This window comes from Miscanthus floridulus, chromosome 3 (assembly GCF_019320115.1).
Source record: "Miscanthus floridulus cultivar M001 chromosome 3, ASM1932011v1, whole genome shotgun sequence".
Taxonomy (NCBI): domain Eukaryota; kingdom Viridiplantae; phylum Streptophyta; class Magnoliopsida; order Poales; family Poaceae; genus Miscanthus; species Miscanthus floridulus.
In genome coordinates this window covers 88,719,499-88,975,398 of record NC_089582.1, presented here as the reverse complement: position 1 = coordinate 88,975,398, position 255,900 = coordinate 88,719,499, and the positions used below count along the sequence as shown (strand labels likewise).

At 47.1% G+C, this 255,900-nt stretch overlaps 1 protein-coding gene, 1 non-coding gene and 2 pseudogenes across 3 annotated transcripts; 1 reads left to right on the top strand and 3 right to left on the bottom strand.

Annotated features, from left to right (window-relative positions):
• Positions 1 to 21,356: 21,356 nt before the first annotated feature.
• On the top strand, positions 21,357 to 30,065 carry LOC136541882 (receptor-like protein kinase At3g21340). 2 transcript variants are annotated; one of them, XM_066534051.1, is made up of 13 exons: positions 21,357 to 21,435; positions 21,511 to 22,048; positions 22,404 to 22,873; positions 25,789 to 25,927; positions 26,040 to 26,111; positions 27,168 to 27,239; positions 27,309 to 27,377; positions 27,520 to 27,668; positions 27,753 to 28,024; positions 28,104 to 28,230; positions 28,728 to 28,796; positions 28,900 to 29,089; positions 29,366 to 30,065. In XM_066534051.1, the coding sequence occupies exons 1-13, from the start codon at positions 21,375 to 21,377 to the stop codon at positions 29,760 to 29,762; spliced, it is 2,625 nt and encodes an 874-aa protein (XP_066390148.1). In that variant the 5' UTR covers positions 21,357 to 21,374; the 3' UTR covers positions 29,763 to 30,065. The 2 variants fall into 2 exon arrangements, with proteins under 2 accessions (XP_066390148.1, XP_066390147.1); XM_066534050.1 differs by lacking the exon at positions 28,900 to 29,089 and having other exon boundaries at positions 21,359 to 21,435; positions 29,366 to 29,584.
• A 1,230-nt stretch (positions 30,066 to 31,295) lies between these two features.
• LOC136541883 (histone acetyltransferase type B catalytic subunit-like) lies at positions 31,296 to 39,281 on the bottom strand (annotated as a pseudogene).
• Positions 39,282 to 39,982: 701 nt separating this feature from the next.
• On the bottom strand, positions 39,983 to 40,055 carry TRNAF-GAA (transfer RNA phenylalanine (anticodon GAA)). Its single transcript has one exon. It is a non-coding gene; the product is annotated as a tRNA-Phe (tRNA).
• A 327-nt stretch (positions 40,056 to 40,382) lies between these two features.
• LOC136544007 (probable LRR receptor-like protein kinase At1g51890) lies at positions 40,383 to 215,027 on the bottom strand (annotated as a pseudogene).
• Positions 215,028 to 255,900: the final 40,873 nt, after the last annotated feature.

The following is a 255,900-nucleotide window of genomic DNA, read 5'->3' as shown; positions in this document are numbered from 1 at the left end:
GTGGGATGAATGCTTGACTTTAGCTGAGTTTTCCTATAACAATAGCTATCAAGAAAGCATTTGTATGGCACCTTTTGAGGCCCTATATGGCAAGAAATGTTGAACACCTCTTAACTGGGTTGAAGTGGGTGATCGTGGTTACTTTGGACCTGATTTTATCAAGGAATCTCAAGAGCAAGTTAGTGTTATTCAGAGTCATTTGAAAGAGGCTCAGAACCGTCAGAAGGCTTATGCGGACAAGATGAGAAGGCCCTTGCAGTTTGAAGTTGGTCACCATGTGTACCTAAAGGTATCCCTGATGAGAGGTGTGCATCGGTTTAGAGTCCGTGGAAAGTTAGCTCCTCATTATGTTGGACCTTATAAAATTTTGGAGCGGTGTGGTTCGATCGCTTATCATCTCCAACTTCCGGATATTTTGTTAGCAGTACATAATGTCTTTCATGTTTCCCAATTAAAGAAGTGTTTATGAGTTCCTAAGGAACTGGTAGAAACTGAAGGACTCCCTCTCCATCCTGATCTTCTTATACTGAGCATCCTATCAAAATCTTGGATGAAAAAGAAAGAGTTACTAGAAACAAAGTGGTGAAATTTTATAAAGTCCAGTGGCAAAATCATTCAGAGGATGAAGCAACATGGGAGCAGGAGAGTTATATTCTAGAGCATTATCCCCATCTTCTCCCTGGTGTGCCGAGGTAATAGTTATGTTAAAAGCTCACTCTTACCCTTTTTCCTACACTAGGCACTCACCTGAAATCTTAGGACGAGATTTTATTTAAGGGAGGGAGAGTTGTAACACCTCGGTGTTACACCCTAAATCATTTACTAAAACATGTCATGAGCATCATGTTTATGTGTTAATGCATGTGATAGAATGTGTAGATAAATTTCTTGTAACTTAAAATGACTAATAAAAATGTTAAACGAAAGTTGATTCAATAGTTCATGTATATCAAGTAGGGTTTTAAACTAATTTTTATTAAGCGAAAATACTATAGAACATATGTGTGATACTTAAATAAAGTTTGAAGTACAAACTTTGTAGATGACAGTGAAATACTTGCTATTGAAAAATGATATTACTAGCTAGTATTTCTACTAGCCTAGAAATTGCAAATTGAAATCAAGTTCAGCTTAAAAACTTAGAAAATTTCCAAGTCTGTCAACAACTAGACATTGCTATGTTTAGCAAATTATTTTGAGAGATTGGATTAAGGCGTGGTGTAGTGTTATAGCTCAATGTGGTAGTCTCATGTGCCATCTTGAGCATGGTGAAGATGGTTTGGCTCCTAAAGCAACCGTTTAGTTGTTTTGGGCGCTTTAAAATTCATGCACGACTCTGTCTCAGGCTGGTTGGCCACGTGGGCATGGTCACCACGCTCGGGTGCTCGGTGTCGCTGCGTTGGTCATGAATGCACACGTTGCCATGCACGGCCGGCCATAGCTGCCTCTGGCCTAGCTGTGGCCCAGCTATCGTTGGCCCCGCCACGCAGAGCTGCTGCCGCCCGCCCCGTGGCACGATGAAGCCACTACTGGCGCTATCACCTCGCCATCACATCCACACACTGCTACCTCACCGCGCTGCCGAACCGCCTCGCACCGTGATGCTGCCGCTGCCGTCGCATCATCATCGTCCGCGCCTATCTGTTGTACCCTCTGTGCCGCTGCCGCCCCAGTTTGAGGCCGCCACTATCGTGCACACGTGGCTGGGCTCACTGTCGCCTTGTCATTTAAGGACACTGTGGCCGTGCGGGCCATGCCAGGCGGGGACACGTGCACTTGTCCATAGCGTCTGCGCGCGTGCCTCCACATTCACGTCGACCGCATCCTACCAAGGCGAGGACGAGCCAAGCCCACCTGCCCGCGCCCCGTGTCTCTCTCATCTTTCTCTCTTTCTCCCTCTGCCGTCGCCACGAGCCGCCATCCAATTTACCCAGCGAACGATCACCTCCATTCAATTCATCGTATCCATGGCTTTCACCATCAGGTCCTCTAGCTGCCTGACCCTACTCAGCCTTGAACCATGCCCGGCCAAGCCCCAATTTGGAGTAGTTTCTTCTGCTGCCATGCCGATAAGGCCACGTCTGGCTATGGATGTGGGTAGCCCTCCTACCGCCCCTCTCGAGCCAATTCACTTGCACCACTAGCTTCACCTTGCCTCCCTCTCCACCCTACGCGCCTTAGTCAACCGCTATCGCCTCCACGTCGTCACTGACGTGACCGTGCCGCCATGGTGCATCGCCGCATGGCTCGGCCGCACGTGGCCAGCCCCTCCTCCGCCATCCTCCACCCAACCGTGACCTCGGCTAGGTCCATGGTAGTCTACTAATGCTCCCTCACTAGCCAGTAAGGTTCTTAGGTGCTCTTGATCGCTGGGGAAGCTGCGCCGTCATAGCGGACGGTCGCCCGTCGCTGCAGCTCGCTCCAGTGGGTCCCACATCGGCTTAGCATAGCCGCTCGGGTCAGAGATGGTGATCAACCTATTAGGTGGGCCCACGTAGGTCCCAGTTGGCCGGCATAGGCGCTCAGTGCCGCCGCTCGCCGCGCCACCGTGCACTGAGTTGCCGGGGGTGCGCGCGGGGTGAATTAGGGAAAATCAGGGGGTTAAGTGAAAAGGTTTGACAGAGGGGGAAATAGTGTTAGTACTATAAGGAAAATGGACCCTAGGCCCATTTACTTTGGATTTTGGTGTTTGATGACCAACACAACCAAATTGGACTAATGATTTGCAAGTGATTGTTTTGTAGTTCAATAGGGTGTAAGACGTGACTTGGACGAAGGCGACATGGTGATCCCACGATCAACACCATAAGCAAGACCATAGAAGCACAAGAGAAGACTCAAGATATCAAGCAAAGTTTAAGCACGAAGATAGGAACCAAGCCAGACGCAAGATCGCGAAGAACGAGTTTCACAGAGGTGACCGGAAGAAACACAGACGTTGTCCTTATAGCGACCGGACGCTCCAATCAGTTGCTCGGCAACAGAAGGCGTCAGCAGCAACGACCGGACGCTGAGGATTGAGAGGGACCAGATGCACCAATGGAACTATTCATCATCCCGGCAACAGCTCAGCATTGACCGGACGCTGGCAGCAAATCAACCAGACGTAGGAACCGCAGCGTTTGATCGAGTACAGAGTGGCGAAATTGCGACTGGACGCGTCCGGTGGCATGTGACCGGATACCATTAGCGTTCGATCAGTTGATCGTGGCTCTAACGGTCGGGACGATCGGACGCATCCGTCAGGACAAAAGCAGTGTTCGGTCAGTAGCAGAAAAGCGGGATTTCATCCCCAACGCTACTCTCCTCCATGGGGCTTATAAATAGACCCCCCCTACTGGCCATTTCACATAAGTGGAGCTGAGGAAACATACCACGGGTGTTGATACCTATTTTAGTGATCTCCACATGCATAGTGTTTAGTGATTTATTGGGTGATTAGCATAGGTGCTTTGCAAAGTGCTTAGGTTGATTAGACCACCGCTTATGCGCTTGCTCTAGGTTTAGGCCAAGTGTTTAGTGAGGTTTGCATACCTCTTACCACTCGGTGCTTGCGCACACCATTGTTGTACATCGGAGGGGCTTGTAGTCTTGTGAGATCACACCAACCGCGTTTGTGGTGTGGCCGCCACCGTGTACCGGAGGGAACAAGGCCCGCGGTGTTTCAGTCGGAAGCTTGATAGTGAAGACGGCGGGGAGCGGTTCGAGAGAGGCTTTACCACGAGTGGCTTAACCGGAGACCCACTTGCGTGTGGGGAAGGCCCGGAGCTATCCACGGAGTTACCCGATCGGGAGCTTGGCCCTTGCGAGGAATTCCTTGCGAGGGGTCCAATGAGGACTAGGGAGAAGCTTGCGCGCTTCTCGATACCTCGGTAAAAATATCGGAGTCGTCGACGGGAGTTTGCATATCTCTACCTTGCTCTTTAACTTCCGCATTTACATTGTTTGTATTACTTCTTTTGCGAAAGAGATAGCAACACACTAGCAAGACCGTAGTTGCACATTTAGATAGTTTATCTTTTGCATAGGTTTTGCTAAGGATAGAAAAAGAGGCCATAGTTAGAGTCGGTATTTTAAGTTTCCTAATTCACCCCTCACCCCCCCCCTCTTAGGCGTTACGGTCCCCTACAAGTGGTATCAGAGTCAGGTTGGCTAAATTTGGACCTTTGGCTTAACCGTCGTTGAGCCGACGCTACTTAGAGTGGTTGGGATGGATACCTCTAGGCCTCCTCACTTTGATGACACTAACTTTCTCTATTATAAAGCTAGAATGGCTTGTCATCTTGAGGTGGTAGATTTGGGTGTTTGGAGAGTCACTCGTGACGGGATGAAACAAATTAAGAATCCCGATAAACCCCACAAAGAGTGAAGAAAAAGAAATTCATTTCAATGCTAGAGCTAAAAATTGCTTGTTTGAATCTTTTAGCATGGATGTGTTTAACCAAGTGTTCACTTTAAATACGGCACATGAAATTTGGTTGAAACTCCAAGAGCTCCATGACGGCACATCTAATGTCCGTGAGCAAAAACATTGTCTAGCTAAACAAAAAAAGAAGTGTTTGGATTATCACCGTCAGTTTTTTTCGGCAGTATCACTGATCCTCCTTAAAATCAACATTGATAAAGTCATCACTGATTACTACCGTTTCCAAAAAGACAGTGATGATCAGTTTGAAATTGGCAGTGACAAATATTTTTTAGTAGTGATTAGGGATGCAAATAGTATGGATATTTTTCGGCTGACCATCCGATGGAAAATAGTAGGATAATGTAGATACTTTTTTAAAAAATATCCACAATTTTATTTGGATATCAAATACACATACAAATTTTTATTGGGATATACCGAATACAAATACAACTTAACCATTATGCGTTCCATATTTGATATCTGATGCGAGACAAAACACAGACACTCTATACACCATCATATCTTGAGATGTGACAAAGTCACCATAGGTAACTTATTACTGTCAGCGGACACGTCGCTTACCACTTAAAGAATAACATCATTAAATAAATTCAGAAAAATAAGAGCAGGCACTTACATACATCGTCAAATCTTGAGATGTGATGAAGTCACCGTAGACAACTCACTGTCGGCAGGCACGTCACTTACCACTAAAAGAATAGCACCGTTACATAGACTTAGAAAAATCAAATACTCACGTCAAATCGATGACTTAAACATAGATGGATAGGTTCCACCGTAAGAGATTGCTCAGTTCACGTCAAATTTACAGTAGTTGTGCATTGTGATGCCATGATTTAAATTTTCCACGCTTATATCAGCAAGCTGAGGTCTACTTCTTTCTTGAAATGGTCTCAATGGCGAGGCCTCTTTGGTTTGCTTCCTCGATGATTTTTTTTTCTTATCTGCGCTATTAAGAAAGGTTCAGAGTGCAATAATGTCAACTCGATCGGAACTAAGTGATCTGGAATCAAGAAACCTTCAGAGCGCATCAAAAAATAACCTTTGTTCGGTTGTCTGCATGCTACAATGATGCAATCGACATACGTCGGCTAGCTTGAAGAACACAAGTCAGTCAACGCCACGCTTTGTGCTTGCACGTACAATATCGTATAAAACAAAGGGGATACGTTGCTATGATTGGATATGTATGTGTAATTGTCACTTGAAGAGGGAGATAAAATTATGCTCTCAATTTGCCACTTGTTGGACCATATGCTCCACGGCTTCATGGAATTAATCCCTTATCTATATGTGAACTAGGGAAGAAAACGGATGGAAACGGTCAGAAAATCTCTTAACCGTTTTTTACTTCTACATTTAAATATGAAAACGTGAAAACGAAAGCGGTAAAGTCGGACACGAAAACGAACATGAACTTACGGAATATCGAGAATTTCGAAAACAAACTAATTCGAGCCGAACTACGTCAAACACGGTCATGATACAAAAAAAATTAATACGGAATACCGACCCGCAGGACTAGATGCATGACTAACAATTAACAAGTGCTACATCTTTCATATAAAAGTATCTCTATTTGACACCATATAAGAAAGATATGATTTTTCTAAGCCGACAAGCGCATGTACGCGATTAATATATGGCTGAAATTTTGTTTAATTTTTTGGGCATCTTAACGATCTCAAATTAGAAAACTCAAAACTAGAAAGTTATAGATCTCGTTGAGGGCTACAACTTCTATATAAAAATCATCTTCATCCCAAATCGTAAATATAGCGACTGTTCTAAGATTGTGTCTTGCCATAGTTGAGTTGGACTTCTAGTGGGCCAAAAATGGTATATACTGTATTTCGAAAACGAGATATCCTGAATAAAAACCGGAAAAGTAAAAAACAGTCAGGATAACACCTAAACCGTTTCCGTCCCGTTTTCAAATTTGGCATACCATATTTCGTACTAATTTCGGATTTGTCCAAAAATACGGGATATATCCTGACCTTTTTCATCTCTAATGTGAACGCATGCCTTCAGACAACCAACTGCATGCTTATAAGATTTTTTTTCTTGCCAATTGCTCAAACTGTTAGAATGGAATGCCTTAGTGGCAGGTATTGCGAATGTCAAATTACAATTACATAGAGGCATAATTACTTGGTCCTTAAACAAGAACGGTTCCTACTCAGTTAGCTCTATACAAGCTCCTGACTAATACAGGCACCAACCTCTCACAGGCAATTAGGCCAGTTAAATTACCTTTGAAAATGAAAGTCTTTATGTGGTTCCTCAAAAGAGGTGTCATTCTAAGGCCTTATTTGGGAGGGCTTGTCCCTAAGGGCTCCTTTTTCACTGAAAGACAGCTCCAAATGGCTCCCGTTAAACCATTTGGTAGGGCTCCTCAAGATGATCCGGATACGGAGCTAGAGAGGAGCCCTACCAAACGGGGCCTAAAGATAATCTTGCTATGAAAAACTAGCAGGGGAGCAAACTTTGTGTCACACCCAATTTTAAGGATAAAATTGAATGCACAAAACTCGTGTGTGCCCAGGGATCAGTCACACACACAAGCTGACAAATTACATAAAGTATCATCACGGTGTCTCTTACATCACGATTAATAATATAACTTAGTCTTACATTACACAGCGGAAGATAAAAAGATAACTCTCTCGTGGAACTCCATCACAGGGACGGTCAACTGGTTGACCACAAACCTAATAATCCTCAGGAAACTCCTCATACCCGTTGTCATCTGTTACCCATCTAGGATTTTTATCCAAATATAGAAAGTAAACAAGCGTAAGTACTTTTCGTACTTAACAAGATAACATGGGGTTATGAGGCTTAAAAAGGATGACATAGATTTACTGCAGTTAGCACTTTTAGTAAGTCAAGATTTTATTATCAAGTATTATCAAGTTATGCTTAAGCTCCCATTTAAACCCACATAATCAGATATCAGAATCATTTGCATCATATTATCATCGTATACTATCATAAATGAACCACAATGAGTAACCATTTATTCTGTGAGTTTTCCGGGCCGCTCGTGAGCGTGAGCACGGCTGTTATAACAGTTTGTAACCCTCTGCAGAGGTGGTGCACATTCACCGTGAGTCGTGATTCCCATATGCCCGGGTTAATTACTCCCATATCATTGCCAAGGTGAGCGGGTAGGGTGCACTATGAAACCATTTCATAGGTTTCTCTAACAAGTTAGGGCCGCAGGTTTCCTCGGCAGGCAGATGTAGGAACCCCCCTTCCCTATGGCACATATCCATCGTGGCTATACACATAGGAACAGAGGCAGTCCTATACCCAACGTGGCAAGCCCCTTTTGCGCCATAAAGGTAACCTCTAACAAGCTAGAAAAGGTCATATTACTGAGCAAAAGTCAGAGCCATATGACCCTCATGGTTGCACTGTCAGTCCTAGCTTTTGCCGACAGATAAGTCCTTATGGAGGGCTTAGGGCATCATGATCAAAGTCATTTGCACCTTCGCCCTATGGATCAATTGTTATAAAGCATGTTTTACCTTTAGATCCATAGAACCTTTAACCATTGTATAGATCATGTTTAGTTAGAGCACTAGCAATCTACCCATATACAATTAACCCATAGGAGTCAAGGAAACATGTCATCAAATAACTAGGATGTCCTTATGGTTATCAAATTTAGACACATGCATATGAGTAAATGATTAAAGTGAATAGGACATCAAGGTAGGCCCATGCTATACTTGCCTTGGTTAGCAAACTCCTGCTGGTCCTGCTGGTCATCGAAGAACTCTTGATCTCCAACGTTCTCCTCACCGTCTGAACACGACCAACATGGCAACACACAACATTCCAGGAACATTCATGCAAAGCAAACAATCCTACAGTTAGAACAGTACACCAACAGTATAGAAAACAAGATAAAATGTTTATGAAAAGAATCTACGTCTCGCTACGATCACGTCAACGCGAAGTTCACGAAAATCGGAGCTAAAACACGAAAGTTATGTATTAAACGGGTTTTCCTATAGCACTTTATTTAATTAAACCTAACCATGAAATTTAAAAGTTGCAAACATGATTAACAGTGGTACTAACACGTAGATTATGAAATTACGAAGCTAATGCAATTTGAACGGGTTAATTCAGAGCAAAAACAAAGTTTTTATGAGCAAAAACAAATCTAGTGGCATTTCTGTAAATACTGAAAACGTATTTTGGACTAAAACAGTGTACTTTACGTTTTCAAAATGAGAAAGCGTACTCTGGAAACTGCGCTAGGGACGGCGGGTTCAATAAAACGAAACCTGGGGGTCTCTTTAGCAAATTTACACGCGAAAGGGTATCTTCTAATCATGGCCGCAGATCTGGAGATGGATGGCTGTGGTGACTTGGGGAAAAGTTGGCCAGCCAGAACAGTAACTCCGGTAGCGGCGCTCCATGGACGGCAGCGGGGTGGTCACCGGCGCGCGCGGAACTCGGCCCACGGGCCACGGTTCGAAGAACCGAGGGCACCGGGAGACGGCGGGAGTGAAGGGGAACCCGCCAAGGATGATACGGCGGCCGGAGGGGAGTGCCGACACGGCGGTCGCCATGGCCGGCGCCCGAAAGCCCGCGGGCGCACGCAAAACGGTGTCTGTAGGCCATGAAACGAGAAATAAACTGCACGGGGAGAGAGAGGGGAGAACGGCGAAGCTCACAGCGGGGAAAAACGGGGTCGACGGCGGCTCTGAGACGGCGAACCACGTGGAGGCGGACGGTGGATCCCGGCGCACACGGTGGCGGTTGCAGTGGCTTCCTCGGCGCCTGGCGAACGCGAAGAAGAGAGTGGGGAGGCAGCAGGGGTGCGCGCGGGGGTTCGACATCCTTTAAATGAGGCTGGGGAGCGGGGCGACGCGCCCACGATGCCAGGAGCGGGCGGCGGTTGTGGCTTGGACTCGCGCGATGGTTGCGGGAGGAAGGAGACGGCGCTGACGCGCGGGCCCGGTTCGTCAGCGGCTGCGGAGAGGGAAAGGGCGCGGCGACAGTTGTTGGCGATGCTGGGCTGCGGCTGAGGAAACAGCTCGGCTCAGCTGGGCCGGCCCAAGAAGGAAAGAGGGGAAGGGCGAGCGGGCCGCGGGAATGAAAAATGGAGCCGGGCCGAAAGTGAAGAAAGGAAAGGGGAGGGAAAAGAATTCCTTTTCTTTTTTTCCAAATACATTTTTCAATCTCATTTTCAAGTTGAATTTGAATTCAATTCAAATTCTAGTCAAAGCCAATCATTACAAAAACAAATGTGCAGCAGCATGAATGCATCAACATGTTACTAACCTTATATTTACTTTCAATTTCATAAAAAAATTATTATTTCCTAAATTTGAAATGCACACATAATTGCATAACTAAATCAATTTCCTTATTCTAAAAGAATGAAATTTTTAGGGTGTTACACTTTGTAGCTTCTGTAGTGGCTATGAAACAATTCAACACTTTTTCTTTGATTGTTTTTTTTACAAAATCTCTTTATATGGTGGGGCTTATTTGTTGTTTTTTTGTATCATTCCACCTCTAATTGTTGCGAACCTTTTTGAAGTTGGTGCAAACAAGGAGGAAAAGAAAATAGATTGTTTTTGTTAACATATATGACAACGACCTTCTGTTGGTCTATTTTTGGTTGACAAAAAACAAAATTGTTTTTGATAATTGTAAACCTAAAAACTTTATGCATGTCTTACTACGAGGAATTTATTGGCTTCATCATTGGAGTCAGTCGCAGCATTATGACGACAAGAAAGAACACATCATATTTGCTTATCGCATGTTAGAGTCTGCGGCAATAGCATTATTCGCCTCTCATGGGTGACCTTATATTTTTAGGATTAAAAACTAAGTTTATTTAACGCATGAGATTATTTTTTTAAGCATTTGTGCCCTGTAATAATTTTGACATGATTCCTCACTTATGGGGACGAAGTCGGATATTCTTCTATTATCTTAAAAAAATCTCAAGGTGACATGTCAACTCTATTACCTCTTATATGTGTAGTAGTGGTTAGCAGGATCCGCATGTCATCCCTATATTGAACTCTCTATTTCTGATCAGCAACGCAACCATGAATGAGAGTGGTGTCCAACAATATACTAGTTCCTCAATCTTGAAATCTTCAGTTGTCCTAAATCAAACCATCTTAAATTTGATTAAATTTATGAAAATCCATTTAATAATGTATTTAATCAAAGTCATTGCATGGTCTAAAATATTATTGTTTTGTTTTATGAATTTGGTCAAACTGAAGTGGGTTGACTCAAGATAACTGAAAATATATTGTATTTTAGGATTTAGAGAGTAATTATTAAGAGGCGAAAGACACTTCATAGAAGGAGAATACAATTACAGTATATATGGCAGGAAAAAGAAGAAGAGGATGGCCATTTTTCATGACAAACAAAATTTTTATTATTTATAAATAAGCTTGCTGAATTTGCAAGTGAAACAGCTAGTAAACTTTTATTGTGTTCTTTTTTTAAAGCAACAATGATTGTAAAATTGGTGACTCCGACATCTTCAATTGGAGGAACACATGCATATAAATATTACAATGATTTGTTCAATAATATCTATAAATAAAATATGTATCAATATTTTAAAACATATTTATCAAAAATACATAAATAACTAATTATAGCAATAAATAAATTATAAAATTTAAAAGATATGTAAAATATAAATAAGTAAATTAAATTATATAAAAATAGTTTACATTAACAAATAAACTAAACTATTTGGATGAGCTAATTTGTATTAATAAAATGATCGTGCCAAACAAAATCAAAGTAATATATATAGAGCACAATTTAGAGGCTCTCTAGCGGTTTGAGAAAAATGGTTCCTTAAAACTACTTCTAAAAGTTTTACTCCCAAGAGATAAGATTTGCTCAAGAAAACTGTGCTATTCTTAAGTAGATTCTCTAATCCCCCAATATTTCTACTCTCTTCCTACCACACAATACACTCTAAATAACGTATAGATTAGATCACATGATAATTCAAACATGTTTGCTCACAACACATGCAATTACAAAGTCATTCAAACCACAATTTATGAAATTCAAATTCAAGTATGGTTAAACATAAATAGTATACATCAATGACAACCAGGGATGAAAATGGTACGGATATTTTCCGACCGTATTCGAAACCGAATCCGTTTAGAGGGGTTGAGATATGTCCGTATCTGAGTCCGGATATCCAACATCCAATACCGTATCCGTATCCGAATACTCAAATCGCATATTTATGATGTCGATATCCAATCATATCCTATCCGACATAGTTGACACTATCTGTATTCGAATCCGAATCCAGACAGAAATATGAAAACAAATGTAATATCGGTGATATCCGTCCGTATCCGATCCGTTTTCATCCCTAATGACAACACAATAGCAAGCATACTTCCACCAAACACAAATTAACCAAATAAAACATGGTACGCACTCAGTATAGACCATGTTGACCATATGCCACTTCCACCACTTCTCGATGAGGTCATACCGAAGTCATTCATAGGTAGTGTCATTGTGATCTCCTACTAAGGACTATGGCAGAATAAACATGCACAATTTCTTTTTTTCCACAAAGGATCGATCATGCGCCTCGATAACTTCTGGATTGCACCTGAACAAATCAGTGAACATCCTAAATCAGCTCTTGGAGTACCAAAATGGATACACATGATTATGGGTAAAGTAATGAAGCATAAGTTACATACGCATAGTTAGGAGTAAAGTAGTGAACCATAAGTCCACAGTGTCCTTCCTGTCTCCACCGATGAATTGTCTGATTGTCAGGTACAAAACCACCATGCTTCTTCTTGCTCTTGTACATCTCTATGTCAATAACCATGAGTGCAACAATTTCCTCATTCATCTCATTCAAAAGTTGAAAAGAACGAGTTGCAAATGAAGTTGTTGAAAGGGAAAGGGAAAGCGAATATGAATCACTATGCAATAGATGCAAGAGGAATGGGAGAATTCAAGGAGTGCACTTAGAGAAGAGCTAGCTATAAGAGTTTATTTCATTACTAGCACAACAAAGAGAAGCTACACTACAAAAGGTAATAATTATGGAAATCCACCATGGACATGTACATCCCCGTATGAGAGCTATTGTTTTTCCTCATTTTTGAAATGTAGGTTAACCTAGGAACTATAAACACCACAGAAATGGCAGCTAGTCCAAGGAACGATAATGGTAATGTTACACCTAAACATGTAGAAGAAACACTAGAAAATGTTATGAAATTTCAAATTTTACAACCATCATGGATTTGTAGATTGTATTAGAGCTATTTTTATCCTAATTATCTCATTTGTAGACTAACCCAAAAAGCATCCTAACCGTAGAAAAATAAGCTAGTCCATCTAGTTGTAGCACTCGAGCTTCTAATCATATCTGAAGCCTTTTCCAAAAAGGCGATGGCAATGCATCAACAAATTAGGGGGCATGATGTTGGAGTTCTCAACACCAGCTTGCTCTTCAACGATGAAGAAGCACTCGCGCCCTAGGTAGAAGTTTTCCGCCTCATCGGAGCCAAACTCCGAGTCAGCCCTCGAGAGTAGCTCCACGAAGGTATGCGCGAGGCAACGTCAGTCCCGACGGTGACCGAAAGGATGATACCACGTGGCGCCTCTCTGCTCATCAGCTACTCTAGCTCGAGCTAGAACATGGTGGCGGCATTCTGGATCCTGTAGAGGAGATCTAGGAAGGTGCACCAGAAATAGGGAGCCAGTGATCATCTAATTATGAACGTTAGCTAGTGTGTAGAACATCCAGCGGCATTCCACCATGGTGGGGTTTGGACCCAAACCGATGCGGATCTAAAGAGAGAGTACCTCCATGTCAACATGCAGGAGGCCAGAGGTAAAGAGACCGGGGACTCATTGTTCTCCGACGTCGCCCCACCAGAAAGATGGAGCTCGCCACTGTGATCAATGACGTAGTTTAGACTCCCAAAGTTGAGAGCCTGGTTGAGGGTAAAGGCGCTACCGGCGGAGATGATCTCATCGGAGAAGGCACGCCGCCCTCAAGGGTGATGCCTCCTGCTCCGATATCAAAGATGGTGTCCTGAGCCACCGAAGAGTGGTGATCACGCATGATGCTCCCCTACCTAGCACGCCAATTGTCATGGGTTCGATTCTGCGACAATAATCTAGTGCTTTGGACGTGGGTCTGCATGCGTGTTCGGTGGTTTAGCACTTAAGGCACAAAGGATTTATCCTAGTTTGGCATCTAAGCCCTACATCTAGCAATGTTCTTTGTGTTAGCGTGCTCAATCGGGAGAGAGGTGGTAGGAGAGCGCTATGCTACTGATCTAGGGTTTGATCGCTCAATCTATGATTCAATCCTTTCTATAGAAGCTCTTGCCTAGTCTTATATACAGGAGGGCAATGGGAACACACTGAAGCATGGTTCTCATGGTTTTCTAAGGTTTCATGTCCGAATATTCGGTCGGTGGTGCCGCTAGGCACCATCCCTCGTCTCTTGATCGGGGTCGATAGTTCCAAACCGTCCCTAACATCCTCTATTGTAGCCTGGTGCTGATCATCAGAACCTATAGTTGTCATTGTACCATGCCCAGATTTGTCTTCCTAGTGGCATCCATTGGACACCAAGGGTCTAGTCGCATGCAGGGTGAGACTGCCAGGCAGGCCTGAGTACGTTCATGCAGCGGGAGCGTGGTCGCCCTTATCGCGTTGGGTCACACCCTAGGCTGCAAGCGGCCTACACGGCCTCACAGGAGCGAGGGAACCGAGTCCCTGCAAGTCCTAGCGCCTTGTGGCTATGCCTCTGAGCCTCTGTGTAACACCCTAAATCATTTACTAAAACATGTTATGAGCATCATGTTTATATGTTAATGCATATGATAGAATATGTAGATAAATTTCTTGTAACTTAAAATAACAAATAAAATTGTTCAACAAAAGTTGATTCAATAGTTCATGTATATCAAGTAGGTTATAAAACTAATTTTTATTAAGCAAAAATACTATAGAACATGTGTGCGATACTTAAATAAATTTTAAAGAACAAACTTTGTCGATGACAGTGAAATACTTGCTGTTGAAAAATGATATTACTAGCTAGTATTTCTACTAGCCTAGAAATTGCAAATTGAAATCAAGTTCAGCTCAAAAACTTAGAAAATTTACAAGTCTGTCAACAGCTAGACATTGCTATGTTTAGTAAATTATTTTGAGAGATTGGGTTAAGGGGTGGTGTAGTATTATAGCTTGATGTGGTAGTCTCATATGCCATCTTGAGCACGGTGAAGATGGTTTGGCTCCTGAAGCAACCATTTAGTTGTTTTGGGCGCTTTAAAATTCATGCACGACTCGGTCTCGGGCTGGTTGGCCGCGTGGGCAAGGTCACCATGCTCGGGCGCTCGGCGTCACCGCGTTGGTAGTGCGTGCACACGCTGCCGTGCGCGGCCGGCCATGGCTCCCTCTGGCCTGGCTGCTGCTGGTTCCACTGCATAGAGCTGCTACCGCCCTCCTCGTGCCACGACGAAGCCACTGCTGGCGCTATCACCTCATCGTCGCGTCCGTGCACTGCTGCCTCGCTGCGCTACCGACCCACCTCGCACCACGACGCTGCCGCTGCCATCGCATCGTCATCACGTCCGCGCCTGTCCATTGTACCCTCTGCGCCGCTGTTGGCACAGTTTGAGGTCGCCACTGCCACGCGCACATGGCCAGGCTCATCGTCTCCTTGTCATCTAAGACACTGTAGCCATACGCACCATGCCGGTCGGGGACGCGCACACTTGTTCGTAGCGTCTGCTCGCGTGCCTCCATGTTCACGCCGACCGCATCCCGCCAAGGCAAGGATGAGCCGCACCATCCAATTTACCCAGCGAACGATCACCTCCATTCAATTCATCGTATCCACGCCTTCACCATCAGGTCCTCTCGATGCCCGACCCTACCCAGCCTTGAACCTTGCTCGGCCAAGCTGCAATTTGGAGTTTCTTCCACCGCCGTGCCGATAAGGCCACGTCCGGCCATGGATGTGGGTAGCCCTCCTACCGCCCCTCCCGAGCCAATTCACTTGCACCACTAGCTTCACCTTGCCTCCCTCTCCACCATATGCGCCTTAGCCGAACCGCTACCGCCTCCCTGTCGTCACTGATGCGATTGTGCCACCAGGTGCACCACCACACGGCTCGGCCACACGTGGCCAGCCATCCTCCACCCCAACCATCACCTCGACTAGGTCTACGGTAGTCTACTGATGCTCCCTCGCTGGCCACTAAGGTTCTTAGGTGCTCTAGATCACCGAGCCAGCTGCGCCGCCGTAGCAGATGGTCGCCCATCACTACAGCTCACTCCAGTGCGTCCCACCACCCCTCGCCGCCGCTTAGCGTAGCTGCTCAAGTAAGAGATGGTGATCGACCCGTTAGGTGGGCCCGTGCAGGTCCTAGGTGGCTGGCGTAGGCACTTAGTGTCGCTGCTCGCCGCGCCGCCGTGCACTGAGTTGCTAGGGGTGTGCGCGGGTGAATTAGGGAAAAAATCTAGGGGTTAAGTGAGAAGGTTTGAGAGAGGAGGGAAATAGTGATAGTACTTAGCTGTAATTTGGGAGAAGTGCGAGGTCTATTTTGCAAAAACATAAGCGCGTGTGGGATTTCCCCGCCGCGGGCCGTCTCTGCTTGGGCCGGCGTCGCATGGGCCGCGCGGGAGAATTTGTTTTTCTTTTTCATAAGGAATTAGAAATAGTTCTCTAATTTAATTTTTGAGCTGATCTTTGGTAAATCATATAAAATCATGTAGGTGTCCACAAATTATGAAACAAATTTTGTTAGGTTTCTAAAATTGTGCTCTATCTGTTAGTGTATTTAGTTCATATATATACATGTTGATACCTAGAGCTATTAAATCATTTGAGAGTGTTTAATATTATTAGGTTAAATATTGTAGGAATTTTTGTGGTAAATTGGTGATAGCTTTAGTCCTAAAAATTTTATGGTAGCTTCATTGTATTATTATGTGCTCGCTGTAATTTTTGTAGCTTTAGAATAGACTAAACATTATGATAGTTAAATGCTCTTTATTTCAATATACATTAAATCATTAGTAGAAATAAAGATATATCCTTCGTATGTAAAGCTAGGTGTTTGTTAGTTGAACCCAACACTTTGCTTGGTAAAGATGATAGTTAGCTTAGTATCTTATTCATTAGAGCTAGCTTAGTAGCTTAGTATGTGTATTCTTATTTTAAGAGTTGTTGTTGCATAAATACTAAGTGTTGCATCATCATCGCATGCGTGTAGAAAAACTCTAAATTGGAGCTTGGTCATGCTCGCTTCAAGGCTGGGTGGGGGTCGGGAATCAGGTGGCTTAATGGAGAATCAAGGGACGTGATGAATCGAGCGATGGTGACTCAACCATGCCGAATTAAGCGAGTGGGGTCGGCCGGTCGTGGTGGCAAAGAGGGTGGGGCAGGTCTGGCTTGGCTCGTCCTCGCCTTGGCGACAAGTGATCGGTCAGACCCGAGGCGGTGTCTGCGCACCCGCTACACGACAACGTGGCCAGACCACGTGCGCGCGCACGGAGGCGGGTGGGGGCATGGCATGCGCGGCCATAGCGCCATTAAAGCGAGACGACGGCGCGAGGCAGTTGGGACAGCCCATGTGTGTGCGAGGACAAGGCGAGCGGCAGCGTAGCATAGCGTTGCAGTGGCGTCAGTAGCGGCAACACGAGGCAAGGCAGCAGTACGGATGCGATGGCGAGGTGATGGCGTCGGCAGTGGCTCCGTCGCGGCGCGGGGCGAGACAGCGGCAGTAGCGGCGGCTCCGCGCGGTGGGGCCAGCGGCAGTGGTGGCTCCACGCGGTGGGGCGCCGCAGCCAGGCCAGAGGCAGCCACGGCCGGCCACGCGTGGTAGCACGCGCACACTTGACCAGCACGGTGACGCCGAGCGCCCGAGCCTGGTGATCGCGTCCACCCGGCGAGCCATCCCGAGAACGTGTCATGCACGAATTTTAAAGCACCTATAAAAACTAAACGGTTGCTTCTGGACCTAAACCATCTTCACTATACTCAAGATGGCATATGGGACCACCAAATCGAGCTATAACACTACACCACCTCTTAACCCAATCTCTCAAAATAATTTGCTAAACATAGTATTGTCTAGCTGTTGACAACTTGGAAAATTTTCAAGGTTTTTGAGCTGAACTTGATTTCAATTTACAATTGCTAGGCTAGTAGAAATATTAGTTAGTAATATCATTTTTTGACAGCAAGTATTTCACTGTCATCTACAAAGTTTGTACTTCGAACTTTATTTAAGTATCACACACATGTTCTATAGTATTTTTGCTTAATAAAAATTGGTTTTAAACCCTACTTGATATACCTGAACTATTGAATCAACTTTCGTTTAACATTTTTATTGATCATTTTAAGTTACAAGAAATTTATCTACACATTCTATCACATGCATTAACACATAAACATGATGCTCATGACATGTTTTAGTAAATGATTTAGAGTGTAACACCGACGGTGTTACAAGAAATACAGATACAGAATGGTGGGAGTGAATCAAAGTTGTAGTGTTGCATGCTCATGCACGTGGAGACTGCTCGCGCCCGCTTCGCTTCTCACGTGCACGAGGGGACCGCCTCTGCCTGCGCTCACTTCCCACGCCTGCGCTCACTTCCCACGCCTGCTAATGAAAACACTTCCAATATGAAGTACTTGCTGCAACATTTTGAATATACACTTGCAACAGGTGAAAAATTTGGAACGTACGCTTATTACATGCGTATAGCCACTACAACATACACGCAACATCTAGATAAAACACTTGCAACATATGTCTGAAATAGATGAAACATTTAGAACATACGCTTTCAACATATGTGTGTAGCCACTGCAACATATGCAACATCCAGATAAAACACTTGCAATATATGTTTGAAAACAGCTAAAATGTTTGAAATATATACTTGCAACATACGTTTACAGTTATTACAACATATGCAACACCAAATCTAGTTTTGCAACATCTAGATGAAATATATGACATATACATCTAAAATGCATGAGCTATACGGAGCTTGATGCCAGCGTGGAGCACGATGCCACGGAGTGGTGCGGAGGTCGCCCGTGCAGAGCTCATAACGCCCAGCGTGTCTGAGATCCGTCCGAACTGACAGACGCCCTATAGGGAGCGTTACCGGATTATGAAATCTGAGGTCTCTGGATTCTAAAAGCTAGCTATAAGTTAGATCTCTCTAGATTCTAGAAGCCAGCTTCTATAACCTTTCGCAAGAGAAGAAATTCCTTTCAACACTGATTTGGGCCATATATTTGATTGTGATGGTAGGGAGTTGTCACAATGCCGACCTAAGTCACGAGTCACATATATATAGCCTGCTCGACGATGGCCGTGGCACGGAACGGAACGACTGAACTGATGAGTAACTAACCTGTCTCACGATGGAGTCGTCGTCTTTGGTCCGATTTTTTTTTTGAAAGTTCACATATATTAAAACATTAGAACCAGAGTACATAGTTTTGGGAAATAAATTTTCAATTACATGGTGAAAACCACTGAATGGCGCAGAAGAGAGTGTGCCTACTTCAAGAGACTGCATCCCAAGAGCAGAATCTAAGCAAGTAAATTTGAATATGTTCTCCAAATTCGAATCTAACAAAGGTGTCGGATGGTCCGTTGAATGCCCCATTGGGGAAATGGTGAACACTATCACCGGGCAATGCATGGCGACAAAGACCACATAGGGCCTCCCTTGTGCATTGTAGCTCTGGAGGTTGGAAGCTAAGTCAAAGATACGAAGTTAGCGACACCGGACTCAGACAAGCACCTCTGCAGAGACGACAAAACAGAGATTGCATCCAAGGACCGAATATGGAATCCACCCTAACAAGGACGACGAGCCTCGAAGAAGCAGCACAGCAGATAAGCGCCTTGTATCGCACCAGAGGACATGGTCGACGAAGACCTGGCGACACTCGGCGTAGGGCTGCACGGGGGGTGTCGGGTGGCTGAGGCATATTGACGAACACCTGGTGGGCGCAGACCAGAGTAATCTTGGCATTCATTCATAGTACCGCAGCCAACCCTGGCCGTCTGGCTTACCAGTCACCACCGTGAGCATTGAATGGGTGTGTGCGGCCTCGACCAGACTTTTTTTTTTAGACCGGACCAGACTATTTTCTATTTGGTTCACGACTCCATATTTTGTATGTGTAGGCTGAATCCATCCACATGACATCACACATCTCTTTCTCCTCCCAACCGTCGCCCATTATCTCCACTCCAAACAAATGCATCGTCCCCGCTGGTGTCATCAGTTGCTTCCATGATCCTTTGTGTAACTGTGAATCAACGATACCAAAAAAAGGTCGGTTTTCTTTATTATATATACTAAATTCTTGGATATATTGCTCGGGCATGAATAATGACATCGCCATCTGCCGCCTACAAAGGAGTCCTGATGCGCCAGTGTGGATTATGCTGGGAGCACTAGGGCCTATTTGATTGCATGGACGGGGGCTCGGCCAGGCTACCAGGTTGCAAGAGGCTTTGTTTGTTTGCCTAATCGTCCATCCGAGTCCGGTCAACATGGTGCTTAAAGCACCGTGGAGCCTAGCCCCGGGAAATGAAATCGAATTTTGTTTTTCCAGGGTGCAGTTTTTCGCTTTGGCGGATGTGCACTCGTCCATCAGGGGGCATGGGTGTGGCCGGTGGGAGTGAGTGATATGTTAGGCCCGTAATATTTTCAGACAAACAAACAACATCTACACAAGCCTAGCAAATACAAGTTCACTAAACAAAATAAGTTGTACAAGTCTAGCTTTTACGAAAAATGCCCAGGCTCTACTGATCCGCACCGGTCAACCTAGTCCCGGCAAACAAACAGGGAAACGAATGAACGGAAGTCCTCGAGAAACATGGAAACAGTCAGCTTTTGCTAGGGCATCTGATCCCCAAGAGAAGCCCCTAAACACTTCCTCACCTGCTGTCTCCTCCTATCCATACAAAATAGCAATCAGTGACTCATCTTCCCTGCCTCTCGCAAATTTAGGGGAGGGTTGAGGTTTCTCTCAGGATAGTCTCAACCTAAAACTATGAGATAGTTTCCATACTTATCAATAGACGCTACACAAAGAAATTGGATTTTCAATAGATAGTTTCTTCAAAAATATATTTTTTATCCTATCACATCTTCCTATCTTGGCTCTGATGTAGATATAATTTATTGTATAAGAAACTATTTTCTTCTCTCTTTCTTAATTCTAATGTCACCTCACTATTTTGCTTAGTTGACATCCTAATGCTTTCACTCGAGTGTGCAATCCTACATGCGAATGGGCATGTGGTCTAATGGTAGGGTTGTCTAGTGGGACGCTACCCACCAGAGTTTGGTGGGTTCAAACTCTGGTGATCGCACATTTTTCTAAAATTTTTCCTGAAATTTTAGGGTACACGCACATGTGCGTGTTCGGTGGTACTGCACGTTTCCCACGCACGGGAGGCGAGGCCTCCCAATCTCTTCTTTGCGTGTGTACGGACGCGCACGCGTGTGTGCGTGTGGTGTAAGTGTGGAGTGTGTGGATTGTGTGCGTCCAAATTATACTCGATAAAAAATGAGTGTGCAATCCTACATGGCAGCATATTTTTAGGTAACTAAAATAAATGCTTTTACTCTCAATTACGAGATCCGATATTTAAACAAAGTGTACGGTCACATTTCTTGTAGTTATATTTAAGATCCATATTGCACTCCTTGCATGTTTTTTAAAGGAACCACCGGATCTCAAGGGGCAAAGAGAATTGGAATATTGACATATCGTAACTAACTCTATAAATACGAAGCCGGACAGGGTGTGTGTTAGTGTGCTGCATCCGATGCTTTGTCGATAGATCCTGAAACCATCATGGAGCTCTCGTTCTTGGTTTTACTACTGCTGATTACCCCTGTCGTCGTCAGTCAGCAAGGTAACCGATAATCTTGCTTCAACTTCATCGACCATGTGACCTCGCCACCTCGGAATTGATGAATCATGCGTGCAGATTTCCTGAGCATCGACTGCGGCGTGGAAGCCAACAACAGCGGATACACGGACACGTACGGCAGCGTCTACGTCTCTGACGAACCATACACCGACGCCGGCGAGAACCACAGGGTAGCCCCCGATCTCGAGAGCTTGTTTGTGGGAAATGATCGAACGCTGAGGAGCTTCCCGTCCGGCCAGCGAAACTGCTACGCGCTCCCCACCGTGGCCGGGACCAAGTACCTGGTGCGGGCCTTCTTCGCGTACGGCAACTACGACGGCAGGAGCAGCTCGTCGGTGGAGTTCGACCTGCACCTGGGGGCCAACTTCTGGACGACCGTCGACGCGGATGCGAAGACCAGCTACGTGTACGAGGCGATCTTCGTGGCGTGGGCGGGGTGGGCGCCGGTGTGCCTGGTCAACACCGGCCATGGCACGCCGTTCGTGTCCGTCCTGGAGCTCCGGCCGCTCGGGGACATCTATCCCGAGGCCGCACCAGGCCTAATCTTAAGTATGTACAGACGGCGAAACATGGGGGAAAGCGTTTCAATTATACGGTATGTCACATGCATCTTTCAATTGGTTCTCCGTGTGATAGAAACTGAATTATGGCAAATTATATTCTTACAATAACATTACAGATAGAAGAGTGTCCCTCAACAGCGTATGTACAGCAAAACTGAAAAACAAAAAGCTCAGATTTGATGATGGTAGCTAGTTATGAAAAGTGAAAACTAGATTCTAAATCCGTATAGTTAGGGCCCTGCCCCCTGCAGTCGAAAGAACAAATATTGGTTTTTCTAAATTCATAATTTTTACTCTTTCATTCATTCAGAGCCTAGGATGTCTACTACGGTCATTCTCAAATCAAACTGCTTGATAATTAACTTTCTCCTAACTCGGTCGGTGAAGGTATCCTGATGATCGGTACGACCGCTTTTGGTGGCCCATGGACAATGCCAGCCCACGGTGGGTGAACGATTCGACCACACAGTCCATCCAATCGGACACCATTTACGGCGTGCCCTCGGCCATCCTGAAGACGGCCGTCGTGGCAGGGGGCAACGACACGGCGCTCACCGTGAGGACGTGGCAGTATGACACGCCGAGGTCCAACTCGTTTATGATACTCCTGCACTTCGCCGACTTCCAGCAAACCCAGCTTCGACAGTTTGATATCCGCATCAACGAGAATGAATCGGGACCCAATGACACATGCTACCTGACTGCAACCCATACCTACGCTGAAGACTGGGCTACCGACGGCAGCTACAGCATCACTCTGGTTGCGACCAACGCCTCCGTGCTGCCTCCGATGATCAATGCGCTCGAGATCTACGTTCGCATCCCGTACGAGACTCCGACGACACTCCCTCAAGATTGTAAGTCCGTATAAGCTAGCCAGCTCGGCTCTCTTCCCTCAAACTCACCTTCAAATATACTTGATCTGTTCTAAATTATAAGCTTTTATAAATACATCGTTTATGCATACATCATGTTATCTACATATACATTGAAATACATACGATGTTTAGATATATAATAGAAACATTAATGTATTAAAAACTAAAACAACTTATAATTTGGAATGAAAGAAGTATCGCTCTACTATATATATTTTCGTACCTTATACATACTGATGGGATGTGTTCAGGTAGCCATCTTCTTCGTACAGACTCACACACACTACAACACTTCTATGACTGCAAGTGCAACCCCCATTTGTTCATCTATATATAAATTATATTTTTTTATTTATCGTTGAAAACAAACCCAAATATATTATCAACGTTGGGCATGCACCACGGTCTCTGTCTATATCCTATTGAACGAGATGTAAGCTCGTAGTGACAAACTAATAAAACTCTAAAAGGATTACGTTTGGTGCAATCATTTGTGATATTCCCGGTGCATATTGTATCCAAGATTATCATTTTATAGAAACTAGCAAAGAAGCCCGTGCATTGCAACGGGATAAAAGAAATAATAGTATCTCTAGGCCAATAGATTTGATTCAACTCAAATGATCACCTCACCTTTCTCCGTACCTCACCTTCCACAGTTGATTACTACAGCTCACATCCAAAGTACGTGTTTCTCTCCCATCCGCAACTACATGTCACAATAATGTTAATTTGGTGTCATAATAGTCGTTATACTCTTTTCTAGAAATATGATCAAAACTAAAATAGTTTTAATTAATATAATTCTAAAAGTTGATTTCATTTGGAGTTGGAGTGAGTATAATAAGAAAGAGTCTTCTAAACAATAGTAGTAGTTACATGCACATTATTTTCCACTACTATTGCAGCATTATTTTCCACTATTATTGCAGCATCTATTTTAGGTAATAGTATATCACGCACTCCTACATATGTTACCATGGTATTACGTGTTCCCGTTGCAACGTACGGACAATTACCTAGTGATAGAAAAATTACCCGTGTGTTGCTAGAAAAAAGATATAGCAAACTTATAATCTATTAACTAAGCAGTGGGATCATAACTTTTTCTCAAATATGTGACTCAACTCTAATATATTGCAAAAAGTAAATATGGCACAAAGTTAATATTTGAGAAAGTTTTTTTTTTCTGGAACATGAATCTTGTCGTCATGCTGTGCAAGAATTACGAAAAGGACTGTCGCACAGCTTACTTGAAGGCCTTTAGTTTGGACGGTCTCAAGCAAAGTTCTTATAGTCACGATGTCATTTAAATTATTGCAGCTGAAAATATTTCTTTTACGGTCTCGAGCTTCTTGTCATCGAACTATGTGAATTTGAATTTCGAGAAACATGAACTAAATACGATATGTAATTAGGAAATGAAACATATGTTCAGTTAAGGGTGTTTTCCGGACATCGACATGCAACACCACCCGATTCCAGCCTAGCAGCAAAAGGCCCGACGTGTGGGCTACATTTTTACATCTAGAATCCTTGAGTTTCTCAAATTCAATTAAGACCATCTCACCTTTTCTTTCTTTCTTGCACTTATTCACCTGGAACCCTTCCTTATCTTCTATTTCTTTTTCTCATCCTTTCCCCGAAACCACCGAACAGAGCCGCCCAATATCGAGCCAAACCCTGCGGCGGCGGCCTGATCGGCGGTGAGGAAATAGTGGCAGGAATTTAGCGGAGAGAGGCCCGGTCTGGGCTCTAGGACCATCGCCTTGCTCGCCCGCCTCCTGTGCCGAGCCGAAACCAGGATGGAAACCGAAACACAAACGCAAAGCAAGGTAAAACGTGAACACAAACACAGAAGGCAGAAAAAATAGTGGCAGAAATTTTGCCTCTTTATTATTAGGGATAGATGTCATCACAATTATCTAAAAATACAGAAATGTCAAAATAAATAATTTTTGTGGCACTGTGTCTACGAGAGTACATCAACATCATTAGATTTTGTGTTCGAGAGTATGGGTATGGTACGAAGGTTATATCTACCATATGACAGTGAACGGCCCTCTAGCTAAGTTGGTTAGGTGGTCTGAATAGCACTTAGATCCTATAAGTTCAACTCCCCATGAGTTTTTTTTAACCACATGATACAACTTTCTTCTCTGTCCTACCACATGATACAACACTTTCTTCTCTGTCCTATCAAATGATTTGCCACAGTAGCAAAAAAAATCACATGTGACACTGGGCCTTATGTCTCGGACAAGGATGCCAAAAAATGGAGTTCATATTTTCAAATTAATTGGTAAATATATCGACTACTACCATACCACCAAAGCTTTTGGATAAGTAAACTCAACCCCCTTTCAATACCAATACATGTGTATGTACAAGCATGGGTAGGTGGCTACAGTCTGCTTTGCTCGCTTCCATACAAGTTGAGCATGGTTGCACGCCTGCACGGTCACGGAAGAACCTTCCATGTTTCATGTCTCTCTTCCATCTCCTTCCTGCTGTATGGTGGCGGCGACTCCGGCAATGAGGGTGGCAACGACCTCACCCTCTAGAACGCGGCGGTGGCGGCAGGGGCGAGCTGGGCGATTTAGCATCCTTCCCCTCGCGCGCCCTTCGTCTTAGCTTCCAATCGCAACGCCCACCTGATGCGCCATACCTTGCGCCTACCCTTGTACCCAACGTGCTCGATTAAATGTCGCTTAAGGTTGTGGCACTGAACTGGGTCTGAAACCAGGATGCTAAAATGGTTTGTCAAAGATTCTACTAATTCGAATTGATTGTTCCCCTTTTCCTCTCTTGTTTATGCAGTTGTTTTGTAATTCTTGTATAGGTGATTAGACCCACTTCCCAAACATAGTCATGACCATATTTTTGCATGCTAGTTGACGCCATCATGTCTATCAAAATCGAGTATGGAGTGAAGAAAAACTGGATGGGTGATCCATGCTTTCCAACCAAATATACTTGGGAGGGCGTGAAATGCAGCAATGCAAGTGGCAACACATCGAGGATTACATCACTGTGAGTATCTGATACATTATCGAGGAGGTCGTACACCATGATCTCGTATGTGCTAATATATTACTAGTGGATTCGATAACTGATTTATGTTGAATTACAAATTCTCATGCAGAGATCTCTCCAACAGCTCGTTACATGGCACAATATCTAAGAATTTTACGCTTCTCACAGCACTCAAGACTTTGTAAGTGCTATATTACAGCAGACTAATGTCCTCTGCTTTCATTGTTTATGTCCCAAGGGTTCACATTCCATGACTGGCCATCCCATTCTACTACCTGGGATCATGATTAGTCAGTTTCTTTGGCTTATGTGTTCTGCGCTAATAACTTTGTTTGTTGGATCACTAGAGTTTTTTTTTTTGGAACGAATCCAGATTACAGGCCTCTGTAAAACTGAAGTACCATAAACCACTCTCCTCAAGCTCAAGCCTCTATACTGAGGAGATAGAACTTATGGACATATGTTGGGTTCTACTGTAGTAGCATACATTCCACCTCATTTTTGTGCGTGTCTTGTTCTGTTTCGAATCTGTAGTTGCCAATCAAATGCATGAGGCATAGTAAGAGAGCCTTTTTTGTGACAACATGTATGGCATAACTGCATGGTGATCTTTTTCAATTAATAAATTAAATCACTCTTTTATGTTTATATTTATCAATATTTAATGTACCTTGCTCTTTAGTTTTGATCAAAGGGCTCTAGCAAATTTAGGCCCTGTTTGGTAGGGCTCCTCTCTAGCTCCTCCGGCTACGGAGGAGCCCTACCAAACGGTTTAATACGAGGAGCCGTTTTTCAATGAAAAAAGGAGACAGAGCTGTTCTGAAGGAGCCACAAATTGTGGCTCCTCCAAAATGGCTCCAGCTCCTCCGGAGGAGCCCTCCAAAACAAGGGCTTAAATGGAGTCTTTTTTGTGACACCATGTTTGGCATAACTGCATTGTCATCTTTTCGAATTAATGAATTGAATCACTCTTTATGTTTAATTTATCAATATTTAATGTACCTTGCTCTTTAGTTTTTATCAAATGGATCCAGCAAATTTAAATGGACATAATGCTATTAGAAAATTAATTGATGTACCAGAGCATACTTGTCAGGACTATGTTCCCACTCCCATGATTGAACTACAAAGCTTTTATTTCCTACTACTAGCTTGATATGTTAAATTCCTTTTCTGTAGAGTTTGAATCGATTATCTATGTACTTTTTGACTTACTATAGTTGTGCAAATGTTTCAGAGATTTATCTTACAACCAGTTGAGCGGGTCAATACCTGATTCCCTACCAAGTTTGCCTTCCCTACAAGTTCTGTAAGTGTATATTTGTCGCAAATTTTTACCAACCCAAGGACGTTACCAATCACCTTTCACTTTCTACAGAAATGTATCTGGCAACCAGCTGAGTGACGAGTCCCTATGTAAAAATTATACTGGACCACTTATTTTCAGGTTTTGATTTTTTTCTCAATATCCATTCCATTAATATGCTTGAGTTTTGTATTGTATCTCTTACTGTGACCTTCAAACAAGTTACTGTTTAAGACATTTTCTCCTCGAAAATAGACCCAGTTCTGATTTTCTATACTTTCAGACATGATGGTGGCTCTGTATGCAACAAACCTTCTCCAAGCCTGCAAAGAAATAAAGTAGCTATCATAGCTATTTCAGTAGTGGTTCCTGTGTTGGTAGTAATTTTACTTCTTGCATATTTCATCTGGTGGCAGAAAAGAAAGCCTAATGGTGTGCATCCTGTTGCTCAATTCTTTACTGACATGTATTAACACTTTCAATTTATAATACTTGACCTTTCTTATCTGATACTAGTGCAACCAGTCCCCATACATGGCCCAACAAGAGATTCAGAACCTGATAATGCTTCAGGAAGCAAAAAAGGTCATGGGTACAACCTGAATAAAACTGAGAATCGCCAGTTCACATACAAAGATCTCGAGAAGTTCACTAATAATTTCAAGAAGTTCATAGGACAAGGAGGTTTTGGGCCCGTCTACTATGGCCGTTTGGAAGACAGCACCGAGGTTGCTGTCAAGATGCGGTCTGAATCATCATCACAAGGGCTTGATGAATTTTTAGCTGAGGTACCAAATTTCAGTGGCCTAGAAAAAAGCATATTATCAATTTAACCAAATAATATATGTTTCGTACCTTGTTACATAGGTCCAGAGCTTGACAAAGGTGCATCACAGGAATCTAGTGTCTTTGATTGGTTACTGCTGGGAGAAAGATCATTTGGCACTGGTGTATGAGTACATGTCTCAGGGCAGTCTTTTTTATCATCTGAGAGGTATGTCTATGGAAAGCCTATTGAGTATTGATTTAGGCATAACCAGCTATGTGACCTCTTCAATTTGCTTTTGAAATATCTATGCATGGTTTGGACCTGAGAAACTATCTTGAGTGCCTTATAAATAATTCTGGTATCTGAAAAATCAGAAGCCTTTTGTGGGGTATCTACACGTCTTCCTACTGAAATGCCTAATCCTTAGTGACAGCATGGTTGCGAAATATTTGCCAGCATCCTGCTTATATCATCAGTACATCTTAACATTGGGATGAGGGGTGACTTGATGCTGTGAGCTACATCCAATTACCTTTATTTAGTTTAGTGTACGATTTCAGCTAATGTGTATGTTAGAGGATCGGTTTTATTTTGGTTATTAACTATATTGCAATTCCATTATAGAATATTATATCAAAACTAGGAAAAGGAAACATTCCATTAATTTGTTGAAATTGACACGTGAAGCTTTTAAACTGTTCTGTTATGTTAAAACATTGAAGGTAAAAATGGTGTTTCTGAAGCCTTGAACTGGAGGAAACGTGTACAAGTAGTGCTTGAAGCTGCACAAGGTATACCGCAACAAAGCACATCAAGAAAATTGGAATTAAGCAAATCCTTCATATGGTCATTATTGTTATTCTCATTTTTTGGCATTTCCTGTGATATATAAAGGCTTAGATTATCTGCACAAAGGTTGCAATTTGCCAATAGTTCACCGTGATGTGAAGACCAACAACATTCTCTTGGGTCAAAATCTGCAAGCTAAAATAGCAGATTTTGGACTTTCCAAGACATATCTTAGTGATACACAAACTCACATATCAGCCCCTGCAGCTGGCACACCTGGTTACATGGACCCTGCGTATGTCTTATCTTTCCTTGTGTATTATATTAACATTTCGGTATTTTTTCCATGTAACTTATTTCTTGAATGAGTACTAAGTGAAAGAAAACTAGTAAAACTCGCCTTAATGCAGGCAACATGGTTTCCTTCTCTTCCAGTTTTCTTATTCAATAAAATTAGGCTCATCTGGTGCTATGTTTTGCGAATGCGCATGTAGTGCAGCTGTAGTAAAGCATTGTTGCCAGCTGCTGGTATGAAGTGTTTCTCTTGAACTTCTTGTTGCTATTTCTTAAGGTACCACCTCTATGGAAGGCTCACTGAGAGCAGCGATGTGTACAGCTTCGGAGTTGTTCTGCTTGAGGTAGCCACTGGTGAGCCCCCAATAGTGCCAGGCCATGGCCACATCACTCAGCATGTTAAACAGAAGATGGCCACTGGCGACATTGGCTCAATTGCTGATTTGCGACTTGGAAGTGCCTATGACATCAACTCCATGTGGAAGGTAATCGACACGGCTATGATGTGCACCACGGATTCTGCTGCTCAAAGGCCAACGATGGCCACAGTTGTGATACAGTTGAGGGAGAGCCTGGCGTTGGAGGAAACTCGTGAGAAGGACAGTAGCATCAGGGCAAACCGAGGGAGTGACATAGAAGCTATGGTGTCCACATTTCGTCCATTGACAAGATGAAGCTGTGCCTGTACTTGGATTCGGTTCATGGTTGATGCGTCTATACTAAAAGTATACAATGGGTTTTTGGTGAATTCCTTGTCATGTGAAGACAACTAGTGTATAATTGTGCACTGTTTTGAATCTTCAATTGCTTGTGTAAGGACTCTGAGAGTCCACGCTTGTGTGTGCGAGTAATAAGGTTTGGTGTGAGCTTGCAGCTTCTTCAGAATCCAGATATTATGAACTCCCCATGCTCTAAGTAGTTTTGACAAATATTTCCCATGTTTGTATGTAATTGCATCGAACTAATAACATAAAGGATTGATTAATTTGAAGCGAGGGGTCCAAAAATTGAGCATGAGCCTTTCCATTCAACCATGCATAGCTCTGTTCAATTTCAAACAGTTCCCCTTAGATATCCTATTGCCACCATGATTACACTTTTATTCGTTGTTCATTTGTATTTTCGTGTATTTTACTGGTTGAATTATCACAATATTACCTGCTTAGATAGCTACCTTTCTTAAATCCATGTTTACTTTTCCTGTGATCATTATTGTCACTAAAATTAGATATGTCGTGATTGTTATTTAGTTTGACTGTTACGAGATTTCTCTCCTTGTTTGCAGTTTATTTGAATGATCAAGGCCTGTTTGGAACATGGGAAACTTTTCCTATTCTGTGTTTTTCTTATGAAATTGAACTGATTCTTATGAAATTCTTATATGATTCATGTGAAATTCATGGGTTCCAAACAAGCCCTCCGCCCCCTTACATTGAATATTTTAGTTTTTATTGGCTTCTCCAAATTAAATTTGCAATGGCAAACTAAAAGTTCCCAAATCCCTAGTCTATAAATATAGAAAGGAAACTTACGTCTAATCCCAGGTTGAAAGCTCTGAATCAGATTCAGTCCATTTGCAAACATAAATCTGTGCCTGTACCAGTGTACCTGAATCTGGCTCCTTGATGGCCACAACTGGAAGTCGAAATGGGTGTTTTGAAGAAATAATGTGGCGTCGACACTAGTGTTTGTGTGCGCCAAAGGTTCTTCATAGCACGTGCGTGTTTGTATTCCCAGTTCTCTAGGTACTCGCATGCTTTGCTTGTTGTACTTTTACAGACATGTTGCGTGTTTGTATCTCTGAAAAAGGTTGTGCCCTTTCCATTCGCTAAGATGTTGGACCGATATCATTTGCTGATGTAGCTAGCCCAAAATACGCTCAGGAAACAGGTATCGACTACACATTAATCATAAACAGATCACTAGTCAGTGATCACCCTAAAAATTCAATCAATGCCTCAGGCTAACGCCCTGTTCGTTTGAGCTTGTTTGGCTGATAAGTCATGACTAAAAATACTATTGACTGATTTGGTGTGAAAGAAAAATAATGTTCGTTGACTAAAAAAAATACGACTATGGCGTGAATGGGAAGTAGTGCATGGAAATGGAACACTTCTGACTTCTGAGATTTGGCATGGTTGCCAAGCGATCTATAAAATAACAACCTCAACAAAGATTCCAGAATTGAAGTACATAACAATCTGCCGTGACAAAATCTACTCAGTGCCTAGGTTTGTATTGGTTCTAACACTACGATGACAGTGTAATAACCAACATTTCCCTTTCTACCCAGAAGCAACCCGTAAAAGACATCTCACCAGGTGAGCTTCAACGGCATTTTAACGTCATCTCAAGTAGGAATCACCCAAATTCATTGGGCCACCAGCTCTACCAACTTGTCCTTGCCACGTGAGGTGACGTTCTTAGCGACCCCAATAATCTCCTCCATTTGGTTGTCTACGAGCTCATTGAGCTGCTGCTCCTGAGTCTTGAGATCTTCTGGCTGCTGCTCAACAGTATGGTTGTCTGCGTCCCCACTTTCCTGTGTCCAATACACAGCAAAAGACTCCTCATTCGAACTGCTTGGCATTTGCAATAGACGCTTCCCGTTAGTTCCAGAGGCACTGCCAAGGATCTCCCCCTTGATGCGGTCATATATGCAGGCCCTGAAGTTGTCCATGCTCTTATGATCGTGAGAGTCAAGGCTTTGGAAGATCAGGATTTCCCAGCACTGGAGGAACTGTTTCTTGTTGATCTTCAGCTTCTGACGGACAGTCTCCATCAGCTCAGCTGGTGGAACCATTCTCAAACTGTGAGTCCTTTTCGACAGGTTGGTCTCCTTCAGAGAGGAGACAATTGCACTGAGTGCAGGTTTTATCGGATCAAACGTGAGAAGACGGAAGCAGTCAATGGATGAGCGCACATACTGCAGGTAATCAGAAGGGTCTTCTATGGTTACATCATATATGTTCTCAGACTATGCGATATAATTGATTGCTTCAAGAAGACGAAGACCATGGCCTTCACCCTGATAACGTGGCAAGACAAGTATCTGAAAAATACAACAAAATTATAAGCACCTAGCAAGACCGAAAACTTGCTTTACTTTCCAAAAGATTTGGTTATGCAACTGTCAATGTCAGTTTAACATCTGAAAAAAAAACAGACTACCCATGGGTGCAAAAGCAAAAAGAATAACCTACAGTGCCATGGAATAACTTCAAAGAAATGGACTAAATACTGGACACCCCACATAAATGATGTAAATAGAAAGTAAAGCTGTAAGAGGGCCAACCTGGCTGATTCGCAAGCTGAGTACTCTCAGGATAATGATAGAAGTTATGGACGGCTGCAAAACCTAGCAGTTCAAATTTCGAAACGGCCTCTTGTGTTGTCTTCTTTACTACCAGAAGCATTTCCCATCCATGTTCTCCAATATCTATGGGCGTGGAACCTAGAGTGCAATGATATAAGCAAATAGAAGTCACAAGTAAAACAGACTATTATATTTCAAAACCTTCAGTTACCTTCAACCAGAATAAGAACAAGCAGTACCAGACGAGAATAAAGAAATGCAGCAGCACCTTGGAGTTCAACTCGAACAATCTGGGAATTATATGCAAATCAATATCAAAATTGATGGGAACTGAATAGGAAAACATTTTGAACAACAGAGAATAGACTGAATATAAATTTCAATGGATCTAATAGATTCATACTACACACCAGATTAAACATTCTGAATATGGAAAAATATATGCATTTTAACAGAGTAAGTGATTGTACTTTATATTGATTTTGAGAACAGTGTCCTAAATTATAGGGTAAACATGATCAAATTCAATTTAATTGGATGAGTTGAAATCAGAAGGGCGGGCCTGGTGCAAGCGGTAGAGTCTTACCGCCTGTGACCGGAAGGTCCCGCGTTCGAGTCGCGGTCTCCTCGCATTGCACAGGCGAGGGTAAGGCTTGCCACTGACAGCCTTCCCCAGACCCCGCACAGAGCGGGAGCTCTCTGCACTGGGTACACCCTTTAGTTGAAATCAGAGAACAAAGTTAAATAAGTGTTGCAAATCAAAATCACAAATGCATAGGATTATAGGGGGAAAATTACCTCAACTGCTGGGTCTGATTCATATGAGCCATCAAGCTTAATGGCACTACCATTTGTCACTGCAGTTCTGTAGCAGTAAGAGGAAGTAACTATATCATGCTTCCTGAAGCAACAAATAATACTGCTGCAGCATACTTGTTCAGAAACAAGAGTACCAGATATATTCACATTCCTTCGAAAATGTATGCAGAAATTCCTCTTTTTCTACCAAGTTTTCTCCAAAAATGTTCTGTTATAGAATAAACAAAGCTTAGGAGATAGGAAACATTATGCACAGAGGTTGTCTGTAGTTATATAAGAACATTGTGGACAAAACAGACCTGAAGAACAGGCTTTAGATCTGTTATTCCTTTCCCTCCCTGGAAGATATCAGTAAAAATGCTGTCATTGACTTGAGGAAACCAGTTACAGCTACTAACAAATACATGTCAACTGAAATTTTAAAATCTGCATTTCACCACCCATTGAACAATAGAAGCCAACAACAACAAAGCCTTTAAATCCCAAATAAGTTGGGGTGGGCTAGAGTTAAAACCCAGCAGAAGCAATCAAGGTTCAGGCTTGTGAATAGTTGTTTTCCAAGCACTCCTATCTAAGGCTAAGTCTTTGGGTATATTCCATCATTTCAAGTCTCTTTTTATTGCCTCTACCCAAGTCAACTTCAGTCTTCCTCTGCCTCTCTTTACGTTACTATTCTGGCTTAGGATTCCACTACGCACCGGTGCCTCTGGAGGTCTCCGTTGGACATGTCCAAACCATCTCAACCGGTGTTGGACAAGCTTTTCTTCAATTGGTGCTACCCCTAATCTATCATGTATATCATCGTTCCGAACTCGATCCCTTCTTGTATGACCGCAAATCCAACACAACATACGCATTTCCGCGACACTTATCTGTTGAACATGTCGTCTTTTCGTAGGCCAACATTCTGCACCATACAACATAGCAGGTCTAATCGTCGTCCTATAAAACTTGTCTTTTAACTTCTGTGGTACCCTTTTGTCACATAGGACACCAAATGCTTGGTGCCACTTCATCCACCCTGCTTTGATTCTATGGCTAACATCTTCATCAATATCCTCGTCTCTCTGTAGCATTGATCCTAAATATCGAAAAGTATCCTTCCTAGGCACTACTTGACCTTCCAAACTAATATCTTCCTCCTCCCGAGTAGTACTGCCGAAGTCACATCTCATATACTCAGTTTTAGTTCTACTGAGTCTAAAACCTTTGGACTCCAAAGTCTCCCGCCATAACTCCAGTTTATGATTCACTCCTGTCCGACTTTCATCAACTAGCACTACATCGTCCGCGAAAAGCATACACCAAGGGATGTCCCCTTGTATGTCCCTTGTGACCTCATCCATCACTAAGGCAAACAGATAAGGGCTCTAAGCTGACCCTTGATGCAGTCTTATCCTAATCGGGAAGTCATCCGTGTCTACATCACTTATTCGAACACTAGTCACAACATTGTTGTACATGTCCTTAATGTGCCCGACGTACTTCGTTGGGACTTTATGTTTGTCCAAAGCCCACCACATGACATTCCTTGGTATTTTATCATAAGCCTTCTCCAAGTCAATAAAAACCATGTGTAGGTCTTCTTCTTCTCCCTATACCGCTCCATAACTTGTCTTATTAAGAAAATGGCTTCCATGATTGACCTTCCAGGCATGAAACCAAATTGGTTCATAGAGACCCACGTTATTGCTCTCAAGCGATGCTCGATAACTCTCTCCCATAGCTTCATAGTATGGCTCATCAACTTAATTCCCCGGTAATTAGTACAACTTTGAATATCCCCTTTATTCTTGTAGATCGGCACCAATATACTTCTCCACTCGTCAGGCATCTTGTTCGATCAAAAAATATGGTTGAACAGCTTGGTTAGCCATACTATAGCTGTCCTCGAGGCATCTCCACACCTCGATTGGGATACCATAAGATCCCATCGCCTTACCTCCTTTCATCATTTTCAATGCCTCTCTGACCTCAGATTCTCCGCACAAAGCGCCTATTGGTGTCATCAAAAGAGTCATCCAACTGAAAGGTTGTGTCCGTATTCTCACCATTGAACAATTTGTCAAAATACCCTTGCCATCGATGGATCTCATCCTCCTTCACCAAGAGATGCTCCCTTTCATCCTTAATGCACTTAACTTGGTTGAAGTCCCTTGTCTTTCTCTCACGAACCTTAGCCATCCTATAAATGTCCTTCTCTCCTTCCTTCGTATTCAAATGTTGGTAAAGATCCTCGTACGCTCTACCCTTTGCCACACTTACAACTCGCTTTACAGTCTTCTTTGCCACCTTGTACTTCTCTATGTTGTCCACACTCCTGTCATGGTACAAGCGTCTATAGCATTCTTTCTTCTCCTTAATAGCCCTTTGGACTTTCTCGTTCCACCACCAAGTATCTTTAGCCTCGCCTCCACTTCCTTTGGTTACTCCACACCTCTGAGGCCACCTTCCGAATGTTGGTTGACATCTTCTCCCACATGTTGTTTATGTCCTCTTCTTCCTTCCAAGAGCCCTCTTTGATAACTCTTTCCCTGAATACCTCTGACGTCTCCCCTTTCAGTTTCCACCACTTTGTTCTTTCAATCTTAGCTTGTTTATCCCTACGGGCACGCACGTCTGCCACCAAAAGCTTATGTCGAGAAACAACACACTCCCCTAGTATCACCTTGCAACCCAAGCATGGTCGTATGTCCTTGCGAGGACAAAGTCAATCTGGCTAGAGTGTTGTCCGCTACTGAAGGTCACTAGATGAGATTCTCTCTTTCTAAAGAAAGTGTTAGAAAGTGTTGGCTATCATCAGGACAAAAGCTACCGCGAAGTCCAGAACTTCCTCCCCCTCCTGATTCCTGCTACCACACCCAAAACATCCATGAACTGCCTCGAAACCTACGCTTGTAGTACCTACATGCCCATTAAGATCTCCTATAAAAAGCTTCTCACTACTAGGTACAGCTCTAATCAGGCCATCTAAGTCTTCCCAGAACTGTCTCTTAGCACTCTCGTCGAGGCCTACTTGGGGGGCATACACACTAATTACATTCGACCATATCACCAACGACAAGCTTGACTAAGATAATCCTATCTTCTTGCCTTCTCACTCCCACCACACCATTCTCGAGGCTCTTATCAATCAAAACTCCTGCTCCATTTCTATTCGCGGCTATCCCTGTGTACCAAAGCTTGAAACCTGTATTGTCCACCTTCTTCGCCTTCTGACCCTTCCATTTAGTCTCTTGAACGCATAATATATTTACACGCCTCCTGGTCCCGGTATCAACTAATTCTCTTAACTTACCTGTAAGCGACCCTACATTCCAACTACCTAAACGGATCCTAGTTGGTTCGACTAGCTTCATTACCCTTCGCACCCGTCGACTCAGATGTGAAAACCCTTGCTCATTTTTCACTACACCCGGGCGCCGATGTAGCGCGCCACCAAGGAAGCGACGACCCGATCCTTGCTCACTTGATACCATGCCCAGATCGCGACACGGCGCGTCACCAACGGGGGTGCCGACCCGGCCCTTACCCATTTAACACCATACCCGGGTTCCGATATGGCGTGTCACTAAGAGGGTTATGCCCCAACGGTTTTCTTTCGGGTTTCATCTCTATTAGAATGGCTAGATTTAATGTTGGCTCGCTACGCCTATCACAACCCTCCTCCTTTACTAGGGCTTGGGACCTGCTACCATATTTTTCAATCGAACAAGATGCCTGACGAGTGGAGAAGTATATTGGTACCGATCTACAAGAATAAAGAGGATATTCAAAGTTGTACTAATTACCGGGGAATTAAGTTGATGAGCCATACTATGAAGCTATGGGAGAGTTATCGAGCATCGCTTGAGAGCAATAACGCGGGTCTCTATGAACCAATTTGGTTTCATGCCTGAAAGGTCAACCATGGAAGCCAATTTCTTAATAAGACAAGTTATGGAGCGGTATAGGAAGAAGAAGAAGAAGGACCTACACATGGTTTTTATTGACTTGGAGAAGGCTTATGATAAAATACCAAGGAATGTTATGTGGTGGGCTTTGGACAAACATAAAGTCCCAACGAAGTACGTAATATATTCAAATGTCAAAGAAAGACATCAAAGATGAGGAATTATGGTTCGAGGTTAGGGATGGTTTCTGTGAGGTGTCATTGATACATCGAAGAAATGGACATAAATGTAAAACAAGTCAAAGGTTACAATTACAAGGGACAAGTTTGTAAACAACAAAAGTATCAACAGCTTCTTTGCAGTTTGGATTCAGAAAGCATTTTTAAGGAGTATCAATTACGGCTGGCAATCATACGCAGTAACTGCACATGCTAAAAGTTTTATTTTTTTAAAAAAAAAACATCTATACCCAAAAAGAAGTCAAAGTTCTTTACAGATGGAATGCTATAATCAAATAGGCTCATAACAACATAGTTACTTGAGTATTCTTTGATGAACTAGTACTCACATCAGATGTTTCGTCAAATGAAATATCAGCATATCCATGGAATGATTTCGCACTTATCCACACATTTATCTGTAACAAACAAGCACATCAAATACAATCATGTCCGATAACTAACATGCCAAGCTAGTGGGAGAAAGGGCTGGAGTCTGTTATTTCAATAACAGTCCTTTACCTTAAGATTTTTGTGACCATATATCTTTCCATCTTCACCAAAAAAATGGTTTAGGTCAAACGGCTCAATAGATGTGCAGTCTACAGAGCCCACCTCATCTGGATTCCTTACTGCCATAAAACCAATGCAAGAAAAAAAATGAAAAATCTGAAGGAACCAAATTAACAGGATTATAATTCACTGAGTATAAACATAAATTTTTTGAAATTGCTAGTAACTGAAAAACTTCAATATGTGAAAAGAGTTATAAAGCTAGTTATGAGAAAAAGGGACAAGCATACATAGTACATACAGAAGTGGTGTAATAGTTGCTAAAAATTGCAATTTGCAGAGGGATGCTGAAAGCAATTCCATACCTAGAAACACTTTCATACACTCATTTGCCTCAACACCAGCATCTGCACAACAAAGGAAATAGAAAGTGACTTAACCAGTTCACCTGTAGGTCGGAAATAAACAAAAACAGCTCAAAGCACAGAAATGCGCAAGGGGCATCCACACAAATGATCAAACAGCGCAATTAACTTGTATGATTGTATCTCACAGAGCAATCCTTATGGGGCTGATAGAACCACAAAAGTCTGATGTCTCTTCAGGTTTGCAAAAGGCAAAACAGGTCTACAGTTTGAATTATGCCAAGTGCACTCCACAAAGAAAGCAAAATAGGGAGAAAATGTAAGAATAATAGAACGCAAAAGGTGGAGAGGTTCACCATTTCCTATCACATTTTAACCTGTGTGGCTATCCAAAACCTCTAAATACAGTGCATCAGGGCTTAACCAAGCAAAGAAGGGCCAGATCCAATGCTCCACAGGCAGACAATCAATTCATTACGGGCAATGCGCAACCTCAGTCCAGAAAACAGGGCAAAGTCTAACAGTTTAACAACTTCTTTCCCACCCCTTCGACTAACAGAGAATAAACTCCCCAGGCTTCAATGTCGCAACCACCAAATTACGCAAGGGAGACACATCTCTAAATGAGAAGCACCACCGTCTCGACTGCGCTCCGCACGCATACCCACAGAAGAACGACCCCCAGCGTAAGCCGCCAGGCCAAAAATAAACATAAAAATGAACACGCGCCGGAGCCCAACAAGACAGCCACCGCGTCACAACACGAATGGGACCTGCAGCGCCGGACTCGCCGCCAGACGCACGAATCGCCGGAAATGAGAGGGTGATGCGTGGGTCCAGTTTGGTACCGGTGCCGGAGAAGCCGACGCGGCGGCGCTTCTGGAGGTCGGTGGCGGCGACATCGGTGCCCTTCTGCTTGAGCGCCATGGGCGAGGGGAGGACGGGGCGTTTGCGCGGGGTCGTTCGCCAGCTAGGGTTTGGAGGGTTTGGGGAGGGGAAGAGGCGGCGGGAAAGAATGGGGAATCGATGGATGCGGCCTGCGGGCGCGGGGGCGGGCGGCTCGAGCTAGGAACTGGCCAATTGGCTGCTCCAAAAATAATGCGGGTAGAGAAAGGGTGAAAAAGAAGATTTTTTTTTTTTTTTTTTTTTTTTTGCTGGTGGAGAAAGGCTGAAAGGGTAAAAGGAAAAGTTATTTTTTTCCAAAAAAAAGTGATGCTGGTAGAGAAAGGTAAAAAGGATGAGTCAATTTTTTCGGGTTGACAAAGAATAAAAATAGAAAACTTGCGGTGAATTCTTGGGTTGACAAATGGTAAAAATGAAAATAGATAAAAGATTTGGGTTGACAAAGGCTAAAAAGAGAACTTGCGGTGAATTCTTGGGTTGACAAGGGTAAGGAAAAAATGATTTGGGTTGGGTAAAAATGAAAAAAAAGAAAAACTTGTGGAATTCTTGGGTTGACAACAAGTAAAAGAGAAAAAAAAACTAGGTTGGCAAAGGGTAAAAAGTTTTAAAAATTTAGGCCGGCAAAGGCTAAAAGAAAAAAGAAAAAAACTTGGTTGCAATGAATTCTTGGGTTGACAAAGCGTAAAAAAAAGAGATTGGCAAAGGGTAAAAAATGCAAAAAATAAGAAAAAAGAAAACTTGTAGTGAATTCTTGGTTGACAAAGGGTAAAAGAGAAAAAAAGATTTAGGTTGAAAAAGGGTAAAGAATTTTAAAAAATGGGCTGACCTGTAAACATTTTTTTTTAAAAAAAGGAAAAAATAAAAGCTTGCGGTGAGCGTGGATCGAACACGCGACCTTCAGATCTTCAGTCTGACGCTCTCCCAACTGAGCTATCCCCGCTAACTATCAAGTTTTATAACCAATGGATTATGTACACTGTCTCCAAATAATGGCAACAAATGAAATCAGAGTCCCGTACTGTATTTAGACACAATTGTACATATCACTATGAAATAGAAATAGTAACCAACAGATTAAATCAAAATCCCGGTATTATGTACATTTCACTATGGATTCGAAATAGTAATCAACATATTAAAAATAAATAATAGTTCTGACGTTTATAAAATCTTCTAACTCTACACGTGTAGATACAAAATATGGAAACCCGTTGGAAACATATTGTGGATCAGAGAAGCAGCACCAGCCATGCACTGATGTACAGCCTCACCTCGCTGACGGACCAAACCCGGACATCATCAAAGCGGCGCTATCGCTGGCGGCGATGCTCGCCGGGACGCTGCGGTCGTCGTCGTTGTCGCGAGCATACTGCAGCGCGAGGCTGTCCTTGAGCTGCGCCACCACTTCGCCCATCGTCGGCCTCCCGGCGCAGCTCTCCGCCGTGCACGCCATGGCGGTGTCGACCACCTTCCACATGGAGTTGACGTCGTAGGCGGCTCCGAGCCTTGGGTCGGCGACCGAGCCGATGTCGCCAGTGGCGGACACCCTCTGTTTGACGCGCTGGACAATGTGGCCCTGGCCCGGCACCAGCGGAGGCTCCCCCGTGGCTGCCTCGAGTAGGACGACTCCGAAGCTGTACACGTCGCTGCTCTCGGTTAGCCTTCCGATGAAGTAGTACCTGGAAGAAACAGCAGTAACCAAGGACATCAAAAGGAAATCCTCAATGCTCATGTTGTTATTTAAATCTAAAGGTCGCATGACAAATACCGGTTTTCTTGCATACTGTCGGTGTTTCGTACAAGCACCGGCAAGTAAATTTATAGTAATACGCGTTAGGCTCGGATGGTGCGCTAAAGGACACAGAATTTATACTGGTTCGGGCGGAACGTCCCTACGTCCAGTTTGTTGCTGCTTGTGTTATTAGCACCGTAAACAATCTGTAGTAAGGGATACAAACTGCCGAGAGAGGGACTGGTCCCAAGTCTCTGATCGAAGGATTGAAAGGTGGTCAAGAGCTTCGTAGCTGCTTGAATGTGTGTGAATGTGTTCTATTGTTCGGTCATATTTTTCCGTCCTATTGTCCTCCTCCTCCTTGATGAAGGATGCGCCTTCCCTTTTATAGATGAAGGGGCTGGCTTTACAAGGGTGAGGGCTCCAGGATACATACTCTACCTAGCCTTGTGGCTCATGTCTACCTGGTCAGGTTCCCCATTCTGATGAGTGCGAAGGAAGATAAGTGCTTACGATGTTGTCAATATCTCTGTGGGATGTCAGATCAGTCATAGCATGCTGCCCCCAGGGTATGCGCTGTAGTACAGTGGTTTTGACTTAGGGGCCTCCCCCCAGCCTTGCTCCACACGCCTTCTGGTTCCCATGATTCCTGTTGGGAGAATTCAGGGTCGGGGTCCGGTGTAGCGCCGTGGCCAAGGCTCTCTGACTTGGAGGACCTGAGGGGTCGGAAAGAGGGCCCCCCCGCTCCCTCGGGTCCACAGCGCGGTGACGGAGTATCCGTCGTTCGTGGAGATAGCAAATCCGTTCTTGGAGTGTAGCGGTTGTCGTATATCTTCGTTGGGTTCCGTGTCCCAGAGCTGAAGGCGGCGCCTACAACTCTACAGAGTGAGGTGCACGCACCTGTAATACCTTTTGGGCTCTGCGGCGCCCGAAAGGGTCTAAAGCATCAGTCCTGTCGTTCCCTGGCAGTTCTTTTCCTGTCAGGGCGCAGGGTATGGTCGTTGGAGCCATGGTTGACCCGAACGTCTTGTCTCGTCCTGTACCCATCGTTATGAGGGATAGATATCGATCAGGGCGAGGCTTGTTCTGGGCCGTCGGGTGAGACGGAGGCCAGTCCCTATCTCTTGGGCGAGACTAACCCTATCCCTCCGGGATCGGGCGAGGCGGAATCTATCCCTTAGCCTTCGGGCGAGACCGAGCCCGCCCTATAGGCGTCGGGCGAGACGGAGATTAGCCTTGAGCCTTTGGGGCGAGGCAGGGTTATCCCACAAAGGCGTCGGGTGAGGCTGACCCCACCCCTCCGGGATCGGGCGAGACGGAACTCATCCCTCAGCCCTCGGGCGAGACCGAGCCCGTCCTCAAGGCGTCGGGCGAGACGGAGTTTATCCCTCGGCCCTCGGGCGAGACCGAGCCCGTCCCAAAGGTGTCGGGCGAGGCGGAACCGAACTCCTGTCATTCGAACAAGGGATGACATGGCGCCCTTATACGTCCAAAAGTTTTTTACATTTGGTGGTTATCGGTTCCATCCCCTGGGGTACCCTGGTATTAGGTCCCCGACAGTAGCCCCCGAGACTCTAGGTGATTCGGGTAGAACCGCCTGGAGGGTGTTTTTTGATTTCGTTGAAGCTAATTTGCCGGAGGGTGCGCGCGAGCGCACCCGATGGGTGTAGCCCCCGAGCCCCCGGGTGACTCGAGTTGAGTTGCCCGGGGGTTTGTACCGGCCCCTTCGTGGGTAAGGCTGAAGGACTTAGTTTTACATCAACTGGGTGTTTTTCCGAGTGGGTCGTGGCGTCCCGTTCGCTGGGGACTAACTCGGGGCTGTCCTAACTGGTGCTTCTGCCCCTGATGGCGGATCGTTCGTGGATTCCTTCTTAGTTGGGCCGGCCGGCGAGTTGCTGGGCCCTAGGTGGGCCAAAGAGAAAAGAAACAGGCCTTTGTGGCTTGCGCTTCCCCGGTGGGTAGAGAGTCCAGATTCGCTTGGAGAAGGCGAACCGTCCGCCGAGATTTTTGGGATGAGAAGATAGGGACTGCAGGCGCGTGTCCCGCGACGTGACGCGGGGGCGCGCGTGGCAGGCCTGGAGATCGAGGCGGACGGTTGCCCTTCTCGTGTCCGTCGCCCCCTATAAAACCGCGGGGTTCGCCCCCAGGGTCCCGTATTTCGCTCCCCTTCCTTTGCGTTCTGAGACATCCGCCGCCAATCTTCCTAGCTCCTCACGCCCGCATCGCCACCGTCGACCGGCCTGCGTTTGTGTTCCAGCCGCCGTTAAGCTCGCGCCTGCCCTTCCCCCCTACTGCCTCAATGGAGTTGTGGGGCAGATCAAGCATCTCTTCCCGGCGTCTGGAGGGCCTCGTTCGCCGTGGCCTTCTCCGCCCATAATCCGCCGTCCAGGAGTGGTTGCTTCCTGGCGACGAGGGTGAGCCGGTGCCGCCTGAAGGGTATGTCGTCTCTTTTGCCCTCTTCCATGAGCGGGGATTCGGGGTACCCGCGCATAGATTCCTTCGGGGGCTATTAGATTACTATGAGGTAGAGTTGCAGCATCTAACTCCCAATGGGATACAGCATATGGCAGCGTTTGTTGCCCTGTGCAAGGGTTTCCTGGGGATCGATCCCCATTTTGATCTGTGGCGGTATTTCTTTAGCGTTAGTCTGTCGAAGAGGAAGATTGGGGGGAAAGAAGTAGACGCACCGATAGGGTGTGCCAGCATTCACCTGCGCCATACCCGATCGAAGGGTTACCCGTACATGCGTCTGGCCACATCCAACAAGGGATGGCATTCGCAATGGTTTTATGTTAGGGATGATGCGAGTGCTCCCCTACCGAAGTACACCGGACGTCTTATTGTGGATGCTCCGGCGTCATGGGGCTGGGGTGTCCAGGCTAAAGACAAGAAGCACATCTCCGACCTTCTCTCCGCCCTCCATGCCCTGAAGGGTCGGGGTGTAAAGGGGTCGGGGATTATCGGTGCCTACCACACGAGGAGGGTGGCGCCACTGATGGCACGTGTGCTTCCCCTGCATCAGATGATGCCAGGGATATCGTTCGAGGGGACGGTGCTCGTTGACGAGGCGCTCCCTTATTCAGAAGTGGCGCAGCGTGTCAAGGAGGCGACAGAGTCGATGAAGGATTCTGCCGGCATGGTCCTTGACATCGTGTATCCGGTGCCTGGGCATCCCCCAATGCGGCCGAAGCCTGGGTTCTTTGAATTCGTAAGCCCTCTTCTCCTGCACTTCTTTCTTTCTCCTGAATCTCCCTTTTTTAATACTTGCTTTTATGATGTTGGGGCTAGCCGAGGGGGCTAGTCTTCAAGGATAGTCCGGCTCCACTGCCGAAGGACAGGGCTGTGGCGGCGGCGAATCGACTCGCGGCCGAGCGGGACAAGAAGGCAAAGGAGGAGATGAAGAAGGCGAAACGACTGAAGCAGGAGGCACGGGATCGGGGAGAGGACGTGAGCAGTGAGGATGACGACGATGATGATGATGACGACGGCGACGACGAGGTAGCCGTCGACGTGGATTGGGGCGTCCTGGAGGATGAGGAAACGCTAACAAGTGGCCACCCACTCGTGCAGGGGCCTTTTGCTTTTCACGCAGAGGGAAGTGAATCAATGAGGTCGGTGGAGGCCGGCGAGTCCGCCGCTTCGCACGGCGTGCCGACCGAGGATCGGTGGACAGGGGCCGCCGGGCTTGCTGCCATCGACCCTGAGGCGATCGTGGAGGGGGGTGGTACTGGAGCCGTGCCCGGCTTTGGTGCCGCGTCTTGTGAGGTGATGGAGGGGAGCAGCTCTGGTGCTGTGCCCCGTGAGACGAGGGAGGGGGACGGCTCCGGTGCCGCGCCCGACGAGACGATGGAGGGGAGCGACTCCGGCGCTGCGCCCGACGAGATGAACCCCCCTGCCCCGGAGCAGGGGGCAGGCAAGAAACGGTCCCGTCCGGACGAGTCAGGGCAGGGATCTAGGGATCCGTCCCCAAAACGCTTCCGCCGGCCGAGGACGTCAACGTAAGCTCTTGACTCCTCTGTTTTCATCTCTTTTCCATTTTTATTTTGACTTAACGGTTATTACCTTTGTGTAGGTTCTTGCGGACGGGTCATCCCCTGGGGCTGGCGCCCAAGAAGAGTCTCGCCCTTCAAGCGGGACAGACGGCGTCGCCTGGAGTCACCCCTGTTTCGGGCAGGGGTGGTGCCGACGTTGGGGCCGCGTTGGCCGCACCGACGGCGTCCATGGTGGCTCCCACGCCCGCAGAGGCTACTGAGCGAGCGGCTTCTTCCGTGGCGGGCGTGGAAGAGCCGGCCGAGGACCGTATGCCGCTGGTGAAGGTGATCGTGACTGCGCCGAGCCAGGATCAGCCGGGCGCGGTCGTGGTGGCACCCGAGGGCGTGGTGCAATCCACGCCGCCAGGTGCCCATGTGGATCCGCCCGTGGCGCCCGAAGCGGTCCAGACGGAGGAGGGTCCAGCCGGAGGGTCCTTGAGTGCGGCGGTGGTGCCGCACAGGGTCAGGAGGGAGCCGCCACTGGCCCCTTTGTCGGGAGGAAGCCGCTCCCCTGCGCGGGGAGAGCCGCCGCTCCAGTGGATGGCTGCTCAGGACCCGACATCGGCTCTTTTCTCGCTCGATGATCATTCCGAGAGTATGGAGCGAGAAGGTCCTTGACATCGGGATCTTGACCATGCTGAACGCCCTGGACCCGGCCAGAGGAGCCCTCCGTGAGATCGTTATCCCTACCTCTCAGGTATTTTCTAGACTTTCTTTTTCTTTCTTCATGTGTTTGTGGGTTCTCGCATTTCTTATATCAGTCTTCTTCTTCTTCAGATTCTTGTTGCTCATAGCCGGAAAAAAATCCCAATTCCTCCGTGAGCAGAAGGCGGAGCGGGATCGCCTCTCCGAGGAGGCCCGGCTGCGAGCAAACATGGCCGCCCAGCTTGCCATCGTCCAGGAGCGGGAGGCCCAGGCGCGTCAGGATGTGGAGGAGGCGCACGGGATGTTCGAGGACCTGTCGGCGAGGTCTAAGCTGGATGGAGAGGAGATTGCCAGACTCCAAAAAGAGCGAGACGAGCTGCTGCAGAGGAATGCCGCGGCCAATGAGAAGGCCGGCGAAGTCCTGAAGGAGCTGGAGGTGGAGCGGGACCTCCGGCAGAAGGCCGAGAGTAGGGCCACAGCCCTCCAGCAGAGGGTGGACGAGGACGTCGAGGTGGTCCGCTCTCTCCGGGCGAAGCTTGATGACGCGGTGAAAGGAAAGTTGAGTGCCGAGAACGCCGCCACCAAGCTGGAGAAAGAGGCTGCCTATACGTGCAGGGCCCTTCAGGCGGAGAGCGATGAGCATGATCTTCTACAAAACTACAGTCGGGGTGGTCCTTAACGCCCTGAATGTGACGGAGCCGGTGGAGACCAGCCCGCTCGCAGCTCGTGTCGGAGGTATCACGGCTCGGGTGGGCCAACTTGAGGAGAGTGCCTTTCACGCCGGGATTACCCAGGCCTTTACCGTCGCCCACGCCCATTATGAGAAGGTAATAAACCTGAGGGTGATGAGCGAAGGTTTTCCGTCCACCTACGAGGATGAAGAGCTAGAGGAAATGGAGAAGATGGTCGCTCCCCTTGCGAAGAACCTGGCAGACAGTCTGAAAGAAATGGTTCTCCCTTCGCGGGAGTAATTAGTCGAACAATTTTGAGAATAGCTTATATGTAATATGTGGACAAGTGTCAGTACTTTTTGAGTCTGGACGCCTTTCGTGCTTTTGCGTCTTAATTTCGTTTTGTTTGATTTTTGCGATTTGATTTTTTACGGTCTTACCAATATGTTCCCCTGAATTATGCCGCTGATTATAATGCTAGGAGATTGAGGAGGTAGCCGTACCTTAACAGCCCCCGAGTAAGGTCCGACCCCCGCACCTGCCTGGGGTCGGGTGTTACTGGAGACCGGAATCATGATAATCCCTGCCCTGTCTTCCAACAGAAATCCCAACTGGGGACTCTATGGGCTCGGCAAGGTGGGGCTTTTGTCCCTGCATTGTTTGGCCCGAGCCCCTGAGCCTTGTTAGGGTCTGATGGGGGTCGGCCGTTATTTGCGTGTTACCCCGTCCTCGGTTTTCGCAATCGGAGGGGCTGAGTGAACGACACTTGCCTCGACGGCTTGAGTACCGTGCTCAACGAGCTCGCTAACGGGTACGTTCGTGTGGAATCCGGGTCCATCATTTGCTGATGGGATTCGGCAGAGCCCTCTGGTGGCACTCCACAACTTCTTAACCCGCCTCCCGGCAGATGCCTGAGTCGTTCGATAAGCTCAGGGGGCCCGATGGCCTCTCCTCGATGGAGATTCTGTGGGTTTGGCTCGAGGTTAGAATCGAACGAGAGAAGGTCGAGACGTCCCGGTTCGCTTCTGAGCGGGATCGGGCAAGGCCGCTGGGGCTCGTCTTGGTTATCTCTCCCTGGCCCTGTTCGGCGTGAGGCGGCCTCGAGCCCTTCGCGGGCCGACCTTCGAACCTCAGCCTGTGGTTGCCTATATCGGATAAGGCGACAGCCGTTTCGTGATGCGACGCGAATCATTGGGATGCAATTTTCTGCATATGAAATGTTTCGAATGCAAGGTTTAATTGAAAATAAAGGCTGGTAACGTTACCTTGGTGGTATGAGTGGCTGAAAAGCTCCTACCAGATGGGTTCGGGCCCTGACGTTTGTGACGAGGTTGGAAAAACCTGTGTAAGAATTGCCATTCTTTGTTTTTGTGTCTCGGTGACGATCCGAGCTGTTCGATTAACTTGGGCAACCTGACAGCTTGTAGGCGGACCCCTCCGATCCCTTCTTTGAGAAAGGCGGACGTCGAAACTAGAGATGCGAGAGGCGTTTGAGCATGATTTTTCTGGTGAACAGAAACATCGTAGCTATCGGGGCGTAGGGTTTGCTAGTTCGTCCAGTTTTACTCAAAGCTTTGTGCCTGTATATCGCGCCCTTAGTTTCAAGCGTACGGAGGGGTCGGGTGAAGAGGATGTCTGGATTGGTAGTCATCCTCGACAGCCCCCGAGTGATGTTCGCGCCCCTGCTATTTGACGGGGTCGGAATCTTGCGAACAAATTTTAACGCATAAAATGTGAAGGCTGAGAGGCTTATCTTTCTTTGGTCGTTCGTTCGTCGTGTCTTCTGGGCCGAACGGTCGACCCAGGAGATCTGAAGGGTCCCGTCATCGAGTCGTCCGTGGTCCTGCATGGGGAGGCGAAAAAGTTGTCTGCCTATGTGGGCGCCTTAATCGCCGCGTCCGGAGCGGGTCAGTGGCGGGCCATACCCAGGCAGTGTTCAGTTTGACCAAAGAGGGACGCTTCGTAGACCGGGGTTCGTCCCGTCACCTCTGGCGCGTCCCCTCAGATATCAATCAGCATTGATTGCGTATTAAAAAAGGGGAAGGGAGAGGGTTTTTCGTCCGACCTTTCGCCTTTCCTTAGTTACTGCGCCTCCTCTTTAAATAGGGAGGGGGAGAGGAGCTCTCATCCCACCTCCCCTTCTGCCTCCGAGCCGCTATCTCTCCTTCTTCTTCCTTTCCGCCAAACGCGTCCGTGCGTCGCGGTGGTTCCTGAGTGAGGAAGAGTAATGCCAGAGAGAGAGATAGAGAACTTACAAACTTGCTCGTGATTCTGGTGCGTGATGTCGAGCCGGAGGTTATCCAACGTAGATGAGATGGTGCGCGCGGCCCTTGCTGAGGAGTCGCTGCTGCCGAAGGAAAGGAGGCGCCGGTGGGCGTCGTACGTCGTTGACTGCGTCGTCGTTCGCTGTGCTCCTCCCTTGGCGGGAGGCGTTTCCTGCCCCTACGCCGTTGTCAGGGTTATGGCTGGGGATGATGGCGTAGTCCCCAGACGTCATGACGGTGGCGTTGCTGCCGGGGTTGCGGCTGACGACGATGGCGTAGTCCCCGGACGCTCCGGCGGAGGCGTCATAGATGGTGGCGCCTTCGAGGATCCAGCGAAGATGTCGCCGATGGAGAGCGTGGTACGGCGCCCGCAGTAGACGAGCTGGCCCGTGTACATGCCCTCGACGTCGCCGATGGAGAGCGTGTCACGGCGGCCGCAGTGGACGAACTGGCCCGTGTACATGCCCTCGACGTCGCCGATGGAGAGCGTGGCGCGGCGATCGTAGTAGCACTTGTGGTAGAGCTGAGCCGAGGACTGTAATGAAATAACGTTGTGGGGAAGCCCCCGAGTAAACAGTCTTCAGAGTATATTGTTCCTTTTTTGTAATGACATCGCTTTGTAAGTGGTGAATTCGTGCAAAAAATGAACAAAATTACATCCTTTGCTTGTGGCAAGTCATTTTAGCGCTTTCCAACTCTTCTCATGGTCTAAGTCATAGGAAGCTAGGAACGTGGGCAAACTAATTCTGATTGAACTGGTGAGCAAAGAGGTTGCAGCCGCTGGGGCGTGGGTGTCTCGCAGTCCTACCAGTTGTGTTCAGAATTGGTTCCCAAGGTCTTAGCCCTCGAGACTCATTTACGAGGCGAATGGAAAACTTATAGAATGTTTGTAAGTATAACACAGGGATTTTTTGCAATCGCGATACTTGTATTACACATAACATATGTTACGATCATCATGCCAGCCCCCGAGTGAGGTCTGACCCCTCGCGATTTGTAGGGGTCGGGGATCACTAAGGATCGAGGTTCTGTTAAGACAAAAACTGATAAAGAAAAGTGCAAGATTATTTTAAGGATAGAAACGACGTAGCTGCTCAATGTTCCAGGCATTGGTGAAGACCTCTCCTTTGATGGTTTTCAACCGATAGGCGCCTGGGCGAAGTATTTCCGCGACGATGTAGGGCCCTTCCTAGGGCGGGGAGAGTTTGTGGCGATCCTTGTTGCTCTGCACAAGGCGGAGAACGAGGTCTCCGACGTTGAAGGCTCGACCCCGCACCCGTCGGCTGTGGTACCGCCGTAACGCTTGTTGGTACTTGGCTGAACGGAGGAGGGCGATGTCGCGGGCCTCATCCAGCTGGTCCATGGCGTCTTGGTGAGATGCCTCGGCTCCCTGTTCGTCATATGCTCTGATTCTTGGCGCTCCATAGTCGAGGTCCGTTGGGAGAACGGCCTCGGAGCCGTAGATCATGAAAAAGGGTGTGTAGCCAGTGGTCCCGGCTAGGAGTCGTTCTTAGGCTCCAGAGCACAGCCGGGAGCTCAGCGAGCCAACGCGCGCCGAATTTGTTCAACCGGTTGAAAATTCTGGGTTTGAGGCCTTGAAGGAGCATGCCGTTTGCGCGCTCGACCTGTCCGTTCGTCCGGGGGTGCGCGACGGCTGCCCAGTCGATTCGGATGTGTTGTTCGTCACAGAAACGAACAAATTTCCTACCGGTGAACTGCGTGCCGTTGTCTGTGATGATGGAGTTCGGTACTCCAAAGCGATGGATGATGTCGAGAAAGAACAGCACAGCTTGCTCGGATTTGATTGTGGATATTGGCCGAGCTTCAATCCATTTTGTGAACTTGTCTATGGTGACAAGCAGGTGGGTAAAGCCTCCGGGCGCTTTTTTAAGTGGCCCAACCAGGTCAAGCCCCCAGACCGCGAAGGGCCACGTGATGGGGATCATCTGGAGAGCCTGGGCCGGGAGGTGTGTTTGCCGAGCGTAGTATTGGCACCCTTCGCAGGTGCGTACAATTTGCTCGGCATCGGCTACTGCGGTGGGCCAATAGAAACCCTGTCGGAATGCCTTCCCAACCAAGGTTCTTGGTGCGGCATGGTGTCCGCATGCCCCTCCGTGGATGTCGCTCAGTAGGAGTTTTCCCTGTTCGTCCGGGATACAAAGTTGCAGAATTCCGATGTGACTTCGTTTGTAGAGTTCGCCCTCTACAAGAACGAAGGATTTGGCGCGTCGCGCGAGCCGTCGGGCTTCTGTCTTGTCGGTTGGTAGTACGTCGTGGAGGAGATAGTTGATGTAAAGCGTTCTCCAGTCATTGGGAGGATCGGACTCCATTGCTGGGTCATCTTCAAGCTCCATGACCTCGGGGTCGGGAGGAACAGTTGGCGGATCGGCCTTGGGGGTCGGACTAGAAGGGCCATCCGTCGGCTTGTTCCGACCCCGCGTAGCGTACCGAGGGTTTGTGTTGGTCACTGGCGAAGACGCCTGTTGGAACTGGCTCTCGGCTGGATGCTGCTTTTGCGAGTGTGTCGGCCGCTTCGTTGAGGCGCCTGGGGATATGATTGAGTTCGAGGCCGTCGAATTTGTCCTCCAGACGTCGGACCTCTTGACAATATGCCTCCATCTTGACATCGTGGCAGCCTGACTCTTTCATGACCTGGTTGACGACCAGCTGAGAGTCGCCCCTGACGTCGAGGCGTCGGATGCCCAGTTCGATGGCGATTCGTAGGCCGTTGATGAGCGCTTCGTATTCTGCAGTATTGTTTGATGAGGGAAAATGAAGCCGAACCATGTACCTCATGTGCACCCCGAGGGGGGATACAAGGACTAGTCCTGCTCCGGCACCCTTCTTCATCAGCGATCCGTCAAAGTACATTACCCAGTACTCTTGGTCGACGGCTGCTGGTGGCATCTGGACCTCGGTCCATTCCGCGATGAAATCAGCCAGTGCCTGAGATTTGATCGCCGTTCGGGGGCACATAAGAAATGCCCTGATCCATCAGCTCGAGTGCCCACTTTGCGGTTCTTCCTGTAGCGTCATGGCTACGAACGACCTCGCCGAGGGGGAACGACGTCACTACTGTCACGGGGTGTGACTCGAAGTAGTGGCGTAGCTTCCTCTTGGTGATGAGGACGGTGTAGAGGAGTTTCTGGATCTGGGAGTAGCGGGTTTTGGAGTCGGATAACACCTCGCTGATGAAATATACAGGGCGCTGCACCTTGAAGGCGTGCCCCTCTTCTTCTCGCTCTACTATTAAGGCGGAGCTAACCACTTGGGTGGTGGCCGATATATATAGTAGGAGAGATTCTCCATCGCATGGAGGAACTAGGACCGGCGGCTTAGTTAAAAATCGTTTAACCATGTCAAGTGCTTCCTGAGCCTCGGCTGTCCACTCGAAGCGGTCAGTTTTCTTCAGGAGTCGATAAAGGGGGAGTCCTCGTTCGCCGAGGCGTGAAATGAATCGACTGAGAGCGGCAAGGCACCCGGTGATCCGCTGAACCCCCTTTATGTTTTGGATCGGGCCCATCCTCGTGATGGCTGATATCTTCTCTGGGTTGGCTTCGATGCCACGCTCGGAGACGATAAAGCCGAGCAGCATGCCCCTCGGGACCCCGAAAACACATTTTTCGGGATTGAGCTTGATGCCGTTCGCCCGGAGTTTCGCAAAGGTACGTTCAAGGTCGGCGACAAGGTGGTCAGCCCGCTTGGATTTGACTACGATGTCGTCGACATAGGCCTCAACGGTTCGCCCGATGAGATCTCCGAAGCAACTAAGCATACAGCGCTGGTACGTTGCCCCAGCGTTTTTCAAACCAAACGGCATCGAAACGTAGCAAAATGATCCGAAGGGCGTGATAAAAGATGTCGCGAGCTGGTCGGACTCTTTCATCGCGATCTGATGGTAGCCTGAGTATGCGTCCAGGAAACAGAGGGTTTCGCACCCCGAGGTGGAATCGACTATTTGGTCTATTCGTGGTAAAGGAAATGGATCCTTTGGACACGCTTTGTTGAGGCCAGTATAATCAACACACATTCTCCATTTCCCGCTCTTTTTCCGAAACAAGAACAGGATTTGCTAACCACTCTGGGTGGTATACTTCCTTAATGAATCCTGCGGCCAGTAGTTTGGCTATCTCCTCGCCGATGGCCCTGCGTTTCTCCTCGTCGAAGCGGCGCAGGCGTTGTTTCACCGGCTTGGAGCCCGGGAGGATTTGGAGAGTATGCTCGGCGACCTCCCTCGGGATGCCCGGCATATCCGAGGGTTTCCACGCAAAGATGTCCTTGTTGGCGCGGAGGAAGTCGACGAGCGCGCTTTCCTATGCGGAGGAGAGCGCGGTCCCGATTCGGACTTTTTTGCCCTCGGAGCTACTGGGATCCAAAAGCACGTCCCTGGAGCCCTCTGCCGATTCGAACGATCCGGACGACTTCTTTGCGTCGGGTGTCCCTTCAATGACCTCCTCCCTGAGGGTGGCGAGCTCTTCGGATGCGATGACCGCGGATGCGTGTCCGCAGCATTCGACCTCGCACTCGTAAGCACGCTGGAAGGAGGTGCCGATGGTGATGACCCCACGGGGGCCCGGCATCTTCAGCTTCAGGTATGTGTAATTGGGTACGGCCATGAACTTCGCGTAACATGGTCGCCCCAGAATGGCGTGGAAAGTCCCCGGGAATCCCACTACATCGAAGGTGAGGGTCTCAGTCCGGTAATTGGATCGATCCCCAAAAGTGACGGGCAGGTCAATCTGCCCTAGTGGCACAGCTTGCCTTCCTGGCACGACGCCATGGAAAGGTGCTCGGACGGGGCGGAGGCGCGTTCGGTCGACGCCCATCTCGTCGAGCGTCTTGGCGTACATGATGTTGAGGCCGCTGCCCCCATCCATCAGTACCTTGGTGAGCCGCTTTGGACCGACGATCGGGTCGACGACAAGCGGATACCTTCCCGGGTGTGGGATGGCATCCGGATGATCGGTCCGGTCGAAGGTTATGGCGGATTCCGACCACCGGAGATATGCTGGCATAGCCGGTCCTGCGGTATAGACCTCTCGACGTGCGACCTTCTGGCGGCGCCTGGAGTCGTAGGCCGTTGATCCTCCGAAGATCATGAGGGCACTGGTCGGTGTTGGGAAGGTGTCGTCCTTCTCCTCCGTGTCGTTAGTGGTGGGAACAGGCTCCTTCCCCTGCTCCTCCTTGTTCAGACCCCCGGCCAAGTATTTGCGCATAAGGCCGCATTCCTTGTATAGGTGCTTGGCCGGGAAGGCGTGATTTGGGCATGGCCCCTCGAGCATTTTCTCGAAGTGGTTCGGGGTGCCCTCCGCGGGCTTCCGGCCACCTTTGCGGTCGGCAGCGGCCGCGAGTGAGCTGTCGCGCCGTTGCTTCTTATTTTTCCCTTTGGCGGGACGGTTGGAGGCGCCTTCGCTAGCGTCCTCGTCCCGCCTTGTCTTTCCGTCGGAGCGATCAAAGATGGCTCCGACCGCCTCCTCTCCAGAGGCGTGACTGGTGGCGATGTCCAGAAGTTCCTTGGTAGTTCGCGGGCCCCTGCGTCCCAGCTTGTGGACCAGGGATTCGCAGGTCGTTCCGGACAGAAAGGCTCCTATCACGTCGGCGTCGGCGACGTTCGGGAGCTCGTTGCACTGTCGGGAGAAGCGCCGGATGTACCCGCGGAGGGTTTCATCGGCCTTCTGACGGCAGTTCTTGAGGTCCCATGGGTTTCCAGGGCGTTTGTACGTGCCCTGGAAATTACCCACGAAGATCTCAGTCAGATCCGCCCAACTCTGAATAGCATCGGACGGTAGGTGCTCCAGCCATGCTCGTGCCGAGTCGGCCAAGAACAGCGGGAGATTGCGAATAATGAAGTTATCATCACTCGCACCACCGGCCTGACATGCAAGCCGATAGTCTTCGAGCCAAAGCCCGGGATTTGTCTCGCCAGAATATTTGGGAATGTTCGTAGGCGGTCGATACCTTAGAGGGAACGCAGCGTTGAGGATGTGCCGACCAAAGGCCTGAGGGCCTGGCAGGACGGGGCTAGGGCTTCGGTCCTCGTTGCTGTCGTAGCGCCCGCCACGTCGGGGATGATAGCCGCGGCAGCGCTGCTTCTCCCTCGTCGCCGTGGGCACGCCTCCGGGCGTCGATGATGTTGCGTACGTCGCGGCCACGGCCGAGGCGCTGATGTACAGGGACGACGGAGGGCTGCCCGCCGGCTGGCGGTGTTTGGTGTACGGATGCAGTCCTTGGTGGGACGCACTGAGGGTGCGCGCTGGCTGGTGTCCGGTTCGCGTCGTCGAGACAACGAACTTTCCGCCTGCTGCGCGGCTGCACGCTCGAGCAACGTGCGAATCTCCCGATAAGCGCGTCGATCCTCGGACGTCGCGGCCTCCGGGAGGCCATGCAGCAAGGCGGTTGCTGCGGCGATGTTCTGGCTGGCTCGAGTGAAGTGAGGAAAGGCCCCATCGTCGGTGAGGATCCTTTGATGTACGGTGCGGGCTGTGGCGCGCGCGCGCCCCCCGTCTTTGCGGCGTTCAATCTCGCGATTGATGTCCGCGTATTCCCGTGCGAGCCCTTGCCCGGCCTCATTGATCTCTTGCTGACGAGCCCTTAGCTGCTCCATCCTCAGGTGAGATGGGGCTGTCCCATCCTCCCCGGATCTGCCGTCAGGATTGTTTGTAGGGGTGGCCTCTTCCCTGGAGGCGCTTTCGACGTGACCCTCGGGGGTCTGCGTCATGTAGCATTCCCGGGAAGGGTGGTGGCTCCCCCTACTGGAATCTGAGCTGGAGAGCGATACAGGCTCCTCGTTGAGGAGCTCGTAGAGGGTCTCCGTATCCCGCTCAATCGCCCCCACGAACTCGATGTCCGTGGGTGGTTGAACCACACGTAGCGCCAGAAGGCGGCCAGCGGTCGCCGCAACGTTGCGGAGACCGAACGGAAACGCTGTCGGGGCGCTCCATCCGGACCCTTCCGAACACATGGTGGTGTTGTGAGAGGTCTCCTTGGGTGACGAGATTCCCCGGGAGTTGCCCGGTGGGCCCTTAAGCCTGAGACTGGCTGAAGTTGATCGAAGGGGGAGATGGGGCGGCTGAGTGAGTCAGCGCCAGCTCTCCTCCTAGTGTGATGATGAAATCCAGGTCGCCGAAACGCACGTGTGCGCCCGGGGCCCAGGTGATTGCGTGGGTGGCCATCCGAGACCTGATTTGGAACGCGCAGAGCCCCTACCTGGCGCGCCAACTGTCGGTGTTTCGTACAAGCACCGGCAAGTAAATTTATAGTAATGCGCGTTAGGCTCGGATGGTGCGCTAAAGGACACAGAATTTATACTGGTTCGGGCGGAACGTCCCTACGTCCAGTTTGTTGCTGCTTGTGTTATTAGCACCGTAAACAATCTGTAGTAAGGGATACAAACTGCCGAGAGAGGGACTGGTCCCAAGTCTCTGATCGAAGGATTGAAAGGTGGTCAAGAGCTTCGTAGCTGCTTGAATGTGTGTGAATGTGTTCTATTGTTCGGTCCTATTTTTTCCGTCCTATTGTCCTCCTCCTCCTTGATGAAGGATGCGCATCCCCTTTTATAGATGAAGGGGCTAGCTTTACAAGGGTGAGGGCTCCAGGATACATACTCTACCTAGCCTTGTGGCTCATGTCTACCTGGTCAGGTTCCCCATTCTGATGAGTGCGAAGGAAGATAAGTGCTTACGATGTTGTCAATATCTCTGTGGGATGTCAGATCAGTCACAGCATGCTGCCCCCAGGGTATGGGCTGTAGTACAGTGGTTTTGACTTAGGGGCCTCCCCCCAGCCTTGCTCCACACGCCTTCTGGTTCCCATGATTCCTGTTGGGAGAATTCGGGGTCGGGGTCCGGTGTAGCGCCGTGGCCAAGGCTCTCTGACTTGGAGGACCTGAGGGGTCAGGAAGAGGGCCCCCCCCGCTCCCTCGGGTCCACAGCGCGGTGACGGAGTATCCATCGTTCGTGGAGATAGCAAATCCGTTCTTGGAGTGTAGCGGTTGTCGTATATCTTCGTTGGGTTCCGTGTCCCAGAGCTGAAGGCGGCGCCTACAACTCTACAGAGTGAGGTGCACGCACCTGTAATACCTTTTGGGCTCTGCGGCGCCCGGAAGGGTCTAAAGCATCAGTCCTGTCGTTCCCTGGCAGTTCTTTTCCTGTCAGGGCGCAGGGTATGGTCGTTGGAGCCATGGTTGACCCGAACGTCTTGTCTCGTCCTGTACCCATCGTTATGAGGGATAGATATCGATCAGGGCGAGGCTTGTTCTGGGCCGTCGGGTGAGACGGAGGCCAGTCCCTATCTCTTGGGCGAGACTAACCCTATCCCTCCGGGATCGGGCGAGGCGGAATCTATCCCTTAGCCTTCGGGCGAGACCGAGCCCGCCCTATAGGCGTCGGGCGAGACGGAGATTAGCCTTGAGCCTTTGGGGCGAGGCAGGGTTATCCCACAAAGGCGTCGGGTGAGGCTGACCCCACCCCTCCGGGATCGGGCGAGACGGAACTCATCCCTCAGCCCTCGGGCGAGACCGAGCCCGTCCTCAAGGCGTCGGGCGAGACGGAGTTTATCCCTCGGCCCTCGGGCGAGACCGAGCCCGTCCCAAAGGTGTCGGGCAAGGCGGAACCGAACTCCTGTCATTCGAACAAGGGATGATATGGCGCCCTTATGCGTCCAGAAGTTTTTTACATTTGGTGGTTATCGGTTCCATCCCCTGGGGTACCCTGGTATTAGGTCCCCGACACATACTACTTCTCAGTGGAATACAAGCAACAAGAACAAGGAATGAAAGTATAAAAGTACTACCAAAATGTTATAGCATACATAGGGAGAGAGACATACTCTGGGTCCATGTAACCAGTCGTGCTAGCTGCCGTGGCTGAAATGTGAGTATGGCCATCGCTAATATATGTTTTGCTAAGTCCCAAGTCTGCTATTTTAGCTTGCAGATTCTGACCCAACAGTATATTGCTGCTCTTCACATCCCGGTGAATTATTGGCGGGCTGCATCCTTTGTGCAGATAATCCAGACCTACAACAGGAATAATGCCAGGAGATGAAAATGGAAAAGAGGAACAAATGGCAGATTTGCTTAAAAGAAATGAGTTGGCTATATGTGTAATTCATTGGAGCATACCTTGTGCAGCTTCGAGCACTATCCGTACACGTGTTCCCTAGTTCAAGGTTTCAGCAGCAGCATTTTTACCTTCATTGTATTAACAGAGCACAAATGTGTTAACAACTTCATATGTCAAGTTCAGAAGATACTACATGTCAGTATTAGGGATACCCGAAGAAGAGATCTGAGGACCGCGGACGACAACTCGCCTAGATAATCAAGGACGCATTTCAGTCTCGACCGACCTCGAAGGGACGGTTTCCGGCTCGCCAGACCCCTCGAGCACAGCCCCGTGTCGCCTGACCCCGAGGGTGCGGGAGCCGTCTCACCTGACCCTGAGGGCACGGGCTCCATCTCACCCGACCCCTCAAGCGCGGGGTCTATACCACCCCCAACCACTACGGGTCCAAGCGTGTAGGACTGGGTAAAGCCTCTAATACCAAAAGGGGCGCAGGCATGCCTTGACGTGACCCATGGCCACAACAGGCCACCCCGGGGGTTCGCATCACCAACAGTGACGGGTGCGTGGGCGCTGTGCTGCCTAATCCCCGTACGGCTGCTGACAGGCACATTGGTTCACCACGCTGTCCACCGGGACGGGATGGAATGCCACGACCAGCTGATGACATCGAGGCATGGCACCAGTGGTGAACAGGAGCCCGGCGTGGAGCTGTCCCCCTCACCATCTACAGCATCGCCGAGACTCGCATGAAGGAGAAGAAGGACGCGGTGGTCCCAGAGGGCTTCTTCTCCTGGATTTTCTCCCTCTTTCTCTGTCTCCCTCTTCCCTTTTTTCTGATGTAACCTGCATCTTCCTCTTCTTCTATAAAAGGGGGGAACACAACGCAACACGCGAGGGAGATAGGCACGAGCACACGGCTGAGCAGCTGAACAAACTCTCAGCACTTCTCAATCCTTCCACCAAGAGACCTGGGATCCGCTCCCTCTCTCGCCCATCTGTAACCCCTACTACAGATAGTGTCGGTAACACGAGCAGCAGCAGACTGGACGTTGGAATGTTCTGCCCGAACTAGTATAATCCTTGTGTCATCCGAGCACATCATCCGGGCCAGACACGTAAACTAGAAATTTACTAGCCGGTGATCCAAAACACCAACAGTTAATGCGCCAGGTAGGGGTTTTTTGTGCGTGTCGACGTCCACATCTGGCCTCGGATGGCTAGTCACGGCGTCAAGTGGGTCCCGGGCGCGCACGTGCGTTTCAGGAGCCTGGACTTCATCGTCACGACGGAGGGAGAGTTGGCATAGGCTCCCACCGCCGTCCAGCCTCTCCACTCCGTTGACCTCGACGCCATCGTCGAGACGCTTGAGGAGCTGCAGCTGCACGCGCCGGAGGCCCTTGTCCCTAGGAGCGACTGGCTCCTCGGCTTTGACTACAGGAGGCTAGAACATCAACTCGACGCCTTCCTAGGACCCTGACCATCTAGAGAGGACCTGCGTTGCCTTACTTTCTCCTTCGCCAACGTCATGATGTAACTCGCTGGAGGGGAACCGCTCTCCTCGGAACACCTCACCTGGGGCGTCCCGATAGCGTTCCCGTTCGGTCTGCGCAATGCTGCAGGGACCGTTGGCCACCTCGTGGTGCAGTGCATGCACCCATCCCCTACGAACGATGAGTTTGTAGGGATGACCGAATATGTCGTGGAATCTTTCCACGACCTTCTCACGGGAGATTCAAAGTCGCTCTCTGACTCTGACTCCAGCAAGGGGAGCCATCACCCTCACGAGAATGTTTTATGGCAAGTACCCCTAAGGGACACGTCGAAATCTTCCACAAGGGAGGGGCTACCCCACCAAACGACCTTGATGATGGGGTCAAGGAAGATGCAGGGGCCCTTCCTCGCATACAGGTGGAACAGCTAAGGGCACGACACCAGGAGCTCAAGGATGCACGACTCCAACTCGAGCAAGAGCGCGTAGAGCTCGAGTGAGAGATCGAGCTCTGCGGAGACGGTGGGTGTGCTCGCGCCATGGCCCACGATGTGAATCGGAGAATCATCGAAGACGATGAAGCCCTCCCACACTTCACCCGACGAGCCAGAACATCGCTGCCGCGGCAGCCTTGCTCCGAGGGCTCCCAGAGCCCACGAGACCCAAGGATCATCGAACCCATCGTGAGATCCGTACGCTGCTCAAGCGCGCGGCGGTGCAGCAGGCAGAGAGCTCGCTATCTCAGCAACGCGAGCTCGACGCCAGTCTGCGCGCGCCCTCAGGATGACATGTCAGGGATGTGTCTATCCACCAGGCGCTGCTCGCGTGGCGGGATGCACGCCGTGACCCAGTGCATGAGTGTCTCGGCCTCCACCGTGACACATGTAACACCTTGGATGCCCATAGGCGTGGATGAAGCGATGAAAGAGAGGAAGCCGGCCATGGTTACCACCCTCATCGTGGTGAACGATACGACAACGGTGAGGACCAGAGCTCGAGGCCCGACCTGCCAAGACCTTAGGCCTTTGGCCAACACATCCTCAACGCCGCCTTCCCACCGCGATACCGAAATACTCTGGGGAAACAAACTCCGGACTGTGGCTCGAGGATTACCAACTTGCTTGCCAAGCCAGTGGAGTGGATAGTGATAGTTTCATTATCCACAACCTCCCATTGTTTCTGGCCGATTCGGCGCGAACGTCGTTGGAGCACCTTCCACCTAACCGGATTCAAAGTTGGGCGGACCTAAAGGATATTTTCCTAGGAAACTTCTAGGGCACCTACACACGTCTTGGGAACCCATGGGATCTCAAAAACTGCCGATAGAAGTCTGGGGAAACTCTTCGTAAGTACTTCCGGTGCTTCTCCCGACAGTGCAATGAGCTGCCCGACGTCGTCGACACCGACGTTATAGGAGCCATGAAGAATGGTGTGTAGCTGGTGGCTTGGCTAGGGGTCATCCTCAGGCTTTGGAGCATCGTGGGAAGCTCAGCGACCCATCGTCCACCAAACTTGTTCAACCGGTTGAAGATCCTAGGCTTGAAGCCCTGTAGGACCATGCCGTTTGCACGCTTGACCTACCCATTCATGCAGGGGTGCGCTACGACAGCCCAATCAACGTAGATGTGGTATTCATCATAGAATCGGAGGAACTTCTTTCTGGTGAACTGCGTGCTGTTGTCCATGATGATGGAGTTCGGGACTCCAAAGTGATGGACGATGTCAAGGAAGAATAGCATGGCTTGCTCGGACTTGATCATGGAGATCGGTCGAGCCTCTATCCACTTTGTAAACTTGTCTATGGTGACAAGCAAGTGGGTGTAGCCCTCGGGCACCCTTTTGAGAGGTCCAACTAGATCGAGCCCCTAGACCATGAACGGCCATGTGATAGGGATCGTCTAGAGTGCTTAGGCCGGTAGGTGAGTCTACCGAGCATAGTACTGACACCCTTTGCAGGTGCGCACCACCTGCTCAGCATCGGCTACTGCGGTTAGCCAGTAGAAGCCTTGTCGGAACATGTTTCTGACTAGGGTTCTAGGTGCAGCATAGTGACCATAGACCCCACCATGGATATCGCTCAGCAAACGCTTCCCCTGTTCGATGGGGATGCAACGCTGCAGGACCCCGGTGTGGCTTCACTTGTAGAGTTCACCCTCAACAAGGACAAAGGACTTGGCGTGACGCGTGAGCCGTCGAGCCTCTATCTTGTCCGTCGACAACGCCTCATGGAAGAGGTAGTTGAGGTAGAGCATCCTCTAGTCGACCAGAGGGTCGAGCTCTATCACTGGGTCCTCTTCGAGCTCCATGACTTTAGGGTCGGATGGAGCTGATGGTTGGTCAGCCCCTGAGCCCTGGGTGGGTGGCCCATCACTGGCTTGTTCCAACCCCTCATAGCGAACTGAGGGCTTGTGCAGATCGCTGGCGAAGACGGCCGTTGGCACCGGCTCTCGACCGGACGCCGCTTTTGCCCGCGCGTCAACCGCCTCATTGAGATGCCTCGGAATGTGGTTGAGCTAGAGGCCATCGAACTTGTCCTTCAACTAGCAGACTTCTCGATAATATGCAGTCATCTTAGCATTGTGGTAGCTTGACTCCTTCATGACTTGGTCGATGACCAGCTGGGAGTCACCCCCGGACATCGAGGTGTTGGATACCTTACTCGATGGCGATGTGTGGGCCGTTGATGAGCACCTCATATTTGGCCACATTATTGGAGGAGGGGAAATGGATGCAAACCATGTACCTCATGTGTACCCCGAGGGGCATAATGAAAACCAGCCCCGTGTCGACGCCTTTCTTCATAAGTGATCCATCGAAGTACATCATCCAATACTCATGGTCGACGATCGCCGATGGCATTTGGACCTCGGTCCACTCTGCAATGAAATCAGTCAACACTTGGGACTTGATGGCCGTCCAGGAGGCATACACAATGCCCTAACCCATCAACTAGAGTGCCCACTTCATGATTCTTCCTGTGGCATCCTAGTTTTGGACGACCTCACCAAGGGGGAAGGACATCACGACCGTCACCGAATGTGACTCAAAGTAGTGGCATAGCTTCCTCTTGGCGATGAGGATGGTGTCTAGGAGCTTCTGGATTTGGGGGTAGCAGGTCTTAGAATTAGATAGGACCTCACCAATGAAGTACACAGGGCGCTATACTCTGAGGGTGTGCCGCTCTTCTTCTCGCTCCACTACTAGGGCGGTGCTGACCACTTGTATGGTGGCCACAATATAGAGCAGAAGGGGTTCTCCATCGATCAGAGGAACTAGGATCGGGGCCTTTGTCAGAAGCTGCTTGACCGTGTCAAGTGCCTCTTGGGCCTTGGACGTCCATTCGAAGCGGTCGGCCTTCTTCAGAAGTCGATAGAGGGGGAGACCTTGTTCGCCGAGGCGCGAGATGAAGCGGTTAAGCACGGCGAGGCACCCTATAACTCATTGTACCCCCTTCATGTTTTGAATCAGGCCCATCCTTGTGATGGCTGAGATCTTCTTTGGGTTGGCTTCAATGCCATACTCGGAGATGATGAAACCAAGCAGCATGCCCCTTGGGACCCCAAAAACGCACTTCTCAGGGTTGAGCTTAATGTCATTTGCTTGGAGTTTTGCGAAGGTCTACTCAAGGTTAGATACAAGCTGGTCAGCCCATTTGGACTTAACCATGATGTCATCCACGTAGGCCTCAATGGTTCACCCGATGAAGTCCCCAAAACACTTGAGCATACAATGCTGGTACATAGCCCTAGCATTCTTCAGATCGAACAACATTGTGACATAGTGGAACGATCCAAAGGGGGTGATGAAAGATGTCATGAGTTGGTCGGACTCTTTCATCATGATTTGATAATACCCAAAGTACACATCAAGGAAGCAAAGGGTTCTGCACCCTGAGGTAGAGTCGACTATTTGGTCTATGCGCGGCAAAGGAAATGGATCCTTTGGGCATGCTTTGTTGAGACCCATGTAGTCAACACACATCCTCCATTTCCCACTCTTCTTTCATACAAGAACAAGATTGGCTAACCACTTAGGGTGGTGCTCTTCCTTGATGAACCTGGCTGCCGAAAGCCTCATGATCTCCTTGCTGATGGCCCTGCATTTCCCCTCATCAAAATGACGCAGGTGTTGCTTCACCGGCTTGGAGCCTGGCTAGATCTTCAAGGCATGCTCAGTGACTTCCCTCGGAATGCCCGGCATGTCTGAGGGTTTCCATGCAAAGATGTCTCTAATAGCGCGGAGGAAGCCAACGAGCGCACTTTCCTATTTGGAGGGAAGTGTGGTGCCAATGCGCACCACTTTGCCCTCAGGGCTGCTGGGGTCTATGAGGACCTCCTTGGCTCCCTCCACTGGCTCAAGCTCCTTTGTGATGGCCGTGAGCTCTTTGGAGGCAACGATTGCCATGGCATGATCGCAGCACTCGACCTCGCACTCATAGGCACGTTGGAAGAAGGTGCCGATGGTGATGACCCCACCTGGGCCCATCATCTTTAGCTTTAGGTAGGTGTAGTTGGGGATGGCCATGAACTTCACGTAGCATGGTCATCCTAGGATGGTGTGGTAGGTTCCGTGGAACCCAACCACTTCGAAGGTGAGGGTCTCCGTCCTATAGTTGGATGGACCCCAAAGGTGATGGGTAGATCAATCTGCCCAAGTGGCATGGCCTACTTTCCAGGCATGATGCTATGGAAAGGTGCTCTAGTCAATCGGATGCGTGCTCGGTCGATGCCCATAGCATCAAGCATCTCAGCGTACATGATGTTGAGGCCATTGCCTCCATCTATTAGTACCTTGGTGAGCTGCTTTGTGCCGATGATTGGGTCGACCATGAGTGGGTATCTCACCGGTTGTGGGACACTCTCCGGGTGGTCAGTCTGATCGAAGGTTATGGTGGACTCTAACCATCGAAGGAAGGTAGGCGCAGCTAGCTCGGCCATGTAGACCTCGAGGCGCGCGAGCTTTTGACGACGCTTGGAGTCATAAGATGCTAGTCCTCGGAAGATCATGAGGCAGCCATCTAGCATTGGAAAGCCGCCGTCCTTCCCCTTGGCATCGTCTGTGGTTGGGTCGAGGTCCTTCTCGTGCTCCCTTTTGTTGGAGCCTTCAGACAAGAACCGCTTCATAAGGCCACAGTCCTTATACAGATGCTTGATAGGGAAGGCATGGTTCAGGCATGGCTCCTCAAGTAGCCTCTCAAAGTGGTTCGGGGTGCCCTCCACAGGCTTCTGACCCCCCTATGGCCAGTGATGGCCACGAGCGAGCCCTCGCGTCGTTGCTTGTTCTTCTTCTTGATGGGATGGTTGGAGGCACCTTCATCAGTGTCCTCATCCCACTTTGCCTTGCCTTTAAGGCGATCAAAGATCGCTCTGACCGCCTCCTCACTTGAGGCATGGCTAGTGGTGATGTTGAGGAGCTACTTAGTGGGTTGTAGGCCCTTATGTCCTAGCTTGTGGACCAGGGATTCGTAGGCGGTCCTAGATTGGAAAGCTCCTATAATGTCGGCGTTGGCAACGTTAGGCAGCTCATTGCACTACTGGGAGAAGTGTTAGATGTACCCATGGAGGGTTTCTCTGGTCTTCTATCGGCAGTTCTTGAGATCCCATGGGTTCCTAGAGCGCTTGTACATGCCCTGGAAGTTCCCCATGAAGATCTCTTTTAGGTCTGCCCAACTTTGGACTCTATTGGGCGGAAGGTGTTCCAACCATGTTCACGTCGAGTCAGCCAGGAACAATGGAAGGTTGAGTATAATGAAATCATCATTATCTGCTCCACCGGCTTGGCAGACAAGCCGATAATCCTTGAGCCACAGTCCGGGGTTCATTTCCCTGGAGTATTTTGAGATGTTGGTTGGTGGTTGGTACCTCAGCGGGAAGGCGGTGTTGAGGATGTGTCAGCCAAAGGCCTAAGGCCCCGATAGGCTAGGGCTCGGGCTTTGGTCCTCGCTGCTCTCATAGCATCCGCCACAATGAGGGTGATAGCCATAGCTAGCTCCCTTTCTTAGATCATCGCGGGTATGTCTGTGGGCATTGATGGTGTCGCATGGGTCACAGTTGCGGCCGAGACGCTCATGCACCGGGACCATAGTGCACTGCCTACCGCCTTGTGGCGCCTGGTGGACTGACACGTCCTTGTTGGGTTGCCCTGAGGGCATGCGCTGGCTGGCGTCGAGCTCACATCATTAAGACAATGAGCTTTTGGCTTGCTACACTGCTGCACGCTCGAGTAGCATGCGAATCTCATGATGGGCCTGTTGATCCTCGGGCATTGCAGGCCTTGAAAGCCCCTAGAGCAAGGCCACCGCAGTAGCGATGTTTTGGCTCACCCGGGCGAAGTGTGGGAGGGCTTCATCATCCGCGATGATCCTCCGGTTCACGTCATGGGCCATAGCACGCGCGCCCATCATCTCCGTGGCACTTGATCTCCCAATCGATCTCCGCATGTTCCTGCTCGAGCTGGAGTTATGCTTCCTTGAGCTCTAGGTGCTAGGGCTTTAGTTGCTTCACCCGCAGGTGGGGTGGGGCCCCTGTCTCCCCCTCGACCTCATCGTTGAGGTCATTCATCGGGGTTGGCTCCTCTTTGTGGATGCTTTTGACATGTTCCTCAGGGGTACCTACCATGAAACACTCATGAGAGGGGTGATGACTCCCCCTACTAGAGTCAGAGCCAGAGGGCGACTCCGATTCTCCCACGAGGAGCTCATGGAAAGACTCAACGACATATTCGATCATCCCCATGAACCCATTATTCATGGGGGATGAAGGCGTGCATTGCGCCACAGGGTCGCCATCGGTCTCTGTGGCATTGTGGAGACCAAACGGGAGCACTGTTGGGGCACTCCGAATGAGGTATTCTAGAGAGAGTGGCTCCCCTCTGGCAAGCTGCGCTATGACGTTGGTGAATGAGAAGGTGAGGTGACGCAGGTCCTCTCGGGATGGCTGAGGTCCTAGGAAGGTGCTGAGCTGGCACTCTGACCTCCCATAGTCGAAGTTGAGGAGCTGGTTGCTTCTAGGGGCATGGGCCTTTGGTGTGTGCAGCTAGAGCTCCTCAAGTGCCTCGGTGATTGCGTCGAGGCCGGTAGAGTGGAGATGATGGATGGTGGCGGGAGCCATTGACAACTCTCCCTCCACCATGATGATGAAGTCTAGGTCCCCGAAGTGCACATGTGCACCCGGGACCTAGCTTAGGTTTTGACTTGCCATCCGAGGCCTGGTGTGGATGTCGAGGCGTGCAAAAGGCCCCTACCTAGCACACCAACTATCGGTGTTTTGAGTTGGCACCAACAAGTAAATTTCTAATATTACGTGTCTGGCCTGGATGGTGTGCTAAGAGGACATGAGGTTTATACTAGTTCAGGCAGAATATCCCTACATCCAGTTCGTTGCTGCTGCTCATGTTACTAGCACTGAAAGTTCGTAGTAGGGGTTATAAATGGTTGAGAGAGGAACTGGTCCCAAGTCTCTAGTGGTGTGTTGCGGTGAGTTCTGATTCAAGTTGAGTTCAGATGTCCCTTGTGGGACGCCCTACTTTCCCTTTTATAGGCCAAGGGAGAGCATGGGTTATAGTGGGAGAAGAGAAGAGAACGAGTGGAAGAAGTCCTTTGGGATCACCGGGTCCTTCTTCTCCTTTATGTGGGTCCCACAGACCCTATAGATGTCAACAGGGATAGCTTCTCATTGTGGCACTATCTGTCACTAATGCCATGTGCAGGCGTCGTCTGCCGGTCACGGCTGTAAGGTCAAGATGGCGACTAGAGGGGGTGAATAGTTGTTTTTAAAACTTAATTGCTTGGCTAACCGAAACAAGTGTGGAATTAAATCTATCGGTCTAGCCAAGACTATACCCCTCTATCTATATTCACAAGCACCTTATAGAGATCCTAATTATGCAACAAAGGTGCTGGGCTAGCTAGAGCTCACCTAACAAATTCTAAATGCAAGGTCACACAAACCTATTCCACTAGTACTTCAAGCAACAAGGGAGCTCCTTCACATGCTAGTAAGCAAAAACACAAAGCCACTTAAGCTCACTAGCAATGCTCAATTACAAGGCAACCAATGCCAAATTAGAGAGCACAATTACTTAGCTACACAAACTAAGCATTGTGACTAACAAGGTTACACAAACCAAATTAGCCATGCAAGGGAGCTACTTCTATTATACACAAGCAAGAAGGTAACTAGTGAGCTACAAAAGCTAACTAATTGTAAGAGCAACTACACAAGCACAATGTATATGAAAGTAATTACAAGCTTGTGTAAGGGGATTGCAAACCAATGGGAAGAACAAAGTTGACATGGTGATTTTTCTCACGAGGTTCACGTGCTTGCCAACATGCTAGTCTCCATTGTGTCAACCGCTCACTTGGTGGTTCAATGGCTAATTGGCATCACCTGCCAAGCCCGCATGTCGGGCACCGCAAGAACCTACCCTAAAAGTGAGGGTAGCTTAATAACACGCTCAACTAGAGTTGCTCTTCATAGCTCCCACAGGGCGAGCACAATGCCCTCACAAAGCTCTTCTCTGGAGCACCACACAAGCTTCTTGTGGGCTTTGACAGAGACCACCACCAAGCCATCTAGGAGGTGGCAATCTCTAAGAGTAACAAGCACCACCAGCTTGCAAGACGACCACCTAGTGCCACTCGATGCAACCTCATGATGCAATCGCACTAGAATCGCTCTCTCACACAATCGGATGATCACTATTAAGCATATGTGAGATGGAGGGCTCCCAAGCACTCACAAGCATGGACACAAAGTCCCCTAAGGTGCTTAGCCTAAGCCATGGCTGATACCACCTTCTATTTATAGCTCCACGGGCTAAACTAGCCGTTACCCCTTCACTGGGCAAATTTTAGGACGACCGGACGCGCAGGTCATTTGCACCGGATGTGTCTAGTGGTGACCGGTCGTGTCCAGTCACCTACGTTTGGTCGCTACCTGACCACCATGTGTCCCATTCAAACTAGCTATTGCCCCCAATGGCTCTCTCTAACATGTCACATCGGGCGCGCTGTTCGAAATGACCGGACACTGAGCCGCAGTGTCTAGTCGAGTCCAATAAGCTCCTAGGGTCGATCGGACACATCCGGTCACACTAGACTAGATGCTACTAGCATCCGGTCAATTATAGCGCTAAAACCTGAGACTTCTGAGTCATACCGAACACGTCCGGTATGGCAACCGGATGCGTCCGGTCGCAGCGTCCGGTCACTGTCTGCGATCCTGCCTTGGTCTATGTCTCTTTGACTGGACAATGAACAGTAACTCCTCAGCATTTGGTCACTCCATGATCTAGAGTCCGGTCACTTTCACTTAGTCGCTCACCTTAGGTCAAAATATCAAACACGTCCAGTAGCCACACTAGACGCGTCCGGTCACTCCTGTCAGACTACCCGAAGTCTAGATAACGTACCGGACGTGTCCGGTATCCACACCGGACACATTTGGTCACTCTATGACTAGCGTGACTAACTCCTTTTCTTCACCAACTTCTTCTCCTTTGCAAATGTGCCAATACCACCAAGTGTACACCACCATGTGTATGTGTGTTAGCATTTTCACAAAACATTTTCCAAAGGATTAGCCACTCAACTTGCCACGCCACTCGATCCTAGCGATGATGCAAAGTTAGATTACTCAAGTGGCACTAGATGACCGATATGCAAACAAGTTTGCCCCTCTTAATAGTACGGCCATCACTCCTAAACCCGGTTATCAACTTCTCTACACACCTATGATCGGTGAAATGAAATGCCCTAGGTTATACCTTTGCCTTGTGCATTTCATTCCATCTCCTCCAATGTCGATGCAACACATGCACCAACATGATCAACAATGATATGATCCACTTCATATCATCACGTGATCATATTGGTTCATCGATCTTGACTTCACTTTCTTTTCACTATTGCCTTCATCCATCAGCGCCAAGTCTTGCTCAAGCTTCACCGCCATGTGGTCCATCGCTCCAAAGCCTCTGACTTGCCCTTCACGCTTGTAACTGGTCGATCAAGCCATGTCATGTCTCATGTGCAATAAGCTCCTTCATCATCACATGTGTGAGCTTTACAACATCTCCAAGCCATTTTTACCTTCATAGCATATGTTGCTCACACACATGTACCTATGGGCTAATCACCTATGTATCTCACATAAACACAATTAGTCCACCTAGGTTGTCACTCAATTACCAAAAACACACAAGGACCTTTCAATGGCGCTCCACTCCGTCCTAGCGGACGCCGTGGTGAACTGACGCGCCCGTTAGTGTTCATACGTGGGTTAGGCAGAACAGCACTGGTACGCCCGACGCTGTTCTTGATGTGACCCCCAAGTATGACCCGTTGTAGGTCACAGGCTACATCAAGGTGTGCTAGTCTCTTCCCTAGCGTCAGAGCTTTGACCCAGGGCCATACGCTTGGACCTAGAGTGGTTGGTGGCGGTATGGGTCTCTATTGGGTGAGGCAGAGCCTCTGGCCTTAGAGTTAGGTGAGGCAGAGTTCCTCCCTAGAGGTTGGGCGAGGCGGAGCCCAAATCCAAGGGTTGGGCAAGGCAGAGCTAGCCCTTAGAGGTCAGGCAAGGCGGAGCCCATGGCCTTGGTGTCGGGCGAGATGGAGCCCATCCCAAGAGGTTGGGCGAGGTGGAGCACAGACCCTAGGGTCAGGCGAGGCAAAGCGTGGACCTAGAGGTCGAGCAAGGAAGAGCGCAAACCTCAGAGGTTAGGTGAAGCAGAGCCATGCCCTTAGAGGCCAAGCAAGGCAGAGCGTGGATCCTAGGGTCGGGTGAGGCGGAGTGCGGACCCAGAGGTCAGGCCAAGCAGAGCATGAACCTCAGAGGTTGGGAGAAGCGAAGCCCTACCCTTAGAGGTCAGGCGAGGCAGAGCCATCCCTTAGAGGTCAAGCAAGGTGGAGCCAGCCCTCAATAGTCGGGCAAGGCGGAGCCCTACCCTCAGAGGCCAGGCAAGGCTGAGCCCTGCCCTCAAAGGCCGGGCGAGGCGGAGCTAGCCCTCGAAGGTCGGGCAAGGCAGAACTAGCCCTCAGAGGCCAAGCAAGGTGGAGCTAGCCCTCAGAGGTTGGGCGAGGCAGAGCCCTGCCCTTAGGGGTTGGGCAAGGTGGAGCCAGCCTTAGGGTCAGCAAGAGCTATAGTAGCGCTCTTGACCGCTCGGATGAATCAACGTTGATAGTTATAGCTCCTCCTCTTTGGGTACCCTACTATTGGTCCTCGGTAGTAGCCCCTGAGCCTGCAAAGGAGTAGAATACTCCTTCAGAGTTTTTTCTAAATGGGAAAACTCTTAGGGCCCTAGCCTTCTTTTATCACCCATGGCATGTCCTGGGGATGGTGATTCCCTCTCGTCAAGGTCGGACCCTTCACGGGTATGGCTGTGAGATTTGGTGGGTTGTTAGTTCGCTAGCTCAAGTGGGGTCTTGACATCCCATTTGTGGGGATCCGGTCAGGGCCAACTTGGTGATCGACTCTAGTTTCTTAGCGGTCGATCTATATAGTACCCGGGTCCATTCGACCGGTCCCGAGGGCTATGTGCCTTTCTTCGAGGAAAAACCACAGATCGTAACCGGTCGAGACTCAAACATGAGCCGAGATGTTGGTGGCGCTTGTGCGCCTAGGTGCTGGCCGCTTATGGGCCCATCCCTTCCATCCCTTATTCTAAGGGTGCCCGGAGTGGTTGTTGAACTCGTCTATGGGCCAACATTCTAACTCCTGGGCCCAGGCAGGCTATGGAGGTGTTTTTTATCAGTATTCCTCTTATTTGCGATGAGTCATGGCCTCCTCGGAGAGGTAAAACATTAAGCGAGTTTTCTAAGGGGATGGATAGAGATTGCGTGCACACTTCCTGTGGCGAGATGTTGTGGTAGATCATGGTAGGCATGGAGATCTAGGTAGGCGGTTGGTTTCCTCGCACCTGTCGCCCCTATAAAACCAAAGGGTTTGCCCCCCGGGTTTCATACCTTGCATCCTTGCCTCCGCAACCATGATCGTCGCCTCCAATCGCTTAGGTCTCTAGCCTTCACATCTCCACCATCATTGAGCCTGCATCCATCTACCCCCACCTCCAATGGATCCATGGTGCTACTTTGACATCACCTTCCAGTGCATGGAAGGTCTTGTCCATCACAGTCTTCTCCGTGCGCGGAGCTCGGGTGAGGAGTGGCTACTGCTCGGCGAGGAGGATCTTTCGTCACCGCTCGACATCTATGTGCTGTCATTCGCCCACTTCCATGAGCATGGGTTCACAACCCCTACCCATAGATTTCTTCGGGGGCTACTAAACTACTACAAGATCGAGCTACAGCACCTCAATCCTAATGGGATCTAGCATATGGTGGCATTCATAACCCTGTGCAAGGGATTCCTAGGGATCAGTCCCCACTTTGACTTGTGGAGGTATTTCTTCGCCGTCACCCTTCAGAAGAAGATGAAGAAGAGCGATAGGCAGGAGCTGCACACACCGATGGGGTGCACCAGCATCCACCTCCAGAACAATCGGGTCTGGGAGTACCCGTTGATGCGGCTATCAACGTCCAATAATGGGTGGCATTCGTAGTGGTTCTACCTTAAGAATGACGCCACTGCCCCTCTACCAGAGTTCACTGGGCGCATGATCGAAGAGACCCCAGAGTCGTGGAGGAAGTGGGGTGTCTTGGAGAAGGACAAGAAGAAGATCTAGGACCACCTCGCCGCCATCCACATCCTGAAGGAGAGCGGCCTGAAGGGGTCAGGCGTTATTGAGGCCTACCATGCGAGGAGGGTGGTGCCGTTGATGATGCGTGCTCTCCCACTGTATGTGATGGTGCCCAAGACATCATTCGACGGGACGATGCTTGCTGAGGGAGCGCTCCCCTGTTCCGAGGTCGCGCAATGCATTAAAGAGGTGATGGAGCCTTCATGGGACGACGTGGGCACCCCCTTGATTTTGTCTACCCAGGACATCCTCCGATGCGGTTGGAACCAGGCCATGTTGTCTTCATAAGTTTCCCCTCCTCATACCTCCTCTTCAACTAATTTCCCACCCTCTTGATACTAACTTTGAGAGGGACAGGACCAGCCGAGGGACCTCATCTTCACGGATCACCTAGTGGCGTTGCTGAGTGATTCATCCGTGAGGGCAGTGAATCATGCCAAGGGCAAGCGGCTGAGGAAGGTGAAGGAGGACAAGCAGAAGAATAAGCAGTGGAAGCTGCAGGAGCGGGAGCGAGGGGAGGACACCGACAGCGACGATGATGATGATGATGATGGAGACAACGATGAGGTAGTTGATGACATCGAGTGGGATGACCTAGAGAACAAGGAAGTGTTGATAGGTACCGGTTCATCCTTGTTGGAGTCGACACCCTTCCCATTCCATAGAGGGGAGGGCACGTCCAGGGAGCCAGCGGAGATGGGCCATACCATCATCCTACCCTAGGAGCCAACAGGGGTGGACTGCTCTTCCACCACACCCAAGGGGCCAGCAGAGGTGGGTGGCTCTGCCATCGCGCCCCAAGGTCCAAGGGGAGCGAGCCCCCCTGCCTAGGAGCAGGGGCAGGCTCAAAATGGCCTCGGCCCAATGAGACAGAGCAGAGGTCGGGGGCATCACCCCCAAATGAATCTACCACCCAATGGCGCTGAGGTGAGTCATCAGCTCCTCTGTTTTTCCCTATTTTGGTCGGATTTTATCGTGACTTATGCTTTTCATCTCTTGCAGCGTTGGGAGGCAGCGTAATCCTTTGGCGCTGGCACCAAAGAAGAGTGTTTCCCTTCAACCGAGGTGGTAGCCATCGGCTGGCGTCGCTCCCATTTCGGGTGGGAGCGGCGCTAGTGTGACTGCTTCGCCGGCCAGTTAGGCACCGCCCATGGTGGTGCCTGTGCCCTTGGTGGGACTAGAGGACGCTGGGGCTTAAGGGATGCCTTTAGAGGTCTTGAAATAGCCAACAATGGCGGCGATACTACTGCTGATGATGGGGCGGATGATGCTACCGACCATGCTCGTGGTGCCGACCATGGCGGGCGCGACGTAGTCGGTCAGGACCCCACCAACACCGGCGGAGGTGGCGGCAGCTGTGACAGGTGGGTTATAGCTGGGCGCTATCATGGCAGAGCCTAAGGAACTAGCATGACCTACACCATCGGCGGCCTAGGTGACAGCGTCTAGCATGGATCAGATAGAGGGGGACATGGCTAGGGGTCCCTAGAGGTCGTGGTGCTTGGAGAGTAGTCAGCGTCCATACCGCTGACCCCTTTCGGTGTCGGAGGGAGTGTCTTGGTGGGGATGTCATAGTGAGGAGGGTCAACGTCGATCGAAGCTGGTGGGGAGCCATCCCTAGCCCTAACGTCGGTGGATAGCGATTCGCCTACATGGAGCGAGCCCCTGTTCTGGTGGGTGAGTCCGGAGGATCCGACGTTGACACTCTTTGCTCTCGATGACACCACAGAGAGCATGGAGCAGGAGAGCCTCAACATGGGGATCACGTCCATGCTTGAAGCCCTAGACCACGCCCGAGGTGCCTTGCACGACGTTGTCATGCCTTCCGACTGGTATTTGCTTGATCCTATTTCTCACCCTTTTCTTTCTCAATATATTTTTGTATTTTGACCATCATTGCTCGTAGCCGGGGGAAGTCATCAACTCCTTCATGAGCAGAAGGAAACCTAGGATTGCCTCATTGAGGAGGTGTGGCAACATGGGGAGGTGACCACTCAGCTTGTTGCCGCCCAACAGAGGGTGGTCGAGTAGACTCCCCTTGTCGAGGAGGTAGATAGTCTTCGGTCGTGGGTGGTCGAGGCCCATCATCATGCTGACGAGGCTAAGAGGGCGTTCGAGGCCCTATTAGCGAGATCACGGAGGGACGATGAGGAGGCCACCAAGGTCAGGAAGGAGCGGGACAAGCTACTCTAGAAGGACGCTGAGACTCACCAGCGGATCCTCAACCTTCTGGCCAAGGTTAAGAAGGAATGGGAGCTAAAGCTGGGAGCTGAGGAGAAGCTCGCGGCCTTGGAGAAGAGGGCAAGTCTGGATGCCATGGTGGTCGACTGGCTGTGCAAGGAGCGGGATGAGCTGCTCCAAACCACAGAGATCTCCGCTCGGAGTGTGTCGCACCCAATTTTGCATAGCAAAACCAAGTACTCATATATGTGCGCCCAGGATGTCCAAACACACACATATATCACAAATTGTAATAGCATCAAAGTAAAGTACTTATTACAATGCATATCTCATCACAATGTTAATATAAAGTTTGCTCAATGGCAATATTACTACATACACAGTGAAAAAACTAGCCCAATCTACCATAGGGACTCCAACTGGTGAACATCTCCCTAGTAGTCCTAGACATCCTAAAACTCTTCATATCCATTATCTGTTACCCATCTTGGATTTTCATTGGTGTAAAGCAAGTGTAAGCTCACCATGCTTAGCAAGTATATCAAAGGGATCTATGAGGCTCAAAGGCTTGACACTGTTTGACTATGGTTTGCAATTTTAGTTGATCAAGTTTTAGCATCCCGAATCACTACTTTAGTGAACAATCCCAATTCCCAAGTGATATTAGAGTATAATCAATTTTATATCAATTCTCAACCTTCCACAGTAACCACTAATCATGAAGGATCCAGACCGCTCGTATCCGTGAGCATGACTGTTATAACAGGTCAAATATTTTTGCAGAAATTGTACAACTTTGCCTATCGAGCCATGATTCCTAATGCCGGGGTTTGCAAAGCCCACTACACCTCTACCTAGCAAGTGTGGTAGGGTTTCACTACATAACCCTTAGCTAGTCGCACTAACAAGTCATAGCTGCTAAGGTTTCAGCCATTGAGCCGTATGTGTCCCTCCTCTAGGTGTGGCATGCGTGGGCACGCGGCATGGTACACACACCCTAGCAGGTAAGGAAACATACCAACTAGTGTCCCCCTCTTGCCCTTATGGAAAGCTACAGACAAGCTAGTATAATCTAGTTAATAGGTTAAAATCATAGCCATATGACACTCGGGGTTGTACAAAACCTCTTAGGTGGCCGCTTTAGGATTAAGTCCTTATGGAGAGGTGTCGACACAAAATTTTTGCCCCATGCCACGCAGCAAGCCAAAAGGGTTCGCTTGATGGAGCAGATCCGCCTAGCTTCAGTGCAGGGGTGGTCGATCCTACGCGATCCTCTCGAGACATGCCAATCAATTTGACTCTACAATTGACAAGGAGAGAAAGTTCATTAGTAATTAAGGGCGGAACTTGCTAGTGTTGCCAGACAGTCCCAAATGTGCGGCTATGAGAGCCAATATGAAAGGAGATCGACTAAATAGTCGATTCTAGTATATTCATGAGAATAAATCAATTAGAGCTTATGGAGTTGTGTAAGAAGAATCGATTATCATTCAGGATAAATATCATTAATCGAACTGATATTAATCAATGGCAATAAGATGTCAATAATGATCGGTTTGTGCTGAGCCAATGATTATAATTAACCAAACCCCTTTTTATATAAAGAAACAATTCAACACCACTTAACTGTTTAATAAAGATAAATCTAATGAACATGTTAGATCTCATCTATCATCATGACCAGTGGGCATGAGGCAGAATCATGCAGGCCGTAGAAATAACAATAGACTCAATGACCCTAACTCATTACTAATATCAGTGGGGCATGAGGTAGAATCATGTAGGCCATAATAAAATAATAAGATCATGGGGCTAACATATCTTTCGACCTATCTTTACTTCAACGGTCTCATGATGCGAACTATTCATGTAAGTGCTCGATATCGGCTAAAATAGTCGATTCAGACATAATTCACAGTTAAAGTCATGCCTTACTAGGAATAGATCTACTAAATAACGATCCCCACTCCACAGTGCTAACAGTGGGGTGTGAGGCAGAATAACACATGCCATGATAATGGGCCATGGAACGGTTCTCGCTAGCCAATAGATCTACTCAAGACGCAACATGCCTTAAATGCACGTTATGCACGATTAAGATTGATGTAAAACAGCCGATAAAACATAACTCATCGTTTAAGGTGTAGATTAGATCAGTTTTAGGTTGGCAAATGATGGGTCAAATAAGATATAAGGCCGATCTAAATCAATCTCAATCGGGCAGAGCGATATTGCTGTAATTAGATAAACAATGAAAGCAATAAGCAATATCAGTAACTTAATGAATCTTCTAAAGACTACCATTCTAAGGTAGAGCCGATAACTTGACCTTGATCTAATTCAAGCAGTGGGGTATGAGGCAGAATCACATAGGCCATACTTGAATTAAACAAGAGTCGATAACTAGCTTATACCAGAGCCGCAGTGGGGGTCGATCGGATCGATACAGCCATACGAACAGAGGTATAAACCATGATGGTACTTACAGACAAGCAATGGAGGTCGACCGGATCGATGCAGCCATACTCATTGAAGAACTCACCGAGATCTACTCTACTCCTACTCCTAAGGGGTGGCCGGAGCTGAAAAAAGTAATTGACTTGTATTTGGATTGATTGATTCCTTTTTACAATAGCTGGGGTTTGGTATTTTTACCAAGGCCTTGTGCATGACTCCTGTCTAAGCACGACTTATTACAATTTTTGACCCTAGAGAAAACATTCCTAATTTAAGATAACTTGGACTCTAATCTTTCCCTTTTTGTAGAGTCTGGCATCCTTCATCCTGGCGCCGAACGTAGCCTCTGTTGTTATTTGCTGGCGCTATCTGTGGAAAGCCGATTCCATTTTCTGCATCTGAATCAGCTGGTCCTGATCTACACGTAATTGATTCCTTGGTGACATGATCTTGGGAGCTTTTGGGTCCTTGTAACATCTTCTTCCAAATTTTGGTGTGAACACATGCCCCCCAATTTTGGGATAAAAGTAATTTTATTCTAAAATTATCATGTCTGTATTCCTGATTGGTCCATAGTCACGGGTAGAGAACCTTGATCTAGGGTCCGCTGTTTGTCGTTGCCTACGTCCACCCATGAGCCTATGCCTCAAAACTTTTTACAAGAGTGTCACTGCTTCATGGGCACTTGGATTCATCTTTCTAGGCTGGTTATAAATGCCTATCTGACCCTGGCGAGAGCAACTCAACAATTTAGCCATGCTTTTTTTTCCATCTGCTCCCTCGAGTGCCTCTAGTTCTGCTGGACCCTCCATGGTCCACTCTCTTGGCATGAAGATCTTGAGCGGTTAGAAGAATTCTTGTGCATAGGGTGATTGTGTCGCTCATTCTAGCGCCTTGTCGAGCAAGATGATCAGCTACTACGGCTAGGAGAAGTCTTGTGACATCACCTATGTCTTCTCACCATGCTCGCAGAGCTGTTCTAGTGTTTGTAAGGGCTAAAATGTGTGGACACCTTTCCCTTGTTTGTTCCACTAAATGCCCACCAGGAAAGCCATAGGCTTCTTTCCCATAGTCTCTCGATTTAAAGAGGAATTGGCAGAGCACATGTTGAGCGGGCGATTTTTCTCTTCTCGGGCACAATTTTATCAACGGGCCAATGTCGATTCATTTCATGATGACCTTTGGCCTTGTAGGGGTCTAGACTCCCTTCAGTCCAAAGAAGCCTTGATAGGTTGATTTCTGGTAAATGTAAAATCTTTGAATCCATTTCACGACATTTCATAATTCGGGGAGGCAATAAGTTCGAATCTGTTATCTCTTCGTTATCTGTCCCCTGAATTCCTAGAGTGTCGTTCCGCCTCCGTTTCTGACTCCAAATTCACACCTTCGACGAAACCTATCTTCTCGCCTTCTTAGGCTATATATACATGGGCTATGGTCATGGATTGAACAACAACCCGCTTCGCCTCAAACTTTCTGCATCCTTAGTATAGCTTATGTTCTCCTATAGGTTTGAGATCATGGAGAACAACAAGAGGTCCGCTGAGGAGGCCTTTGATGGATCTACATCATCGCGCCAGCGCATCCACCGCCAAGAGGGTGCAACTTGTGATGCTTCCATCGTCCTAGAGCAGAGGGTCGACTCTACTCAGCCTTTGGGGTCATCTTCAGCTCCCCTATTACCCGAGGAGGTTGAGAGATAATGATGACTTGATCGCTTCTATTGACCGGACTGGTGAGAAACTTGCCGACTGTCTTTCTATTGTGGAATCGGCTATGGCCATAGTTCAGGGCTGATCAACCCCTGAGGCCAACCCAACACGGGAGAAGCTAGCCATGGCTAAAGCCAGAATTGCTGGTGAGATGTTTACCACTATTTTTCTATTTCTTCCTTAACTTTTATTCCTCGAAATCCTGCTACCTCTTCAAATCCTCTAGATCTGTCGACTCAGCTGGAAAGCCTTTATTTGGCTATAGACCATGTGGTAGGACTCATCAATGCTAGGGGTGCCGCTCCGGTGGCTCATTTGCATGACATCCCGAATCGCGTTAGAGAAGTCGCTCTTCATGGCATTCGTCATGGGGCTGCCATGGCATTGGCTGCTGTGCAAGTTCACTCCAGCCATGATCTTCGGCTTCTTCCTCATGAAGCTCTAGTTACCGGATATCCCGGGGATTACGAGCGACTGGTTAAGGATTTCTTTGATGCTGCCAACTCTGTAGCTCTGACCTCCTAGGCTGATGACATAGTAAATAATGTATTTTTTGATCTGTAGCTTGTAATAAGTGATATCAGTGAACAACTCCTTTGTCTCCAATGATCCTCACTTCATCCATCACTGTGTTCATATTTACCTTGCTCCTGTAGGCGATACACATTGTACTAGCTTTTACCCTTTTGGGTTTATCTTTGTACTAGAAGCGATATCCTTCTGGTATCAGCTATTAGAGTTGGCAGTCGAGCAACTTGGGCGTCAGGTGTTAATCTAAATGTTAGGGTAATATTCCTTCAAATATTTCCCATTTGATTGCTCTACCGAATCCTCTTCCCCTTTTAGTGTTTCCAAAGCTTAAACATCACCAGGCGCACAGCGCTTGATCCGATAAGGTTTCTCTCAATTATGTAACCATGCTGGCTATCTTGCTTTTGGCTATCAAGGGTAATCCATCCCTAGCTTTCTTTGGACTCTCATTGCCATTGACCATCAAAAGTACATCTTTGAGAGCATCCCTAGATCAACCGAAGAAATTAAACAGATCACGAGAGATGATGCCATTCGGCTAGAAACATTGAGAGCGATCCATGATGTTCTAGACTTGAAATCTACATGTCAACGCATGTCTTGTGTAGAATCGATCATACTCTCTGTTCTTTAATTACGCTTCTTTTTTTGGCTAAAGAGCCAATTTGATAGGACCGATCCCAGACTTCAAATCCAATCGAGTATGAAAACATGACTTTTATTAAAAGAACCCTTCGATTTCCTGCCTTCAATTGCTCAACTCCACACTCCTATCGGCATTAGTGAAGTAGCGCTTCACCTCCTATTAATTGCGGTTGCCTTTTACATGTCCCGAGGCATCCGCCTCTTCACTTCAGGTCCTCAAATACCAGCCGGTGGTTTCGGCCTCAAACACATCTCCACCCACAACTGTTCCTTTGCTCTTCTCCACTTGCTGAAACGCTATAGCAGTTTTTCTTCTCCCCTTCGTAGATCTAACCATCCTTCATGGCTGGTGAAGACAACCAAGGCAAGTGCACAGCGGAGGAAATCCTAGAGGAGAATATATCGATGAACCAGCATCTCTAACACATGAGGTGAGATTGACATTTTTTGTTTATGATGATGAACAATTCTGATTCGCCGACCTACCTATAGGTTTGTTGTGAATGACAGTCTCCGTCCTCTTCCCAAGGCCGGTGGGCCTTCTGATGCCACATTTTCTATGTCAGCATCATCGTCGGATTCTTCCGACTCCTATAATGGCGACGATGTCCGATGCTACCTTCATGAGTGGAGAATGGCTCAAAATCGCTATTCCAAGGCGACTTGGGAGAATGGTCAACTTGAGATTCGCCTCGGGGTCTCTCAGGCCGCCCTTCATGCGGCTGAGGAGGAGACCAGTGCTGTCCGAGCGTGGCTAGTCGAGTCTGATGGCATGGTGGCAGGTAAGACAAACTCCAGGAACGCTTCATTCCGATTTCCATTATCTTTATCTTGATAGTCTTTTGTTCCTATGACTGTTAGCCTTGACGGTGTAGTTGGAGTCTCTCCAACTGGCGGCGAATGCGGCCACGGATGCCATCAATGCACAGGGTTCCTCTATCGTCGCTCGTCTCTAGGATGTCTCGGTCCGTGTTCGGGAGATCGCCCTTCATGGTGTCCGTCATGGTGCGGTGGTGGCGCTGACTATGGCACAAGTCCAAACTGGGTATGAGTTCCATGCCATGGAGACTGGTTTCCCTATGGGCAATGGCCCCGAGGAGAATGAGGACCTACTCGAAGAATTCACCACGGCAGCGGAGGCCATAGTAGACATCACATCCACTTAGGATGTGGTGAACAAAGTCTTTGATTAGTTTGTACTTAGGGTAATCTGATGAACAAAGACTCCTGCTCTTTCATAATTGTGCCTTAGTGCAATGCCCTTGTATATGATTGCTTTTGTGCTTTTTGCTCTATAGGCGATACATATCGTATCGGCTTTTATTGTCTTTGAAGATTTTCATTTTTTGAACTAGAGACGATACCCTCATGGTACCGGCTATTAGAGCCAAGGACGAATCGGCTATCAAATGTTGACCGGGTGTCAGGATAACGTACCATAAAATGTTTTATATCAAAGGTCGAACGATTAATGAACCCAGATCAAGCATCCTATTAAGCGAAATAGAACTTCTTAAGAAATCCATTAACTCTGAATCGCACTCACACTTTGACTCAGCATTCACATACGTCGGCCTAAATCCATCTCCAAGACTCAACGCTTATTTTTTTTAATCCAATGGCCGACATGAAGTCATGATTTTTCTACTAAAACAAGCTTTCAAAGCCGATCACTTGCATCTGCTGTTGGCTTTCATTGCTGATCTTAATGAAGCCTCCTTCCCATGACTTGCCAGAAAAACATTTGAAGTCTCCTAGTTCCCAAAAGACTATATCGGCTGTTGCGATACTCACGGATTCATTAGCGCAAACCAGTTCGACATCATCCCCATGCCATTGAATCAAACACTGATGCATGGTTGATGGTATGCAGCAATTTGCATGAATCCAATCACGACCGAGGAACAAACTATAAGACCCTTTCCCATCACTGACGAAGAATGTAGTGAGCAGAGTCTTGCTTTCGATTGTTACCTCGACGTTTATTGCCCCCGGGTCTTAGACGTATTACCTCCAAAATACTTAAGCATCATGTCAGTCTCCATCAGATCTTCTGGTCCTTTGCCAAGTTTACGAAAAGTAGTGTAAGGCATAAGATTGATAGATGCACCTCCGTCCACCAACATCTTCTTCATCGGGTTTCCATCGACAAGACCTTTCATATATAACGCCTTTAAGTGCTGATGTTTGACTAGCTTGTCAAATATTGCTTGTTGTACAATTGTCAACTTGGCAACTACCTCCTCATACTCTGATTCATCGAAATTCGAATAAACTTCTTGATCTACCGGAGCTCTGAATTCTGATGGCAATAGAAAAGCCATTTGGATATTAGTTGATGGTGGCTTTCTATCGGCTATCTGTTTGGTACACCACGCTTGAGTCTTACTGGATGCCTGAGCCTATTCCATCTCTTTATTCCTTAGGCATTGCACCCTTCTCTTCTAGCTTCTTGTTAAACCTCCTAGGCACCACTGGCTTTCCTGCCACACATATGTTCTTTTAGTGCCTTCTTCTTCATGATCAGCCTAGTCCTGATCAACGACTCTTTTTCCAAGCCAATCATGAACGCTTTTATTTTTTAAGCACTGATCCATGTTATTGTGATGATATGCATCTTGAGCATGGATAGACCGGCGGTTGGTTTGAGACTGTCTATACTCTCGATATTGATTGTTGCATTCTGGATAGTCATGTCTGGTAGGCAATTTCAAACCTTCATTCTAGCAATGTCTAAAGAAAGGATAATTTCAATGTAATTTGGCTTGTTCCCTTTCATACTTTTCTTGCTTCAATTGATGCTGGTACGCTTAATCTTTTAACCACCTCTGATAATCCTTTTCCTTCTACCGGTGCCACTTATTCAACAGAATCTGAGATGTGACCTGTGGCTTTGTCGTCTCTGCTTTTGATGTCCTCCCCTGCTCATATCGGCTCTTCTGCTCGGCACGACGTCTCCTAATTTCTCTATACTCGTCAGCCAATATTTGCATCTTAGGATCGACTATTCTAGCTTATTTTGATTTGGTTGATGTTAGGACCTTAGTTTTCCTTTGAATAGCCCAGCATCAACCATGTTTTGATCTCCTAGGAAAGGATTATCATCAACTTTCATTTTCCGAGGCGTATCAAATTTGAGCCTCCCCTGCTGAATAGCTCTCTGTATATGATGCCTGAAGATTTTGCATTCATTAGTGGAATAAGAAGTAGCATTATGGAACTTGTAGCACTTCTTATTCTTCAACTGATCAGGGGGTAACTTAACATGACCATCGGGCAACTTGATCTGCCCTTTCTTAGGCAAGAAATCAAAGAGCTTATCTGATTTGGTGACATTAAAGTCATAGCTCTCCTCGACTCCTCTTCCCCAAGGATTTGGCACCATCACTATCTTCTTGCCCCAATTCCATTCAGCTGTAGCAACCTCTTCTTCTTTATCTTCATAGCCGTCATCGACTGAGTATGGATCATAAGCCTCGGCTACTGAGGTACTCTTCTAGAACCGGGTATCTCTGTGCATACTCTGAAATTGGCTATTAAGCGCTGCTACTCGTTGAGCCAATTATCACAAGTTGTCAAATTCTTATCCCAGCAACTTTTCTTTCCACATTGGCAGCATTCCTTGAACAACTAAAGCAGCCAGTTGATCATTGACCAAGTTTAAGGAGAAGCACAAGTTCCTGGTCTCTCGAAACCTCTGAATAAATTCAGTGCCTGATTCATTAGTCTTCTATTTTATGGTTGTCAGATCGGTAATCTTCTTTTCTCCAGTCCCAGTATAAAAATATGTATGAAACTTCTTCTCTAGGTCAGCCCAATTGGCAATGGAATTGACTGACAATGATGAAAACCAAGTGAAGGCTAGCCCTTATAAGGATAGAGAGAAGAAAGGAACTCGATGGGCATCTTCAACTGACACTTTGCCTAATTGTGTAAGATACCGACTGACATGTTCTATCGTGCTGCTTGTATTATCTTGGCCAGTGAACTTAGCGAATTCTAGGAGCCTATAATTTGTTGGAAGAGTGACCAAATCATACCATTCTGGATATGGGCATTTGTATGAAAAGGTCAGCCCTTTTGGCTTTAGACCGAACTGATTCTTCATCATCTCAGTCACCCTTAGTAATAACTCATCAGCTTGCGAATTTGGATTCCTCTATACCTGATGACCCATCTGTGAATTGAAATCCTGCGTGCCTTGATATCCTGGATTTGGCATCATGTGGAGGGTGTTATAATCTGTGCCATAGTGATACCCTTGTGGAATCTCAATCTGCTGAGTCCTTTGCTGGCTTGCTGCTTGAAGCCTCTGATTATAGATATAAGGATCTATATCTCTACGGATCCTTTGAACTGATGGTGCTATTTTTTGAGCCAACGACGGTATGAGGCCTGATGTGCCAAAATTGATCACCTGGTTATGACTTTGCCCCACCAGCTGTTGCACATACTGTACTAGTGGTCCTAGATGGTACTGTGTTCGTCTTCCTGTGTAACAGAACTCTTGGTAGTGGAAATTTTTGAACAATTGTGTTGTCACGTGTTTTGGTGTAGGACAACAAACATTTGTTCTGAAACTCTTCTATAGCTTTGCTGATGATACCCTTATCCCCATCAGGTAGATCTTCATAATGTAGCATAAGGATGTCATCATTGTTGTGAACCACCATGATGATTGTGGGGTCTCACCGGGCATGCTAGAAACATGTGTCGACACAGAATTTTCATCCCGTGCCGAGGACACACGCAGCAAGCCGGAAGGGTCTGTTCGATGGAGCAGATCCGCCTAGCTTCAGCGCAAGGGTAGTCGATCCTACGTGATCCTCCCAAGACGTGCCAGTCAATTTGACCCTGCAATTGACAAGGAGAGAAAGTTCATCAGTAATTAAGGGAGAAACTTACCGGTGTTGCTAGATAGTCCCGAATGTGCGGCTATGAGAGCCGATATGAAAGGAGATTGACTAAATAGTCGATTCTGGTATATTCATGAGAATAAATCAATTAGAGCTCATGGGGTTGTGTAAGAAGGATCAGTTATCATTCATAATAAATATCATTAATCGAACAGATATTAATCAATGGTAATAGGATGTCAACAATGATCGGTTTGTGCTGAGCCAATGATTATAATTAACCGAACCCCTTTTTATATAAAGAGATAATTCAACACCACTTAACCGTTTAATAAAGATAAATCTAATGAACATGTTAGATCTCATCTTTCATCATGACCAGTGGGGCATGAGGCAGAATCTTGCAGGTACTAATATCAGTGGGCCATGAGGCAGAATTATGTAGGCCATAATAAAATAATAAGATCATGGGGCTAACATATGTTTTGACCTATCTTTACTTCAACGGTCTCGTGATGCGAACTGTTCGTGTAAGTGCTCGATATCGGCTAAAACAGCCAATTCAGGCATAACGCATAGTTAAAGTCATGCCTTACTAGGAATAGATCTACTAAATAATGATCCTCACTCCACGGTGCTAACAGTGGGGTGTGAGGCAGAATCACACAGGCCGTGATAACGGGCCGTGGAACAGTTCTCGCTTGCTAATAGATCTACTCAAGATGCAACATGCCTTAACTACACATTATGCACGATTAAGATTGATGTAAAATTGCCAATAAGGTAGAATCACATAGGACCTTGATCTAATTCAAGCAGTGGGGTGTGAGGTAGAATCACACAGGACATACTTGAATTAAACAAGAGTCGATAACTAGCATATACCAGAGCCGCAGTGGGGGTCGACCAGATCGATGCAGCCATATGAATAGAGGTATAAACCATGATGGTACTTACAGACAAGCAGTGGAGGTCAACCAGATCGATGCAGCCATACTCGCTGAAGAACTCACCAAGATCTACTCTACTCCTACTCCTAAGGGGTGGCTGGAGCCAAAAAAAGTAATTGACTTGTATTTGGATTGATTGATTCCTTTTTACAATAGCTGGGGTTTGGTATTTATACCCGGGCCCTATGCATGACTCCTGTCTAAGCATGACTTATTACAATTTTTGACCCTAGAGAAAACATTCCTAATTTAAGATAACTTGGACTCTAATCTTTTCCTTTTTGTAGAGTCCGGCATGCTTCGTCCTGGCGCCGAACATAGCCTCTGTTGTTATCTGCTGGCGCTATCTATGGAAAGCCGATTCCATTTTCTGCATCTAAATCAGCTGGTCCCGATCTGCACATAATTGATTCTTTGGTGACATTATCTTGGGAGCTTTTGGGTCCCTTTAACATCTTCTTCCAAATTTTGGTGTAAACAAGAGGCACTATACTCAACCCCGTACTCTAGCCCCCTAACTGTTGCTAAAAAGCTTCGTGTTATCACATTTCATAATGTCTTTAGTCATGTTTAACTATTATTCTATGTTAAGCGCTGCAGCATCTATCCAAAATGCATACCCAAACCCTAGGTAACAAGGATATGTGGTACAAGTAATCATCTAGGTAAAGTCTTTAAAGGTATATCAATTTAGACACATGCATGAATATGAAGTGTAATAATTCATAGGTACAAGGGGCCTTTGGTAAACTCGCCTTCTTCAAAGTTGTCCTGGGGGTACTACTGATCTAGTTGTGGGTCCTTAGTCACCTCAAAAAGCTCACCCTCTAATCGTGTTCCAATCACTAATCAAGCATCATTCCAATCATTACATGCATACAAATAAACTTCTATTAGAACAATACACCAAATAGAAGACACATTAGTTGAAAAGCTTATAAAACTATTCTACATGTTGCTATGAACATGTGAGCGAAAGAATCACTCAAATTGGACTTAAAACGTAAAAGTTATGCATGAAATAAGGTGTAATGGCATTTATGTAAATAAACTGAACTTAATTTTGAATTAAAATAATTAAAAATATGAATTTACACGGGTACTGGACTACGGGTACTATTTCTAAAAAATACAGGGACCTAAACGAATAAAAATAGGACCAAAAATAGAAGGGCTTTTCTAAAAAATGTACGTGGCTTGATCGAGTGTTGACCGCAGCTGCTGACTGGGTGACACATGGCACGTGTGGACTGGTGCGGTGCACCACGTGGCGTGGTGGACTTGCTGACGCAGCACAGTGGGCCAGTCCATGGGTCCACGGTGGACCGGTTATGATCCGAACCGGTATGGTTCAATCATAGTTGTCCGTGCAAGATCCAATGGCGCAGGGTGCTTGGGAGTACTTCCGCTGGCTACACCATACCGCCGGTGAGCACGCCATGGCCGGCGGCGAGGCAGGAATGGTGGCGAATGCCGGTACGGTGTTTCTAGCCATCCCGAGACAAAACGAAAGCATGTACGTGATCTACAAGACCTCACAAACACACTGGAATGCAAATCGAGGCGGGGAACGCACCGATGGGTTGGTTCCGTGGTGGTGCCATGTCCGGTAGGGTTTGGAGGTCGCTGGTATGGTGTTCTAGTGTGCAAATTGACAAACGGATGGCATGGGAAGGATGGGGAGCTCACCGCGAGTCGGGAAGAAGGAAGCGCGGCGTTCGGGAAGGGTTCCGAAGGCCAAGTCGTCGGCGGTGGTGAACTAGAGGGAAGACAATGGTGTGGGTTAGGGGATATCCTCGCAATAGTGACCAAAATGTGAAATTGGCATTACCTACGGCTATGGGAGAACACGGCGGAGCCTCGGGTCGCGTCGACGTTGAGGTTCAAGGCGCGGGAGGGGGAATTTGCCGACGACGGTGAGAGTGAGCTCGAGCGGACAAGAAACGGGAGAAGAAGGGGGCTCGGCTCGGAGCTTTAAAGGTGGGGCAAGGCATGGTAGAAGGAAGGGGAGCAGGGCACTCGGGCGGGATTGGCCGCCTGCCATGCATGAGCGCTAGCGGCTGCTTGCCAAGCATGGCAGCCCCATCGGTGGGCGGCGAGGAAGGAAAGAGCGCCGGGGAGAAGAAAGGAAAGGGAAGGGAAGGGCGCTGATGTGTCGGGCCAACAACGTAGTGAGAGAAGGGAGAAGGGAGCGCTTGTAGGCAGGTGGCTGGCGTTCGCTATGGGCGGGGTGAAGAGCTGGGCCACACACACGTGTGGTGCAACGCGGAGCAGAGGAAGGTGCGGAGTGAGCCACCGAGCTATGAGCCGGTGCGGAGCAGGAAGACGGTGTGCGGGAAAGGGAAAAGGAGGGGAGGGCTGCGGGGCCACTAGCAGGCCAAAATCGGGAGGGAAGGAAGAGAAAGGGCTAGCCAGTTCCTGGGCTAGGCTAAAAACAAAGAAAGCAATTTTTCTAGAAATCAAATTCTTTTCCAATTCTAGTTTTCAAATTTAAGCCAAATTCAAATGGAATTGGAATTCAACTTCATCCATTCTAGCCCTAGACTCAACAAAAAATAATGTGCTTCGGCATGAATGCAACAAACATGTTTCTAAACCTTATAGTTAATTTTATTTAACCAAAATTTATTATTTGGCCTAAGTTAAAAATACATAGAAAATTAAATAAATGCTCAAAATTAATTGCTAATTTGTAGTTGAAATTTTTTGGGTGTTACAGAGCATGGCGTGGCTCGCAAGGATCATGACCAGTCCATCTGAGAGCATGACCAGGCCTGCCAAGAGCGCGACGATGCGTAGCTAAAGCTCGGCTCCCTCTAGGCCAAGCTCAAAAACATGATGGCCCAGAAGCTGGAGGCCAAGAGCATTTCTATTGGGCTAGCCATGGACCTTGCTTAGGCGAGGAGGAATCTTCAGGTGGAGAGCGACGAGCTCAGTATCCTAAGTGCCGCCCTTAGAGTGGTCTGCGATGATCTTGAGGTGGTGCGGTCAGAGGGGACCAGCTTGCTCATGGCCTATGCCATCAAGATCACAGATTAGGTGCGCTAGCTCGAGAGGAACACCCTTCATGCCAGGGTTAATCAATCCTTCATGATTGCTCATTCTCATTACGAGGACAGCATCGACCTAGAGACGATGAGCCATGGCTTCGCACCTAGCTATGAAGTCCATGAGCTGGAGGAGATGGAGACGGCAGTGGCTCCCCTTTTGCATGACCTGCTAGACAGAATAAAGAGCATAGTTCTACCCTGGAGGGTTTAGTTAGCCAGATAGGTTAGGTAATCATTCATGTAACAAGTGGACAAGCTCCAATCCCTCTGTACCATCCAAACAAACTTATCATTTTGTTTCGTTTGATCAAATTTGTTTTTCCTCTCTTTTTATGTGTGAAAAGGGGTTCATGTGTTCTGACCCCTCCGTTTGTTAAGGCCATAGGGCCTGAGGTGTAGGAGGGAAACTCTAATCATGTCGGTAAGCAAGAGTGCCATAGCCACTGGGGAGTAGGTTTCTCATTGTCTGACTAGCCATGCTCAATTATTTGTTTCCGTGAACCTTGCCACTAGGTTTTTAGCGTGAGGAAGGGGTCAGGTGCGGTGACCATTTCAAGAAGGGTGTAAATATATTCCCTTAACATAGGAAGGGTGTATATACACCCTTATCAGCCCTCGAGTGAGACCCGACCTCGTGCTGTTGCTGGGGTCAGGTGTTGCTAAAGATTGAGGAGAGGATAGCGAAACTAATAGGAGAAAAGCGTCTCTTGTTTTCACACATACACCCTCCCTAGGATCTAAGCATCATTCTACGACCACGTGTTTAGTCTCCCTGTGAGTCCAACTTTCCTTGAGCCCCCATGTATAGCGGGGGTCCGGTCGAGGGTCGGCTCGTCTTTGTGATCGTTGCCCCGTCCGTGGTTTCCACAACCAGAGGGGTTGAGCTAACATCACTTGCCTTGATGGCTCGAGTGACGCGCATGGTGAGCTCGCTAATGGGCATGTTCGAGTGGAATTCGAGTCCATCATTTGTGACAGGGTCAACAAAGCCCTCATGTGGCATTCCACTCCTCCTTAACCCACCTTCCAGTAGATGCCCGGGCCATTCCAGAGGGCGACTCAGGTGGTCCGATGGCCTCCCCTCAATGGGGATTCTATGGGCTCGGCTCGAGGTTAGGATCGAACAAGAAGGTTGAGATGACCCTATCTGCTTCTAAGTGGGTTGAGCGAAGGCCGCTAGGGCTCATCTGCGTTTTCTCTCCTGACTCTGTTAGATGCGAGGTGGCCTCGGGCCCTTCGTGGGCTAGCCTTCGAACCCCAGTCTCGCGATTTAGGGTGAGGTGGCTTGAGCCCTCAAGCCCCATGGGGCTCAATAGGGGTCAGCCATGTTTCATGTGTCACCCCCATCCTCAGTTTCTGCAATCGAAGGGGCTAAGCTAACGACACTTGCCTCAATGGCTCAAGTGTCGCGCTCGGTGAGCTCGCTAATGGGCATGTCCGAGTGGAATCTAGGTTCATCATCTATTGATGGGGTCGGCATAGACCTCATGTGGCATTCCACTACTCCTTAACCCACCTCCTGGTAGATGCCCATGTCACTCCGGAGAGCGACCCAGGTGGCCCACTGGACTCCCCTCGATGGGGATTCTTTGGGCTTAGCTCGAGGTTAGGATCGAATGAGAAAGGTCAAGATGTCCCTATCCACTTCTGAGTGAGGTCGTGCAAGGCCGCTGGGGCTCATCTTGGTTTTTCTCCCATGGCTCTGTTTGACGTGAGGTGGCTTTGAGCCCTTCATGGGCCGGCCATCGAACCTTGGTCGGTTGCTGCTCATATTGAATGAGATGACTACTGCTTCATGATGCGACACGAAGCGTTGTGATGTAGCAATTGCATATGCAATGCTTGGATGAATGTAGGGATGAATGGATGAATGAATGTATGAATGCATGCATGAGAATGGATGAATGAATGATCATGCAATGGAAAAAAGATGTGGGGTGTAACACCCCAAGTGTTTGTCACCAGTTAAGCAATGGGTTTGAGCTCAACCATGACATGTTCAGTGGTGATGGAGATGTCAAGGTCAAACCTATGGAAATGAGCCCCAACCTAAACTCGGATATTGCACCCTTGCTTTACATATAGGCCTTTTCAAGATATATGCTTGGCTGGTGTTATTGGAATATCTTCATGTGTCTCACATCAATACCCATCTATATTGATCACTGGAAAAGTTTCATAAAGTTTGGAATCAAAAAGTCACATGAAATGATAAGTTATATACTTATTGGAATGACTTTAATAAGTGCTTGAATTGCACTATTAAGTGAATGGAAATGTAGGTCATCATCCAAACCTTGCAACCTTGCCCAAATGACTCTAGATGAACTCTACAACAAAAGTCATGAAAGGTTCATGTTGGGCAAATGCCAAGAAAATGCTCCAATGGATCAAAAAGTGTAATCTAAGCTTTATCGTGATCCCACTTTGGTTAAAGTAGAACTGTAGGTTCTATGCAAGCTTTGATGTTGGACCTTAAATAAAAGTTGTAGTTCATATTATGTAGAAGAAACTTTGTTTTTACACTAAGACCTAGATCAGCTTGGAAATAAGTCAAACAGAGGTCACAAGATTGAATCTACTGCAGCTTTCAGCGCTTGGAAATATTCGAAGTCTGGAATTTCATTGACATCAGCATTGGCGTCTCGCGTTCTCTAAAATTCGTTAAGCAACTTGAGTTGGTCCAAAAATAAAAGTTGAAGGTTATATTATGGAGAAGAGCATGGAAAAAGTTGTGCTAAGTTTGACCGAGTTTGGACCTCCAAAAGTGCATTTCTGTGACCATTATCAACATGTTGACACTATCATATTAAGGCTTAATTAACCATGGATCTATTGCTCAAATGACTTGGCATCCTTAATAAGAAATGTAGAGCAGACTGTGGTGAGCAAACTTCATTTTGGGCCCAAGGTCCAAATCGGCACAGATCCAGCCCAAAACCAGCGCCGACCTCACCCTCGCCGATGCCCACCAGGTGTCCGATGTTTTGCCTTCGTGGCGACCATGCAGAGCCGAGCACCTCCTTCTGTCGCCGCGCATCCCTGCGAGCCCTGCCGTGTGCCCTGCTAATTCTGAGTGGACGCCGAGCTTCGTTCCCACTCCCTCACTCGCCTCTTCTCGCTCTCCCTCACTGTAACGCCGCGCGTGGCCACGTCCGCCATGGCTGGCTGGCTGAGCTCGCCATCGTCACATCCCCACAGCCCTGAGCTCCCTCATGTCCCTCCACGTGCGTCTCTGGCTCCGCCAACCTCTCCTCGTTCTCGCGCGCTCCTTTGTCGAGCCAACCCAGGCCAAGAGGCCAGAGGACCATCGCCGCCGTCACTGCATGCCGACAGCGTGCATGGCCAGGGTGCCACAGCCCATCTCCCGGCCATCCGTGGCAACCTTTAGGTGCACGTGGACCCCCTGGTTCTCCCGCGCCATTCCTACGCCGACGACGTGCCTTCTCCGGCCGAAATCAGCGAGCTCCCGCACATCCTCTGCTCCAAAATCCCATCAAGGACCGCGCGCAACAATTCGACATAAGGGAAGGGCCATTCTACGAGGCCATGACTCATTTGAATAGTGCTCCTAAGGACCTCTTCGCTGTAGTTTAATTAATGTTTTCTGCAGGGACCCCGATGCAAGACTTACATGTCTTTTCTTTTGTTTTTACAGATTTGAATGATGAACTTTGAAAATTCATAGTAATTAGTAGAAAAATCGTAAAATAGTAAATGAGGACTTTTTGGAATCCTTGTGAAATTGTATATGCAGTAGATCTATAATATTGCATGTTTTAGTTTAAATATTTTGCTGTAAAAATAGATTTAGGTAGTTAGGTTCTTAATACTAGTTATGTCTTGTCTTTTTCATAACTGAAGTTGTGGTGCTCAAATAAATGTGAAATTTTTATGGAGTGTTACTCTGGTGATGTTTGATGTCTGGTAAAAATTTCAATAGTTTAGACTTGATGGTTTAAGAGTTATAAAAATAACAAATTCCTTGTGTTGCTTTGTTCCTATTCTGAATAGTCCTGCATGTTTGAATTAACTGGATCAGTTAAGTTATGAATCATGACATTATGATAATACATGAGTTGTAGTAATTTTATTAACCTTTTCAAAAACCTAAATATAATGATTTTTGGTTAAGTAGATCTTGAGTTATACTTGCTTAAACCTCTGTGGCTGTTTCTGCCCAAACCCAGAGAGGGTTTCCTTGTTCTTACTGTGGAGCCTTCTTAATAGTAGAATTAGCTTGAGGTGTTTACAACAAAGTTGTTTAGAATTTGATAAGCTTTCTAAAAAGTCTAGAACCACATTTATTGGACATGGATAACTCCAGTTATTGCTGTTTAAAGTGGCATGTCAGTTTCTGTCTATGTTTTGGACAGAGATGCAATTATTGGATTAATTGACCCTTATAACTGTAGAATCATCTTAAGATGAGAATAAGAAAGTTGTAGGTAACTTCTTAAGATTTCTAAAAAGTTATGGTTCATGTTTGTTGGAGGTCTAGAACTCCAGTTATGCTTCTCTGAAGTTCCTATCAGTTTTCTGTACCACTGCGGTTGGGTTGCATTTGCAGTTTTGCTTGTGCAATTATTTTCGTGGTGTAAATGATGTTTGCTATGGTTGTAGTGAATACAAAAGTTGTGGCAATTTTCGTGATCTTGCTTGTGTTCAAATTGTAAGGCCATAGGCCTGATAATGCAGGAGTTACATGACCTTTAAGTCTTTGGTCAGGTTTTAATTGTATTCTGAGCAGATCTGAAACGTGCTAGTGTTTGATCTAGTTACAATTTGAATGTGCTTTTGGTGATAATAACAAAGTTGTATATAATTCATGTATCTAGCTGATGTTAAAATTTGGTGGTATTTGGCCTAGTGGTTTGTGAGTTATGCCTATTTAAAGTTGGGTTTCAGAAATGGCTGCTCTCTGTCAATTGTGGACCAGTTTCTGTAAATGGGTATATTTGACTTAGTTCACTTGAGAATCATGCTAAGATGATTAAAGATGAATTGTATAAAATTCCATATGCTTTCCAGAATGTCTTGTTGCATGGCTATTGGATTTTTATAACTCTAGTTATGATCCAAACATAAAGCTGTTGTTTCCAGTGTAGAAATAGACATATGTTAGTTGTGGTTGTTTACTCCATGTGTTGCTAAGTGTGGCTTATGCCCTTGTTGATGGTCAAGTTATGATACTTGTGACCTTGTTAAACTTGTGTCATGCTTGATGTGCTTGCTCTCTATAGTTAGTTGTGTGATGTTAGTTAAATAGCTATTGGTGTCTATGTCTTGCATAATCTTGTGTTTCTCTTGAATGTTTATGTGATGCCTCTTGTATTACCATTCTTCATATTCATGCACTTGCATCTTGCATCTCATCTAGGTGCGCTAGATGAACCACGTGAAGGACGTGATGTTGGAGCCGAACCCGAGGACGGTGAATGGTGGACCTATCCCGAAGATGGAAGGACTGAACAAGTGCTAGGACGGGAGATGCTCACTTAGCGAGTGTCGTCTAACTAACACTGAATCAGTGTGGGATCCCAGGCAAGCCCCGGAGCATTCTAAGTCTCCCATATTTTTACAAATATCTTGAGTATCTTTTATTGTTGATGATGCATTAAGTATAGGAATTGGTTGGAACCAATTGTTGCATTATATCCTTACCTTATCCAGATAAAATCCTATGAATCCTAATTAAGTGTAGGATCGAATGATGCTTAGCTAAGCATAGACCGGTAGAAGTCGGGTGATTTCCTGTCACCTGCGAGATGTAGGATGAGCTTTTGTCACGGTTGGCTATATTTGCCATCATAAAAAGAACCATGTGTTAATAATAAAAAGAGACCGGACGGGATGACGGTAGTGCAGCAACAAGGCATGGAGGTCTTGGGTGTGAATCTATCCCCGTCTGTATCATTTAAGGACCGATACGCTGTACGTCCTTATGTCATGTTGAACGCAGCCTAACACTTAGTTGGTCGGATAAGTCGTTCGGACCGCGAAGCCTTGTAGCTCGACTCAGGCCGGGAACGCGAGTAGTGGCGTGCATTCTGGAGGTAGTAGGGATGTGCGGAGAGCCATTGGCATAAGTCCAAGGTGGGTTAGAGTCCCGAGCAACCTTGGCAGAGTGGTTCTCTATGAATGCCGATCTATTTGGACTCGCGACTCCTGAATTGTGCCAAAGGTGACTTGATTGCGACCCTGATGGGGGAAGCAGGGTTTGTGTTAGGAATACCCCCCCAGCTGGATAGGAATCGATTCAAATCGCCGTCTCTCCTAGAGAGTGAGAACTTGACTGAGCAGCGGCAACGTAGATTCACTAAATTTAAAGATATGGTTAAATGATGATGATGATGATGATGACAATGAGCCATGAAATACCTGATATGGTTATTATTGTTTGCAACTTAATCAAGTGATTGATTAGTACAGGTGCTAATATAGATGGTAGGTAATGGCTAAAAGTCACTGCTAGTATAGGTGAATAATGCTAATGGTTACTCAAGCTTGGTGTCATTTGTTTTGGTTTCCGATGAGTAAGTCTGGCTGAGTACATTCGAGTACTCAGGGTTTTTCCACCTTGTTGCAGGTGAAGTTCTCGGCCTGCTGAAGATGGTGGATAACCGCCGGTGGGCGCGGTGATTCTATATTTAGTCCTTATCTATATGCTTTTGTCTGAGGATGTCACTTATGCTGGCAATATATTTGGAACTTATATTAATGTAATCATTTGAAAGCTATGTTGTTTGCACTAAGCGGTTTTGAAACCCAAACTTGTACTATTATTTGTGAACCCATTTGTAATATTATTTTTGCTGCAACCCTGCGTATGTGATGTGTATTTGCTTAATCACATGATCTTGGTTGTGATGTGGATTTACTGAGGTCCTTCGTGACACTCAGCGGACTACTGGATTTATATAAGTGAAAGTATGTGCGCGTCAACATGCTAAACGGGGACAGCCGTACTTGATCTTGTATAAATTGGGCGGTTCTGTCATAGCTAACATCAGAGCAAGATTAAGCATAATACTGTCATGTACATTATTTTAAAAACAAAGTTTTGGTTTTAAAAAGCCTATTTTGACTAAAACTTTAGCTACAGACAAATTTGTTAAAAAAATAATTTGCAAAACTATGCTAGCGACATCCTCCTTTATGCCCAGTTAAGGACTATTAGGTGGCTATCTAAGTACTAACATGGGGGTTTTTACTTTCATCGTCCATACGGCGTGCTATTGTATGGATGACATTCACTTGAATGGTAATGTATGGATCAATTGCCTCTACGCCTAGGTAAGTGGGAGTTGTGAGAGCATGACCGTCCAACTGTCGGTCTAGGGGAGAGTTAGCTATGGTTACTGGAATATTTACATGTTACACCCATGTATATATGAAGGTACTTAATTGTGGGTATATCTATTGGGTAGCTATGGATACCGAAGTATATATATCTGGGGATGTATGTATGGAGAGTATCTTAGTTTACTACTTTCATTGTGTGCTTATTTATCTCTTGTGGGGATGGGCTGCAATGAATTTGCCTGCAGGTATGCTAACCACGAATGCGTAGATTGAATGTAGCTGACGACTAGCTATATATCGAGAGAGTACGTATTATGCCACCGACATAGAACGTGATTGCCACCTTAGCCTAGCAATTTCGTGAGGACAAATAGGACGAGCATGCATCATGATTGTGCTTGTGCATAAATATGCTTCCCTCACCTTGTTCTAATGCTAAGTAACTTGTGATCAATGTGATGTCACTATTTTTCCTGTGTGAAGCTAGCCAAAATGCCTTGTCCCATGCTGCTTGAATAGCTATGCTTGAAGTTAGTGTGTGATTAGCTTTGCCTCATATGTTGGCTTCCAAAGGAAATAGATGACAAGTTAATAGTTAACAAAAAGTTCACCCCTTTGAAAACTAAATCGCTAAATGTAAGTAAAACTTGTTTTGTAGAGATATCCACCTACTCAATAAAAAGGAAATAAAAGATAACAGTACCTTACCACCAGGTTCACATGTTTATGTGTAGTGGTGTTACTGTAGGTGACTGCTTATTATGTACGAGCTTTGTGCTTAGTAATAGTCGCTTAAGCTAATCGGATTGAGTGTTTCGAAATGCTCGCTTAAGACCATGATGTAGGCGTGGATGCTCGTTATCTAGGTAGTGCCGTAGTTGTCACCCTTTTGTCCTCGGTAAGCATATGAGTGTGGAAGAGCGCTATCCTGGAGCAGCGTCCAAGTTTTGATAATCTCAGGGTTGTCGTCTACAATTAAGTTCTCTCTTAGGAACCTGAGCCTATACACATGGTTGCTAGCCTTGAACGATGCGCTACGAAGACTTTATCTATGCCTTTGCTTGACCTTAGGCCCAAGCTTAGTTCCCTTGAATGCTTGCATGTGTCGTGGTTGTCCCGCTCCTATGTGGGAGGACCTTGCTCAAAAAAATCCTTATCGGACCTCATTGCTCTTTCTCCTACTGATGAGCTAGTGCAATGCTAATCGCTATCTATCCTGGCTTTGGAACCTTTTCCTCGCAGATTCTGTCATTGCTTTATCAACTCAATCCCTAGTCAGTGCATTGGCTATGTCCCTTGAATCTCATTTATTTTGCCTCCAACCCTTTCTAGTCCCTGGATGTTTATCAGTCTTGATCTCATGTCGCTGCTTGACAAGACCAAATCTCATGTTAATCTTTATCTGGTAATCACTTGGGTGGACACAAGATGTATATGGAAATTAGCAAGAGTCGCCTACTCAGTTGTCGTCGGCAATTAGGCTATGTTCTCTTGCGCTGTGTTTTGATCTTCAGATCGCCTCCTTGTTGACTCCTAACCTTTGTGACTACCTTTGTTTGCTATCCCTCCTTCTCATTGTGCTTGCTCCTATGCAACCAAATTTGTGCCACGTGAGAATTCTGGTGGGTTGTATGTTCAGTAATGGTGCCACGATTAGCGATCTATGGTGACGCAGCGGAACCTAGGGCCTCCTTGTGGGCGGCCGACGCATGGTTGTGCTACTGGGTGCGCGCTGGTATCGAGGTTTCTAGTCATGATCCATTGCCAAACTCTATCGATGTGTTATTTTCACGTGAGCTCTTCCTTGGTTATCTCTCCATATCTTATCGAAGGTCCATATATCAGACCGAAAGTAGTAGAGCTTCCTTTTGAAGTCACAAAAAGGATAACCTTTGAAGAACTGGTCACCGACATAAACATTAACCGACTATAAGAGGTGGTAGACAAGTGACTCCACTTGGTTGTCCTAGTATTGACGTCCGTCACCTAGTGAACAACTTATGTCATCATTGTTGGATCAGAAAGGCATACAACACTTAATGTTGGACAAATGGTTAGTCGGATAAGAATCGAATGTCACATTATGATTATGACCTGGCTATCCAAGTCTTGACTATTATGTGCATGCTGATCGCACAGTCGAGATCAATAATCTCTAGTGTGACCCCTTGTCTGCTGACTTCGATGGCGACCATCTGTTATGCGTTAATCACAACTATTGTTGGAAAGAGTGAAGGTTTAGAACTTCTAGTGTTGAGAGACAACTGATTAGTTACTAGTCAGAAGCTTAACCTCCAGCTAGGTGACAACTTTTGCTAATTACAAAGGCTATGTCTCACAGAGCAATGTTAAGCAATGTAATAGCGAGCCGTTTAGTACTGCAACTACTGCTTTGTTTTCCAAAACCTGTGCTGTCAAGTCAATTCCATCTTGGACAATCACATAGATAGAACAAGATGTTGTATCAGCTGCGTAAGGAGCTAGCGAAAGCATGTGCCTAGTTTCGATCAGCATCATTGTGCCCCTATGTACCACAAACGGATTTGTTCAAGGTTCTATTAGACCAAGTGCCAGAGAATATTTAGAAATGGTTCCTTGTCTCTGTAGGAATGCCCTACATGTGGAATAATGCTTTGTGCCCTGCGAAAACAGCCCACAAGTCCAATGTTTGTGCATAGTCAAGTTGGTGTCTAGAACGATGGTTGAAGTGTTACTAGAGAAGCATGTGAGGAAAACTCTAGCCTCCATCCTCAGCTAGGGAAAGGCTGCTGCTGCTATGAGAAAGGTTAGAGAGTGCAAAACACACACCTCAACGTGTGAAGCGAAGAAAAGGGAGAACACGAAATCTGTCTAGATTTTGTGACACTAAACCGGTTATCTTCAAGCCGGTGGTTAGTGACTCAAACGAAGTTGGATTGACCCCAAACTTGGTGATCTCATTCCTTGCTTAGGACCCTTCAATGTCTTAAGTTGGTTTGAGTATTGGTTGAGTAAAACATCGGATTTGAGAGATATCTTGTCGGCTCGGTTTGCTGCCATTTTAGAACACAGCAGTTTTGGTAGATGAATTGTTTGGATGGTCAAACGGTGTTCGGTTGAGTTGAATTTTGGTGAGTAGTTAGAAGACCCATGGATCTACATGCCCACCAAAATTTGTGCATATTGGAGCAGTAGTTTATGAGATATGAATAGAAAACAAAAGGGTACAGAATCTGCAATTTCGCTGTGACTTTGATCATCCTTTGCATTAGACGGTTGTGTTTGTAATTCATGCCAAGGAATTACAACTTGTAGGTGTATTGCTATTAGACAACCCTCCATACCCTTGAGAAGACTAATTGCACCCCTATGTGCCTTGCTTTTGCCCTCTTAGATTAGCAATGCGTGAGCAGTCAAGGTGTTCTAGAAGTCAAATTGTGCCCTTGCAATTCAAAAGTAATTGGAAAGGTGTCAAACCATAGATTTTTGGATTATGGTTTTTGAGATATTGATTGGCCTAAGAAAGAAAGCTTAAATGTCCAATGTAGTTCCACAAAGCTAGTTTTGTTACAGTACAAGTCAACCCAACTTACTGAGCAACTGCACCATGAAGGAGAATCGTACTCAAAATGCATGGTACTGAACTATTTCCCTTGTTTGAGGGAATACTGGCAACTTTTATTGCACTCTAGGCCTCGCTATCCCTCGTCCTTGACAATGTTTTCCAATGCTGCCTTGTCATTTGGTGCCTTCCATGTGTTTTACCCATGATGTTGCATCAACTTAACCCAGATTCCTATTGCCACTTAGATTCTAAGGTTTCCTTAGCTAATGAGCATCGAAATTGCTGGGTAGACAGAGTCATCTATCACATTCATCTTCACTCAATAGACTCAGATAATACAGTGTTATTATTAGAGAAAGAGCACTGCACACATGGAACATTATGTAGCTTCCCCTCACTTGACATCTGAGTGATTGCACCACGATAGCCGACTTGGATATTGGTTAGCTAGCTTCTCATTCCCTCAAAGGATGTTTACCCCATCTATGATCACATCCTTTACGGAAAGTCGTGCTCAAGCCACTTTAGTAGAGAACTGCTTTTCAAACCTTGGGAACAAATATAGCACCGTTGCAAGGAATATCCGGCAACCGACTACGATCTAGTGCAAAGTCCATAAGTTCTGTGCTATATCCACTAGGGAAGTAGATGTTACAAGTATTTAGTCTACGCTTGTATCACTCTTCGTATATCGAGGACGAAGTACGTAGGACAGTGCTATCTTGGATTCCTTCCAATGTAACAATGCTTTATGGACGCCAACGAAGGAAATTCTTCAGACAACAACTTACGACGAAGAGCAAGTATCAGAAAGTGTCATGACCAAATTAGCCTCTCTGATACTCTAAAGTTAAGTAGCCTAATGCTATCACTGATGTTGGAAACTGGTTGACATGTTTCTCTTCCCTTAAAAGTCTTTCGCACTGAATCTCGGGACGCGATTCCTTTAAGGGGGAGGGCTGTAACACCCTAGGTGTTTGTCACCAGTTAAGCAATAGGTTTGAGCTCAACCATGACATGTTCAGTGGTGATGGAGATGTCAAGGTCAAACCTATGGAAATGAGCCCCAACCTAAACCCGGATATTGCACCCTTGCTTTACATATAGGCCTTTTCAAGATATATGCTTGGCTAGTGTTATTGGAATATCTTCATGTGTCTCACATCAATACCCATCTATATTGATCACTGGAAAAGTTTCATGAAGTTTGGAATCAAAAAGTCACATGAAATGATAAGTTATATACTTATTGGAATGACTTTAATAAGTGCTTGAATTGCACTATTAAGTGAATGGAAATGTAGGTCATCAACCAAACCTTGCAACCTTACCCAAATTACTCTAGATGAACTCTACAACAAAAGTCATGAAAGGTTCATGTTGGGCAAATGCCAAGAAAATGCTCCAATGGATCAAAAAGGATAATCTAAGCTTTATCGTGATCCTACTTTGGTCAAAGTAGAACTGTAGGTTCTATGCAAGCTTTGATGTTGGACCTTAAATAAAAGTTGTAGTTCATATTATGTAGAAGAAACTTTGTTTTTACACTAAGACCTTGATTAGCTTTGAAATAAGTCAGAGGTCACAAGATTGAATCTACTGCAGTTTTCAGCGCTTGGAAATATTCTAAGTCTGGAATTTCATTGACATCAGCATTGGTGTCTCACGTTCTCCGAAATTCGTTAAGCAACTTGAGTTGGTCCAAAAATAAAAGTTGAAGATTATATTATGGAGAAGAGCATGCAAAAAGTTGCACTAAGTTTGACCAAGTTTTGACCTCCGAAAGCGAATTTCTATGACCGTTATCAACATGTTGACACTATCATATTAAGGCTTAATTAACCATGGATCTGTTGCTCAAATGACTTGGCATCCTTAATAAGAAATGTAGAGCAGACCGTGGTGAGCAAACTTCATTTTGGGCCCAAGGTCCAACTCAGCACAGATCCAGCCCAAAACCATCGCCGACCTCACCCTCGCCGACGCCCACCAGGTGTCCGATGTTTTGCCTTCGTGGAAACCATGCAGAGCCGAGCGCCTCCTTCTATCGCCGCGCATCCCTACGAGCCCTGTCGCGTGCCCTGCTAATTCCGAGTGGACATCGAGCTTCGTTCCCACTCCCTCACTCGCCTCTTCTCGCTCTCCCTCACTATAACGCCACGCATGGCCACGTCCGCCATGGCCGGCTAGCCAAGCTCGTCACCACCACGTCCCCACCGCCCTGAGCTCCCTCATGTCCCTCCGTGTGCATCTCTGGCTCTACCAACCTCTCCTCATTCTCGCGCGCTCCTTCATCGAGCCAACCTAGGCCAGGAGGCCAGAGGACCGCCACCGCCGCCGCTGCATGCCGATAGCGTGCATGGCCAGGGTGCCACAGCCCATCTCCTGACCATCCACGGCAACCTTTGGGTGCGCATGGTCCCCCTGGTTCTCCCCCGCCATTCCTACGCCGACGACGTGCCTTCTCCGGCCGAAATCAGCGAGCTCCCGCGCATCCTCTGCTCCAAAATCCCGTCAACGACCGCGCGCAACAATTCAACATAAGGGAAGGGCCGTTCTACGAAGCCATGACTCATTTGAATAGTGCTCCTGAGGACCTCTTCGCTGTAGTTTAATTAATGTTTTCTGCAGGGACCCCGATGCAAGACCTACATGTCTTTTCTTTTGTTTTTACAGATTTGAATGATGAACTTTGAAAATTCATAGTAATTAGTAGAAAAATCATAAAATAGTAAATGGGGACTTTTTGGAATCCTTGTGAAGTTGTATATGTAGTAGATCTATAATATTACATGTTTTAGTTTAAATATTTTGCTGTAAAAACAGATTTAGGCAGTTAGGTTCTTAATACTAGTTATGTCTTGTCTTTTTCATAACTGAAGTTGTGGTGCTCAAATAAATGTGAAATTTTTTTGGAGTGTTACTCTGGTGATGTTTGATGTCTGGTAAAAATTTCAGGAGTTTAGGCTTGATGGTTTAAGAGTTATAAAAATAACAAATTCCTTGTGTTGCTTTGCTCCTATTCTGAATAGTCCTGCATGTTTGAATTCATTGGCTCAGTTAAGTTATGAATCATGACTTTATGATAATACATGAGTTGTAGTACTTTTATTAAGCTTTTCAAAAAGCTAAATATAATGAGTTTTGGTTAAGTAGATCTTGAGTTATACTTGCTTAAACCTCTATGGCTGTTTCTGCCAAAACCCAGAGAGGGTTTCCTTGTTCTTACTGTAGGGCCTTCTTAATAGTAGAATTAGCTTGAGGCGTGTACAACAAAGTTGTTTAGAATTTGATAAGCTTTCTAAAAAGTCTAGAACCACATTTATTGGACATGGATAACTCCAGTTATTGCTATTTAAAGTGGCATGTCAGTTTCTTTCTATGTTTTGGACAGAGATGTAATTATTGGATTAATTGACCCTTCTAACTGTAGAATCATCTTAAGATGAGAATAAGAAAGTTGTAGGTAACTTCTTAAGCTTTTTAAAAAGTTATGGTTCATGTTTGTTGGAGGTCTAGAACTCCAGTTATGCTTCTCTGAAGTTCCTATCAGTTTTCTATACCACTGCGGTTGGGTTGCATTTGCAGTTTTGCTTGTGCAATTATTTTCGTGGTGTAAATGATGTTTGCTATGGTTATAGTGAATACAAAAGTTGTAGAAATTTTCATGATCTTGCTTGTGTTCAAATTGTAAGGCCATAGTCCTGATAGTGTAGGACTTACATGACCTTTAAGTGTTTGGTCAGGTTTTAATTGTATTCTGAGCAGATCTGAAAGGTGCTAGTGTTTGATCTAGTTAGGATTTGAATGAGCTTTTGCTGATAATAACAAAGTTGTAGATAATTCATGTATATATCTGTTTTTAAAATTTGGTGGTATTTGGCCTGGTGGTTTGTGAGTTATGCCTGTTTAAAGTTGGGTTTTAGAAATGGCTGCTCTCTGTCAATTGTGGACCAGTTTCTGTAAATGGGTATATTTGACTTAGTTATCTAGAGAATCATGCTAAGATGATTAAAGTTGAATTGTAGAAAATTCCATAAGATTTCTAGAATGTCTTGTTGCATGGCTATTGGATTTGTATAACTCTAGTTATGATCCAAACATTAAGCTGTTGTTTCCAGTCCAGAAATAGACATATGTTAGTTGTGGTTGTTTACTCCATGTGTTGCTAAGTGTGGCTTATGCCCTTGTTGATGGTCAAGTTATGATACTTGTGACCTTGTTAAACTTGTGTCATGCTTGATGTGCTTGCTCTCTATAGTTAGTTGTGTGATGTTAGTTAAATAGCTATTGGTGTCTATGTCTTGCATAATCTTGTGTTTCTCTTGAATGTTTATGTGATGCCTCTTGTATTACCATTCTTCATATTCATGCACTTGCATCTTGCATCTCATCTAGGTGCGCTAGATGAACCACGTGAAGGACGTGATGTTGGAGCCAAACCCGAGGACGGTGAATGGCGGACCTATCCCGAAGATGGAAGGACTGGACAAGTGCTAGGACAGGAGATGCTCACTTAGCGAGTGTCGTCTAACTAACACTGAATTAGTGTGGGATCCTAGGCAAGCCCCGGAGCATTATAAGTCTCCCATGTTTTTACAAATATCTTGAGTATCTTTTATCGTTGATGATGCATTAAGTATAGGAATTGGTTGGAACCAATTGTTGCATTATATCCTTACCTTGTCCAGATAAAATCCTATGAATCCTAATTAAGTGTAGGATCGAATGATGCTTAGCTATGCATAGACCGATAGAAGTCGGGTGATTTCCTGTCACCTACGAGATGTAGGATGAGTTCTGGTCATGGTTGGCTATATTTGCCATCATGAAAAAGAACCATGTGTTAATAATAAAAAGAGACCGGACGGGATGACGGTAGTGCAGCAACAAGGCATGGAGGTCTTGGGTGTGAATCTATCCCTGTCTGTGTCGTTTAAGGACCGATACACTGTATGTCCTTATGTCATGTTGAACGCTGCCTAACACTTAGTTGGCCGGATAAGTCGTTCCGACCGCGAATCCTAGTAGCTCAACTCAGGTCGGGAACGCGAGCAGTGGCGTGCATTCTGGAGGTAGTAGGGATGTGCGAAGAGCCATTGGCATAAGTCCAAGGTGGGTTAGAGTCCCAAGCAACCTTGGTAGAGTGGTTCTCTGAGAATGCTGATCTGTTCGGACTCATGACTCTTGAATTGTGCCAAAGGTGACTTGATTATGACCCTGATGGGGGAAGCAGGGTTTGTGTTAGGAATACCCCTCTAGCTGGATAGGAATCGATTCGAATCGCCGTCTCTCTCGGATAGTGAAAACTTGACTGAGCAGCGGCAACGTAGATTCACTAAATTTAAAGATATGGTTAAATGATGATGATGATGATGATGACAATGAGCCATGAAATACCTGATATGGTTATTATTGTTTGCAACTTAATCAAGTGATTGATTAGTACATGTGCTAATATAGATGGTAGGTAATGGCTAAAAGTCACTGCTAGTACAGGTGAATAATACTAATGGTTACTCAAGCTTTTATGCAAAAAGGTTGTCCAGTCAGATCCACTAAATTAAGCTATGCACGATCCTTGGTGTCATTTGTTTTGGTTTCCGACGGGTAAGTCTAGCTGAGTACATTCGAGTAGTCAGAGTTTATCCCACCTTGTTGTAGGTGAAGTTCTCGGCCTGCTAAAGATGGTGGATAACCGCCGGTGGGCTCAGTGATTCTATATTTAGTTCTCATCTATATGCTTTTGTCTGAGGATGTCAGTTATGCTGGCAATATATTTGGAACTTATATTAATGTAATCATTTGAAAGCTATGTTGTTTTCACTAAGCGGTTTTGAAACCCAAACTTGTACTATTATTTGTGAACCCATTTGTAATATTATTTTCGCTGTAACCCTGCGTATGTGATGTGTATTTGCTTAATCACACGATCTTGGTTGTGATGTGGATTTACCGAGGTCCTTCGTGACACTCGGCGGACTACCGGGTTTATATAAGTGAAAGTATGTGCGCGTCAACGTGCTAAACGGGGATAGCCGTACTTGATCTTGTATAAATTGGGCGGTTCTATCACATGGGGGTTAGTAAAGTTACCTCAATGACTCGAGTGATGAGTCCAGGGAGCTCTTACTGGATATGTTTATGTGGGGTTTGGGTCTGATGTTCATGATGGAGCTGGCATAACCTGCATGGGGCATCCCACTTCTCTGTACCCGTCTCTCGACAGTGGCCCGAGCCATCCGATCGACCTGGGTGACCTATCGACCTCTCCTCGATGGAGATTCCCAAGAAGGTGGAGGCTAAAGCTTGGGGTGCGGGGATAAAAACTCTGATCACGCTGGTGAGCAAAGACACCGTAGCCGTCGGGACGTAGGTTTCTCACAGTCCGACCAGCTTTACTCAGTGCTTGTCTCCACATACCCTGCCTCTAGTTTTTTAACGTGAAGAGGGGTCGGGCATAGAGAATGTCTACTGAATAGACACTCTTGCCAGCCCCCGAGTGAGGCCTTGTAACACCCTAGGTGTTAAGCTTGTATAATTTGACTTGCATTGCATGAGTATGAGCATCAAGCATTCATATATAAGCTTTTACAATTGAAACATATGATTGAAACATACGAAACATGCTTGTTATTTTATGTTTCCTTGTATACATGCATATGATCATGAGTGAATACATGTAGATGGTTGATGTGAGTCACTAAAACATCATAGCTATACTTAGAATGACTAATGGAACATGGTTCATGAAGATCACTTTGCATGATCAAGTATTCAAGTGATGCTATGTAGGTGATCTAGAAAGCTTTGTGTGTAACCAGTGTATGAAATGATTGTGTGACCTTATAAACAGCTTGAACATGTTTAGAGTGTCATTATGAGCAACTTTGGTATTCATGGCTAGGGCTAATTTGACCACTAAGTCATAGTTCAAGTATAAGTCATCATTTGAATGTAATAAGTTTGACCAAGTTTGAACTATATGATAGAGACTTTGCATGGAAGTGTGCACTAAAGTAAAGTTGTAGTATTTGATAAGAGGAACAACTTTTATTTTTGGGTCATAGACTAGTTTAGCTCCTAACATGCTTAAAAATTGCTCACAAGAATCAAGATTTCATTGATTTCAACAATTAGGAAAAAAATTCTAAGTTTTGCGTGCTTGCAGTTTGACGGTCACTACTTTGAGTTGATTTTACTCTCTATCCATTGCAAATTAGACCTTGATTTCTAAAGGAGTTTTGCAGCTGGTACTTAGGGCTACGAGTTCTGTTTAGGTTGTTTGCACTAACAAGCTACGGATTAGGAGACTTAATTGCTTCAAATCGCGTCGTCAGGCTTGGTTCGGGCCTCTAATGGCCAACTCGTTCGGTCTTGAATGGCCAACCGGCAACAGAGCATGGCCACCGCGTGGAGAAAGCGAAGCCATGCATCACCGCCGATCTAAGCAGCCAGGCCACGTTGAGCCACAGTGCACCTTTATCATCCCCAGCACTTGCCCGCTCCATCCCCGCGCTCTTATTTTGCTCTCTGTCTCTTTCTTCGCCCACCCATAGCAGCCATAGCAGCGAACAGCGCCGCAGTCACCATTGCTAGCCACCCCGCTCATCTTGCGCTGCATCACGTCGCTTCTCCACCACCACAACAGCGCCATTGCAACCTCACCACAGCAGTGCCGTTGCAACCTCCGCCGAGCACCGCACCACCTCCATCAAGCACTGTGCCACCTCCGCCGAGCACCGCACCACCTCCGCCGAGCACCGTGGCCACTCCACCGTCATCCCAAAGTCTCACCGTGCCCACAATTACTTACCAACTGCGCCCGGTAAGTCGTCGTGGCCGCACCGCCTCCGACCGCCTTTCGCCATAGTGGTTGGTACTCTAGAACCACCATCGTGTGTAGCAGCTCATAGACTCATTGGATTGAGTCATCGCAGTCCTCATCGGTGTAGCACCGTCGTCCTACTCTGCCGTGCCGCCATTGACGACGCTGCCGCGCTTAGCTCCGGCAATAGGTCCAGCTTGTCAGCTTAATAGGTGTAGGAGGTCATGGGGATCACGGTTGGGTCGGTGTCGTTGCTGGAGAGGGTCGCCATTGGTGAACTTCGGTTGTCCCGTGCCGCACTCTGTATTGCCGTAGCTGACGTGCGGGGTCGACTGAACTGAGGGCCCCAGTTGTCAGTGACTCGATGGAGAAAGCTAGTTCATTTGTTTTCAGTTTTGATGCAAACATTTAAAAAATGATAAGTGGGGTTGTAGGGATCCAAATCTGGTGAACCAAATTTTGTTGTATTCCTTAGGAAGTGTAGTTTGTTATAAAAATATGAAATGTGCATTTTCTAGTATTTTTCATGGTGATTTAAATATAGTTAAATGAGTGCTTTTTTGTCTATTTACCATTTTGTAAATTAGATATCTTGAGCTAGAAAAATGATAAAAATGTGATTCTAATTTTGTGGGTTTTATATTGACATGCTCTAGCTAGGAAAAATATATAACCTGTTGCTTGACACTTTTCTATAGGATTTTTCATTTTCACTAAAATAACCCTTGCTAGCTTGTCATTTTTGCATAGGATGTTATACATGTGCAAATGGTGTGAATTTTTCATAGTAGCATATTGTGAGCATTAGGAGTCTAATGTAATTTTCTAAGAATTTATTTTGCACATTTGGTGTATGTTCATTATTTACCCTAATTATTTAATTAAATTAATAAAGGCATTTAGATAATTAGATTGTGATTAAGCATGATGTTTTCTATGGTTCTTGTGATGCATAGTGACTGTTGATGTCAATGGTAAGGCTTAGAAGCCATTGATTGTTTGTAAATAACTAATTATCACTTTATAATTCTAATACAAAACCGCGTGTATAGTTTTGATTGTGTGGATGATTTCATATGGATAATGGTCTTTGCTATAAAACTTGTTAATAACAAAGTTGTCGATAACTTACTAATCTACCTTGTGTTAAATTTTCAGTCTTAGGGCTTAGGGTTTTTGAGTTCTAGCTGTTGCAAGTTTGTTGTCCGAAATGTTTGCTTTCTGGATAGATTTTATTAAACGATTTGTTTGCCCTATATAACTCTTGAATCACAGTAAGAGTATTAAAATAAAGTTGTAGACAATTTTATAAGCTTTCCAGAAAGTCCAAGATCACAACATTTGGATAAGTACAATTTTAGTTATGAGTAAAACAAGTAGCTGCTGTTTTGTGGTATAGTAAAGGAATGTTGAAGTGTTTGATTAAGTAATCAAGAAGAGATATACACATACTCAGTAAAATGTGATGCACTTGTTATTACGTTAACACCATGCTGTTAAGAATACTTACATGAATGCATTCATCATGTGTCATTATACTATACTTGTCAGCATATCTGCATTTGCAATATCTTATGCCATATTCATGCATCTAGGATCGACAGAGGAGATAACGTTGCTAGAATTCAACGAGGGAGAGGAAGGGGACCAGCAAGAGATTCCTCAAGCCACAGCTCCCAAAGAAGAGGAGCAGACCCTAGAGGAGCTTCCGGAGTGCCCTGACCACCGCCCCACCTCCTTTCTAAAAGGCAAGCCCCATAGCATTCTAAGTTTCCCAGTATTTTACAAATTATTACTCGAGTCCTTATGATTGATGCATTAGGTTATAAGAGTTGATTGGAACCACTCGATGCATATAATTTCCTTTCCCAAAAATACTCCTTTAACCCTATGTAGGTCTAGGATCGAATATATGCTTAGCCATGCTTAGACCGGTAGAAGTCGGGTGATTTCTTGTCACCTGCGAGATATAGGTGGATACCGAAGCACGGTTGGCTATACTTGCTATCGTGGAAAAGAACCATGGGGTAATGTAAATCGAGGCCGAGTGGAGTCTATGGTAGGTTGACTCATGTGATTCCGTCTGTGCCAATTAAGGACCATATCATTGTTGGACCTTTTGACAAGATTGAATGCATGCCTATCACTTAGCTGGCCGAATAACTCGTTCCGACCATAAAGCCGAGTAGCTCAACTCAGGCCAGGCCCTGCTCTGTAAGAGTGCGCACTCTGGATGGTAGTAAGGGTGTGTGGGGAGCCAGACTGAGCCCAAGGGTAGGCTAGGCCTGAACATCCTAGCATTTGGTGTCCCTGATTGTGCGGCGCTGGGCGAACCTGCAAAATGTGTACTTGAGTTGTACCAAAGGTGATCTAAGGCTACCGTGGCTGGTAGACCTAGGTTTGTGTTAGGAATGAATTCCCAGCTGGTTGAAATCAATTTGAATCGCCGTCTCTCCCGGATAGTGAGAAACTTGGCTAGCTCCAACCTCATAGTAATTGTATTATGGAACATGATGGTTTGGATAAACATGGAATTACTATACCTGCTATGGTTACTATTGTATGCTCTTAAAATGATATACCACATGTTTGGCACATGATAGTTGCTAATTTAGAGATGGATAGTTATAATTAACTTGATAACGGAATCATAATTGTATAACCAAGTTAATCACTTTTTATGCAAAATGTTGTCAAGTTATCTCCACTTATACAGCCTTGCATAACCCTTGGAGTCAATTTATTTATGGTTTATGACAGGTAAGTCTAGCTGAGTACCTTCTCGTACTCAGGGTTTTATTCCCATTGTTGCAGATGGCATAGTATATCATGGTTATTGCAAGAGTTGCTTCTATCCCGCTGTGGATGAGGAGTAAGCCTTGGACAGGCTTCTTTATTAATCCCTCTATATGCTTTTGTGGACTATGATCATATGTTGGCACTATATTTAACTATGTTGGAAACACTACTTTCAACTTAATTTACTTCCGCTATTATCTAACAAACTTGGTTTGTAATAACTTTGTTTTATACTCTGATGATGGAAATGTATCTGCAAACTTTATGTGACATGTATGTTGAATCATGTATGATCTTGGTTGTTGGTGGATCGTTTATTCGAGACCCATCATGGTACTCGACAGACTACCGGGTTTATATGGGCTCAAGTATGATAGTACGACCGCTTGCGGCTGCCATTGTACTTGTGCTCTTATAAATTGGTCAGTTCTGCGACAGCCGGTATCAGAGCAAGGTTCAACGTAAATTATCACATGTGTATTTAAAACAAAAGTTTTTGTTTTCCAAAACCCTTTTCTGGCAACTAATAGCTATATAAATAAGTATTCGAAATCTAAAGTGTGCTAGTGATCACTTTCCTTATGTCCAAATTAAGGACTATTAGGTGGCTACTTAAGTACTAAACTTGGGGGTTTTTATTTTCGTCGTCCATACGGCGTGCTATTGTATGGATGCCATTCACTTGAATAGTAATGTATGGATCAAATGCCTCTACGCTAAGGTAAGAAGGTAAGTTGATGAGTGGCATGACCGCAAGATGTGAGCCTACGGTTGGGGAGAGTTAGCTTTGGTACGGCTATGTATGCATGCTTGCATGTGTATATGGTGCGTATTTAATTGTGGGTATAAACTGTCATCAAGTAGCTTTTATACGGAAGTATATGTATGGGTATACATATATGGAAGTATTTATATTTACATTCTGCATATTTAATTATGGGATTGGGCTAAAATGAAACTCTTATGCAGGTACACTAACAACAAAACATGTAGCTCGACTAGTTACGCTATATATGAGAGAACATATGTATGCCACCGTGTATATCATTAGAAATAATTTTTCCTAAGTTTGTGAGGACATACAAAACATGCATGCATCATGATGATAATGAATCTATACTTGCATTGTCCCTCCCCTTATAAATTTCTTACTCGGTTATGTAACTCTTATCCATTAAGGCCTTGTCTCACAAAAGTTGTACATGTTGGTGGTACAGATGGCAGCACTAGTCGGATGTGAGAATTTACTAATGGTGTTCGGAACTCCTGCTTTGCTTTGGAGAGTTTTGCACTTTGCGGGGTATCAGGAGCCACCTCTCTATCATTGGAATGAAGAGTACCTAGAGGGACAGCCATGGTATGAGGTGCAACTAACCATACCAGCCCGCACCCAAGCACCTTTCTGGTAGGAGTGGAAGGCAAATCCTGAAGGGAAAACTCCTTGGGAGGCTGCCCAGACAGTGGCCTTTGAGGTTTTGAGTCGGATCTATCAGCAGCATGGGGATGCACTTACCGGTAGTGCCGCTAGTATGTTTCCTCAGGTGGATCCATCCACAGCAATATGGGAACAACGCAACCAAAACGCATTGATCCGAGATCAGGATGAGCAGGCAAATAGCTCTAGTCCCGCTATGAGTGCCATGTTTGCGGTGATGAAGATGTTTTGTACATGCCAGGACACTAGGGATTTCTGGTAGGAATCATACACCACTTGCATGGACAAGCTCATGAGAGCTGAGGCCGCACAATGTAAGCTCAAGAAGCATGTGCGCAGGTATAAGAAAGCAGCAAGTGAAGCCTGATGGGAATCTGACCAAGCCTATGCAGCTTTGGGCAATCTCCATACCCAAATGGAGCAGGTAGATCAACAGAGAGCTGTAGCCCAAGAAGCAAGAGCTGATGATCAAGCTTTGATTGTAGGACTACAGGAGCAGCTAGAGGCTGCCCGTGCTGAGGCATCCACAGCTATGCGCCAGCGGGACGTAGCAAACAACCGTGCCGCTGTAGCAAGAATAGAACGAGATAGGCACCATGCCATAAGTAATGTGCAGGACCATGCTAAAAGGAGCTTACGTCAGCAGCTTACATAAGCTCAGCTTTGAGTGATGGACCTTCAGCATGAGGTGCACTATCTGAACAACTAGCTGAACCCAATCCTTGATGGGGAAGAAGATAGTCCCAATATGGAAGAAGATGACAATGAGGATGAGAAAGAAGTGGAGCCTAAGGAGAGAGATGATCCTATCTCTGACCTCGACAGTGATCATAATGAGGATTTGATTGCTTAGTGACTAGTGGAAACACTAGATGTATCATCGCTATCTATGTAATGGACCTGTAGTTGGAGTTTGGTGTTGGTGATTAGACTATCATGTAGTATTGGTACTTGCATGTATCTCATGTTTGGTTAAACGATAATGCAATTCCAGTTCATTTATCAGTGATCATGATTTGAATGTTAAAGCGCTATGAGTCCGATAAGTGATCAAGTTGGTGGTGTCATGTTGCGAGAATGAATTATTATGCCTCTGTTCTTATTGTATGAATTTAAGATTCTCTCCAGTAATTTCAGTTTGGCACGATTATAAAATTCATCTGCAATCTTCGGACATCATCCAATAATCACTTATTATTGCAACTTTGCAGATGACTTGCACCCAAACAGGAGCTAGCAGCAGCCATGATGGCAACGACGGTGACTTACCACCACCACCACCACCATCTACTTAGGAGTTCTTTGCCTAATTCTTGGGAAGCCAAAGTACAATGGAGGAAGCTCTGTGCCTCATTGCATAGAACACAGCTCGTGCCCACCCACACCAACAGGGCCTAAGCTAAACCAGCATAGTACCTTCATGGAATTTCTGGATACAAAGCCTCCTATCTTCAAGGTGGCAGAGGAACCGCTACAGGCGGACGAGTGGCTCATTACTATTGAATAGAAGTTTTGTCTGCTAAGAGTCACCGAGCGCTAGAAGACTGAGTATGCATCCCATTAGTTGCAGGGACCGATAGGGATTTGGTGGACACATTTCTTGTCCTCACTACCTGCTAATGCGCATGTAACATGGGAATAGTTCAAGTTGGCCTTTCGGGGACATCACATTACCCTAGGCCTGATGCACATGAAGGTAGCTGAATTTAAGAGGCTCACACAAGGGACAAAGACCCTTATAGAATACATGCATGCTTTCAACAACCTATCTAGGTATGCCCCCAGTTTTGTTGATACCGAAGAGAAGAAGATAGAGAGCTTCAAGCGGGGTCTGAGCACGAAACTGATGAAGACTATGGCCAATTCCAAGTGCACCACCTACAACGAGTTTATTAGTGATGCTTTGACCCAGTAAAACCATAACAATATGCATGTGGCAGCTAAGGGCCACAAGAGGGCAATTGAGGCAGGTGCCTTCAGATCTTCATAGTCTAGAGCTCCTATCATAGCTAGGCTGTAGTTCTGCCCACCTGCACCTAAGTTTAGGCCTCCACCACCAAAAGCTCAGAACGGCAGGCCTCAGAAAGTGCTACATAAGGCATTCACTATTGCCTTACCCAAAGGGAATGGTGGTTAGGGAAGCTCCACCGGACCTAGGAGCAATCAACCTTGCTACAACTGCAATCAAGTGGGTCATTGGGCCAAAGAATACCCCCACCCAAAGAGGAATGGCAATTAGAATCAGAACAATCAGAGACAGGCAAACTCGAGGGCACGTCCTGGATACGTGCACTATACCGCTGTTGAGGAAGTGCCCGTAGGAGAAGTTGTCATGGCTGGTATGTTTCTTGTCAACAAGCATCCAGCTATTGTTTTATTTGATTCAGGAGCCTCTCATTCTTTTTTGAGCCAAGCATTTGCATCTAGACATGGTTAGAAAATAATTGAAGTAAGCAAGGGCGGTTATAATATAAGTTCAGCTAGGGCTACTATTTCTACAAATAAGATAGTCAGAAACGTGCTCATCTCTATACTAGAAAGGGAGTATACAACGGATTTGATAGTATTGCCCGTGTTATCCATAAGTGTAATCTTAGGCATGAATTGGATGAAAGATCATGGTGTTCTCATTGACACTAGCACTCGGACTGTTATGTTGAGAGAACCCAAGGGAGGAAATGCTTTTCTAGTACCACTCTCTAGAAATTTTGAACTCCAACACTTAACTTGTGCTATCCAAACCACTACCCTTTGTGATATCCCAGTGGTTTGTGAGTTTCCTGATGTATTCCCAGATGAGTTACCAGGTTTACCACCTGATAGGGATGTGGAATTTAAGATTGAGTTAGTGTCAGGTACGGCACCTATCTCAAGAAGGCCTTATAGGATGCCACCAAATGAGTTAGCGGAACTTAAGATTCAGTTATAGGATTTGTTGGACAAAGGTCTCATTCAACCTAGTTCATCTCCATGGGGATGTCCAGCATTATTTGTGAAGAAGAAGGACAAGTCCTTGAGAATGTGTGTGGATTACAGACCACTTAATGCTATGACCATTAAAAACAAGTACCCGTTGCCTCGCATCGACATCTTGTTCGATCAGTTGGCGAAGGCAAAGGTATTCTCCAAGATTGACTTGAGATCAGGCTATCATTAGTTAAATATCAAGCCAGAAGACATACCTAAAACTGCTTTCTCCACTAGGTACGGCTTGTATGAGTATTTGGTTATGTCTTTCGGACTAACGAATGCTCCTGCCTACTTCATGTACCTAATGAATTCGGTATTCATGGCCGAGCTCGACAAGTTCATGGTTGTGTTTATCGATGATATATTGATTTATTCGGAGAACGAGGTAGATCATGCAGAGCATCTGAGGATTGTTCTATCTAGATTGAGGGAGCATAAGTTGTATGCAAAGTTTAGCGAGTGTGAATTTTGGTTAAGCAAGGTACCTTTCTTAGGCCATATCTTATCAAGAGATGGAATCTCTATAGACCTACCAAAAGTACAAGAGGTCATGGATTGGAAGGCCCTGACTTTGGTTCATGAAGTTCGGAGTTTTCTAGGGTTAGTAGGCAACTATCGTCGTTTCATTCCAGATTTCTCCAAGATAGCTAAGCCCATGACTAGGATACTTCAGAAACATAAGAAGTTCAAGTGGACCCCAGAATGTGAAGCAACATTTCATACCCTTAGGACTCTGTTAACTACAGCTCCTTTTTAGCACAACCCGACATTGAGAAGCCTTTTGATGTATTTTGTGATGCATCAGGTATAGGTTTGGGGTGTGTGCTCATGCAAGAAGGAAGAGTTATTGCATATGCTTCTTGGCAGTTGAGAAAACATGAAGTCAACTTCCCTACTCATGATTTAGAACTTGCAGCAGTTGTTTATGCATTAAAGATATGGAGACATTATTTGTTGGGCAATGTATGTCATATATATACTGACCACAAAAGTCTCAAGTACATCTTTATCCAACCTGAGCTGAACATGAGACAACGAAGATGGCTAGAGCTGACTAAGGACTACAATTTGGAAGTGCACTACCATCCCAGGAAAGCCAATGTTGCAGCCGATGCACTTAGTCAGAAAGCTCATTACAACACTATGGAAGCATTGTTGGAAGATGGATTTAATTTGTTACATCCTGTTGTACTGCACAATATCACTATCAGTTGTTCACTTGAGAGCAAAATCATAGAGCCGCAGAAGATAGATGTAGGTATATTTCACATCAAGAGAAAGATGCAAGAGCAAGAAACTAAGCATTTCAGATTGGATGAAAGGGGTGTGCTATGGTTTGAAGACCGACTTGTCATACCAAAGAACCATGAGCTTAGAAATCAAATTCTAGATAAAGCTCATTCATCCAAATTGTCTATCCATCCGGGCAGTAATAAGATGTATCAAGATTTAAAGACCCGTTTTTAGTGGACTAAGATGAAGAAGGAGATCGCAGCCTATGTCGCTAGGTGCGATAACTGTAGTAGAGTAAAAGCTGTTCATATGAAATCTGCTGGATTGCTTCAGCCATTGCCTATCCCAGGTTGGAAATGGGAAGAAATCAGTATGGACTTTATCATAGGCCTTCTAGTAACACAGCGAGGTCATGATTCTATATGGGTCATTGTAGATCGCCTCACCAAGTTAGCACATTTTATACCGGTGAACACAACAGATCGCATAGTGAAATACGCTGAACTATATGTTTCTCAGATTGTGAGATTACATGGAATACCTAGGACCATAATCTCAAATCTAGGACCATAGTTCATAGCTTGTTTCTAGGAACACTTGCACTAGGCTTTGGGAACTAAATTGATCAGAAGTTTGGCATACCATCCACAAACTTTAGGACAGACAGAGCGAGTGAACCAAATCTTAGAAGATTTGCTAAGAGCTTGTGTTATATCTTCTAAAGGTTCATGGGAGAAATGGTTACCTTTAGCTGAGTTCTCCTACAACAATAGTTATCAAGCAAGCATCAAGATGACTCCGTTTAAAGCCTTGTACGGCAAAAAATGTAGAACTCCGTTGAATTGGATTAAGCCCTATGAAAGGAGATACTTTGGTATTAACTTTGTAACTGAAGCTGAAGAGCAAGTGCATATTATCCAACAGCATATGAAGGCAGCTCAATCCAGACAAAAGAGTTATGCGGATAAAAGAAGAAGACCACTGACTTTTGAAGTGGGAGACTACGTATACTTGAAAGTGTCACCCATGAAAGGAGTGCAGAGATTTGGAGTAAAAAGGAAGCTTGTGCCTAGATATGTAGGGACATACAAGATTATTGAACGGAAAGGGAATGTCGCTTATAAGTTACAACTTCCACCAGAGATGAGTGCAATATTCGATGTCTTCCATGTTTCTCAGTTGAAGAGATGTCTTCGTGTACCTAAGGAAGCTATTACACCCACCAACATAAAGCTTCAATCGGATTTGACCTATGAAGAAAAGACAATCCGAGTGTTAGAAGAGATGGAAAGAGTAACATGGAGTAAGATCATTAAGTTTTATAAGGTGGTATGGAATAATCATAGTGAGCAAGATGCTACGTGGGAAAGAGAGGATTACTTACGTGAGGTTTATCCCGCCTTTTTCCAAGAATGGTAGGTCTTGCAAATCTTGGGACGAGATTTTTATAAGGTGGAGGGGTTGTAACACCCTAGGTGTTAAGCTTGCATAATTTGACTTGCATTGCATGAGTATGAGCATCAAGCATTCATATATAAGCTTTTACAATTGAAACATATGATTGAAACATATGAAACATGCTTGTTATTTTATGTTTCCTTGTATATATGCATATGATCATGAGTGAATACATGTAGATGGTTGATGTGAGTCACTAAAACATCATAGCTATACTTAGAATGACTAATGGAACATGGTTCATGAAGATCACTTTGCATGATCAAGTACTTAAGTGATGCTATGTAGGTGATCTAGAAAGCTTTGTGTGTAACCAGTGTATGAAATGATTGTGTGACCTTATAAACAGCTTGAACATGTTTAGAGTGTCATTTTGAGCAACTTTGGTATTCATGGCTAGGGCTAATTTGGTCACTAAGTCATAGTTCAAGTATAAGTCATCATTTGAATGTAATAAGTTTGACCAAGTTTGAACTATATGATAGATACTTTGCATGGATGTGTGCACTAAAGCAAAGTTGTAGTATTTGATTAGAGGAACAACTTTTATTTTTAGGTCATAGACTAGTTTAGCTCCTAACATGCTTAAAAATGCTCACAAGAATCAGCATTTCATTGATTTTAGCACTTAGGAAAAATTTTCTAAGTCTTGCGTGCTTGCAGTTTGACGGTCACTACTTTGAGTTGATTTTACTCTCTATCCATTGCAAATTAGACCTTGATTTCTAAAGGAGTTTTGTAGCTGGTACTTAGGGCTACGAGTTCTGTTTAGGTTGTTTGCACTAACAAGCTATAGATTAGGAGATTTAATTGCTTCAAATCGCATCGTCAGGCTCGGTTCGAGGCTCTGATGGCCAACTCGTTTGGTCTTCAGTGGCCGACCGGCAACAGAGCAAGGCCGCCGCATGGAGGAAGCGAAGCCGCACGTCACCGCTGGTCTGAGCAGCCAGGCCATGTTGAGCCATAGCATGCCTTTATCATCCCTAGCACTCGCCCGCTCCATCCCCGCCCTCTCATTTCACTCTCTGTCTCTTCCTTCGCCCACCCACAACAGCTACAGTAGCAGACAGCGCCGCAGTCACCATTGCCGGCCACCCCGCTCATCTTGCGCTGTGTCACATCGTTTCTCCGCCACCGCAGCAGTGCTGTTGCAACCTCACTGCAGCAGTGTCGTTGCAACCTCCGCCGAGCACCGCGCCACCTCCGCCGAGCACCACAGCCACTCCACCGTCATCCCAGAGTCTCACCGCGCCCACAATTGCTTACCAACTACGCCCGGTAAGTCGTCGTGGCCGCATCGCCTCCAACCACCTTTCGCCATACATTGTGATTAAGCATGATGTTTTCTATGGTTCTTGTGATGCATAGTAACTGTTGATGTCAATGGTAAGTCTTAGAAGCCATTGATTGTATGCAAATAACTAATTATCACTTTATAATTCTAATACAAGACCGCGTGTATAGTTTTGATTGTGTGGATGATTTCATATGGATAATGGTCTTTGCTGTAAAACATGTTAATAACAAAGTTGTCGATAACTTACTAATCTACCTTGTGTTAAATTTTCACAGTCTTAGGGCTTATGGTTTTTTAGTTCTAGCTGTTGCAAATTTGCTGTCCGAAATGTTTGCTTTCTGGACAGATTTAATTTAGTGATTTGTTTACCCTATATAGCTCTTGAATCACAGTAAGAGTATTAAAAGAAAGTTGTAGGTAATTTTATATGCTTTCTACAAAGTCCAAGATCACAGCATTTGGATAAGTAGAACTTCAGTTATGAGTAAAACAAGTAGCTGCTGTTTTGTGGTATAGTAAAGGAATTGTTGAAGTGTTTGATTAAGTAATCAAGAAGAGATATACACATACTCAGTAAAATGTGATGCACTTATTATTACGTTAACACCATGTTGTTAAGAATACTTACACGAATGCATTCATCATGTGTCATCATACTATACTTGTCAGCATATCTGCATTCGCAATATCTTATGCCATATTCATGCATCTAGGATCGACAGAGGAGATAACGTTGCTGGAATTCAACGAGGGAGAGGACGAGGACCAGCAAGAGATTCCTCAAGCTGTAGCTCCCAAAGAAGAGGAGTAGACCCTAGAAGAGCTTCCAGAGTGCCCTGACCATCGTCCCACTTCCTTTCTGAAAGGCAAGCCCCAGAGCATTCTAAGTCTCCCAGTATTTTACAAAATATTACTCGAGTCCTTATGATTGATGCATTAGATTATAAGAGTTGATTGGAACCACTCGATGCATATAATTTCCTTGCCCAGAAATACTCCTTTAACCCTATGTAGGTCGAGGATTGAATATATGCTTAGCCATGCTTAGACCGGTAGAAGTCGGGTGATTTCCTATCACTTGCGAGATATAGGTGGATACCAAAGCACGGTTGGCTATACTTGCTATTGTGGAAAAGAACCATGGGGTAATGTAAATCGAGGCCGGGTGGAGTCTATGGTAGGTTGACTCATGTGATTCCGTCTGTGCCGATTAAGGACCGTACCGTTGTTGGACCTTTTGACAAGATTGAATGCATGCCTATCACTTAGCTGGCCGGATAAATCGTTTCGACCGCAAAGCTGAGTAGCTCAACTCAGGCTGGGCCCCGCTCTATAAGAGTGCGCACTCTGGATGGTAGTAAGGGTGTGTAGGGAGCCAGACTAAGCCCAAGGGTAGGCTGGGCCTGAACATCCTGGCATTTGGTGTCCCTGATTGGGCGGCGCTGGGCGAACCCATGAAATGTGTACTTGAGTTGTACCAAAGGTGATCTAAGGCTACCATGGCTGGTAGACCTAAGTTTGTGTTAGGAATGAATTCTCAGCTGGTTGAAATCGATTCGAATCGCCATCTTTCCCGGATAGTGAGAAACTTGGCTAGCTCCAACCTCGTAGTAATTGTATTATAGAACATGATGGTTCGGATAAACATGGAATTACTATACCTACTATGGTTACTATTGTATGCTCTTAAAATGATATACCACATGTTTGGTACATGATAGTTGCTAATTTAGAGATGGATAGTCATAATTAACTTGATAACGGAATCATAATTGTATAACCAAGTTAATCGCTTTTTATGCAAAATGTTGTTAAGCTATCTCCACTTATACAGCCTTGCATAACCCTTGGAGTCAATTTATTTATGGTTTATGACGAGTAAGTCTAGCTGAGTACCTTCTTGTACTCAGGGTTTTATTCCCATTGTTGCATATGGCACAATATATCATGGTTATTGCAAGAGTTGCTTCTATCCCGCTGTGGATGAGGAGTAAGCCTTGGGCAGGCTTCTTTATTAATCCCTCTATATGCTTTTGTGGACTGTGATCGTATGTTGGTACTGTATTTAACTATGTTGGAAACACTACTTTCAACTTAATTTGCTTCCGCTATTATCTATCAAACTTGCTTTGTAATAACTTTGTTTTATACTCTAATGATGGAAATGTATCTACGAACTTTATGTAATATGTGACATATATGTTGAATCATGTACGATCTTGGTTGTTGGTGGATCGTTTATTCGAGACCTGTTGTGGTACTCAATAGACAACCAGGTTTATATGGTCTCAAGTATGACAGTGTGACTGCTTGCGGCTACCATTGTACTTGTGCTCTTATAAATTAGTTGGTTCTATGACAGGCCCAACCTCCTGCCGTTGCTGGGGTCAGGGGCTCGATAGCAAAATTAATAGGAGAAATCGTGCGTAAATTAAGGGTGGCCCATCCCTCGGCAGTGGCTTTGAGTCGTTCAATCGACTTGGGCACAGGATTTACCTTAATGGTATGAGTGATATGTTCGGAGAGCTCTTATCAGATATGATCGAGTGGAATCCAGGTCTATTGTTCATGACGGGGTCGGCATAACCTATGTGGGGCATCCTGCTGCTTCTTACCCATTTCTCGGTAGCGGCCAAGCGATCCGATCAACTTGTGTTACCCACTGGGACAAGACTTACCTACGGAGGTATGGGATGAGAACATCCTGCCCAAAAACTATAACATCCCTGATGTTAAAAAAAATTAAGAAGGTGATCATGTCATCATTATGCATAATCATCATGCATCAACTCATGAATGCATTTCATGTTTATATTATAGCATGCCAATGTTGCTTATGAAGTGTTTTATATGTTACATGAAATAATGTCAATAATAGTGATTAAGAAACTTTGTGAATTTTTGGTGTGAGAATCTCCTAAACAATTAAAATCTTTTCTTAATAAAGTTTGAAGTGCTAAGTTGATACTTTACATTAGAATCAAAGTGATGTTGTGTTTTTGAATCAATCATGTTCAAATTTAAGCTCAAATATTGAATTTAATAACTACCTCTCATACTTAGTCATTTTGCCTAAGTCTGTGAAAATTAGATATAGAGTTCAATTTTTGGGGAATTATTAAATCAATTTTCACAGATAAAAGTTGGACAACTTTTGTTTTAGTGATTGGTACAAAACTTGTACTTTAAAGTGGTGATATTGGTTGAAGTGTGTGATCTATTCTTAGTCACTATTTAATTACCCAAACATAGCTAATCAAACTATTTTTGAAATTCTAAAACTGAATTCCGTTTTATAGTTTCAAGTACCTCTCTTCTAAATTAAAAATCTCTTAAACCAGTAAGAATTAGAACTTGATCCTTAAAGCAATGTTGGACATCTCATCTAGGTGAATAACTTTGTTTAAAGGAGCTAATTGAGTTGCTGATCGAATGTGTGAGAAATAGAGGGAAGAGTAGAGGCTGTCAGTCATGAACAGTAGCACCAGGAGCAGTCTGTGCTGCCACGCAGCTGCTTCACCGGCGTCGGCGTGGCCCTCTGGGCGTTTCTCGAGCCTTGACGTGTAATCACTGTGTGGCCAGCTCAAAACGTCGCTGGTCAAATTGGTATGCTCTTCCTCGCTTCTTGAGACATAGAGCCAACCGTTGTCTTCTCCTTTCTTCTTTCTCTGCTCCGCCATTGCAACCTCACGCGCTGTCTGAAATTCGCTGTGACCACGCCATCTCCGCTCAATTGCTCTCGCAGATAGCTTCGCCACATCCATGTGCAGCACTTTGACTCGCTCACGCCATCCAATTTCGTCGGAGTCATCAGCGAGCCGTCTTCTTCCTCGTGGCCATCCGTCATGGCCGTCGAGCTCGCCTCCGCCGTGGCCGGTCTACTCCGGCTGCTCTCACTCATTTCTTTCTCTTGTTTTGCGCTTACCTCTGTGCCGTGATGCTCACAAGCAAACCGGTTGCTCGTCTTGTCCACAAGACACATCGGAACGCAGCCTGCCGCCATGTCCGCCGCTGTAGATCACCGGTGCGCGTGGGCAGCCATTCACCGGCCATCTTCGGCAACAATTCGTCCACACACGGGTGTGCACAGGTCCTTGCTTGCTCCAGCACCTCTCCTTCGCCGCCTGCGAGCATCACCCGACTGGAAATCGAGCTTCTCCGGCGTCCTCTGTTCTTCAAATCGCGACCAGGGACTTCGGCTTCGAATTCGAGAATTGTGAGGGGCTTTTCTGTGAACCGCAGACTCATGTGAATAGTGCCTTTTGGACCTGTTTGCTTTGAAATCGGTTGGAACTTTGAAAATTCATAGTAATTCATAGGAAATTCGTAAAATAGCAAATGAGGACTTTTTGGAATCCTTGTGAAATTGTCTATGCAGTAGATCTATAATATGTCATGCTTTAGTTTAAAGTTTTATCTGTAAAAATGGATTTGTGAAGTTAGGGTTTTAATGCTAGTTGTATTTGTCCTTTTTCATAACTATAGATGTAGGGCTCCAAATGAAGTGAAATTTTTATGGCATGGTACTCATGTGATGTTTGATATGTGATAAAAATTTCATGGTCATTGGTTGTTGTATTAGTGAGTTAATAATTATTTTCTTGCAATTGTCATTTCAGGACAGTTTTTGGGACTGTTTGGATTACATCATGATAATGATGTTTTTCGGGAAACTTGTTAATAACAAAGTTGTAGATAATTCATGTATCTAGCTGCTGTTAAAATTTGGTGGTATTTGACCTTGTGGTTTGTGAGTTATGCCTGTTTAAAGTTGGGTTTCAGAAATGGCTGCTCTCTGTCAATTGTGGACCAGTTTCTGTTAATGGGTATATTTGACTTAGTTAACTTGAGAATCATGCTAAGATGATTAAAGATGAGTTGTAGACAATTTCATAAGATTTCCAGAATATCTTGTTGCATGGCTATTGGGTTTGTATAACTCTAGTTATGATCCAAACATGAACCTATTGTTTCCAGTCCAGAAATAGACATATGCTAGTATGGTTGTTTACTCCATGTGTTGCTAAGTGTGGCTTATGCCCTTGTTGATGATCAAGTTATGATACTTGTGACCTTGTTAAACTTGTGTCATGCTTGATGTGCTTGCTCTCTATAGTTAGTTTTGACTTGTAACCGTACCATGAAGGAAAGTTGTATTCAAGTTAGTTAATCTTTTATGCTTCCACCAATGCACCTCCATGCATCATGTCATACAATCCATCATGCTAAAGCATGCATTATTTATTTACGTGTAGTGCATACGTGAGTGAGAAGGTTCGCGTTGACTCATCTTCAGATGAGTGTCATCATTCAATGGTGCTCGTGTTGATCAAGTGTTGGAGAAGGTTCATCCATCAATGGTGATGCTATCAAGTCTAACTCCATAATCTCTCTGTGGAACTAACCTTTTCTGCCAACCAAGGCAAGCCCTGGTTTATGCATTAAACCCTTACCTTGTTACTTTGAAAAGTTTATCACCTATGTTACTTATTGCATTACATTGATTATGTCAAATGTCACCTACTTGATGCATTGCCTACCTTGTTAATTGTTTACCATCCTTGAAGATGATTTCATTTACAAAGGCGTAGAATGCTTAGTATGCTTTATGGTAGGCTTTCAAAGTAAAAGTTTCGATACAATCAAAGATGGCATACTGGCCAAAGAAAGGAAGAAGCTAGAATGAACTAGAGACTAGTCAGGTGACTTATCTTGAATGTTGGGTAATGTTGCTGACTATGTCGCTTAAAGGCCACTCATTGTGGATCTTCTGAACGAGACACTTTGTAGTACTAGTCACATACTCCGGTAAGCCTACTTCGGCTAAACCGATACTAAGACGAATGCCCATGCACTAGGAGTGGAGAGATGGCGGGAGTAGCGTGTACCCTCGTGGCTGGAATGTGGCCGGATTTGAGGTGTGCTGTGCTCTCGGGTGGCGTGGAGACAGCTTAGTATAGGAGGATCCAGTAGTGAGGTTGATATATGCAAGATTAAGTTCTACATATGTCGTGTGATAAGGAATCCCCAGCTGGGACTTGAATCAATTCGAATTACCGGTGCTCCACGGATATGGAGACTCATTTCATTACAGAAGCAATGCAGGACTGGTGAATTACTAAAATTTGAGAAAAGGAATGGAATAAGAAGGATGGAACATGGGATATGAACACTTAGTTTGAGATAATGAACTAAGAAGACTTAAAGGTAAAAACTTGAAAATAGGATCAAGAATAGTAAGCTTTTGGCAAAGAACTTTTGAATCTTGCTACATCCTTACCTTGCCCCAACACCTGCATCTCTAAAGTCTTTCACCCCCTTTTACGTTGGGTCAGTCTTGTTGAGTACTTTTGTACTCAGGGTTTGTTAACCCTTATTGTAGGTGAGCCTCATGAGCAGGTCTGTTTTGGACCTTCCTGCATGACCGTTGTTCAGGTCGATGATGATAAATGAATGTGTGATCCTTGGGTAGGATACTTATTTTGTGTGTTATGTTTATGTTAGTTATGCCACTCCACTACTACTATGGTTTGTAATAATTATCGAACTTAATTTGTAAGGTTTGAAACAACTGGTTTGTAAACTATGTTATCATAAGACTTCTGCCAATTTACTCTGATGTATATATTTGAATAAATATTGTAATACTACAATGACTCTGTAATGGGATCCTGCTCAGAAATCGTGGATGATTCGGGGTTCCTCGAGGACACCCGATAGACTTCTTAAGTTACTAGGAACATATGCATAGTCATCAAAGGTCGTTGGACACTGACAAGTGCATGTGGGTCCTATAATTTAGGAGGTTCCGCCACAAAAACTTAGTTAGGTAGATAAGCCAGGCGGCGAACTTGTAATACATGGACAAGCTCTTTGATTTTGTTATAGCAAAATAGCTTTTTAGCCCTTCTCCCCTTTTTGTATAAAAAGGTTAGCGCATTCCGACCCCTTCCATCATTAAGGTCATAAAGCTTGGGGTATGGGTGAGCAAATTTTGATCACGCTGGTGAGCAAAGGCGTCTAGCCACTGGGGAGTAGGTCTCTCGTAATCCAACCAGTTATACTCAGAGCTTGTTCCCGCAACCCTAGCTCTTAGATCTTAATGTGATAGGGGGTTGGGCACAGAGAAAGCAGGTGTCAACACATAATTTTTGTCCTATGCCGAGGGCACACGCAGCAAGCTGGAAGGGTTCGCTCGATGGAGCAAATCTACCTAGCTTCAGCGCAGGGGTGGTTGATCCTACGTGATCCTCCCGAGACGTGCCAGTCAATTTGACCCTACAATTGACAAGGAGAGAAAGTTCATCAGTAATTAAGGACAGAACTTGTCGGTGTTGCCAGACAGTCCCGAATGTGCAGCTATGAGAGCCGATATGAAAGGAGATCGACTAAATAGTCGATTCCAGTATATTCATGAGAATAAATCAATTAGAGCTCATGGGGATGTGTAAGAAGGATCAGTTATCATTCAGGATAAATATCATTAATCGAACAGATATTAATCAATGGCAATAAGATATATCAATAATGATCGGTTTGTGCTAAGCCAATGATTATAATTAACCGAACCCCTTTTTATATAAAGAAACAATTCAACACCACTTAACCGTTTAATAAAGATAAATCTAACGAACATGCTAGATCTCATCTATCATCATGACCAGTGGGGCATAAGGTAGAATCATGCAGGCCATAGAAATAACAATAGACTCGATGACCCTAAGTCATTACTAATATTAGTGGGGCATGAGGCAGAATCATACAGGCCGTAATACAATAATAAGATCATGGGGCTAACATATCTTTCAACCTATCTTTACTTCAATGGTCTCGTGATGTGTACTATTCGTGAAAGCGCTCGATATTGGCTAAAACAACCAATTCAGGCATAACGCACAGTTAAAGTCATGCCTTACCAGGAATAGATCTACTAAATATCAATCCCCACTCCACGGTGCTAATAATGGGGTATGAGGCAGAATTACACAGGCTGTGATAACAGGCCATGGAACCATTCTCTCTAGCTAATAGATCTACTCAAGACGCAACATGCCTTAACCGCATGTTATGCATGATCAAGATTGATGTAAAATAGCTGATAAGACATAACTCATCATTTAAGGTGTAGATTGGATAAGTTTTAGGTTAGCAAACGATGGGTCAAATAAGATATAAGGCCGATTTAAATCAGTCTCAATCAGGCAGTGTGATATTGCTGTAATTAGATAAATAATGAAAGCAATAAGCAATATCGGTAACTTAATGAATCTACCAAAGACTATCATTCTAAGGTAGAGCCGATAACTTGACATTGATCTAATTCAAGCAGTGCGGTGTGAGGCAGAATCACACAGGCCATACTTGAATTAAACAAGAGTCGATAACTAGCTTATACTAGAGCCACAGTGGGGGTCGACTAGATCAATGCAGCCATACGAACAGAGGTATAAACCATGATGGTACTTACAGACAAGCAGTGGAGGTCGACCGGATCGATGGAGTCGTACTCGCTGAAGAACTCACCGAGATCTACTCTACTCCTACTCCTAAGGGATAGCTGGAGCCAAAAAAAGTAATTGACTTGTATTTGGAGTGATTGATTCCTTTTTACAATAGCCGGGGTTTGGTATTTATACACATGCCCTATGCATGACTCCTGTCTAAGCACGACTTATTACAATTTTTGGCCCTAGAGAAAACATTCCTAATTTAAGATAACTTGGACTCTAATCTTTCCCTTTTTGTAGTGTCCGGCATGCTTCGTCCTAGCACCGAATGTAGCCTCTGTTGTTATCTGCTGGCGCTATTTGTGGAAAGCCGATTCCATTTTCTGCATCTGAATCAGCTGATCCCGATCTGCATGTAATTGATTCCTTGGTGACATGATCTTGGGAGCTTTTGGGTCCCTGTAACATCTTCTTCCAAATTTTGGTGTAAACACATGCCCCCAATTTTGGGATAAAAGTAATTTTATTCTAAAATTATCATGTCTGTATTCCTGATTGGTCCACAATCACGGGTAGAGAACCTTGATCTAGGGTCCACTGTTTGTCCTTGCCTACGTCCACCCATGAGCCTATGCCTCAAAACTTTTTACAAGAGCGTCACTGCTTCACGGGCACTTGGATTCATCTTTCTAGGCTGGCTATAAATGCCTATCCGGCCCTAGCGAGAGCAACTCAACAATTCAGCCATGCTTTTCTTCCATCTGCTCCCTTGAGTGCCTCTAGTTCCGTCGGACTCTCCATGGTCCACTCTCTTGCCATGAAGATCTTGAGCGGTTAGAAGAATTCTTGTGCATAGGGTGATTGTGTCGCTCATTCTAGCACCTTGTTGAGCAAGAGGATCAGCTACTATGGCTAGGAGAAGTCTTGTGACATCACCTGTGTCTTCTCACCATGCTCGTAGAGCTATTCTAGTGTTTGAAAGGGCTAAAATGTGTGGACACCTTTCCCTTGTTTGTTCCACTAAATGCCCACCAGGAAAGCCACAGGCTTCATTCCCATAGTCTCTCAATTTACCGAGGAATCGGCAGAGCACATGTTGAGCGGGTGATTTTTCTCTTCTCAGGCACAATTTTATCAATGGGCCAATGTCAATTCATTTCATGATGACCTTTGGCCTTGTAGGGGTCCGGACTCCCTTCAATCCAAAGAAGCCTTGATAGGTTGATTTCTGGTAAATGTAAAATCTTTGAATTCATTTCACGACATTTCATAATTTGGGGAGGCAATAAGTTCGAATCTGTTATCTCTTCATTATCCGTCCCTTGAATTCCCGGAGTGTCATTCTGCCCCCATTTCCGACTCCAAATTCACACCTTCGGTGAAACCTATCTTCTCGCCTTCTTGGGCTATATATACATAGGCCACGGTCATGGATCGAACAACAACCTGCTTCGCCTCAAACTTTTTGCATCCTTAGTATAGCTTCTGTTCTTCTATAGGTTTGAGATCATGGAGAATAGCAAGAGGTCCGCTGAGGAGGCCTTTGATGGATCTACATCATCGTGCCAGCGCATCCACTGCCAAGAGAGTGCAACTTGCAATGCTTCCATCGTCCTAGAGCTGAGGGCCGACTCTACTCAGCCTTTGGGGTCATCTTCAGCACCAATTTGTCATCAGCTCCCCTATTACCCGAGGTGGTCGAGAGATAACAATGACCTGATCGCTTCTATTGGCCAGACTGGTGAGAAACTTGCTGACTATCTTTCTATTGCGGAATCAGCTCTGGCCATAGTTCAAGGCCGATCACCCCCTGAGGCCAACCCGGCACGGGAGAAGCTGGCCAAGGCTGAGGCCAGAATTGCTGGTGAGACATTTACCACTATTTTCTGTTTCTTCCTCAACTTTTATTCCTCGAAATCCTGGTCACCTCTTCTTCAAATCCTCTAGATCTGTCGGCTCAGCGAAAAGCCTTTGTTTGGCTATGGACCATGCGGCAGGATTCATTAATGCTAGGGGTGCCGCTCTGGTGGCTTGTTTGCATGACATCCTGAACCGCATCAGAGAAGTCACTCTTCATGGCGTTCGTCATGGGGCTGCCATGGCATTGGCTGCTGCGCAAGTTCACTCTGGCCATGATCTTTGGCTTCTTCCTCATGGAGCTCTAGTTACCGGATACCCCAGGGATTACGAGCGACTAGTTAAGGATTTCTTTGATGCCGCCTACTCTGTAGCTCTGACCTCCTAGGCTGATGACATAGTAAATAAAGTATTTTCTGATCTATAGCTTATAATTAGTGATATAAGTGAACAACTCCTTTGTCTCCAATGATCTTCACTTCATCCATCACTGTGTTCATATTTACCTTGCTCCTGCAGGCGATACACATTGTACTGGCTTTTACCCTTCTAGGTTTATCTTCGTACTAGAAGCGATATCCTTCTAGTATTGGCTATTAGAGTTGGCAGCCGAGCAACTTGGCTGTCAGGTGTTAATCCAAACATTAGGGTAATATTCCTTCAAATATTTCCCATTTGATTGCTCTACCGAATCCTCTTCCACTTTCAGTGTTTCCAAAGCTTAAACATCACCAGGCTCACAACGCTTGATCCAATAAGTTTTCTCTCGATGATGTAACCATGCCGACTATCTTGCTTTTGGCTGTCAAGGGTAATCCATCCCCAGCTTTCTCTAGAGTCTCATTGCCATTGACTGTCATAAGTATGTCTTTGAGAGCATCCCTAGATCAGCTGAAGAAATTAAACAGATCACGAGAGATGATGCCATTTGGCTAGAAACATTGAGAGCGATCCATGATGTTCCAGACTTGAAATCTACATGTCAACGCATGTCTTGTGTAGAATCGATCATACTCTCTGTTCTTTGATTACGCTTCTTTTTTTGGCTAAAGAGCCGATCTGATACAACCGATCCTAGACTTCAAATCCAATCAAGTCTGAAAACATGGCTTTTATTAAAAGAACCCTTTGATTTCTTGCCTTCAATTGCTCAACACCGCACTCCTATCAGCATTAGTGAAGTAGCGCTTTGCCTCCTATTAATTGCAGTTACCTTTTCATGTCCCGAGGTGTTCGCCTCTTCGCTTCAGGTCCTCAAATACCAGCCAGTGGTTTCAGCCTCGAACACATCTCCACTCGCAACTGTTCCTTTGCTCTTCTCCACCTGCCAAAACCCTATAGCAGTTTTCCTTCTCCCCTTCATAGATCTAATCATCCTTCATGGCTGGCGAAGACAACCAAGGCAAGCGTGTGGCAGAGGAAATCCTAGAGGAGAATATGCCAATGAACTAGTGTCTCCGACGCATGAGGTGAGATTGACATTTCTTGTTTATGATGATGAATAGTTCTAACTCACTGACCTGCCTGTAGGTTTGTTGTGAATGACAGTCTTTGTCCTCTTCCCAGGGCCGGCGGGCCTTCTGACACCACATTTTCTGTGCCAGCATCATCATCGGATTCTTCCAACTCCAATAATAGCGATGATGCCTGGCACTACCTTCATGAGTGGAGAATGGCTTAGAATCGCTATTCCGAGGCGACTTGGGAGAACGGTCAACTTGAGATTTGCCTCGGCCTCTCTTAGGCCGCCCTTCACGTGGATGAGGAGGAGGCCAGCACCGTCCAAGCATGGCTAGTTGAGTCTGATGCCATGGTGGCGGGTAAGACAAACTCTAGGAATGCTTCATTCAGATTTCCATTATCTTTATCTTGATAGTCTTTTGTTCCTATGACTATCAGCCCTGATGGTGCAATTGGAGACTCTCCAACTGGCGGCAAATGCGGCCGTGGATGCCATCGATGCACGGGGTTCCTCTATCGCCGTTCATCTCTAGGATGTCCCGGTCCACGTTCAGGAGATCGCCCTTCATGGTGTCCATCATGGTGCGGCGGTGGCGCTGACCATGGCACAAGTCTAAAGTGGGTACGAGTTCCATGCCATTGAGACCAGTTTCCCTATGGGTGATGGCCTCGAGGAGCACGAGGACCAGCTCGAAGAATTCACCAAGGCAGTGGAGGCCATATTAGACATCACATCCGCTCAGGATGTGGTGAACAAGGTCTTTGATTAGTTTGTACTTAGGGTAATCTGATGAACAAAGACTCCTGCTCTATCATGAATGTGCCTTAGTGCAACGCCCTTGTATATGATTGCTTTTGTGCTTTTTGCTCTATAGGCGATACATATCATATCGGCTTTTATTGTCTTTGAAGATTTTCATTTTTTGAACTAGAGGCGATACCCTCCTGGTATCGGCTATTAGAGCCGAGAACGAATCGGCTATCAAATGTTGACCGGGTGTTAGGGTAACATACCACAGAACTTTTTATATCAGAGGTCGAACGATTAATGAACCCAGGTCAAGCATCCTATTAAGCAAAACAAAACTTCTTAAGAAATCCATTAACTCTGAATCGCACTCACACTTTGACTCAACATTCACATACGTCGGCCTAAATCCATCTCCAAGACTCAACGCTTATTTTTCCTTTAATCCAATGGTCGACGTAAAGTCATGATTTTTCTACTAAAACAAGCTTTCAGAGCCGACCGCTTGCATCAGCTGTTGACTTTCATTGCTGATCTTAATGAAGCCTCCTTCCCATGACTTGCCAGAAAAACATTTGAAGTCTCCTAGTTCCCAAAAGACTGGATCGGCTGTTGCGACGCTCATGGACTCATCAGCGCGAACTAATTTGACATCATCTCCATGCCATTGAATCAAACACTGATGCATGGTCAATGGTATACAACAATTCGCATGAATCCAATTACGACCGAGGAGCAAACTGTAAGACCCTTTCCTATTGATGACGAAGAATGTAGTGAGCAGAGTCTTGCTTTCGATTGTTAGCTCGACGTTATTGCCCCCCAGGTCTTAGATGTATTACCTCCAAAATCCTTAAGCATCATGTCAGTCTCCATTAGATCTTCTAGTCCTTTGCCAAGTTTATGAAAAGTAGTGTAAGGCATAAGATTGACAGAAGCACCTCCATCCACCAACATCTTATTCAACGGCTTCCCATCGATAAGACCTTTCATATATAACACCTTTAAGTGTTGATGTTTGACTGGCTTATCAAATATTGCTTGTTGTACAACCATCAATTTGGCAACAATCTCCTCATACTCTGATTCATCAAAATCCGAATAAACTTCTTGATCTGCCAGAGCTCTAAATTCTGATGGCAACAGAAAAGCCATTTGGATATTAGTCGATGGTTGCATTCTATCGGCTATCTGTTTGGTATGCCACACTTGAGTCTTACTAGATGCCTGAGCCTGTTCCATCTCTTTATTCCTTAGGCATTGCACCCTTCTCTTCTGGCTTCTTGTTAAACCTCCTGGGCACCACTGGCTTTCCTGCCACACATATCTTCTTTTAGTGCCTTCTTCTTCATGATCAGCCCAGTCCTGATCAATGACTCTTTTTTCAAGCCGATCATGAACACTTTTATTTTTTAAGCACCGATCCTTGTTATTATGATGATATGCATCTTGAGCATGGATAGACCGATAGTTGGTTTGAGACTGCCTATACTCCCGATATTGATTGCTGCATTCTGGACAGTCATGTCTGGTAGGCAATTTCAAACCTTCATTCCAGTAATGTCTGAAGAAAGGACAATTCTAATGTAATTCGGCTAGTTCCCTTTCATACCTTTCTTGCTTCAATTGATGCTGGTATGCTTGATCTTTTAACCAACTCTGATAATCCTTTTCCTTCTACCGCTGCCACTTATTCAACAGAATCTAAGATGTGGCCCGTGGCTTTGTTGTCTCTGTTTTTGACATCCTCCCCTGCTCATATCGGCTCTTCTACTCGGCACGACATCTCCTAATTTCTCTGTACTTGTCAGCCGATATTTGCATCTTAGGATCAACTGTTCCAGTTTCTTTTGATTTGGTTGATGTTAGGACCTTAGTTTTTCCTTTGAATAGCCCAGCATCAACCATGTTTTGATCTCCTAGGAAAGGATTATCATCAACTTTCATTTTTTGAGGTGTATCAAATTTGAGCCTCCCCTATTGAATAGCTCTCTGTATATGTTGCCTGAAGATTCTGCATTCATTAGTGGAATGAGAAGTAGCATTATGGAACTTGTGGAACCTCTTATTCTTCAACTAATCAGGGAGCAACATGACATGACCATCGGGCAACTTGATCTACCCTTTCTCTAGCAAGAAATCAAAGAGTTTATCTGATTTGGTGACATCAAAGTCATAGCTCTCTTCGACTCCTCTTCTCCAAGGATTTGGCACCATCACTGTCTTCCTACCCTAATTACATTTAGCTGCAACAACCTCTTCTTCATCTTCATAGCCGTCATCGACTGAGTATGGATCATAAGCTTCGTCTACTAAGGTACTCTTCTAGAACCGGGTATCTCTACGCAAACTCTGAAATTGGTTGTTAAGCACTGCTACTCGTTGAGCCAATTGTCCCAAGTTATCAAATTCTTATCCCAGCAGCTTTTCTTTCTACATCGGCAGCATTCCTTGAATAGCCAAAGCAGCTAGTTGATCATCGGTCAAGTTTAAGGAGAAGCACAAGTTCCTGGTCTCTTGAAACCTCTGAAGAAATTTACTGCCCGATTCATTAGTCCTCTATCTTATAGTTGTCAGATCAGTAATTTTCTTTTCTCCAGCCCTAGTATAAAAATATGTATGAAACTTCTTCTCCAGGTCAGCCCAATTGGCAATGGAATTGACTGGCAATGATGAAAACCAAGTGAAGGCTGACCCTGATAAGGACAGAGAGAAGAAACGAACACGATGGGCATCCTCAACTGACGCTTCGCCCAATTGTGTGAGATACCGACTGACATGTTCTATCGTGCTTGTACTATCTTGGCCAATGAACTTAGCAAATTCTAGGAGCCTATAATTTGTTGGAAGAGCGACCAAATCATACCATTCTAGATATGGGCATTTGTACGAAAAGTTCAGCCCCTTTGGCTTCAGACCGAACTGATTCTTCATCATCTCAGTCACCCTCAGCAATAACTCATCAGCTTGCGGATTTGGATTCCTCTACACCTGCTGACCCATCTGTGAATTGAAATCCTATGTGCTTTGATATCATGGATTGGGCATCATGTGGAGGGTGTTATAATCTGTGCCATAGTGATACCCTTGTGGAATCTCAATCTGCTGGGTCCTTTACTGGCTTGCTGCTTAAAGTCTCTGATTATAGATATAAGGATCTATATCTCTATGGATCCTTTGAACTGACGGTGCTATTTTTTGAGCCAACGATGGTATGTGGCCTGATGTGCCAAAATTGATCCCCTGGTTATGGCTTTGCCCCGCCGGCTATTGCAAATGTTGTACTGGTGGTCCAGGATGATACTGTGTTTGATTTGTAGTAGTTCCTTGAGTTTGTTTAGATGAACCCTAAACTGTCTGGACATCACCACTACCAGCCGGTGCTGCTTCTTGATGGCTGGTACCGACTTGATTGGTCCCCTAGGTCGATGGATCTGGAATGTTGTAATAAGGCGGTCCGCCTTGACCAACTAGAAATCTATGAATCGTCTCTTTCAAGGCGTTATGGAATACGTCCATGAAAGCTTCGTTATGGCTTGACATGGCATCACGAATAGATTTCTCCACAACCTCTTTAAAGAAACGCCTATCTTCAGCTTCATTTGTGTCTGTCTGCCCGTGTAACAGAACTCTTGGTAGTGGAAATTTCTGAACAATTGTGTTGTCACGTGTTTTGGTGTAGGACAACAAACATTTGTTCTAAAACTCTTCTATAGCTTTGCTAATGATACCCTTATCCCCATCAGGTAGATCTTCATAATATAGCATAAGGATGTCATCATTGTTGTGAACTGCCATGATGATTGTGGGGTCCCACCGAGCGTGCCAGAAATGTGTGTCGACACAGAATTTTCGTCCCGTGCCGAGGGCACACGCAGCAAGCCGGAAGGGTCTGCTCGATGGAGCAGATCCGCCTAGCTTCAGCGCAGGGGTGGTCGATCATGCACGATCCTCCTAAGACATGCCAGTCAATTTGACCCTACAATTGACAAGGAGAGAAAGTTCATCAGTAATTAAGGGCGAAACTTGCTGATGTTGCCAGACAGTCATGAATGTATGGCTATGAGAGCCGATATAAAAGGAGATCGACTAAATAGTCAATTCTAGTATATTCATGAGAAAAAATCAATTAGAGCTCATGGTGTTGTGTAAGAAGGATCGGTTGTCATTTAGGATAAATATCATTAATCGAACAGATATTAATCAATGGCAATAAGATGTCAACAATGATCGGTTTGTACTGAGCCAATGATTATAATTAACCAAACCCCTTTTTATATAAAGAAACAATTCAACACAACTTAACCATTTAATAAAGATAAATCTAATGAACATGTTAGATCTCATCTATCATCATGACCAGTGGGGCATGAGGTAGAATCATGCAGGCCGTAGAAATAACAATAGACTCGACGACCCTAAGTCATTACTAATATCAGTGGGGCATGGGGTAGAATCATGCAGGCCATAATACAATAATAAGATCATGGGGCTAACATATCTTTCAACCTATCTTTACTTCAATGGTCTCGTGATGCGAACTGTTCATGAAAGCGCTCAATATCAGCTAAAATAGTCGATTTAGGCATAACGCATAGTTAAAGTCATGCCTTACCAGGAATAGATCTAAATATCGATCCCCACTCCACGGTGCTAACAGTGGGGTATGAGGCAGAATCACATAGGCCATGATAACGGGCCATGGAATGGTTCTCTCGAGACAATAGATCTACTCAAGACGCAACATGCCTTAACCACACATTATGCACGATCAAGATTGATGTAAAATAGTCGATAAGACATAACTCATCATTTAAGGTGTAGATTGGATTAGTTTTAGGTTAGCAAACGATGGGTCAAATAAGATATAAGACCAATTTAAATCAATCTCAATCGGGCATAGTGATATTGCTGTAATTAGATAAATAATAAAAGCAATAAGCAATATCGGTAACTTAATGAATCTACCAAAGACTGTCATTCTAAGGTAGAGCCGATAACTTGACCTTGATCTAATTCAAGCAGTGGGGTATGAGGCAGAATCACACAGGCCATACTTCAATTAAACAAGAGTCGATAACTAGCTTATACCAGAGCCACAGTGGGGGTCAACCGAATCGATGCAGCCATACGAACAGAGGTATAAACCATGACAGTACTTACAGACAAGCAGTGGAGGTCGACCAGATCGATGCAGCCATACTCGCTGAAGAACTCATCGAGATCTACTCTACTCCTACTCCTAAGGGGTGGCCAGAGTCGAAAAAAGTAATTGACTTGTATTTGGATTGATTGATTCCTTTTTACAATAGCCAAGGTTTGGTATTTATACTTGGGCCCTGTGCATGACTTCTGTCTAAGCATGACTTATTACAATTTTTGACCCTAGAGAAAACATTTCTAATTTAAGATAACTTGGACTCTAATCTTTCCCTTTTTGTAGAGTCCGGCATGCTTCGTTCTGGCGCCGAATGTAGCCTCTGTTGTTATCTGTTGGCGCTATCTGTGGAAAGCCGATTCCATTTTCTACATCTGAATCAGCTGATCTCGATCTGCACGTAATTGATTCTTTGGTGACATGATCTTGGGAGCTTTCGGGTCCCTATAACATCTTCCAAATTTTGGTGTAAACAGCAGGCCAGGTGGATAAACTCTTAGATGCACACCAACACTTCTTGTGACTAAGGCCAAAAAGCCCGGGGTGTGGAAAAAAACTCTGATCACGCTGGTGAGCAAAGGCACCGTAGCCACCGAGGCGTAGGTTTCTCGCAGTTCAACTAGTTTTTCTTAGCATTCATTTATGCAAACCTTGCTTTTAGGCCTTAACATGAGAGAGGGTCGGGCATAGAGAATGTCTACCGGATAGGTATGCTCTTATTAGCCCTCAAGTGAGGCCTGACCCCCGCCGTTGCTGGGGTCGGGTGTCACTAAAGGTCGGGGAGTTTGATAGCAAAATTGATAAGAGAAAGTGTGCATTTATTAAGGGTAAAAACAATGTAGCTGCTCGATGTTCTAGGCATTGGTGAAGACCTCACCGTCGATGGTCTTGAGCTTGTAGGTGCCTGGCCAGAGCACCTCCACGATGACATACGGTCCCTCCCATGGTGGAGAGAGCTTGTGGCGGTCCTTGTTACTCTAGATGAGGCAGAGGACGAAGTCTCCGACGTTGAAGGCCTAACCCCACACTCGATGGATGTGGTACCAGTGCAATGCTTGCTGGTACTTAGCCAAGCAGAGGAGGGCAATGTTGCGTGGTTCATCAAGCTCATCCATGGCATCCTTGAGGGACGCCTTGGCTCCCTGTTCATCGTATGCCCTGACCCTTGGTGCTCCATAGTCGAGGTCAGTCAAGAGGATAGCCTTGGAACCATAGACCATGAAGAATGGTGTGAGCCGATGGCTCAGCTAGAGGTTAGACTCATGCTCTAGAGCACCGTGGGAAGCACAGCGACCCATCGTCCACCAAACTTGTTCAACCGATTGAAGATCCTAGGCTTGAGACCCTATAGGACCATGCCGTTTGCATGCTCGACCTGCCCATTCATGCGAGGTGTGCTATGACAGCCCAATCGACCCAGATGTGGTATTCATCGTAGAACTGGAGGAACTTGTTTCTAGTGAACTACGTGCCATTGTCCATGATGATGGAGTTTAGGACTCTAAAGCGATGGATGATGTTGAGGAAGAACAACATGGCTTGCTTGAACTTGATCACAGAGATCGGCCGAGCCTCTATCCACTTTGTAAACTTGTCTATGGTGACAAGCAAGTGGGTGTAGCCCCCGGGCGCCCTTTTGTGAGGTCCGACTAGATCAAGCCCCTAGACCATGAACAGCCACATGATGGGGATCGTCTAGAGCGCTTGGGCCGGTAGGTGAGTCTACCGAGCATAGTACTAACACCCTTCATAGGTGCGCACCACCTGCTTGTCGTTGGCTACTACGGTTGGCCAGTAGAAGCCTTGTCAGAACGCATTTTTGACTAGGGTTCTAGGTGCGGCATGGTGACCGCAGACCCCACTATGGATATCGCTCAGCAAACGCTTCCCCTGTTCGACGGGGATGCAACGCTGTAGGATCCTAGTGTGGCTTCGCTTGTCGAGTTTGTCCTCAACAAGGACAAGGGACTTTGCGCAACGTGTGAGCCATCGAGCCTCCGTCTTGTCCGTCGGCAATGCCTCACGGAGGAGGTAGTCAAGGTAGAGCATCCTCTAGTCGACCAGAGGGTCAGGCTCTGTTGCTAGGTCCTCTTCGAGCTCCATGACTTTAGGGTCGGATGGAGCTAATGGTTGGTCAGCCCTTGAGCCCTGGGTGTTTGGCGCCTTTCTTCATCAGCAATCCATCGAAGTACATCATCCAGTACTCTTGGTCGACGACCGCCGGTGGCATTTGGACCTTGGTCCACTCTGCAACAAAATCATCCAACACTTGTGACTTGATGGCCGTCCAGGAGGCATACGCAACACTCTAACCCATCAGCTCGAGTGCCCACTTCGTGATTCTTCCCATGGCATCCTGGTTTTGGATGACCATGCCAAGGGGGAAGGACATCACGACCATCATCGGATGTGACTCAAAGTAGTGGCGCAGCTTGCTCTTGGCGACGAGGATGGCATACAAGAGTTTTTGTTTTTAAATATCAGCACACTATAAAATTTTAGATTTTGAAACACCTATATATAACTATAAGTTGGAAAACCATTTTCGCAACAAAAGCTTTTGTTTTTAAATACCCGTATGACATGTTTAGTGTTGAATCTTGCTCCGATACCAGCTGTAACAGAACCGTCCAATTTATAAGAGCACAAGTACAAAAACGATTGCCGAAACGATCAAATTCTCGCACTTGAGCCCATATAAACTCGGTAGTCAACTGAAACCACAAAGGATTTCAAGCCAACTTGCACACAACCAAGATCGTAGTGATTCAACATAACACATCACACGTTACAACATTTCACAAACAGTTTATAGATAGATTACAACACATTGGAGTCATAGTTATTACAAACCAAGTCTTGCAAAGTAGCGGAAGCAAATAGTTTAACTCACACACATGAGTTCAAATACAATTATTAGCTTGTCGATCACATCCCACAAAAGCATTCGGATAAGATAAATAGAGATCATGCCCGTGATCTAGTCTTCGTCACCCACCGGGTGGAGACAGTACTTACAGAAGCCCTGATAAAGAAGATCATCTACAACAAGAGGGAATAAACCCTAAGTACGAGAATGTACTCAGCTAGACTTACCCGTCAGAAACTAAAAATAAATGACACCAAGGATCATGCATAGCTTAATTTAGTGGATCTGGCTAACACTTTCATTTTGCGGAAAAGCATAAGTAATAATGATAAACTCATAACCTGAGCTAGCAGTGACTTTTAGCCATTAGCCTGTCATCTATATTAGCACCTGTACTACGCAATCACTTGATTAAGATGCAAACATTATTAACCATAGCAGGTATAAATTGTGGAAACATTATCATCATTATCCATTTAACCATATCGTTAAATTAAGTGTATCTACATTGCCGCTGCTCAGTCAAGTTCTCACTATCCGGGAGAGACGGCGACTCGAATCGATTCCTATCCAGCTGGAGGGGTATTCCTAACACAAACCCTGTTACCCCCGTTAGGGTCGCAATCAAGTCACCTTTGGTACAACTCTGGAGTCGCGGGTCTAGACAGCGCCGCATCCTCAAGGGTGACACTCTACCAGGGAGTGTAGGAATTTTAAGCACCTGACCCCTTGGACTCACGCTAATGTCCCCAAGCACATCCTTACTGCCTCTAGAATGCGCATGACCCCCCGGTTCCTAGCCTGAGTCGAACTACTAGACTTCATGGTCAGAACGACTTATCCGGCCAGCTAAGTGTTAGGTTGCATTCAACATGACATGAGGACGTACAGTGTATCGGTCCTTAAACGACACAGACGGAGTCACTATGTCTAACCCTACACAAGACTACACCCGGTCTTAATTCATTATTAACATGGTTCTTTTCCACGATAGCAAATATAGCCAACCGTGACCCACCTCATCCTAAAGCTCGCAGGTGACAGGAAATCACCCGACTTCTACCGCACTAAGCATGGCTAAGCATTTAACCCGTTCCTGAACTTAATAGGATTCAAGTGCGATATCTGGACAAGGATAGATATATCATGCAACAATTGGTTCCAACTAATTCCTATACTTAATGAATCATCAACAATAAAAGATACTCAAGATATTTGTAAAAACATGGGAGACTTAGAATGCTCCGGGGCTTGCCTTTCAGGAAAGAGGATGGGTGGTGGTCAGGGCACTTGGGCAACTCCTCCTCTGCGGCTGCTTCATCGGTTGCCTGAACCTCGGGCTCCTCCTCCTGGCTCGCTCCCTCGAACTCCAGGAGCGTCATTCCCTTCGGCACACCTATTGCATGTATGCACAAGATAAATATCATGGATGCACATGAACGAAGTTAGGGATGCTCGGAGAATGCACATGCTTACTGCAGTACACATATTCTAACTTAAGCTCTATTCAAATCACTTTAACTTACCAAGTTTAGACAACCTAATATACAATTGCCCATCTTCAGTTAAGGACCTAGCACCTGCACCTAAGCATTTTCTCAAGTTAGCCTATCACCTAAACAATAAACAAGAACAATGCTACAAAGCATTCACACCATCATTCATATTTCAGCAAAATTGGGAATTTACAGCAGCAAAGTAAATTGACCATAATTGGAGATTTACAAATCCAAATGACATTCAACAAGACAATTTGGAAAGGTTATGAAATTTCCTAAAATTCATTTTCAGACCTCAAGGCATGATTCCAACTTTTACCGGGTCGAAATCACATAACAACATAAATCTATCCTCACAAGACAGAGAGCGGCCAAAACTGGACTCAAACTGAGAACAGCCATATCTCCTAAACTACTTGGCCAAATACCCCCAAATTTTAACACAAGCTAGTTTAGTAAGTTAGCTACAACTTTGGTACTCGCATGATTCCCAGAAAATACCATTATCGAAGCCTAATTCACCAAGTACTAGAAACTATCCAGAATTATAGAAATGCAACATTAAATATCTACTTATGTGTCAAATATGATTTCTAACCAAACCAAGTGTATCACAAGTTCACACATCATATAAGATCACCATAAAGTAAGGTGTTCACCACCAATTCATTTCTTTTAATGCCTTTCTTAATTTATTTATTTATTTAAGTGGAATAAGGAACATATATGAAAACTGCACTGTTTAATCTCAAAAATTACAGTTCATAGTACATGCTCCAAGTAGGCTACTGTAAAAATTTCACCCAAAGTTACCAATAGAAACATCCTACACAAAAATAACAAGGCAGCGAGGCTGATTTTGGCCTAAATTAGAAACCCTATTGAAAAGTGTCAAACAACAGAAAAAATATTTTTCTTAGCATTCTTAAGGTACTAGGACAACCTCCAATAAATTTCATGAGCATTGGATTCATAGATTAATTATTAAAATTCACACAAGGATCATCTAATTATAAAAGGAAAATTAATAACTCAAAAACTATTCGTGCACTGACTCTAAAATTTTTACCAGAGCTTCTACTCATAAAGAAGAGCTCACCATCCAAATTTCATAATTTTTGGATCACAGGAACTCTAGATATGAGTTAAGCAAGTTTGCATCCATTTAAACACACATTTTAAGTCAAAATTTAATTCTCCCAGAAACTTTACTACAAGTGTTAATTTTATATTTTTCCTAAATACCACACTTCATGGGGAACACCACAAAATTTGGTTCACCAAAATTGGACCTCTAAAACAACACTTATGATTTTCCAAATTTGCATGAAAATCTGGAATTAAATGAACTATCTTTTATGATATAAGTCACTGACAGCCGGGACCCATCGGTCAGCTGGGCCCGCATGTCAGCAAAAGAAAAATAGAGCCACGGCGTGGGACGACGCGGTTCGACCGGAGTTCGCCGATAGCGACCCTCTCCAGCGATGGCACTAGCGCTACAAGCATCCCCACGACCTGGCGCACACGCTAGGCTATCTATTAGGACCGATTGCGGCCACCAACAGTGACAGCGGCGAGCAGGGCGGCACGACAGAGCGGCTAGATGGTGAGATGCTGGAGCTGACCACGAATGCTTAATCAATGGTTATGCCTAGACTCTACATGCTATGGTGAGGCTAGCGAACACACAAGCAAGGCATACGGTGGTCGGAAGCGGTGTGGCCACGGTGACGGACCACGGCGGTGGAGCACCGGTGATGTCGTGCGCAGTGAGGCGGCTTACCGAGTGCTCCTAGCTAGCAAATGTGGGCACGGTGGTGTAGTGGGACCACGACAAAGCTACTTCAGTGGCATAGGAATAAAGAGATGCGAGCTGGTGCCAGCAATGGCGACGGTGGCGGGCTGCGCTGCTGCTGTGTTGCTACGCTGCTGCGGGAAAGATGAAAGAGGAGGCAAAGAAGGGAAATGCGAGCGCGGATGGTCACGGACGAGTGCAGGGCTTGAGTTGGTGCGCGGCGTACACACGGCGTTTGAACACTGAAGCCGGGGTCACTGTAGCATGTCATCAGAGCATCGATTCCAGCCTGACAGCGAGAATTGGCGACCTTCAATCTCCTAATCCGTGATGGTCCAGGTTAAGGTGTAGTTGACAAAGTTGTAGTACCAAGTGAGATCTTCAACTTTGCCAATTAGAGCTCGAGCTGGTTTGGCTTTGGTTTGGGAGCTACAAGGTTGACAAGTCAAGTACATGAAACTGTTTTTCAGAGTTAACACTTAGAAAAAAAATTGTCTCTGAAATCAGGGGTAAATTTTGTGTTGTAATCCCATTTTGAGCAGGTTCTGCATGTTTTCATGACTTGACCTCTAAACAAAGTTTGTTCTATATATAATTTTATACAACTTTTCTTTAGGTTGCTCAGCCATGCAAAGCTTCTAACATGCAGTTCATAAAAGGTCAAACAAGTTGGTTCAAGGGTTTCCAATTTGGTCAAACCTCACTTAGGGCATAATTGGTCAATTTAGTTAACATGAACAGTGCTCCACTATGTACCCTAAGTGTAGTTAAGGTGTTTTAGGGGATAATTAACCACACCACACATTGATCACACCAAAATCAAGCATCACATACATTGAAACAAGGAAAAACAAGTGAATTGCTACTTTTGTTTCAAAGCCATGTTTCATGTGGTTCATGAGTTTGTTGCATAGTACTAACTAACCATGTTTCACTAAAGTAAGTGACATGTTTCAAGAGTGAGTTGCACATGTTGCACTTGAGTGTTGCACACTATCCATTTCATAAAACAAACACACATGGAATATAAACATATGTTGCAATGTTTCAAAAGCATATTCCAAACAATCTAAGCTCATGAATGGGTGAATGATGCTCAGGTTTATGAAATGCAACTACAAATGTGGAAGCCAAACACCTAGGGTGTTACATAGAGGACCTCCTTGGCGCCCTCCACTAGCTCGAAAGACCCAATCGACCGCTTGGGGTTGGGTGCTTCTTCGATGACCTCCTTCGTGATGGCCGCGAGCTCTTTGGAGGCGACGATTGCCATGGTGTGATTGTAGCACTTGACCTCGCACTCATAGGCACACTAGAAGGAGGTGCCGATGGTGATGATCCCACCTAGGCCTGTCATCTTTAGCTTTAGGTAGGTGTAGTTGGGGATGGCCATGAACTTCATGTAGCATGGTCGTCCCAGGATGGTGTGGTAGGTTCTATGGAACCCAACCACTTTGAAGGTGAAAGTCTCCATCCTATAGTTGGATGGACCCCTAAAGGTGATAGGCAGATCAATCTACCCAAGTGGCATGGCATACTTTCTAGGCACGATGCCATGGAAAGGCACTCTAGTCGGTCGAATGCGCGCTCGGTCGATGCCCATAGCGTTGAGTGTCTCAGCGTACATGATGTTGAGGCCACTGCCTCTATCCATCAGTACCTTGGTGAGCCGCTTTATGCTAATGATCGGGTTGACCATGAGTGGGTATCTCATAGGTTGTGGGACGCTCTCTGGGTGGTCGGTCCGATCAAAGGTTATGGTAGACTCCGACCATCGGAGGAAGGTAGGCATGACTAGCTCGGTCATGTAGACCTAAAGGCACGCGAGCCTCTGATGACGCTTGGAGTCATAGGCTTCCGATCCTCCAAAGATCATGAGGTAGCCGTCTAGCATCGGAAAGCCACCATCCTTCCTCTCAGCATTGTCCGTGGTTGGGTCGAGGTCCTTCCCGTGCTCCCTTTTGTTGGAGCCTCCAAACAAGAACCGCTTCATGAGCCCACAGTCCTTGTACAGATGATTGATAGGGAAGGCATGGTTTGGGCATGGCTCCTCGAGTAGCCTCTCGAAGTGGTTCGAGGTGCCCTCCGTGGGCTTCCAATCCCCCTATGATCGGTGGCGGCCATGAGCGAGCCCTCATGCTGCTGCTTGTTCTTCTTCTTGATGGGACAGTTGGTGGCGCCTTCGTCGGCATCCTTGTCCCACTTTGCCTTGCCTTTGAGGTGATTGAAGATCGCTCCAACCACCTCCTCACCCGAGGCATGGCTAGTGGCGATGTCGAGGAGCTCCTTGGTGGTTCGCGAGCCCTTACATCCTAGCTTATAGACCAGGGACTTGCAAGTGGTCCCAGATAGGAAAGCTCCTATAACATCGGCGTCGGCAACGTTAGGCAGCTCGTTGCACTACTAGGAGAAGTGCAGATGTACCCACGGAGGGTTTCTCTAGCCTTCTTTCAGTAGTTCTTGAGATCCCATGGTTTCCTAGGGTGCTTGTACATGCCCTAGAAGTTCTCCACAAAGATCTCTTTTGGGTTTGCCCAACTTTGGACTCCGTTGGGCAGAAGGTGTTCCAACCATGTTCGTGCTGAATCGGCCAGGAACAATGGAAGGTTGCGGATAATGAAATCATCATTATCCACTCCACCGGCTTGGTAGGCAAGCTAATAATCCTTAAGCCACAGTTCGGGGTTTGTTTCCTCAGAGTATTTTGGGATGTTGGTTGGTGGCCAGTACCTCAGTGGGAAGGCGGCGTTGAGGATGTGTCGGTCGAAGGCCTAAGACCCTAGCAGGCCAGGTCTCAAGCTTTGGTCCTCGCCGCTGTCATAGCATCTGACATGACCAGGGTGATAGCTGTGGCTAGCTCCCTCTCTCAGATCATCATGGGTATGTCTGTGGGCATTGAGGGTGTCGCCTGCATCATGGTTGTGGCTGAGACGCTCATGCACCAGGACCGTGGTGCACTGCCTATCACCTTGTGCCGCTTGGTGGACTAACGTGTCCTTGTTGGGTTGGGACCATGGTGAGCTTTTGGCTTGTGGCGCGGCCACATGCTCAAGTAGCATGCAAATCTCATGATGGGCCTGACGATCCTTAGGCGTCGTGGGCCTCGGAAGCCTCTAGAGCAAGGCTGCTGCAGCGGTGATGTTCTGGCTCACCCGGGCAAAGTGTGGGAGGGCTTCATCGTCTGTGATGATCCTTCAGTTCACATCGTAGGCCATGGCACGCGCGTGTCCACCATCTCTGTGGCGCTCAATCTCCCGATCGATATCCATGCATTCCTGCTCGAGCTAGAGTCATGCTTCCTAGAGCTCAAGGTGTCGGCCCTTCAGCTGCTCCACCCATAGGTGGGGTGGGGCCCCTGACTCCATCTTGACCTTGTCATCGAGGTTATTCATCGGGGTAGCCTCCTCTCTGTGGATGCTTTTGACATGTCCCTTGGGGGTACCTGCCATGAAACACTCACGAGAGAGGTGATGACTCCCCTACTGCAGTTAGAGTCGGAGGGTGACTCTGGTTCTCTTGCGAGGAGGTCATGGAAAGACTCCATGACATATTCAGTCATCCCCACGAACCCATCATTCATGGGGGATGAAGGCATGTGTTGCGCCATAGGGTGGCCGTCAGTCTCTACCGCATTGCGGAGACCAAACGGGAACGCTGTTGGGGCGCTCTGGATGAGGTATTCTGGAGAGAGTGGCTCCCCTCCGGCAAGCTATGCCATAACGTTGGCAAACGAGAAGGTGAGGTCATGTAGGTCCTCTTAGGATGGCCAAGGTCCTAGGAAGGTGCTGAGCTGGCGCTCCGACCTCCCATAGTCGAAGTCGAGGAGTTGGTTACTTCTGGGGGTGTGGGCCTCTGGTGCGTGCAGCTATAGCTCCTCAAGTGCCTCGACGATTGTGTCGAGGCCAGTGGAGTGGAGAGGTTAGATGGCTGCGAGAGCCATTGCCAACTCTCCCTCTGCCATGATGATGAAGTCCAGGTCCCTGAAGTGCATGTGCATGCCTAGGACCTAGCTGAGGTTATGACTAGCCATCTGAGGTCTAGTGTGGATGTCAAGACACGCAAAAGGCCCCTACCTAGCGTGCCAACTATCAGTGTTTTGAGTTGCCACCAACAAGTAAATTTCTAATATTGCGTGTCTAGCCTGGATGGTGTGCTAAGAGGACACGAGCTTTATACTAGTTTGAGCATAATGTCCCTATGTCTAGTTCGTTGCCGCTGCTCGTGTTACTAGCACTGTAAGTTTATAGTAGGGGTTACAAATGGTCGAGAGATGGATAGGTCCTGAGTCTCTAGTGGTGTGTTGCGGTGAGTTGTGATTCGAGTCAAGTCAAGTCAAGTTTGGATGTCCCTTGTGGGACGCCCTGCTTTCCCTTTTATAGGCCAAGGGAGAGCATGGGTTATAGTGGGAGAAGAGAAGAGGACAAGAGGAAGAAGTCCTTCGGGATTGCCTTGTCCTTCTTCTCCTTTATGTACGTCCCACCAACCCTATAGATGCCAACAGGGACAGCTTCTCGTCGTGGCACTATCCATCACTGATGCCATGTGTAGGAATCATCTGCTAGTCACGGCGCTCCACTCCATCCTAGCAGACATCGTGGTGAACTGACGCACCTGTTAGTGTTCATACGGGGGTTAGGTAGAATAGCACCGGTACACTCGATGTTGTTCCTGACGTGACCCCCCAAGTATGACCTGTTGTGGGTCATGGGCTACATCGAGGCATGCTAGTCTCTTCCCTAGCGTCAAAGCTTTGACCTAGGCCCATATGCTTGGACCTTGGAGTGGTTGGTGGTGGTATGGGTCTTCATCGGGCGAGATGGAGCCTCTGGCCTTAGGGTTAGGCGAGGCGGAGTTCCTCCCTAGAGGTCGAGCGAGGTGGAGCCCAAACCCAAGAGTCAGGCGAGGCGGAGCCAGCCCTTAGAGGTTAGGCAAGGCAGAGCCTAGGGCCTTGGTGTTGCGTGAGGTGGAGTCCACCCTTGGGGGGTCAGGTGAGGCAGAGCACGGACCTAGAGGTCAGGCAGGGCATAGCGTGGACCTCAAATGTTGGGCCAAGCGGAGCCCTACCCTCAAGGATCAGGTGAGGTGGAGCCATCCCTCAGAGGTTAGGTGAGGTAGAGCCCCACCCTTAGAGGCTGGGCAAGGTGGAGCTAGCCCTCGGAGGACAAGCGAGGCAGAGCCCTACCCTCAGAGGCTAGGCGAGGCGGAGCCAGCCCTTGAAGGTCAAGCGAGGTGGAACTAGCCCTCGGAAGTTAGGCAAGGCAGAGCCCTACCCTTAGAGGCCGAGCGAGGTGGAGCCAGCCCTCGAAGGTTAGGCGAGGTAGAGCCCTGCCCTTAGGGGTCGAGCGAGGAAGAGCCAGCCCTCGAGGGTCAGCAAGAGCTGTAGTCACACTCTTGATCGCTCGGATGAATCAACATTGATAGTTATTAGCTCCTCCTCTTTGGGTACCCTAGTATTGGTCCCTGACAGAGGCCTAGGAGGCACTTGACAAGGTCAAGTAGCTCCTGATGAAGGCCCTAATCCTGGCCTCCCCTGACCGATGGGGAACTACTCCCGCTCTACATTGTAGCCACCACGCAAGTGGTCCATGCCACCCTGGTGGTAGAGCGAGAAGAGGAGGAACACGCCCTCAAAGTATAGCGTCCCGTGTACTTCATTAGTGAGGTCTTGTCCAATTCCAAGACTCGCTACCCCCAAATCTAGAAACTCCTGTACACCGTCCTCATCGCCAAGAGGAAGTGACGTCATTACTTTGAGTCACATCTGGTGACGGTCGTGACGTCCTTCCCCTCAGTGAGGTTGTCCAAAACTAGGACACCATAGGAAGGATTACAAAGTGGGCACTCGAGTTGATGGGTCAGGGTGTTTCATACGCCAGCGGCTGTCGACTAGGAGTACTAGACGATGTACTTCGATGGGTCACTGATGAAGAAGGGGGCCAGCATGGGGCTAGTCTTTGTTTTGCCCCTCGGACTGCACATGAAGTACATGGTCCACATCCACTTCCCTTCCTCTAACTATGTGTTCGAATATGAGGCACTCATTAACAGCCTACGCATCGCTGTTGAGGTGGGCATCCGATAGCTCGACGTCCGGGGCGACTCCCAGCTAGTCATCGACCAGGTCATGAAGGAGTCCAGCTACCAGAATGCCAAGATGGCTACATATTGCCGAGAGGTCTGCTAGCTGGAGGACAAGTTCAACAGTCTCAAGCTCAATCACATCCCAAGGTGGCTCAATGAAGTAGCCGACACGCTAGCAAAGATTGCGTTCGACCGAGAGCTGGTGCCGACAGGCATTTTCACCAATGATGAGTACAAGCCCTTGGTCCACTACAAGGAGCTAGAATGAATTAGTGATAGGCCATTGACCCTAGGGTCAGGGGCTGACTAACCCTCAACTCCCACTGACCTCAAGGTCATAGAGCTTGATGCAGACCCAGTGGTAGAGCCTGATCCTCTTGCTGACTGGAGGACGCCTTACCTCAATTACCTCCTCCATGAGGTGCTATCAAAGGACAAAATGGAGGCTCGGTGGCTCGCGCATCGCACCAAGTCCTTCGTTGTTATTGAGGGGGAGCTCTACAAGTGAAGCCACACTAGGATCCTATAGCGCTGCATCCCCATCGAACAAGGGAAGCAGTTGCTGAGAGACATCCATGGTGGGGTCTATGGGCACCATGCGACGCCTAGGACCCTGGTCAAAAATGTGTTTTGATAGGGCTTCTACTGGCCGACCACAGTAGCCGATGCTGAATAGATTGTGCGCACCTATGAAGGGTGTCAATACTATGCTCAGTAGACCCACTTGCCAGCTCAAGCACTCTAAAAGATCTCCATCATGTGGCCATTCATGGTCTGGGGGCTCAATATGGTCAAACCTCTCAAGAGAGTGCTCGAAGGCTATACGCACTTGCTTGTCGCCATAGACAAGTTTACAAAGTAGATAGAGGCTCGGCCGATCTCCATGATCAAGTCCAAGCAATCAGTGCTATTCTTACTTGACATCGTCCATCTCTATGGAGTCCCAAACTCCATTATCATGGACAATGGCATGCAGTTCACTTGGAAAAAGTTCCTCCAATTCTATGAATAATACAACATCCACCTCGATTGGGCTGTCGTGGCGCACCCACATGAACGGGTAGGTCGAGCATGTGAATGGCATGGTCCTACAAGGCCTTAAGCCTAGGATCTTCAACCGGTTGAACGATGGGTCCTAGAGCTTCCTGTGGTGCTCTAGAGCCTAAGGACGACCCCCAGTTGGGCCATCAGCTACACACCCTTCTTCATGGTCTACGGTTCCAAGGCTATCCTCCCAACCGACCTTGACTATGGAGAGCCAAGGGTCAGGGCATACAATGAGTAGGGAGTCAAGGCATCCCTTGAGGATGCCATGGATCAGCTCGATGATGTGCGCGACGTTGCCCTCCTCTGCTCGGCTAAGTACTAGCAGGCGTTGCATCGGTACCACAATCATTGGGTGCGGGGTCAGGCCTTCAACATCGGGGACTTGGTACTCCACCTCGTCCAGAGCAACAAAAACCACCACAAGCTCTCTCCGTCGTAGGAGGGACCGTTCATCATCACGGAGGTGCTCCGACTGAGCGCCAACAAGCTCAAGACCATCAACAACAAAGTCTTTGTCAATGCCTAGAACATCAAGCAGCTACGTCACTTTTACCCCTAATCTATGTGTGTACTTATGAAAATTGAGAATGACATTTCTGAAATAAAAAACACTTTCTCTTATCGATTTCGCTATCGTCTCCTCGATCTTTAGTGACACCTGACCCCACCAACGGCACAGGGCTAGGCCTCACTCGAGGGGCTGATAAGAGCATACCTATTCAGAAAATATCATTGTACCCGACCCCTTCTCACGCTAAGATCTAAAAGCGAGAGCTATGGAAACAAACACTGAGTAAAGTTGGTCGGACTGCAAGGAACCTATGCCCCAGCGGCTACGGCGTTCTTGCTCACCAGTGTGATCAGGGTTCTTTTGCCCGCGCCTTAAGCTTTGTAGCCTTAACAACGGAAAAGGGTCAGAATGTAGTAACCTTTTTATAACACAAAAGAACTAAAACTTGTTCATTTATTACAAGACCACCACTTTGTTTATCTAACTAACTAATTTTTTGGGGGTGATCTCTTCCTCTATCTTGATAGATAAGTCCTATGCCAGAGGGGCCACCTCCTTCTTGATGTCCTCCAGCTTAGCGTCGGAGTAGCTGGGCATGAAGCCTTGGCTCATCATCGCTAGAATGATGTTCTCATAGTGAGAGCGAGCGATCACGAACGACCGATTAATGCCAAAATGGAGCGCGCCCCTCGTAATGTTGTGCGCCCGATCCGTGATCTCGATGGCGTGAACCATGAGCGAGCTCATCTCCTATGCTAGGGCTAGCTTGAGGCCACTGTAGACTAGTTGGACAGTGATGCATAGGGCATCATGCTCTTCTCTCTCCTTTAGGGGGTGGCCTTCACCTCTCCAAGCTCCTTCTCTAGGTTGTGGCTCTTTGTCACCTCCGCCGCGAGCCTACCGCCAAGTCCTGTCCAAGTCACATGACAACCACATCAAAGGACTCACCATGGGTTCTAGGGAAAAGGACAACAAGGCAAACCAGAGGATTACCATCCATGTTTGCCTAGAGCTTGCGCGCCTTGTCACACAGCCATGTCACCTCGGCGTCTAGGTTCTGGATCTACTCCCGACGTTGACTAACCTCTATGGTGAGTCTACTGATCACCGCTTCTGCTACAACCTTCAGGCCCTTTTCTCCCTAGAGCCTACCCTCTAGGAGGTAGATCCACTGCTAGGCATCGGTACAATCTTGACGAGCTAGGTCACGCTCCATGTAGAACCCCTCTAGGTTTGGAGCAGGTCATCTTGCTCCTTCCGTAGCTGCTCGGCCTTTGCCTCATCCACGCGTGTCCTCTCAAGCAGGGCCACGAGCTTCTTCCTAGCCTATTGAGCATCAACGTGAGCCTCCACTTCCTTGATCTGAAGATCAGCCAACTCCTAGCAAATGGGGACGAGCTCAGCCACCTCCTAATGGGCGATAGTGAGTTGTGCTTCTAGTTCCTCACGCCACCGCTTCTCTTTGGCAAGGCGGTCCCAAACATCCTTCTCATGATGAAGGAACAGGGACTTCTCCTAGCTACGGTCCATGAGAGACTATGGAGAGGACATGAGTTAAGAGGCACAAAGGAGAGAGACGAAGGTCGGAGACATGGACATGACATACCTAGCCAACTGGCATACAATGTCCTACAGCGAGTTCAATGCACTGGTCAGGGCGTTGACCATGATCCTGACCCCCCCTAAGTGAACGCGCCCCCACTCCCTCTCCTCTACGGTAGCTCAAGGGTGAAGAGCATTTCCCCTAGGTTTCGCCGGTTGGCCCACCGGATCTGGGGTCCTCCCTAGGCATGTAGGTCACCACCGACTTGGACCATAGGCTAGGACGCCTTAGTGCTGACCCCTGGCAGTGCTGATCCCTCTTGTGGCAACAACTCCTTTAGGACGAGGCCCCCAGCAGTAGAGGGGATGGGTGACATGGATGAGGAAGTCTGTCCCACTGTCATGCCCACCAAGGATGCACTAGGTGCGCCCTCCTCTATCCACCCCACCACAGGTGTGGCCATCTGCACGGATGATGGCTCCGGCTGCGCTGTCTCCACCAATGATGTCATGGTAGCGCTCGACCATGCCACGTCTACCGAGGATGCCTCAGGTGTGGCCTCCCCCATCTACCCTACTGTAGACACGCTCGCCTGCATGAACTACTGCTCTGGCCATGCTATCACTACCTGTGATGTCATGGCTATGCCTAGCCACGCTACGCTCGCCAAGGGCACCCCGGACATGCCCTCCACCACCTGCCCTCCTATAGACACGATCATCGACTACGCCTCTCTGGTGGACCCTATGGTCACCCTAGCGATGCTCCTACTGCCCTTAGGCTCAGCACTAGATAGGTCCTGGCGTGCCCACCGAAGGGCTAGAGTCTTTTTCGATGCCAGTTTCAGGAGGGTCCCGCATCCTCTAATGCTACAGAAGGCACTATGGTCAGATCACTATGAAGAATTCGTTAGAAACAAAAGGACGAAGAATTCTTAGTGTACCTTGATGCCACCAGGCGCTGATGTTTGGGACTGGCTCGCCTGACCCTGGCTGCGACTCCTCATCGTGCTGCCACTTCAAGCCCTTCCTTTGCTCAGAAGGCTCAGACGAGGTGGAGCTGCTAGCTCCCCTTGGCTCTAGGGGCGCCATAGAAGGATAGGATGGAGTGGGGCGACTCATTCCTGTCGTCTCTAGGGTTGTGTCCTCCCCCTCTTGCTCTAAGAGATACCATGGGAAGCGCCCCGCCTGAGGCAAAGGTGGGTCCTCATCCCCACTGGCCTGATCATCCACCGGGATGGGTGACCTAGAGCCGTCCTCCTCCTCCTCTTCTTCTTCCTCCTCTTCCTCCTTCGATGAATGTTGGTGCCATTTCCCTCGCTGTAGCTTCACCCGCTTCTACGCCTGCCATTTCTTCTCCTTGTCGCCCTTATCCTTCTTCTTCCGCTCGTCTGTGGCACGGCTCGCCACCCTCATGGCCGCGTGCTTTGAGAATGGCGTGACTGTGGGGGTATTAACCCCTATACCCTTATGGCTAAGCTTGGGCTGGCCTGGATCGATGGGTTCAGTCCACCCAAAAGATGACGTGCGGCCCAGTTAACCTGATCGGAGTCCCGCACAAGGAATCAAGACGGATTTGGCAACCAAGCAGGATCCTGATTGGTTAGGATAGGAATCCTTATCCGGCTACATATGGCAATTGTAACTGACTAGGATTAGTTTCCAGATCTGTAACCCTACCCCCCGGACTATATAAGGCGGGCAGGGGACCCCTCTAAAAAACATCTCTCATTGACATACAGCAATACAAATCAGACACAGGACGTAGGTATTACGCCTTCTTGGCGGCCGAACCTGGATAAAACCTCGTGTCTGTCTTGCGTCACCATCTTGTTTGAGGCTTGCGCATCTGTCTGCCGATAATCTACTACCTTAGGCATACCCCTAGGTAGACTGCCGACCATATTTCGTCGACAGTGGCGCGCCAGGTAGGGGGTGTGTGTACTGCTCTCCAAGCAAACAAGATGGTCATCATCTCCGGCTCCATGGCTACGCCCAACGGCCTCACGTTCACCATCGGCCAGATCACCTGGACCACCGGCCTCGACGACTCCATCGCCATGACCACGGAGGAGGCGTGGATTCAACCCGTGTCGACGACTACTTCACCTGCATCGGCTACGGCTCCGACCACGGTGAACGCGGCTCCGACCATGGTGAGCGCAGCTCCGACCACGGTGAACATGGCTCTGACCACGATGGATCTGGCTCCGACCACGGTACATCTGGCTCCAACCACGCCTATAGCCACGCCGACAACCCGTCATCCGCTTCCCCGCTACAGAGGAAAGCAGATCGACAACACCGACCTGCTCGACTCCATCGATCGGGTCGGCATCAAACTCGCTGAAACCCTAGCTCTGGTAAGTATGATTCAAAGCCAACCTAATGAGCAGGTAACAGCTCCCCACAACAGATCTATCCGACCAGCTCGGACCAGTCGTCCTGCGCGACTTAGAACAGATCTTGTGGTCGTATCTACTCCTGAGGGGCGCTCCGCTCGTCGCCAGCCAGCCTTCGCGATGGGTCTCCGACTCTATGAGTACGAAGTCCTGATGGAGAACCACCAGGTCCAGCCCTACGGCCTGCAAAACGCTGCCTCCAGCTACGCGTACAACCTATGACGCCGCTCGGATCTATGTCCTATACACCAATCTCGGCCAAAGCCATGCAACATCGTCAACATGGTCCGGATTGAAGATTATCAAGAAGGATCCGTCCACACAGTCCAAGAGGGTGACTCCAGCTCCTCGTCCGGCATCGCATCCAACGCATCTGTCCACACCGAGCTTCAGCGTCACGAAGATGAAGACGTCAAATACGATCTGGACCTGCCAGACCACGCCCCGGGTTTCCCCCAGTTTCCGTCTTTCCTGCCAAGACGAGGGGATTTGATCCATCTTGTCAGCAATGACGAGCCGCCAGCAGTCGGCAAAACAGAACAAGAAAAGACTACACGTGAAGCATGCAATATTGACCGGTTTAATCGCTGGCAAATCGAAGCTGAAGCAGACCAGGAGGCACGACGCATAAGGGTCCAACCACGTGACCTCAACAATGCTTTCGATAGGGTGGGGGACAAACAAGTCTTCAAGACCCCAAGCGCCAACATAGCCATTGCCATGGCGACAATGCAGCGGCTGCCCAACACTCCCGAGACCCAAGCAGTCCGTGACGACATACAAGCTTATCTGACGGCTGCTATGGCTCAGACCGCAGAGATGAATCAAGCCCGGGCTCCATTCGTTTCAGTTGAATCGAGCCACAACCGCCAATACTCAAGTCGCTCACAGCCGCTCAACCGACGTGGCTCGCACAACAACGACCCATCGGACAACCGTCAAGGCGGAAACGGTGGTCATGATGGCGGTCGGGGCGACAACCGCCGCCGAGAGGATAACCGCCACGATGTTCGAGGTGACAACCGCCGAGATAACCACGACGATCGTTGTGATAACCACGATCGTAGGGCTAATCCAGATGGCAATCGAGATCGCCGCGATGGCAATAACGATCTCCGCCATTACCTCGGTGGACGTGATCTGTGTGCTCGCATCAACCAGAGAGCCAACGATCGTGCATCCCATGAAAGCTATCGCTGTATGGAGTATGACACCGCTCACGGTCCGCCAGGTCTGAAGCAGTTCACTCCACACCTTCGCCAAGTCATATGGCCCAAGAATTTCAAGCTCGAGAAACTTCAAAAGTATGACGGCAAGGAAAACCCGGAATTATGGGTCATGCTCTACGAAACTACATGCCGATCAGCCATGGCTGACGAGCACGTCATGTCTAACTACTTTCCAGTCGTTGTTGGTCATGTAGGTCACCAATGGCTGGTTAGCTTGCCGCCGAACTATTTTGACTCTTGGCAGGAGCTCAAGCAGGCCTTCATCGACAATTTCATCGCTACTTGTGAACAACCCGGCTACAAGTATGATCTGCAACGGATCCGAGATCGGAAAGACGAACCACTGCGTGAGTACGTTCGGCGTTTCTCGGAGATGCGCATCAAGGTCCCATCAATCTCCGACAATGAAGCGATCGAGGCTTTCGTCACCGGTCTTCGCTTCCACGACGCCCTAAGAGACAAGCTCCTCCGGAAGAGACCTGATTCAGTCACAGCGCTTTTGGCCACCGCTAAGAAATACGCGGATGCTGACGATGCTAAAAAGATAATCATTGAAGAAGCAGCAAGGGTTCCACGCTCCGACACCCTCCAAACCGCGACGATTACCGCGGCAATCGTGGTCGGAACGACAATTTTGACCGCCGCAACCAGCGCAACGACTCCCATGACCACCGTGACCGACGTAATCAGCGGCACAACCGCCGCGATGATTACAGGAGCAAGCGTGCTCGGGAAGACGACGGCGAGGTCAATACCATGAAAAAGGGCGGCGGACGATGTAACTATGAGGACGACTACGCCAAAGCATTGAAGGGGCCCTGCCAGCTCCATCCTAAGTTGAACCACACCATGAAGAATTGCCGCGTCCTCAAGACTATCTATACACGTCAATAGGCTCCGGATATGTCCGACAAACCTAACGACGCGGGGGAACAGCGCAACGAGGACAACAACAACGACGACGCAGACCCTCGTCATAAATACGTCAAGCCGACTAATCGCGTGCACACCATCATTGGCGGCAAGGTGTCCATTGAGACCAAACGAGAACGTAAGCTGCTCCCCCGTGCTTGCTTGAACGTGGCAAACACCGACAACCTTCTCACCGATCCACGGCTCCCTCTGTGGTCTCATCGTGAAATCTACTTCAGCAGGAAGGACCAATGGGCTGCCATACCCGAGCCAGGGCGTTTTCCCCTGGTCCTCGATCCTTGTATCAACAAGGTTCAGTTCAACAGGGTACTAATCGACGGTAGTAGCTCCATTGACATACTGTTCAAGAATAGCCTGCCCGCTCTGAAAATAGCCCAGGCGGACCTGAAGCCGTATGAGGCACAGTTTTGGGGCGTTCTCCCCGGACAGAGCTCCACACCTCTCGGGCAGATCACGCTACCCGTGCAATTCGGGACTCCGGACCACTTCCGCACCGACTACGTCAACTTCGTGGTCGCTGACTTCGACGGCACCTACCATGCTATTCTTGGTCGACCGTCGCTCACCAAGTTCATGGCCATACCTCATTACAGGTACCTGGTGCTCAAGATGCCTACTGAGAAAGGAGTTTTAACCCTCAGGGGCAACATATACGCAGCTTATACTTGCGAGGACGACAGCTTCAAAATAGCAGAGGCCCACAACCTCTCTATTCGCATGGCCGAGACCATGCTCGATGCTAAGAAGACCTCGGCCGACCACTTGGAGATCCCAGAGCTTGAGGCTCCACGCAAGAACATCAGGTCCAAGGAGCACAAGACGATCCAGCTGGTCGATGGCGATCCCAGCAAAACGGCCCTCATCGGGGCCAACCTGGATCCCAAATAGGAAGACGCGCTCGTCAGGTTCTTGAGGGGCAACGTGGATGTGTTTGCATGGAAACCTTCCGACATGCTCGGTGTACCTCGGAACTTGATTGAGCACTCCTTAAATGTCAATAGCAAGGCCAAACCAATCAAGCAGAAGCTACGACGGTTCGCTCGCGACAAAAAGGAGGCGATTAGGGTAGAAGTTACACGGCTTTTGGCAGCCGGATTTATCAAAGAAGTGTATCATCCGGAATGGTTAGCCAACCCGATTCTTGTACGCAAAAAAAATAATGAATGGAGAATGTGCGTTGATTACACTGATCTCAACAAACACTACCCTAAGGACCCCTTCGGCTTACCTCGCATAGACGAGGTCATAGATTCAACTGTCGGTTGCGAGCTGCTTTCCTTTCTCGACTGCTACTCTGGTTATCACCAGATCGCTCTCAAAAAGGATGACCAGATCAAGACATCTTTCATCACGCCTTTTGGTGCCAACTGTTACACAACTATGTCGTTCGGGCTCAAAAACGCCGGGGCTACCTACCAACGAGCTATACAGGCTTGCCTCAACGACGAGATAAAAGACGACCTCGTCGAGGCTTATGTGGATGATGTAGTTGTCAAAACCAAGGAAGCACGTACCCTTGTTGACAACCTGGAACGCACCTTTGCAGCCCTCAATACGTTCCAATGGAAATTAAACCCAAAGAAGTGTGTCTTTGGCGTTCCTTCTAGCATACTGCTCGGCAACGTCGTCAGTTACGACGGCATACGCCCTAACCCGGAGAAAGTCAAAGCTGTCTTAGACATGAAGCCTCCAAAAAAGGTGAAAGATGTCCAGAAGCTTACCGGATGCATGGCCGCTCTAAGCCGTTTCATATCAAGATTAGGAGAAAAAGGGCTACCGTTCTTCAAACTGCTAAAAGCATCCAAGAAGTTTGAGTGGTCGGAGGAAGCAGACGCTGCTTTCACGCAGCTAAAAGAATACCTCACATCACCCCCGGTACTTACTACTCCCAGAGAAGACGAAACTCTCCTACTTTACATTGCAGCAACCGATCGGGTGGTTTCCACTACAATGGTGGTCGAGCGTGACGAGCCGGGCCACGCCTACAAGGTACAGCGGCCAATTTATTTCATTAGTGAGGTACTCAACGAATCCAAGACCAGGTACCCACAGATTCAGAAACTGATCTACGCCATACTGATAACATCCCGAAAGTTGAGACATTACTTCGATGGATATCTGGTGGTGGTCATGACCGAGTATCCTTTGGGGGACATCATTCGCAATAAGGATGCGAACGGACGCATCGTCAAATGGGCAATGGAGCTATGCCCCTTTTCCTTGGAATTTGCAAGCCGTACTACAATCAAGTCTCAGGCACTCGTCGATTTCATCGTCGAGTGGACAGACTTAAGCACGACTGCCTCTCCGGGATCCGACGAATATTGGACGATGTACTTCGACGGTTCTCTCAACATTGACGGTGCGGGAGCAGGAGTTCTTTTCGTGTCACCATCCAAGGAGCAGCTACGGTACGTCCTCAGGATTTATTTCCCGGCATCTAATAACGTAGCCGAGTATGAAGCATGCCTGCATGGTCTATGCATTACAGTTGAGCTTGGTGTTAAACATCTCTATGTCTACGGAGACTCGGCTCTGGTCATCAACCAACTCAACAAGGACTGGGACACAACCAGTGAAAAGATGGACGCATATTGCAAATCGATAAGAAAGCTAGAACGCAGGTTCTATGGCATCGAGTACATACACGTGGTCTAGGACAAGAACCAAGCAGCGGAAGCGTTGTCAAAGTTAGGATCATCCTGAGCCAAAATCCCACATGGCGTATTCATCCAAGACCTGCTCACGCCTTCCATTGAGGACGAAGATTCAACGATCGACAAAGCTTCAGACCAGCAATTAGTGGCTATGGTTCCGGCAACAAGCACAACCGAGCCGTTTCCGCCCACTCATGAGCCGGACTGGAGGACACCTTTCATCAAGTACTTAACAGATGGTAGCGGTTACACTGATCGAACAAAAAATGAACGACTGATGCGTCGCAGTAAGCAGTATCTGCTCGTTGATGGCAAGTTATGGCGCAAAAACGCAAAGGAGGAAATCTTGATGAAGTGTATAACCCAGGAGGAAGGTGAGCATCTCCTGGACCAAATCCACTCTGGCTCCTATGGCAACCACGCAGCCTTAAGAACGCTGGTTGGTAAGGCTTTCCGAGCAGGGTTCTATTGGCCGTCAGCAGTAGCCGACGCAGAGAAGTTAGTTCGCCACTGTGAGGGCTGTCAGTTCTTCGCCAAGAGAAATCATGTACCAGCACATGAGATCCAGACGATTCCAGCCTCTTGGCCCTTCGCGTGCTAGGGACTGGACATGATTGGGCCTTTCAAACTGGCTCCTGGGAAGTTTACATGCGTCTTTGTGCTAATTGACAAATTCTCTAAGTGGATAGAATACATGCCTCCAGTACAGGCATCCTCAGAGAAGGCTGTCACGTTCCTTGACCAGGTCATCCACCATTTCGGCGTACCCAATAGCATCATTACTGATCTGGGTACTCAGTTCACCGGGAATGCCTTTTGGGATTTCTGCGATGAAAGAAGCATAGTAGTAAAATACATCTCGGTGGCGCACCCTAGGGCTAATGGGCAAGTCGAGCGGGCAAATGGCATGATCTTGGACGCACTAAAGAAGAGGATATACAAAGAAAACGACAAAGCTCCCGGAAGATGGCTCAAGGAGTTACCAGCCATGGTCTAGGGCCTCCGAACTCAGCCCAGTCGTAACACCGGCGTCTCACCATACTTTATGGTCTATGGCGCTGAGGCAGTCCTCCCACCAGATATAGCTTTCAGATCAGCACGGGTAGAGAACTTCGACGAGGGCAAGGTCAATGAAGTATGGGAGCTAGAAGTCAACAGCGCAGAGGAGAAAAGGCTCGATTCTTGTGTACGCACAGCCAAATACCTTGCTGTTTTGCGTAAGTACTACAACAGGAACATTAAAGAGCATTTCTTCGTGGTCGGGGACTTAGTCCTGAAGTGGAAGACGAACCAGGCTGGTGTCCACAAACTCGCAACCCCATGGGAGGGACCCTTCATGATCAAGGAAGTCACACGTCCAATGTCTTATAGGTTAGCTCATCTGGACGGCACGGACGTACCAAACTCATGGCACATCGACAAGCTTAGACGTTTCTATGCTTAACTACTGAGATATGTACTCTACTTGTATTTTCGATTTACTTTAATAAAGCAACTATGATTTCTCCGACCACTCTAATGTGTCACTCCAAATTTTATGGTTATTCTAACTTAAGCCAGTACAAGCCGACCACCACTCCTTCTATAGTTTTCGGAGCAGGCCCTGTCCCTGGTTCCTCCCAACACGTGCACGGGATCCGCTCTCTATGTTGTGGGTGATCGGCAGGTCCCCCCTAGTTTGACTTGTCTGCGTCCATGTGTGCATAGGTCATAGTGCCTCACACTCCAACCACATGCCAAACTAGGGCCGCACAAACTTTTTAGGATGACGTGTCGAGCAAAACGGTACAACTAAACAGAACGTTAACACGTTCCCACTTAGTTACACCAACAAAAAATTTCAAGCTTAAGTACGTTTTGTATAAAACAAACAGCTTATAATGATATACAGTTACGTTATTACAAGCTTGCCTGAAGAGGCTCAAGTTTACAATAACACAACTATGCCTCCTTCTACAGCTCTAAGCCTATTACATTGGCTGGTCGGGGCGCATGGCATTTACTGCTCGCCGCCTCTGATACCCTACTCGAGTCTCGGGGACTCTTGAGCTAGTCAAGCTGAAGGGGATGGCCCCACCGGTGCCTGGCTGGTCGAGACCGCAGGCTTCGTTGGTTGGCTTGCAGCTGATGGCATTTCCAGCTGGCTTGTCGATGGCATACCCTGCATAGGTGCTGTCCCACCTCCGCACAGGTTAATATCGCCAATTATCTTTGACGACAAGTCCAGCTGGGCCGTCCGAAGCTCTTCGGCCTTGTCTGGGTCTATCTCCTTCGGGTACCTAGCCTCCAAGCATTTGAGATCGATCAGGGGGTAGTGAGCACGCACCATGCTTAGCACATGGGCACCCGTGTACTCACCCGCCTCCTTCACGAATTCTTGGAACCATCCCCATGCTTGTTTGCATCTCTCGACCTGTCCGAGCTGGGGCGTCCTTAGCTCTTCCTCTGTGAGCGCCGGGTCAATAAGGTCAAGGACGGGCACAATGCCAGTTGCCATTTCTTGGCACCGCTTGTTCCACGTGTCCCGCTCCTCGGTGGCCTTGAGGCATTGTGTTTTCTAGTCGTCACGCTCCTTGATCATGGCCTCTAGGTGCCTCTTGGCATTGACTTTCAAAACTGAACATAGTACAAGACATCAAACATGATGACACGACAAGGCAAGGTGGGCAATAGAATGAGAAAGGTGGTCTGGAGTGCTTACTTTTTAGGTCGTCCTTCATTCTGGTAGTGTGGTCTTGGAGTTCAGACTGGCTGCGTGCTAGTTTCTCATTGTCCTCCTTCAGGCGACCACATTCTGCAAGCACACGGCTATTCTCCCCCTGGAGGCGGGTCACTTCAGCTTCTAAACTTGCATTACAGCTATTACTGCCAAGAACACAATAACACAAGTCCTGCACTTGCTACGATACGGTGAAAACTTACTTGTTCTCTCCCGCTCTTTGTTATTGAGCTGGCCGACCAGGTTTTGGTTCTGTGCTTCTTGGTCTGTCCTCTCCTGGTCGGCGGCTTCAAGTTGGTGCCATAGGCGTTCCACTTCAGCCGTCAGCTCCTTATTGGTCGTCGTGATTCCTTCTATCTGGTCGAAGCATCTTTTTCGGTATCTTGCAGTTTTCATCAAATCCTGCATACAAACAAGCTACGTCAGACAGTTCGACTACACAATAGGGTTAAGGACTCAAGCCAAATATACATGGACTTCCGCCACTAGACGCTTGGCCGCCCGTTCGACTCTTAAGGTCTCTTCGACCTCTAGGATTTCCTCGTGCATGACCCATTCGTTGTTCCGATAGCGTGACACATATACATGTTGTCGCCTATCTTGGGGACGGCCCAGGACTTCTTCCACTTCTTCCTCTTCAGCCTCCTGTTCGGGAGGCGGCACTGGTCTAGAGTTTGTAGACTCCACGACCACCAGGGCTTTCCCACGAGCCATCGCATCGGCAAACATGTTCTAGGCAACTTCTGGCTGCTGCCCCTCGGCTAGATCCAGCTCCCTTGGCGCCATGGTATCTGCCTCAGCAGGGTTCGTGCTTGGAGCACTTGTATTCTGCTCGGTTGTCTTCTTGACCAGCTGCTCGGGGACTGGCATCTGGTCGTCCGCCTGCTGAGGCCCAGGCGGAGTCCCTGCCATGGGCTCCTCCACGGCAGGCTGCTGGGCAGTTTGTCCCGCCGTTGTTGGTGAAGACGTTCCGCACCCAGCTAGCTGGTCGGGGCTTTCGGTGGATGCCGATCTAATGCATTTAGAGACAAATTCAGAAGATAATAGTATCCAATGCAAAATGCAAGCTTACATCAAAAATATAGATACTTACAGCTTCGACTTGTGGAAGGATGTGGCGAAGGAACGTCTCCTCGACCGCCCCTGCTCCGCTTGCTCGGCAGTTTCCACCGGGACTCTTTCAACCTCCGATACGGGCGTCGGAGTATGATGCGGCATGTTTCCTTTGTCTGTCCTCTGTGTTGCATTGGTCGGTGCTGTGACCACTGCTGGCCCAGAGGAGCCACCCTACTCCGTTAGTCCCACCTGCCTTCTCCTCTTTCGAGGGACAAGCCAGAAGATGTCCGCATCCTCTGCTTCGTCGTCCGACAGGGGGAAGATGGCTTGACGTCGTTTGCTGGCAGCCGGACGCTTGCCAGCGGCTCTGGTCGAGGCGTCCTCTACGGTCTCAAGTACCGCCCAGTGAACGTCGTCGGTCCTAGCGCTGGTCTGGGCGGCTGGGCCAGTAGCTTGCGGCCATTCTACACCGGGGGGAGGCGACACGAACACTTCTGCCCGGTCACGACCATTACACTGAGACACAAAATGAAGGAAAAAATAGTTATTTTCTTGATACAACATGACTCTACAGTTAAAAGGAGGCGTCATTTACCTTTGGGGGAGGTCGAGCCAGCTTGAAGGCGTGCTCGATGGCGTTCAGCGCAACATAATTGGGATCGGCCAGGTTGAACAGCTCTCCAATCCTAGCCTTGATCTCCGTCTTGTCGAGCGGCTCTTTCCTGGTCCTTGTTGGATCCATGCCTCCTTGGTACTCGAAGCCAGGATGAATCCTTTTCTGGCATGGCTAGATTCGTCGGCTGATGAAGTTGCCGACCACACTCGGGCCATCAAGCCTTCCACACGGGATCATCCCGAGCAGTTCGGCGATCTATTCCAAGTTCCCAGGCTTCTCTGACCAGCTATTTTTCTTCTCTGGAATTAGCCCCACGTCGCATAGAGTGATGGTGTTCGGCTCTTCACGGATGTAGAACCACTTCTTGTACCACTCGTCCAATGAGGTGTTCCAGGGGCAGTGCAGGTATTGGGACTTCATGCCGTCATGCAGGTTCAGGTAGACGCCTCCGGCGATCTTCGAGCCACCGCTCCCTTTTTTCCGAAGACAGAACAGGTGGCGAAAGAGGTCGAAATGGGGCTAGAAGCCACCATACGCCTCGCAGAGATGGATGAAGGTAGAGATGAGAAGAATCGAGTTGGGATGCAGATTGCAAATCCCAATCTCGTAGTACAAGCAGAGACCCTGAAGGAAAGGGTGCACTGGAATCCCAAAACCCCGTTTGAAGAAATCTTCGAAAACCACAATCTCACCTGGTTGTGGATCGGGGAAGCTTTCTCCTTCCGGTGCACGCCATCCAGCGAGGGCCTTGTTGTGGAGCACCCCCATGGCAACAAGGTCTTCGATGGTTTGCTCGTTGCTCCGAGACTTCCACCACTCCTTTGCCATGATTCCGCCTTTCTTCTGGGCGTCTCTCCTCGCCATTACTCTGACCTTTCTAGGGGGGTGGATGCGGTGGCAAGGGGATTTGGCGATGTTTATCGGAGGAATAGGGTTTGGCAAGAGGAAGACGAAGGTGGCGGCGGCGAATGATGATGGGGAATGGTGACAGTAACTTGCCATATCTATATTATAAATAACAAAGAGTACCGTCGTTTCGTCTGCCCAAGTTTTTTGGGAGACGTGCACACGCGCGGCGGACGGTTGTTCACACCACCTCGAGATCTGCGCCAATAAACGCGCTCCTTCATTAACAGTGTACGCGCCTCTTCGTTGATGGTGTAAGAGGGCCCACACTGACACACCTCAATACAGGTGTCAACCGACTGTTTGCCAGAAAAAAATAAGAAGACAGAATGACATACTATACCTATTTGCTTTTTTGACCAGACGTGTCAGACTGGACTTGGCAGAGAATAGAGAAAAATAAATACACCAAATAATAGTACTCAGGAGTTGACCATTACCATACTCAGGAGTTGCTATGACCACCGCTGTGCTCGGGGACTCTCCCGACCACTTCTTGGAGTTTTGCTCTCCTCGGCTACATGTGATTTTGTACTCACATACAGTTAAGAGACATTTATTTGGACCTTGCTACAAGGCTCATACTTCGCCTTCTAGCAAGCTCGGGGACTACGTTGGTACGATGCACCTGCCGGTGCATCACGTTTTGCCTGTACGGCAATTCGGTTTTCAACTAAACTATGAATTCTTTTTAGACCCTGGCACCACATGCCTACGTCACCTACTACCAGGCTCGGGGACTAAGTGGGCACACTTCACCTTGCGGTGAATGTGTTTGTTTTTCGACCCCTACGCTTCTGATGTTCAAGGACGCTATGCTTCAAGACCACTTACATTTCTTTTCAGAAATACAAGTGGGCACACTTCTCAGGACAGAAATCCTTTTCTTTTTTCTTAAGAGCACCATACATTCTTCGGACAACCTACTTCTCCGGTGATGACGGTGGTCGGAGGCATCAAGGATTCAAGCCTCGCTTGTTGGAGAAGGTTAAAATGGCGTGTCACAGCATAATACATGATGCTCGGGGACTAGCTGTGGGGGTATTAACCCCTATACCCTTACGGCTAAGCTTGGGCTGGCCCGGATCGATGGGTTCAGTCCACCCGAAAGACGACGTGCGGCCCAGTTAACCTGATCGGAGTCCCGCACAAGGAATCAAGACGGATTTGGCGACCAAGCAGGATCCTGATCGGTTAGGATAGGAATCCTTATCCGGCTACATATGGCAATTGTAACTGACTAGGATTAGTTTCCAGATCTGTAACCCTGCCCCTCGGACTATATAAGGCGGGCAGGGGACCCCTCTAAAAAACATCTCTCATTGACATACAGCAATACAAATCAGACGCAGGACGTAGGTATTACGCCTTCTTGGCGGCCAAACCTGGATAAAACCTCGTGTCTGTCTTGCGTCACCGTCTTGTTTGAGGCTTGCGCATCTGTCTACCGATAATCTACTACCTTGGGCATACCCCTAGGTAGACTGCCGACCATATTTCGTCGACAGCGACAGAGGCCCGAATGCCCAAATCCACCGATAGCTCGATAAAGCCTAGCTCCAGCCACATCACGAGATGTCCTAGGATTGGGAACATGGCGTCGGACTTGTTCATCGCCTCCTTGATGCGCTGCCCAATCTCGCTGTTGCGAAGCGGCCGCTGGGCAAGCACTGTCCTACTGAGTTCCACAACCAGCATCATCCCGAACAATAGGAGGGCGCGCGCCATCAGTGGCGCCACCATCCTTGCGTGGTATGCTCCAATGATGCCATCTTTGCGAAGGTCGTGGCTCCTCAGGGATGCAATAGGCCTCGAGGATGCAGCGCATCCTCTTCTTTTCCTTATCGGGTGGCCCCTATGGCCACGTTGGTGGTGCCTCTTCGATCAAATGCCTGGTGAAGTCCGGCAAGGGGGCGGCGAGGTCATTCTTCAAGTAGAACCACTACGTGTGCCACCCCTTGTTGGATCTGGACAACTAGTAGGGCATGAACTCGGCTGCCCACTGCCCCTAAAGGTGGAAACCCGCACATCCCATCAGCACCATGATCTCCTTGCCTCAGTCCTTCTTCCTATGTAGGGAGATGGCAAAGAAGTACCTCCACAACTCAAAGTGCAGCTTGATCCCCAGGTACCCCTCGCACATTGCGATGAAGGCTACGACGTGCTAGATCCCATTAGGGTTGAGGTGCTGCACCTCAATCTAGTAGTGGTGCAGTAGCCCCTAGAAGAACGGATGAGGGGGATCATGAGGCCACGCTCATGGAAGAGCATGAAGGAGATGATGTAATCATCGAGCGGCATTGGCATGTCCTTGTGCCTGGGAACCAACCACTCCATTCCGTTGGTCCTCCCACAAAGAAGACTGTGCTTGATGAGACCCTCCATGCGTGCATAGTTGACATCGGAGCAGTACCATGACTCCATGGAAAGCGAAGACGGAGGAGCAAGGACTTTTTGGCAGCGGAGGAGAAGCAAATGCTACAGATCTAGGGTGTTGGCAGTGGATTAGCAAAGGCAACAGATTCAAACAATGGTGGTGGAAAGGCAGAGAAGGCAAGATTGAAGTTTAGTGTGCTAAAACATGAAGGGGGCCGCTATTTATAAGGCGGGGTGAGGCGAGAGGTGAACTATCCACCTAGATTTATGTGTCTGCTGCGCCACGTCACATTGCCCCCCCTGAAGATCATGCGCATGCTACCTCCAGCCGCTCCCTCAAAGGATGCGTCGAATGATAGTTCACCCAATAGATGGGCCAAGAACCATCACAGGTAAGGAAGGGATACATGGCTAAAAATGCTCCCATGACCCATTACGGCCCACGAGTTCGAAGGTTGGCTCACTGATGGGTTCACAACCACTCCAGGGCACCTTTAGAGCAAGGGGTGGAAAAGGATAGGCCTGCTAGCAGCCAATACCCAAGCATACGAGCGCTATGGGCATCTTGACCCATGTTCGAGTCCTGGCCAGCGTGCTGTCCATGGTTTTTCCTCAAAGAAAGGTAGCGAGCCCTTGGGACTGGATGAACAGATCCAAGAACTATATGCACTAGCCGTCAGGAATCTGGAGTCGGTCACTAGCTGACCCATGCCAAACCCCTATGAATGGGACACTAAGGCCCCACTCGAACCAGCCCATTAAAAGCCAACCGAGCACCATGGTTCGTCCACCGAGGAAAACATGGCATGGCTCAACCCCTCCATTTTGTTGAAAAAACGTTTGAGGGAGAATGATTGCAAGACGAGGCAACCCCTCAATTGGACCCCCGAAATGCGTGGTGGCTCAGGGGGGATTGGACTCGTGAAGAGACCAAATACGCAGTCATGTGACAACGGTGGATCGATCGGGTCCTAAGATGGGCCATAATTAAGGAAAATCCTCTCTGGTCCCCAAAGAAATCCCACAGCTACATGTCCTCGAAAGAAGTCCGGTCACAACAGAAAGGGATTGTAACCCACCAAGGCATCCTACCGATAGTAGAAGATTGAAGCCCTCAAAGCCCCTCCATCCGAAAAGCCTACGAAGGAGTATCCTACTCCTCCAAGGCTCAGGGCTACTGTTGGGTATCAGTATTAGGGATACCAGAAGAAGGGATCTGAGGGCCGTGGATGACAACTTGCCTAGATAATTAAGGACGTATTTTAGTCTTAATTGCCCCTGAAGGGATGGTTTTCGCCTCACTAGACCCCTTGGGCATGAGCCCCGTGTTGCCCGACCCTAAGGGTACAGGAGCCATCGCGCTCGACCCTGAGGGCACGGACTCCGTCTTGCCCGACCCCTCGGGCGCAGGCTCCGTCTCGCCCGGTGGGGTCCGTACCACCCCTAACCACTACAGGTCCAAGCGTGTGGGCTTGGGTTAAGCCTCTCACACTAGAAGGGGTGCGGGCATGCCTTGACATGATCCATGTCAATGACAGGACATGGCCGAGGGTTCGTATCGCTAACAGTGATGGGTGCGTGGGCGTTGTGCTACCTAATCAACACTATTTTGAAATAAATGAAGCTTTAAAATTTGAATGGTCAAACTTGACTAGTAATGTACATAAAACTATTTTAATTGGACACATGAAAAGTAATACAATTAGATTTTTTAATCAGAACTACCATAAGATAAAATGTTACGCTGGGCTTGACAAATAAACTGTTAGGAAGTCAAACCTCTTAGATCATCATAAAGATTGCCTTGAGACATGTACTCATAAACAAGTGCTAAATGATCTTTCTCCCAACAGTAACCAACCAAAGAAATGATGTTCTTGTGATGCACCTTTGTCAAGCTCTGAACCTATGTAACTAGATGACAAACATAGGAAAGATATATTAGTTGCCATTTAAGCTCCTTATGTGCTGTGGTTCATGCAGTTTATTCACATGTATGCCATGCATTTCTAATGTGTCATGCCTCATGAATAATTCATGGTGATTCAAGATTTGGTACCTTAGCTAAAAATTCTTCTAGGCCATGTGATGAAGACTCAGAACGCATCTTGACAGCAACCTCAGTGACATCTTCTAAATGGCCAAAATAGACGACTCCAAAGCCTCCTTGTCCTATGAACTGTTTAAAATTATTAGTGAACTTTTCTAGGTCCTTTTATATGAACAGCCTTGTTGGGGACCAATACTAGGGTACTCGAAGAGGAGCTAACAACCATCAACGATTGATTTATTCAAGCGGTCAAGAGTGCGACTACACTTCTTGCTGGGCTTCGCCTCGTCTGACCACCGAGGCCATGGGATCCGCCTCATTTGACCCCCGAGGGTTGGCTCGACCTCGATGAACACTAAGGCCATGAGCTCCGCCTTGCCTGACCCCCTAGGGTTGGCTCCACCTCAATTGACTCCCAAGGGCTGACTCTATCTCGTCTGACCCCCGAAGGTTGGCTTTGTCTTGCCCGATGTCCGAGGGCTGGCTCCGCTTCGGCTGACTCCCAAGGATAGGCTCCACCTCAGTTGACTCCCGAGGGTAGGTTCCGCCTCGGCCAACCCCAAAGGGTTAGCTCTGCCTCAACTAATGTCTTAGGGCTGGCTCTGCCTCGCCCGATCCCTCGAACACGGTTCCTAACAGAAGCTCACATCGCCGCCAACAACTATGGGCTAGAAAGTACCACTCAAGGTCAAACTTCTAGCATCGTGCCAGGAGCGGTCACATCTTAGCATGACCTATCCCCATGACATGTCATTTTGAGGAACTCACATCGCCCACAGTGGTGGACGTGTGGTCACTATGCTACCAACTCCCTGCCTAACCACCATCCAACGTCAGTCAACCGATGTTAGTTGACTAGCACCATACCGCTAGCCCCCCACATGGCTTTTTGTCAGGGGACCATCTGACCATTCCATCCGCTCAGATGGGATGGAAGACAAGAATGGTGCATGACACCCGCACATAAGCTCCGATGGACAATAGGACACCAGTACAATGCCGCTGCCACCATGATCTACAGGGTCAGCGGGACCCACACAAAGAGGAGGACGGTGCACCTCTGGGAGCCTTATTTCTTTTTCCTTTTTCCCCTCTTCTCTTCGGTTGTAACCCCTGCTTTCCCTTGGCCTATAAATGGGCAAGCAGGGCGTCCCACTAAAGGGGATCGATTGATCGAGCAAACACACCGCATCACACCAGATACTTGGGAGCTCCTCCCTCTCTCGCCTGTTTGTAACCCCAACTACAAACTTAGTGCTGGTAACACGAGTAGCCCAAAACTGGACGTAGGGACATTTAGCCTGAACTAGTATAATCTTTGTGTCCTCTTAGCACACCATCCGGGTCTGATGTGCAATATACAAATTTACTAGTCGGTGCTTACTTGAAACATCGACAGTTGGCGCGCCAGGTAGGGTCCTTTTTGCGCATCTCGACATCAACACCAGGCCTCGGATGGCTAATCACAACGTCAGCTGGGTCCTGGGCACGCGTGTGCATTTCGGGAACCTAGACTTTGTCATTACGATGGAGGGAGAGATGGTGTGGTCTTCCGCTGCCACACAACCCCTACTCTTCACCGGCCTCGACGCAATCGCTGAGGCGCCCAAGGAGCTGCAGCTGCATACAATGGAGGTCTACACCCCCGAAAGCAACCAGCTCGTCAGCTTCAACTATGGAAGGCCACATACCGTGATTTCGGTGCACGAGCATCTCGAGCTCCACCGCAACACGCGTGACACCCCCGACGCTCATAGACGCAAAGCGCCCTCAGAACAACCCGATGAGGGCATACCGGTCCATCTGGCCCAACAGGGTGAAAGGCCACGTGCCATGGTTCTAGTGCATGAGTATCTTGGCCTCCACCATGATGCCCATGATGCCTATAGGCATGCCTATAGTGACGCAAAGGAGGGGGCCAGCCACGGCTACCATCCATGCTGTGGCGGACGCTATGACAGCGGTGAGGACCGAAGCTCGAGCCCCGACTTGATAGGACCTCAGGCCTTTGTCGATAGACCCTCAAGGGCAAGGCAAAGCGGGATGAGGATGCTGATGAAGGCGCCTCCAAGCCTCCCAACAAAAGGAAAAACAAGCGGCGGTGCGGGAGCTCACTAGTGGCCAACGCCGACCGCACGGGGGGTCAAAAGCCCACGGAGGGCACCCCAAGCCACTTTGAGAAGTTGCTTGAAGGGTCATGCCCAAACCATGCTTTCCCTGCCAAGCACCTATACAAGGACTGCATTCTCTTGAAGCAGTTCTTGTCTGGAAGCTCTAACAAGGGGAGCATAGGACGGAGCCCAGCTAGATGAAGCACGCAACGTCGCCCTCCTTCGCTCGGCCAAGTAAGCAAGGACTGGCACAAGCTCTCCCCACCATAGGAGGGACTGTATGTCATCATAGGGATGCCTTGACCAGGCGCCTACGAGCTCAAGACCATCAACGACGAGGTCTTTGTCAACTCTTGTAACATTGACCAGTTATGTCACTTTTACCCTTAATAAATGCACGCTTTTTCTTATTATTAATTTCGTTGTCGAACTCCCTGATCTTTTGTGACACCTGACCCCAGCAAATGGTAGGGGGTCGGGCCTCACTCGTGGACTAATAAGGACATATCTATCCAGTAGATAATCTCTACGTCCGACCCTTTCTCTCGATTAAGACCCAAAAGTGAAGTTTGCGGAAATAAACCCTAAGTAAAACTGGTCGGACCACGAGAAACCTACGCCCCAGTAGCTATGGCACCTTTGCACACCAGCATAATCAGAGTTTCTTTTCCATGCCCCGGGCTTTTTGGTCTTAGCCATGGAAAGGGTTGGTACGCTTTGAAAATCTATCCACCTAGCAAACATTATCAGTGCCCGACCCCCTTTCATGTTAAGACCTAGGAGCTAGGTTTGTGGGAACAAGCTCTGAGTATAACTGTTCGGGCTTCAGAAAACTTACGCCCCAGCGGCTATGGCGTCTTTGCTCACCAGCGTAATCAGAATTGGCTCATCTGCATCCCGAGCTTTTTTGGCCTTAACGACAAAAAGGGTCGGAATGCACTAACCTTTTTATACAGAAAGGGGAGAAGAGCTAAAAAGATGTTTGCTATAATGAAATTTAAGAGCATGTCCATTTATTATGAGTTCTTCGCCTGGCTTATCTGCCTAACTAAATTCTTGCGTGGGATGTTCCTCATTCTCTATCTCTGTAGGAAAACCTTGTCCTAGCAGGTAACGCAAGTAAATTGGATGGCTTGACCAACATCGTGAAATGGGTAAGGAGCAGTAGGATGCCCCATGCAGGTCGTACTGACCCTGTCACAAACAACAGACCCGAATCCCGCTCAATCATGTCCGGTAAGAGCTTCCCAAACCCATCACTCTTATCATCAAGGTAAAACCTATGCCTAGGTCGATCGAACGGCTCCAGGAAGCTACCGAAAGACAAGCACATGCCTATCCAATTCTTCCCCATGAAGGATCCACCGAGCGATGGTTTGCTTTTAAAGACTATGGACCGCCGTAGGTAAGTGGAATACAGAGCTAAAAACGCTCCTACGGCCCATTAATGCCTAGGAGTTCGAAGGCTGGCCCACTAGTGGGATCACGATTGCTCTAGGGCACCCTAGAGTGAGGGGAGTTTAAGGACAGGCCCGCTAGCGGCCAATACCCGAAGCACGTAGAGTGCCATGAGCGTCTCGACCCTCATTTTGAGTCTTGGATGATGCAGGGTCCATGGTTTTTCCCTAAAGAAAGGCATCGAGCCCTCGGACCGGTCGAACGGATCCGAGAACTATATGGACCGGCCACCAAGAATCTAGAGTCAATCACCAGCTAACCTCAAACTGGGCCCCATGAAGGGGATGCCGGGGCTCCACTCGAACAAGCCCGTTAACAACTCACCGAGCACCGTGCTCCATCCAGCGAGGAAAGCACAGCACGGCTCAGCCCCTCTGTTCTAGTGAATGGGCGCAAGAGGGAGGACAATCACAAGACAAACCGACCCCCTGACCAGACCCCTACTATGCGTGGGGGCTCAGGGGCTCGACATCGTAAAGAGACCAAACACGTAGTCATAGACAGACGAGTCACCTCTGGTTGTAGAAACCGAGGGTAGGATAACGCATGAAACATGTCCGACCCCTACCGAGCCTCACAGGGCTCGAGGCTTGAGCCACCCAACCCTAATTTGGGAGACCAGGGTTCAAAGGCTGACCCGCGAAGGGTTCGAGGCTGCCTCACGTCAAACAAGAGCTAGGGGAGAAAACATAGATGAGCCCCAGCGGCCTTCGCCCGACCCGCCTAGAGGCGAACATGATCATCTCAACCTTCTTGTTTCGATCCTAACTCCTAGCTGAGCCCATAGAATCCCCATTGAGGGGGCATCTATTTGAAGGTGGGTTGAGGAGTAGTGGAACGCCACATGAAGGCCTTGCCGAGCCCATCGTGAATGATGGGCCCGGATTCCACTTGAACATGCCTATTAGCGAGCTCACTGAGCGCATCACTCGAGCCATCGAGGCAAGTGATGTTAGCTCAACCCCCATGGTTGTAGAAACCACAGATGGGGCAACAATCACAAAGTCAAGATGACCCTTGATCGAACTCCCGTTACGTGCGGGGGCTCAAGGAAAGTTGAACTCGCAAGGAGACTAAACGTGCAGTCGCAGAACGATAGCTCAGATCCTAGGGAGAGGGTATGTACAAAAACAAGAGATGTTTTCTCCTACTAATCTCGCTATCCTCTCCATGATCTTTAGTGACACTTGACCCCAGCAATGACAAGGGGTCGGATCTCACCCGGGGGGGCTGATAAGGGTATAGATACACCCTTTCTAAAATTGTCACCATGCCCGACCTCTTCCTCACGTTAAATCTAGTGGCAAGGTCTGTGGAAACAAATGATTGAGCATGGTTGGTTGGACTACAAGAAACCTACACCCCTATGACTATGGCACTCTTACTCACCAGCACAATCAGAGTTTCCCTCCTACACCTCAGGCCCTGCGGTCTTAAACAAACAGAAGGGTCAGAACACATGAACCCCTTTCTACACATAAAAAGGGAGGAAAAACAAACTTAAACAAACAAAACAAAATGATAAGTTTGTGCGATAGTGTAGAAGGGTCGGAGTTTGTCTGCTTGTTACATGAATGATTACTCGACCTATCTGACTAACTAACCCCTCCGGGGTAGAACTGTATCTTCCATTTTTCCACCAGGTCTAGCGAAAGAGGAGCCACCACCACCTCTATCTCATCCAGCTTGATGTCAGTGTAGCCAGGCGTGAAGCTGAGGCTCATCGTCTCTAGGTCGATGCTGTCCCCATAATGAGAATGAGCAATCACAAAGGATTAATGGACCCTGGCGCAAAGGACGTCCCTCTTGAGTTGGCGCACCCACGCCGTGATCTCGACGGCATAGGCCATGAGAGAACTGGTCCCCTCCGAGCACACCACCTCTAGGTCATTGTGCACCACTATGAGGGCGGTGCTTAGGATACCAAGCTTGTCGCTCTCCGCCTGAAGGTTCCTCCTTGCCTGGGTGAGGTCTATGGCTAGCCCGACAGAGATGCCCTCGGCCTCTAGCCTCTGGGTCATCATAGTTCCAAGCTTGGCCTAGAGGGAGCTGATCTTCTACTGTGCATTGTCATGCTCTCAGAGGGCTTGGTCATGCTCCTCGTGAGCCATGCCATGCTCTGAGCAGAGCCTCTCTGCGGTTTGGAGCAACTCGTCTTGCTCCTTGCATAGCCGGGCGATCGCCTCAGTGTCCAAACTCGCCTTCTCCTCCACGGCCGTAAGCTTCTCCTCGACCCCCAACTTTAGCTCCCACTCCTTCTCAACCTTGGTCAGAAGGTCAAGGATCTGCCGGTGGGTCTTGATGTCCTTCTAAAGTAGCTCATCCCTCTCCCTTCTAACCTTGGCGGCCTCCTTATCATCCTCCCACAACCTCGCCGATAGAACCTCGAATGCCCTCTCGGCCTCGTCCACATGCCGACGGGCCTTAGCCACCCACAATCAAAGACTATTTGTCTCCTTGGCAACGGGAGTCGGCTCGGCCACCTTCTGCTGGGTAGCAACAAGCTGGGCCATCACCTCCCGCGTAGCCACGCCTTCTCAACAAGGTGGTCCCAGGTTCCCTTCTACTCATGAAGGAACCATGACTTCCCTTGGCTATGAGTAATAAGGGATTGAATGAAGATAATGGTCTGAATACAAGAATATGTGGAAAAAGGAAAAAGCGAGAAGTAGGATCAAGCAAGTACCCAGACAACGGGGATGGCAACATCGGCCAAGGCACCCCAGGCATGGTCTAGAGCTTTGAGCATGGATGTGACTCCCACATCGAGGCTCTCCTACTCCATGCTCTCGGTGGCGTCGTCGAGGGTAAAGAGCGTCGAGGTCGGGTCCTCTAGATTTGTACACCGAAGTAGGGGTTTGCCTTGTGCGAATGAGTGGCTATCTCCTGATGTTAGGACCAGGGATGATTCCCCACCGGTCCTCTCTGCCACCATGACAACATCTGGAGACCCCTCAGCCGCGTCCCCCTCCGTCCAGCCCACATCCGACGCCATTGCTTGGGCCATCGGTGGCACGGGTTGCGACGCTGCCTCGGGCACCACCAAAGTTGTGTCCGGCTAAAGCCCGCCTATCACAGCTGTTGCCACCTCTACCTATGTTGGTGGGACCTAGACCACCTGTGTTGCGCCCACCATGGCCGGTGCCACCAGCACATAAGGCAGCTCTATCCGCCCCATCATCGGTAGTGGTATCGCCTCCATCATTGGCTGCTCGGTGACATCTAAGGGCATCCCTTGAGCCCCTACGCCTGCTTGTCCCGCTGAAGGCATGGGCATCACCATGGGTGGCGCCTGACTGGCCAGCGACGTAGTCACACTAGCGCCGCTCCCACCCAAAATGGGTGTGACGCCAACCGATGGCTGCCGCTCCACCTGAAGGACGACGCCCTTCTTTGGCGCCAGCACCAAACGATTACGCCACTTCACGATGCTATAAAGAAAGAAAAGCACAAGTGACAATGAAGACAGAAAATCAGAGGAGCTGGTGACTTACATTGGTGTTGTTGGGTAGTGTATATGTTTGGGGGGTGAACCCCTAGACCCCTACTCCACCTCGATGGGGTGGGGCCATTTCGAGCCCACCCCCTGCTCCTAGGCAAAGGGGCTCACTCCCCTTGCATCTTGGGGTGCGACGGTGGAGCCACCCACCTCTGCTGGCACCTCGGGCATGGCAGCAGATCCACTTGCCCCTGTTGGCTCCTGGAGCAGGCCGACAGCCTGGCCCACCTTCGCCGATCCCACGGACGTACCCTCCCTTCTGTGGAACGGGAAGGGCCCCAACTCTTACAAAGGCGAGCAAATACCCATTAGCACATCCTCGCCCTCTAGGTCATCCCACTTGGTGTCATCGACTACCTCATTGTCATCTTCCTCATCATTGTCATCGTCGCTATCGGTATCCTCCCTCGCTCCCTTGCTAGTAGCTTCCCTGCCTCTTCTTCCTCTTGTCCTCCTTTGCCTTCCTAAGCTGCTCGCCCTTGGTGTGATTCACCACCCTCATGGACGAATCCCTTGGTAGTGGAGCCAAGTGATCTGTGAGGACGAGGTCCCTCGACTGATCCCCCCATCTCAATATTAGTGTCAAAGGGTCGGGAGATCAATTTAAGAGGAGGCATGAGGAGAGGAAACTTACGAAGATAGTGTAGCCTGGTTCCGGCCACATTGGAGGATGCCCCGACACCAGGTACATGAAATCAAGAGGAACACCTGTGTTGTCCCACAAAGGCTCCATCACCTCCTTGATGTGCTGCATGACTTCAGAGGGGGAAAGTGTCCCTCGGCCAGCACCGTCCTGATGAATGATGCCTTGGGTACCATCGCATATAGCGGAAGCGCACGCCTCATCAGCGTCGCCACCCTCCTCGCATGGTAGGCCCTAATGAAGCCTGACCCCTTTAGGCCCCTCTCCTTTAGGATGCGGATGGCGGCGAGATGGTCTTGGATCTTCTTCTTGTCCTTCTCTGGGACACCCCACTTCCACGAATCCAGGGCCTCTTCGATTAGGCGGCTGATGAACTATGGCAGGGGGGCGATAGTGTCGTTCTTGAGATAGAACCAATGCAAATGCCACCCCTTGTTGGAGGTCGATAGCCGCATTGACGGGTACTCACTGACCCGGTTGTTCCGGAGGTGGATGCCGGCGCATCCCATCGGTGCATTCAGCTCCTGCTTCTTCTCCCCCTTCTTCTGGAGGGTAACGGCGAAGAAGTGCCGCCACAGATCAAGTGGGGACTAGTCCCTAGGAATCCCTCACACAAGGCGATGAACGTCGCCATGTACTAGATTTCATTAGGATTGAGGTGTTGTAGCTCAATCTTGTAGGGGTAGCGAACCCGCGCTCATGGAAGTGCGTGAACGACACCACATAACTGTCAGGCGGCGGCAGCATGTCCTCCTCACTAGGCAGCAACCACTCCTCATTCGCGGTCCACGCATAGAGAAGACCACGATGGACGAGGCCCTCCATGCGCTGGAAGGTGATGTCAGAGCGACACCATGGATCCATTGGAAGATAGGAGCAGATGGATGCAAGCTCGACAATGGCTGGGACACGGATGAAGGAAGCCTAGGCGATTGGCGATGGAGGTTGTAGATGCGAAGGCAAGGTATGAAACCCCGGGGGCGAACCCTTTGGTTTTATAGGGGCGACGGATGCGAGGAAACCAACCGTTTGCCTAGATCTCCATGCTTGCCATGATCTGCCACAATGTCATGCCACAAGATATGTGCATGCAATCCCTATCATTTCCCTCGAAAGACTCACCGGACATTTTGCCTCCCTGGGCAGGCCACAACAAGTTATGAGTAAGAGGAATACGGATCAAAAACGCCTCTATGGCCCATCTAGGACTAGGAGTTCAATGGTTGGCCCATCAACAGGTTCGATGACTGCTCAAAGCACCTTTACAATGAGGGATAGAGAGGGATGGTAATGGGAACGGGGATCCCGATCTTCCATCAGGTAGAGGTAACTATCACTGTGGCGGAGAATGACACACCGATCTGGCTTCAGATCAAAAGATCGAACCCTGCAATCTTAGCACCACAACTCCTCTAGATATCAACCAAGACATGGATCTGGTTGACCTCGCCAAGAAGGCTAATCCCTACCTGCGCAATGAAGAACACAAGCAATAACAAGAAGGAAAGCAACCAAATTGTAGATGAATGATTAATCTCATGAAGTTGGGGTCTCACAAACCGATAAACGGCGAAACTATTCTTGATAGATTAATCTAAGCAAAACCCAAAACCTAATAGCAGTGGTGACATATGATTATAAAGGTCTTAGGGTCATCGCCTACCCTAGACGTGCTCCCTAATGGGACCAAACAAGATACACGGTCCAACGGACCAAAAGACGGTGTCGTAGCACCCTGGCAGATTCTGGATATTGACTTGTTTTGATGATTCCTGTTGATTCTAAAGGGATTTTGATATGAGGCCACTTGGATTGTCTTCCTTATCAAATTAGCTTTCCAACCATATGTGGATCATCAAAAACAGAGTCTAGATGCGTCATGGGTGACCAGTTTAAGGCAGACTAGTCCTGGAGGCCGAGGCAGACTCGAACTTGAGTTGCTTTGGGCCTCCACCTTGGGGACTCGAACCGAATTAGCCTTGGCCCTCCTTCTTGACTTGAACACCCTTGCTGGCCTCCTATCCCTCCATACCATGCACCAAACATGGTCATATGCATGGGTGTCATGTCCTCATCATCCTCCCCTTCTTGATAAAAAGTCATCCTCGGCATCGATTGTGCTTGAAACTGATCTTGAACAACATAAAGGAGAACGGGGTTGCAAAGACAAAGGGAACTAAAATAATTGTGAGAAGGAACATGACCATATTTCCAAGTTTCTAGCATGTCATCTCACATAAAAATTTTAGCAAGCATGTAGACTCCATGATCCGAATGCACACGATGTATGTCAACATTATCCTGCAAAAGATTAGAACTAACCAAAGACAATGCAAGAATAGATGGTCTAGCAAACATAGGTAGCAACCAACAATGCTCCCCTTCTTGGAAGTGAACTTGTTTCTTTGAGAAACATGAGAAAATGTTTGTATTATTATGGTTGCCCTCTAAACGATCATAATTTTGTACAATAAAAGGAAAATTCATATTACTACGAATGTATACTCGATGTATCATATATTGTCCTTTGTTGTTATATTTGCCAATAACATGATATGTGTGTTTAGAAAACCAAGGCAAATCAGCATATTTTAAAAGGCTCTCCTCCAAACAATCTAGGTTACACAAAACATCAAATTCAATGTAACCCAAAGTATGTAAAGAAGACAATAGTTTGAACTCATCAGTTTTATTAGCAATATGAATAACATGTTTATTTTCAGCACAAATGACTGGTTCCAAAACATGTAAAACTGAAGCATCATCAACCAATTCATCTTTATCACAAGGAACTTCAAGCAGATTATCATGGGATAGAGATAAATCAAGAGAGGGTTCCACTAACAATTGCTCTATGATAGCATGGTTTGTGGGAAAATTTAGTACATTAAAACATTTCTCACCTTCCATGAGTGTAGCACCATGAGCATTACCTATGTTCTTAGCAGGAGTAATAGGTGCATTGTGAAGTGATGGCTCTAAATTTGCATATGAGGTTGTGAGCTCCTCATTTTCTTCCATGTCATCCTCTTGCTTATGGACATTATCCTATAGAAGGTTAGTCATAGCAAGAGGAATAACAAATGACTCTTCCTCTAAATGGTGCACCTCAGCATATGAAATCAAAACAGGAGGTGGATTAACAAAGATTTCTCGCATAAGGAGTTTCCTATCAATCCAAGTTTGAGGTTTATCAGAATGATCTAAAGACTCCCACCAAGATAAAGCAGAATGTCACAAAACACTAGCTGCATTTTTTACCTTCCTCCTTGGACACATAAAGCGAGTAGCAAATATGTTATCTATGACAATTTCCCACTTCATGTACTCATCAGCCCCTATACCATCATAAGTCAGTGGATACGAACAACCTATCATTATTAGAAGACAGCAAAAGACAACACAAAAGTATTATCCCTATCAAATGACTATGTGGTTGCAGTGGTGTCACTTTTCATAGCAAGTGGAAGTGTCTTATCAAGCTCTTACAAAGTTCTTACCAACATAAGCAGTAGGTGGTACAATCAGCGGCTGGTTCGTGATACCTGTGAGGCAGTGGTACCGAGATTGCAAGGCCCTTTTTCTGTACTGATCTGAAGAGTTTGTGGAGATTGGAAGGCACACAAAGAATAATATGTATATCTAGCACACAAGTCAGTAACAGAAAGTAATGCTGAATTATAGTCCAAAGTACTTGTTCTTGTTGCTGGTCCAAAATGTTCCAAGTACCAGGTATGTAACAAACAAGTATGGTGGATAGCAAGGTGACAGGGGTGTGAAAAATAGTATGGCGGATAGCAAGAGCAACAAAAACAAGGAACCAGACAGCACACGCTAACATAGCTCACTTTGGCATTCTCTATGTGCTCCTCTAGATATTGTTCTTCTTTTGCCCCTCTCTTTTTTCTATTTTTTTTTGCTATCATTGTTTTTTGGGAAATTTCGACTTTTTCTTTTTATCTTTTTTATATTTTTTCACTTAGGAGCACAAAAGAAGTAACCACTAAAAATATGAGCCTAAACAAGTGAAAGGTGTGGCCTGTGGAAATTTCAGAAGACGTGCTCAAAATTGACAAAAAGCTTGTGACCACAAAAAGAGGATTTTCTGACCAGTTTTTGACCAAATTAAAATTTTCCAACCTAATGGATGGATCCAAAAAAATTTTCTGATCGATTTTGATATATGGAACGTCAAAATTCGAGTTCGTATGCGAAACTAGACCAGTTCTAAGAATTGGCTCTGAATTAGAGGACAAAATAGGAACAATGTGTGCGAAATTGGTCATTAAAGCAAAGATTTGATGGAAATGATGGTGGAAAACACATGAACTGGACTCTAACACGACCTAACCAGCAACAAGACCTCAACTAGGACACAAACTCAACACGACGGACTCTGAAACTGAAATATGCAAAGGCTATGGCGCAGAAGGTTCTAGGACAGGAAAAAAACAAGTATGGCACTGGACTATGGGACGAATGTGAAACACTCAAAACTAGGGGATAAATGTGAACCTAATGGTATACTTTAGCTCTGATACCACTTAATAGGAATGGGGATCCCGATCTTCCGTCAGGTAGAGGTAACTATCGTTGTGGCGAAGAATGACACACCGATCCGGCTTCAGATCAAAAGATCGAACCCTGCAATCTTAGCACCATAACTCCTCTGTTTATCAACTTAGACACAGATCTAGTTGACCTTGCCAAGAAGGCTAATCCCTGCCTGCGCAACAAAGAACACAAACAAGAACAAGAAAGAAAGCAACCAAATTGTAGATGAATGATTAATCTCACGAAGTTGGGTCTCACAAACCGATAAACGGCGAAACTGTTCTTGATAGATTAATCTAAGCAAAACCCAAAACCTAATAGCGACGGTGGTGTATGATTATAAAGGTCTTAGGGTCGTCGCCTACCCTAGACGCGCCCTCTAATGGGCCCAAACACAATACATGGTCCAACGGACCAAAAGACGGTGTCGTAGCACCCTGGTAGATTCTGGATGCTGAATTGTTTTGATGATTCCCATTGATTCTGAAGGGATTTTGATGTGAGACCACTTGGATTGGCTTCCTTATCAAATTAGTTTTCCAACCATATATGGATCATCAAAAATGGAGTTTGGATGCATCCTAGATGACCAGTTTAAGGCAGACTGGTCCTAGAGATCGAGGCAGACTCGAACTTGAGTTGCTTCGGGCCTCCACCTCGGGGTCTCGAACCGAATTAGCCTCAGCCCTCTTTGACTTGGACACCCTTGCTGGCCTCCTACCCCTCCATACCATGCGCCAAACATGGTCATATGCATGGGTGTCATGTCCTCATCAGATGGGCCCCGCAAGCAGCCAGTACCCAGGTGCACGAGCGCCACGGGCATCTCGGCCCACGATCGAGTCTCAACCAGGCTGACCCTAGTCGGATCCCCGCAAACAGGATGCTCCAATCGAACTATCTAGCTAATGAACCACCAAAACTCACAGCCATATCCACAAAGGGTCCGACCTCGGCAAGAAGGAATCACCATTCCCAGAACACACCGTGGACGACAAAAGAAGGCCAGGGCCCTTAGAGTCCTCCCTTTCGAAAAACCACCGAAGGAGTATTCTACTCCTCCGCAGGCTCGGGGGCTACACCCACTAGGTGCGCTCGCGCACACCCACTAGCAAGTCGAAAAAACCCATAGGTGATTCTACTCGAATCGCTCGGGGGCTCGGGGGCTACTGTCGGGGACCAATACTAGGGCACCCAAAGAGGAGGAGCTAATAACCATCAACGATTGATTCATCCGAGCAGTCAAGAGCGTGACTACATCTCTTGCCGAGCTCTGCCTTGTCTCACCACCGAGGCCATGGACTTCGCCTCGTCCGACCCCCGTGGGTTGGCTCCACCTCAGCTGACTCCCAAGGGCTGACTCCGTCTCATCCAACCCCCGAAGGTTGGCTCTGCCTCGCCCGACATCCGAGGGCTGGCTCCGCTTCGGCTAACTCCCGAGGGTAGGCTTCGCCTTAGCAGACTCCCGAGGGTAGGTTCCACCTCGGCTGACCCCTGAGGGTCTACTCCACCTCGATCGACGTCTGAGGGCTGGCTCCGCCTCGCCCAATCCCTTGAACACGGTTCCTAACGGAAGCTCACGTCACCGCCAACCACTACGGGCCAGAAAGTACCAATCAAGGTCAAACTTCTGGCATCGTGCAGGGAGCGGTCACATCTCCGCATGACCCGTCCCCACGACATGTCATTCCGGGGAACTCACATCGCCCACAGTGGCTGACGCGTGGTCACTGTGCTGCCAACTCCCTGCCTAACCACCGTCCAACGTCAGTCAACCGGCGTCAGTTGACTGGCACTATACCGCTAGCCCCCGCATGGCTTTCTGTCAGAGGACCATCTGACCATTCTATCCGCTCAGATGGGATGGAAGACAAGAATGGCGCACGACGCCCGCACGTAAGCTACGATGGCCAACAGGACCTCGGTACGACGCCGCTGCCACCACGATCTACAGGGTCAATGGGACCCACGCGAAGAGGAGGACGGCGCACCTCCGGGAGCCTTATTTCTTTTTGCTTTTTTCCCTCTTCCCTTCGGTTGTAACCCCTACTTTCCCTTGACCTATAAAAGAGAAAGCAGGACGTTCCACTAAAGGGGATCGATTGATTGAGCAAATACACCACATCACACCAGAGACTTGGGAGCTCCTCCCTCTCTCGCCCGTTTGTAACCCCTATTACAAACTCAGTGTTGGTAACACGAGCAGCCCGAAACTAGACGTAGGGACATTCGGCCCGAATCAGTATAATCCTTATGTCCTCTTAGCACACCATCCGGGTCCGACGCGCAATATACAAATTTACTAGCCGGTGCTTACTCGAAACACCGACAAGCCTATTCTTGTTATCTTGCAAGTGATCCCTTTGATCTGTTCTACTTCTTGGAGCATTCTCGAGTTGTGCATGTCTTGTGTGATCATCTATGGAAACTGGTTGCACGAGTATGACATATAAGAATAATAAAATGAAAATACACATACATGGTAATACAGGATAGAGCGACAGGATGCACACTAGTAGACTTCCTTTTTGCTCTACAGATGAAATATGCAAGAACAATTGCAGATACAACCAGCACAGCGACCACAACTAAAGTAACTAAGATAACCGTGTTTTTCCTTGATGCAGTTATCTTTTTGCTGCACGCATTTTTACTAGAATCATGCCTGAAATACATAAGACAACAAGGTCAGAGTTTACTCAGGGAGTGGGAGTTGTCTTTGACTGCTCACTTGGTTAGAGATTCTAAAACAGATATACTATCCAAAAGTTCACAAGCAAATTAATGGTAAAAAAGAAACATCAAGAAGAAAATCAAAACCTGAAAATAAGTGACCCAGTATAATTTTTACATAGGGAGTCGTCACTCAGCTAGTTGCCAGATACATTTCTGTAGAAAGTGAAAGGCGATCAGTAAAGTTCTTGGATTGGTATTTATTTGAGACAAATATATACTTACAGAACTCTTAGGGAAGTCAAACTCGGTGTGGAATCAGGTATTGAGCCGCTTAAGTTGTTGTAACATAAATCCCTAAAACATTTGCACAGTGTGAGCAAGCAGGGTTCAAAATTTCAGCCATTGAGAATTTGACATAGGAATCAATTCAAACTCTATACCTGATTCAAACTCTATAAAGGGCGTACCCAGTGCAGAGAGCTCCCGCTCTGTGCGGGGTCTGGGAAAGGGTGTTAGTGGCAAGCCTTATCCTCGCTTGTGTAATGCGAGGAGACCGCGACTCGAACCCGGGACCATCACAGACGGTAAGACTCTACCGCTAGGCCCGCCCTTCATTTCTTTTTTCCCCCGGGACTCCCCCTCGTGGGGGAGTATGCCATCAGAATGTGGATGGAGGAGGATACCCGTTTTCGGCGTTCTCACAACACCAAGACCACATGGGCAGTGCTCGGGGACTTTTTAAAGTGCATCTCGGACCTGTGTAATCCGCTCGCACACCCCAGATGCCAAAGTAGCACCTTCTCTCACGCAGATCCACGACTGGTCGATTTTCCAGTATCGCGGTAGCGGAGAGACATTCAGTGGAGTTTATCTCCACTGAACCGGGAATTTGAAAAAAAAAACTAGGTTTTACCATTCAATTGCATGATTTATGACATATCAAGCTAATGTTAGGAAATAAAAGCGTTATTAGTTATTATAGTTCAGCCATTGGGAACATGATCCTGACGAGTATGTTGTGGCTCATCAACAGATTCTCTAATTGCACCATGTCCATTTAAATTTGATGGAGCCGTTTGATTGAACAACGCAGTTATGCCAAACATGCATGCTGTCAAAAAAAAAAACAGAGAAGAGGCTCTCCTAAAATAGCCTCATCCATTCTATGCTAACTGCATGTTTTAGAACCGAACAAAACATCCCCACATACATGCACCAAAATGAGGTGTAGCGAATGTCATATCTCCTCAGTCCTTAGTATAGAAACTAAGGCAGAGTGGTGTATGGTATAGTTACTTTACAGAGGCTTGTAACTGTAATCTGGATCCATTACAACAAATGTCTGGACTGATCCAATAAACTAACATGTTAGATCTAACAAATCTTGATCACAGATAGCAGAATGTAAACGTCAGTCATGATCTCATGGAACGTGGACTCCGGGCACATAAATAAATAATGAAAGCAGACGACATTAGTCTGTTAGATAGCACTTACAAATTCTGGAGTGCCGTGAGCAGCGCAAAATTCTTAGATACCGCGCCATGCAAATAGCTGTTGGATAGATTCCTGCATGAGAATTTGCAATTCAACATAATCAAATGCGCTAATAATATACTAACACAATTAATACCACGGAGTAGAAGTGTAGAACCTGTTAAATAATGTTCCAGATACTCACAATGATGTTATCCTCGTAGTGTTACCATTTGTATTGCCGCATTTCACGCCATCCCAAGTATAATTGGTTGGGAAACATGGATCACCCATCCAGTTTTTCGTCACTCCATACTCCTTTTTGATGGGCATGATGGCATCAACTAGCATGCAAAAAATATGGTCATGACTTATGTTTGGGAACTGGGTGTTCACCCAGATACATGACTTCCGGGACCATTGCATATAACAAGGGAGGAAAATGGGGGTGGGAGGAATCAACTCAAAGTAGAACTTTTGGCAAACCATTCTAATATATATCCTGGCTTCATTGTTAGACCCAGTTCATCAGTGCCATGGCTGATAACCTTGAGCGACATTTCATCGAGCACGTTGGGCGCGCCCAAGTACCAACATTTGCAAGGCCCTTTTACGATTGGGTTGGAAGTAAACAGAGGAGGACTTACATCACTAGGGAGTGTCGTCGGGTTCTCGTACGGGACGCGAAGGTAGATCTCGAGCGCATTGATCATGGGAGGCAGCACGGAGGTGTTGGTCGCTACCAGAGTGATGTTGTAGCTGCCATCGGCAGCCTTGAAGGATTCTGTGTACAGAGTGCCTCGAGTCAGGTAGGGTGGCTTGTACGACTCATACACCTGTCACACCCTTGGCCGCCGGAGATCGCCGTCGACGTGAGCACACACAAGAGGAACCAGTGACGAGGACGCTGGCAGGGTAAACCCCTCTGCCTTGGCTGTTTTACTTTCTGATGATTGTCTACCAGTGCCGTGAATGGTTCAGCACTTATGTGCTCTTACAAAGACAGGCCATCAGGGGCCATACGACAGTGTTTAAATTGAAAACGTAAATAGATCTTTACACCAACAGTTTACAAGACACGGCTTCTCGGCTCCTATATGTCGCCCAGCACGACATCTTCCCCCCTTGAGCTGTCGCTTGTCCCCAAGCCGGCGCATCTGGGAATCTCTTCTTGATCACATGGTAGTCTTCCCAAGTCGTAGCTGATGATGGTAGACCGGTCCAGGTGACCTTGACTTGAGGAATCGCCGTATTGCCTTTCTTGACCAACCGGCGCTCTAGGATGGCTTCAGGCTTTGTCGCTGCAGCTTCCAAGTCGGTAGTCACTGGAAGTGTATCATACACAGGAGTATAGTCTGCAATGAAAGGTTTCAGTTGAGAAATGTGAAAAACAGGATGAATTAAAGATCCTTCTGGCAATTCAAGCCGATAGGCCACATTTCCAATGCGCTCCTGTACTGTATAGGGTCCAAAGTACTTGTAAGCAAGCTTTGGAAAGAGTCTGTTAGCCACTGAGGATTGTGTGTATGGCTGAAGTTTGAGCAACACTTGATCGCCAAAAGAGAAATGATAATCCTGCCTTTTCTGATCGGCCAATAACTTCATACAGTTTTGTGCTTTTGCTAGATTAGTCTTTAGGGCTCATAAGTGCAACCCCCTGTTTTCAATGATCTCAGCGACAGTATTGGATGTTGAAGCTAGGACAGTAGGAACTACCCCTACATTGGGCTCATAGCCATACGGAGCCTTAAAAGGTGAGCATCCCAGGGCAGTGTGATAGGATGAATTGTACCATAGTTCCGCTAATGACAGCCACTGAGTCCAAGCTTTTGGGGAGTCTTGCACAGAGCACCGGAGATACATTTTCAAACATTGGTTGACTCTTTCGGTCTGGCCATCTGTTTGTGGATGGTAGGCAGTGCTTAGATGGAGATTGACTTTATACAGTTTAAAGAGTTCTTTCCAAAAGTGACTAAGAAAGACAGTGTCCCTGTCAGTGACTATTGTACTTGGTAATCCATATAGTTTGACTACATTGTCCATGAAAAGTTGGGCAATAGTTGCTGCAGTGTATGGATGTTTGACTGGCAGAAAATGTGCAAACTTAGTGTCGGTGCAGAAAGTGACCAACTAGTGAACATTTGTAGTTTTGCTGTACGTTGTGATCGGAGGTGGCCTAGCACTCAATGACATAGGATTTATACTGGTTCAGGCAACATGCCCTACGTCCAGTTTGGGTCGGACAGTGACTTTATTCCTAAGCCCAGGTGCTCGAAGTTTGCAGTGGGGTTACAAACGAGAAGGAAGAAGAAGGGGTGTACAGGAGGTCCGGTCGGCTCTGGTCAGAAGGACCAAGAGCGACAGGAGCTACGCTATGAGCTAAGTGTTCAAGCATGTGCTTGGAGTCCGACCCCGGTCATTCTGTGGTCGTGAGCTAGTGAACTTGATCGGTGCTTGTTGTCTTCAAGAAGGGCTCTCCCTTTTGTTGGAGGGGGCGCGTCCCCTTTTATAGATAAAGGGGATGGCTTTACAAGTGAGAGGGTGAGGGTACGTATGCTACCGAGCCTTGTTGCCCACACCAGCTGGTACAAGATAATGATAGGCGCCTACAACACTGTTGATGTCACTGTAGAATGTCAGATGCATACGGGAGGTCGTGCTACCTTTTTCAGGGATGGTGGACGTCGGTACCTGCAAATACTGTTTGATGCCTAGAGGCTTATGAGGAGTCTCGTTATGTTCACCCAGTACGGTAAATCCTGGCGCTCATACCGCTATCGATGCCCAGAGGCACGTGGGGGGTCTTACCGTATGGGAGTTTTAGCGGCCCCTACAATACTGTAGAGGGAGATGTCGGCGGCTACAATACTGTTTATGTCAGGGCGGCTACAGAGTACTGTTCCATGCAGGGTATGGTCCCTGGTACAGTGGTTTTGACTTGTGAGCCTTGCCTTGCTTTTCTCCGCACGTCTTCTGGTTTCTATCGAGCGGACGTCCCCGATCGGATGGCTCTAGTCAGCTCTAAGTGTGCTGGTCGGAGAAGAGCGGTGAGCAGGGTTCCTGCGATCCTCGGTCAGAGACGCGGGGTTAGAGTCGGAAGTAGTGTTTTGGGCCAGGCCTTCTGATCGGAGAGGCCGTCTGGTGGCGGTTGGAGTCGAAGCGAACGCTCTGGTCAGAGAGGTGGGCCGAAGCAGCTGACGAGAGGGCGCTATTCCGACCCATGAGTTACGTGCTGTCTGCTCAGGGCGAGCCTTGGCATGGAAGCTAGTCCCCGAGGGACCCCGGGTTTATGAACCCAACGGGAGCCCCCGAGCCCCCGGGCGGTTCAGGCAAAACCGTCTGGGGGGTTTCCTATGTTATCAGTGGGGGAGTTTTTATTTTGAGATGGAGTTTTGTCGCCCAAGGCGTCGTTGTGCAGCCGAGGTGGTTTTTCAGTTTGTTTTGAGAGATTGGGTGAGAGGGAGCTTGTGGATCCTGACGTCGGTGCGCGCCATGGGATCGAGCAAGGGAGTCAGTCAAGGGTTTTGGACGAGACAAGGCTCACTGATCCTGGAGTCAATGTGCGCCGTGGGATCAGGTGAGGTAGTTAGTTTTGGTCAAGACAGAGCTCACTGATCCTAGCGTCGATGCACGCCGTGGGATCGGGTGAGGCAGTTAGTTTTGGACGAGATAGAGCTCACTAATCCTGGCATTGATGCACGCCATGGGATCGGGTGAGGTAGTTAGTTTTGGTTGAGACAGAGCTCACTGATCCTAGCGTCGATGCGCGCCGTGGGATTGGGTGAGGTAGTTAGTTTTGGACGAGACAGAGCTCACTGATCCTGGCGTCGATGCATGCCGTGGGATCGAGCTAGTCGGAGTCATGTTTTGGACGAGACAGAGCTCATTGATGCTGGCATCAATGCACGTCGTGGGATCGAGTGAGGGAGTCAGTCTTGGACGAGACAGAGCTCACTGATGCTAGCGTTGATGCGCGCTATGGGATCGAGCGAGGGAGTCAGTCTTGGACGAGACAGAGCTCACTGATGCTGGTGTCGATGTGCGCCATGGGATCGAGCGAGTTAGAGTCATGTTTTGGACAAGACAGAGCTCACTGATCCTGGCGTCGATGCGCACCGTGGGATCGAGTGAGGGAGACAGTCTTGGACGAGACAGAGCTCACTGATCCTGGCGTCGATGCACATCGTGGGATCAAGCGAGGGAGTCAGTCTTGGATGAGACAGAGGTCACTGATGCTGGCATCGATGCGCGCTATGGGATCTAGCTAGGGAGTCAGTCTTGGACAAGACAGAGCTCACTGATGCTGGCATCTATGCATGCCGTGGGATCGAGCGAGTTGGAGTCATGTTTTGGATGAGACAGAGCTCATTGATCCTGGTGTCGATGTGCGCTGTGGGATCGAGCGAGGGAGTCAGTCTTGGACGAGATAGAGCTCACTAATGCTAGCATCGATGCACGCCATGGGATCAAGCGAGTCAGAGTCGTGTTTTGGACGAGATAGAGCTCACTGATCTTGGCGTCGATGCGCGTCGTGGGATTGAGCGAGGGAGCTAGTCTTGGACAAGATAGAGCTCACTAATGCTGGCGTCGATGCGCGCCATGGGATCGAGCGAGTCCGAGTCGTGAGGTGAGATCAAGGTTATAGACTCGGATGTTTGGAGCGTAGTCAAAAGCGTAGCCGGATGGGGCGAGATCAAGGTCGCAAACCTAGGTTTTTGGAGTGCAGTCGGAAGCATAGCTGGATGGGGTGAGATAGGGGTCGCAAACCCAGGTTTTTGGAGCGCAGTCGAAAGGGGTGAGTTTAGGGTCGCAATCCTAGGCTTTTTGTCTTGAGTCCCCGAGCCCTGTCGAAAGGGGTGAGTTTAGGGTCGCAATCCTAGGCTTTTTGTCTTGAGTCCCCGAGCCCTGTTGGGCCTTAGTAGGGGTCGGTGTGAGTTGTGTGCGTTACCCCATCCTCGGTTCCTCACAACTGGAGGGGCTAAGTTTTGTCACTTGTCCCGATCGCTCGGGCTCGAGTGACGTGCTCGGTGAGTTCGCTAACAGGTGTGATCGAGTGGAATCTAGGTCCGTCGTTTATGACGGGGTTGGCATAGCCCTCTTGTGACATTCTACTACTCCTTTACCTACAACTCGGTAGATGCTTGTGTTGTTCCAGAGACCGACCTGGGTGGCCTAATGGCCTCCCTTTGATGGAGATTCTGTGGGTTTGGCGAGAGGTTTAGGATCGAACGAGAAGGTTGAGATGACCCGATCAGCCTGACTAGGCAAGGGCCGCACAAGGCTCATCTATGTTTTTCTCCCCTAGCTATGTTGGTTGCTCATGTCGAATGAGGCAACCACCACTTTGTGATGCATTTCGCTGCATGTGCGATGCTTAGTTCCTGAGCCCCCGGGCGGTTTAGGGCCCGAATCATCCAGGAGATTCGGGCATATGGAATGAATGCGCATATGGATGTATGAAATGATTGTAAGGAAATAGAGGGGGTTGGTAGTGCTCACCTTGATGGCTTGAGTGATGGGGTTTGGAGAGCTTTAGTCAGAAATGTCCAACTGGGACCTGCGCTCGTCAATCGTGGGTGAGCCCTTGTGTGAACAGCTTTTGTATTAATGAACACATGCTCACCTTGATGACTTGAGTGATGGGATTCAGAGAGCTTTAGTTGGAAATGTTTGACCAGGACCCGCGCTCGTCGTTCGTGGGTGAGCCTCTTGATGACCTGAGTGACGGGGTTTGGAGAGCTTTAGTCAGAAATGTTCGACCAGGAGCCGTGCTTGTCGTTCATGATGGAGTCGGCATGGCCTACATGGGGCGCATCTTCGCTTCCTTACCTATCTCTTGGTGTCTATCCTGAGTGATTTGATCGACTCAGGGGGGCTGGTGATCTCCCTCGGCGGAGATCTTGTTTGAGTTTCTCGAGGCCTGGCCTAGAGAAGCAGGGTGCCGCCCGCGTGCGGTGGCACTTTAGTTTTTGTGCCCGGCGTGCGGTAGTGGCTGGTCATGCAATAGTGGTGGGCCTAGTCTAGGCCACGTCCCGTCTAATCAGGAGCCATTCCGTCAGGCAAGGCACGTCTCATCGGTCAGGGTGCGTCTTATCTGCATAAAATGGGAAAGAGAGAGAGTTCCTCACTTAGCTATTTTGCCTTCTCTTGATCGGCGCACCCTTCCCTAACTATTGTTCCATTTTCCTTAAGTAGGAGAGGGGAAAGGGTTTTTGACCTGTTCTTTTGTCTGTTCCTCATCTGTTGCTGTCTTTCCTCTTCCTTCTTGTCATGAGGGTTCCTAAGAGTCATGGTGGTTTCTAGGAAAGAAAGGGGAGAGAGCGAGGGAGAAGAAGAAGAACTCACCGATACTTCTGTGATCCTAGAGCGAAAAGTCGGACTAGAAGTCATCCACCATGAGGGAGTCGGTGTTGAAGGCCTTTGTTGAGAAGGGATTTCTGCCACCGAATGAGGTGGCGCACTAGAGGGTTCCCGGGTGGGAGGAGTCCCCGCAACCTTAGCCCGACGAGGTGGTTTCCTTCCTCGCCTTCCATGAGCGCGAGCTGGGATACCCCACGCACTAGTTCTTGCATGGTCTCCTCAATGAGTGGGGTCTAGAGCTGCAGCATCTTAATCCGATGGGGGTGCTGCACATCGCCGGTTTCGTCACCATTTGCGAGGCTTTCCTTGGGATGGAGCCGCACGCAGATTTCTTCCGGCGGCTCTTCTCCCCAAGAGCCTTGATGGTGGGGGACCCGACCGAGGTCGCACTAGTGGGGGGTTTCACCCTGCAGAGAAAACTGAGCGTGGGAACTCGTATCCCACGTACCTCCCCTGTGACTCCAACCCAGGGTGGCATGGAGAGTGGTTCTACATCAGGAATCTAGCGGCGGCGCTGTTCCTGGCGTTCACCGGTGGGAGGCCAGAGAAGCAGGATAGTTGGACATGGGGTTGTGCCAAAAGGAGAAGCATAAGGTGGGGTCATCGAGGAGGAGCTCCGAAAGCACATAAAGCGCGGCCTTAATGGGGTGCGAGTGTTCCACACCCTGTACCATTGCTGGGTCACGTTGTTGGCGAAGAGGATGCAGCCAATGTGGCTGTACAGCGGCCCATCGAACTCGAACCGCGCATCGCCGGAGGATCTACCGGACGATGAGGTATGGAGTCACCTTGGCCGAGTGCTATAGTTGAAGCCTAGAGAGAAGGTCGAAGGGAGGCCTGCGCCTTTTAACTCCTCGATCGTGTCCACCCTGGTATGCTTCCTTCTTTTTAGCCCGCATGTCCTCCTCTGCTTTTCCTATGTGTATTTTTCTTTTTTGATTGGGAGTCACACGTTCCGCAAGGGCTTGGAAATTACAAGTCCTGGCCACACCTTGCCAAGGGTCAGGAGGGCGTGGCCAAGCAGGCCGCTCAGAAGGAGGTGGTAGATGCCAGGAAGAAGAAGAAGGCCGAGGTCACCCACCGGAAGCACAAGAAGGAGAAGGAGGTTTCCCGGTGCGTGAAGGCTGAGGAGAGGAAGAGCGACGTCGAGGCCAAGCTTGAGTTGGAGGACCCCACGGATGTGGACAACATGGTTTTCTCCAAGGAGGAGGGAAGTCAAGAGGTTGTTGTGACCTCAACGGAGCGTCGCGTCGCTGCGGCGACGTCCGCCGGTGATGGGCAAGAGGTCACGCGGCACGTGGTGGCCTCCACGCCGAGGAAGCACATGGCGAGCATGGATGCTTTTGGTGAACGGGTGGTAAAGCGAATGCGGTCACCACGCCCTTTGGTGGCATTGTTGGTCCCATCGCCACTTGTGGTGAACGTGGCCGAGCAAGCCAGCCGCTCCGCGGAGTGGACTGGCACTTGTGCATCACCGGAACCGATGACAGCGCATGACTCATAGCTAGGGGTGGCCCCGCCTGTCGTGGATGCAGTCGAGCAAGTCGGGTGGCTAGAGGACTAGACTGGCACCTGTGCATCGTGTGACTCACGGTCAAAGGATGCCCCGCCCCTACTCCGGTTGGGGAGTCCCGAGCTGAGGGCTGGGGCGACCCGTAGGTCGGGAAGGAGCCAGTTGTGATGACTCTGCCCTCGGCCAAAGCGATGGGGCGCGGGTCATAGCTCGGGAGTGGCTCGTGCCCTATAGGCCCATTGACACTGGGTCTTGCCTTCACAGTCATACCGCTCACCACCCGGTATGTTCTCTTTTGTTTCTTTCCAATCTTTTGCCATTGAGTTTTTCTCTAGAGTGTGATTTACATGCACCCTCTGTCAGTGGCCGGGGGATGATGGGGTTGAGCATCGCCCCAACTCCCGTGCAGGAGGCATGGAGGCCCACCCTGTAGCATGCTGCAACTAGCGGCAGGGGGGAGCAGGATGGCAGCGGTGAGCCCTTCCCTTTCGAGGCGGTTGCTGCCATAGTGACAGCGGCGGTGTCGACATTGGTAGTGATTCTGGTGCTGATGGTGGGGGTTGCATCAGAAGTAACCCTCGCGGCCCCTCCTCCACCGGTCGTGGCAGAAGAGGAGAGGGAGACTGAGCTCCCTGCCTCACCGAGCGGAGGGTCATATGACTCACCCACATGGTCAGAGCCGAAGGCACTGGGGGAGAGCGCAGTTGGGATGGTGTCAGAACATCCAGTGGTAGTCCACGCAACTGAGGTGGTGGACATCCCGTCTGATGACGAGGCAGATGATACGGCAGAGCCACCGGTGTCGTCGCGGGAGCTGGCGGTGGTTCGGTCGGAGGCTAGGCCCTCCGATGACCTGTTGGAGGGTGACCTAGAGTGGTCCTACCCTGAGGACTTGACAAAGGCATGGTTCGTCCTCCGGGATTCCCAGGAGTGTCAGCTCTAGGACATCCTCGGGGAGCAGGGGCACGCCGCGGTGTCTGAAATCACCAATCTGTCCACGAAGCTTGGAGATGCCCAGGAGTAGGTTAAGTTCGCTCAGCAATTGATTGAGGTTGACCTACAGCTGGCTGTGAAGGTGAGTTTCACGGACTTGTCTTTGACCTCTGAATCTTTTGTTGGTTGCCTTAGCATGTTTGTTTTTCATAGAGACTAAAGGGGACGTCATCCTACAAGTCCCGCTTTCTCCGAACAGAGCACGCCTAGATGGCCGAGCTCGAGCATTAGCTAGCGTCCGCCCATTGCGAGTCCTAGGATCGGGTGGCTGAGGCGACCGTGGCGCAGGTGGAGGGGCAGCATGTAGCCGAGCAGGCGACTGCCATCGAGCAAGGGCTCGAGGTGGCGAAGGCCTATCAGGTGGAGACCGAGGCGGGGTTGTGGACATCCTTGGCAAACACCAAGGCAGTGTTGCGAGAGTCCTTGGCGGCCCTTGAGCCGGAGTAGGCCGCTTTGGTGTCAACACAGAACGCCCTAGAGTCAGCACAGAAGGCCCTAGAGGCGGAGTGGAAGGCTCGGTCAGAGGCAGACCAGGAGGTGCTCACGCTCTGAGGCCGAGAGATGGGGACAGAGGATGCGAGTGCCCGGCTACGTGAGCAAGCGGCCTGGTAGGTAGAGGATCTCTCCATCCTTGAGAACTTCCGCGTTAGTACGTGCCTTTTCTATTCCTCGTTGTTGGTTTTTTCCTTCAGCCTATTTCTGAGATTGTCACTCTTCTCTCAGAGCTAGGTGGAAAGGTGAAGACGCTGGAGCGAGACCTAGAGACGATCAAGGTGACCCTTAGTCGGAATGCGGAGGAGCTGGCCAAGTCCTGTGAAGAGTGACGTGCTCTTGAGGGGGCTCTTGACCAGATCCATAACGTTGCCCAACTTGTCGTCTCGGACATCTTCGGGTCGGTGCCTAGCACTAGCGTGCCCACGGTCCAGCTAGCGGAGGTCCCAGATGCGGTTCGAGACCATATCAGGAGCGGGCTATTCTATGGGGCGTCGGGGGTGCTGACATCGGTGGCAATGCACCATACAAACCTGGACTTCGCCGCCATTTGCAGTGGGTATGCTGAAGGCTTGAGCATGGAGGACATCTAGTCAATCGGGGAGGGCTTCCTACCACACGCAAGGTCAGTGGCGGAGCAATTCTCTACCCAGTGGGTGATGGACGTCTACCGTGAAGATATGGCTAGAAGCATGAGCGGAGAAGATGTTGCCCAGTCTGCAGATGGCGCGAAGCCTAGGTTGGAGGTGAATGTCGCCTTGGCCCCGACTGAGCTGAATGTCGTGCCATCGGGGAGTGAGCAGCCTACGCCCCCGTCGGTCGCTCCGACAGTAGATGCCACTGGGCCAGTCCAATAGCTTGCAAAATATAAGTAGTTTAGTGAAGGTAGAAGTTTAAGTTTGTGGGGGAGCCCCCATGTAAATATTACTGTTTGCTTAATGACTACCGTCGATTTTGTTTTCTGTGATGGAATTGCTCCGTTCAGGGGAGCCTGTTCCCTTTTGTTCCTTAGTTTTCCCTTAGCATAATTTTGTTTTTTATTCTTTCTTTCTCGTACCTGCCCGTTTGTCCCGTAGGCCGCGACCTTGGGAGCATAGGGCATGGCCCGCGAGGCTCGGCTGCTGTAACCATAGGGAAAGGCGGGTTGTGATCGGTTGGAATGTTTTTTAAAGCAAAGCTACGTAAAGCAAAACTAAGGAACAAACTATCCCATTGGTTGGGTAGGAAGGAATTTCACCATATGTAAACAAAATAGGGAGGTAGTCATTAAGCATAATGATAGTAGTGTACCCTTGTGGAGCCCCCAAGCGCCCCGGGCCAAAAAGTGTTTGGGTCAGGGTGCTTTTACAGGAGCATATACTAAGTAAACAATGATAAGATTGAAGCTTAGGGAAAAAGCGACATAGTTGTTCTAGGCGTTTGGAGAGATGGGCATCGTTGTCGTCCTTTGGTCGATACGCGTTCGGTCGGATCACTTCGTCCTTTAGTAGTCCAGATCCTAGCCCGCTACACCCCCTTTCTTGGTTGCTGCTTCCTTGCCTCTTTCTTCCTTCGGCCTGCTGGGCTATCATAGAAGGTGCTTGAGGAGCTGGCAGTCCATGTAGAGGTGTTTTACGAGGTAGTCATGGTTGGTGCATGGGCTCTCCATGAGCTCGTGGAAGTGGTCAGAAGGGCCCTGCTAGGGCTGCGTGCCCGCATGATCAGCCGTGGCGACCAACGTGGAGTTGGTCGGTCGGTGGTGATTCTTTTTGTTCTTTTTCCCCCTCTATGTGGAGGGGCCTTCGTCCCGATCCCAGCGCTTGGCCTTGCCCTTGCCCCAGCCTTTGTCGGAGCGCGGTGGGAGTGGCGTTTGTTGGGGGTTTTGGACAAAGGTCTGTGGTCCTGGGCCATCAGGGCTGGGACTCCGGTCGCTGCTGCGAGTGTCTCAGTTTGGTCCAAGTCATGTGAATACAGGCGGTCAGTGCAGAGCGGTCGTTGGGTTAAGACAAGGTGCCAGTATGGCCTCCTGTGTTGCACTCGGCAATTGTAGCGGCGATCGGGTGGAGCGACCCATCTGTCGCGTCCTCGTTCCCCTGGCAGAGAGCAAGGACATGAGTTGGCGTCGCGATATGGAGCACTCCGCTTGTTGAACGGTGGTGGTCTCCACTAGTTCCCGAAGGTTCCGGTGGATCGCCTGTTCATGAGGGTCGTTCGGCTCAAACAGGCCACACAGAAGCATTGCCATGGCGGTGATGTTCTGGTTTGCCCGAGCGAAGTGCGGGGGTTTGTTCCCCCTATCCATGGTGTTGTGCTGGACCTGACGGGTGTGCCCCTGGGCACCGCTTTCTGGTCTATGCGTGCGGGGTGCAGTGTGGTACCCCGGGCGTGCCGACGTAGTTGGTGGCTGATGCAGCCACCGTTGTCGTAGTTCCTCCCCGTGCTCAAGTGTGAGCTCGGGGGTCTCCGCGTGAGGGTCCGGAGAGGTGTGAGTCCATGAGGACTCCGCTTCCACAGGTGGGTGTCCCAGAGGGTCCGCCATGGTGCACTCCTAGGACAGACGGTGGCTAGGTGCCATGTCGCCGATGCTAGAGCCGTCACTCTCGCCATCATCATCCATGAGGTTGAGGAAACAGGTGGGAGCATAACTCGCCATTCCCACGAATTCAGATGTGAGAGGGGGTGGCACAGGCATCCTTCAGAGCCCCCAGGCATATGCGTCCATGGAAGATGTGAGGCCATAGGGGAACCGGTCGTATGGTGGTTGCATTGGGGACAACGGGGTTCCATCAGGTAATCGGTGGAAGATAGAGAATAGTAAGTAAACAATAGCGTGTATATTACTCATAGCGGGGTTTAAGCAGAGAGTTTGCTTGATAACAAGCGCAGATGCTACATCATCAAAGTCGTGCATCCTAGAGTCGATAGAGGGTGCTCCTCCAATAGGTGCCGGGACATGAGCCTCCTCGCGGAGATGTAGCACGCCGAGCCGGTAGGCGACGAAGTTCAAGCCTCTGAAGAGGAAGGCCTAGGATGGCTCAAAGATGGGTGGAACCTGCATCCCAGTGGGTGAGAGTGTGGTAAATTCCAGCGAGCCAAAGCGAATCGTATCGCCTGAGCCAACCACGGTGAAAGGTCCTAGTATGGCTAGAGGAGGGGTGAATAGCCTATTTAAAAATTCTACAAATCAACTAGAGCAATTTAATTAGTATGACAAGAGGCAAAATGCAAACTTGCTCTAGCTCTATAAGGGTTGCAAGCCACCTATCCAACAATTCTAGTTGCAAAGATTACTAGGCACACAACTTGCAAAGATACTACTCACTAAGAGCTCTCAAACTTGCTACTCTAAAAAGCTCCACTAGATGAACTTAAAACAACAAAGCAAGCTCTCAATTCTAATTACACTAAAGAGCTTGTCACAACTAGTTTGCAAGAACATAAATGAGTGAGTAGGATGATTATACCACCGTGTAGAGGAATGAACCAATCACAAGATGAAGATTAAGCCAATCACTAGGAGAATGCAAATGACAAGAGACAACCGATTTTCTCCCGAGGTTCATGTGCTTGCCAACATGCAACATCCCCGTTGTGTCGACCAACACTTGGTGGTTCAGCGGCTAAGAGGTGTTTCACAAACCTCGTCCACATGATTGGACATCGCAAGAACCTCCCCACAAGTGAGGTAACTCAATGACATGAGCAATTTACTAGAGTTACCTTTCGGCACTCCACCGGGGAAGGTACAACTCCCCTCACAATCACCGAAGGCGGCCACAAACAATCACCAACTCATGCCGATCCTCCACTGCTGCACCAAGCCATCTAGGTGGTGGCAACCACCAAGAGTAACAAGTGAAATCCGCAGCGCAACACGAATACCAAGTGCCTCTAGATGCAATCACTCAAGCAATGCACTTGGATTCTCTCCCAATCTCACAAAGATGATGGATCAATGATGGAGATGAGTGGGAGGACTTTGGCTAAGCTCACAAGGTTGCTATGTCAATGAAAATGTGCAAGAGTATGAGCTTCAATCGGCCATGGGGCTTAAAAGGACGCCCCCACGAAATAGAGTCGTTGTACCCCTTCACTAGACACAACGCGGGCTAACCGGATGCTGAGCCCCTAGCGTCCGGTCGCTCATAGTCAGCCACGTGTCCTAACTTCAATGGCCATCAGTCTTGATCGGACACTGTGATTGAGTTGACCGGACGCTGAACACCAGCATCCGGTCGTTTATAGTAAGGGTCCAAAACCGACTTTTGCCGACCGGACGTGTCCGGTCAAGCACGACCGGACCCTGCCAGCGTCCGGTCATACTGTGACTACTTACATGCTGACCGACAACACGACCGGACATAGCCCTTTAGCGTCCGGTCGCTTAGCGACCTAGCGTCCGGTCCGTTGACCGACGCTGGCATCTTTGTGACCAACTCCATTTCACCTCTAACTTCTTCACCCTTGCTCAAATGTGCCAACCACCAAGTGTATCACCTTGTGCCCATGTGTTATCATATTTTCACAAATATTGTCAAGGGTGTTAGCACTCCACTAGATCCTAAATGCATATGCAATGAGTTAGAGCATCTAGTGGCACTTTGATAACCGCATTTCAATACGAGTTCCACCCCTCTTAATAGTACGGCTATCGATCCTAAATGTGATCACACTCGCTAAGTGTCTTGATCACCGAAACAAAATGGCTCCTACAATTTTACCTTTGCCTTGAGCCTTTTGTTTTTCTCTTTCTTCTTTTCCAAGTTTAAGCATTTGATCATCACCATGCCATCACCATCGTCATGATCTTTGCCATTGCTTCATCACTTGGAGTAGTGCTACCTATCTCATGATCACTTGATAAACTAGGTTAACGCTTAGGGTTTCATCAATTAACCAAAACCAAACTAGAGCTTTCAATCTCCCCCTTTTTGGTAATTGATGACAACCCTTATACAAAGATATGAATTAAAGTTTAATTGAATTCATGTTGCTTGCCCAAGCATATTTACCATGTGTAAAGGATATGGACAAGTTTCATGAACTCCATATGGTAGCAATTGCTCCCCCTACATATGTGCTAAGAGTTTGGATTGTAGCTTTGCACATATGCTTAGATAGGATTGTATGAGACAATTTCTACCAAATGATGCTAAGGTATAAGAGATGGACCTTTGAAGCATGAAACCTATCGGAGTGCACCATTATACCATCCTTAGCATCAATCAAAACTAGACATACATAAAAATTAGAATACCCCATGAGATCAATATTACAAGTAAGGGTCTAGTTTCCATATGATGAACATAAGTCCAGTTACTTTAGCTAGATACCACTTGTAAATACATGGAAATGAAATCATTAGATGTCCTATGCATACAAGATTTTCATTTCATCATGCAAATTTACAATTAGCCTACACCACACAAGCATGAATGTTGAAATTTAGAACTTATGCCATGCAACCAAACACATGAAATGCACATTCAAATGCACCATACAAGTTCATGAGCTTGCTCCCCCTACTTGTGTGCTCAAAATTTGAATATTTGAATTTGATCCCCTTCCTTTGTCATATCTTATTTCTCTACACTATTTCTCCCCCCCCTATCACTTATCTTTGTTTCTCTCCCCCTTTGTCATCAATGACCACAAAGGCTTAAAGTAGAGATAGGTTCAAATTATAGATAGGTTGGGGTTAAACCATGTGAAATGAGGATCATTTTTCAATTTGGTTCAATCTAGTTTACTTGCAAAAGATATTTAACTCAGTTTGATCCAAGGACAAGCTTCTTCACACCTCCAAATAAGGGTTATCTTGTACCATGTTGAGTTAAACACTTATAGCTCATTTTATAGATCAAACACTAGGTTTACAAGCCCACAAACATGTCATATGCTACCACTAGATCATTTCAAACATAAAAGCAATAGTGGTACCATACAAGCATCAAACTCATTTGATTTTCATGAATGAGCCTATTCAAATGTGAAATATGTCTAGATGCACTAATCATGTCCTTAGCAAGGATGTATGTCATGCCAATCAATTTATACCTTGTATTGCTCGAAGGAGAGGCATGTCATATAGTGGGGTTGCATCAACACATATTGGAGAAGTCAAGTATGTTCAATTCATTCCTTAGCTTGCAAAACCTCTTCTCATCAAGTGGCTTGGTGAATATGTCGGCAAGTTGATCATCGGTGCCCACACTCTCTATGCAAATGTCCCCTTTTTGTTGGTGATCTCTTATGAAATGATGGCGGACATCAATATGCTTTGTTCTTGAGTGTTGAACCGGGTTGTTTGTGAGCTTTACGGCACTTTCATTATCACATAGCAATGGCACTTGCTTGAATTTAATTCCAAAGTCACTCAAAGTAGCCTTCATCCAAAGTAATTAAGCACAACAACTACCGGCCGAAATGTACTCCGCTTCGGTGGTTGAAAGTGCTACACTATTTTGCTTCTTTGATGACCAAGACACAAGTGATCTTCCCAATAGTTGACATGTGCCCGATGTGCTCTTTCTCTCAACTTTGCATCCCGCATAATCGGAGTCCGAATATCCAATCAACTCAAATCTTGCTCCTTTGGGATACCACAATCCAACATTTTGTGTATGCTTCAAGTACCTCAATATTCTTTTTGTTGCTTTCAAGTGACTTTCTCTTGGTGAGGCTTGAAATCTAGCACACATGCATACACTAAACATCACATCCGGTCTTGATGCGGTCACATAGAGTAGGCTTCCAATCATAGACCGATATATCTTTTGTTCCACCATGTTGCCACTAGCATCACTATCTAAGCTTCCACTTGTCCCCATTGGTGTACTAATAGCTTTACTATCATCCATTTCAAACTTCTTGAGCATGTCCTTGATATACTTGCCTTGACTCACAAATGTGCCATTCTTCATTTGCTTGATTTGAAGACCAAGGAAGTAACTAAGCTCTCCAATCATAGACATCTCAAACTCACTTGCCATCATCTTGCCAAACTCCTCACAAAATTCTTGATTTGTTGATCCAAAGATGATATCATCAACATAGATTTGCATTACAAACAAGTCATTTCCAAGCTTCTTGGTGAAGAGAGTGGTGTCAACCTTTCCCATCTTGAATCCCTTAGAGAGTAGGAAATCTCTCAATCTCTCATACCATGCTCTAGGTGCTTGTTTCAATCCATACAAAGCATTTCTCAACTTGTAGACATGGTTGGGTTTCTTCTCATCTTCAAAACCAGGAGGTTGCTCAACATACACAAGCTCATTGATGTACCCATAGAGAAATGCACTTTTCACATCCATTTGGTACAACTTGATGTTGTGGGCACAAGCATAGGCTAACAAGATCCTAATTGCTTCCAATCTTGCAATCGGGGCATATGTTTCTCCAAAGTCAAGACCTTCAACTTGAGTGTAACCTTGAGCCACTAATCTTGCTTTGTTCCTTATTACTATCCCATCTTGATCTTGCTTGTTCCAAAAGACCCACTTGGTTCCAATCACATTATGATTCTTAGGCCTCTCAACTAAATCCCATACTTGGTTCCTTGTGAAGTTGTTTAGCTCTTCATGCATAGCATTGACCCAATCAACATCCCTCAAAGCTTCATCTATCTTCTTAGGTTCAATGGATGACATAAATGAGAAATGCTCACAAAATGAAGCCAATCTTGACCTTGTTTGCACCTCTTAAAATGTCACCAATGATAGTGTCCAATGGATGATCTCTTGCAACATTGGTTGGTTGAAGCACTTGCACTTGATTGCTAGCATTTGATTGATCACTTGGTTGAGATGATGAACTAGCCATTTGTTGATCTTGCACATTGCCATCACTAGTGCTTGCTTGGATTTGATCATGAGAACCACTAGCTTGCACATTTGAGTTAGTGAGTACTTGATTCTTGTCATCTTCAACATCAATCACCTCTCTAGGCCTTATATTACCAATGTCCATGTTCTTCATTGCATTGACCAATTGAGTGCCTCTTACATCATCTAGATTCTTATCTTCCTCTTAGGAACCATTTGTTTCATCAAATTCCACATCATGAACCTCCTCAAGAGTACCACTAGCTAAGTTCCAAACTCTATAAGCCTTGCTAGTAGTGGAGTAACCAAGCAAGAAACCTTCATCACATTTCTTTTCAAACTTACTCAATCTAGTGTCTTTCTTCAATATATAGCATTTACAACCAAAAACCCAGAAGTATGCTATGTTGGGCTTTCTTCCATTCAAAAGCTCATAAGGTGTTTTCTCCATCATGGGGTGACAATAGAGTCGGTTACTATAGTAGCAAGCCGTGTTGATTGCTTTGGCCCAAAATGAATGACTCACATTGTATTCACTCAACATTGATCTTGCCATATCAATTAAGGTTCTATTCTTTCTTTCAACTAACCCATTTGATTGAGGAGTATACTTGGCCGAGAATTGATGCCTAATTCCAAATTCATCACATAACTTATCAATTCTAGTGTTCTTGAATTCACTACCATTATCACTTCTAACTTTCTTGATTGTTGTTTCAAATTCATTGTGAATGCCTTTGACAAATGATTTGAATGTTGCAAACACATCACTCTTGTCCACTAGAAAGAATACCCATGTGTATCTAATGAAATCATCCACAATCACAAATCCATATTTGTTTCCACCAATACTAGTGTATGTGGTTGGTCCAAACAAGTCCATGTGCATCAACTCAAATGCCTTAGATGTGCTCATCATGCTCTTCTTAGGATGTGTATTACCAACTTGCTTTCTGGCTTGACATGCACTACATAGCTTATCTTTTTCAAATGTGACATCTTTCAAGCCTCTAACTAAGTCATGCTTAATCAACTTGTTCAATTGTTTCATTCCAACATGACCAAGCCTTCTATGCCATAACCAACCCATGCTAGACTTAGTGATCAAACATGTTGTCAATTGAGCTTATCTAGCATTGAAATCAACTAAGTATAGATTCTCATATCTAAATCCTTTGAATATCAAGTTAGAGCCATCTACACTTATGATCTCTACATCATCCACACCAAATATGCACTTGAAACCAAGATCACACAATTGAGCTACCAATAATAGGTTGAAGTTCAAGCTCTCTACTAGTAGCACATTGGAAATACTCAAGTCATTGGATATTGCAATCTTACCGAGCCCTTTGACCTTGCCTTTGCCATTGTCACCAAATGTGATACTATCAATCCCATTGCTCTTGTTTTCATTGATTGAATTGAACATTCTTGGATCACCGGTCATGTGTTGTGTGCACCCACTATCAAGCACCCAATGCCTTCCTCCGGCTTTATAATTGACCTAAAAAGAGGATCAATTCCTTTTAGGTACCCAAACTTGCTTGGGTCCTTGAAGGTTAGTTACCAAGGTCTTTGGTACCCAAATAGCCTTCTTCTTTGGGCCCACAATTGGTGTACCAATGAACTTAGCCTTCACAACATTGGCACCCATAAAAAGCATGTAACAAGAATCAAATTTAATTGAGGATACATTAGGTAGCTTGTTCTTGTTAATCTTGCAATATTGCTCTATATGCCCAACTTGCTTGCATCTATTGCAAAACCGACCATTGCCCTTCACAAAGCTAACTTTGGGAGTGACAAAGGCCGCCTTGCCTTTCTTGGGGGTATAGCCTAATCCCTCTTTGTTGAGAGAAAACCTTTGGCTACCCAAGCACTTTAGCAAGTGGGCATCTCCACCATAGGCATTGCCTAAGGCACGAGTGAGCTCATTCACCTCCTTCTTGAGGGTCTCATTTTCCACTTTTAGTGAGTTTTCACAAGTGAGACCATCGCTCAAGGGTGAAATGGAAGTGGTAGTGCTACAAGAAGTGTTAGTGGGAGCAACAAAAATAGATTCATCAATAAGATCACATGTTAGTCCCACATCACATGATATGATCACTTGCTCCTTCTTGGCTTCCTCCACTTTGACTTGCTCAATAAGAGAGGAGTGAGCCTTTTCAAGCTTAGAGTGAGCTTTGCCAAGCTTCTCATGGGCTTCCATTAGCCTCTCATGAGTGGCATTGAGCTCATCAAAGGATTGCTCAAGAAATTTTACTTTCTTGCGCAATTCTTTGCACTCCTTTCTCTTCATCTCATTGCAAGCGTGCACTTGGTCACACATGTCCAAGAGCTCCTCCTTGGTCTATCCTCATCCTCATCATCATCATTATCATTCCTACAAGAGTCACTTTCACATTCATCATCATCACTCTCATCATATTTTACCTTGGTAGGCTTTGCCATGAGACATGTCGATGGAGTGTCGAAGATGGAGAGCTTCTTGTTGATGGCGATGCTTGCTAGTGCTCTCTTGATAGATTTCTTGTCATCATCACTAGAGCTATCACCATCCAAGGAACCATCACTATCCCAAGTGACTACATAGCCTCCACCCTTCTTCTTTTGGAAGGTCATTCTCTTCTCCTTCTTCTCCTGTTCATTCTTATCTTTCTTGTGCTTCTTCTTCTCATCTTCATCATTATCACTATTGTAGGGACAATTTGCTACAACATGATCGGGGCTCTTGCAATTGTAGCATCTTCTCACATACTCTTTGCTCTTGGTGTGATCTCTTCTCTTTCTTGCACCATAACCCTTCTTCTTCATGAATTTTCCCATCTTGCGGACAAAGAGGGCCATAGCTTCATCATCAATATCACTAAGATCATCATCATCACTTGATTCTTTCTTGGACTTGCCCTTGTTCTTGGATGATGATGAGCTAGCCTTGAATGCTATACTCTTCTTCTTCTTGTCTTCTTCTTCCTTCTTGTCCTCCTTGTCATCCCCCTCCCTTTCCACACGGTATGTCTCTTGGGTCATAACATCACCTAGTACTTGGTTGGGGGTAATCTCCTTCAATCCTTCTCTTATGATGAGCAATCTCAACATCTCCAATCTTGGAGGAAGGCACATCAAGAACTGATAAGAGACATCATCATCCTTAATCTTCTCTCCCAATGCCTTCAAATCATTGACAATCACTTGCAATCGATGGAACATCTCCGGAATGCTCTCATCTTCCTTCATCTTGAAGCTTGTCAATTTATCCTTGAGGATATACAACTTGGCACTCTTCACCGCCGGTGTGCCCTCATAAGTTTCTTACAATCTTTTCCACATTTCATTTGCTCTTTCACAATCCTTGATTTTCTCAAACACCTTAGAATCAATGGCATTGTATATGGTGTTGAGAGCCATTGTATTGCATTGCTTGTTGATCTTATCTTGGTTGGTGGGATCATCGGGATCGATGATAGCATAATCATTCTCAGTCACTTCCCATACTTGATCATTGATTGAACCAAGATACATCCTCATCTTTCTCTTCCAATAATCATAGCATGTGCCATCAAAGAATGGTGGTTTGCCCCCACATGGTTGAACACAACTTGAGCCAAAATTTGACACCGAGGTTGTTAAGCCTTCAATCAAATAGTGACCACGGCTCCGATACCACTTGAAAGGTCCTAGTATGGCTAGAGGGGGGTGAATAGCCTATTTAAAAATTCTACAAATCAACTAGAGCAATTTAATTAGTATGACAAGAGGCGAAATGCAAACTTGCTCTAGCTCTATAAGGGTTGCAAGCCACCTATCCAACAATTCTAGTTGCAAAGATTACTAGGCACACAACTTGCAAAGATACTACTCACTAAGAGCTCTCAAACTTGCTACTCTAAAGAGCTCCACTAGATGAACTTAAAACAACAAAGCAAGCCCTCAATTCTAATTACACTAAAGAGCTTGTCACAACTAGTTTGCAAGAATATAAATGAGTGAGTAGGATGATTATACCGCCATGTAGAGGAATGAACCAATCACAAGATGATGATTAAGCCAATCACCGGGAGAATGCAAATGATAAGAGACAATAGATTTTCTCCTGATGTTCATGTGCTTGCCAACACGCTACGTCCCCATTGTGTCGACCAACACTTGGTGGTTCGGTGGCTAAGAGGTGTTTCACAAACCTCATCCACACGATTGGACACTGCAAGAACCTCCCCACAAGTGAGGTAACTCAATGACATGAGCAATTTACTAGAGTTACCTTTCGGCACTCCGCCGGGGAAGGTACAACTCCCCTCACAATCACCGAAGGCGGCCACGAACAATCACCAACTCGTGCCGATCCTCCACCGCTGCACCAAGCCATCTAGGTGATGGCAACCACCAAGAGTAACATGCGAAATCCGCAGCGCAACACGAATAACAAGTGCCTCTAGATGCAATAACTCAAGCAATGCACTTGGATTCTCTCCCAATCTCACAAAGATGATGGATCAATGATGGAGATGAGTGGGAGGACTTTGGCTAAGCTCACAAGGTTGCTATGTCAATGAAAATGTGCAAGAGTATGAGCTTCAACTGGCCATGGGGCTTAAATAGACGCCCCCACGAAATAGAGCCGTTGTACCCCTTCATTGGGCACAACGTGGGCTAATCGGACGCTCTGGTCAGTTGACCAGACGCTGAGCCCCCAGCGTCTGGTCACTCACAGTCAGCCATGTGTCCTAACTTCAACGGTCATCAGTCTTGACCGGACACTATGATTGAGTTGATCGGACGCTGAACACCGGCATCCGATCGTTTACAGTAAGTGTCCAAAACCGACTTTTGCCGACCGGACGCATCCGGTCAAGCACGATCGGACCGTGCTAGCGTCCAGTCATACTATGACTACTTACTATGCTGACCGACAACACGACCGGACACAGCCCTTTAGCATCTGGTCGCTTAGCAACCCAACGTCCGGTCAGTTGACCGACGCCAGCATCTTTGCGACCAACTCCATTTCACCTCTAACTTCTTAACCCTTGCTCAAATGTGCCAACCACCAAGTGTATCACCTTGTGCACATGTGTTAGCATATTTTCACAAATATTGTCAAGGGTGTTAGCACTCCGCTAGATCCTAAATGCATATGCAATGAGTTAGAGCATCTAGTGGCACTTTGATAACCGCATTTTGATACGAGTTCCACCCCTCTTAATAGTACGGCTATCGATCCTAAATGTGATCACACTCGCTAAGTGTCTTGATCACCAAAACAAAATGGCTCCTACAATTTTACCTTTGCCTTGAGCCTTTTGTTTTTCTCTTTCTTCTTTTCCAAGTTTAAGCATTTGATCATCACCATGCCATCACCATCGTCATGATCTTCGCCATTGCTTCATCACTTGGAGTAGTCCTACCTATCTCATGATCACTTGATAAACTAGGTTAGCACTTAGGGTTTCATCAATTAACCAAAACCAAACTAGAGCTTTCACATGGCGAGGGTGGCGGAAAAGTGGGCTATCCCATGACCAAAAAGTGTTGAACGTACAACGTCTTCTCTACGGACGGCGCCAACTGTCGGTGTAGAAAGTGACCAACTAGTGAATATTTGTAGTTTTGTCGTACATTATGATCGGAGGTGGCCTAGCACTCAATGACACAAGATTTATACTAGTTTAGGCAACGTGCCCTACGTCCAGTTTGGGTCAGTCAGTGACTTTATTCCTGAGCCCAGGTGCTCAAAGTTTGCAGTGGGGTTACAAATGAGAAGGAAGAAGAAGGGGTGTATAGGAGGTCCGGTCGGCTCTGGTCGGAAGGGCCAAGAGCGATAGGAGATACACTATGAGCTAAGTGTTCAAGCGTGTGCTTGGAGTCTAAACTCAGTCGTTCTGTGGTCGTGAGCTAGTGAACTTGATCGGTGCTTGTTGTCTTCAAGAAGGGCTCTCCCTTTTGTTGGAGGGGGCGCATCCCCTTTTATAGATAAAGAGGATGGCTTTACAAGTGAGAGGGTGAGGGTATGTATGCTACCGAGCCTTGTTGCCCATGCCTACCAAGCCTTGTTGCCCACACCGGTGGGTACAAGGTAATGGTAGGCGCCTACAACACTATTGATGTCACTGTAGAATGTCAGATGCATACGGGAGGTCGTGCTGCCTTTTTCAAGGATGGTGGACATCGGTACCTATAAATACTATTTGATGCCTAGAGGCATGTGAGGAGTCTCGCTATGTTCACCCGGTACAGTAAATCCTAGCGCCCATACCGCTATCGATGCCCAGAGACACGTGGGGGCCTTACCGTATGGGAGTTTTAGTAGCCCCTACAATACTGTAGAGGGAGATGTCAGCACCTACAATACTATTTGTGTCAGGGTGGCTGTAGAGTACTATTCCATGTAGGGTATGGTCCCTGGTATAGTGGTTTTGACTTGTGAGCCTTGCCTTGCTTTTCTCCGCACGTCTTCTGGTTCCTACCGAGCAGGCGTCCCTGATCGGATGGCTCCAGTCGGCTCTGAGTGCGCCGGTCGAAGAAGAGCGGTGAGCAGGGTTCCTGCGATCCTTGGTTGGAGATGTGGGGTCAGAGTCGGAAGTAGTGTTTTGGGCTAGGCCTTCTGATCGGAGAGGCCATCCGGTGGCGGCTGGAGTCGAAGCGAACGCTCCGATCGAAGAGGTGGGCCAAAGTAGCCGATGAGAGGGCGTTGTTCCTCTTTGGCCAGACCTTCTAGTCGGTGACTAGGACGCCCTTCTGGCCTGTCATTTTAGACTCTTGGGCCAGCCCATGAGTTACGTGCTGTCTGCTTAGGGCGAGCCTTAGCGTGGAAGCCGGTCCCCGAGGGACCCCGGGTTTATGAACCTGACACTTAGTAAGCCTATCCACCACCACCAAGATGACACTGAAGCCCTAGGATTTGGGTAATCCTTCTATAAAGTCCATGGACAAATCCCTCCATACACCCTCTAGAATTGGCAGGGGTTGGAGTAAGCCCAATGGATGATTGTTTGAGTGTTTGGACTATTGACAGACAGAGCACTGTTTGATAAAGGATTCCACATCTTGTTTCATACCTTTCCAAGAAAAGTGCCTTTTAAGTCTGTTGTATGTAGCAACAATACCTGAGTGTCCTCCAAGAGCACTGGAATGATAGGCAACAAGGATTTTGGTTTGAAGTGCTGCATTTTGAGCAATCCAAACTTTGCCATGGTGCCTTATCAATCCTCTATCCAAACTATAACCCTAGGCATCTGGACTAGAAATAGCTAACCTTGTCAGGAGTTGCTGTGCTTGAGTGTCTGTGGTGTAAGAATTTAGAACTTCCTGTATCCAAGCAGGTTGCACTGAAGACATAGCTTGTAATGACATAAGATGGGCTACTCTAGAGAGGGCATCAGCAGCCACATTTTCTTTGCCTTGTTTGTAGACAATTTTGAAATGCAGTCCCATTAGCCTTGTCATTGCTTTCCTCTGCATCTCAGAGTATAGATTTTGTTCATTGAGATAGGCTAGGGATTTGTGATCTGTCACTATGATGAACTCTTGTCATTGCAAATAAGCTCTCCACCTTTCCACTGCCATGATCAAAGCCAAGAACTCCTTTTCATATATGGATAATGCTTTATGTTTCTCTCCCAAGGCTTTACTAAGATAAGCGATGGGTTGACCTTTCTGCATCAACACAGCTCCAATGCCATCATGACAAGCATCTGTTTCAATTGTAAAGGATTCTTAGAAGTTGGGCAATGCCAGGACAGGTGTTCTTGTCATTGCCACTTTAACACTATCAAATGTTGACTAGGCTACAGGAGACCAAGTGAACTGTTTCAGTCGCAGCAAGTTGGTTAGTGGTTTGGTTAGGACTCCATAACCTTTTACAAACCGTTTGTAGTAGCTTGTAAGACCTAGGAATGCTCTCAACTCAGTGAAGGAAGTAGGAGCTGGCCAATGGAGCATAGCTGATATCTTGTTTGGATCTGTGGACACCCCTGCTGCTGAGATAATGTGTCCTAAATATTCCAAACTTGACTGTGCAAAAGAACATTTGCTCTCTTTGAGGAAAAGTTTGTGTTTTCTCAATTCAGCTAAAACTTGCTGCAAATGATGTTTGTGGTCTTCCATAGTGGCACTAAAGATTAGGATGTCATCCAAGAAGACCAATACAAATTTTCTAAGAAATGGCTGCAAAATTTGATTCATGATGCATTGAAAAGTAGCAAGTGCATTTGTGAGTGCAAACGGCATCACCTTGAACTGATAGTGGCCGTGATGAGTTTTAAATGCAGTTTTATACTCATCCTCTGGATGCATTCTCACTTGATGATATCCTGACCTCATATCAAGCTTGGTAAAGAACTTAGCTCCATATAATTCATGTAAGATCTCTTCAATGACTGGCATGGGAAACCTGTTTTTGATTGTGATGTCATTCAATTTTCTATAGTCTACACAAAATCTCCATGTACCATCATTCTTTTTGACCAAAAGGACTGGTGAAGCAAAAGGACTATGGCTATGAGCTATCAAGCCAGCTTGCAAAAGCTCCTGAACTTGTCTCTCTATCTCAGTTTTGTGTAATGGTGAATAGTGGTAAGGTTTAGAATTGATGGGGATAGATCCAGGCAAAAGTGGAATGGTATGGTCATAGGCTCTTTGTGGTGGTAGGGTTTTGGGATCAGTGAACACATCACTATAGGTTGAAAGAATGGCAAGAATGTCAGATGGTGGGGAAGTTTCACTAGGTTTGGTTGGATTGGTTGTTGGGACATAGTCTAGTAGAACAAAAGCCTAGATGTCATTGCCCTTTGTGGAGTTAAATACCTTAGTGGCTAAGATAGACTGAAGTTGTAGATGAGGTTCTGTGATTCCTTTCAGCTTGATAGGTTTGTCTTGGGCCCAAAATTCCAGTGTTTTGTGTTGCCAGTCACATTGCATGGGACTATTGGATTGGAGCCAATCAAAACCAAGGATGGCATCATATGGATGCATATCCAAGACCACCATATCAATATATAGTGTATGGCCTTGACAATACTAGGACAATCCTTGTACCTTTCTATTGGTGGTCATCCATTCACCATTTGCTAGCTTCACTTTTTGTTCTTGAGTGGACACTGTAGGTAACTTGGCCAAAGCAACAAACTTAGAGCTAATGAAGCTATGGGAGCTACCACTGTCAACAAGGATGAGCATCACCTTATCCTGGACTCTGGCTTTTAGCTTGATATAGTTTGTGTTGTCCACACTGGAAATAGCATGCATGTGACAACTGGCAAAAGTCTTCATGAAGTGTGTCTTTAGCTACCAATTGGTTGAGGACCTCATCATATAGTTCTCTGTCAAGATCATTGATGACCAATGCATTGTCTTGAGGCTTGTTTCTCTTAGGACACACTTCTAGGTGGCTAGGTACAAATTTGTCACCACAATTGAAACAAAGACCATTTGCCTTCCTATAGTCCCTTAATTGCCTATCCTTCCACAGAGAAGTGAGTTGAGTTGCTGGCTTGGGTTCAACTCTTAGTGGCATGTAGGGTTTTGGTTGACTGACATTTTGTTGATATCTAGCCTTGCTTCTATCATGGACTCCCTGCTGAATCTTAGCAATGATTGAAGCCTTATGCACCGTTGGTGGCATTTGACTCTCTATTGTTCCTCTGATTTCTTCCTTGAGGCCTCTGATGTAATGAGGTGTGAAGAACATGTCATCATAATTAGGATTGTGCATGGTTACAGTGAACTGCAATGCTTGGAACTGGGTGGTGTGCTCTGTCACTGTCCTAGTCTGCTTGAGGCCTAATAAATCATTCATGGCTGTTCGATAGTCATTGGCTCCAAACTCCTCTTCCACGACAGCACAAAAATGATCCCAATCCCTGAAAGTATGGTTTAGTTTGTAAGCTTGGTACCACTTAGCAGCATTACCCTCAAAATGCAAATGAGCAGCTGTAATCCACATGCCCTCTAGCAGCTGATACAGATCAAAGTAACTCTAACAATTATCCTTCCATATCTTAGGGTCTCTACCATCAAATTTGGGGAACTGTATTTTGGGCATAGCTGTTCTTGGCAAAGTGTCTCTTCTCCCAATTCTTTGCGGGTGTCTCCTGATCTTGGAACTTTCTACCTTAACAGTCTCTTTATCCTAGGCAAAGACATTTTGAAAGGATGCCTTCTCCTCAAACAACATGGATGCCCCATCATCACCATCATAAGCAGCTTCATTTTCAAACTGTCTCATTGTCAACTGTGCCACTGCTGCCCCATTGGCTTTGACTTGTTGAGCTATCATGTGTTGTTCAGCAGAGTAGTTATCCATGGCTGCTCCCCTGATATCCATCTAGGCTTTCATCTGTTGTTGAAGTTCCCCAATATCATTGACTCTGGTGAACAACAGATCGAATTGCTCCATGACCTGGTCCATGAACTTCTTCTCATCGTCCGCACTTCTGGCCATGGTGTCCAATGGAATTTGAGTCTGTTTCAATGGTTTAAGTGGAGCCATGGTGACCGATGGGCAGGATCTAAACCACTTGGTGTAATCGGAGGAAGGGAAGGGTTTGGTGGAAGTGATTGGGCTGCTGGAGTAGTGGAGAGGGGAAAGGCCAGGTAGCCGACACCAAAACCGTCACTGACCCAACTCAACCCAAAGGAGGGACCTCTAGGACCTCATGTTGAACACCACGGGTGTGACTGAGATCAACCTGCCCACCAGAATTATGAGCTGTAGATCGAAGTGATGGGATCGAGACGATACCTGAGAGGGAAGAGCAGATGTCGAGCAGGAACGGCGAACGATGGTGATGGAGGAGGTGGGGAGGTGGTAGGACGTCGGACCAGTAGATCCGCCGATGAATGCGTCAGATTTGCGGGTAGGAAGCGATGAGGAAGAGCGTTGCGCTCATCACCCACGCCGAGGATAGAGTATCTCTGATACCACTTGTCACACCCTTGGCCGCCGGCAATTGCCGTCGACGTGAGCACACACAAGAGGAACCAGTGACGAGGACGCCGGTAGGGTAAACCCCTCTGCCTTGGCTGTTTTACTTTCTGATGATTGTCTGCCGGTGTCGTGAATGGTTCAACACTTATGTGCTCTTACAAAGACTGGCCATCAGGGCCCACACGATAGTTTTTAAATTGAAAATGTAAATAGATCTTTACGCCAACAGTTTACAAGACATGGCTTCTCTACTCCTATATGTCGCCCAGCACGACAGCACCGTTCCCGAGTAGCTGTCAAACTGCCAAAGCTGGGTGTTCTGGAAGTTGGCGTAGTGCTCCAGCGTCATGAACGAGTACTTGCTATCGTCGTGCCACGTTATGGCTGTCAGCGCCGTGTCGTTGCCCGCTGCCACGACGGCCGTCTGCAGAACGGCCAACGACACAGGGGAAGTGATGTCCAGCTGAATAGACCCTGCAGGGGCCGATAGGTTCACCCACCATGGGTTAGCGTTCTCCACCGTCGACCAAAAATGGTCGTATGGATCGTCAGGATACCTGCACCAAATCATCGTCAGTCAGAATGGGTGGTGATATAATTCTGTGATATAACATACTGAGTGTCATGGTGCAAAGCTAAAATAACTATTTATGCCATTTTAAGAATATGAGGGTAATTTTTCCAGGCTTCCATAATACAACGTGGGCCTGTCTGGTTCCATGTAAGGCCCTTCTAGCCAGGCTTCCCCGAGCCCACGCGAGGGGGGTTAGCCAGGCTCTCTAGAAATGGAGGGGGTGGGCGTTTCCACTAAGCATGGCTTGAGCCAGCGCTCGCCTCACCTCCCCCGTCGCCAGTCACCCCCTCCCACCTCGCACGCCGGTGCTCCTCCACCACCTCCTCCATGCTCGCGCGCCGGCGAAGGATCTGGCCCACGAGCTCCTTATGCGGGATCTGGCGCTTCATATGCCTCGCCACCGTCCGTAGCTTCACCGGCAGTCGGACCTGGAGGAGATGAGGCGAGAGAGACGCCGTAGAGTGGGCCTTCTCCATCACCGAAACAGCCTTCTCCGCCGCCGAAGGAGATCGCGGGTTGGCCACGGCGAGGAGGTCGTGGCGGTCATGGTGGATGGCCGTGGCGGTTTCGCCGGCACAAGGACGATTCAGGGCTGACGCGAGCGGGTCAAGGAGCAGCGCAAGGGCAAGGCAAAGTGGGTGGCGTGACCTATTGGATGGTGGTGGAGCAGCCGCAGTGAATTTCGTCAACGCGCAGAGGTGGCCATCGACGGAGCTGAGAGGGGGAAAGGAGACAACTGGCGGCGAGGGCTTAAACCGGTGCATGGGATGGTTGTCGTACCTCTGGCTGCCCTCCACCCTCAGTTGCATGCACGACGGCCACCGCGCCAGCTTCCCAGCGTTCACCCGCCACCCCGCCTAGCTCCACGATGGCCAGAGGAGCATGCTGGTGGCACCGACGTTCACCAACTGCTCGATGAAATGTCACTGAGAGGTAAAAACTTACTAGGAAAAGAAAGAGGTGATTCTATGCAAGGCAGACCAGACAACCAAGCATATCTTCTGATGACCAGGCTTAGGTAATACAGCCAATCAAACAACTGAGAATTGGCTTCCTAGAAACAGGCCTAGGCTGTCCAGGCTTGGATGGCTAGGCAGGCTACAAACAGTGGCGGATCCAAGGCAAGAGGGGGGCTAATTTCATCGTGACCTATGCAAAATTTGACCCGACTTAACACCATGCCTAATTTTGAGTACTAAGACAAAATTGTGCATTTTGGGCAAAGGAGTAAATTTTATGTCAATCATCTTTATAAACGCAAAAGTGTATTAATAATTGGATAAATATTCTAGTAAGCAACAAATGAACATGAGGCTTGCTAGTGTTGGGAGTCTTCGGGCTGCTGTCAGCGGAGGCTTGCTGGCCCTTTCCTGTTCCTTGTTTTGTTGGGCCGCGAGGGGGCTGCAGCCCCACCAGACCCCCTGCAGATCCGCCCCTGGCTACAAAGAAACCAAACACAGTCTATATATCCCCAACTCTCCAGGCATGACATCCACTAGTAAGGCTGTCCCACGAGAAGATGCATGTATATGTTTAACATACCGTATGAAATTGCTTGTCCCCATGTTTAGCCGTGTGTACATGGTCGAGAAGAGGCCGGGGTGCGGCCTGCGGATAGAGCAGCGCGCTACCCACGAGCGGCCTGAGCTCCACGACGTTCACGAACGGCGTGCCGCGGCTGGTGTTGACCAGGCAGAAGGGCGCCCACCCCGCCCACGCGACGAAGATCACCTCGTGCTCGTCCTTAAACTCCGGCAGCTTCGCGGTGCGCCAGCGGTTGGCCCCCAGGTGCAGGTCGAACTCCAGCGACGAGCTGTTGTTGCCGTCGTAGTTGCCGTACTCGAACTCCGCCCGCAGCAGGTACTTCACTACTACATAAACGAATATACGCGGTGTTGTACTTTTGCACTCCGTGGCGGGCACCTATTTTTGCCCGCTGCGGTAAATCCCACGATTTACCGCGGCAGGCATTTTTTATTTACCGCAGCGGACACTTTTGTCCGCCACGGTAAATCGATTTACCATGGCAGACATATTAAGATGCTCGCCATGGTAAATACCCTATTTACCGTGGCGGACATCGTAAGGTGTCCGCCACGGTAAATCAATTTACCGTGGCGGACAACGTTAAAAGCCCACCACGGAAAAGGCCTAGGCCCATCAGGCCCAAACTGGCCCGATATTCGTCTACACGTATATATAAGTATACTTAGGGTTTCGGGGGGCGCAGTCAGCCTCCCCACTCTGTTCTTGTCGCGCAGTCGGCCTCTCTTCCTCCCCACTCTCTTCCTCCTCCCTCTCTTCCTCCCCACGCGCTCCAGGTCAGGCCGCCTCGACGGCGGCGGTGGAGGCCCCGACGGCGCCCCTTCCTCTCCCTCCTTCGGCCGGCGGTGGAGGCCCCGACGGCGCCCCTTCCTCTCCCTCCTCCGGCCGGCGTGGAGGCCCCGACGCCAGCATGGAGGCCCCGGCGGCGGCGGCGGATCCGACGCAAGGTGTGGAGCCCTCTTTCTTCTCTCTCAGATCAATGGTGGATCTTGTCCCTCTCACACTCGCACCCTTGCAGATCCCCGACGACGGTGGCGAGCAGCGGCGACGGGTGCTCCTCCGCGCACGGTGGCGAGCAGCGGCGTGGCCCGTCCGGCACGGATCCACGGCGGGGCGGCACCAACCCACCGCGACGGCACGGATCCACGGAGGGGCGGCCCCAACCCGCCGCGACGGCACGGATCCACGGCGGGGCGTCGTCTCCCTCCCACCCAATCGACGGCGGCGCAGATCCGGTGGGCGTGGCGCCCACCCCGGCCCTTCCTCTCCCTCCGGCGGTGCGGCGGGTTGGAGCTGTGGCGGATCCAATCAACGGCGGTGGATTGACGGCGGCGGCGGGATCTAGGTTCAGTGCGGCCCGGATCCAAGCCCGTGTGGGCTTTTTTTCTTTTTTTTTTGTTTTTCCTGAACGATTTGCCGCGGCGGGCGTTCTAATGTGGCCGCCGCGGTAAATCGATTAACCACGGCGAGCAAAGCTGTCCGCCGCGGGAAGCCACGATTTACCGTGGCCTTTCGGCGGCGGCGGACCGGTTTGCCCGCCGCGGGGAACCCAAAACGCCCGACACGGATAAATATTCTGTAGCAGTGCTTCTCAGCGTCTGATAACGGCGCAAATGGACGTCGTAGTCGGCCGATAGCCTGTGGTCGACGCCGGCGCCGGCGTCGACGTACGGGCCGTCGGGTTCGTACTCGATGCCTGTCTGGGTGTCCGTGTAGCTCCCCGAGCTGGCATCCAGGCCGCAGTCGATGCTCACGAAGCCTGCAGATAATAATGCACACGCGATGGATATATATCGATGATCTAGCTCAATATATATGCAGGCTGCAGCGCATATGAAATCTACGATCGATCGATGCACTAGTGAACCGACGATGCTTGATGAAATGAAACGAGAGAAACCTTTTCGCTGCCCGACGACATGAACCGGCGGGGCGGCTAACACCAACAATGCAGCAAATAAAACCAAGAACGCCATTCAGAGTTTCAGGCTACTTGCTAGCCGCCGCCGGCCTGCTTCTTGCTGTTATGGTTGCGATTAACGGCGATGGCCTCATGCTTATATAGCTCCTCCATTTGTAAATTATATATATAAAAAAAAAACTCGGACTGTGGGGATAGAACCCCTTTGACCAGAAACTAATGATTCTATGAATGGAGATGATATGTACCTAACGTCTTCTAATAACTGATGATACGCGGTCTGCGGTATGCACACGCATGCCCTCTTGGTCGTGGCTCTGCGTATGTGCATGAACCCGTGGAACGGAACGGATCAACCAATCAACACGTGCGAATGAGTTTGCCTTTTAAAACAACACGTCTTAAATTAATTAATTAGTGCAACTGGTTATTACAATTAGTCTTTTAATCCAATACGTCCGAAACAAAACTTACCATTATATTGTCCATTTCCATTTTCTAGTTTTTTTTTTTTTGCCAAGATGAGGGGATTCTACTAATTTAAGGTAAGGTAGCACAATTATATATCTCTGTTTACACGCAAGTCTCTAGACGCGAAGAAATATAAGCTAGAGTATATAAAATAACGATCTTCACCCCTGAACTATGTTGATAAACATCTAAGTCCAACCCATTGTAACTCAATAATTGTCGGGGACCTAATACTAGGGTACCCAATGAGGTGGAGCTAATAACCATCAAACGTTGATGCTTCCAAACCTAGGATGGCAACGGGACGGTTTCGGGTTGGATATCCGCGGGTTTCGGGTCTTGCGGGTTCGGATTCGGGAATGATTTCTCACCCACGGTTTTCGGGTTTGGGGCCCCGAAACCAATCAGGTTCGGTTTTGGATTTGGTTTTCCACCCATGGATATCCAAAATAAATCATTTGGAATTAAAACTCATGTTTTATAATATGCTAATAATAACTTGTTTACTTATATAATTAAATTTATTCTAAGTTGACTCATGAAAATATTTATTATTTGTTGCCTCTTGTTTATACGTGTGAATATGTGTATATATATCATGCATATGTTTATAGAAAGTCCTTATTTCTCTTACTATGTTGTCATACAAAGCGGGTTTCGGGTATCCATTCGGATTTCGGGTATCCGCGGGTTCGGTTTTGGGGACGGATTATCACCCGAATCGGTGTTCGGTGCGGTTTTGAGTTTCGATTTCGGGTTTTGGGTTCGGGTGCACAGAGACTCCACCCGATCCGAATCCGCCCCGTTGCCATCTCTATTCCAAACAGACAAAAACGCAACTGCACTTCTTGCCCATACGACCAAAGGTTGGCCACGCCTCGCCCGACCCCGAGGGCTAGACTTCGCCTCGCCCGACCCCCGAGGGCTGGACTCCGTCATGCAAGGTCCAATGACCCGAGCTCAAATGCGTCAACTCAATTTAGAGGTGAGCTCATTCTTAAGCGATCTTTTTCATACTTTTGAGAATAGACTACTACCTAATGATGCTATCTTGTTTAGGAATATTGGAGAGGGTCATGAGGGACTTAGACGAAGAGGTGGAGGCGTTGATGACCAGCAAGGACGTTCAACAGAAACTGGAGGCCCGGTCCAACATGACTTCGAGTCTACCTCGGCCTCTAGGACCAGTCTGCCTTAAACTGGTAACCTAGGACGCATCCGGACTCCGTTTTTTATGATCCACATATGGCTGGAAAGCTAATTTGATAAGGAAGCCAATCCAAGTAATCTCACCTCAAAAGGCCTTCAGAATCAACGGGAATCGTCGAAACAAGTTAGCATCCAGAATCTGCCAGGGTGCTGCGACACCGTCTTTTGGTCGGTTGGACCGTGTATCGTGTTGGGCCCATTAGGGGGCGTGTCCAGGGTAGGCGACGACCCTAAGACCTTTATAATCATACGCCACCGCCGTCATTAGGTTTTGGGGGTTTTACTTAGATTAATCTGTCAACAACAGTTTCGCCGTTCATCGGTTTGTGAGACCTCAACTTCATGAGATTAATCATTCATCTGCAATTTGGTTGCTTTTTTTCTTGTTCTTGCTTGTGTTCTTCATTGCGCAGGCAGAGATTAGCCTTCTTGGTGAGGTCAACCGAATCCGTGTCTTGATTGATAACCAGAGGAGTTGTGGTGCTAAGATTGTAGGGTTCAATCTTTCGATCTGAAGCCGGATCAGTGTGTCATTCTCCGCCTCAACGATAGCAACCTCTACCTGACTTAAGATCGGGATCCTCGTTCCCATTACCTCTTGAGTATAGAAGAATTGGTTTGGCATTTGGACCATCGGGTAGTATTTTTCAACAGCTTTAAAAAGCGTGCAAGTCACATATTTTCGAACGAAGCCAGCGCTGGCCGCGGTCACCGCCTTGCGTGGTCTGGCTCCGCTGCTGGCCGCCCAGCGAGCGCTGCCGTGTCGGTCACGTCGCCACCGTCGCATCTGGTGCTTAGTGTCTGGTGGGAGACGAGCATCTCCGTAAGCGTGCTATTACGGGCGATTCTGCCACAGTTGGTACCAGAGCCAATAAGGGTTACGAGTTTCATCACTCTTTTTCAAAAATTTAAAAATTTGACCTACAAAAGTTTTGCAAAAAGTAGAATGCGATTAAGTTAGTTAAATAAGTATAAGCCCTAGCAATATGGTCTATCTAGGATAGTGGCACTGGTTTTATCTAATCAGTTTTCTGCAGGTACACTGACTTACGTTGCGTAAGAATCGCGTAGTATACGGAAAGTGAGTGTGCGGCGTGCCAAAAATTTTACGAATGCCGCTATATTCTGGCTTGAGTGAACGTATAGATCGAAGCATGCATCATGATAATAGCATCTTACTTAAACTGAAATCCCCCTACACGTATAACTGAATTAGTAAATTGATAGGACTAACTAAAAGAATGCTTTAATTAGATGTGATGTCATTTCTCTAATCCCTTGATTCTGGTCAGAAAGGTGGTTCTAAACAAATGATTCATATCTCTTACAAACGAATCTAAGGTCTGGACGTGGGAGCACCAGTGCTGGGGCGGCTCACGGTCATCACGAGGGCCAAGGCGAGAGTGGCCAGGCCCATGAGCACAACGGGGAGAGCCATGGGGCTCCACTTCTGGCTCCTCCTTCTCCGCCGCCGCCGCCACCTCCGATGACTCACACTGAGATGATGGCGGAGCTGTTGGCTACTCGCCGAGAGTCAGCCCATGCCATGGAGATAATGGCACAAGCGGTCGCGGGCTTCGTTCGTGGAGGCCACGGGGGCAATGGTAGGAATGGGGGTGGTGCCTGCTGTCCTGAGGGACCCTCCTCTTATCAAGACTTCCTCAAGACCCACCCGCCCACCTTCACACCAACAGATGAGCCCCTGGATGCGGAGCACTGGCTGCGCATCCTGGAGCAGAAGTTTCTGTTGCTCAATGTGACCGATGAGCAGAAAGTGCGCTTTGCAGCGCAGCAGCTATTGGGGTCCACAAGTGCATGGTGGGATACCTTCCATGCCATGCAGCGGCCTGATCATCCGACAACCTGGTAGGAGTTCACCACAGCATTCAAAGAGTTCTATATCCCTGTTGGTGTCATCAACCGAAAGCTGACTGAGTTCCTGAAGCTACGTCAGGGAGTATGATAGTGATGGATTATGTTAGTAAGTTCAATCACCTGTCCTAGTATGCTGGCATTCATGTGGACACTAACGACAAGAAGAAGGACCGCTTCTTTCACGGAGTCTCTTCCATTGTTCAGGAGAAGCTATACACGGCAAACTATCAGACCTTCAGGGCACTGATGAACGCTGCCATCACCATGGAGGGATTTTAGTGGGAGTCCCAGGCAGAGTGGAAGAGGAAGCGGGTGGTTGCGGGGTCTTCTAGCCACCCTCATACTCAGAAGGTATAGGTTGTCCGGCGGGGGCCCTATCAATCATCAGGCGGGCCTTCATTTCAGTAGCCCCAGCAAACTTCTCAGACTTCTTCCACACAGTACCGTGCTCCCACTTAGCAGGTGCCGCCCTAGCAGCCTCAGGGACAGCAGGTCCCACCTCGCTAGGGAGTTGGAAACAAGCCTGGTGCTTGCTTCAAGTGTGGCAAAGATGGCCACTATGCCTGAGCTTGTCCCTAGAACCAACCAGCTCAGTCTACCCAACCATCAGTGAACTCCAGGCTTGTCAGGAGGACCATAATCAAGAAGAAAGTGCCCAGTAGATCTAGATAGGTGCATTTCACAGATGCAGAGTAGATATTGCAGCAGGAACTAGTGATGGCTGGTATGTTTACCATCGATTCCCATCTAGCTTATGTGTTGTTCGATTCTGGTGCATCACATTCATTTATGAGCATGGGATTTGTAGATAGGCACAACTTACTACTTATGGCTATACCGTATGCCTATAGGATCCGTACTGCAGGTTCACAAATGTTCACCAATACCCGAACGGACACAGTAAGCTTGGTATTAGCCACCCACACTTACCGCATATAGTTCATGGTAATGCCTGGGCAAGGCATTGATGTTATTCTTGGAATGAACTGGTTGCGGGTGTATGGGGTAGTCTTGGATTTGAAGCGAAGAAGTGTTGAGTTACGGCTTTCTTCTTCTGAGGATAGGATGTCTCTTCTGGTACCCTCAGATCCAGTCTTACCTGTTGCTGCCCATGCTGAAGCCTCTCCTGATCTTACCCCCATCCCTGTGGTATGTGAGTTCCCAGATGTTTTTCCTGAAGATCTTCTAGGGTTGCCATCGGATAGAGAGGTAGAATTCTCCACTGAGCTAGAGCCTAGTACTGCCCCTATCTCTAGACGCCTATATCGCATGGCTCTAAGGGAATTGGTAGAAATGAAGAAGTAGCTGGAAGAGTTGATGGAAAAAGGTTGCATCCATCCTAGTTCTTCACCGTGTGGTTGCCTAGCCATTTTTGTGAAGAAGGATGGTACTCTATGGATGTGTGTGGATTACCACCCTCTTAACATGGTAACAGTTAAGAACAAGTATCCTTTGCCCCACATAGATACTTTGTTCGATCAACTAGCTGGTGCCAAGGTGTTCTCGAAGATTGATCTCCGATCAGGCTATCACCAGATCAAGATCAGGCCACATGATATACCAAAGACAACTTTCTCTACTAGGTGTGGGTTGTATGAGTACCCAGTGATGTCTTTTGGTCTCACCAATGCTCCTGCCTTCTTCATGTACTTGATGAATTCAACCTTTATGCTGGAGCTAGATAGGTTTGTGGTAGTATTCATTGATGATATACTGATTTATTCCAAGAATGATGAAGAGCATGCCCAACACCTTCGGATAGTACTGTCTTGACTAAGGGAACACAAGCTTTATGCCAAATTCAGCAAGTGTGAATTTTGGTTAGATCGAATGCAGTTTTTGGGGCATGTGTTGACACCTGACGGCATTTCAGTGGATCCCAGCATGGTGCAAGACGTATTGGATTAGAAGTCTCCCAAGTCTGTGCACCAGATTCATCAGTTCTTTGGTCTCGCTGGGTACTACTGGCATTTCATCCCAGATTTCTCCAAGATAGCACAGCCAATGACCAAGCTGCTCCAAAAAGAAGTCAAGTATGATTGGAGCCCTGCCTACGAGGAAGCTTTCCAAACTCTGAAGACATTTCTGACCACTGCTCCTGTGTTGGCCCAACCAGATATTGATAGGCCCTTTGATGTATACTATGATGCCTCAAAGATGGGGCTGGGGTGTGTGCTTATGCTAGATGGGTGTGTGATAGCTTATGCTTCGCACCAACTAAAAAAGCACGAAGTGAATTACCCCACCCATGACTTAGAGCTGGCTGCTGTTGAAGCGACCTAATTTCCGCAAAAGAAAATCCACAGAGTCGAAATGTAATAAGACCGTTGTAGATCATATTACCCAAATTCTAGTCGAATATCACATCCATACAACGTAATATCAGAGTACAAATAGTGCGGAATTATATAAATTATTACATCGCCGCATTGGCGGAATCAAAAGTAGCATTCATTCAGAATAGCTTGAAGATGAGATCGCCAAACTCGAGCTTAGGAATGAACCCCTCAACCGTCAAACTCCTCAGCAGAACCTGTGTGTGTAACACCTCGGGTGTTTAAATACTAAAACAGGACATGTCATCATATGCATTGCAAAGCATTTGGTCATACGGAAAACTTTGATATGCATTCACTAAAACAAGTTTACATTTATGTTATGAGTGTTGCCTTGTATGGTTTGAATTGAGTTAAAAATTTGGTTTGGGTTTTGAATTTTCAAGAAAACCTGGATTTTTCAGTATTTAAAGCCTACCCTGAAAAACTCATTTCAAAATTTAAGCATATTTTGGGGTTGAGCCTAAAAGCAAAAGTGTAGAGCTTGTCAAGTTATACAAAGTTTGTTTTTGGAGTTTTCAAAGTTGTTTAGAAAAATTTGAAGTAATTTGAAAAGGCGAGATTCTTTAAATGTTCCCTTTTTGAATTCAAATTTGCATTTAAAAATGTAGACCGAATTTGGGTATGGTTATAAAAGCAAAGTTGTAGAACTTTAAATTTGGAACAACTTTTATTTTTGGAGATTTTTGAGTTGTTACATAAATTTGGGAGTAATTTGGATTTTTAAATCGAATGGCAGTTTGGTAATTCTGATGAACAGTAACCGCGGAAGCCAAATCACCGTCTACGATCTTCCTTCTGCTTCCAGACGCGACTGTGGCCGTCCTTGGCTTTGCGCTGGCATGGGAAAGGCCCCTGCGTGGCTTCTCTTTGCTTTCTGACCGTCCTATAAAGCCTGTGCAGTCGTCGTTCTTCGTTTTCCCTTCTCCTCTGTTTTTCTCCCGTCGCCATCGCCGCTGCTCTGTCGAGCTTTCACCGTCGATTCAGCGCCGTTGCCGTCCCAGCAAAGCCTGTCCTAGCTTCGCCTGATCCTTGCGCACCCAGCCAGCCAATGTTGGTCACTTGATTTCGCCGGGAACCCCCGTTCGTTGCTCTTCTTCCTCGCGGCCGGCAGCACCGCCGTCGTGAGCGTGTCGCCGTGGCCAGAGCTCTCCGTTTTGTCCACCGCAGTCGCCGGAGCACCGCCACCGTCGACGTTTTGCTCCGCCGTGGTTGCTCGGATCGTCGACCTGCTTCACCGTTGCTTCTCCAGCCCTGTTATTTGCTCCATCGAGTTTAGGGTGAGCTACTGGTGCTTCCTGTGCACGTCGAACCACTCATCCATTGCTCTTTTGATCCAGCTTTATGCTCCAGTGCGTTCGGGGTGAGCTCCAGGTTCTTTTCCGAGTTGTTTGTGTGAGCTCTAGGTTCTTTTCCGAGTTGTTTTGTGTGAGCTCCAGGTTCTTTTCCGAGTTGTTTGTGTGAGCTCTAGGTTCTTTTCCGAGTTGTTTGTGTGAGCTCCAGGTTCTTTTCCGAGTTGTTTTGTGTGAGCTCCAGGTTCTTTTCCGAGTTGTTTGTGTGAGCTCTAGGTTCTTTTCCGAGTTGTTTTGTGTGAGCTCCAGGTTCTTTTCCGAGTTGTTTGTGTGAGCTCTAGGTTCTTTTCCGAGTTGTTTTGTGTGAGCTCCAGGTTCTTTTCCGAGTTGTTTGTGTGAGCTCTAGGTTCTTTTCCGAGTTGTTTGTGTGAGCTCTAGGTTCTTTTCCGAGTTGTTTGTGTGAGCTCCAGGTTCTTTTCCGAGTTGTTTGTGTGAGCTCCTAGTTCTTTCCGAGTTGTTTGTGTGAGCGGGTGAGTTCAAAATGGAATTTTCCTTTTTCAGATATGATTAAATAGTGTTGTAATTTGTTATTTTTGTGTAGATTTATTTAGAGCTCCAAAAATTATGAAAATTTTTGTGTGACCTCTCTGTGATGTATATTATTTAGGAAAAATATAAAATGATACTTTTCAGTAATTTTTGAATGTGATAAAAATTGCTCAATTAATTAATAAATGAGTTTTCATGATTTTTCTAGGCTTAATTAATTATCAAAAAATTATGAGAATTGTTTTGCCACTTAGTTATCATGTGATGAACCTTTACAAAAATTTTGAGCTCAATTGAAATAAGTTTTATGAATATGTTTAATTAGTTGTTAATTGGCATTCATCATCGAGCATCATGTTTGTATTCCGCATCATGTTAAACATGTCATTGTTATTACGTGTAGTGAACGAAGGTGAACACGTGGTAGTTAATCAAGTTGTAGAGGAGGTTAATCCGTCTGTTGAGGTCGGATCAAATACTTGTGAAACGTCGCAAGAGCCGGATTTTTCCGTCAACGAAGGCAAGCCCCGGATGCATACAACCCTACCTTGTGTTTTACAAATTAATTTCGCTTTTGCTTTCCGTTACTGCATTAAGTGATTAGGAGTTAAGTGGAAACCTAATTGGTGCATTACCAACCTTGTTTTTCTATATCTACCTTGTTACCAGTTTTAATTCAAAAATGACTAGATATGCTTAGTCATGCTTAGCCAGGTGATTATCTGTCACCTGCAGGTTTTAAATGGATCTTTGGTTACTTATGTTATCATGAAATATGAGCATGTGGAGTAATAAATCTAGACCGGGCGGACTCGGTGTGTGTGAGCCACAAGACATGGAGGTCTTGTGAGCGGGTTCTTTCCGCCTGGGTCGATTAAGGCACGTCCGTTGTTGAACTGTGTGCGGTGAGACTTTGTAGTACTAACCACATACTCTGGTAAGCCTGAACTTGGCGATTCTATTACGAGAATGGCTACTCGCGCACTGGGAGTGGAGAGATGGCGAGAATAGCGTGTACCCACGTGGCAATGGGCTGGATTGGTAGAGTACTGTATTCTCGGGTGGCACGGACCCGTTCTTGTTTAGAGGATCCGAGGGTAGGTTGGTATATGTAGGTCGGGGACCTGCATATATCGTGTGGTCTGGAATCCCCAGCTGGGTTTTAATCGGTTCGAATCGTCGTTGCTCCTCGGTTATGGAGACTCACTTCTCTGTTCATCATCGTAGTATTAATAACTGTAACTCGAATAAGGCTTGTGAAGGTGTTGGATATGAAGTTTCCTGATCTCAACATGGATCATGTCAGCTTTGTATATGATTTTATGAAGTTTTCTATATAAAGAATTTTGTTAAAGAGCTTTTACGCAAAAGAACTTTGATTATTGTTAAAGCTATACCTTGAATCCCTGAGCCTGCATTCCTGAGTCTTCTCAATTTTGTTTCGGTTAAGTCTTGTTGAGTACTTTTGTACTCAGGGTTCGTTGACCCCTTGTTGTAGGTGAGCCTCATGAGCAGATCTATTTTGGATCGTGCTGCATAACTATCGTTCGTTCTGACGATGAGAAGTAAAATGTGTGATCCTTGGGCAGGATGTTTATTTTGTGTGTTATGTATATATTAATTATGCCGCTCCACTACTACTATGGTTTGTAATAATTATCGAACTTAGTTTGTAAGGTTTGAACAACTGGTTTGTAAACTATGTTATCGTAAGACTTCCGCTGTTTTTACTCTGGTATTGATGTTTGAATAAATGTTGTAATACTGCAATGACTCTGTAACGTGATCCTGCTCGGAAATCGTGGATGATTCGGGGTTCCCCGAGGACACCCGACAGTCTTTTTAAGTTCATGGAAACATATGCATAGATGTCAAAGGTCGTCGGACAGTGACAGGTGCATGTGGGCCCTATAACTTAGGAGGTTCTGCCACAAAATGGTATCAGAGCTATCGTTACAAGGTTTTTGTTGTATTGATTTACAAAAACTTCAAAATGATTTGGGATGACTAAATTTAACTTGCTAATTTGGTCCAAATTGCTTCTGACTTATCTTATTTCTTTCTCATGATTCCTTATTTGATTAAAAAGGTTTTGTGTGGTGGAGTAGTAATATTACTATGCCCTATATAAAAATAAATGTTGTTTATGTGCATTATAAGCTTTGATGATTTTGTTCGTAAGAACGATTCATGCATCATTATTAATTCACTCGTTACTTCCTTCACCTCTTAGTCTAGAGTTGAGTAGTGAGTCTGGTTTGAGGAATGTAATCCATCTTAGTTACTTTTTGGATTTTGGTCAAATGGTCTCACTTGGATTAAATTGGCTTCCTACAGTATGGCTCGTACCAAGATGACGCCCCGTAAGTCCACCAGACCCAAAGGAGTTCCTCGTCACCAACTTGCCCCTAGAAATGATGGTGCTAGCAGTAGTAGTACTAGGCCTGATCCCCAGGCAGAGATACTGAGGGTTTCTATAGAGTTAGCACAATCTACTAGAGATAGGGCTTTGGATGTTATACAAATAGGAGAATTACAGGGTCAATTGAGGCATCTCACCACCGCGCATAGGAACTGCGAAAGCATGTTGGTTCGTACGGTGGAGGGAAGAAATGAAGCTTGGCAGAGGGAAAATGTGGCTAGAGCTAGAACTCATGAGTTAGAATTCTATGTAGAAGATTTAGAAGAACATAATACCTATCTACATGAGGAAGTTCATAGGCTTAGCAATCTACTTAATCCAAATCATGAGCCTCAAGCTGATGCCATGGACCCCGATGTCATCCTTGCCGATGATAACGAATCGGAAGAGGAAGAAGAAGATCCTGAAGAATTAGTAATGATCAATGAAAGTGATGATGAAGGCGGTAATAATTCCGGAATGGATACCGAGCCTGAAGTTTGAAGTAATCACGGAAAAGAGTAGAGTTGTATAATAGTTAATTATGGTTAAGCTATGTATCTTGTTTTGGTACTTATAGGGTCTGGTGTTTATAGTAGTAAACCCTATGTAATATGTCTGGAGTAAGCTTTTGTGCAATTCAATAAAGACTTGTGAATAAAGTTTGGTTTGTTATGAGCAGATGCGTCGTACGCGGGGTTCATATGTTCCTGGAACTTCACAAGATGAGGATGGTATTCCAGATCCGCCACCAGTTCCAACAAATCTAGCTGATGCTATAACTGCACTTGTCAATGTGACGGCTGAAAATTCCCATTTGCTTCATGAGATCGCCCTAAGTAATCAGAATCAGATGCAAGGAAACCATGGTCGTCACCATAACAGACAGGAGGCTACATATGTTGATTTTACAGACACAAGACCACCGGTGTTCACCAAGGCAGATGAACCATTGGAGGCTGATGACTGGCTTCGAACCATGGAGCAGAAATTTGACCTCATTCCATGCACGGAGTATCAGAAACCTATGTTTGCCGCCCAGCAACTTAGAGGAGCAGCAAGTGCTTGGTGGGCAAACTTAGTGGCTATGCAACCAGCTGGCATTCCAATAACTTGGGCTGAGTTCCGTACTGCCTTCAGAGCCCATTATATCCCTGAAGGAGTGATGGCAATGAAGCTAGATGAATTCCTTGCTTTGAAACAAGGAGATCAAACAGTGATGCAGTATGTGGGAAGATTCAATCACCTGTCACAATATGCATCAGAACATGTCAATACTGATGCCAAGAAGAAGAGGTGGTTTATGAGAGGTTTGAATACCAAGCTGCAAACAATGATGACAACTTGCACCAATGTCACTTATCATGAGGCCATAAATATTGCAATTGCTTCAGAGTCAAAGTATCGGCAGCATAAGGAGCTCAAAAAGAAAAAGAGTGTGCCGTCTGGATCTTTTGGGGGAAATCAGAAGAGGCAGAGGGTGATTTATCATCCAGTACATCATAATCGTCCTCCTTATCGTCCGCTGCAGTTCCAGGCTGGGCAACAGTCAAATGTCCGTCCTGCTATAACCTATCCGAATTCACAGTCAACCAATGCTTCTGGTGGCAATGCTCCAACGTCCCAGGGTCACAACTACCCATGCTACAATTGTGGAAGGACTGGTCATTTCTCCAGGGAATGTCCATATCCTAGGCAGGCTAATCAAAATTATCAGAAGGCCCCTGCCAATCGACAACAGGGTCAGGCACCAAACAAGAACCCCAATCAGAATGCTCAGAAGGGCAAAGATGAGAGGAAGACAGGATGGGTGTTCTATATTCAAGCTGGAGAAATTCTAGAAGGGGAGCCAGTGATGATGGGTATGTTTCCTGTTGCCAATCACCCTGCAGTTATACTTTTTGATTCTGGCGCATCGCATTCATTCATCAATAGAACATTTGTCGTGAAGCATGAAATTTCAATTGGGGCAACAAAGGAAAGTTTCTTTATACAGTCGCCCGGGGGACGTCTGTGTACTAAGGAAATGGTATACCAGGTACCCGTAAACCTGGGTGGGCATATTTTTCCCACTACCATGATTATCCTTAAGGATCAGGATATAGATGTAATCTTGGGAATGAATTGGATGTATCAGCATAAGGCTGTTATAGATGCTTTGAATAGGACTTTAAGAGTAAGTTTGCCTGATAGTAATTCTCAACTTCTCATCCAACTTCCAAATCTAAGAAGATCAGTGGGCAAGGTTTGTGCAACTGTTGTCAAAGAGATTAGAGATATTCCGGTAGTGTGTGAATTTCCGAATGTGTTTCCAGAAGATCTACCCGGTCTACCACCTGATAGGGATGTCCAGTTTAATATAGAGTTGCAACCTGGAACAGCTCCGATTTCTCGGAGAGCTTATAGGATGCCACCTAAGGAATTGGCTGAGTTGAAGGCTCAGTTACAAGAATTAATTGAGAAGGGGTTTATCCAACCTAGTTCCTCACCTTGGGGATGTCCGGCAATTTTTGTGAAAAAGAAAGATGAGACCCTGAGGTTATGTGTTGACTATCGTCCGTTGAATGAAGTGACCATCAAGAATAAGTATCCATTACCTCGGATAGATTTGCTTTTTGATCAATTGGCCGGAGCCAAAGTTTTCTCCAAGATAGATTTGAGATCAGGGTATCACCAAATTAAGATAAAGCCTGAAGATATTCCCAAAACGGCATTTACCACAAGATATGGATTGTATGAATACTTGGTAATGTCTTTTGGTTTGACAAATGCTCCAGCTCATTTCATGTATCTGATGAATTCAGTATTCATGCCTGAGCTAGACAAGTTTGTAGTGGTGTTTATTGATGACATTCTAGTATATTCCAAGAATAAGAAAGAACATGCGGAACATCTTAGGATTGTTCTGACCCGCTTGAGAGAACATCAACTATATGCCAAGTTCAGCAAGTGTGATTTTTGGCTTAAGGAAGTGCAATTTCTTGGACATGTCTTGTCAGCCGAAGGAGTTGCAGTTGATCCTAGCAAAGTGAAGGATGTGCTTGATTGGAAACCGCCAACCACAGTTCATCAAGTTCGGAGTTTTCTTGGATTGGCGGGGTATTACCGTCGGTTTATTCTAGAATTCTCTAAAGTATCAAAGCCCATAACTGAGTTGTTGAAGAATCAAGTCAACTTTGTCTGGTCATCAGAGTGTGAGGAGGCTTTCCAAACTTTAAAGAGGCTGTTGACTACTGCACCAGTGTTAGCCCAACCTGATATCGAGAAGCCATTTGATGTTTATTGTGATGCTTCAGGTATTGGTATTGGATGTGTGTTGATGCAAGAAGGCCAAGTCATTGCCTATGCATCTAGGCAACTTAAGCAACATGAAGAACACTATCCGACTCATGATCTAGAGTTAGCCGCAGTTGTCCATGCTCTGAAGATTTGGCGGCATTACCTGCTTGGTAATACGTGCCATATTTATACAGATCACAAGAGTTTAAAGTATATCTTTACTCAATCGGATTTGAACATGCGACAAAGAAGATGGTTAGAACTGATTAAGGATTATGATTTGGAAGTACATTATCACCCGGGTAAAGCAAATGTGGTTGCAGATGCCCTCAGTCGCAAAAGTTATTGCAATTGTTTAGTAGTGAGAACAATGGGTTTGACGCTATGTCAAGAAATGGAGAAGTTGAATGTAGAAGTAATTCAACAAGGTAGTTTGACCAACATAATTGTTGAAGCCACTATTCGAGATCAAGTTATTGTTGCTCAGAAGGAAAACAAGGGTATAGCCCATATCAAGGAAAGAGTCAAGAATGGAAAAGCAGAATGCTTCAGCATAGATGATGAAGATGTGTTATGGTTCAAGGATCGCCTGGTGGTACCAAAAGTTTCTGAGTTGCGGCAGTCAATTCTAGAAGAGGCACATGCTACTAGGTTATCTATCCATCCGGGAAGCAACAAGATGTACCATGACTTAAAGCAAAGATTTTGGTGGACTAAAATGAAAATAGAGATTGCTAGATATATAGCGAAGTGTGATACTTGTCAAAAAGTGAAAGCAATACATTTGAGGTCTGCTGGTGAATTACAACCATTACCTATTCCATCTTGGAAATGGGAGGACATAAGTATGGATTTTATTATTGGTCTACCCAAGACATCAAAGGGATTTGATTCAGTATGGGTTATTGTAGATCGACTAACCAAATCAGCACATTTTCTTCCAGTCCAGAATACATATCCCACTATACGGTATGCCAAGATGTATTTAGAGCGAATTGTGAGTCTCCATGGAGTACCCAAGACTATAGTGTCAGATAGGGGTACACAGTTTGTCTCTAATTTTTGGAAACAATTGCATTCTTCGTTGGGTACCAAATTTCTGTACAGTACAGCTTATCATCCGCAGACTGATGGACAGACTGAAAGAGTCAATCAAGTACTTGAAGATATGTTAAGGTGTTGTGTCCTTAACTATTCCAATAAGTGGGATGAATGCTTACCTTTGGCCGAGTTCTCATACAACAATAGTTATCAAGAAAGCATTAGGATGGCTCCATTTGAAGCACTCTATGGTCGTAGATGCAGAACATCGCTGAGTTGGTCTGAGCCTGGAGAAAGAAGATTCTTTGGGGTTGACCTTGTGAAAGAAACAGAAGACAAGGTTAAGCAAATACAAAGTAATTTGAAGATAGCTCAATCCCGACAAAAGAGTTATGCTGATAGAAGACGGAGACCATTGGTATTTAACAAAGGAGATTTTGTATATCTGAAAGTATCACCAATGAAGGGAGTTACCCGTTTTGGTGTTAAAGGAAAGTTGGCACCCCGATACATTGGACCATATCAAATTTTGGAGAGGAATGGAAAAGTGGCATATCGCTTGAAATTACCTGAACATCTCGCAGCTGTACATGATGTGTTCCATGTTTCTCAATTGAAAAAGTGTCTCCGAGTGCCTGAACAGAATGTTGAAGTTGAAGGAGTGGAACTAGAACCGGATTTAACTTATTCCGAATATCCTATCCGAGTGTTAGATCAGAAAGATCGTGTTACTCGAAGGAGGACAATCAAGTTCTACAAAATACAATGGAATCAACATTCAGAAGAAGAAGCTACTTGGGAATCCGAAGATTACTTGTTAGAAAAATTTCCAGAGTTTCTTGCGTCGATATAGAATAATGTTAGTGTACTATGTTGTTACCAATCATGTTTGTAAAGGAACCTCAGCTATTTTATGAAGAGATTTTGGATATTTTGGACTGACATATTTCCTTTTCCATTACTTACCCTATGACTTTGAATCTCGGGACGAGGTTTCTTTTAGGGGGAAGGATTGTAACACCTCGGGTGTTTAAATACTAAAACAGGACATGTCATCATATGCATTGCAAAGCATTTAGTCATACGGAAAACTTTGATATGCATTCACTAAAACAAGTTTACATTTATGTTATGAGTGTTGCCTTGTATGGTTTGAATTGAGTTAAAAATTTGGTTTGGGTTTTGAATTTTCAAGAAAACCTGGATTTTTCAGTATTTAAAGCCTACCCTGAAAAACTCATTTCAAAATTTAAGCATATTTTGGGGTTGAGCCTAAAAGCAAAAGTGTAGAGCTTGTCAAGTTATACAAAGTTTGTTTTTGGAGTTTTCAAAGTTGTTTAGAAAAATTTGAAGTAATTTGAAAAGGCGAGATTCTTTAAATGTTCCCTTTTTGAATTCAAATTTGCATTTAAAAATGTAGACCGAATTTGGGTATGGTTATAAAAGCAAAGTTGTAGAACTTTAAATTTGGAACAACTTTTATTTTTGGAGATTTTTGAGTTGTTACATAAATTTGGGAGTAATTTGGATTTTTAAATCGAATGGCAGTTTGGTAATTCTGATGAACAGTAACCGCGGAAGCCAAATCACCGTCTACGATCTTCCTTCTGCTTCCAGACGCGACTGTGGCCGTCCTTGGCTTTGCGCTGGCATGGGAAAGGCCCCTGCGTGGCTTCTCTTTGCTTCCTGACCGTCCTATAAAGCCTGTGCAGTCGTCGTTCTTCGTTTTCCCTTCTCCTCTGTTTTTCTCCCGTCGCCATCGCCGCTGCTCTGTCGAGCTTTCACCGTCGATTCAGCGCCGTTGCCGTCCCAGCAAAGCCTGTCCTAGCTTCGCCTGATCCTTGCGCACCCAGCCAGCCAATGTTGGTCACTTGATTTCGCCGGGAACCCCCGTTCGTTGCTCTTCTTCCTCGCGGCCGGCAGCACCGCCGTCGTGAGCGTGTCGCCGTGGCCAGAGCTCTCCGTTTTGTCCACCGCAGTCGCCGGAGCACCGCCACCGTCGACGTTTTGCTCCGCCGTGGTTGCTCGGATCGTCGACCTGCTTCACCGTTGCTTCTCCAGCCCTGTTATTTGCTCCATCGAGTTTAGGGTGAGCTACTGGTGCTTCCTGTGCACGTCGAACCACTCATCCATTGCTCTTTTGATCCAGCTTTATGCTCCAGTGCGTTCGGGGTGAGCTCCAGGTTCTTTTCCGAGTTGTTTGTGTGAGCTCTAGGTTCTTTTCCGAGTTGTTTTGTGTGAGCTCCAGGTTCTTTTCCGAGTTGTTTGTGTGAGCTCTAGGTTCTTTTCCGAGTTGTTTGTGTGAGCTCCAGGTTCTTTTCCGAGTTGTTTTGTGTGAGCTCCAGGTTCTTTTCCGAGTTGTTTGTGTGAGCTCTAGGTTCTTTTCCGAGTTGTTTTGTGTGAGCTCCAGGTTCTTTTCCGAGTTGTTTGTGTGAGCTCTAGGTTCTTTTCCGAGTTGTTTTGTGTGAGCTCCAGGTTCTTTTCCGAGTTGTTTGTGTGAGCTCTAGGTTCTTTTCCGAGTTGTTTGTGTGAGCTCTAGGTTCTTTTCCGAGTTGTTTGTGTGAGCTCCAGGTTCTTTTCCGAGTTGTTTGTGTGAGCTCCTAGTTCTTTCCGAGTTGTTTGTGTGAGCGGGTGAGTTCAAAATGGAATTTTCCTTTTTCAGATATGATTAAATAGTGTTGTAATTTGTTATTTTTGTGTAGATTTATTTAGAGCTCCAAAAATTATGAAAATTTTTGTGTGACCTCTCTGTGATGTATATTATTTAGGAAAAATATAAAATGATACTTTTCAGTAATTTTTGAATGTGATAAAAATTGCTCAATTAATTAATAAATGAGTTTTCATGATTTTTCTAGGCTTAATTAATTATCAAAAAATTATGAGAATTGTTTTGCCACTTAGTTATCATGTGATGAACCTTTACAAAAATTTTGAGCTCAATTGAAATAAGTTTTATGAATATGTTTAATTAGTTGTTAATTGGCATTCATCATCGAGCATCATGTTTGTATTCCGCATCATGTTAAACATGTCATTGTTATTACGTGTAGTGAACGAAGGTGAACACGTGGTAGTTAATCAAGTTGTAGAGGAGGTTAATCCGTCTGTTGAGGTCGGATCAAATACTTGTGAAACGTCGCAAGAGCCGGATTTTTCCGTCAACGAAGGCAAGCCCCGGATGCATACAACCCTACCTTGTGTTTTACAAATTAATTTCGCTTTTGCTTTCCGTTACTGCATTAAGTGATTAGGAGTTAAGTGGAAACCTAATTGGTGCATTACCAACCTTGTTTTTCTATATCTACCTTGTTACCAGTTTTAATTCGAAAATGACTAGATATGCTTAGTCATGCTTAGCCAGGTGATTATCTGTCACCTGCAGGTTTTAAATGGATCTTTGGTTACTTATGTTATCATGAAATATGAGCATGTGGAGTAATAAATCTAGACCGGGCGGACTCGGTGTGTGTGAGCCACAAGACATGGAGGTCTTGTGAGCGGGTTCTTTCCGCCTAGGTCGATTAAGGCACGTCCGTTGTTGAACTGTGTGCGGTGAGACTTTGTAGTACTAACCACATACTCTGGTAAGCCTGAACTTGGCGATTCTATTACGAGAATGGCTACTCGCGCACTGGGAGTGGAGAGATGGCGAGAATAGCGTGTACCCACGTGGCAATGGGCTGGATTGGTAGAGTACTGTATTCTCGGGTGGCACGGACCCGTTCTTGTTTAGAGGATCCGAGGGTAGGTTGGTATATGTAGGTCGGGGACCTGCATATATCGTGTGGTCTGGAATCCCCAGCTGGGTTTTAATCGGTTCGAATCGTCGTTGCTCCTCGGTTATGGAGACTCACTTCTCTGTTCATCATCGTAGTATTAATAACTGTAACTCGAATAAGGCTTGTGAAGGTGTTGGATATGAAGTTTCCTGATCTCAACATGGATCATGTCAGCTTTGTATATGATTTTATGAAGTTTTCTATATAAAGAATTTTGTTAAAGAGCTTTTACGCAAAAGAACTTTGATTATTGTTAAAGCTATACCTTGAATCCCTGAGCCTGCATTCCTGAGTCTTCTCAATTTTGTTTCGGTTAAGTCTTGTTGAGTACTTTTGTACTCAGGGTTCGTTGACCCCTTGTTGCAGGTGAGCCTCATGAGCAGATCTATTTTGGATCGTGCTGCATAACTATCGTTCGTTCTGACGATGAGAAGTAAAATGTGTGATCCTTGGGCAGGATGTTTATTTTGTGTGTTATGTATATATTAATTATGCCGCTCCACTACTACTATGGTTTGTAATAATTATCGAACTTAGTTTGTAAGGTTTGAACAACTGGTTTGTAAACTATGTTATCGTAAGACTTCCGCTGTTTTTACTCTGGTATTGATGTTTGAATAAATGTTGTAATACTGCAATGACTCTATAACGTGATCCTGCTCGGAAATCGTGGATGATTCGGGGTTCCCCGAGGACACCCGACAGTCTTTTTAAGTTCATGGAAACATATGCATAGATGTCAAAGGTCGTCGGACAGTGACAGGTGCATGTGGGCCCTATAACTTAGGAGGTTCTGCCACAGTGTGCCAAAATTTATTAGTACGATTTGTACTGGCCACTCCCACCCTATGAGCATTGCTTTGTGGAAATTGGATGCAAGTTGGATATAATCAAAAGGAACTGATAAGGCTGGGGTTTCCTATGTTTTCGCATATCAAGTATATAATAATAGTTGGTCAAGTTTTAACACCATTCCCACACACATTCCACCCCATTCCCGTCTAGAGCCAGGTTTCGATCCTAGGATCGATATACCACCATCTCCATATCATCACCATACCATCGCTCAGTCGACAGGCCAACTCCCTCTCAGCACTGTCTCATGGCCCGCTGCTCCTGGCTACGTCCGACACTCTCTCATGGGGGAAGAAGAGAAGGACTCATCTCACTATCTAGTTTAAGCGAAACCTAGGAAAGGTCCATAGCCAACAAGTCGGCATATGTATCGATTGATCAACCATACACTCTGTAGAGGTTTTACATAACCACAAAATCTGCCTTCCTCGCTGACCATCGTCAACTGGGCTGATTCTGGCCACTTGCTAGCCTAGGATAATGCCACTCTACCATTCAGCCCTGGTACACCCCAAGTCTAGTCTAGGGCGGCTGAAACTGTGAGTCATGAGCTGGGTCTATAAGGTCTCCATGAAGTCTCGGAAGGGTGTGGGGGAAATCCTCCGTGCCCCGTACCTCCTTACACTGTCCGCTATCAACCTAGCAGTAGTGGCAATATCCTACCAAGTAGTCCAACCGTCCCGCACCATATAGGGTGAGTGGTACGTAAGGCTTCCCGGTGAATCTGAGTACTAGTAAGTCCTTAGGGATGACCAAGCCAGAATGTCTTCATCAGGGTTTCCATTTACCGTGCCACCACAGCACCTCCACCCCGGGCTCCTCCCATCATAGGTTCACACCCAGGACCACCTCATATACCATTTACCCACCATAGGTATCCATTTTCTAGGGGTTCCCAGGTAGCACCCCATGGCAAGACTTGCCCCAGGCTCATCGTATATTCCAACTTGGTCGACACAACCCTCACCCTCCATGCACCCAAGTCACACACGTGGCACTCTCCCCATAGTCCAGATAACACCAGTTTCCACCACGCATCAATATAGTATATATAAGCGTAGTAGAAATAATAAGCAGTGAAAAATAGCAGCAAGCATGTGACTAGCCTAACAGCAGGGTGAGCAGGGGTAAGGTTGCGTCAAGGTAAAGGCCATCAAGAAAGCATACTACCATGCAAGTCCTATCATAGTGTGAGTATAACAATAAAGTAAAGCAATAGCAGTTCTATATGAGCCATGGGTAATAGGTGCTACGAGATTGGGTGGGATGTGGCACCTTCAGTGAACTCGTCTCCATACTCCTCATGGTACTCTCGATCCTCATCCGTCTGGTTCTCCTCCGAGTCTACAAACAATCGCATTATAGTCACGTTAGCGACGTCTATAGAGTAGCACAAAAAGCAATGAAAATTCAAAAGAGCCAAATGCACTCAACCATGGGTTCATTGCATAGAGCTCAATTTTAGATGAATTTTAGTCCTAGTCTTGTATTTTTCTGAGTTCGTATGAATTAGTTATGAATTTCTGAAGTTTCAATCATTTCTGAAAATGGGAAAAGGCTGAATTAATATCGTGCTGACACGTGTCACGCTCCTGTTGGTCCATGTGGCATGCTGATGTCAGCATGACGTCATCGTCTCGGCTCTGGTACTGTCAGGTGGGTCCAGAGCTGCTGACATCAGCAGCTGACGTTATCATGATGTCAGCATGACGCCATCTCGACTGTTTCATCCTCTGACAAGTGGGTCCTACATGGCTGTGTCACTGACATGTGGCTCCGGTCAATGGTCAACATTGACCGGTCAATGGCCAATACGGGCCGGGCCTCGACTAGGCTGGTTGGGCCTAGATTTAGGCCAGGCTTGGCCCGCCACGTGGCGCGCGCTGGTGTGGCCACGTCATCTTACTGGGCCTCTAACGGGCCGTGATCCATGGGCGCAGGTGAGGCACAGTTCATGGTGAACTCGCCTGCGTTGGTCCATAGACCGCAGAGTCGGTCTATGAAGGACTTCGTCCACTTACTCCTTCCCAGGGTTTGGTTCACGTGCACGACGTGGTCATGGTCAGAGCTCGGCGGAGCTACTCGGGACGTGGTCGACGTGGTCATGGTCGGAGCTCGGTGGAGCTGCTCGGGACATGGTCATCGTGGTCGTGGTCGGAGCTCAGCGGAGCTACTCGGGACGTGGTCAATGTGGTCGTGGTCGGAGCTCGACGGAGCTGCTCGGGACATGGTCGTCGTGGTCATGGTCGGAGCTTGGTGGAGCTGCTCGAGAGGTGGTCATCGTGGTCGGTGAGGGGAAAATCCCCTACTTCTTCCCTAGCGTGCTCCTGCCGGTGGTGAGGTCATCGGCGAGCCCCCGCAGCGGCGCTAGCATCCAATTAGGGTAGGCAATAGCTTCCTTATGCCATGGTGACTGCGACTGTGGGGTCGGGGCGATGGCTAGGGCTTCCTAGGGCTCTGGCCATGGTGAACGGTGGCATGGGTTCATTGGCGTGCATGGACAGGGCTACAGTGGTAGCGAGAGCCAAGTTGGAGGAGTGTCTGAGCTCCACGTTGCTTCTACAGCCACGGTGGGCGCATTGAAGGAGCTCCTGGTGCTCCTAGTGGCTTCGGCCAAGGTGGTGGGGGCAAAGCGGAGGCGGTGGCGCTCCGACGAGGTGCAGTGCGCCAACGCCAGGCTCTGGTGGGCTTCTTCCTTGGCTAAGATGAGCGCGGTGTGTCTCTCGTCATGGCGGAGCTAGTCGGGGTGTCAACGTCGCCTTTACCGCAACGTAGAAGATGCGGTGGTCTCGCCATGGTTGTGCTCTCGGCCATGGTGAGCGTGCCTGTGCATGTGCGCTCCTGCTCTGATGTACAACGTCATGGCTAGGGTCCTCCTTTTGGCTGATGGCAGTGCGCACGGCGTGTCCTGGGTCTCGGCAAGTGTGGCCATGGCGGTCTCCCTAGCTAACCAGTTGGGCTAGGCCAGAGCTCGAAGCTTCAGTAAGGTTTCGATCATGGCGGTGCATGTTCCATTTGGCTAGGGAGGTGGTCTCAGCAAGATGGCTCACCATGGGGAGCTCGAAGGCGATGGTGGTGGTGCAGTGTCGATGGTGTAGCAGAGCTGAGCCAGGACAGAGGTACTCGCCGTCTTCCACACCGACGGCTCCTCCCTTCTTGCTCCGGCAGCGGCGTCCTTCTCCATGTCTCTCCTTCTCCTCTCGTCCCTCGGCTTAGTGTGTTGGTGCGAACCGCACGGCGGCGGCGAACAGGCTTAGGGTTAGGGCTCACGGACGTCGGCTTTTATAGCCGAGCTCTAAGGGCTCCAATGGTAGACGGCGATTAGGCGGTGGTGATGCGCGATGGCATCCGATGGCTCACGGGCGTGGGGCAGTTGTCGTGGGGGTCGCGTGATTGCTACGCCAAGGGGATAGGGTCATGCTCTTTGCATGACCCCGGGCCCGCGCCTACTGCTCCGGTCGGTTCCCGATCGAGGGAGAGGTCGGTGTGGGGAGGAAGAAGACCCTATTGCTGTGCGGCTGATAGAGGGGCCTGTTTGTCAGCTTGTTCGGTTGCGGTGGCGTGTGGTGCGTGACGTCTAACAGGTGGGTCCAGCCCATCAGCGGCCTATGTGCGCGTGGGTGGCAGGGTGTTGCTGGGCCGGCTTCGTGGGCCGCGTGCATGAGTGGAAGGGCAGGCGGGCTGGCTAGCTGGGTCGGTCGAGGCAGGCTGGGCTGCTGTTGCTCCCTCTTCTTTCCTTTCTCTTTTTCTTATTCTTTTCTATTTTGTTACACTTCTTTCATGTATATAAATCAAAGTGGCATATTTCTCCTTTGGTATAATGTCTCATGGTGATAAACCTCGGTCATAGTATATGTTGGGATATTAATCCCATGTTGGTACTTTTATTTATAAACAAATATTTGTTAGCTTTTATTAATCAACACATAAACCCACATAAAATCCAAATCACCATGTTGAATGTAATGCAACTTGATGTATGCTAGGTGGTAAAATAAATTCAAGGTGATGAGGTGAGATACTTGTGCAAGTCATGTAGGTTTAGTTGGATTACGACTAATGCAACACTAGGGTTGGGCTTCTACATGTGTCACTCAACATCACATAGGGCTAACACAAAAATTTTGTAGTTGCAATTTTTGGTGTGTTGATTTTTGGGTTGTTACAGTCCTACCCCCTTAACAGAATCTCGTCCCCGAGATTAAAGTGTAATGTACCCTCCGAAGAGATAAGGATATTATAGCCGGAGGTCAGACTCTTTCTCCCATGTTGCTTCTCTCTCAGTATGATTGCTCCATTGGACCTTGCACATAGGAATAGTTTTGCTTCGGGTTTCTTTGGTATCTCTACCCAGAATTTGGATAGGATGCTCTTTATACTCAAGAGTATCTTGAATGTCAAGTGTATTAGTTGGAACTACTTCATCGGGCACTCTCAAACACTTGTGTAGCTGTGAGACATGAAATACATGATGTACACCCACCAATTCCTCAGGTAGTTCAAGTTTGTAAGCGAGTTTTCTAATCCTCTTGCAAATCTTGTATGGGCCAACAAATCTAGGGGCAAGCTTTCCTTTCACATGGAATCTGATAGTTCCACGTAGCGGGGATACCTTGAGATAGACAAAATCTCCCATATTGAACTCAAGTTCTCTTCTTCTTTTGTCAGCATAGCTCTTGTATCGACTTTGGGCAATTCTCAAATTCTCCTTTACTTGAGCAACTCCTTCTTTGGCATCTTGAATCTTAGCAGAGTCAAAGAACAATCTTTCCCTCGGTTGAGACCACATCAAAGGTGTCTTACCAGGTCTGCCATACAGAGCTTCAAACGGCGACATCTTGATACTGGCTTGGTAGCTGTTGTTGTAAGAGAACTCTGCATAGGGTAGGCATTTCTCCCAATCAGAGCCATAATTCAGTACACTAGCGCAAAGTATGTCTTCTAAGATCTGATTCACTCGTTCAGTTTGTCCATCTATCTGTGGGTGATAAGAGGTACTGAAATCAAGTTTGGTTCCAATGGACTTGTGTAGAGCTTCCCAGAATCAGGACATAAACTGAGGACCATGATTAGATACAATATTAGAGGTAGCTCCATGCAGTCTGAGGATGTGCTCAACATATAGATCTGCTAATTTTTTGGCATCGGTCTTGGTCTTAACAGGTACAAAGTGAGCAACCTTGGTCAAACGATCAACAATCACCCAAATGGAATCATTGCCTTTTTGTGAACGGGGCAATCCAACTATGAAATCCATGGATATGCTCTCCCATTTCCACTCGGGAACGTCAAGAGGCTTCAGCAATCCTATAGGCTTTTGGTGTTCAGCCTTGACTCTATTACAGGTGTCACATCGTGCCACATGTCCCGCAATGTCTGTCTTCATGCCTTTCCACCAAAAGTGTTTCTTCAAGTCTTGATACATCTTTGAACCTCCAGGGTGAATACAATACTTAGAATCATGGGCTTCTGACAGAATTCCCTCTCATAGTGCTAGATTCGAAGGTACACAGATTCTATCCTTGAACCAGATGGTTCCTTGTTCATCTTCATGGTGGTAGGTCTTGTAGCCTAGTTTCATCAGACCATGGAGATATTCGATCTCTTCACAATTTTTCTGAGCTTGATGAATGCGATCTGTGAGATCATACTGTATACGGAGCTCATTCAACAAGCCATGCGGTAGCATCTCAAGTTGGAAATCATCAATCTCTTCCTTGAGTTTAGGTGGTACGGATTCAGTGATCAAAGTGTGATAGTAACTCTTGCGACTGAGAGCATCTGCGACTATATTAGCTTTTCCCGGATGATAGTGAATTTCTAGGTCATAGTCCTTGATCAATTCTAGCCATCGGCGTTGCCTCATATTCAGATCTTCCTGAGTGAAAAAGTACTTCAAGCTCTTGTGATCAGTGTAGATATCACACTTGTTGCCTATCAAGTAGTGCCTCCAGATTTTCAATGCTTGCACAACTGCTGCTAACTTAAGATCATGAGTAGGGTAACGGTTCTCATGTTCTTTCAACTGTCGAGAAGCATAAGCTATCACTCTCCCACCTTGAATCAATACACAGCCAAGTTCTTGATGGGATGCATCACAATAGACCATGAAATCTTTGCTGATATCAGGCAATGCTAACACAGGAGTTGTGGTAAGCTTCAATTTCAACTCTTGAAAGCTTTGTTCACACTCCGGCGTCCATTCAAACTCCTTGGTCTTCTTCAGAAGGTTGGTCATCGGATGGGCTATCTTGGAGAAGTTTTCAATGAATCGGCGATAATATCCAGCCAATCCCAAGAAACTTTTGACTTCTATCACATTACGGGGTTGATCCCACTCTTTCACAGCTTCAATCTTGGCTGGGTCAACTATGACACCTTTAGCTAATAGTACATGGCCTAGGAAGACAACTTTCTATAGCCAAAACTCACATTTGCTGAACTTTGCGTAGAGTTGATGTTGGGCTAATTTCTCAAGCACAGTTCTTAGATGATGCTCATGTTCTTCGGCGATGGGTGAATAGACAAGGATGTCATCAATGAATACTACCACGAACTTATCCAGTTCATCCATGAAAACCTTATTCATCATGTTCATGAAGTATGCGGGAGCATTAGTGAGTCCAAAGGACACCATAGTGAACTCAAACTGCCCATACCTAGTCACGAAAGCTGTCTTTGGAATGTCACTCCCTCGGATCTTCATCTGATGATAGCCAGATCTGAGATCAATCTTGGAGAAATACTTGGCACCTTGAAGCTGATCAAGCAAATCATCGATCCTTGGCAGGGGGTACTTGTTCTTGATGGTGACTGCGTTCAAGTTCCGATAATCAATGCACATTCTCATTGAGCCATCCTTCTTCTTAACAAACAGAACAGGGGATCCCCAGGGTGAAGCACTGGGTCTGATATATCCCTTCGAGATGAGCTCATCAAGCTGTTTCTTGAGCTCGGCCAGTTCGTCAACTGACATGCGATAGGGTCTCTTAGCAATGGGTCCTATTCCCAGCAAAAGATCAATGATGAACTCTACATCACGGTCTGGTGGCATACCCGGTAATTCTTCAGGGAATACATCAGGATAGTCTCTGACCATAGGCACATCATGAACTATCCTCTCCTCTTTTTGTGATTCTGAACTGGCTTTAAGGGCACATAGGATAGAGGTGGACTTTCTAGACTGGGGTTCACATCTAATAACTTGGCCTGATGGGTGGGTCATTTGGATGTATCTAGGTGAACATGATATGATACCTCAGTGAATGGTTAGCCAATCCATACCTAAGATGACATCTAGGCTTGTGGAAGGTAATAGGGTCAAGTCGGCTTTAAAGATAAGACCCTCAATGGTAAGACTCACTCTCTTACAGATGTGGGTGCACTTTTGGTCTCCTAAAGGTGAGCTGGTGATGATAGGCTTTCCACGTGGGGTTACAGGCAGGTCATGCTCTCGTGCAAACTTGAATGATATGTAAGAACAAGTTGCTCTAGAGTCAAATAGAACTGATGCAGTGTTGCCATTAACTAAAAACATATCATACACAATGTCAGGGGCAGCCTATGCTTCCTCGGCGTCCAGATGGTTGAGACATCCACAAGTAGCAGATCCCTTAAACTGAGACTTCTGAGCGGCTGAGTTCTAAGGGCACTCAGCGGCTTTGTGACCCGATTGGCCACAAGCGAAGTAGGTGAAAGGCACACTGCCTGTAGGGGTTGGTGCGAGTGCCTTCTAGTTTCTAGTGCTTGGTGCAGAGCGTTTCTGTGCTAGGCGTTCATTCGCTGAGCGAGAACGGTTGAAACGGTCCTGAGTGTAATGATCCTAAGTAGGGTGGGAGTATTTGGTGGTGTAGCCTCCACCACCCCTACTCGATCCAGGGTTGTCATCCCTATTGTGGCGAGAGCGTTCCCTGGATGGTGCATCTCTGCGGAACCTCTTGCGATCACAGCCACGGAAGGACTCCTCAGGCTTATGCTTCCTCTCCCTGTACTCCTCTCTAGCTTTAGCACGGTCCTTCCTGATCTGGATGCAATGATCCACCAGAGCACGCAGCGTGCTACTCTCAATACCGCCAAACTTCAACTTGATGTGCGAGTTAAGTCCCTTGCGGTAATAGTATAGCTTCTCCTTCTCAGAGTTCACCACATAGGAAGGTGCATAGCGTAGAAGGTTGGTGAAATGAGTAGTGTACTCAGTCACCCTATCCTTTCCCATCTTGATGTTGCGGAACTCCTCAGCTTTGGCCTCCATGATACCCTTGGGAATGTGATACTCAGTGAATGCTTCAGCGAACTCATCCCACGAGATGTTCGCAGGGTCCTCATGGGAATCACTGAAACTGTCCCACTAGGCACGTGCTGCACCTATGAGCTAGTGTGTGGTAGCTCCAACACACTCATCATCGGTGAAGGTGGTGAGGTCGAGCTTCTTCTCCATCTCCTTAAGCCAGTCATCAGCTACAAGCGGGTCAGGGTCGGTGCCATCATAGGTAGGTGGCCTCAGCTTTAGAAATCCCTCCAGTTTCCTTTGGAAGTCATTCTGCTGACCTCCCTAGCGATGGTTTGCTCCATCTACAAGAGCTATAAGAAGCTGGGTCTCTTGCGCCATCACCTCTGCCAGGGTCGGTGGTGGTGGTGGCAGAATGTTCTCCTCATCAAGCGGCGAGGTATTCTCCAGGTTGAAGGGTATCCCTCCACATCCACGGCCATGGCCACGGCCACGATTATTGCCACCATGCCCCCCATTTGGTTCAATTGGTTTGGGGGTGGGCACACGTCCACGGTTCATTAGGCGAGCAGATCGGTGGTTCAGCATCTGCAACACGGATCATAGGAATTTTTGTGTTTGTGCCATAAGTGCTTAAAATTCAGTATGATTACATGATCTTGACGATTTAAAGAAAATCATTTATACTATCCAACACTCATTACAAAGAGGTAATAAGATCCATAAGATGTGATAAGATCCAAAACATTCATTACATGGGTTTTATTACATAGCATCATCTCCAGTAGCTACACTTGGAGACTTGTTAGAATCGTACTACACATAGTGACTCATATTACATCTCATAAGGGGTACATCATGGAGTACAACTTATGGAAGCCACTGACATGACTTGTGATCATGCAGGGTCATCTACTCTAACTCATACACCGCAACTGGGATACGACTATTCTCGATCTCGATCTCCTCGTTAGACTTGTGAAGTCGGGACACGTACTTCAAGGCCTCGGTGAGCTCCTCTGTAGGCTTGGCTCTAGGTAGGGTAGGGCAGGCGTCTAGGTTGAGGCGAGTCAGGGCTAACTCAAACTCCTCTATCCTAGGCTTTGTCTTGCTGTGAATCTCCTTGGGTAGCTGATCCCACATACCCTTCATCTCCCTGAGGCGCTTCTTGTCAGACTTCTGCCAAGCCTACCAAGTCCTCTCACACTTGTCCTATAGGTACTCATTCTGCCTGAGTGCCTTGATCAGGTGACCTTGGTTGTGAACAGCCTTCTTCCTGAACTCCTCTAGCTCCTGAGTCATGGTCTTATTCTTAGATTGGATTTTTAGCATATCAATCCCCTTGGACCTCTCTCTGTCTCCTCTATGGTTGAACTCGGCCTTCTTGTCGTCCAACTCTCTCTGCAACTCCAAGACCTTGTTGTTGATGTAGCAGTTCCTATTGCCTAGGTCAGCGTCTTTGTCCTATAAGTCGGCAACCTCGGCTCTGTGCACTTCTTCATGATGGTTGGGCTCGTCCTATAGCTTGGCAACTGTCTCAAGCAGACTAGCTCACTCCTATGCTCCCTGTGAGTATCGCTCCTGGTACTCCCATAGAAGGGTCTGGTCCTGACGTCTCCTCTGCTCAAGCTGGGTCACATACCTATCCTACTCTAGTAGGTGGATAGCCGAGACATGAAGGCATCTATCCTCCTCGGCAAAGATAACTCTGTTGGCTGTGAAACTCTACTCACTAGGGGTAAGGCTGAGGTCAAGGGCCTAGTGAAGTAGACAAAACTCTATCGTCTTTAGGTGCTTGTAGCGGTCCCTCATCACTCTGTGAAGTTCCTTATGTGAGACAGCTCGCAGTCCTTCCTCAATTGTGTCCTCTATAGTCAACTCGGTGAAAGCTAGGACAGAAAGTAAGGTAGTGCTAGCTGGGAACTCGACTAAGGTGACAACCGGCCCTTTGATTCCTCCTTCCTGAGCTGACTTCCTAGTGCAGGTGATCTTGATGTGCTTGTTAGGGACTCCTAACATGGCAAGAATTCAGCAGAGGGTCTGTGCAAAACCCCTGAGCTCACGTAGGTCAAAGGTAAGCTGGGTGTGGTCCAGAGGTAGCGGTCCTATAGGCGGCCATTCGACGTTCGTTGCCATCTGCATTTTTTAAGGAAATAGGTGTTAGCAAGTCAATAAATAGATAAGCCTTGCATAAAAGTAAATGCAAGGTCAGTATATAACTAAAAGAAGGGTTGTTCACGTCCTATTCTATCGTCCATTTCTGAGGGTTTCATCCTAGGGTCAAGTATGGCTCTGATACCAACTAAAGCGACCTGATTTCCGCGAAGGAAAATCCATAGAGTCAAAATGTAATAAGACAGTTGTAGATCATATTACCCAAATTTCAGTCAAATATCACATCCATACAATATAATATCAGAGTACAAATAGTGCGGAATTAGATAAATTATTACATTGCTGCATTGGCGGAATCAAAAGTAGCATTCATTCAGAATAGCTTGAAGATGAGATCGCCAAACTCGAGCGTAGGAACGAACCCCTCAACCATCAAACTCCTTCGAACTATACTCCTCAGCAGAACCTGTGTGCCAAAATTTATCAGTACGATTTGTACTGGCCACTCCCACCCTATGAGCATTGCTTTGTGGAAATTGGATGCAAGTTGGATATAATCAAAAGGAACCTATAAGGCTAGGGTTTCCTATGTTTTAGCATATCAAGTATATAATAATAGTTGGTCAAGTTTTAACACCATTCCCACACACATTCCACCCCATTCCCTTCCAAAGCCAGGTTTCGATCCTAGGATCGATATACCACCATCTCCATATCATCACCATACCATCGCTCAGTCGATAGGCCAACTCCCTCTCGGCGCTGTCTCATGGCCCATAGCTCCTGGCTATGTCCAACACTCTCTCATGGGGGAAGAAGAGAAGGACTCATCTCACTATCTAGTTTAAGCGAAACCCAGGAAAGGTCCATAGCCAACAAGTCAGCATATGTATCGATCGATCAACCATACACTCTGTAGAGGTTTTACATAACCACAAGATCCGCCTTCCTCGCTGACCATCATCAATTGGGCTAATTCCGGACACTTGCTAGCCTAGGATAATGCCATTCTACCATTCAGCCCTAGTACACCCCAAGTCTAGTCTAGGGCGGCTGAAACTATGAGTCATGAGCCAGGTCCACGAGGTCTCCATGAAGTCTCGAAAAGGGTGTGGGGGAAATCCTCCATGCCCCGTACCTCCTTACACTGTCCGCTATCAACCTAGCAGTAGTGGCAATATCCTACCAAGTAGTCCAGCTGTCCCGCACCATATAGGGCGAGTGGTACGTAAGGCTTCTCGGTGAATCTGAGTACTAGTAAGTCCTTAGGGATGACCAAGCTAGAATGTCTTCATCAGGGTTTCCATTTACCATGCCACCACAGCACCTCCACCCTGGGCTCCTCCCATCATAGGTTCACACCTAGGACCACCTCATATACCATTTACCCACCATAGGTATCCATTTTCCAGGGGTGCCCAGGTAGCACCCCATAGCAAGACTTGCCCTAGGCTCGTCGTATATTCCAACTTGGTCGACACAACCCTCACCCTCCACGCACCCAAGTCACACACGCAGCACTCTCCCCATAGTCCAGATAACACCAGTTTCCACCATGCATCAATATAGTATATATAAGCATAGTAGAAATAATAAGCAGTGAAAAATAGCAGCGAGCATATGACTAGCCTAACAGCAGGGTGAGCAGGGGTAAGGTTGCATCAAGGTAAAGGCCATCAAGAAAGCATACTACCATGCAAGTCCTATCATAGTGTGAGTATAACAATAAAGTAAAGCAATAGCAGTTCTATATGAGCCATGCGTAATAGGTGCTACAAGGTTGGGTGGGATGTGGCACCTTTAGTGAAGTCGTCTCCGTACTCCTCATGGTACTCTCAGTCCTCGTCCGTCTGGTTCTCCTCCGAGTCTACAAACGATCGCATTATAGTCACGTTAGCGACGTCTATAGAATAGCACAAAAAGCAATGAAAATTCAAAAGAGCCAAATGCACTCAAACATGGGTTCATTGTGTAGAGCTCGATTTTAGATGAATTTTGGTCCTAGTCTTGTATTTTTCTGAGTTCGTATGAATTAGTTATGAATTTCCGAAGTTTCAATCATTTCTGAAAATGGGAAAAGGCTGAATTAATATTGTGCTGACACGTGTCATGCTCCTATTGGTCCATGTGGCATGCTGACATCAGCATGACGTCATTATCTCAGCTCTGGTACTGACAGGTGGTTCCAGAGCTGCTGACATCAGCAACTGACGTTATCATGATGTCAGCATGACATCATCTCGGCTGTTTCATCCTCTGACAAAGTGGGTCCCACATGGTGGTGTAACTGACATGTGGCTCCAGTCAATGGTCAACATTGACCGGTCAATGGCCAATATGGGTTGGGCCTCGACTGGGCTGGTTGGGCCTAGATTTGGGCCAGGCTTGGCCTGCTACATGGCGCGTGCTGGTACGGCCACATCGTCTTACTGGGCCTCAAACGGGCCGTGATCCACAGGCGTAGGTGAGGCGCGGTTCATGGTGAACTCGCCTGCGTTGGTCCATAGACCGCAGAGCTGATCTATGAAGGACTTGGTCCACTTACTCCTTCCCAGGGTTTGGTTCACGTGCACGACGTGGTCATGGTCGGAGCTCAGCGGAGCTGTTTGGGACGTGATCGACGTGGTCGTGGTTGGAGCTTGGCAGAGCTACTCGAGACGTGGTCATCATGGTCATGGTCGGAGCTCGGTGGAGCTGCTCGGGACGTGGTCGATGTGGTCATGGTCGGAGCTTGGTGGAGCTACTCGGGACATGGTCGTCGTGGTCGTGGTTGGAACTCGGCGGAGCTACTCGGGACATGGTCGTCGTGGTCGGCGAGGGGAAAATCCCTTGCTTCTTCCCCGGCATGCTCCCACCGGCGATGAGGTCACCAGCGAGCCCCCGCAGTGGCGCTAGCGTCCGATTAGGGTAGGCAATAGCTTCCTTATGCCATGCGACTACGATGGTGGGGTCGGGGCGACCGCTAGGGCTTCCTTGGGCTCTGGGCGCGGTGAACGGTGGCATGGGTTCATCATTGTGCATGGATAGGGCTATAGTGGTAGCAAGAGCCTAGTTGGAGGAGCGTGTGAGCTCCACAGTTCTTCTATGGCCATGGTGGGCACGTTGAAGGAGCTCCTGGTGCTCCTAGTGGCTCTGGCCATGGTGGTGGGGGCAAAGCAGAGGCGGTGGCGCTCCGACGAGGTGCAGTGCGGCAACACAAGGCTCTGGTGGGCTTCTTCCTTGGCTAAGATGAGCGTGGTGTGTCTCTCATCATGGCGGAGCCAGTCGGGGTGTCAACGTCACCTTTACCACAACGTAGAAGATGTGGTGGTCTCGCCATGGTTGTGCTCTCGGCCATGGTGAGCATGCCTGTGCATGTGCACTCCTGCTCCAATGTACAACATCATGGCTAGGGTCCTCCTTTTGGCTAATGGTAGCATGCATGGCATGTCCTGGGTCTCGGCAAGCATGGCCATGGTGGTCTCCCTAGCTAACCAGTTGGGCTAGGTCAGAGCTCGAAGCTTCAGCAAGGTTTCGATCATGGCGGTGCACGTTCCATTTGGCTAGGGAGGTGGTCTCAGCAAGATGGCTCACCACAGGGAGCTCGAAGGCGATGGTGGTGGTGCAGTGTTGACGGTGTAGCAGAGCCGAGCCAGGACAGAGGTACTCGCCGTCTTCCACACCGACGGCTCCTCCCTTCTTGCTCCGGCAGCAACGTCCTTCTCCATGTCTCTCCTTCTCCTCTCGTCCCTCGGCTTAGTGTGTTGGTGTGAACCGCATGGCAGCGGTGAACGGGCTGAGGGTTAGGGCTCACGAACGTTGGCTTTTATAGCCGAGCTCTAAGGGCTCCAATGGCGAACGGCGATTGGGTGGTGGTGATGCGTGATGCGCATCAGACGGCTCATGGGCACGGGGCAGTTATCGTGGGGGTCACGTGAGCGCTACGCCAAGGGGACAGGGTCATGCTCTTTGCATGACCCTAGGCCCACGCCTACTGCTCCGGTTGGTTCTCGGTCGAGGGAGAGGTCGGGGTGGGGAGGAAGAAGACCCTATTGTTGTGCGGCTGACAGAGGGGCCTGTTTGTCAGCTTGTCCGGTTGTGGCGGCGTGCGGTGCATGACGTCTGACGGGTGGGTCCGGCCCGTCAGTGGCTTGTGCATGCGTGGGCAGTAGGGTGTTGCTGGGCTGGCTTCATGGGCTGCATGCACGAGTGGGAGGGCAGGCGGGCTAGCTAGCTGGGCCGGTTGAGGCAGGCTGGGCTGCTGTTGCTCCCTCTTCTTTCCTTTCTCTTTTTCTTATTCTTTTTCTATTTTGTTACACTTCTGTCATGTATGTAAATCAAAGTGGCATATTTCTCCTTTGGTATAATGTCTCATGGTGATAAACCTTGGTCATAGTATATGTTGGGATATTAATCCCATGTTGGTACTTTTATTTATAAACAAATATTTGTTAGCTTTTATTAATCAACACATAAACCCACATAAAATCCAAATCACCATGTTGAATGTAATGCAACTTGATGTATGCTAGGTTGTAAAATAAATTCAAGGTGATGAGGTGAGATACTTATGCAAGTCATGTAGGTTTAGTTGGATTATGACTAATGCAACACTAGGGTTGGGCTTCTACATGTGTCACTCAACATCACATAGGGCTAACACAAAAAATTTGTAGTTGCGATTTTTGGTGTGTGGATTTTTGGGTTGTTACAGCTATGGTCCACGCTCTAAAGATTTGGAGGCACTATCTGTTGGGAAACAAAGTGCACATTTTTATAGATCACAAGAGTCTCAAGTATATTTTCACTTAGTCGGAGCTGAATATGAGGCAAAGGAGATGGTTAGAATTGATAGTGGATTACAACTTGAAAGTCCATTATCATCTAGGAAAGGCTAATGTAGTAGCCGATGCTTTGAGCCGAAAGTCACACCAGGTTGAGGAAACACCTTTGTCTCTCAACCACGCAGAGGTGTTGGCTCACATTGCATTGACCTCAGAATTGCTGGAGCAGATTATTCAGGAGCAAAAGCAAGACCATGAAAAAATTCCCCACATTAGAAATTGATGGCCGAGGGGCGTGGCCCTCACTTTAGTGTTGATAAGCATGGAGTAGTGAGGTACAAGGATAGATTGGTGGTTCCATCCAATGAGGAGCTGAAAAGGAAGATTTTGAATGAAACTCACCATTCAAAGCTATCTATCCATCCTGACAGCAACAAGATGTATCATGATCTATGCCATTTGTACTGGTGGTCCAACATGAAGCAGGACATCACCTGGCATGTCGTGGAGTGCGACACTTGTGGTAGGGTTAAAGCAGATCATATGCATACTCCCGGATATTTGCAGCCCTTGCCTATTCCTGTATGGAAGTGGGAAGATGTTTCCATGGACTTTGTGGTGGGTTTGCCCTGCACATCCAAAGGCTATGATTCTATTTGGGTCATTGTGGACCGTCTCACTAAGTTAGCTCATTTCATCCTAGTGGACACCAAATATACAGCCAGGAAGTATGCTGAGATATACTTTGATTAGATTGTGACCCTACATGGAGTTCCCCTTACTATCATCTCTGATAGGGGATCAGTTTTTATCTCTTGCTTATGGGAGCAACTCCAGGAGTGTCTTGGGACTAGTCTCCTCCGCAATTTAGCCTATCACCCCTAGACTGATGGCCAAACCAAGAGGGTGAACTAGATGCTCGAAGATATGTTGAGAGCTTGTGCTATTTCTTTTCCTCATAAGTGGGATGCCTGCTTGAAGCTAGCAGAATTTTCATACAATAATAGCTATCAAGAAAGCATCCACATGGCACCATTTGAAGCTCTATATGAAAGAAAGTGTAGGACACCACTCAACTAGATTGTGGTGGGAGACCGTGGATATTTTGGTCTGGAATTCATCAAAGAGGCTCGAGAACAAGTCACCATTATTCAGAGTCATTTGAAGGCAGCTCAAAGCCAATAGAAATCTTATGTGGACAAGCAGAGAAGGCTTTTGTAGTTTGAAGTTGGGGATTATGTGTATCTCAAGGTATCACCTATGAGAGGGCTGCATCAGTTTGGTGTCCATGGCAAGCTAGCTCCCTAATATGTGGGTCCCTACAAGGTTTTGGCACAATGTGGCCCAGTGGCGTATCGTCTCCGACTCCCTGATATCTTGTATGTGGTACATGATGTGTTTCACATCTCCTAGTTGAAGAAATGTCTATGGGTGCCTGATGAAGCGATGGAAATTGAAAGGCTTCCACTCTAGCTAGATTTGACTTATGTTGAGCACCCTGTAAAAATCCTAGATGAGAAAGAAAGAGTGACGAGGAACAAAGTGGTAAAGTTCTACAAAGTGCAATGGTAGAACCATTCAAGGAGGAGGCCACGTGGGAGCAAGAGAATTACCTATTGAAGCATTACCCCCACCTTCTCTCTAGTTCTGATAGTTAGTTGCGACGCCGAAATGTATTTCCTATCTCTTTCTCACACTAGGCACATGAAATCTTAGGTCAAGATTTTATTTTAGGGGGGTTGATTTGTAACACCCTCGATGTTACATTGTACAGTTTTTGCTAAAACATTGCATGAGCATCATACTTATGTGTAATTGTGTATAACATAAAGTATAAATCAATGTACGACACTTGAAACGTTCATCCGAAACAAGAAACAAATGTTACGCTTCATGTCGCTTAATATAGTTTAGTATTCTAAGTGAATTTTTATCGAACAAAAATGCTATAGAATGTTTATGCGAACTTTGATAAAGTTTGTAGTACGAACTTCATAGGCGACGATGAAATGCGTACGGTCGAGGACGAGGTTCGCTAGCTAATATATCAAGAAGCTCAGAAAAGGAATTCGATGCGAAACCGTTCGAAGTTAAAGTCATTTCGCGTGAGTATGAAAATGGGTCGACGAGGCCATGTTCGGCAATTTTGGTAGAGCTATTGGCTTAAGAAGTGGTGAGATGTCATCGCTTAGGTCGATAGACCTACGTACCCTCTTGAGTATAGAAGAATTGGTTTGGCGTTTGGACCATCGGGTAGGATTTTTCAACAGCTTTAAAAAACATGCAAGTCACATATTTTTGAACGAAGACAGCACTGGCCGCGGTCACCGCCCTGCATGGTCTGGCTCCACTGTTGGCCGCCCAGCGAGCTCTGCCATGCTGACCGTGTCGCCACCCTCGTGTCTATGCAGCCACGTCCGCACATGTGGCTCCCCGGGCTGCTGGCTACGACCTCCAGGCACCACGCTTTGGCATGGTTCGCGCACGCCACACGTGCCCTGTCGCCACTTCCACCGCCGTCACAGCGCGCTGACCGACCGGCCATCACTGTCGCCCTATCATCACTGCTGTTGCGCACTTGGCTCACGAATAGCACACACGCGCGCACTAGGACCAGCGGGCTTGGATGTCCTACCCTTCCATCAAGTCCACCTGCGCCACTACTCGCCATCGTGTCGGCCGGTGTGTTTAGCTCGTCCAAACCAATGTCGCCACTCACCTTAGCATGCTCACACGCACTGCTTGCACAGCTGCTGTTGCCGTTGACACTGCGCCTACACACGCGTGGCCTAGCTGGCCGCCTAACTTTGCTATCTCATTCGCGCTTCACGCCAAGCCACTCTGCCCTGCTCCTGGACATGCTAGCCTCTACACGCGGTGTTGTGCCACCCTCGCCCTGTGTGTCGTGGAGCTGTGGTCATGCATCGGAGTATCGAATCCGTGCGCACATCTGGAGGTCGCATTGATGTCCAGCGTCGTGCCAAGCCATTGCTATAGTAGCCATATGGTGTCGAGGGCCTCTGTTGGATTTTTCCCCACCGTCGAACCCATTTAGCCGAGCACCATCACCCACCAAATTGGCCAGGTACAATCCATCCCTTTCCAATTCACCGTGTGTCCTAACAGATAGAGTAGTTAGCCTCCGGTTGGAGTCAATTCGACGGGCTTACGTCCTTCGGTGAGGTAATAGGGAGAGTTTTCCCCTCGACGGTCCGCCATGTCTGGCAAGATGAGTTCTCAGCCTAGGGCACTACTCCTTGCTCTTTTGTTTTAATCGAGCACGGTTGTTGCCTCTCCTTGACTAATCTGTCTCGCCCGTATAGTGGTTCTGTCGATGGTGTAGCATGTCACCAGGAACGTCTTCTCTATGGTCGGCATGAACCAAAACCACCTCGCGCGCATGGCTAGGCCATTGTCATTCCTCATGACTTTGCCTAGCCCGTCTGTCACATCGCTGGTGAGGTCCTCTTGCTTCTAGAGTAGCTGGTTAGCTCAATTAGGGTCGAGGTTCGCTGGAGCGTGGGGGCGGCCACCGATGATCTGGCTTTGATGCCGCTCCTGTGGCTAGCTTAGTTGGGCGCAATAGCTATGCAATTAGGGCTTCAAGGTGGTTACTTTTAGGCTGCTGATGGTCACCGAGTAGCAGTAGAGGCATTCGGGTAGATGGTTTCACCAGCATCGAGCTACCATGGCCAGACCCCACCGCGCCATGTGGCCATGCCTGCGTGGTGCACTGTTCTATGCATTTGTTACTTCAATCGGTCACTCATGGTACATAGATGCTCATGGGGGTGCTGGTGTGTGCTAGAGAGGTTGGTGCTCGCTGACGTTTGGCTGGCGAGGCCGTGGCCCTGTTAGTCCGGCCAGGGACTTCATAAAACGCAAATTCAAATAGAAATAGGGTGGTAGATGAGAAATCTGTGACTCGGTGTAATAGTGCTCGTGTCAGTTTTGAGAATAGGGTAAAGAACAGGGGCTTTTTTGCTGATGCGCCAGCCGCGCGTGGGCTCCGCGTGTTGTGGGCCGCGTTGTGCGCTGCTGAGTGGGCCGCGCCTATCGCTGCGTCTGCGTGCGGGAGGCATGCCGGGGTGGGCCGAGCCGTCGCTCGAGGGCCACACGGTAGAAATTCTTGTTTCCATTATCCAGTGAATTACAAACGTTTATTCAATTTAAATTCTAGTTGAACTTTAATAAATTGTAGTAAATTGTGTAGTTATCTAAAAATAGTGAGACTAATTTTGTTAGGTTCATAAAAATACCATCTATTTGTTAGTATAGTTAGATTACAGATGATGGGGTCATAAATTCAAACTAGAGAGCGTAATATTATATAGAATAATAATTGTAGGAATTTTTGTGGTAGATTGGTGATTGATATGGTTATAAAATTTTATAGTAGACTCACTAGATTATTAGGTACTTGCTGTAAATTTTGTAGCCCTAGAGTAAGTCGATAAGTAGAGTAGCTATTACCCTTGCTTTATCATATATAGCGTAAATCAGTAGTAGAAGTAAGAATACCTGTAGTTGCTATGATAATGAATAACATACTTCATACTTGTTATGAGTAACAATAGAAAACATAGTGTCGTGGTTGATAGCACTAGCTTAGTAGTTAGATAGATGTACTTTTATTTTAAGGGTTGCCGTTGCTATATTACTAAGTATTGCATCATTATTTCATGCAGTAGATCACGAGTTGGTACAGTTTGTGCCCATCGACGAATAGGAGTACGATGAAGTCATTGAGGAGTACGAGGAGGAGATCCTCGTGCAGGAGAGAGCCCCGAAGCCATTTGGTTCTGACCTTACTAACCCGTCGCCTGCCCAAGGCAAGCCCCGGTGCATAACCCCTATTTTATGATCACTGAATATATATATATATATGATGTGCATTTAAGTTACAGGCATTTTATGGAAACTACATGCATAAATATACCTACCCATGAGTCCTACTAGTATAGGGCGAGTAGTTGTTATGCTTAGGATATCGGTAGCGTGAGTAACCTGCCGTTACTCGCAAATAGATGATAAATATGATCACACATGATAAAATGGTGGAAAGGAAAAATGGTGACCGAGCATCGATATGGTTTGGGTACTGGTGGGTGTAAGGGGTTGTGTCCTGCGGCCAACAGGGCATAGCTCGGTTACACTTTTTCCCTGTCTATGTCGATTAAGGACCAGTCATTGCATAAGTCTCGAGGCAAGTCACAGATCTATTATCCCGAGTGCAT

Excerpts from the sequence above, each read along its gene's own strand:
- LOC136541882 (XM_066534051.1), top strand. The coding sequence starts at position 21,375 with ATGGAGCTCTCGTTCTTGGTTTTACTACTGCTGATTACCCCTGTCGTC. Across the intron at positions 27,669-27,752 it reads GCAGAAAAGAAAGCCTAATG|TGCAACCAGTCCCCATACAT; the intron begins GTGTGCATCCTG and ends ATCTGATACTAG. Across the intron at positions 28,797-28,899 it reads AGTGCTTGAAGCTGCACAAG|GCTTAGATTATCTGCACAAA; the intron begins GTATACCGCAAC and ends TGATATATAAAG.